This window comes from Strigops habroptila, chromosome 11 (assembly GCF_004027225.2).
Source record: "Strigops habroptila isolate Jane chromosome 11, bStrHab1.2.pri, whole genome shotgun sequence".
In the NCBI taxonomy this organism is placed as follows: domain Eukaryota; kingdom Metazoa; phylum Chordata; class Aves; order Psittaciformes; family Psittacidae; genus Strigops; species Strigops habroptila.
In genome coordinates, this window is record NC_046360.1 from 32,415,007 (window position 1) to 32,696,823 (window position 281,817).

Consider the following 281,817-nt stretch of genomic DNA (forward strand, 5'->3'; position numbering starts at 1 on the left):
AATGGGTAAACATTACATTGTGGCTGCATCTAACCTGACTGATGGCGAGATAAGATCATTCAGGGTTCCTCTAATGTCAAAGACCCATTTAACACGCTCCATTTGAAATACACCCTCTTCAGAAGCTCTGCAAACACCAGCTGAATAGATCACAGCTGAAATCTCCCCATCTCAGAGTTTAAACAGAAATGCACATTTATGTGTAGGCACAGCTCAGCACCTTTCTCATTGATCATGGTTTCTGGAGTGCTTAAAGGATTAAGATGAACCTATCCTAGATACCTGCTAGCTAATAGTTTGGGTCAAATGAACCTTTGTTTAGCTGCTCCCTTCATCCTGACTAAGGGAAGTTCATAGGTATTTTGCCATAAAGAAGAGGATGAGAAAACAAGGATTTAAAACAAGACATAATTAAAACATATAAACGCAGTGACATCGGTCAGGAGATGTTGTCTTAGGAAAGGCATCAAAATTACTTTGTTTAGCTGCCAAGAGGACATCGCATGAGGAACTTCCTTTCCAAACATTGTGTATATGCCATCAGCCCCCACTCTTTCCTACTCCAGACAAGCTTTTTGCATACGATTTCCAAACAGAATGACTGCTTGATCCTCTCTGTCTAATGTTCTCTTTCCCACAGTAAAAAAAACGTGGCCTTGATTATGAAGAGGACAGCAGCATGTGTTGAAGTCCATCCCTGTTCATCAAAGCACTTAAGCTCATGCTTAAAGCTAAGAAAACACTTAAGTGCTTTGATATAAAGGAAAAATCTGACAAATTGGGACCAAAGAGATGCCAGTTAATTGACTTCCTTTGAGAACAGCCTGTATTTTCCCCAAAGGGCTAATATTGTAGTTCTTCAATTCAGCTCAAAAGCTGTTCCAAAGCTGCAGCAAGTTTGATAGGGTTGGCATTTCTTAGAAGCTATTTATTCACCCATGACCAAAGTATTAAGACTTGCTCTCTGCAGTAAATATGCACAAGTGGACACACACTGGGAAATTCTTTGTCTTGTCCCTTGTTCTGCTGCTGAAGGAAGACACATGGTTTCAATGATGTCTTTGTTATCTGATCAAGCCTTCAGTCCAATTTGCAATTTTAATGAAAATCAGACACCTGCACTGCAACTGATCTCCACTCCCAGGATTAACAATAAGGAAAAGAAGCATTCCCCCTTATCGGAAGAACTGAAGCCACTAGTATCCTGTTACCAAAGCCCAGGCTGTGATTTCAAATGTTACCCAGAAGAAAGGAACCCTTTATCCCTCTTTGGACAGTGATCTCCTCAGATGGAGAACCAAACCGAAATGACTAGCTAGTGGTAATGTTAGCTTGAACACAGAAGCACAAGCTGGGGAGCTGTGCCACCAGATCTCTGCAGGCTTCAGAGACAGGTCACACTGGCTGACTCCAAAGCAGCACAAGTACTGCACTGACCACAGAGCCGACTCTCTGATAAACATCATTCACCCAGAATTATTACTAAGGCATGCATCTTTTGGTGGTGATTCAAGTGTTTTTCCTCCTTTTAAATCTGTACAGCCCCTTTTTTAATCTGGTGTGGACCTGAAGATGTCACACCCTGTAGCACTGAGCAAACCCCGAAAGGAACCTGGAAGAGGATTTGGAAACAGGACAAACGCCCTGTGTGCAATGCCACCCAGGAGAGGTGCCCCAGCACATCACCATGCCATAGCTGAGTCTGAGTGATGCCTGGGAGGGAGCATGGCCAGGCGCTATGCATGGGGCATTCAAACACCAGGAGCAAAAGATCAGCTCAACACATGCGTGGAGAGACTTCCTCCACTCCACGATGCAAAGAAACCCACTTTCTTGGTGTTTTAGCCAATGTTTACTGAAGTACTTTCCAAAATGTTTCCTGATTTCTGTTCTTGCCTGAAGCCCGTTTCTTTCCGTCAACTGGGTTGGTGTTTGTTGGTGTGTTTCATGTAGGGGGAGAAGGATAAGAGAAGGAAAGAAGGAAATAAAAATACTAGTGAGCATCTTCAGTGAGTTGATAAACTTCAAAGACTAACCCAAACCAAGAACTTGTAACGAAATTGGCAATTTTTCACACCTTTTTTTTGGTTGTTGAAAGAAATTTGTTTCAATGGAAGCCACCCCCCGCTGTGGAGATGCTCAGCTCTAACCAGAGCAGGGAAGTTTTAGTTGCCAGAGCTCTTGGGATCTTCTTTGTCCTGAGAAGAAAATCAGGAAGACAAACTGCTGCATAGTTTGTCTTCTTGTTGTAGCATGAGCTCCCTCTTTTGCCCTTCGGAAGGTAAATCAGGCAGCTCCAAAGAAAGGGCTGGTCAAATAGTTTCAAGCCGTGCCTCTCTTCCTGTCCTACCGCAAGGCAAACAATTTGGAGACCTCAGGTCAGCAAAGCATCTCATGTACTGCTGAATTGAGCTCTTTATGTGCATGGGCTTATGTTCCGAGGCAATGGTGCTTTATATAGCAAGACTGTTTTCTATTCAACTCTAAGCTGGGCTCTGCGTTCCTGATAAGGACTTTTCACCCCATTTTGCAAAGGAAATTGTATTAGTTTGAAACTACATTTAGTTTCAAACTCCCAGCCTCCCAGAATGTTCCTGAAAACACTGTGCACTTGAACCTACCACCCATGAAGTAACAGATGGATCTTTCTGCCCAGGCTGTTTATGTGTGGTTTTGGGACAGCCCCCTCATCAAACAGTGCATCATGTCCTGTTGTAGCTCACCCAAGCCCAGTGGGCTGGTAGTGCTGCTGAGGACATGCACACTTGGTTCTAATATGACTCAGGGCTCACCTAAGTTGAAGATAAAAATCTCCTGTTGATTCCAGGGGAGCTGTACAGCCCTGTAACATCTCTGCACAGCATTTGGACATAGTGCAAGTGCCGCAGCAGTTGTAACACAAAGCAGTTCCTTAAATCCTGTTTGATGTGCCTGTCCATCCACAGCACTTATCTCCCCCATCACTTCTCTACCCTCCACCCATAAACAAGAAGTCTGAAAAAGCTATTAAACAACCACAACAAATGTTGAAACGCCAAGTTCAGGTCCATGTTAAGTCTCAGAACTCTTCTCCAAGCCCTGCTGTCCCTGTGCATTTTGATCAAGGAGCATTTGGGGAAGGATAGTGAGGAACATGGGTCGTTACCAGGTAGCAAAGTGACGGTGTTTGCAAAAGCACCTGCAGGTGGGGTTATGTGGCTCAATGCTGAAAACTGGATGCTTGTGTCCTAAAGCTCAGTGCTGTGATTACCCCATCGGGCATGCACAACAGTCCTAAGAAGGGTCCTGGAAGGAGTTTTAGGAAAATTATGTGCAAAAACATGTATTAGCTGGTGTGGAGGGGATGTCAAAGGAGTCAACGCAGCTCCTGTGAATGTCCCTCTGCTCTGGGAAGGGCCAAAGCAGAAGTGAGCCCATACAAGCACTGTGTGCGTGTCCTGGGCACCATCCCTGCTCCCTGCTCACTTGTCACTGGATGTGCTCTGCATGTCTCTGCAGGCACAGCAGAACCATCTGGGCATCTTCTCTCCACCAGAGCCTCTAGGGACCATCACGGTCCAAAACTCAATCAGCAACAACAGCTCTGCCTCCATCCAAGGTTTTTAGTAGCAGTTGTGTGAGGGAGGAGAGATTTAAAGCTTTGTTTTTATCTTACTCTCTCTCCTTTTTTCTTTCCTTTTGTTTTTTAAGCAGGCAAACATCTGCAGAGCACTTTAAGATAACCATAGCAATGACATGAGGACAATTGGCAGGCGCTCTGTACTCCTCAGCTGTGCTGTGATTCACAGGTCCAGCGCTCGGGGCTGCGTCCAGGCGGCCCAACAAGGAGGGACCTCCTTGCATGGAGACCTTGCCCTGGGGTCAGAGATAGAGCACACCAGAACTTGCATTGGAGCGGAACGGGGGAATGTAGGTATCAGGGGATTTTCAATGGAAATCACAGGTGTTTCTTCCCTGCCTCCTCCCTGCGAGAGGCCCCTCTATGTTCTATTACAATCTGTTTTTCTGGCAACCAGTGCTCTCTATTTTCCTTGCCTGTGTTTTTATGAGTTATATTTGGTTTGTGCTAAAACAACACAAAACAGCGCAGGGCTGGGGATTTTTTTTTTTTTCTGAGTGAGTTGTTGGTTATTTTCTTTCTTCTTTTCCTTTCAGGAACTATGCAAAGGGTCATTGGGAAGCCCTGATTCCAGTAAAAGTTTTCAGAAGGATTGATGGAGGTTTCGCATCGGCTCAGGGTCACAGGTCAAACGGTTTAGCCCCCCAGGCAGGTGAGAAGATGAGATTAGCAGCCATGCAGCCACAGCTAAGCCGTGAAAGAGGAGCAGGGCTCCAAAGGACACGCACAGTGACGGGAGGAAAGCGAGCTTTTAGCAGTGGGTTTGCAAACCACTGTTGATGAACGTCTCACTGAAGAGCCACTCGTCCACCCATTTCAGCAGAGAAAGTGAACTGCAGCTGGCCAGAGGGCAGGACATGGGAAGAAGCAGATTTGTATTTGCACAAGAGCAGAATAAATACCTCATTTTTTAAGAAGAGATTTTTTCACTGTGGTAAAGGACGAAGTTTTTTAAAACTATCTGACATTGTGTTTAAAAGCATCATCAATTGCTCGTCAGTGCAGGCCTGAGCCAAAGATCAAGCAGGGAAAAAGAGCAGGTGTTTAATAAATCTTTAGAGGAGTTGCTTTAAAAGGTATCTGTGATTTGCTCTAGACATGAAGCATCGGTATCGGGAAAATGCATTATTCACGCACCTCCATCCAACCACAGAACGATTTTGGCTGTGTTTCAGAGAGAAAAATCGGTGGCATATGGTCTGCATAAAGCATAAGCATGACTTGTTCTTTCGACTGGTCTTGGCACTGGGGAGGTCATGAAATCATCTTTCAGAAACTTCAGCTGGACCAAGGCAGAGCCTCCTCCTATCTTCATAGTTGTCCTTATCAAAAACCTTATTCATAGTCACTACTGTCATCATCATAGAATCACAGACTCACAGAATGGTTTGGGTAGGAAAGGGCCTTAAAATCATCCAGTTCCAACCCCCCTGCCATGGACAGGGACACCTCACACTAGACCATGTCGCCCAAGGCTCTGTCCAACCTGGCCTTGAACACCGCCAGGGATGGAGCATTTACCACTTCTTTGGACAACCTGTTCCAGTGCCTCACCACCCCCACAGGGAAGAACTTCTTCCTTTTATCTAACGTGAACTTCCCCTCTTTAAATTTGAACCCGTTACCCCTTGTCCTATCACTACAGTTCCTGATGAAGAGTCCCTCTCCGGCATCCCTGTTGGTCCCCGTCAAATATTGGAAGGTGTGCAATGCATCTTCCCAGGACCAAAAATTAGCTGTTTGAATACAGATGCATCTTAGTTTTTCCCACTGAAGACAGGAATGAGATTAAAAAAACCAAACCCCAAACCAGGTATTATTCCCTAAAAAACGCATGTAGGGACCTCTGCATTTTCTAACATTTCAGATTGTTCCCCCACTCACTGTTGTCAGGAGTAGAGGACTCCAGGCTCTCCAGTGGGGCTCATGACCCAGCTCATGTTGCAGATGTTCAATATTCACATCGGCATCACTGCATCACCAGCCTGTCCCTAGCCCTCATGAGTAACCCTACCTGCGAGACAGCTTTCGGGAGGGGGAGGACAGTGGAAAGTCTGGAAACAGAATATGGAGAGGAAAAATGCAAGGCCTCCGTGTTATATGAGATCATTAAGACAAACTGCATACCTCTGTAAGCAAACCTAATAGTGCCTATTTGCATGAACAAGCATCCTTTCTCTGCCTTTACAAAGAGTTTGCAAAGGATTAATAGGCTGGCTATTTCAATTCATGCAGAATGGATAAACCCTATTCCTGTGGTCTCCAAGACGGAAGAAAGTATGTTTAGCCACCTGCCCAACTGGGAGATGTGTTTGCATGGTGACCAAGGCATTTACATAGCTGGGAGGTATTGCATAGCCTTGGTTCCTCAAAGGAAGAAAAAGAGTCGAGGCTGCTTTTTTTTCTCTCTGAATAAAAAGTGGTTTATTTAAAGCCAAAAGGTGTGAAGGATTATCTTCTGAACCTGCCAAGCTGGCTGCAAACATCCTGCAGTGCTGATTTTATTGTTATTATTTTGCATTATTTCATTTTTAAAAGCATGAGAAAAACCTTGGAAGCAGAACGTTGAAAACTGGCTTTCCCTTGACATATTTATTCCTGAGATTAAATGTGTGTAATTGTATGCTATATACATACCACTGTAGATAGCAGAGGTGTTAGCTCTAGGACACTGCAACATCCGGGATGTAATTTATATCTCTCCCCTCGTCTTCACTCTCAAACATATGTGGTTCATCATATTTTTTGCCATTGCTGGACTCTGGCAGGTCTCCAGCATTTCAGAGGTCACTGGGTTCCTGAGTGGCTGATTTGTCAATAGCTGCTTTTGCTGTGTTTACCCAGGTATTATTCAGCTTTGTATCACTAAGACAAGCTGGTACATGCTGGTTCTGTTCCACGTGGTGTTTATTCTCTGGTGTTTTGACCTCTGGTGTTCAGCTATAAAATGTGTCTAACCAGCACTTCTAGAAGCTGCTGTGAGGCTGTAGAGATGAGGACAGGGAGAGGATGGGATGGGAAGTGATAGGATAGGATAGGATAGGATAGGATAGGATAGGATAGGATAGGATAGGATAGGATAGGATAGGAGCTGGTTTTGGGGAACACCAGTTAGAGCAAGATGAATTTGACGTTTCTATTAAACTTGATGTTTGCAGATTTAATACACAGCAGAGGCATCATTTCTTGGTCTCTCAAATTTATAGCATGAAGGTCAATCACAGCTTTAGCATACCTGTTTTGAATCCTACTTAACATAACATTGGGATACCTAAGGAAGGTACTTTTTTCCCTTGTTTTAAATTTAAAGATCACAAATCTTTATCCCAAGGGGAAAATGTGCCCTTTTCCCACGCCAGCCAAGTACCAGCCCAAGGAAAACTAAAGCAGCACAACACAGCAGGTAACAGTTGAAACCCAACCCCGCTGCCTTCTTGGCAGCATTAACTCTGAAAGACCATCTTAGGAGGCCAGTAATGTTCCCCCAGGCCCAACCTGCAATTGTGAAAACGTCTGCTCCATGTAGACCTCCAAGCACCTAGTCCAGTTGCTTGCCAACAGACGTTTAAGCCTAATTTCCAGAGGACGGCTATTCAAAGCTTGTTGAAAACCAAGACCTTTAGAAGTTTCTTCAGCTGGTCACCCAATAGCTAAGGCATCCCAAATCCCTGGCTATTTCTGAACATCTTGGCACACAGTGCTGAGCATAGGAAATGGGTGAGATTAACGACTTCAGCTCACACATCGAGCAGGATGTGGAGGGCTACGTGTGCTATGTGCATAACATGTCCCTTTTGCCAGTGTCAATCAAATTTTAAAGCACAAAAAGGACATTGTACCCACTTGGAAGCAAACATTTCACTTCTCCGGATCAAAACTTAATGGAAATATCCTCTTTCTTCCTGTCCTCCTGCCATCATATGAGCTGGAGAGTACAACTATCTAATATGAAAAATAAGGTCAAATAAACCAGCAAGTTTACAAGCTAAAAATCCAGAGGGAACTGCTTCTTCTCATTGAACTTCCCATGTTTTTGTTGCCTGAGAGAAGATTGAGGTTTTCCAAAGGTGTATTCAAGGATCTTGCACAAACACGCTCTGCTGCACTAGACATTTCTTATCGGTCTCGGACTGCAAAAGCTGTGATAGGAAATGTGCCATTCATTCACAGGGCTGCTGGTGGGGATCTGAGGCATATCTTGAGCGAGTTATCACACGCTTTGTATTGTCTACTCCATCCTGAGAAAGAAACACTCTAATCAGCCCGACATTTTCTCCTCCTGGAAATCACCAGCTTGTTTCTCTGCCTTTTGCCTTGCATTGATTAAACACCTTCCTGTTGAAACAGTAACTAGACAACCACAATAGCAGCAAAAAAAGGCTTTGAAACTTGGTATCAGCTTCCCAGGTTCCTGGTCTCTTTCACATGAGAACAGAGTTATTTTGAATGTATGGGCAGCGAATAGGTGGGGAAGGATTGGAAGAAGAAGTTTTGCTGCTTGGTTTAATAACGATCACCTCTTAGTACTACCTTATAACTATGTACAAGTGGCTCGGATGTGATTCCTTTGGGTAGGGGTAGTGCTCACATACATGACCACCAGGAAGGGAAGCCCCTCTGCAGAAGATCTGCTGCTGCTGGACTTGGGAAGGCTTCTTCTGTGAGCAAAGTCATAATACTTGAAATGTGAAGGCCAAAAATTTACAGGCTGGTACCACCCAAAAATTCTAGGAAATTGACAGTTCACCAACTGAAAACAAAATACATGTCTGAATTGTTTTCCAGCAGAACCTTTTCCTATATTTCTATTGGGAAGGGTTTTCCCTCGCACCAGCTGCACTACCCATTCAGACTTGCTCATTCTGATGAATTCCAACTTTTCAAAGACTTTTAACTGCCTTTCCCAAGCACGGGATACTTTTGCTGTGTCCTTTTACATTAGCCAAAGTGTAAAAGGATATTTTCTAATAGGAAAGAGAACTCAATCACTAAAAACATGCACACACAAGCCACTAAGGCGGTATACATGTAAGAGTAACATTTATCTAATCATACCCATATCAGCTTAGTGTGACATTGCCTCCCAGAAGGGGAAAAAAATTACATTAATGTTAACAGTGCAGTAAGATAAAGGTGTTTTTAAGATGTAATTGTACCCGTTCAATTAACTTTTAGCACTTATGCTTCTAGGCTGCCCTCTACTATAATTATTCTTTCCTTAAAGGCAGTTTATAACTTTTCATCTCACTAAAATGTAATGGAGGAAAACCAAAACTCCTCATCTTTTTACCTAAACTGGTAAGCATCTAGATCTCAGGCTGTTTCTGTGACTATCCAAGAAGAAAGAATGTTATTCTTAACACCCTGTCTATATGGGAAATTAAACATTCTATGGGTAGTGAAATATTCCCTGTATTACAATGCTTATCAGCAGAAAGAAAAGAAATAATACAGTCCAGAGGTTATTTTAATTTCAGAAAAAACACATAAAAATTCTATCTGCATGGGAAGAATCCTTAAATTTCTCTTGCTTATGTCCGTATTAAGAACCGAGTTGAGCACTTTCTATGCTTCCTAGGCAAATACTGCATTAGGCTTAAGGATGCTGCATTAGTCTTCTCTCAGCTGCAACCCTTTGGCAAAGGACCCTTAGTTTAGTGAGTTGCATGGACCTTATGAGATTGCAAGGCAGTGATACGAACAAAAAAGGCTTGACATGGAAAATCTCCCATGAAAATCGAAAGGCAATCCCAGCAGCCTTCCCTAGACATCGTTCAACTCAATGAGGACATTCAAATGTCCTGGTAAGGAGCAATCCCAAAACCAGATCCTCCCAGACTCCACCTCAGCTGCAGTTTGGATCTCTCTTTATTTCAGAGCTCATGTTTCTTAAACCCTTATTCTTGCCACTTTAAAGTTTTCATCATGGCTACGATAACACTCACCCTGGTATTCTTTAAATGGCAGTTTGGGAATAGCATATTTATCTTGGGCATTGCCATCTATGAAATATATTAAAATGAAGAGTCAAAATGGCCTGTTGCTCCATTCAGTGCTTGACACACTGTTGAAAAGTAGCAAATAACAAAGTGGAATTTCTTGGTTGAAAACTTACTTGCAGGCACTTTAAATCCTTACAAAACTCACTTTATACAACACCTCAGATGAAACTAGTCATCAAATTCCACTCAAATTTCTGAAAATAGTTCACTGAGCTTTGCCTAGGAGGTTGCTTGGCTGGATGCCGAGCAAGACGGAGTTGACTGATAGACACATACGTACACACAGACATCCAGAGAAGATTTAAGAGCCATCTTCTGCTGCAGCTGTTTTCATAATTTAGACCCAACTTATTCCACGTAGTCATATCAGTCAGACTTCAAGGAGGAACTAAAGATTGGTTCAAATCTAAGCCCTCCTCATCCAGCTTAGTCATTTTACAGGCTTATAGCAGGAGTTTGTCCTTAGAAACATACACAGAAGCCTTTCCTCAGTCAAACCAGAGCTTTCATTTATTGCAATTCAGCCACTTTGGACAAGATGACAATGTGATGACAGTAAGCTTGTGCCACCAGTCTTTCTGAAAGCACCATGAAGATAACTTCTTTGATGTTTCATAAAATTCAAAGCTTCTGAAGAGCACATTGGAGTAGCATTAAAAAGGGGGACGAAAGTTTAGTCCAGTAAAAATGACACAATCCACTGAACTCATGGGACCTTGTTATCTGCACAGTTCCTATTATAATCTGCATGTCTGCAGGCCTCCAACAGTAACGTGTTGCAGAGCAAGTTTTGCCTATAGTGTCAGCAAACCTGCTCTCAAAAAAAGCCGAACATGTAATGGCATACTCTTATCTTTACTGTTATTAGCAGTGTTTCTGAAATTCCCACCAAAGCCTGTGGGATATTCAAGACAGTTCTCCTCATAGCAAAAATAAAGGGCAAAAACTGTGTCCTGCGACCATGCCTAAGCAGATTTTGCATCACTTCTTGCATTCTTAACCAAGATAGTCACCTGCTTTACACTGAGTCACTTACCAAATTATCTAGTCTTTCTGAATTCCCTCTGAGAGCAGAGGCTGTAGATGGGGATGGATAACTGCTATGCAGAAGTCTAAGCTCACTAGCAAGAAATCTCACAGTAGAATGATCCCTTTGGTCCAATGCGCAAGATCAATCCCTATTATTACTGATAAGCTTAGATACAGTTTTGAGAGGGACAAACCAAACAATACCACAACAAGAATTAGAGAACCACACAGAAAAAGAGAGCCTTAGGGATAGGAGTGCAACCATCTTTGCTATGATCCATTTCATGTAAAATTGCTGGGTTTTTCTGGAAAATTCTGACTCTTGAGACATCAATATAAAAATGAATTCCTTCTTTCATTTCTATACACAACACTCTCCTCTTGATCCTCCATAAACCATGATTTCTTCTTTTACAGCAGCTTCTAAATGCAATCTTTAGTGGTTTCTTTATTATTGGTTTGGTTTGGTTAATATTTGTTCACATTAGAAACAGTTTTAACGCATCCACAGACTTTTACAAAGATATTGTGTATAATTCAGGTTTGATCGCCAGTGATTAGGGATGAACCACTGCTACAGAGTTTGCTTTGGTGTAGCTGCCCAATTTTCTCTGTCAAAGAATGCATGAGATGGCTGTAGCCGAGTAAATGCATTGTAAATCTAGTCCTGACTCAAACAGGAGAAGCTGATGTACAGAGCTGGGTCTCATTTATTTTTTAGGTCACATCTAACAAAAGGTTGCATTATTGCTGCATGTCCCAATTACTTCTGCAGCTGTTCTAGGTACTATTGGCCTGTAGATCTGTATGTCCAGGAGACGTGCAGGATATATTGATTCACTGCAGCATCTCCTCTTTCTTCTGTAAAAGGAGGTATTGTTCAAATGCCAAAGTTACATGGCTGGGTTTCCAAAAGCACTTACTATTTTGATAACTTTGTTCCTACTGATACCCCAATGAGCTGTGTTGAAACACCAACCTGCAGGTATAGCAAACTGAACAGGAGGTGATTTCTCAGGGAAGATCTTGTTTTTAAGGTAGCAAAAATCACAGATCCTATGTAATGCAGAAGAGGTCCAGTGCTTGGACTCAAAGGCAGCTCCTCCATCCCTTCCCCATCCCTGATCCAGCTCTCCTCCCTTTTTCATTGACTACAAATGGAGTGGAGGGGAATGAATCCCTGATTAAACATACTAGCATTAGCTGACCGTGTCTTTGAAGGGAATGGGGTATGTCATGGTCTTGCAAGATGTATATACCATGCTGCCAAAAAAAATCCTCATCAAGGACAGTATCACATCATGCTGCTTTTACAGCTGTCAATTTTTTTCTTCCTAAAATGGAAGCAAACCTTTGCAGACAAACTTATCCCTGGTGTAAGTACACTGAAGCCAAGTTCAGTATCAATAAACCAGTGCCTTCGTCAGGAAAGCAATTGCATGGTTGTTTTTATCTGCTATTATCTGTAAGTTTAATTGGAGTACAAAAAGTAAGTAAATTTTTAATGACAGCTGCATTCCCCATCCAGCCTGTTGTATGACCTTCAGATATTGAAAACAAATGAATAATTGAAAACAAAGCTTCGATCATGCAACTTTTAGGTGTTTTTGAAGCTTGCCTAAGAGACCTCAAAGGACTCCCTGCTCCTACCAGAAAGCAAATGTTTCAATCAATTCTGATTTTAACCGTTTCTCCTTAAAAGATAATTAAAATCTATTTCTGCACTTCTCTAATGTGGCAAAAAAAAAAAATCTATATAGAAGCTAAATTCTGCTGGGTTTCATGTGGCTTAGGTCAAATAACTTACTGCAGATTTACACTGCGCTAAAAATCCACTATCTTTATGTCACCTTTATGTTATGTATGTTTATCTTTATGAGTACCAAGTACTCATAAAACCAGTCCAAATTTCATATAGAAACACTGTATTTTCTTGCAGAAAGAGGAAAAATTCCTATTTCCACAAGTAAATCAAACACACAGGGTCAGGGGTTCAGAACCAGCCCCTGGACCGTTTTAGACAATACTCTCTGTATTTCTACTCACTTCCCAGTGTGGCAGAAGACATTTCTAGTATTTGTTTCGTATTGGTGCACTTTTACTAGCAATAGTCTCACATAATTGCTTGCCCCCACTTTGTGCCAGCAAGGGCAAATTCACTATTGAATTAATCATTGTCGTTTTCAAGGAGGTCTGGGGTTTCACTGCGAGAAGTATGAAACTGATAGGGGTTATTTTTCTTTAAAGATTAGTAGATTTTAAGTTGAATATTACATGAAATAAACAACCGGTATTACAGTTATTAGGATGCAATATAGCCTCCTTTTTACCTACCTGGAGATCTTTATGAAAGAACATGGTTTTTGTATAATTAGTTAACTCAAGCAGTATTTATCCAAAGGGGAAAATGCCACATGTGGGATGTGAGGGATCAAGAGCTTTTGAAATGAATAGGAACTGAGCACTATATCCCTAAGACATCTCTGCAAACCTCAGACCGAAACCAGATTCATATGCCTCGACCCCAGCCTCAGTGAGACATCCAGCCCAGATTTCTCCCCTTAACCTGGTTTTCATTTTGAATGTGCAGTTTACCTTTAAGAAATTAATCTTTTAAATATGAATTGGTTTTCTCAGATGCCTGGCTATGATAAAAGTCTCCAGACACAGCCAGGAATGAGATTACAATGAATATTGGTATTTGTCATGATCTGTCTGCCTCTTTGCCATTTAATTTTATGTTTCAAACTTGAATAAATCGAGGCTGTGCATATTAAGCACTTGTGGCTTATACATTCATGGACACACATGGGAGGAAAAGGGGCAAGCTTGATTTTACAAGTGCCCGGGTTGCACACCCAGCCTAAAGCTATGGGAGTAGTCGTTTCCATCTGTTGAGTGGGAAATGACTCTCTCTTTTGTCAAATTTTGAGGGAACTTGGAATTCCTGATTTTGAGCACAGCCAGTCAAAACGCATCCTCCCAGTTTTGAGATTACAGCCTGGTTTGGATAAAGCATTGCAAAAACATGCATTGTGATTAAAGCTTGAGTGATGGGCAGCCACAGCACTGCTCTGTGCTGAGCAGGAACTTAAGCCTGGTCCATGCAGCAGCTCCCAGGGTAACTTCACTCAGTTCCTGCACTTTGGGGATGCTACACACATCCCTGTGTAGCATCTAGCACCTCGGTCTGACACGATGCCAAAGCCTCTGAGTTGGGAAGGTTCTGCGTTATGGCTGATTAAAGGCTGGTGAGGCTGACATTGAGGACTCCTCCTCACTGACCCCATCCCTACACTTCCATCCCTAACCTGCACAATGCATCGCTCTCACCAGTGGTTCCTGCTACATTCAGGAAAACCCAGGAAAGCGCAAGTCAAAGCAAACTCTTCTACCTTTGGTAAGTGTTTCTCAGGCCTTGCTGACAAAGATAACATTTGGTTTTTGGAAAGCAGATGTGTAAAACCCTACCAAACGCTCCTCCTCCCTGCCTGCTGGCCCTCATCTGGGTTTGGGCAGTCTTGTTTGTACACGTTCGGTCTGCTACGCATTGGCTGTAATTTCTCTTGATTGAATAAAGCATTAATAAGATAATCAGAACAAATGCCACTCTTTGGCTGTCCCTTAAGCATGTCTGGAGCTACAGAAATCGTTTGATATGACTGCTGGAAAATGGGAATGGTGTAAAACTGTACACATGGTGCCATACGGCTTACATGCACTTTCACGATCAATCAGCATCAAATTAAAAGCAGGAATTATTATTGAAGTTGAAATGAAGTACAGATAGCAAATGGGAGTACTTATAACTTCTGGGTCACGCTTGAGCAAGGAAATGATGCTAAGAGCTATAATTGGTTCTCTTTCAAAGGAGCCTTTAATAAGAGCTCAAAATACTTTTAGCTTATCCCCAAAGACCAGCAGAAGCAGCGAGCTGAGGGGCTGCATGTTGGGGGCTGGCTTTCCCCATCAGAGCCATTTATCTGGTGCTGCCTCAGTTTCATAAATCTGTAAAATGGGCTAATATTCCCAGCAGCTTTGAGGCTGGATCAAAGCAAGACACTGGAAGGCGCAGACAGGCCTTGCACACTGCTGCAGGCAGCAAAACATAGAATCATAGAATCATAGAATGGTTTGGGTTGGAAAGGACCTTAAGATCACCTAGTTCCAAGTCCCTTGCCATGGGCAGGGATACCTCTCACTAGACCATATCTCATGATCCACCTTTGAGGATCACAAGGAGCCTGTAGCACATTGAACCTAACCCTAGCCATTATACCTTCTTCTCACCAGACGCTCCATACCAGGGTGAGGCCAAAAGGGGATGCCACAGCAGCTGCTATATTGCATTTCTCCCTCTGACCAGGCTATTTCAGCAAAGGGCGTTGTTCCTATCACGATCCCTGCCTTACATTGTATTGGCGTGTTGATTGCATTAGAGATTTTCCGGGAAACATCCTTTCCAGCAGATTAGCAGGTCCCTCTCCCCACCTTCCCACATGCCCAGGGCATCAAAATCCTCTGTAGCTACAAATCTCTTAGCAGGAATTTTGGGATGGAGGGCTGCAGGACAAGGACTGCCGCTGTTGCTAATTCAATCCTCTTCCCATTGCCCCAGAGCCCACGATATACCAAGGGCTACAGCAACCCCGGATGCCCACTCCCACATTAAAAGATTTAGTAAAACTTGATCATTTTCTTCTTGTCAAATCAAAATATCCACTGGTGTCTTTGTGCAATGCCTAAGAAAACCAGGTCTCCTTTGCAAAGCCAGCGAAGCAAAGCCAGGAGGTAGAGATGTGAGACTCAGTGGACACGGGGATGTGTTGCAATTTTTGAGGGTTTGGGTTTTTTGTCGCAGTATTTTAGGTTGGGCTAAATGAATCAGGACAGAATCAGGATCAACATTCTGCCAAGAAAATGACCTTTTTTTATACAATTCTTTTAAAGGGAGAGTTCTGCCCACAGGAGCAGGACCAGGCTCTTGGTTTAGCCCCCATCGGTGCAAAAATAGGGAGAAATACATATTGGCATTTCAAGTTGATATGGAGCTTTGGGATTTTGTCCCCTCACATTTAAAAATGGTAGCTTTGACATATCTTGGCTGACTTTGCTGATTTGCTTTAATCTCATTAATTTCTGTGGCAATAAAGGACAACCTCATGTAACCAAGCCCCTCATCGGGACAGCACTCAGACCTAACGCCAGCCTTCATGTGGGGGAACGCAGCCACTGAACCACCAAAACCTTCCGTACAAGACCAAGCACTTGGCTGAAATGGTGCCTGAATAACCGGAGCTGCAGGGGAAAGCAAGCTGCAAATTGCCCTGGGCCACAGTGTTTGCTCGGGTGGTTCTACCACTGTGAGCTGAGGGAGCAAAGGAGATCGCAGTACTAATTGCAGTTGGGAAAAACCTGGGACTCAACTGCTGCTCTCACCAGAATATTTAAGTATGAAAATAGTCTTATTATTAAATGAGAGACAAGAAGCAAAGCTCCTACGCCACTGAGCACCTTATATGTCTTTATATCAGTGGTCCATACACAACAGGGATATTCTCCAAAGCATCATAAGCTCCTCTGAAACCCTCACACCCTCTTTGGTCTCCTCGCCTGCAGCAACCCCAGCAGACCTGATCCTTTAAGGATTACAAACCTCATTTTCTGCTTGGTTATGTCCATTTGCTCTGCTGCCAAAACTCGTACTGGTCGGGGGTTTTTTACGCTATTATTTTCTAAAGAAACAAGAAGTTAACTCCGAGCGCCGCGTCCCTTCACTTGAGCCGTGTTTTGACAGGAACGCCACAGACCCCTTTGCATGTCAAGAAAATGCTTGTCTGACTTTTAAAGTCCTATTTCAACAAACCTTTCAATTGTTCCATCAAACTGGGGGGAGAAAAAAGAAAGCTAAAGCAAACAAGGCACACTTCTGCCCCCTCTCTAAAAGAGAAATCCACCCCCCGCGCCCAGCGTTGATTCAGGCAAAGCGCCAGCTTGGGAGTTCAGTGAATTATCACCTTTTAGCAGAGCTGGAGAAAACCTTTTCCCCCTTGTATGAGTTGCTGTGGTCCTGTGAGGGCCAAACCTGGCCAAATAGCTCCAGAGAGAACCCCAGGGGAACAAGCACCCGCATGGTGTCCTTTTGTGGGGACAAAGCCACCAAGGGACCATGCTTCTCCTGGCTCCCCATCTGCATCCATATGTGTCTTGGGACTGGGAAGGAGGGAAGGGAAGGTGTTTTTTAAGTGTTAAAAGAATAGATAAGGAATAAACCAAACATTGCTAAAGGCCATAAGCCAGAAAAAAACCCCAACAAAGTGAGCTGGAGCGTTATGAAATCCCGGCAGAATATGGGAGCGCTTCCTTCCCTCTGTTTGCATTACAACCAGCACCCAGAAAGTTCACACCTGTGCTGGGAATCCTGCCTAAGAAAAAGCCCAGCCAAGTATTTGAAACAAACACATTTTCAGACTTTTCTAACCCCAAGGCGCTTTCGCAGGGATTGCCAAGGAGTCAAAGCACAGAGAGGAGCACTAACAAAACAACCCTCAGCCAAGCCCGGCTCTCCTGCCTCATGCAAAGCCACCCCAGCAGGGTGGCCGCAGCCAGGATAGGCAGCCAGGTCAGGCTGGGGATGGGTTTCCTAAAGAAAAGGCTCCTCCAGCATCCCAGTCCCACCTCCTGCCGTGGGTGTTGTAGGAAGGAGTGTTATCGGCTCAGCATCTCCAGGAGGAAGGGAAAAGCAACTTGATTTCAACCGTCTCTGAAACTAAGTAGGACTTTGACAACGACATTGCACAACCTTGCCATAAAATGTAAGAACGGGCTCAACACAAGGAGCTGTGAGTTAAGCAAGCGTACTGTGCTCAGGGGGGTAATCTGCTTGCCTTCTCAGGGAGGTTTGACAGTAGCTTAGTAACTCCGTGTCACCAAAATACTGCTGGGGTTTCCAACCTGGCAGAGCCTGTGTGCTGCATGGAGACCAACTGTATCAACAAACAAAGCAACCCCTGGGTGCCGCGCTCTGTTTTCGTTCAGCGTATCTTCCTGAAAGAAATAGCAAGGTAATTCCTTGGTTGTTTATAGAGCCATTTACAGCACGAGTCGCCACAAACAGCCTGCACACCCTTGCCATGTCCCACAGCGTTTTTACAGCCCACCTTGCTCAGCACGCATGGGTGGCTCCTGCCAAGCAGTAGCTGGACACCCGAGCAGACATAGACTATTAGCAGCATCCCTTGTCAGCCAGCGGGGCTTTCTGTGTGGTCCTGGCCTTCAAAGCATGGAGACTTGAGCCCAGACGCATGCAGCGCGTAGGAAAAGCTCGTAGGTGGTTTGTTGAGAAGACAAACCTCCCCATCGGCCATCCCATGAGGAGATGGACCGGGCTGAAAGCTGCTCTGTGCGTCTTCTGCTTCACTTGGGGAAGGGGAGCTGGCCCTCCCCACCATTGCTCATCCTGCCAGATGTGGGGTCACACATCTGAGTTGACTCAGATCCATAGAATCATAGAATCACAGAATGGTTTGGCTTGGAAAGGATCTTAAGATCATCCAGTTCCAATCGCCTTGCCATGGGCAAGGACACCTCACACTAGACCATGACACCCTAGGCTCTGTCCAGCCTGGCCTTAAACACTGCCAGGGATGGCGCATTTACCACTTCTTTGGGCAACCTGTTCCAGTGCCTCACCACCCTCACAGTAAAGAACTTCTTCCTTATATCTAACCTGAACTTCTCCTGTTTAAGTTTTTTAAATTAACAAATGCTCCCTGAGGAGGTGCATGGAGGTCCCTGTGCCAGGCAAGCTGGCAGCTCTGGCAGATAACGCCGAGGTTTAAAGCCATCCCTGCGATGCATCGATGGATGGAAGAGTCATCAGGGCTGGATGTGGGCTCCCACACATCTGGCAGGGAGGCTTTAGGTTCAGACTTGTCCTGCTGGGGTGGCACCGAGAGCATGGCCATCCTCTGCAGAGGCTGCTGGCCTCATCGCATCAACGCTGCTGAAAAGAGGTCTTGGTGGGGATAAATCAGACAGTCAGGTCAGCCCCATTCCCCCAGTGGGTGCTAACGTGAGAAGATTATTGTCATTGCTGATTCTGAGTTTCTCTTTAACACAGGACACCAGGCTCACTGGGTAAAAACCCTCGAATTATAACCTTTGGGTTTAAGGATGGAGCACTGGAAAAGACCTCTGGATCCAGTCTCCTACTATCACAAAGAAGCTCATAAAATCTCGTTCAAAAACAAAAAAAGCTCCTTTTAGAAAACCAGAGGGGTTTAGCTGTCGTTATTCATCCCAGGCTTGTGAAAGAGGAAGGATTCCAAAGGCAGGGTTCAGCCCACCAGCATCCCCCTTCACTTGCAGGCCCCGTGCTGAGGACAGGGAAAGACAGATGCAGTCAGGGTCATCGGGATCCCTACTGCTGTGAAAACTCTTTCGGGAAATCTGCGAGTTTCACTGCAATGCTTTAGGGGTAGTCACAGTTAAGAAGAAAAGTAAATATTTCAAAAGCTCCAGAAGAAGGTGAGACAGGCAGATCCTGGGCTGGGGTAAGCCAACAAACAGCTCTTGCTCCTGGGGACGGCTTGTGTCAGCCAAAGAGCTGTCTCAAGAGCTGCAGCTGAATAGTGGAGAAGTAAACATCCTCATCTCCTGCTGTGTCAGGGGAGAGGCAGCAATACACCACTGCACCTCCAGCTTCTAGTTATTCTGGGTGAGGATCCAAAGCCTTTGCTGGAATTAGCCAAATCTGTTAGCATCCAGACCCCATCTTCTCCTGTAAGCATCCAAAATCTGAATTCCTAAAAGGAAACGCACTTGGAGAAAAGACAGGGATTAAAGGCACTTTACAAATGCTCCCTTGCAGGGCAGACTTGCTCTCACATTAGTCCTGCAGTTTTCCAAGGGAGAAGATGCAGTTTGATGCTGAGCTTCACCCCACCAGCCTGGCCTGGCCTGGCTGGGTTTGTGAGCAGCTGACACAGCGCTCTCTGCTGCTGGTGGCATCTAAAGCAACCCCAGATGTGGGACAAATGGTGCCAACATAGGTCTGACTGCATCTGTACCAGCGACACCATCCCCAGGGCAGCTCTCTGTACCAGCGTCTGCTCTTTTTCCTCTCTCTGCAAAGTGAAATGTGATTGCATGTTTGTGACTGATGCACCCTCGCTGGAGTCTCAGCAGCTCTGCTAGTGTCTGGGCTCCTGAGGGAATAAACAGAGAGTGGAGCAAGAGCCAAAACACCAGGGGAAATGAGAGAGGAGACGGGGAGCTGCCAAAAGAGTCTCCCTCCTGCTTGTTCAGACAAAGCTTGTCTCACAGCCAGAAGTGGCAGAAAAATGCTGCCCTATAAAAGCAGGCGGGGAGCAAGGAAAGCAAGAGATGCCCCTCGGTGCCAGCTGGACACTGGGGTTTGCATGCCAGGGATGTGGGGCTGCTAAGCCAGGTGTCATGCCAGAACCAGCACACCAAGCTTCCGGGAATGGGCACATCAGGTCTTCTGAGTGTGCATTGCTGGGAGGGTGGTTTGCACCCTGTTGTGAATGAATGGTACTTTTTGGTACCCAACCTTCCGTCTTAAAATGCCCCTTCTGACATTAAAGCAGAGAGGGAGCTTTAATAAACAGTCCTTTCTTAAAAGCTTCTGTCTCCATCTTTTCTGGATTAAACCGCGCCGTCTGTCTCCAATCTGAATGTTAAGCTGAATCGGCTACAACGTGTCTGCAGAAGCCCTAAATGGAGCCTGGGATAGTGTCTGGGCTTGGAAATACTGCGTTTGAAAATCCCACAAGGTTCGAAGCTCTTAAAGCAGAGCCCACCAGAGTTGCTGATAGACATCCCTCTCCTTCCTGTGGGCTTTTGGCTTGCTGATGGGCTGGGACACGGCACAGCATTTGACCATAGTCCAGTACTTTGGACAAGACAGGGTGGCCGAGCAGAGGAGGCGCGCAGCTGCAAGTCAGGAGACCCAGCTCCATGGCTCGGGATGTGTTGTGTCCTTTTTCCATTCATTGCTGACAGCATGATAAAGCCTTTTGCAACATCAATAATCTTAAAACAATAAAATCCATAAACCAGACCAAACATCTTGCTTCCAAACACATCAGCATTAGTGACTTCAGATTTGTATCGGCTGTAAGTGCGATGTTATTATGATCAAGTAGGCTCTATCGGGCCAATACTCTTAGCAAAGGCTACTTTAATGGGCTGGAGTTTATTTTCCTGGACTACCACACACAGTCACCACTGAAGAAAACAGAGAGGACTTAATAGGACTCCAGAGCACACAGATAATTCTTCGCAACTCTAAAACTGATTTAATGTTTGCACACATGTAACGCTCCTGGATGTTTTCAATTCTGAGAAGTTGCTCAGAGGGTTGTGCATAGGATGTCCAGAGAAAAGTTTTATGTGGGTAATTAAAACACAGAGACAACTCACCCTCACCAGCACAGCGATGCTGCTTTGCAAAGTCTAAGTATTACTTGGTCTTAATGGCTATTGCCCTTTTTATACTTAGAACCCCAGCATCCAAGCCCGTAACAAAATCAACTTCAATTCCAAGAGTTGGAGCCCAATTTTCCTGTTATTAAACAATGACCTGAATATTTCCCATTGCTTTTTTTCCCCCCTCTTTCTTCTGCCTTTTATTTTTTCCTGCATGGGGAATGTAAAGCTCAATGTCTACAAATACTCACGCCTGTGACATCCTGGTTTCAATGCTTGCATGCTGCTGCCAGTAAAACCCGATGTACTGAGTATGAGTGAAAAGTGGGTACAAAGGTTGTGATCACCACTCAGGCAAATTGATACAAAAATCTCATTGAATATTCATGACATCTTGGTGGCATTCAGCCATCACCAGCATTTTGGACTTGTCCCATCAGTATTGCAGCCAGTGGCGGGGAAGGGGAAAAGCTTTGCTCTTCACACAGCTGTTATCAACCCTTCACTGATAAATTAGGAGCAGCACAAATTTACTCCAAATGCTTTGCAGCACTTCACACAGCCTGTAAAGATCCTAAACACAACCCTCCATCCAAGATGCATCCTCCAGTCATCCTTGATGTGCTTTACCCTTCCAGTCTCAAAACACAGCCCAAACACCAACCTCTGCAAATTATTTCAGATCCACTGACTCCTCTGCTAAAGACCAGATGGCAAGTGGGGCACTGCCTTTCTCACAGAGCTTTTACCTCTGCAAAACCAGCTTGGGTTTCGGGAGCTGCTGACGCAGGGCAGAGGGCCTGAGCTCAGCCAAGTCCTCTGGGTGCTGCTAGAAGACATGCCACTAGTAATATTTTCTCTCATCAGCAAAAGTTTTAACAAAATCTTTGGATATTTCTACTTTATTCACAGGAACCTTGCTAGCTCTGAAAAAGAAAGCCTGTTGTGGCAAAGAACAGGCACATTTCCCTCTGTCAGCTTCAGTCACCTGAAATACCATCTCCAAAGAAACATCTTCACCAAGACAGATACTATTTACTTTCTGCAGTGAACGTGACAATAAAATGTGTCTAAGGACACCGTAAAAATGAAATAGCGCATTTGCTACATCACAGCTACCACACTGCCCAGAGCATTTGGTTTGTTGGATCCACAAAGCTTTAGCAGGAAAGGCTCTTAAAATTCAGTCAGTTTGTGATACTGCAAGACACCAGGTCGTGTCCCTGAAATGTGCCATTTCCTTATGAAAATCAGGTTTACAGGAGGTTAATAAACCAGCTACTGCTGCAAGAAACTCTGGACACCAGCACCTCAATGTTCTCCTGCATGGATCTGGGGACTCTTTAGGGCTGATCCCAAAGACGATGCTTGGTTATAATTATCACAGTTCTGGCTTGGAGCTTGCTGGGGCTCCCACAGACCCACAAAAGCTTTATCATATTATTTCACAGAAACAAAAAGTCTAGCAGCAACCCACGGGGCAGAATTCTCTTTGCTCGAAGAAGAAGCAAAGAGAGGAGAGGCTTGGGCAGCCTCCAAAACCCTCACCCTTCACCAGCTGGCTTGAAGCTGAGCACACTGAAAGAGCTGGTGACCTTTCCCAGGTACAAGGTGCCAGCACTGCCCATCTGCACTAGACATTTACATAGTTCCAATGTGACATAAGGACAGCAATGCCTAGTGAAGGATGTCAGTAGGAGCCCAAACTCCTGAACACAACTGGGAAGGACATTTTTTTGGGTCATAGTCTGAACATTTTACCCTTTCATCCATTGCTGACATTTTTACTGATCCCTCCCACTTCACCCAGTGCTGATGTTGAACTCAGTCCAAAACCCACCAGAGCCTTTTTCTAGTCTTCTTTGTGGGATGTAACTTGTGCTAGTAAATCCGATCGCAAATGGCTTCAGTTTGACCTGATGTAGTTCTTCTGGGATCAGTCTGACTTGGCCAAAGAAAAGACAAATATTCACTCCGCACACAAAACAAGACAAAGCTGCAGAAAGTTGTTTGACAGCTTTTTGTCATACAGAGGCACTTTCAGAGTTGTCAGGACATGAAAGAAAGCACTATTAAATAATATTTGACTTGAGTATTATGTCACATGAAGTAAACATCATCTGCTGCCCTGATGGTTTGCTTCGGGTTGGAAAACAACCGCCACTGCCAAAGGCACCCAGGCAACTTTCTAAAACAGGCTCTTGCCCAAATGCTGGGAGCAGTTTCTCCAGCTCCATGCTGCAGCTGAGCCCCTGCTGTGGATGGACAGATGGATGCAGAGCACTCCTGAGTCACCTCAGATCCTGTTGGGTTCAGCTGGATGAGCAGAGCTGCATCCCGCTCGCACCCCAACACACAAACCTCCATAGGCAGCCTTTGAGGCTTCTGTAGTTCCAGCCATGGGACAAGCCCAACCAGTCGCTCAGATGGAGACCACAGACCTACAGCCATGGGAAGCGTGGTGCCGAGCATGTGGAGCCACAGGGAAAGAAAGAGTAGGTGTGCAGAGATTTTGGCTGCGGCAAGGGTCAGTTTATTTATTCAATGTTATTAGTAGAGAAATGAAACCAGCAGAGAAGCCACTCCAAAAATTCACCCTGGAAACAAAATTGCTTTAAGGGAGAAAAAAGATGCAAAGGGGGAAGAGTCAAAACTGGAATTTTGCTTGGGAATGAAATACAACCTGATGCACCAAGAAGAAATCAATCCCAGCATGGAAAAAGAAGTCCTGTAAAGAGCATTCTGGAGTATGCATGTGCCAGGAAAGGTTTTTGTCTCCCACTAAGAACATCCCAATCAAGGAGACACCAGGAGGTGTAGAGGGACAGATAATATCCCCCTTGAGCTGGCTCTTTCTTCTCTACAGCATGAAGAGAAGATGTGAGCATCAGGATGCAGCAACGGTCTGTACAGCTGCAAGATCGAGCCCTTGAGCAGATTGGTCCCTAGGCAGTGCAGTGAGCAGCACGGTCACCCAAGGAACACCCAAAACATTGCAAATAACAGCACTGTCAATTCAGGACACATGAAGAGCACCTGGAAAAATCAGTTTTCTTGGAAAAATTCCAGCAAAGTGCTGTAGAATTTTGTGTGAATTTTGTGTAGAATTGTGTGACTCCACTGCAGGGAGATTTTGGGGACACAACTCACTTCTGCGTGGAGAAGTCACAGTCTTGGGACATGCACAGTTTCCTCCAAAGATCCCTGCACCCAGGAAACTCCCATTGCTCAGGGAAGCTGTCAGAGAATCTGAGCCGAGCCCAAAACAATGGGGTTGGCTTGGGAATTGCAGTGACTTTTACAGCTCTAAATTTGATAGATTACCAAGATTCATTCTGTTTGTTTTTTTAAGGAAAACGTTTTATGGAACCCAAAAATATTTTGCTAATGAAAATAAAAAAGCCACTTACAGAAGGCTTTTTTGAGCCACCACATAGACAAATGTTACTAAGCACAGCGCTTAAACTGGGATTAGAAACACAAACATCAAATACCAAAAGGCAACACAACCTTTTGATTGCCATGAATCAAAACGATGCCAAGGGTAGTATCAGGGCACTCTTGCCTTATCCTTAGCCTTTTTCTTTTGGCATCTGCTCCACAGTCTCAAACACAACCCAGGGATCCTAAACTACGTGCAAACACCTGGCACATACATGACTCTATTTTGCAGTCAGATTGCAAGCATCTCCTGGAGATACCGGAGCTTTTGCCTTTGGATGAAGTACAAAGGCCTGGTAGTGGTTTACAAACAAATGCCTTAAAGATAAATACATGCAGTTTTTGTAGGAAAAGATGTTCTTGCGGGAAATGAAAGAAAAGCAAATATGAACTAATCAGGGCAAAGACAGAACAAATGAGTTCATGGCCAAAAACCCCCTAAATTCATTGCCATAAAAGATAAAAACTAAATGAGTAATGAGGGCGAAGCTCTGTCACAGCAGGAGAAAAACTGGATGAAAACACAAAGGTCTTTCCACCAGACAAATCTCTTCTACAGGAAGAAAAAGGGGAAAATATAAGAAATACAATTATCCGTTAGCTGCTTGGCCAATTTTCTCTTGGTGTCCTGTATAATAAATGCAATTTAACACTTTGGGAATACAAAGGGAGAATTGTGTACGGGACCTGACAAACACGTGACAGACATTAGTAATGGAAATTCAAGTCTTCCCAGCCAGGCAGACAAGGCCCAGGAAGGGGCCGTGCTGTTACTAATGGAGAAAGGGGAGAGAAGGAAAACACAAAGACAAGCAGAGAAAGTCATCAGTGAAGTTGGGGAAACAAACATAAAACAGCTCTTAAATTAGGTCTGGCCACAATTCTTGGTGCCTTTACACCGGTCCAGGGGGTCCTGGGAGGTCTGAGCATCTCTCCTAGATGTGCTTAAATGGGACAGGTTGGTATCAAACCGCATGCCAGAGGGGCTCTCCCAGCTGAGGTCAGCCTCTGCTGGTACCCAGCCTGCCCTTACAGCAGACCCTGTGCATGAACAATTTCACATCTGCGCTCCTGGATGGTTTTGTGGGAGATGACGTTTTTAAGGGAGATGAGGGGAAGCGAGCAGCTGCTGACCACAGCAGAGATGGAGCAAAAGGGATGCTGGCCAAGCCAAGGCTGGGGCTGTGCATCACTGTAATCTCTGCTAATGCTTTCCCGGATAACAAGAGCATGGCTTGCTTGCAGCTGGGCTGCCCCACTGGCCCCCAGCCCCACTGGCCGGCGGGAGACTGTATGCAATCCAAAAGCGAGGAGAAAACCACACACCTGAAGATATCCTTCCCCATTCATTCATTTGCACAGCTTCCCCTGCACACTAAATGAGTTCCCCAGGTTTATTTTATGCAGAGCTTTTCAGTGGTTACAGTTGTCAGATGCTGTCTGTGACAAGACACTGGTTTTTCAGCTGCTGTTGCCAAAATTCAACTATTGGGCCTTAAATTTTCCAAGCGAGCATCTGCTTCAGCCTAGATTTTGGGGGGAAAACATCACTTGAAATATGTCTTGTGTTTAGTAGAATGAGCTCATGGAAAACAGGGTTGTTTTGTCTATGTTTAAGGGAAAAGAAAAAAGAATCCTCACTGTTTCATCACTAATATTTCCATACAATAGAGTGAAACGTTAAAGCTTGCCAGAGGAGAGAGGAGTTCTGCAAGTTCAAAGCCATAAGAAGGAAAGCAGCGGTGCTGTAGAGGCAGAGCAGTGGCCAGGTTGTTTTCCCCATCAGACAGACCCATTGCTCCCAGGACAAACCCAGCTCCCCACCATGGACTGGAGTATGCCTGGTCACTAGACCCTTGCTGGATGGAGCAATTGCCCATGTCCACACGTGCATCTACGAGGCTTTCCCATTGATGCTTGGCCTCAGTATGGGCTTTTTCACAGGGCAGATGCAACGTGGTGATGTGTGGAGAGCGCTGCGGAGGCATTTTCAGGCAGGCTAGTTTGAGATGCAGCTGTGATTACATCATTCATTAATTTGTAGTAGAGACAAGTATCTCATAACTCAAAACCAAGAGAGATTTCTAGTGCTTTGACACTAGAGATTAAACAGAAATAAACACACGAGTATCAGTAAAAGCAACTGCAAAATACCAGAAAGGATAAGTGGCTAAGAACAGATAAAAATCAGTTATGTTAGCCTATAATAAGGATTTAACTGGAGGGATGAGAATAGGGCATAGAGACCATGACGAATTGACAAGTTCTTCACTGTTTGTGAATAAAGGATGTATTTAAAAGAATAAGGAGCATTTTGAGAGAGGGGAGGCGTGGGCAGGAGGATAGTTGTGTGTAGTCCATTAAGCTGCACGTGCTGCATTTTAGACTTGCCTCTCTTGAAAAATGACTCTGAGGTACCTTGTACCAGCATGTGTTGTTAAACCTAACAGAGTAGTTAGTGCTTTATTGTCCAAGACACTCTTAAAGAGATGATGATGTTTCTAGTAGACCCAATAGCTGCCTCCGAGGCACACATGTATCAGTAATGAAATCCTACTGGTTTCTAAATGTTCTGGGAGAAAGTACACAAAAAAGGCCCATAAGCAAGAACAGAAGCAATAGATACAATCTTCTGAATGTTTACAGCCTGTTTGGGAATGGTTACATATGGTATCTGCCATGCACTTCACAAGGCACCAAATCCTACATAAAGCAATGCCAAAACCTGCATTTGTTCCTTGGGACTCCAGCGTTCAAGTTGTATTTGAGGGACTGACAAACCTCTGTCCCTTTAGCAGGGTCCCTGGGGCCATAGCAGCACTGCTCTGGAACTGTGACCACCAGGATCTGCCAGCTCCAACCTCCCCCTCCCCTGCTCTGCCCTTCACCCTCTATTTTGCCTATTTAAGATCAGGTTTTTCAGATGTATTTGTTAGTAATCCAACTGTTGTCAGTTCGTACCAGTGTTGGGGGGTACCACGCACTCAGAAATAACATCTCCATAAGCTAAGTATCAAACCGAGGATGCCACACCACTTTTCTAGTAAGGGAGCCAAGAAAATCAAGAGGGTTTAAGTCAATGAGTAACGAATAAAATAACTTTAAAATACCTATTAATCTTAAACTACAAGGAATGTTTCAGAAAAACATTCACCTCTCCTCCCTACCCTTTGAAAGACTTCAAATAAAGTCTTCAACACATTACATGATTTTTCTTGATTCAAAATAAAAGTCTGCTTCACTTTTGCATTACTTAGACCACTTTTCTGTATTTGAAATTTCCTTTTAATTCTGGCCTAAAATACACTTAAATCTGAAAGATGACAAAATGAAGCATGAGGATTTTAAGAAACCTTTAGTAGAAATATTAGAGATACAACAAGTTCAGTCTCAGTTCACAAGAGCTTCAGACCTTTCAAAACCTTATTGTAAAAGCAAATGTCATAGAATCATAGAATGGTTTGGGTTGGAAAGGACCTTAACATCACCCAGTTCAAATCCCCTGCCATGGGCAGGGACACCTCACACTAGACCATGTTGCCCAAGGCTCCATCTAACCTCGCCTTGAACACTACCAGGGATGGAGCATTTACCACTTCTTTGGGCAACCTGTTCCAGTGCCTTCTCTTCAAAGATTCATCTGCCCCTTTGCAGTGTGTTCTATGTAACATGATGATAACAAGACCCAGAGAAATGCTCAGGCCCATCACATTGGGCACTGCTTAGGTCTGTCTCTCATCTATAGGACATCTTCTTGCTGCAGGACTCTGGTGGCATGGGAGCACCCACAGCAGAGCCATGAGTGACTGCCAGCCTCGACATCCTGCAACTTGCCCTAATCAACACAACATTTACCTATAAGTAGAAGCACATGCTTACAAAACCCTCCAGGATTATGCAAAGACCTTATATGTGCAAAGGCCTCACTGAACTAATTGGGAGTATTCGCATGAATGAACTTCTGCAAGTTTTAATGTAAGTGTTAAAGAAATGCCAAGAAGTATCTGTTTGATAGGAAGGATCTCCATTGCTTGCAGTACCACAGGCTCTTCTTCTTGAAGAGCTTGGGAGGGATCAGGGAGGACAGGGATGATTCCCCGAGCTGGTTTTAAAGGGTATCTTAAAATATGGCCAGCATGTGGAAAAAAACTGGGAACAGCTTTCATAAAAAAGGTTTTGTTCTATCTGTTCGAGTGAAGATATTTATGGTGTCTGCTGTGTCATTCCAGATTTGTCATGGGCCATTAAATATCCACCTGGATATTGCATCATTTAACTACTGGAATGCGTAAGCATTTCTGCTGCTTGTGAAAGGGCAACTATGAGCTGTATAGAGCATAAGTGCTCTGCTGTCCTTTAACAAATAAATCAGAAAGCGAAGCAGATAATACAACTGTGTTCAGTTGTGGTAGACTGACAGTTATGTGTATTTATTTTTTTTAACTGATCATGACAAGAATGTGAGCAGGGGCTGTATATATTATTTCTGGCCTTCCCTTGAGTTTGTTAATCTTCCCTGGGTGCCAGCAGCATTTTAGAGATCCATCTGAGGGGGTCCCTTCTCAAAACAGACCCTGCACAAACACAGTCAGAAGGCAGCCCCTGCAGCCTCATGCACAGGCAGAGACAAAAAAAAAAGCCCATCTCACTTCAAAAACATGCTCCAAGCTTTGTGCATCTGAAGGTGGAAACCCATCACTTAATCAAGGTGGCACCAATTGTCAAGATCTGGAACAGGATTCTGGAACAGGTCTCAAATCCCACTTTTATGCATGAAATGCCCACAAAAACCCCAACCTTTTCTGACAACCACAATGCCTTAAACATGTGTCCAGCCTTAGGTAATGCTTTTCAGACATGTTCCTTGTGCTGGCTGGTCCAGCTGCTTCATATCTGTGTTCAAGACCTGTCCACCTCTTCTAAGTATGGCTGGTGATGTACATTATCCTCCAAGGGGGACTTTAGGGGACATGCAACATTCCTACAAACACCAGCACAGTATTTAAAGAAGAAAATAAGATTCATCATAGAATGGTTTGGGTTGGAAGGGACCTTAAATATCATCCAGTTCCAACCCCCTGCCACATGCAGGGACACTTTCTAGCCTAGACTAGACCAGGTTGCTCAAAGCTCTGTCCAACCTGGCCTTGTATGGTTACACAAGGCACTGAAATGGATATCTCCTCAAGAGAAAGCAGCTGATGACATATCTCATGACGACAGCCCTCTCTGGTGGTCCTGGTTTATCCAAGACCGAAAAAAGCTTTCAATGCTTCATACTGAACTGGTGGAAACAAGGTGATCCTGTAGCTGCACTGCAGTTAGATGTTGGCACACGATGCACACATCCAACAGTCAGGAACAGCGCTGGAAAGGGTCGATTCTGCCAAATCTAGGGGGTTTAGAATACATAGATCCTCAGTGGGTATGGTGGAAAGGAACCTGAGCCCTCTCCAAAATCAAGATGCAGTTGTAGAGTGTTATTAGGAAAATGAAGTGGTTTCAATGGGAGGGTTTTATCCAGGTGGGGGGCAGCAGATTTTGGGGCTGTCTCTCCCAAGCGCTCTGCTCGAGGGCCAGCAGCCCCACGGCCTTTGGCCACGGCGCACGTCATCTCACATAGTCCCAGGGGGATGTGGATATGGGGAGCATGTCGGAAAGGTCAGCAAATCTGGCAGGTCTCTGCCCAGATGACATCAGTGTTGGAAGGACTTCCTTGGAATCAAAATCCTGCTGGGGAGAAAGCAAATGTGTGCAGATCCGCAACTGCAGGGGAGGGAGAAACTCATTCTGCAGGAGGGTTTTCACCCAGCATGCCCAGGCCCCATCATATACACATTTAATGCCTCCTGGTTGTCACTGGACTGGCAGCAGCAGCTGCGGAGGAGCAGGTTGGTCCCAGTGAACACATTCCTCCCTCCCAGAGCTACAGGAGGTTTTCTTTTGTAATTCCAAGGGATGGGACCCTAAATCTGCTGGGTTTCCTCTAATAAGATTCCATGGCTCTAATAAGATGCCATGGCAGAGGCTCCCACCCTCCTCCTCTGACACCAGCAGCATAAAGCAGTGAGCAGGCGGAGAAAGGAAACTGAGCAGGATCGAGTTCCCCTGCAGAACAATTCTATCAGCAGTTTCAAAGCTGCTCTCCCCTTCCCAAGCCCAGAAGAGGCAGGTGCTCAGTTCACTGTAAACCACAAGAGCACTGTGAAACGACTCACACTGTACTGGGCCATATGGATAGAAAATCTTCCTCCAGGACAAACATTTATCAAATAAACACATCCTTGAGGCACGCTCTAGGTTTAGGAGAAAGCAGGACCTATAAAGTAAGCTCTGCACTCGTCTTAGGGGGGGAAAAGGGGAATTGTTTTCTTTGGCATTTCCCATCCCTTTTTGCCTCAGCTGCAGACAAGAGGAAAGCAGAACACACATGTGGTCCCCAGGACGACGGTGGGGAGAGGAAAGGGGGAGTTTGCAGGCTGGGGTGGTATTAGGATGCTGTGGTGCTCTGGAGAGCCTCGCCAGTGCTGCCCAGCGTGAAACCAGCAGCTCACTGTGATCAACCAGAGCAAGGAGCACCGAGGTCCTCCTTTAGAAACAGAAACTGAATGCACAGAAAAGGAAAGCTCTGGTAAAATGCACAAGCAGTTTGTCGATGCAAGGCAAAGAACAGACAAACAAATACTGACACCAAATAGAAGAGTGATGTATCCAAAAATCCCATCGCAACAAAACTATTGTCTCCATATTGCTTTGCCCACTTAGACTATATTACCAGTCTTCCTTCAACAACCACTAAAGCCCACAGGGTGCTTGAAATTGCTTATTCCTTTAATTTAAATGCAGCAAGACTCCACATGGCCAGTTGGTATAGAGAAAGTAGGAACATTGGCAGTGGAATCCATTGTAGAGCAACCTATCCCAATAGCTAAACATCAGCAGACAGCAACAGGTAAAAGTCAGGTTGGTGTTTGCTTTGCTTCTTTCCCAGACCAAGATCTGACTGGTAACAGCTGCCTACTTTATGGCTGTCTCTTTTTATTACTTTATTTCCCTCCATGTCCCCTAAAAAGAGGAGGAAAAAAAAAAAAAGAATGGCTAAAATTTATGGCTAGAAGAAACCGATTACTGTTGGCAAGTGAACTGAAGGGATCAATTGTTCCATACGGCAAAAGCCAAAGAACTCAGGGTTCTATTCACAAGAAAAGACTGATGTGCTAAAGGGCATGGAAATGCCACTTTTATTGTGTGCCGGGGAATTTTCACATTTGAATCCAAATTCCATAGGAAAGCGTGGTATGCAAGAGACCCAGCTACAAGGGCTGGCCAGACGGCATGTGTGAGCAGAGAGCATGTGCGCGGGGAAAGCATAATACCCTAAGCACAAAGGTTCTGTGTTCATGTCCTCCCGGCACAATGTTGGGCTTTCACACAGGCAGGGAATTATGTGCAAAATGCCTGGAAGTCAGCACCAAACGTGCTCTGAAACAGGCAAAACCAGAGCACTGCTTTCCCGTTTCCCACCCAAGCATGGACTGATGGGTTCATTGCTGGTGGTAGTGCAAGGAAACTTGGTCAAACTCATGGGAAACCCTGTTTTAAGGGTGGGGGAATAAAACCCTCATGTTTTTGTGCTTCAGGAGAGGAGGCAGCAATTCCCAAGCTGAGCAGGAGCTATGTGCCTACAGATGTGAGCGGGAAAGCGGGACAGGGTGAGCACAGGCATCGGTTATGGCATGTTGGGAGAAGTCATCGGAGGTAGGATGTGAAGAAACACGAGACCTTTGGCTCGAGGACAGACATGCAAACTGTTTATGTATTTGTACAGTGGGGCATGTTGACAGAGCAGTTACGCACGATGGATCCGAAGAAGCCAATTCAAGCTGTATTTTTGGATGTGCATCAAAGGCAGCTCCCGATGGGAAGCAGAGGGTTGGGGGCATGGCTCTGCCGTCTCAGCCCCACATGCCATGCTCGCTGGGGTACTGTACCCAAAGGCTCTTGGTGCTGGGTGCCACACAGAAAGCGGGAACAGATGACTCCTGCTCAGCACCAGGGACATCTATCAGTGTCACCAAATGATTCGGTGCTTTCCAATAGACAGATGTACAACAGCAGAGAGCCAGACTGGAATTGTGCTTTGCAGTTTTCCAAGCAGGAAATGGGAGTTGGGCCCAAATTTAATAAAACCTCCAGTGACAGCTAGGTACCTCACTCCCCAAAAGACCTTGGAAATCACAGCCCTTGCTCAATTAAATGGGAAAAGAAAAAGAGTTTTCAGAACAGCCAACTACAAATTCTTCTAAAGCAAATGCCAACATTAAGATTACCCAGTTTTGTTTTGGGCTGCTCCATCGCAGGCATCTGAAACTCAGGACACGCAAATGTTCATGCATTTAAAAGCAGGCTTGTGGCTAAATTTGGGCAGAGGTTTGTGAACTGGAGGAGGGGGAGAAGGCTCTGGGAATGACTTCAGCCCCGGAGATCGGCGTTAGCAGCACAGCTCCCATGCACGGCGGGTGCAGTGGGAGCGCACGGTATCGATGGCTCTCTGGACGGCTGACAGCACAGATGTGCTGCAGCTCGGCCTGTGACTAATTGCAACAGGCTGCTCGCACGGTTACAAAAGGCAGATCTGTTGGCATTTTTACTTTCAACCACCTGGCCTTGACAAACGTTTTCTGCGAATAGCACATATGTCATGAAGCTGGACTCGGGAGACGTGCAAGGAAGGAGTGTAAATCCTGAGGATGGAGGCAGGGGCTGGAAGTGGTCATGGCCAGGATGTCCCACCAGCACAGATCGGCATAACCAGCAGTGGTCAATGGGCTGAAATAAGGCAACGTTCTTCTTTCATTTAATAAAACAAATGAGGTAGTTGGTCAGGTCTGTTGCTCATGATGGACACAGTGTCTTCTCCAGGCATGGACCAGCAGGAAAACCCATAGTGCATTGACATTAGCCTTGCACCAATTCCTGTCCATGCAGGATCCATCCCTCCTAAATGCCAGAATGAGAGGCACAGCTTGAGAGGGGAAAAGCCCAGAAGACGGCAAAGGTCTGACCTTTTGAAGGAGAACATGTTGAACAGTTTTCATAAGATGTTTCTAGTTAAAATAGGTCCCTCTGTGCTAAGGCCAGCAGGGGAGGAGCTACAGAGATGTGATGCTTTCAGGGGTAATCCTGGATTAGTTCATGCTCTCAAGCTCAATGTCTTTGGGGTGCTGCTGAGCTCCCTCAGGCAAGACTGCTCTTTTTCCATGAGATCCAAAGCACAAGCTGCTCTGAGGGACCTAAATGTGCAGCAATGACCTCCACAGTTCTCCTTTTCTCATCCCACAGTAACATCCACTGCCATTTAGGGAGGAAGAACTGGTGTGAATTAGTGTTAGAAATGAACATCGTCAAGTTCAAGCATCATGACTAAGCACAAAGATAACAAAGGAGCTGCTAACGCAGTTTTCATCCCTTGACATCTTCACTGGCAGGCCAGTTTGGGATAAGAGTTATTGGGCTCATTGGCAGGGTGACTGGGTAGGTCCTGTGATTCATTAAATGTAAACTTCCAGTTGTTGATCTTGTGATACTCTCTGCCCTTGAAACTACTCCAGCTGTTCACAGAGGATTGCTCTGGTTTCCTGGAACCTGGCACAGTGAAGTGCAGGAGAATACAAGAGTATAAGGTCAAACCGTTAGGGACACATCTTGACTAATTCATAGGACTCTTTTTGCAGATGGGGATCTCACTTTTTAGTGAGAGCTCACTTTTTAGCAGTGAGGGACTGCTGAAAAGCTGGTCTTTGATCAGATAAGGGAAGGGAGGAAGACACCAAGTGGTGCAGAAACTATGGCAATGAAATCATGTTTTCTGTCTTCTAGGAGGATGAAGCTTGTTCTTCTCTCTGCATCTAGAATTAATTTACTTTGGGTTAAGTGAGGAGGATGGAGAAGTGGGACAGCCCTGGGAATCTGCAGACCCATTCTCCTGTTAAAATGTGCCCTGGCTCACAAAGCTAAATTGTTGTTCCAGCTTGGTTTGGGGCTATGCTAAAGCCATTTCCAAACTTCAGAATAAACCAAAAAGTAAAGAAAGCAAATAACGACCCAAGAGCTTATGATCAGCTGAAGTGCTGGGTCTCTTCTCCCAAAGAGTGTTTCATATTTTTACTGCAGCTTTACCAAAATAGGTCTCCACTGACCTATTATATAAAGCTCATAGTCAAACCCAGATCATTACAAACTTTCTGCACACAGCCTCACCCCCAAAAAGGGTCAATCAGGAGTCTCATAGTTGGTAAAACATACTTTCGGTTGCCTATACATCACACAAGCTCTTCACAGCTTGCTTTAAATTAGTCGTGGGACAGCAGAGAGGAATGAGAAAGATTTGAAAAGATGGAGATTTAGGAACAAAACATAATTTATGTCTTCCAGAAAATGCAAGTCAAACCTTGCCTGTTCTGGCCCTTCAGCACTCCTGATGGGAACAGGATATGTGTTTAGCATATCTCCAAGGTATTCTCATATGAACATGACAACCAGGTGCCTACTGTGAGGACAGATATAACAAATCACCCACATTCTTTTCAAGCCAACGCTGCAATTGTTCTTCTCGCCGGATCATCTGGCTTCAGTGTGGGCTCCCTTCAATTTCTAACACTGAAAGTATTTCCAATAGTTGACAGATGTCTTTCCTCGCTTTACACTCCTTCCTTACCCTTCTGTGTTAGCCTTACAGGAAATACCGACTTAATTGGAAAGATTAGGAAAGGTCTCCTACAGCTATCAGAGAAGAAAGTGGGAGCAGAGAGAATGCAGCAAAGGGAGAGTAATTCCTTTAGCATTTTATTTTAGTATTAAACTTTAAATATTAACAGCCAGAGAAGGAAGGGCTCTAAAATTCTGTTTGTTATCACTCAGCACAAAGTTCTCTCTCTCATAATAATTTTAAACTACTAGTTTAATTCCTTGCCCACATATAGAAGACGTTTGCCAAGAAGCAAGTATTTGTAAACAGTTACTAGAAATACGATTTGGTTGTGCTGTGCAATACTGCAGCATTTGGTCCAGCTCACTGGTTTATTCCACACACAGATCCTAGGTTTTTTGCCCATTAATTTCTCTCCTGTGAAAGATGCAATATTCATTCTCAGCAGCAAAAAATCACCAAAAGAAGCACACAGAGGAATTTTTGCAGCATGTAGATAATGAAAATTTCTATAGAAATAGTCTCTCATGAGCTCATTGGATTTGGAAGGAAGCAGGGTTTGATGCCAAGATTTCTAAAGAATGTGAAGTCCTCCCAAAGTATCCAGGAGTGGGATCCAGGTTTTCAATTCCACCTCCTCTCGCCTATTTCATAGACAAAATGAATATCCTCACACCGGTACGCTCAAATCTGGAGTTTGATCTGCTCTGATTTACAGGCTATATTCAGTGAGCAGTTCCAAGGAATTTTCTTCCTGAAAGGCCACAGAACACACCCTGTCCTAATTATTTTCCTAAATGTACTGAGGGCCATCTAAGCTGTTTGGACAGCAGGAGCCTACAGTCCTAACGGGGATATCTAAGCACCACTGAACTAAATATATTACTCCTTTGGTAGTGCTGCTCTTGCAGTAAGACAGGCACCATCCTCCTCAAAAAGAGATTTGTAATCAGAGGGAGAGGGGGGAAAATGGACACCTCTATCCTGCAGAGACCAGCTGCAAAATCCCTGCATGAGGAAAGCATACCAAAGGAAAAAGCTCTGTATGAGCGATGCTTAACATGCAGCACTTCGCTCCTTAGGTCCAGTGCAAGAGGACACAGAGAACAGACATGGCTGGAGTATGGATGTATGAACAAATAATATATTAAAACCCAGTTTTGTGTTTAGACCTAGATGAGGAAGCATGAACAATTAGCAAAGACATGGTAATTCAGGGTACAAGTCAGTGACAGTAACTGCAGGGCTCTGCAGCAGGAAATGGTTTCATTAAGATGCAGGTCTCTGAGCTGTTACCACCATTACGACTGGTGGGGATAATTTGGGCTAATTTTCAAGATCGGTATTATTTGTGTCATGCCAGCCAGCATTTATCCTGCAGGTCAAAACTCAGCACTCATTTAAAAGACATTTCAAAGCATTACCTGCTCAGGCATCTGGAAGCGCTTAAGCACGTGAACCTGTTTGCTATTTATGCTGCTTAACTGTTCCCATGTTAGAGTATGGTGGAAAGTTGGGTGACAGCAAAGAAAACAGTAAAGTGCAAGACCAAGTGCCTTTCCCAAGGCAACGGGATGTTAAAAGTCCACTGGCAGCTTTGCTCTTTGGTTTCTCCTTATCTTATGCCCCGAGAGTCCTGGGGAGCAAGTAACAGGGCCAGGGAAGGAAAATGAAGAGTAGCCATGACTTCAGATGAGGAGCTGCTCTGGTGACATCAGGATGAAGACTGCCAACGTGTGATGGAGAACAGGAGCATCCACAAGGGAATCTGCAGGGAACGAGACCTTAACGAAGGATGCCTCAGCTGAGGACACTGAACAGATGGGATCCAGTGAGGAAAGATCTTCTGCCAAGAGCCATTAGGGCTGAAGAAAGCCCACGAGAATTGTGATGAAGGGCTGCAAGAATGCTTCATGAGCACTACTGAACTGCCAAAAAGAAGTCATAGGCCTGCAAGTCATAGAAAACTACCCACAGCACATCCTGAGTAATTCTGACTTAAAGTTCAACTCAGCTTTGTGTTGATAGAGTATACCTCCACGTGCCACATGTGATGGCTGGCAGAAGGAAAGAGATAAGTACAGCAGAAGGCAGGCTGTGATGTGTAAAAGCTCCCAAACAGCCATGATCCAGAGGCAGGACTATCGCCTTGTGCAAACAAAGCAGTAGCAACCAAAGTTCAGTGCTGATAGAGGTAAAGCTGTACACGCTGGAAGGTGCTCACATCACTGCACGGGCAGAAAGGGACCGACAGCATTGAAGCAGAAGGGATGACCTCAGCTGAACACACATGCAAGGTGAACAACACACGTCAGTGTAACCCCATCACAGAGAGCGATACGGAGATAAGCGGGGATGTGCTGCTCTGCTACAGGACACTCCATCCCCGGAGGATGCAGGGCAAAGAGGAGTTCGGAGAAGCCGAACGAACACTGACGCAAGAAAAAAACTCCCTCTGAAAAGCAATCTCAGTAAAAGTCACCTTAAAAGGAAACAGAAAAGGAGGAGACAAAGGAATCCACTTTCTATTACTTGAAGAAAGCTGATGAGCAATTTCTCTTCTCCTTCTCCCATGACTCAAGAACTACCAGAGCAAGACCAGTCCAGAGGACAGCAAAAGGCACAGTTTCATGCAACCTTAGCACTGGGATGTGGAGGCCACTGCTGTAGCATGTCACTGAAACTGAAGTCCCCGTTAACTTCAGGAGACAACTGCAAAGGAGATGTGTATGAAGACCCTGAATTATCACTCAGGCCCTGGCTGGGCACACATACTAGATCTTGGAATTACTCTATAGAGCAGTTTTAGAGATGCTGTGCATGAATCTGCCTGCTGCAAAGTTTTAATGCCTTCCCCAGCAGCAGGATGAGTCCCTTATGGCAGAGGCAAGGCCAGGCAGCACATCTGCCACAGCAGGCAGCAGATGTGGCAGTGCTCAGCACCACAATCTAATGCTGCCTCAGTGACACACGTGCAGCAACGTGAGGACAGACACCTGCCAGCTCCCAAAGCCAACACGTTCCTGAGCCAATGGCAGGAAAACAAACAAATACAAAAATGACTTGCCCCAACAGCAACGTGGGGCAGGAGTCCCGGCTTGTCTGAAATATCAATAAGTTGTTCTTCGGAAGAGCATGAGGTTGATCTGCTCCAAGAACACCCACACAAATATTTGGGGGCACATATTTCTCCTTAGCTTTGGAGTTATTAAAAAGCTTCACCCTATCACCATCCCTAAGCTTGCAGCCCATGGCAGTGCTCCCCTGCCAGTCTGCACTGCTCTGCATGCCATAATGTCCCCATGGGATCTTCCAGGCAAGGTGCCCATCATAGAACACCAGGTTGGAAAGGACCTCAAGGATCATCTGGTCCAACCTTTCAAGCCAAGCATGACCTAGATTAGATGCCCATCGTCCCACATCAGATCATTTTCCAGCATACGAATAGATGCAAAATGCAGCCATAGCCCAGGAAATCTTGCTCCAATACGACCTCCACAGCATGACGCCAGGCTAAAAACCCCTTCCATTTTCACCCTTTAATGGACATTTAAAAACAATTCACAAATCTAATGTGAAGGTCTCTGTTCTCTTGGTTTTCTCCTCTCAAGCACTCCACAGGATAGTTGGTCACCATTTTTCTTCACCAAGTCAGTTCTTTTCCTCTTGCTCTGCCAAGGTTTATACTCAAATCTCAGTTTTCCTTTGAATCCCAACTTGTAATTACCATTGTTATCTAATTCTTTTTCAAGAGAAAGGAATGCCCCTTGGTCTTTAAATCAGCTCAGATTTGTGACCTGAGTTTAAATACATTCAGCTGAAAGCCATTAGCAATTACTCAATTGCCTTTGCTGTAAAATAGCTTAAATTACTCAACTTTAGTCCATTATTTGAAGAAAAAATATCAATTAAACCTTCAGGCTCAGAGAATTTACATCTATATGTTAGAGGCATTTAGCAGTATTTTGATTTAAACTTTTTCCACCAGCTTCAAGCAGGAGCCTTATTCAGAGCACAACTTTCCCACACCAGAGTGTGTTCCCATCCAAGATGATGCTGGGTGTGTAGCATGCTTGGCCCAACACTAGATCCAAGTGTGCCACGGACCTGAGATGGTGCTGGGTCCAACAGCACACCTGGAACCATGGCTAGGCTGCAGAGCACTTTACCCCAGGTCCATCCATATGTCCTACCACGGATCTGCGTACTTCCCACCATACAAAACTCTTTCAGCTCAGTCATGCAGCAGAAGCCTTATTTAATTCCACTGAATGCTTTGCCCTATGCTGTTGGCAGCACGGTTTGTGCCAGTGAAAGAAGAAGGGGGGAAAAAGAAGAGGAAAATAATAAAGAAGGAAAGAGTCGAACAAAGGGTTTGGTGGCAGTGCTGACCAGAGCACTGTTTCTGTGTATGCCTGTCCTCCTGCTGCTTTTTGGCAGCGAACAGGGCTTAATTTTCTCCCTTTCTGCTCTGAATTTGATTCTTCTTCAGGATCTGGGATGTTGAAACGCTCAGGTCCTGGCCATTGAAATTATCAGTCGTACACAGCACACCCATCTGGCACCGGTCACAAGGAAGGGTGGCTCTAATTTTAACGCAATCTATTTGATTTCAGGAATTCGGGGTTTATTATCCTTCAGAAACTCTGAGCTGCATTTCCCAAGAACAGATATCAGAATTTGCCAAAAGAGGGAGCATTCCCGAAATGCTCGGACACAGCAGAGGGTGCACGATTCCTGCCGCCTCTATCCAGCCCAAAGCCTGGGAGGGTTTGCAACAGGGGAGCTGACAAAAGCTTACACCCAGACACCATCATGACTACATATTCCAGCCTGTTACTACTGCAGGGCATCAGGTCATCACCTCGCTCATGAGCAAACAAACAAAGCAAGGACTGCCAGCCTCATTTGGTGTGAAGGGGGCACAGACTGACCTGGGGACCACAGCATGCATCTGCCAGCTTGATGGAGACATCCAGGCACAGGTTTGCTCTTTAGGGGCAGCTTGAGTTAGGTACAACTGCTTGGGGAGAGCAGCCAGCAGGCAATGTGGGGTGAATATGAAGCAGGGGACAACACACTGCATGAGGTTTTGGGCCAATAGCACCTTCTTTCAAAAAGTTGCTCTGAAACCACGCTGCTTAGATAGTAACTTTCCCCTGGACCCACCTTCAATGCAATCTGAAGGCAGAAGTAGTCAGTAATCTGATACAGGGCTACTGATAAATCTCTTTTGAAATGGAAGAAGGAAAGATGAGGTACAATGCTATTACTGATGCCACGAGTGATGCCACTGCAGAGAAACACTGGGCTCACAAGTGCCTAATTCAAACACCGGGCCAAATTCAGATGTGGCTTCAAAGTGGCACGGATGGAAAGACATTAAGTGTTCAGAAAGAGGGAACATAAGTTGGCAGTGTGCAAACCTCCCCCCCATGCCCTCCCACCAACTCCATCTCAGATATTTTCTTAACAGCCTTTTCTGGGGCTGACAGTCAGTGCTGCAGAGGAGGCCAGCAGGAATCCCTGCACCGCAGTGGTGGTTTGGCAGCTTTATGATGTTTTACATCACTTCTGCAAAGAACACCATAGCTATAAAATTTGTAGTTTTCCTAAACCCCCAGAATCCATTTAATCAAAACAGTCCGGCGGCCGCACCAGGGCATTATGCAAGTGCATGGCTGCTTCTCCTTCAGCTGCAGGAGGAGGAATTTGCTGACAAGTCAAGATTAAACTCTCAGTTCCTTCTGCTCAGTCATTATGTGCAGTTGAGAAGAAATTTCGAGTTAATTAATTCAATCTCAGGAGAGGGAAACACATGCAGGGTTTCTTTAACATGGTGCAGCTATGGAAGGGAAAGGCCGAGTGCGTTTACTGCTGAGTGAAAAGTGGTTCATATTCTTCGACACTCCCTTCTCATCTTCCACTGCGCAGGGCGTTGTCATGGGGTAGCCTAGTTGGAAATCAGTCCACTTGAAATGAGTTTTGGAGCCCCTAAATGGATTTGCACCACCAAAAGCCTTGATTTCTGAGCTACTTTTTGTCCTGCATTTTGTTTTCTTCCCAGGAACTGTCTGTATTCACATCCCATAACTTGGCACAAGCACCAGGAGCTGCACCTTGCCTCCTTCCAAAGCCAGAAACTGCTAGGCAGGCAAGAGAGCCCTATAAAACACAATTAACCTTTTCATTAAACAACAGCTCCCCAAGTGAAAACCAGGCCATATTGAAAGGAATGAGACTGCTTTATGTTAACGGCGTGTCTCAAACCTTAAAATAAAATATTTGTGCTTACATAAATAGTTGGAAAGGTAAAAGTGTCATAACACTGGGTGTTTGTTATTGGAGCCGGAGCTTGCCTTCTGCCTGCAACAGAATGTCATAACAAAGCCCACATTGGGCTCACTGCGTTTACTCCTCGCTGCACTGTTTGAAAGTCAAAGACAATCCTGAGCTATAAACAGATTGCGTGATAGCTCACGCAAAGGCTCCTGTCACAGTGGGGCTTATTTTAATATGATGTGGACCCAGCGTGCCATGGACCTGAGATGATGCTGGGGCCAACCATGCCGTGGATCCAGCAGCTCTGCAAAGCTTTGCAACATCTGAGCTCATGCTGGGTCTGTAGCATGCTTGGGAACATAGCCTAGTTTGGGACATGGACCACAATCATCTCAGGTTCACAGCACACTTGAGACCATGGCCCAACCTGGGACCTGGAACACCATCATCTCGGGCTGATCCACCTTGACCCACCCTGGTCATTCAAAGCCTGGTTAAGAAGCAAGGAGAGATTTAGTGCTATACAGTCAAGGCAACAAACCCATTCTGCCATGGTGTGACTGGGCAGAAGGCAGGTAAATTTAAAAACGTCTATATCCAAGAAGAGGATTTATATCCTTTATCTTTCAAAATGCCTTAGGTAACGTACAACTTATGACTTGCTTTGCTAGCACTGATAGGTACTGATCGCTGTCTTGTGTAAGCTGCATGCTTGGTCTTGAAGAGCAACTGGCCTTTGGCATGAACCCCAGAGTGGGGACAATCTGTGCATCTGTGCCTTACCATGCAGCAGAACCTGTCCTTGGCATTGTCCCTGACCGATAGACCTCTGCAGCTGTGAGCAGCCAAGAATTCACATTCAGCATAAAGCAGCATGATTCCCCAGAGCAGCTGTAGAAATACTTTGCCTAAATTAACTAAGCGTTGCTGTAGCAGCTAGGTGCTCATTTACAAATGAAGAGCTGGAGGCTGCAGCCAGACCTGCTTACCCCAGTCCCCACAGAGCCCCAGAGCCAGGGCAGAAGCCTTGCTGAGGACAGGACTGGATGGCGGATTGGAGGACCAGGGTTGGAGGCTGTACTTGAGCTCTCTGTATCTCTCTGGGGTCATTCAAGAGGTGGGTGATGATCACCAGGTCTCCAAAGGCTAGGGGATGTTTCCCTGAAAGGCTGAGCCTGTGGCACAAGCCACCCTGCTGCCCAGAGGCTGATGCTGAGTGGGGTTGATAGCTTTATGTGAGCATCTCCCTATGGAGAGGGAGATCCTCCCTGAGCTGAGGCATCTCTGTCACCCATCAGACCCTCTTGGCAAGGCAAAAAGATCACCCTTGTACCTGCACCCAGGACTGTTGCCTTTCCAGCTGTAATTTCCCACTCCTTTCCCCACTGCTGCCCTTGGCATACACTTTCAGAAGCAGGTGTCTACCTGGAGGCTTTTAAATCCACACAAAAGCCCCTTAAATTGCCTGATTTCCAAAACCCTGCCCACTCAGCAATCTGCTCGAGTCCCTGGAGAGGGATCAATCGTGGGTAGCGAGGATCCTGTGGCTGGAATCCCTTCCTTCAGGAAAGCCTGGGCTGGTTTGTTTGCCCAGTGCAGTCTGCAGCTGCCCCACATAGACCTATTGGCTTTTCCCCCACTCATGTTGGGCTGGGGAGCAGCTGCAGGCTCATCTCTGGATGGGGTGCAGGCAGGAACAGAGGTACGGCAGCGAGCAGAGACATCGGCAGAACAAGCCAAGGTTTCTGTTGCCCTCTCCCAACCCACAGGAATTCAGGGTCACTCCGTTCCCACCGGGAGAGAACACCACAGCTGTCCTCCCGTGGGGCTTCCCTGGTCCCAAGCACCAGACTCGCCGCAGCAGCACTTCAAAGGGCTTCACTCCTCATGACAAAGAATCTGAGAGCCAGCGATCCCAGGCTCCAGGGCTTTATTAACTGTCCCTGAGGGATGGAGAGAAGCCCAGATGCACAGAACACTGGTGGGTGAAGGACTCCCCTGTTCACCGAGCTCAGCTCCCCAACGCATCACCTGGTGCCTTGAGGTTTATGGGTGCAAGGCTCTGGCACAGCATCGGGGGGCTCAGGGGGCCCCGGGGCAAACATAGGCGCAGGTGGGGCTGGGGGATGCCAGCACAGCCGGCTCAGGCGGGCAGGGATCCATGCTCTATCACTGCAATCAAACCCTCAGCTCCAGCAGGCTGGCACCCTCCTAGGGAAAAATGTGCTTGGAAGCTCTCCAGCCATCGCTGCTCCATGAGTATCTGATAACCCTGCTGCCAGCAGATACCCTGGGATCGTCCTTCTTCCTCCCTACTGGTGAAGGAGGTTTCAGACCCCATCCCTTCCCGGTCCAGCCTTTCAATGCCTTTCTATTTCTCAAAAGAAATTCCTGCACAGCCAGAAGACTTTACCACTTTGTTCCCAGAATATCATAATATTTTCTTTTTTAATTAGATCGCATTCCCCATCTGCCTTGCATACATGTTCTGGGTAGTCTACTTTTGCCAAACATAAGGTCAACATCCATGCTACTAACTTTCTATAAAAGAGCAATAATACTAAAACACTGTTTTATCTAAACCCGATGTTCTGCTCACAATTCTGACCGCACCCAGGCTGGGGCTATGTGACTTCACTGCCCTGGATCCCCATCAAGAGCTTTTTAACATGAATACACTCATTTAGCGGCATACATTGTCCTGCTTTCTTCATGAGCAAACTCAAACCTCCCAAGAATGATTTATAACATTTCCATAACAATTATGGACTCGAGGAGAGAGGTTGCTGTATTTGATTTGAGCTGCAAGGAAATGAGTAGGGATCTCCCAGGCTTTAGTTTTAAAGCTCCAGAACTGACTGAAATCAAGGGAATTCAAGTGACCAAAAAGTTAAAGCAAAGGCATTAATAAGAGAGGCTGAAAGGGAGACAGCCAGGAAAAGCAAATCCCAACCTGCAGTATACAGACCAACAAAGTCTATACAGTTGGCCTGAAAGATGAACCACATAAATACAGACACAGCAGAGCTTCTGGGATAGGTGCACTCAAATGAAAAAGCTCACAGTACTTCTATAAGCTTCTTGTCCAGAGTTTCCAACCCTTTCCCAGAGAGGTTGTAACCTCCCAACTCTCCAATTTACAGAACTGAAGCCCAAAGATTTATAATTCATACCAGCTTCCATCTATATCCTGCAGTATGGGAAGGACAGAAACGAGCATGCACTGGCCAAGTGCATTACACCAGTCCAGAAGCTCTATATAATTCATAAGGGAAGGGATTTTGAGCAAGAGCTCGCCCATTCACACGCAGTTGGGAAGCACAATGCTTTCCCTCCCCATCCTGAAGCTGAAGAAAAGGCTGCACTCAGCTATAAATCTGGACTAAGATCTGTAAGGCTAAATCAAGATAAGCACAAAGCAGAATGTCTGCAAGTATAAACTCATCTTCTTCAAAGCATTTCAGGCCCCAGCTGCAAATTGGTTTATTCCGAGAACAAATTGTTGCTCAACTACTTGGAAGCAGGCTTCCCAAAACTTCAGGCTAAGCATCTTTGATTGAAAAGAACACAATATCAGTGACAAATAATATCACGTGAGAACACAGGAGGAGGCCTCAACCTCCCCCAGGAGTGAGATAATTAACTGCAAGACGTGTTCTATCACTGCTGTTCTGTACCAGTCAATAAGTTGCCCAAGAGTCTTCCCCGTGCTATCGTACAGAGTGTCCTTCTTCCTCTATGCAACTCATAACAACCTTCCTCCACCAAGATAAAATCGTACTAAAGAAGGACAAATAATAATAATAATAATAATTATTCTTACAATAAGAAGCTCTGTTAACAGAGGGTTGGCTGGCCCAGGAATTCTGGGTGAGCTTCAAGGATGCAGAGATAAAAAATACATCCTGTCACTATTAACTCCTGCCCTTGCCAAGGAGAGCACAGTCATGTCTCAAGTACATTGCTCCCTTTGGGAAAGGAGATGTTACACAAGGACAACTCAGGTCACCTGTGAATCGTGTGGTTGGTGGCACACTGGCTTCAGCATCAGAAACACTGAGGGACCCCTAAGCACCCACCACCTCCCACCAGCACAGGCATGACTCCACTTGGGCAAGAGGAGAGGTGGAGACTATGTCCCTTCTCCTGTTGTCCCAGTGAAAGTTCTCAACCGGAATTGTTTGAATATATGTTTGGAAAGCCATGGGGCTGTGCAGTCAAATAGCATGATACTCCTGAAGGTAATTGTTTTATGTTTTGCTTTTATTTTTTTCCTGCAGAGAACTGCAAAAAGAATATTTTCTCTCCAACATTCTCAGTTTAAGTTGACAAATAAGTGCCAAACCTGTTCCCATAAAACCAGCTATTTCTTTCTCTTCCATTCCACACAGGGAAGGGTTGTGTGAGAAGGAGGGACAGACAGAACGAGGGAGGGCCATGGCGGGGTGAAGAAGAGTGAGGAGAAAAACAACGTGAGAAGGCAAGAACGTAAATAGAAACACATGGGGTAAAACATCCCTCACTTCATCACTAGACAGCTCAGCAGGGTCACAGATGACATGAGGAACAAGCCTAGCAACCTCAACAAAACACCATCCAGGTTGTGTTAAGACAAGAAAGTTCCCCTGGAGCCCATCACATGCTTGGGTTGGTCAGAAGTGATGCTGCTGCTCTGGGGGTTGTTCAGCCATACACGTCCCCTGAATTGCAGAGCATGGAGCAGATGCCTGTGCCACCACAGAGCCAGTAAGGCCAGGTACGCCGAGCTCTCACAGGAGGTCCATACACCAGGGCTATGTGCACACAGCTTGACATCTGGGACAACACAGCTGGGCTTGGTCCAGCCACAGAGGACCATGCTGCAGGGACTCAACAGTCAGCAGATGTGCAAGATCAGATTCGATAAGGCTTGCATGCAGCACTGCAGCTGAAGGAGCGGCCCCAAAAAGCTTTTCTTTGCATTTTGCTGCTTGAATTTATTAATTGAAGAAAATGCACGAGGCCTTCTCCTTAGGTGAGGCTACAGGAGCTCTCTGGAGCAGCAGAACACCATCTCCCTGAAAATACTGTGGTTTTTGTTAGGGAAATTAAAGACACAACAGGGCTGCGTGGTCCACAGTGTCCACATGAGGCCAGGGGCCACATCTGGGGAAGAGCATCCACCTGCACTGGATTACTCTGTTGCATGTTGACCTCATTTTGGCTCTCCTGCTCAGCGTTTGAAGTTCCTCTGCAGAATCAGATTTAGCAAGGTCCATACCTGGGCTGAAAAATATATGTCCCGAGGGCAATTCCTCGGCTGTCCTGGCTTTCATTAACCAAGCTCCTCCACTGTCCTTTTTTCACACCCATTAAACAGCACCAAAGGGAGCTGGCAATACATTTTCCTTTGCCCTTCTCTTTTGTGCTTCTCCTTGATGAATGGCTAAAGCAGATGCACAGTTGTCTTTGAAGGCTCTGGTGGATGAGCATGTTGAATCAATGATGGATTGGACCAAATGAATCACAGTGTGGGAGAAAGCGCAAGGCAATGATTTCTTAGTGGCCTTCACATCTTTACACTTCAGAACTTGCTTTAAAAGCCTGTTTTCTTCTTTTTATCTGGTTCCAGTTTCTGCAGTGCCTTTGCATATGTTGAAGGAGGTAGGGGGGGAAGGAGGAGAACCTTTACGTATAAACAGAAGATTCCACTTCTCCATCAGACAATAATGAAGCATTGTCATTTAGGGAGTTCAAATAGCTGGGAAACCACTTCAAGGCCATGCAAAACAACTGGGTAGCATCAGAAAGAACAGCAGTTGGCGAACTGAGCAGCAGAGTTTAAAACTCCAGTATAGCAAACTAGCAAAAAACCCCACAGCTGGTTCGGTGGCCCACTTCCCCTCATTGGGACATAAGAATGCTTCAGAAAACAGCTATAATGAAATGACGTTTTTAGGATACAGTGGATTGCCAGAGATTATTGGATATATAACTGCTGCTGCTCATTCCCAACGGAAACCCTGCACGTTCAGCCAAGCCTCGTGTGTCCCTGCCCGCAGCGAGCGGGAGGTCTCCAGTACCCACTCAGAGCATCAGTCATTTCCAGCTTGGCTGCTCTTGGGCCCTCCCTGTGACTGACGACATGATTGTGCTCATCAGACAGATGTTTTTTCTCCTCACAGATACACCAGGATGGATATAGGAAATCAAAACCACTGATTCTGCAGTGGTGGGCACAGGAGAGAGGCAGAGCTTGTGAGAAAAGGAAATCGACCTTTGGGGCTGACAGTGGACAAGAAGGAGAAGAACATGTACACACACACATACACACACTTGCAGGCTCAGACATCTGAAAAAACTCCAGCAAAAATCATACCCCAGGCTGGATATTGGGTTTTACGGTTAAGCAACAAGCCACACACATTCACCTCCAGGTCTCCACCACTTCGTGCTGCAATGTGTGCCCAGATGACACTACCACAAAGAGGACACTGGTGGCTGATCTCTGCCTCAGCGGAGGTCTTCCCACACGCAAGCCTCTGCGGAATCTGCTGTATGTTACAGCTCAGGATGATGCCCCATGTGGAAATACAAGTGGAAGCTTGTTCAGACCACAGGATTTGCGAAGCCTGCTCGCCTAACCAGAGCTAAACATGAGCCAAGGACAGCTTGGTTTGACTTCTTTGTTCTGGATACCCCACATGAAGTGCTGCGGCTCCTGCAGTAGCACAGAGAGGCTGCAGCAGCAGTGTTGGTGCTGGGCTGCATGCTGGGATAAACCTATCAGAGAGAGCCATGGTTGACACAGACAGAAGAAGGACAAACTGGAAGCTGCTTCCAAGACCCTTCTTGGAGATGCAGACCCAGCAGAATGTAGAGAAACAGCTCCCTGAGGTATAGAAAGGGCTTACTCCTCCAGTGCCCTCTTCCCACTGTCACTACTCCTCACTCAGTTGCTTTTGCATAGGAGCTGCCCATCCACCTACAGCACCAGCATCACTGTGCACCCTGCTGTCTGCCTCCTCAACAGCGGATCCAGTGAGGGACAAATCCCTCCACTCCAGAGATAATGGACTTGGATGCATAAACTCCTCTGCGAGTCGCAGGCTTGCCCCAAGCAAATAGCAACTGCCAGCACTGGGCAGGAACAGATCCAGCTGCAGCTTCCCGATGAATAATCAACCAGGGCTCAGGAAAGCACCTCCTGCTCTCTACACAGGCAGTGGTATTTATGACGTGCTATGAGGTTGGAAGTATTCTTGTAGCCAGAGACAATGGAAGTAGGGACAAGCTGAAACACAATTTGCTCGAAACACTTCCAGTGTATCAGCAAGTTTACAATTAAAACAGTGGAAAGGGATGTACGAGCCTATCTGTGGCCAGAGGACGGTACTGCACACTGCTGCAACGGGAAACGTGTGAAATAAAGGTGCATAGGACAAAGGGAAGCCTGTTCAAGTAAGAAAAGCCTGAATAAATAGTTTTTTCCCCAATTCCACTTTCAGCTTCATCCAGCCAGAGCTTAAAGATAAAAGAACAAGGAGCTGCTGATTTTTCAGCCAGTGGCTTCAGGGACGTGTTTATGAAGCATTACAGTTGCACAGCCAACCTGAGGGGGACTCGGGCCCTGTGAAGCCAAAGTCAAGCACTCACAAGGGTTAAATCTCCCTTGCTTTGCACACCCCTCAAACATTTAAAGAGAAATTAAATCTCTCCAGCTGGAAACCCCAGGAGCACTCTTTCCCCCATAGCCCCACAGAGGCCAGCATCAGGACGAGCCGCGGATGCTGCAAGCTGCACACCCCGGGTGAAGCCCTGTAAAACACAATATCCCTGTCCCAAGGGATCATTTACAGCCACCCCATCACGTTTGTCAGTTCTCGGTGCTTTCAGATGCACATACTGTAACCCAGTGGGGTGCAGGCTCTGCTCAGCAATGCCCTACTCATCTGCTGGGCTGCAGGGCACCGCGCGCTTTGAAGTGTTGCTCCTCCAACGAGAGCGCTGGTTGGTATGAGAGCTCACATACTTATTAGGAGGGGAAGATGATTAATTGCCTCTCTCCCCCCTTCCCCTCCGAGGGGGGGCTCCTCGACGTTGTCTCGCTGACAGTGATTTTTCAGGACCATATGGCACTTCCACATCCCATTAGTAACGCGCCTGTTGCACCTCGTCTGCTCCACAATGAGTTTCATCTTTCACTGGGGTGGGGAACATGAAATACCAAAGCTCCGGCCGAAAACTTCAAGGTCAGAAGTTAGGGAAATAGGTTTCATGGAAAACTAAACATCTTTCCCGCTATTGGCAGTGCTGGTGTTGCAGGGCACTGATCTCACCTAGAGAAGGGTCCCATCTCCAAAAAGACCTCACATAGGTGCAATGCTGAGGTATCCTAACAGAGACCCAGCTCTCCCTGGACAAAGGAGCTGTTTTTAATCTGTTATTACAATATAAAAGCAACTGAACCCCTGCTTTTGGCTCTCTTTCCTTTACTCCTGCATTATGGGGCTTCCCCTGGGGTGCACAGGGAAATTTTTGCTCTTTCTGGGACTGGCAGCAGTTGCAAGGAACGTGTCCCCATGCCCACAGTTCCAGGAAGCAGGGAACCTGCAGGCTTCATGATCAGACACAGTATGGTGACATAGTGTGAAGGCCCACGATGCTGCAAAGCCATGGCTGTATTAACAGGTAGATCTAGATTAAAAGAGCCTCAAGTTGTTCAGGTTGTTGCTTTATGTTTGGTTGGTTTTTTACTCCAAGCAGTCCATCATTTCATGTCTCCAAGCCCATCTAACAGTGCTCACACCTGCTTGGAGCGGGTGCGTTCATCTCATCATGGATGGTATAGAGGGCAAATACACAGCAAAAGCAATTCCCACTCGCTGCTGCTCCTCCAAGCACACCACAGCGACTTCTCCCATATCATCTGCAGGAGAACAAAGCACCCTTTGCAGCCAGGCACCTGGAATAACGTGGGTGCTCTGGTCCCAGCAATGGTGCGTGACAAAGCCCCATTTCCCTGGGAGAGCAGGATGTGCTGCAGTGAGTGCCGCAGCCGGTGCGAGAGCACACACTGGCTCTCAATCACTGCTCCACAGTGCACAGCCCCCCTTGGCAGGCAGCGTGGAAAATGCCAGTGCTCGCAGATACGGTCTCTAAGGAGGACAGTTTCCATAACCTAAAGCAAAGCAGGAGCGGCTGCCACAGCGGCTGGGGGCCAGCACCCACCTCCCGATCCGCTGGCAGCTCTCGGTGGCAGAGGGCTGTGACACCCCTGGCAAGGCGATCACCCGACAAGCATTTCACTCACTTATCCTATCTCTGGTGGCTGTTTTTACAGGAGAAAAAGTCCAGCCAACTAGAAAGTAAATAAATACAAAAGCTAAACAGAGAGCAGCTTCCAAATGACATTATTTCACTCGGTCATCCAGTTCCCATCACAGAAGGGAATTGTTTTTTTCCAGAGAAGAAGCAGTTGTTCACCTCAGCCCCACCATCAACCTCCCCTGTGCAGGAGCTGGGCACTGCCATCACCAGAAAGAACCACCATCTCAGGGACCCCAAAGCATCTCAGAGCATCTCTGCAACCCCAGCAAGCCCTGCAAGGACCTGAGCTGGGATCTGCACAGGGATTTCTGCCCCATGGTCACTGGGAGAGCCCAGGGCTTCCTCCTTTGTTGGACAAGGACATGGGGTCCTTCTCCTGCCAGGCACTTGGCAAAAGGCAGAGGCTCCTCTTCCATGATGCTCCCAGTCCCTCCACGGGGGAGGCTGGGAAAACCCTCCCTCAAAGACTTTCATTGCTATGTAAGGGAAAAAGGAGATAAAGAGGTCAAGGGGAAACCAGATCTCTGCTGAACCATGGAAGATCCCTGCTGCCGAACCCCAGCGCCCACAGGACACATACCTTCCCCAGCCCCGCAAACATGCCAGCAGACCTTGCTGCTGTCTATCTAATGTATTCCATATGGAGCATGCACCTCCAAAACATTACTTAAAATGGGAATAAATCCTTCAGGAGACCTCCCCGTGACAGATACCACTTGATTGAATTGCCAAGTGAGGAACTTTTATTCTAAGGAAAAACCTACAATTAACCTATTGTCACTCTGCAGCAGGAGGGGAAGCAATAAACTGTGTATGTCTGCTTTCCAGCCAAGTCCAAAAGGTTTAATCCACACGCCCTTCTTAGCAAATCTCCTCCGCAAGTTCTTTTGATACCTTACGGATTTGTTAAACATTTATAACATGAAAGGGAGAATATTATACACACTGCCCTGGCATAAATCACAGGTCTGATCCTCTGTATACACTGGCGATGGAAAAAGGGACCTGGAAGAAGTTACAAGGTTCTAGGCTGCAAGGTGAATAACTGGGAGAGGTTTCCCTCATCCCTCCACCCAGCACTAAATGCACACACCAAGATATCACGAGGAGCTGGTTCTCCCCCACTCCCTCCAGCTTCCCAAGTTTTACACCTGGGGAAAGAGGAATGAACAATGGCTGTTAGACATCGCCGAGGTGAGCGCACAGGACATTTAAGAAGTGGAAAAACATCTGTTTAGTCCAGATAGAAACCAGATGGAGCTGGGGGGGAGGTGGAGGATGGAGGAACAGTCAAGAGGAAAAACAGGAATGCACTCAGGGATAAGGCTGCAGGAGAAAAGAGGCGCTTCCAGGAGGGAGAAGTATCACCAAACCTAGACCTGTATGTCCTTGTAATGGTGATGGGCAAACAGCAGGACACAGCTCTGGCTCGTACGAGGGGCTGTGGGCCACTCAAAGCAGCTGATTTTGGAAGCTCAGATGCTGCTTGGCCACCCAGGACACCACACGGCCACCAACACTGGGAACTGCTAAGCCAAAGTCTCGTTGGTGGGAAGGATGTCAGATGTGGGCTCATTTCCAGCCATCAGAGAGACACGGACCTCCCTCGGGGTCTCCAGCTCTGCCCTCCAAAACACCCCAGTGGTGCCTGGCCCAGAAACATTTCCTACAAGGAACACATAGGAAACATTCCACTGCAAGTGTAGTGTTTTTAAAAGGTCACTTGGCACTATTCTGCAATCTTCTGTACCCTCACATTTACCACAGCAATCAAGTTGTTCTCTTCTGGCACAACACTGCTGATTCTAGGGCTTTGAGAGACACCAGTGTGGAGCTTTTATGGCTGTAGTAGGGGCAGTAAATGAAAGCAATGCCTGGCAGACAGGATGCAGCAAGCAAAACCTAAAAGGCTATGGCACAAGGCCATGGCAAGGCTTTGGGAGATGGTTCTAGTGCCTTCAGGCAGAGAACAGCAAGTAACTTCAGCAAGAGGACTGGAAATCCGCCGAGCTGAACCACCAGTATGCTGGGGAAGAAACATCATTGCAACACCAGGGACATGATATCCATGGATGTGTTTGCAATGCAGATAGCCAGGTTGGAAAGATCACTAAAGCCGGACAGCGAGATGCACTGCAAAAGGCACCCCCAATCTAATAAGGTCTGTTTCCTCCTGGTTTTGTGTCTGACTTTGCTCTCAGGTTCCACTTTGGCTGGCAGAGCAGATGTAAGAGAAAACAGCAATATGTCTTTTTAAGCTGTAAAAGGCCTCTCCAATAGTATCAAATGGTAGAACTGATGAGCAGATTCCTCATTATTCAGTATTTTCCCACAGAAAAAAGACTGACAAAGCAAACTTCTTTTTTGCAGGAAATACTCAGCTCTGAGGCCATTTTGATCCATTTTTTCAGTCCAGGTGAAGTGTCCCATTTCAGGCAAGTGCCAAAATTGAAGGTTCTTTCTTGTGTTGCTGTTCAAAATGCATGCATTCCCAAAGTAGGAAAGGGATCAAAATACACCCTCCTTTTACCTCCCAAACAAAACCCAAGTGTTTAAACTTGGCCACTATGCAATCTAAGAATTACACCGTTCAAAGGTCTTTAAAATATTCCCAGTTTGGGAAAGCAATTTCCCACTCCATTTTAAAGGAATGCATTACAGATGGCCTCAAGCTACCTCTTAGCTTGACGAAATGCTTTGCGTTAAAGGAGACATCAAATGTCCAGCAATCATTTGCAAAGAGGTGAGAGTAAATGAGCCCTCTTCTGACCAGGTCCTGCAGTGAATAAGGTAGGAGCACAGAACTGGGTCAGGGAGAAGGAAGGATCGATGACTGCAGCAGTCAAAATAGGGAGGGAAAGAAGGAAGAAGAATATAGAGGTACCCCAGAAGATGGGCAGACTGTGCTCGTGCAAAGCCCAATTCCAGCCCGCTGCAGTTGATCACTGTTGCCCCTGCAGTCAGGACACCCAGAGAGGTGGCGTTTTAGACTGTGCTTTTGGACCATGAGCTGGATAAATGAAACCAGAGTTCGCCAATTTGGCAATCTCCAAGAGGATCTCACCCTACCTAACCAAAGCATGTCCCTGCTCTTGTGGAGTCCTTCATTGCAGATGCAACTCCGCTATGCATTTAGCTTCTTTACCAGAGACAGAGCACTGACATTCTCTTCTCTACCCTGCTGGCTATTTGCAGAAAACCTATGGAAACCCAACTTTCGTGGAGCCCTGCGCACGTACGAAGCCGTTCTCCCGCCAGCTTCCTCTCCGGCCGGTTCCCAATTTGTCTGCAAACCACAAGTTTAATTGGAGTTGGCAAGTGTTTTGACTTCAAAAACTCCTGTAACACCTGGAAGACAACATTCAGGTTTAAGGGGGGAGGAAATGGGATGATATCCAAATGCTATTGTCACGCTCACAGCTGCCTGCGCAAGGAGGAATGAGTAGCTGCAGGGTCTGGTGCATGCAGGCAATATGCAGGCACGCACGCAGCTCTGCCTTGCTCCAGCTTCATACTGCAGCAGGCTTTTGAGGTCACTTTAAAGCTAATTAAAAAACCCTTTTGCTGAAAAATAAATAGACACACTCTATAACGGTTGTGGAAAATGAATTCCAAGAACTAAGAAGAGATGGTGATGTGTCATTCCTAGCCAAAACTAGAGACCACAAAGCAGACAAATGATCCAGCAGCGGATGGGAAAGCCTATTCTGCTGAAGGACGTGGTGGGGGGATGATGACTCCCAACCATGTGTTCCTTCAGCATCTTTGCAAGCTAGTCAGTTTGGATCAAATCCACAATGGTGCGAATCTGCACGCTCCATTATCCTGCAAGATGCAAGTTCCAGCTGCCTGGACACCAGTTTTATGGTCCTCCCTGTTATGGTCAGCAGTGCTTTAGGAGAAGAGGCATACAAAATAGCCCATCAGCTGGAGCTGTGTCCTGGGAAAGTGCTGAGGGTCTGGTTTTTGGAAGCTTTCTCTGAAAGAACTTCAGTGCCCACTGCTTGTTTAACCTGTTGCAGGGAGAGCAGTAATGGAGCCAGCTCCCATTGGAGCTGCCCCAGGGGTGCTGGTGTCCCTGTGACTGTAGAGCTGGACATCCAGTTTACTGCCTTTTTTGCAAGAAACGTTTATGGCCATGTCTTGCTGAGTGTTTTAAAGACCAGCTTCAGAGGAAATATTTATTGCCAGTGGCTTCACCTTAGCTGAGGATGGAGCAGATTTCTCCTCACTGTAGGTTCTTGCAATTCCAGTTGGTGATGCCCTGCTAGTTACCGTGACCCTTCTTACCAGCAAGGTACAGCTGAAAACCCATTCCTCTCCCACAGCTTTCGGGGTAACAAATATTAACCCTTAGACAATATCTAAAGTAATAAGATAAAGCATAAATAATAACAAGATAAATCATAAGCAGATAAAATTGCTATGATGCAGAAGAACTCTGCAGTGACACCATTTTTTATCACCTTACGTAAACTTGAGAAGAACACTTCCCCCAACAAGTTTCACCTTTTATTTTCAGATATTACATTGTTGAAAGTCCCACTCATTTGTTTCAGGTCAGTTTATTTAATAAATATCTAGATAAAGAACACACAAAGTTACAAAATCTGATCCCAAAGAGGTGAATTGCCCATTTCTGGAAGTCCTTCATTCAAGCCATTGATCAAGCCTTTAATAACAGGCACCAACATATGAGAAACGTTAACAGAGAATGAATGTTAAAAAAGAAAGTAAATGGTTTGCAGGGTGTTCCAACTGCAGCCCCAGGGATCAGTGTGATTTGTGAAACAGATTTCCTTCTCTTTCAGCGAACCAGTAACTTTTGCATCCTTGCTGCAAAAGGGTACTGACATATTCCTGGTGTAAAAGCAATGCACAGAACTAGAAATCATGCAGCTGTTTTATTTTTACCCCATACATTATACACTGCATCCTATCTTTTGCATCTTGCTGTACACCTATACGGTTTTAGTTGTTCAGTCTTATATTGAGTGACTTTCTCAAACCTGGGCCAATTCTTATGAGACAGATTTTGGAGCACATCCAATCTGGAAAATGTGAGTGCTAATTAAGATTGTGACACTGGCATGATTGCCACGTGAAGGGATAGACAGCTCTGTACATTAGGAAAAAGACAGCTCAAGAACTTATGCAAGCAAGAGCAAGTATAACAAAAGCATGCACTGAGCTGTCTCTTATTAACAGCACAGATCAAATGAGCCAATGCAACTGCTTCTGCTTTGCCTAAATAAATGCCTGGATCAGTCATCAAAGTAGGATTGTTTTCCACAGTACACTTCCTTGAGCAACCCAGATAGCCTTTGTGTTGGCCCCAGTAATGATGTAATGGGAAAAACTTACAGGCATTCTGTCAAAGCTTTGCAGATTGCTCAAAATACTATTTCCCAAGGCTCCAGCTCCACAGGTGCGGGCTCAGCAGCCATCAGGACTTGCTGTGATTAATGACTTTTTCCAACGTGTTGCCTTACACTAATAGAGCGAACTAACCTTTATTAAATTATGGATGATCTATTAGAGGATTCTAATCACCTGCAGGCTGCCATACGCAGGGAAACTGTCAAAACCCATGCAATCTGGGTATCTCGGAGGCAAGCCAGTCTAAGCTTTGCATTACCTATATGCGTTGTGGTACAGATAGACCTCCCCCCTATATTGTATTCTGCCACTTTGCCTTCCACACGGCTGCCAAAGGAAGACATTTAAGAGAACTATTGCTCTAGTCTCAAAGCCATCAGCCAAAGAGACAAGGAAAACCCTCAGCCCTTATGGAAACCATCTGAAAATGCCCTGTGCATTGGAACCAGCAAACCCCTCCTGAACACATCCAGGACTGGGCTTGGTGCAGAAGCAAAGGAGGTATCTCAAGTTCGGAGGAAACACTTCAGTCAGAGACACCAGTTCAAACAATACGGTAGCTCAAATAAAGTCACCCAGCCACTACTAACCAAACTGGAGATAAAAAAACCAAAACAAAGTAGTACTTAATAAAATATCATTTAACGGGAAAAGCAATTCTCATTGACTTACCCCTCATGTTGTTGCTTGGGGCCGCCGCAGATATTTCAAGCATCACAAGGCTCCACTGTGCACTCAAAACCAGACCAGAGGCATTCCCTTCTACCTGAAGCAAGGACAAATCCTGGGGCTAAGAATAAGGAATCACCTGAAGTACAGCTCTGATGTTTCTGGCAAGACAGACAGCAAAGTCACCATGTGAAAAAATAACATCCATTACTTACCATTTTACCCTCAACAATCCCTCACAGGATGAAAGCTTGGTGCCTGATTGGCAGTTGATAACTCACAGCTGATTTTTCTCAGGTGCAGCCCATATGAAAAGTCCCATCCAGGGAACCACCACATACAGAGACCCATAAAACCCATAAATGCTGGGGAGAGCAGACCTTATTTTTGCTGCAGACAGTCCTGGTTCTAAGGGAAGGGTAGTACAGTCAATGTTCTGGTGTATCATCAGATGGGGCAGAAGGGAAGGAGTTCAGCTCCCCTTCTTCCTCTCAGTAAGCCTGTGCTTGCCCATGTCAGTGAGCCTGTACATGGGGGATATGGCTACGTACTGCATTGCTGCCAGCTGGATTCAGTGACTACAAAGACCTCTTCAAGAGAGTGGGGTAAGCAGGAAGCAAAAGTGGCATTTTTCCTTTCTCTTTCTGCCTTTTCTCCTTGGGGTTTCTGTTGGAGGTTGTCTATTCTCTAATCTGGCCTCAAAAAGAACCCACTCTTGGTGTCCTGGCAATAGACGATGTTGTCCTAGCTGGGTGAGGAGGCAGGGATGGCTGGTTGATATCTTCAAGGTGTCTGGTTATGGAGCCTCCAAAGTGGAATAGATGATGCTATTGCCCAGGGTAGCTACAATGAAGTAGCTTTGGCCAAGTGGGATGGAAGGGGACTCTTTGAGAACAATATGGAAGCTAAAGAATAAATGAAATCCTGGCTGAATTTAGCTCCCATCTGGAGCAGCACAGTTGTAAGGCTAAAAGCTCTATGCAGTTTTCTCTAATCCAAGAGACAAATTACATCATACTGTGGTGTTTTTCCTTTTGCGAAGCTGGATGGCAGGGGGCATGAGGCATCTTGTGCCTCTTCAAACAGCACTGCCTCCAGAGCACAAGTTGGTAATGGATTCAATCCCGTTACTCCTACGTGAGGTCTTGGATTGCAGCGTGCCTTACTACCAAGTTGATGGAAACCTCATCTCAAAGGCAAAAGGAATGTAATCCTCCTGGGATAGAATGGAAACAGTCATTCTGCATTCCTGCAACTTCCCGTGGTTGCTCACATCTTGTGGGAGATGGAGAATGCATGTGTGAAACGGGTGTCGCTGGAGGCACACAGAGCTCATACAAATCCCAAATATCCACCAATGCATTTGTGGACAAAGCTGTCCAACTACTGTGGTGCTGGTGTGATGATGCTAGAGACTCATTCATATGCCATGGCAAATTGAGACAACTTTTAGACAGTTCCCATCTACTTGTTTCCCCCCCGTTTCTAATTAGTTATGGCATTGGCATAGAACAGGATCTGTGTCTATTAAGTCTTCATCTGCTCCTCCTTATTCCCACATGAAGTCATAATCCTTCATGTCATCCCAACTGTGCACTATGGAAGTGATTTAGGATGTCTCAAACCAGAGGGTAATAACCTCAGGTATTGAATAAATAGAATAACTGTGGGGGAAAACAAGCCTTGTGTCACACACTGCTGGTAAGAAGCACATGCGTTAGAGTGAGACAGAGAAGCAGAGGAGAGGCTGATGCATCCACAGAAGAATTTGAAGAACAATCATGAGATTTTACACATGGCAGATGTCTAAGATATTTTGAGAGATTCTTCTCAGAGCCTCTAAGCCACAGCAGGGCCCTGCCACATTTTTTGTTGTTCATATAATGACGCTGTGCCATTTGTATTGCACTATTGATGCACTCCTGGGTGGTACCAGCAGGACAAGAAGTGTGGTTAATAGTTGGCTTCAAGCGCCAAACAGAAATATCAGCCTGCCGTTCAGTCCCTAGCCAAGAATGAGGCACTCAAGAGCAAGGGAACAGATTTCTTTCCTAAACAAGGGATCAAAGTATGATGAAGCAGCAGACAAATCCAAGTATCTTCCAGCCAGATGAAGCAATAAGAGGCAGTTTGGTAGTAACAGCCCATGGTAGTCACAGAAGCAGTAACTGGGTACCAATAAAAGTTGTCACAAGCTATCTTGCCCCATTTTCAGTATGGATAAAGATCAAGTACAACAGTTAGAACAAACTAGCTCTGACCTGCAAGGCAGTGCTTGTTTGCCAGATCCTTCCAAAGTCTGGCTGCTGTGGTCATTCCACAGTCATCTTCCTTTAATTGTTATATGGGATTTGGACCTTTGAGAACAGCCATAACTTGTGCAACTTTCAGCTAAACTTGCCTTGAAAATACTGCCAGGCAGAGACCACCCTTGCTGATGATGCCCTTCATCTGCACTATAAAGTCTTGACAGTGAGCTACTAAATAAATACTCAGCTTGGCTGCTTTTTGAGAGGGCACCCTGTGCTTGCTTCATTTGGGTTTCTCCTTAGCAACCTTCCAAGCCCACAGAGAGATATGGGTTGTTATTTTAGGGAGGTAGTTACCTCCATTTGCTGTGAAAATAACTGGAAGTCAACAGCCATCAGCAAGGAAGTACAAGCTTTACTCTGGAAGCACTTTGGAGCCCACTACTTTTATAAAGCAAGCTGGCTGCTCATTTTCCCACTTAGATTGAGGCAAGGATTTGCAGTAAAATAAAGCATTTACTACTTCTCAGATGCACCTGAAGTCTCTTGCCCTTTCTAGAGGAGGCTAGTCCAGAGTGAAGAAATAGTCTCAATTTAAAGCATCCCTATCTGAAAGAGAAGTTAAGCTCCTCCTCCTGTATTTCCAAATCTCTTTCTGTTATCCTCTGAGCAGGGGCAGGTGGCTCCACTTGCATGATTTCATCTAACACATTCCTCTGGGGCTGCAAGAACTTCATGCTTCCATCTCAGCCTAGAGGTGGAAGCAAGGAAAAGAAGTTGCACCACATAATTATAGTTATTATGCCAGTTAATAGAGCTCTTCATAGCATAAACACTATTAGTGCTAGTCACTGTCGGGAATAGCTGTGGCTCCAGCTCTGCTCTTGCTGTCGGAAACTTGTCACAGATCTGAGTCCAAGCCCAGATCTGAAGAGCAAACCCTAATACCTGCCAGCTCCTGCATGGAGCCAAATATCACCCTGGGCTTGGGGAAACTTCTGGATTTTGGATCTCCAGCATGATTAGGGGAGCATAATGTCATGCTGAAATGTGCGATCCAAGCAGACAGCATTCAGACTTCAGGTCTACCAGCTTTCTTCCTGTCCTTGGAGTTAGTCCATGGCCTTGTCTACAAAAACATGCTTTTAAGCAATTGAGTATCAGCTCCAGGCTCAAGTGCTACAGGTTTATATTCAAACATTTTCTCTTATCATGCATTTTGCCCATCCAAATGGCAGGTGATATTCTAGTGCTAACAGTCTGCTTGTTTTCCCCCTTCTGTGTTGACCATAAATAACTGTCACAATTTTCTGATAGTCTGCTTTTAAAAATATTAGGTAAATACACATATATTTATACCAAAGTTTTAAAACAAGTCTTTTGGGAGGGAAAAAGAAAAGGATCAGAGGTGGCAATGTTGTGACAGAACATGGACTTAGGTAATTGGATCTAGCTATTTGCACCATCTTTTGCTAACTGCCTGTGCCTGTCCCAGGCTGGGAAAGCAATTTAACTCATTGCCTGTGAAAAATGAAACGACAGCAGCTACTTGAGTGAACTTTCACATTAATGAACCATGATCTGATCTTGATCTTTATGTTCCTGCAGGACCAGAGTTCAAGCACCGGTCTCTAATTTTAAGAGAAGAAAAGGCTTATGTGTCATTGCAAGGCAAACTCTTCAGAGTCTGAGCCCAAGCTAAACTTTCATGTCAGCACTGTTAGTGACCCTACACTGAAGCTTGACTTGATCATGTCTTCCTTTAATTCTCACTGTCATACACTACCTCCTGTTAAGCTGAATTGGCTTCACCCATTATCACAGTAAGAAGCGATGTTATCATTAGTCGTTGCTGTTAGGCACTTTTGGATCACGTCATGCATCTTGCAGGTTGTTCCAACAAAACGAGCTCTGAGGAGCAGGATTGGGATCCAAGAGATACAAAGACCAGCTTTGGGTGGCAAGATGCCATAAAATTGTCCTTGCAGATCTGGTGTAACCAGACCAACTAATAAACCTCTGGAATGCTGATGCTTTGGTTGATCTGGTCATACCAGAGAAACCATCTCTTGCAACCTGGATGTTGGGAGCCAAACCATGCAGCTTGCCGTGAGCAGCTAACACCAAAGACCACTGTTAGCTATGTATAAATGTGGCTGTTGCTGTGTTGAATAATCGCTGCGATCTTGTACACTGTCCCCACAACACACCTCCTGTAACCTTTTTAAGCATTTGTCATCATCACAATATGGATTGGCACCTCAGTGCACTAGGGTGACAGTATAAGGAATTGTGGCCATGAGTATGAGGCATTTTGCATGTCTCAGCACCATCAGTGTTGAGTCAAAAGCCATGATGAGTGTTATTAGATAAATATTGTTACAAGGAGATTTGTGGCTCTTCAGATATAAGCACGAAGCTGGAGTGAAGGAAAAATGCCAAATACAAGGATGGTCAACATGAGCAAGGCCCATCCTTTACTGTTTCACTGCCTTCAACCTTCAGTCTGCCCCAGGAGAAGTCAAATATGTCCTTCTCAACTATCATCCTCAATCCAGTGTGTCATGTCTGCTGGGGTACTCTGCAGCCTCACCAGGGCTCCTGTTCAATGCTGGGACTTGTTCTGAAATCCAAGGACTCCATGGAAAGCGACAGTAGATCCATCTATTACCACCTAGGTTAGAAGTTATTTTGAACGTCTAGCTTGCAAATCAAATTAGAGAGAGATACTTTCTGCAGGAGCCAGGAGACAGAAAATAAGCTGATGTTAAAGACGAAGGGTGTCCTGTGCTCAGGGCTCGTGTGAGTCCTGGCTGCACCCCAGGTACACAGGGTCACCTAAGGTGAGCCACTGGGGCTCCGGTTCCCCTGCTCTAAAACAGGGATAATACTTCTGTTCTCACCTCGGTTTGTCTTCTCTGTTTAGATTTCAAGCTCCTCAGGGCTCTGTCTTGCTACATGTATGTACAGTTCCTAGCTTAATAGTCACGATCCAAACTGAAGCCTCCAGGCACTCCTGTGTGTTATATCATTACTAATTTCACAAGAGGTTGCAATCAAATCTCTTTATTGGGGGGAAAAAAAAAAAAATAAAAAATCCTAGAAAAGAATAAAGCAGGCTATTAAAAACTGAGGAGCATCTTTGCTGAAGTGGAAATAATGGTACTTTGTCCCAAAATGTATAAAATATGTATTGCAATTAAATTCTCTATTGGCAAATTGCTCTACAATTAAAAAACACAGGAGCTTGAGTGAGGCAATTAGAATAATAGTAGAGTGTTAATTATAGCTTGATGGATTCTGCATGCTGTCAGCAATTACCTTCCAAGTGTGCACTTCTGAACCGACTCCAAATCCACAAAAAGACACCGGCAGAATTAGAAATATCTTCCTTGTTGGCATGCCTTTGCCACTCGAAAATTTGTTTTCATAAATACTTTTGTAAGCTATTTAATTAGATTTAATGAGGTTCGAGGAAGAAACATCCTCCATGTTGTACACAGACTCCTCTCTACAAAAGGCATTGACTCGGATAGGAGGGAGAGAGCAACTGAGAATAGTCCTATTTCCTACCAGCTGCTGTTGTTCAATTGTTTTCAGTGCATAGCCCAGTTTCTAGGACAGCTGCTTCTAGATTTCTGTTTTATAAAGGTTATTTAAGGCTTTCAGATCTTTCTCCATGGGAAAACCTATGGCCAGCCTCTTGCTCTTGTCATTGGGCACGGGAACAGTGGAGGGGCTTTGGAGACAGGCACTACTATGGCAATCACATGGTGTGAGGTGAATGTCCTGCACTGAATGGGTGAGATGAAATCAGTGGGTTTGAGGTCATGGGTTGCAAGAATAATTAAAATATGTTAAAGTTAATTATTAAAATTAATTAAAAAGCTTGGTTGTCAAATTTGAAAACAATGGGGAAAACAATGGGGAAAAAACCAAAAGTTTTTAAAATAACCGAAAGTTTATTTGCCCTATTGGGCAGGAGAAATCTGCTCCATGAAAGTGCTTTGTGTTTCCCACATTGAAGAACTAAAGACATAGATTTAGTTTTTTACCATCACACCTGGTTTCTGATTCAGCTGATGTGATCTGTTCTGCAGATGACACCAACCCAGGTTTGCTGCCTTTCAGGAGGCAGCATGTTTGTGCAGCCTGGGTACCGCTGAATAAACCTGAGTGCGATTCCCCTTGCGCGTGTTATTCTATATGAAGAGATACGTGATTCTCAGATGATGGGCAGCGTGATCAAAGCATCCTTTGGTGCAATGCCCCATCCTGCTACCAAAAGGAAATACTGCTCTATCCCTGCACCAGGGAGAAATCTGCAGCAGAAAGATGGAAATCTAATCAAAGGTAGTAGAAGCAGGATCTGGCAGGGATAGGTGTTTCTCTCCCTAAAATATCACACTCTTTCTTTCCATGTAATTCCCAGCGTAAGGCTGGGCTGATGCCTTAGGAGTTAAACCCCACTCCCACCACATTGAGTCCACCAAGAGCTTCATCCCTAAAAGCTGTGTGGACCACAGCCAAACTTGACCAAAGCCAGTTGGATGCTCTCTGCTAAGCTCTAAATTCAGTCTTTAGAGTGTATTGATGCTCTAACATTAATTTTGCCTGTAATGATCTTGCTGCAGCCATCTAATGAGTCATGCTTCGACCCGTGCTGGACTGCGTGCTCCTTTACATCTGCTGCGTGCTGGGCTTTCAAACATAGGGGTAGATTTGGGAAGCAAACCCCATCGCTTTGGTCTGAAACACGTGTGGATAATTAATCCACTCCTGCAACAGGTCTGTGGTGGGACACACATGTCCCTTGGGAGTGTGGCTTCTGGAGAAGGGCACATCCCGGTGTATGGAGCCTCCAGACCCTAATCTTGGAGCAGATTGTCCTCATCTGCAGGAGGGAGATGTTTAAATCGCTTTCCCTGTGGCGAAGAGGGGATGGGTGAAGGCGGGCGCGGCCCCTTTAAGAGGGGTAGCGCGGGGGGGGCGATAGGGGAGGCGTTGTCCGCCCGCGTTCACACCTGGAGTGGGAAAGAGGGGCGGGACTTAGCGCCTCTGATTGACAGGCCGGGGGGTCCTCCTGACCAATGGCAGCGAGCGCGGGCCCGCCGGAGGCCGCCCGCCAGCCAATGAGCGAGCGCACGGGGGGCGGTGCGGCTACATGTTGCGGTGTCGCCAACGTGGGTCCGCGGCGAGTGGCGCTCGGGGAGCGGCGGGGCCGGTGGCGGAGCGGCAGCGCTAGCGGCGGGCAGCGGCTCTCAGCCCCGCGGGAGCGCACTGAGGACACGGAGCTCCAGCGGCCGCTGGGCCGGAGCTGTGCGGCGTGAAGGAGGAGGAGGCGCTTCCCGCAGCGGGGACGCGGACCCGACTCTCCCGGTGGAGCCCGCCCGCCCGCTTGCCGGCGGGTGGATGCCGGTGCTGTGAGCGCCGCACGCCGCCGGCGGCCGAGGCGATGGTGCGGGCGGCGGAACGGCGCTGAGCGGTCGCGGGGCCCCGCGGCGTTACCGCTGCGCTCCGCGCCGGGGCCGCTCCTGCCGCCTCCTCCTCCCGCCTCGGACCTTCTCCGGTGCCGGATACAAAATGGCGGTGCCGTCACGGGCGGGCGGCGGGGCGGCGGCGCTGCTGCTGCTGGGCTCGCTACTGGGCTCGGCCGCCGCTGACTGCCCCGCCGGTTGCGCCTGCGGCGGGGAGCTGCTGAGCTGCGGGGGGCTGGCGCTGCCCGCCGTGCCCCGGGACCTGCCCCGCTGGCCGCGGCACGTGTGAGTACCGGCGGGGCTCCGGGGAGGGAGCGGGGCTTTGGGCAGCACCGAACAGCGTGGGAAACAGAGCTAAATAGAGAACTGAGATTTGCTGTTTTGGAGGTGCGAAGCTTGTGTCGTGATCCCATGTCCCACCGCGGCGGGGATGGAGGCAGAGGGGCCGCCGGTCTGATTCGGCTCTCCCGTCCCTCTCTTGGGTGTCCCGGAGGAGAAGGAGTCGGGAGTGGGGTTGGCTTATAGCGATGGGATCACTGGAGATAGCGGCTGGTCACTACTCGGCCACCCGGGCTGGTACCCAAACATGGACCGCAGCGCCGGGCTCTCCCTTCGTGCTCCGGAGCTGCCGGTTGCTGAGGTGTGAAAGCCGGGGAGGCAGCGGTTGTAGGGAGAAACAGTCGTGGGCTTTGGGTGTCTCAAGAAAAACCCGGCGCCGTTTTCCAGTCAAAGCTGCGATTCCCTTGGCACTTGTCTATGGAAGTTATTAACCTGCAGTGTATCGTATGTCGGGGATGGCAGCTGAGCTTATAGCCCAGCACCTGGTGGTTAGTACGGTGCTTCTGTTCCCTAGAGGCGTGTTTTAAGGTGTTCAGGTACCTGCCCGAGTGCAGGACAGTGCTACTGCCGTTTACCGTAACGCACAGCAAGTCCGCTCCGGTTGTGTGACCACTCTTCTGATCTGGTGGGATCTAAAACACAGCATCAGGCGCATGAAGCGCAGGAGATTCGGGAGGGGGGAAGTGTGTTCAGCTTTGACAGCTCAATTAATTCGACAGTGACAGTGCAGGAGGACTGGGAGTGTGTCTGTGCTCTCATAAACTTGTAAAAGTAAGTGTCCAACTCATAGCTAACTTTGGGGGAAATAGGGATCCAGAAAGAGAGATGGAAAAGTGTTGTCTTGGTGCTTCTGTTGCTGGGCCCTTCTGCTGTCTGAACAGATTTATAGATTATTGAATCCATAAAACTCCCGGTTGTAATAGATACTCCTCAGCTCTGCCAGAGAGAGAACGGTCACTGAAGTGTTGCTGGAGATAGTCCAGCTCCTTATTAAGAAGAATTATTAGAGGTTTGTCAGGTTCTCCTGGTACTATTCACTTCTGGCTGCCGGAACGCCTTGTTGTACATGAAATTATCAGGTGTGTACCGAGAGGAAAGTGTGGCCTCTGTGTTAAAACCCTGACTCATCCCATTCACCTGTTGCTCTGTGCTCTGAAGGATCCTTCCTTCAGCCTTTGGGCACCTTTCAGAGCAAGTTTTTAGTCTTCTCAGCATAATTCCAGCATCCCCATGCACCTCTTAAAACAGGACAGTGTATCTTTGTTCAGGCAGAGAAATGCATTAATAACCCAGCCCGAGGAAACTTACTGGTGTGAGGTTTTTGGGAGTGCTAATGTGCAGGAGTGTCTCTTTCGTATGGAACAGATTTCTGAGTGTTGTGAGTTCAGTTTAAATTTTATTGGTGAAGTAATAGCATGTATAAATCTGCTGCTATGGACCTGTGGGCTGCTGATCTTTGAACCCGCTTGGACAAAATATGGTTGGTAACTTTGTGAATTCTAAATTAACAAGAAGTATTAAAGTGGCAATTTGTAATGGCTTTCATATCTGACAATGTAAAAATAAGGGGGTTTTTTTTGCTTCTCCATAGCTAATAGAAAAAAAGCAGACATTTAAGCTATTGCAACTACTTTTGGTTTTAAAGTAATATTGTTTCTAATAGCTAAAAATCACTTAAATTGTTTATTTCAGTTTAGGGGCACAAAGCTGAAGCACATTTTTCATGCTTGGTAGGATCATAAATGCTAAGTTCTGGTGCAGAGAATTGCTAACCTATTGTTTTAGTGGCTGTTTAATGTCCTCTATAAAAGCACCATGTGCTGGAGTAAAGATATCTCTGTGCATATGCCCTTTTAAAGAAACAGAAGGCAAACATGAAGGTTTGTGGTGGCCCCGGGGTGATGGAGGAGCACAGCCTGTGGGTGCAGGTCCCCTGGCCATAAAGCAGGGTGAGATGGGTGGTGTCTGAGCTGTGTGTCCCTTATCCCATCCCTTCTGGGCAGGCTGTGTCTCCCCCTGGGGTGATAAGCTTGGGCATGTTCGATCTCTAATAAGAGACAAGATAAATCCTGTTTTCAGTGGCTGTGCTTTAACTTCATTAAAGTGGTATTGAAAAACCCCTCCTTAGCAGTTTATCTCTTATTCCTAATGAAGAGCCACAACACTGAAGCAGTGCTTGGAGTCGGTTTTCAGTGTGTTGGAGATAAAGCTTTTGTTTGTAGGGTTGGAAATGTGGCTCAGTGCATTAGGGAGGGCTCTGGAACACAATCGCGCCGCATATTTTGTCAACAGGACTATCAGTGCTGAGGAAAAGCATTGGGATCTTTGGAAACTATTGTTATTTCTCTGTTGGCAGTAGAACTTGGAGTTGTAATTCTTCTCCCTAGCTTGCAGAAGATGTAACTGATGCACAGAAGGGCTGGAGCGCTGTGGTTGCTCACAGTTAATGCAGTGTGGCACAGATGTTATTTCTTTTATAAGCAACAGGCTGCTCAATACTGTGTGCCAGTTGAAGTGTGCAGGACTTGCTGGCTGAGCATGTATAAGTAGGGCATGTTGCAACACTCCGGCATGCCCCATACTGTCCTTACTCTGCTGTGAGAAGTCCCTGGTCCGTCTGGGAATGCCGGGAGAATCCAGCTCTGCAGAGCAGTTGCTGTGCAGGACTCCTTTGCAGTGCCTCACTTTGAAGCTGCTGGAGATGCTTTTTTGGTGTTTAAGTCTGAAGTTTGTTTTAATATTAGTGGTGTACATGGTGTAAATCTTAGAGCCGAGCTTAAGTACAAAACGCTTTGTGCCTGGAAAAGCCAGCGGCAGGGATCCAGTGGTGTTGGTGACTTGGGCCATCCCCTGCACCCTCTGTTTCTGTATCTCCATGCCTCTTAATTTTTGAGGAGTGATGGACAAGAGATTTCTTCCAGGCATCGTGTATGTGAGAGGTTTTTTCTTTCTTTTTAATGATGGAGAAATAGTATTTTGTGTGCAAATTTTAATGGTGAGGCGGCTTTGGGGCTGCGGAAGTGCAGTTGGATAGCTGATTCATTGTTGGTGTGGCCTGCAGGAATAGAAGTTTTTCATTTTAAACATGTGTTGTGTGTTTCTGACCCAAATGACTAGGGGGAATTTCCTGGGTACTGGGCATCTGTTACATGGACCCTTCTGCCTATGGATCAGTGCCTGGCATGTCTGGGAACAAGGCAGAGTACTCCAGTGCCTGGGGTAGAGCTGGGCTGAGAGCTGCTTTTTGTTTCCTGGGGACCCTCTGGGGTTTGGTTATAGGATAAGCTGTCCTGAGGCACCAGTTCTGTGGATGTTGGCCATTGTATGGTGCTGCTGTTGTCTGCAGAGAGCCGGGTAAAGTGGATGCTTCTGAGAATCCTGTGGGTCCCTGTCAATGGTTTTAGAGCCTGGAAGCGCATTTGGGCTAGGAGTTGGGAGCAGATTCTTGCTGAGCTCAATTGTACACAAAGATTTTGTCAAAGGCAATGAAACTGTGCTCAAAATTGCCCATTAACTTATTTTTTTTTTTGCTAAACTGGGCTTGTAATGTGCCAGGTCTCATTGCTCTGCTCTCACATAAGTGTAGCTTCTTTGCTCGCTTGATAGAATGGGGCTCTACAGACCTTGCTGTGCTGCTGCCTGTGTGCATGGTGCTCTCTGGAGATGGATGTAGTTGCTCCTGGTCTCTGGAGTAACTCCTGCACCTCTGCAGATGCTGGAAGAGAAGGCTGTGGGGGGACTCTCCTGCTGACAGTGCTGGGAGGGGGGAATGCCGCTGGCAGTTCCTCCCCTGCATGTCTTGCTTCCAGCCCTGCTGAAATAATGGAACAAAGATTAAGTAATCGTCACCCTGGGCTCATGCAGCTGCGGAGCCCTCACTGTGTGCTGCCTGCCCGGGGGGCTTGGGAGGATGGCTTGGGAGTGCGGGATGGGGATGGCTGCAGGTGGCTGATCCCCCTCCCTCCTCCTGGGGAAAGGGAATGGAAAGCAGTGGCTCCCTCCTGAGTCGTGGTCCAGGGAACCTTTCCTGCCCGAGTGGGAGCTGGTGGGGCTTGTGAAAGCAATCCTGCTTAGCTTGCAGTGATGCAGTTGGGTTTGGTGCTTCATGGAGCATCATCCTCACCAGTGGGCTGCTTGGGGGGAAGGTCTCCATCCCCTATGTGCCTTGCCCTGGTGGGGTAACAGCAAAGCCTGTCCTCGCAAAGCAGTGCCTCTCCAGGCCTGCTGTTTAAGCACAGATAAATACGTGTGCTTACACCTTTCCTGTGTGAACATGTGTCTATGGATTTGCTGATTACCCTCAGCATGCAGTGATATTTATTAGTGCTTAAACTGGAGGACAGCAGTTAACAGCAAACCCTTTCAAACTGCTGTCTGAGTTGCTCAGTTCCTTACTGAGCCACAGCTGGGACAGAAATTATCTCAATCAGACTAGGATTGGAAGAACGTGTGAGATTCATAATGAAGCCTGAATGGGGTAAAATGTCCCTACCAAGAAGCCTTTCTGGCTCTTGCAGAAGCTCCTGGCTTCAAGCGAAAGGTTGTAGGACCCCCTCAGCCTCTGCATATTCTTCTCTCCTTTTGAGAAACTTCATGGCATTTAATCACGTCGAGGCTTTTCCTCTCTGCAGCGACTGCAATTTGAAACGCAGGGGTCCCATACAAAAGGAGCAAGTGCTCAATGGGCTGTGTTAATATTCAGTGCCATTTACAATGGGTGCAGTTTGAAAAGGGGAGAATGGATGGTCTGGGAGCTGGGGGAGGAGGAGCAGCAGAGGGAAAATTCCCAGGGCAGGGGAACTAGCATCTCAGTAGGCAGCCAAGGAATCGAACACACCATCAATTGTTCTATAGGAAAATCAACCATTTCTGTGTTAGATACAGCTTAATATTTCTTCTCTTTGCTAGTGCAAACTGCACTGCAGTTCTGTGGCTGCGAGGTTTGGGGTGGTTGCGCCTTGCAGGAGTTCCTGCTTGGAGTTTGAGGAGTGAATGTGAGGTTGATGGCTGGCATGGAGAAGCTAGAGGTGGTAAACTGATATGTTTGGGAGCCCCGGTGCTTCAATAAAGCACTTCAGGTACTTAAATGCTTCCTTGAGCATGGGTGAGATTTCACTTTCCTGCTGAAAGTTAAGCCAGTGCTGGAGTCTTGTCTCTGACGGGGATTTAGGCAGATGCAGCAGCATTTTGAGATGGGGATCCCCAATGTACAGCTATAACACTGTGCTGGAAGGGTTCAGGGTGGCTTCATGTTGAGGTACTCCCCAAGTACCTGGACAAACTCCTTCCTGACTCCATGCATTCCCCTGGGCTCATGAATATATATATATATATATATATATATATACACACACATGCAGCATGTGTATATGTATATATATGTACATGCAGCTCCCACTGGCTCTGCAGAGCAGCTGGTAATTGCCAAGTGCCAGGAGGACCTGGCCATGCCCAAGCAGTGCCTGCCTTTGGGTTCTGAGTGCTTTGATCCCCTGAAGAGGGGTTAAAGTTGTGTCTTGAAGTTTGAGTAGCTGCGAAATGGGATGATGGCTTTCATTCCTCAGTGGCCAGCTCTGATAAGGACTTGTGTATTGTCCCTGGCTGTATTGTCAGCTGCACCCAGGAGCTCTGTTAGGGCCACAGGGCTTTTAATTGATCACGTTGGCTGCCCCTGGAGACACCTTGGATTGGGTTAGCTCAGCTCATCAGCTTTTAACATAATCATTTTGTGCTGCTAACCTAATCACGCAGTGTGACTCCCTTGCTTTGCAATGCGGAGCTGGATGGGGTCATGTGGATGAATGGAGCAGAGATAATTTGGGCTAATGCTGCTGGGAAGAGCCATCTGCAGAGAATCCAGGCTCCAGGTTCATCAGTTCTGCAGGACCAGGGCTGGGCAGGAATTAGCACCTTGTTCAGGGTGAGGGGAGTGGATTAACATAAACATGTCTTCTTTGAATAATGGTGAGTAAACACAGCCCCTTGGGCTGGGTTGTGGTTTCGTGCAAGCCTGGGCACCCACTGGTGCTCTCCTGAAGTCCCTTGCTAGTCTTCAGTGGCATGTGAAGGAAGGAGCAGAATGAGCCTGCAGGAGGAAATCAGAGGATGAATAAACCCTCTTTCCTATTTCCTGGTATGTCCAGCTATTAAATGATGTGCTACAAGGTTGGGTTTTCTTCCTGCCATGCACAGGGGCCCAAGTCAAGGACCAGGATGCCGTTGTGCTAATGCACAACACAAAATACCCATTATTATTGTAGCTGAGTCATACATTAATAGTTAACCAAGTCCTGCACTGCAGCCTGAGTCCTTCAACCCCAGCCTCTTCCAGCTTCAGAGCAGGACCACAACACATGTAATAGGTTATGCTCTCTCATTATATTTTCAGCATGTTGTCTCTCAAGCCACAACCATATAATTTTGGAAAAGTCTAGGAGCTGGCCCTGCTATTTTGGGGGCACCTCATGTCACATCAAGACCTGATGATGTGTTGCATCCAATTCCAGGAGCATGGCTCGCTTCTATGTGGTTGCATTTTTGGTTTGGGTAGGAATTGAAGGACAGGTCTCAAACTGTAGCCATGTGCCTAGTTTTTATTCATGTGAACTGTGCTGGATGTGCAGGCAGGATGGTTGGTTATGTGCACTTGTTGTAGCAGTTCTGTATTTTACAATGGCTTTGCGTGGATTTCAGCAGAAGTATCAGGGCCGTTCTATGGAAGGCACTTGATTTTTAGATGAAACCTTTCAGATTAGAAAACACCCTTTGAGTTCAGTGGTAATTTGGCTGTGAAATCTTGAACTAAGATGCTTTTTTCCCCTAGAGCACCTTCTTGCTCCCTGCAGAAAGACAGGACAAGCCCTCGGGTGCAAGAAGGAAATGAGAGATGCAAAGTGCGAAGTTGGGGCTGTGCTGTTTCCTGCTTCCCCACACCGGAATGTGGATCCATCCTCACCACCACCGTGTCTCTCCCTAGGTGCCCAAAACCTGTGCTTTTGGGGTGGGCACCTTCTAAGATGTGACCCTGTTGTGTTTCAGTGCTGTGAATACTTCTCTCCCTGGGAGAGTTTACCAACACCAACTACTAATGAACCTCTCCAGATACTGCCCTGTGAGTTCAAAACACATTTTGCTTAGCCAGTTAGCCTGGGCTGTTTTATAACTGCACTTAAAGTCTGTTTTAGCCTGCTGGGTGCCAACATAAACACAGGTTTTCTATGTTATCTATCATCTAAAAAATACTTGTCAGCAGTGATGGCTGGCCAGCGGGCTGGTGCTTGCACTGTGCCTGGCACTCGGCTAGTGCAGTTTGATCACTGGTCCAGATGGGTACCAGGGTTGAAGGTGCTGAACTGGATGTGCCTGGGGCTTAGTGGAAGATACTCTGATGGAGATAACAGGTTTACCAGGCATTGTCTTCTAGTCACATTTAAGGATGCGATGCTGGAGATGCCTAGTTAGTGGGACATGTGGGTGATATCCCTGCAGAAGTGGGGTGCTGGGAGGCCTCATGGATGGGGGGAGCTGTTGGTCTGTGTGTTCTATCACTGGTAATAAAATGGCTATTGTAGGAAACAGCCTGGCTGGAGGCCCTGTGAAAAATCACCCCCTAAATGTGTTCCAGTTGTCCAAACATTGGTGCCTCTCCTTCCTCTGCTGCATGCGGGGGGAGGCTGGAGCTAGTTCTGCACCACTACTGCCTGGGGAGCAGCCCTCAGTAGCCTTTGCTTGCTTTTTGCTCTATCTTGGTCAGCTGTGGTCCATCCGTTCTTGAGAGCCGTGAAAAAGCACCAGAAACCTTCCTTTAGCACGGACCTAAATAAATATCCTCTAGCAGCCTGGACAGCATGGGCTGTTACTGCAGCAGCCCGGTCTGTGAGCAGACAACCTGAATTTGGCTCCTTACCAAGCACAAGGAGGTTGCTTTGGGTTGGAGCAGGAAGGTGCATGGAGCTGTTGGATTTCCTCCTTTGCAGCCCTGAGGGAATGTGGGGATGGGGAGTATGGCAGGGATGTGTGCATGGCCCGTGTCAGCAGTGACCTCTCTGTCATTTGGGTGAGGAGGTATCTCTTGATGATCTGGGTGGCACTTGGACTTTCCCCACTGTCTTCCCCATCTCTCATGCCCAGTTACTTCATCTGGCAATGGCATGGGCAGTGCAGAAATGCCTGTGCAGGTGGTCTGGCCTTGCTGGTGAGCCAGGAGAGATTCCCATGCTGTCTATCCCTGTGACTCGCCATAAACCTCTTGTCTCCTTCTGAACTGTGGGGCAGAGTCATATCCATGCTTGTATTTCATTTGTTTTGGCAAAATGGGGCAATTTCTTCTGTTTCAGGAGATTTAAACAAACCATATGATGCTTTATTTTGAAAGGTGTCATAATACTTTCCACTTCTCCTTTGCTAAACATATTTTTGTGCTGTTCCTGTCTATGTTAGTCTCTAAACAACTCTGTTCCTTCTTTCTTCCCCCCCTTAAACAAGTCTAAGTCAGAATTCTTGGCTTTCAAACACCTGGAGTATGACACACGTTCTGCATTAAATCAGTAAATAAGATACAGTGTGTATTTTGAGACCTGTCTGATTTGGAAGCATTTGTGAGAGTTGCACTGTCTTTGTTTCACATGGCTGTAAACCTCTTGTATATCCTGCTTCCCGCTTTCCAACCTTTGTTATTGAGACGGTGACCACCCAAAAGCTTTTGAGATTGATGAAGTTAAGGGGTTTGGATGGTGGCTTATAAGAGCAGATAAATGAACTTTTACAGTAGGATATGCTTCAGCTCCTGCCGTTCTAGGAAGTGCATCTGTTTATCTCCATGGGGCTCAGTCCAGCTCCCCAGTGAGGTTGCTTGGGTTTTGACTTCTTGGTGAGCTGAACCCCTTCCGGGAGCTCTGTTTTTGTCCTTATCAGCAGAGACATGTCCTGGTCTTTGAGTTAATCTCCTTGGACAGAAAGTTGTACAGATCTGACAGCGTGTGTTTGGCTTTTACATTCTACTTAAAACAGCGGTTGGCTTTGCTCCTCTGTGGTTTAATAGTCTCTGAGGCAGGTACGGCTTTCTACCCAGGCCTCCTGAGGAAGGAGACTGTGTGATGGTGCCTGAGTTTGGTTTCTCCCCCAGAGAACAGGCTTTTGATGCTGTTGGCCAACTTCAGTTTGAGCAGTGAACTCAGATTTGAAATGCCTACCACATTCATAGGCAGCAGGCTGGGGAGAGTGGCTGCGTGCCCACCAAGGGAAAGGAAAGCAGTATGAGTTGATCCCAAAGGAGACATCAAAGAATCTCTGGGTGGGAGAGCAGTGCCATTAAACCATCCCTACAGGAAGGGTGGATAATGGAGACCCAGTTGTGAGACACAGCTCTGCCAAGCACTGTGCAGGACCAGGAAGCTGGCGAAGGAGTAGTTTAGAGCCTTACTGGGATGGTGCTGGCATTGGTTAATATCCATAGGTAGGAATGGAGGGTTTGGTCCTATGTGTCATTCCTGTGAGCAGGAGGTGCCATGGAGGCAGCACCCAAATCCTGTCCTCTTTGGGTACCAGCATGGTCCTTTATGAAGTGATGGCACCCATGTGGTGGGTATCTCAGCAAAAGCAGCAAGCCCTTGGCCGCAGCTGGGAATTGGTTTTGGTGACCCTCTGCTCTTCTCTTGGAGCAGCTTCCAGGAAGAAGGTGCCTTTGTGTCCTGATGAGCAATGAGCTGGTGGGAAGCATGGCCCTGTGTGCCTGCATCTCCCTGGCAGCACTGCAGCAGGGCAGGGATGGCTGCCAGGGGCTCATGGTGTCTGGGCTTTATAGCAAGTGTGGGGAGAAGGCAGAGCCATGCAGCTGGGCAGCATCCTTAGGAGATGCCAAATCACAGCCCAAGCTGTTTACTACAGTGCTTCTCTCTCATGGTTCCTAGCACTTGTGTCTCAAGTACTACCACTTTGTGGTCAGCTTAACAAGAGCCCGGCGAGCTGTCCTTTCAGCTGGCAAGGACAGGATGTGCTGCATCCCTCTGTGTCCCCCAGGCTCTCCTTTTGTTCAGACTGCAGAAGGTTTATTCCAGCACCCCCTTGCCCACCCCATCCTCAGGTCTAGGTCCCTTTCAGCAGCCCCGGCGCTGGCCGGGCTCCCGTTACTGCTGTTTACTTTGTTGGCTTCACTCTCCAGCTGCGGATACTGGAGCCAGCTCCAAGGCGAGGTTTTCGAGCACCCCATGAGCAAGTCGTAATGCCAGCGTGGGGCTCACCGTGTGTGATTAAGACATTCAGGCTTGTCAGACTCTTTCTTTAAAGTCAAAACAACACAAATCCACCTTTTTCGGGGGGAGGAGGAGGTGGCAGCTGAACACTTTTGGGACTGTGTGCTAGTTAATGTTGCTTTGTGAGAGGCATGGCTAAAAGGGAGGAATTCAGTGCAGACTTACGGGCCTGCGCGTTTGGAAGCAGAATGGGGAAGTTTCCCTGTCCAACAATTTCCAATTGCTTCCTCTATGGCTTCCTGAGTAATTCTGACCACCAGCTATAAAAGGCTCTGCCTTGCTGTTGCAGGATGCATCATCCCTCAAAGCTCTCCTTGACCCACTGCCTCCGTAGGCTGCTCCATTCCCTTCCTTTTGCATCTGGTGGCAGGAAACATTCCAACCCCAGGGAAAGCAATTTCCTTACTGTGATAGACAATAACAGCAGCAGCACTCATGAGACTGGGGTGGGATTGGAAGTGGATTGAAAATGTGCTTTGAAATGTGTTGGGGAGTTTATGGTCTCTCACAGCTGAAATGCCTGTTGATGGTTTTCCTGCTCTTACATTTGAAATGCAGAATCCCTCCTGGCTTGTTGGGATGGCTTTGGAGCCACCTGGCCATGCTTACCTTTGAGGAGCAGAGCTGGTCCTTCTCCCGCACCACCAGCGTGCCAGGAGAAAGGGTTGCAGGATGCCTGTTTAGGTATGGGTCCGTGGAGAACAAAAGCAGAGGACAAGCCAGGCAGGAGCCCTCCAGCACCTCTCGCCCTGCCAGGCCTTCAGTTGCTGGCTCTTCACTGTTCTCTGTGGCACCTCCATTGAGGGCTTTCAAGCCCATGTGAACCAACCATATTCCTTTTGGGGGTGTGTGTCATATTTAGTGTTTTGGGGGCAGTATGTGGCTGTTTGACCATGCCCAGCCTACTGCAGTGGTTGCTTTCCACCCTCAGTCTGCATTGGGCAGTGCTATGGCACTGGTGTCCTCCAGTCAGGACTCATAAGCATCCCTCCAGCTCTCACCTCATGGTGTCTGTTGGGACTCACTGAGGAGCAGAGCAGAAATAAATGACAAGCTGATGTGGCCAGCATTGTCACAGCAGGAGCTGGGCCTTGTTTTGGCAGCCACCAGCACACTGCTGGCTTGGGGAAGGCTCCTTGGCTTGCAAATGGTCCTGTAATTACAGCAATGAAGATCTGTCTCACCTAATGTAAGTATTAGGCTTTATGGTAAGCTAGGGGTCTCGTTCTCTCAGTTTTGTGGAATGCAATGGATATTTCCAGCGGACAACTTAAGTATTGTCCTGGGAGCTGTGCAAGCAGAAGACCAAGTGCATGCTTGCCCTTTGGTGCTTGTGGACGGGGAGGCATTGGGAAGTGGGTGGATCCTGTCTGGGGAGAAGAGACTCAGAGCCCAGAGCTTTTATTCACAGCACGATCATCTCTGTGAAGGCCAAGAAAACTTGATCTGAAAGTCTGTTTTATTTATTCATTCCTGACTCCAGCCCTGCTTTGAGGGGAGCACATGGAGGCCATCAGCCTCGCTAGGCACGCAGGCTGTCCTGGCACGGCCACGTTCCCGTGCTGGAAGAGCGTGTTGGGGCGATACTTGAAATGCAGCAGAAAACCCACACTTCCGTCAGGGTTTTTGACTCTTGCATTCTTCATCTTGGGCAGGCTTTAAAGTTCTGTGCAGCATTCAAGGGAAGGTTTTGGTTTCCCTTTGCCCACATGTCGGCATTCCTGAACAAAGCAGCCTCAAGATTTGTGGAGCAGATTCTTGAAATTCTGGGAATGTTTTGAGCCAGAAGATGTTTCCAGAAACTGCCTGGCCTAACAAAAAGAGTTGGTAGGACTTGGGCACAGATGAGGGGGAAAAATGAATAAGGCATTTTTATCCCTCTTTAAATGAGCATCATTCCAATCAAAACCACTATCCCTGGTTTGGGAACTGTTGAGCTCTGCCACCTTGTTGCTGTTAAACCGCAGCTGTGCTTATGTGGGACAAACCAGATAAAGAAGACATGCACTTTAAAACTGAGGTTTGTTGCACTGACTTCCCTGGTGATCCTAGCGATGTCATTTAAGGTTAGATCTGAAAAGGGGCTTAGACACCGAAAGATGGGCCAAAGGGAAGCAGGGGTGTATGGCAGCTCGTGTACCTGCAGGCACTGCAAACCTGCTTAAGCATCCTGGGGATGTTCTTCTGAGCACATCCAGAGGTAGTTAAGTCTTGTGGTCACCAGCACCCCATAGTTTACACCCCGCAGCACCCATGTGTTGCTGTTCTGGTCTGTTGTAAATGTTCCAAATGTACATTTACGATGAGTGTTTGTGGAAGAGCTCAATGGGAGCTTCTGCTTTTGCCCAGAAATATGGCAGTGGATGTGCTGTCTTTTCACTGGGGCTGGGTAGCCAGCAATGGCAGTTTGAATGGGGAATGCATCAGCAAAGGTTGCTCACTACCTTCCTGTTCTGATTTAACTGTGCCTTTGCTGGTTACTGGGTTAGGATTTAGGCATTGGATGTCTCTTCCCATGAGCATTTTATTCCAGGCATGAGCGACCAGGAAGGGGATGTGGAGCGTCACACCACCCAAGGCAGTCATGGGGAGGTGTTGAGAGGCTCCTGCATCTGGGGCCATTGACCCATGTATCTCATAACCTTGTTTCTGAAGGTGAAAGTGCAGTCCCATTGCTAGTTTGACTTCAACATGGGGTTTGTCTCAGGTGTTCTGTTTTTGCTAGCACATTTCTGGCGTGCTGGGGGTTTGTGGTATTAACGTTTTCTCCTCAGAGAAAGAGGTTCGACTCAGACCGCAATTGCTGATTGATTCCCCTTTTTACCCTCCCCCTTTTCCCTGTCAAAGTCAAGAACCACTTCAAAGGCTCAGATGTGTTGGTGCCAGATGCCACGCAGTTATTGTTAGAGGAATCTGAAATATAATTGAAACCAAACCTTTGTTCAGCCAGGCGTATCTGACTGTTGGCTTTCACTCACAGCAGAGATGGGTGCTCAGCCTCTTCTGCTAGATATGGTGTCTGCACACTTGTCACGGCAGACGAAACGTCTGTGAATTCTCTTACATCTGGTAAATGTCTGTAAAAAAACAGAAAGTGTGTATTAAAGATTCTCTTTTTTCCTACCTAGGAACCCACACGGATGCTCCAAAGTTACCAGCATATTTGTGGAATTCCTTGTGGTAATAAAACACATCAACTTGTTCTTGGCAGGCTGATCTCAATAGAGATGCTCTAAGTCCAGGTTCCTCTGCTTGGCAAGCACAGACTTGTCCCACTTCCTTTTAAGACACGTCTTTTCTATGGGATATAGGATATTGTTTGATGTGATAGTAGAAACATTTATAAAAGCATGGATAAGATAGATGTCAGCATTCGTTTTAGTTTTATTTGGTGTGAAAGCAGAAGTTGGTGTAGGAGGTTTGTAATCCAGCTTAATTGGTTCTCTTGATGAAGTCCATGAGACTGTAGGCTACTGAAGGAGCCCAGCAGACTTCAGGCACTTAGAATCATAGAATGGTTTGGGTTGGAAGGGACCTTCAAAGGTCATCTCATCCACCCCCCCTGCAATGAGCAGGGACATCTTCAGCTAGATCATCACCTGCTTGATGCTGACTACAAGCTGTTTGCAAATGTAATCTCATGGGATGTGAAGAGATGGTACGTGGTTGCAAGATGCACAGGGTATTTCAGGTTCCTGTTTCTCGTAGTTATTGCCTATATATAATTTAGACGAGTGCACCATGTCTGTCTTGGATCAGAATTTGAACTGCTGCTGTGCCTCTTAACCCATTTTGTCCTGGGACTCGGAGGCAGCTCCATGCTATGCATATGCTTTGTGTGACCACCTGGGCATCACTCTGTCCCTCCTTGCTGCAGGTACCCAAACTGGACTCTATTAGTGCTGCGGCTGTGGTCAGAGAGATGCTAAAACCACTAGTACAGCTGAGAGCAGGGAGCTGGCTTCCCTATGGAGGTTACTTCTGTAGCCTGACTTAGAGAAACAGATCCCTCTGAAATGTAATAGGTCTTTCAGCTGCATGAGGATTGCTGAATTTGGTGTTTCTTTTCCTTTTAATCTGCCTCCCCTACCAAAAGCACTAGCCTCATTGCATATGGCTGCCTGTCTGTTGTTTATTATCTCTGTTACACTGTGGTTAGTGCTCACACATGATATTTCTTTGGTTTCAGTACAGACTGAGCGGGTTGTCTGCCACTGGATCCAAAAAATGTAAACTATTTATAAATGAAAAATACTCTCCAGTTCTCAAGTGCCGTGTTGTCCCCTCTCCCTCCAGCATGTGCACATTTGGCTGATCTCATCTGTAATCCCACAGATGTAGATCCAGATCTCTAACAATTTATGGGACTAGGGGCCTCCTGGAGAAATTCTGATGTGACCTTGTGCTCATAGAAAGGAGAACACAAAGCAATAGTGATTAAATGTAATGGAAAAAATGTTATTTGGCTGTATTGCATTCTGTACAGATATGGACCCAAACTCAGATAAACCTTCCTTCAGAGTTCAGGGATTCTTGATTTTGGTTTTCTAGTTGGGCTCATCTCCATCATAAGCAATCCTTGAAATATTGAGACAGAGCTTATTACTGTGGCTTAAAATGACCTGAAACAACTAGAGTGGGTTTTTTTAGTACTCCTTACAATTAAACTGTTTGCTCTGTGTTTTGAGTGTGTACCTAGTTTTATATTGAACTAACTGCCGATGTTTAGTCTCCCAGGGAAGAAAAATAAGACAGGATTTCATAATGTATGAAGTGAGGCTGGGATAAGTTTTCTGTGCCAGTTTGGAAAGCAGGGCAGGAGATTTTGATCTATGGTGGCATGGTTTTCCATGCAACTGTGGTGACAGTAAATGAGGCAGGGCTGTCCTGCTTCCTGCTCAGATCTGGAAGGTTAGAGGGTAGCTGAATAAACCCAAAAAGGTGGGGTTTTTGTGGGGGGAGACTTAACAGCATCCCAGAAGCCATCATGCAAATGGAAATAGTGGAAACTTTCTCATTCCCAGTGCATTTGGGCAGCCTTTGCTGTGTGGCTATGATTAGTCTGTAAATTGTGCGAAAACTTGGTAGTGTAACTGGTGCACAAAGGAGTGAGGCATAATGAGAGTAAATTCGCTGTGATTTCAAAGTTTTTCTCTGGATGCTATTTGCATTGGCAGTGATAATTCCTTGTTTTGTAAAACCCAATTGATAGGAATATAGGGTTTAGGGCCGCTTTTGAGTGTTTGAGAGCACCTAAACACATTTGCACTTCTGTGCCCTGCAAGACAGCAGTGGCTGGAAAAGGCTGTTACAGCCTAGCTGGGACTGTGGAACCAAGCCTTTAATGTACTGATTGCATATTAATGAACAGCCAAGCAGGCAGGACAGTGCCAAAAAGCAGTGAGTGAGAAAGCCAACAATATCTGTGCGAACTTTGCACTCTAGAAAGTGTGAAGTGATGTTGGTGAAAGGAGTTTATTGCACAAGTGGAACACTGTGGTCCTCTTTGCCCAAATTTCTGTGTTAATAAACTAAGGAAGAATAATTGGCTGGTGGAGCTCAGTGGGTTCCCATTAACCTGTTCTGCACCCCTTGAAACGTTCCCTGATCTCAAGTGTGTTTGCTCCCAAGTGCTGTGGCTGGCATATGAAGCTGTAATGCCTCTTGGAGCGCATGGAGTTACTGTCCACATCTGGTTTGTGTTGCCTTCAGTGGGTTTTATTGCAAGCTGTAGTGCTCTGTCTCTACCCTTCTCCTTGCCCGGTTCTGTCTGGCATAATTGGGCGAGCGAAATCCCAGCCTGGAAAAAGCTACAAAATGGGCTGTGTATGAATTAATGGCTACTGATAGCGGTGTGTTTTTCCTGGTATTTGGCAGAAACTGGATATCTTGGCTCTTGCCTCTTCATTAGCCAGGCTTTTTAATCCCGAGCTCATTACCAAGTCCCTGGGATGTGTTTAAGGGCTCCCTGCCTGCTTGGAAGGGGAGGCTGGTTCTGAGGAGCCCAAAACCTGCTGTGGGTGAATGCCAGTGGTGGCATATCCCCACAGGGCACTTGGGGATGTACCAGCAGTCACGGTGGTATCAATCGCCTTGATTATGCCTTTATGCTCCACAGCTCCCTCCAGGAATGTGCAGTATTCAGTGTGGGGGCTTGTGTCTGCTGTGCAGCTGAGGAGTTTTCCATCGGGAACATTGGGAGTATTGAAGATGATCTCGCAAATGTTCTTTCTAATTGGCCCAGGCCCAATTTTTGCTTGTCTCTGATGCAGAAAGTGGGTTTGGAAAAAAATGTTGTTGTTTCTCCCTCTCTCCCCCCATTTAAACATTTCAGGAATGTCAAGTCTTGTCAGCCTTGGCTTTGCTGGGGAAAAAAACTCCCTCAGGGAGCTCGGGGATGTGTGTTTTATGTGATCTCCAAACCCTGAGGGAAGGTATGGGAGGGAGGGAAAGAGCAGGTCCTTAACAAAAGGTTCCTTTATCCCAAATTTTAACGAGGTATTGCCATTAAATAGCAGCAACCACACAAATTCAACCACCTTGACTTGGTTCTCCGATGTTCAGCCCCTCAGTTTATCTCATGCTCTCACTTTGCTGGTTCCCCCTATGGCCCTTCCACTGTGTTCTAAGGCAGATGACCCCCAAATTTGTAACACAAACCTATTTGGCAATATGGACAGATTAAGAGAAGATTTTTCCATCACGTTTTTCTGCTGCAGTTACCCATAATCACCAGTAATCAGTGTGGAAACAGGCACACGAAGTCTGGTTTCCTGAGGGTTTCTGTCTCCAGGGCTGAGTAAGGTTTTAATTGACTTGTGCAGAGTGTTCCTGTTATCTCTGCATTGTGTGTTAGTGTCACCCTCCTTGCCCATCTCAGCTGCCTGTGGTGTATTTTGGGAGCATGTAGGCTGCCTGTTTACCTAAGCAATGAGTCTAGGCCATCCCAGCCAAGGGCAAAGCTGTGTGTTGGTCCCTTGCCCTCCCCTGCCTGACCCTGGTTCTGCAGCCTGGTGGGAGCTTGCTCACCCTTTCTGCTCCTTAATCTCATCCCAGTATTGCACTATTTGGGATGAGGACACAAGTCTGGAGCTTTGTCTTCCTTGGGAGCAAGGCTACTAACAAGTTCTTCCCCCATTCCTCACTTTTGCATGATAAAGTGAGAGATTTGGTGCATTTATTCTTAGTGGAGCAGTGGGAAGGATGCTCAGGGTTCTACAGAACCCCTCTGTGCTATTGTCTGGGCTATTCTTCATGGAAGGCTGCAGCGGATCTTGCATCCCCATCTTTCCTCTTACTTCTCCTAATGCTGTGTGGTTGGTGTGCCCTGTCATGACCACCAGCCACCCCATGGATGCTCTTGGAGGTGGTGAGGAGTGTGCCAGGCATTCTAAGCCCACAGTTACACCTCAGCCCCATGCCTGCTGCCCAACTGGACTTTGGAGCTGAGCTCCGGACAGGGGGAGGGAAACCCTGAAGGAGGAGGAGGAGGAGGAAATGTTTGTTTAATCCCTGACGTAGTGTAGGGTTCGGAGATAGCAGATTGTGAAACAGCGCGGTGTGGGTAATCGCCTGGCCTGCAGCCTGCAGATAACACGTGCAAAACAGGCAGCTGATGTGGGGCTGCAGCGGCTCAGGGGGGTGGGAAGCAATGAGGTTTATTTGTTTGTGCAGTTTGTTTTTAATCCAAATAACCTTTTAGAATCCCCCCCCCCCCCCCCCCCCGAATAGTGATTCCTTATTTATAGAGGCCTCCCATCATTATTTGGCCTGAAATACAGGCTGTGCTCCAGCTTTTATGGTGGGGATTAGTTTTCTTAATAGGCACAGGGGGTGGGCAGGCAGTGCGAGCCCTCCTGCCTTGGGGTTTCCTTTGCTGTCACGGGGTTTTAGCTTCTCTCTGTGCATACCTGGGGCCTGCTGCCCTTGGGGCTCTGCTGCCATAAACCAGGCAGCAATGTGTTCCCAGCTGGAGTGGGGCCGGTAATTGCTTTGGGCAGGTTTATGGTGGCGAGGTGCGAAGTGCTTGCTGTCTGTCTGCCCCCTGTGGAAGCGGGTCTGTGGATGGGCTGGGAAGAGAGTGGCCAGGAGGGCAGTGTGGGAGAAGGGATGTTTCCTTGCCATGGGGAAAGGGGAGATGGTTGGGGAGAAAGCAGTGCTGTTATCTATCCTTGGAAGGATGCGTAATATGAGGTGCGGGCTCTGGTACCCTTGCCCACATTGAGAGTGCTCAGAGAAGCACACCGGGATGTTAAAGTGCATCTTTGGAGCTTTAGGCTCTGCATTTTTATTAAGGGGGAAAACCAAAAGTGCCAAAGCAGCCATTTGCAGACTTGTCATAAATACGACAGGGATTTCACAGCAAAGTGCAGAGGCTGTCGAAGCTGGTTGGGCATACCAGAGACTTTATGGAATAGTTGGATTTGATCAACGCTTAATCACTCTCAGGCTGCTTGGCTCAGTCTTGCTCACCCTCTCCCCCATCCTGAGGAGGCAGGGGATGCAGGACTCAGCCTCCTACCCTGCTTGACTGCATGTGTCTGTTGGGCTGATGGCGTCTGAGGGCATCTGTAAATGCCCAGGGTAAAATCAAGCAGGTTTTTAATGTGCTCTTGCTATGAGAGAGCAGTCGGGCTGCACCAGATTGCTGTTGCCCCTTTATGTATGGGGCAGTGGATGAGATGCCTCCTGCTCCTGCGATGCCACAGAGCGTTGCAGACATCCTGCTTTTGTGAGCAGCCTGGCAGAGCTGTTCTTGAGTGGCTTGTTTAACAGACAAGGGTGCCTTGTGGTAAGGTTGTATTTGATGCTTCCTCATCCATCGCTGTTGCCCCCATGCAGGCAGTCACCTCTTACCTGCTGCTCCACTGGCCAAATCTGCCTGTCACAGCCCCGCGGGGTGAATTTAGGACAGCAGTAGGTGAATGGCAGAGGAGTGGTTTTACAGAGAATGGTGCACTTCATTTTAATTGCCAGTAAGAGTATTTTGAGTCTATGCTTTCCTAAAACCTCTTGCTAATGCTTCCTGTTTGTCATCCTCATGCAAACAGCTTCCCTGTTCCTGGCTGTCCAGGCTTATGGCACTTCCTAAGGACCTTTTCTCCTTGGGTTTAGAGGAGCTCTGTCTCTGTAGGCACACGTTTGCACACATTATTCTTTGCCCAAGTCCTTCCCAGCCTAGAGTTGCACTGCTCTTGTATTACCTTGTGGGTCAGTGTCCTGATATTGAATACATGGTTTTGATTCTTTGTGCTGAAAACCAGCTTGCTTTTTCCCTAGCAGAAAACTTCAGATAAAGGTAAGAGTTTCCAGTTAATTCCATGAAGTTATTGCTAAACAGGAATGGAACATTCGCAGCAGCAGCAACACTTTAAAAAAGTTTGCTTACAAGCAGTTTATTGATCTAGCAAATAAGTGGATAACACAAGCCTGGAGGTGTATGATAGTTAATGTGTAACCGTTAAATAGACTTATTTGGGCACTTTTTATGTGCTTGCATGGCAATGAAAGCTTATAAACCTGTGGAGAGTGTTTTTACGTGGGGTAAAATGAGAACCTTTATCCCAGAGAAGGTGTTTGTGAAAAAGGTACAGTTTATGCAATTGGATTCACGTGACTTGACGTAAGCTTGGGGCTAATTCCCGAGGCTGACTGCAGTATTGCTGGGAATTGGCTGCCCTCCCAGCGGCCCATTTGGTGTATTGAAATCAATGTCATTACACGGGGGCATTTTATTATGAGCCTCCTGAACAGAGGGTTATGTCCTTGCTCTGGGCAGATGTTTTGGCTCTTGCCCTTGTGTCTGTGGGGTTTTCTTGTGCCTTGCAATAGTGGTTGTAGGGTCAAATTTGCTTTGAAAATCCCCCCCATAAAATGGTTTCCCTCTGGCTAACCTGATGAAGCAGTGTCTTGTAGCTCTTGAAGCTTTGTCCTTGTTTAAGCAGTTACATAGGAACCCAAGCTTTGTGGGAATGTGGGAAAATCCTTGGTTTCTTTACCTTTTCCTTTCCCATACAGTGTATTTTATTGAAAGCAAAGACTGAAATGTTGGGGATTCACTAGCTGGAATATATATATATATCTCTAATATATATGTAAGCCATCCCTTTTTTGACTAAAATGAAGGATGAAAAGCAGACTTGTTTCAGGTCTTTGCAACACCACCTTCTCCACACCAGAGCATGTGGATGGCGAGGAAGAAAGGATGGAGGGCAGCCTGGCTTAGTCTGTATAATTGTGCTTGCAGAGCTCCAGGCAAATATTGACACCAGATTTCTTGGCAGACGTGCTGTTCCTGAGATGCCTTGGGAGTAGGTGATCCTTCACTGGTGCTTGCTGCTGCATGAAGCGGCCCCTCCTGCAGTGGTGGAGGTGGTGAGTAAAGGGGGAGAAGCTCAGTGAGTGGAGCTGAGAAATGTGATGCTAGAGGGGATTTCACCCAGAAATATTATGGTATCATGTTGAGGTGTCAGAGCATCCATTTGTTAGTGATGGGACACCTTGGTCCGAACGCTGGGGATGCATGTGTCTGCCCTTTGTGGCGCAAAGCACAGCCCTTTTTCACATCCTTAAACCCCCAAATAAACCCCAACTGCCAGCCAGAGAAAGGAAAAACTGTAAAATGCTGTTTTCCATCAGCAGCTGGCTGCCTGGGCTGTGTGCTGTGGCGAGGGTGTTTGCTGAGCATGTGTGAGATAACCTGCTTTCTGTGCTGCAGCTCTAGAGGATACACCAGAGGATTGTTAACATCGGCCAGATACCTCTGTAGTATGGCTTTGTAGCATAGTCTGGACAGAAGGTTAAACCAGGCAGTCGTTTCTGCAGTGTTATTTCCTATACAACACTCTGGAGAAAGTTCAGTATCACTTAGTTAACTTTTGCAGAGCCATTTCCTGTAGGTTTTGTTAGAGAAAAGCTAGATTATGTGTTTCCAGTTGCAGCACAGTTATTTTCCCCTATAAAATGCACTACAATTTATTTTTACATGGTTTTCATTGGTTTGCAGAAGGCTTTGGGGGGGGAGAGTCTGTGTTGGGAAGATTCGGAAAGTTTTTATTTCATACCTCGCTTGCTGTGACAAATTGAGGAAAATACATTGTTTAATGTGGCTGTAGTCGAGCCAGGCTTGGAATAGAGAGTACAATAGCATGTGCTCCCACGCTGCTGTGGGTTGGTGGCTTCTCTAACTCGGGGTCCTGCTTCTGACAGTGCCTGGTGTTAGGAAGGGCTGAGAAGACTGTGCAGTTAACAGCCGAGTTGTGATCTGCCTGGAGGAGAGAAAGTATCTCCTCTTTGTGGCTTCACACATGTGGTAGGGAGCTGCATGGGTATTTCTTCTCTGTGGTTTTTCAAGCATGTGATGTGCTGTTACCCTCTGATCTCCTTGGACTTGTCCTCTTTTATCTCTCCCATGACCCTACTTGTGGGGTGCCTTGGGCTTTCCATCGTGGTTCAGCTCAGGACTTCATCTTTGGTGCATGAAGTGCTGCACTTCTTTTTTCCATTGCTGTCTGCTCTTAGGATCATAGAATGGTTTGGGTTGGAAAGGACCTTAAGATCATCTAGTTCCAACCCCCTGCCATGGGCAGGGATGCCTCACACTGGACCATGTCCCCCAAAACTCTGTCCAACCTGGCCTTGAACACTGCCGGTGTTGCTTTCCGTGAGCCCTAAGAGTTCTCTTTTTCCTGATTACCTTGTAATGGTGACATTTCTTTATTCTCTTCATAGAAGTTAATTTATCTACTCCCCAAAGGCCGTGGTTAGAATTCTCCAAGCGGTGAGTACACCTGTAACCCTCCTCATGCAATAACAAACCTCGGGACCGCCTTCTGCATTCATGTTTTGGAGATAACCACTTTCTGGAGTGTGAGGTGTTGGGTGCTGGTGCAGAGCCAAGGTGCTTTTTGCCCCATGAGAGGCGCAGTGCAAGTGGTGAGTGGTGAGCTCCTTGGCACAGGGCCTGGGCTCGCAAGGGCCACTCGGAAGAGTGAAAGGCTGTTTCTGTTCCTGGCCTGACTGTAGTGTTAGCTTTTCTATTTTCAGTGCAGCCGGGTGGCCACCCACATGGAGTTTCATTATGGGACTTTCTTGAAGAGGCCGTCAGGCGTTTTTAAGGTGGTATCTACTTTGGGTTATGTCTGAAATGTGCTCGAAGGAAGAGGGAAGGATCTGTCTGCGTTTTCGCATCCCCCTGCAGAATTTGTTGTTCCATGCAGCCTTTGTTCAGGTGAAGAGGTTCCCTGTGCTTGAAGCAGGTACAAGAACATCCACCGGCACATATGTATAACTAAGATAGTTATAGGTAGAAACTAAGATAGTTGTAACAAAAGATCTGATCTCAAATGCTAAGTGGAGCAGTATTCCAGTAATAGTTAGAAGATGGAATGAGCTTATCCAAATACCTCTGAATCCAGCAGTTTTACAAGAGACTGGGTTCTTAATTGCTTTTTATAGCAAAAGAACAGGGGAATGTTCCCCTTCTCATCCCTCTGCAATGTAAAAAGGATAAAAATCCATAGAAAAAGTTTGTTCCTTGATTCAACTTTAATAATATCTACTCTCCCTTTGAATTAGCTGTGCTTTTAGCTGGGAAATCGCACAAATCCGAGGGAGTTCACTGAATAATAAATCAAGGCATCCATCCAGTGAAGTACATCACAGCCCTTTGAAGTAGATGAAAAAATACTTTCCTGATCTGAAGGCGAAATGTGTGCTCAGCTTTAGTGCCTGACTGATGCTAATGCAGGGTTTGAGCTCAAATGCCCCAACAAGGAATGTGGGGAGCAGGAGCAAGCCTGGGCTCATTGACTGGCTGCTTCACCTTTGCTTTGCCTAGGACTCTTAAGAGATCTGAAGAGCAAACACTGCAGCCACTGGGAATAGGGGCTGTCTTGTCATCCTGGGAAGTCCTGAGGTACCAGACTGAGGAAGAGCAAGCTCATTTGAAGAACTTCCTAAATGTTATTGGCTATTACTCTTCCTTTTTCTTTGAGTCTCTCTGCAGTTTGAGTTGTGCTAATAAAGAAGTCTGGCTTTGTAAGTGGAAGGAGTTGAAAAATAGCACCAATAAAAACCGTAAAGCTCTCAAACATGTTTAATAATAGTGCTTCTGTAAAATATGGCATTATATGCTGGGGCAGAGTGCAATAAAGATTTTTACTAGCGCTCTTCACAACTCAGTTGTAAGCTATACAGCTGTCCCAAACTCTCCTGAGAAAGCCTTTCTAGCTGTATACATCACTGTAGGTGTACTGCCTCGTGCAGGTATAGATGTGTACGTGCTTGCGTTTGTACCTGCATATGCATCTGTAAATTCATAGTGAAAGCCATGAACATGTGCAAGTTATTTGTGCAAGAATATATGCTTATTTGTGACATCCTGCTGTATGTAAGGAATGTGAAGACTGGCATGTAATGGAAAGCAGCAAGAGATTTAACCATCCCCTTGACTTCTTTGTGGCATTCTTTTGGCAGAGACATAAGCACCAGCTTCATCTGCTTTGAAATCCTTGCTGGTATCCTGCGGCTGTCCCAGCAGTAAACACCAGTGCTATAGGAGTTGTGCCAAGAAAGTATGAATGCTTGTTCTGATAGATGGCCCTGCTTATAACATTGAGGCAGGAATGAAGCTTTCTGTAGCACATCGTAAAATGAAGAGTGTCTTCCGGAGGAATGTCATATTCTACGTCGTGCTTATTGTAATTGCAGTGATCACTTACGTGCAGAATCAATGTAAGGAGAGTGGCTGCAGTGTCAAAGAGTATCTGACCTGGTGGCTTTCTCCTGCCAGCAGGAAAGTACACTGTGGACCACCTTTGGAAACTCCTGCATCACAACATTGTCTCTGCGATCTGTTGCTTCATCCCCTTGCTAGGCAAAGATGATAATACGGCTGTCTGCCATCAAGTGCTATAGTTTGTGATGAGGGCAGAGGAAGCATCTCTGGTGTTCTTGGGCCATGGGCAGAGAAAGAAGCTTATTGAGGAAAATAGTTTATTTAGGGCCTAAAATGCAGAGTAAATTAACTTGAAAGTCTCCTCTGGCTTTTCATTGTCAAGGTGGTTTCATGGTAGATTTATTTGCCTTATTTTGCAGCAAATACATTCTATATAGCTTGGTTTTTATTTCTCTTGATCTAGGTAGAAATGTCTTTTAAATGCAGCATTTCCATCTTTGAAGGTCAATTAAAACAGGTTGGAGGTCAGATAAAATAAAAGGGACAGAACATTTGCTTCTTGGTGTATCTATTTCTGTAATGTTATCAGCGCATGTGGTTTTATTTCTAGTGTTTTGTTCCAGGGCTTCCTCTAAGACTGAACAAATTGAATCAGTTGGATACAGTACAGCTTCCAATTTGGGGTTAGAAATCCATTAAATTGCTTGGTGCTTTATTGTCAATACAAAAGTGCTGGGAATGAAAGTGCATTATGATTGGACATTGATTACTTGAAAGGAGAGAGTGTGGATGCCTGTGTAAACCACACACCTCCTGCAAAGGATGGCCAGCTTAGGGTTTCTAAGCTTAAAATGTGCATGTTTTCCCCTTAAAATGCTGTTCTTTGTAATAAAGAACTATTTTTAACCTGCAAATGGAGAGCTGTCTGCCCCATGTTTTTTCACACCTCTGGGGGATTAGAGTTGGCCCAGCATCACGCAGTGCTGCCAGCATCAACTGCTCCTTTAGCTGGTGCTTTGAGGTTGTATATGTCATTCCTTTCCAGGCACAAGGTCTTTGCATTTGGTCAACCTCTCAACTTCAGCCCATGGCATTGAAAACTGCAGGGAATGCCCTTGCTTGGGTGGATTTTTTATGGTGGGCATAGCAAGGAGTCCAATGTAATTCCACTTGGACTGCTGCTAGGATCAGAAAGGGATTTACTTCCACTGTGGAAAGCTGTTGAGTTGTCTGGATGTTAAGTGAGAGGAGTTATTGCCACTTGGTGGGAAGAAGGGAGCAGAGACAGGAGGGATGACCAGTGCCTGGGGTTGCTGCTTTGGCTCTGGTCAGTTAGAATCATCCTATGGTTTGGGCATGAAGGGATCTTAAAGCTCATCTAGTTCCAACCCCCTGCCATGGACAGGGACACCTTCTTTGCAGCACATCCAATGGGACAGAGCTTCAAGTCAACACACCCGCTGAGATTTTTCTTAGATTGATGATGCAGCAGATGCACGGGGTGGCTGATGAGCAGCAGCTACTGGTGACACTGGTGTAGTGTGGTCATCCTGGGCCACCAGAGAATGGGAGAAGAAATGCCTCTTTGCTTCTGCAGTGTTCTGCTATATGAGGGTGGGAGGTGCTGCAGCCCCTCTCTGGTGTTAAAAGCAGCATCAAGTGCAGGAGAGGCTGAGAACAAGCTGGTGATCCCTGTGCCTGAGCTGCAAGACAAACCTGCACGCCGTTTTCCCAGTACCTTTTCCCCCAGCTCTTTGCCTGACTAGTTTTAACCAACGCACGAAATTCCTTTGTGCCGCTTCCAAGTGAGTGTGTTTTTGGGGGGAGATCAGTCCTTCCTGATTAACTATTAATAAGAAGAACCAGGAGAGAATAAAGCACTGAGCAAACACCATGGGAGCGGGCTGCCTGCCCTTCTCCCCATCATTAATGATTGACCAGGCTCTGCTCTGGCATGGCCACATGGTGCTGTGTGCCCTGTGCTGCCACTGGAGCGGGCATGGCCAAGCCCTGCTGGTGCTTTCCATCCCGGTGTGCAGTGTATGTGAACATGGTGGTACTGTCAGAGCTGGGCCTGCTGGTGTATTTACTTAGTATTTCTGATGAACTGTGGTGTTGAAGCAGTGGAAAAATGCTGTCTTGGCTAGTGAAGCGCTCTGAGCTTACCAGAAGTGCTTGTGGACATGATTGAAACCACTTGCATCCCCAAAGAGAGCAGAGCACATCGCAGTTGAGTGTGTTTTAGGAGAAAACATATCTTAAAGTATGGGTTATTGGATACTATTGAATGGTTGTTGACCCCAGATGTTTTCTTGTGGAAGCTTCTGAACAGTGTTTGGGGAGTTCCTGAATTATCTCCCTTTTCCATCAGCGCTCGACTCGTAACCCGCAGCTGGATTTTGCAAAGTCATGTGGTGGCAGGGTTGGGTTGCCAGCAGTTAAACACGCTGCCCTGGGTCTTTCCAAGCATCCGAACAAGCCAAAGGTTTAACATGGTTTGTCTGCTGCGAGTACTTGTGAAAAATTGCACAACTTTGAGATGGAAATATTTGCTTTGCAGAAGTAGCAGTTTTTGAAACTGTAAATAGCTCTTAGAGCTGATTTATCAGTGTAGCTCTTGTTATCGGTTGATGGAGGCTTAGCAGTTGTTCTAAGGTAGACATGTACGGTGAATTATATAGTTGTTAATCCTTGATAAATTGGTTTAGTATGTTGAATACACAGCGGGGAACCCTAATTGAAAATGTTAGTAAAGAAGTCATGGCCTCTATTGATTTACTGAAGAAACACAGTGGTGATGGAAGCAGCAGCAGCAATTTGTTTCATGAGCATTTTGCTTGAATTAGGCCTCCAGCCCTTGCTTCGGTGCTCTGAGAGAGTGTGCTTTGCCTTGTGGAAGCAGGATTTGCCATTAAATTAGAAGGTGAGTTTGCTCATGCAGTGGAGCAAACAACGTGCGGGGGTTTGTTTTTAGGATATGGCTTTCTCAAGACAGTAGGCAGTACTTTGATTAAAACAATAAACCCTATGCGTATCTGGGTAGATAAAGGGTGGAGTTTTATTTGTGGGTTAAAAAACAACCTTCCACATCCTGCTTTTCCTTCCCACTCCTTACCTGTTGCAGGTGGCAAACCAGGGTTGCCCTATGTTAATTCAATAGTTATTTAGATGCCTGTGCCCTCTTTGAAACGTGTTTGTGCTTTGAGGTGATGGTTGCAGCTGATGGCTCAGTGTGTTTTGGAGAGGATCAGCCTCCTTCAGGCAGTGTGGCTTAATAGAAGCAGCAAATAAAGTGAAAAATTGCTGCAATTACATCCCGCCTGCTCTAAGCCTTGCAGCATCCCCTCTTCCCTGTAAACAATACTGCCTTTGACTGAGCTGCCTTTTAGGAGCAGAAGAACATGCAATCCTGATGGGAGCGTTTATGGTCCCGGTGACTGCGGGCTAACTGCTGCTAGGATCTTTTTCAGAAGCAGAGATAACCTTATTGAATACCTTGTCATTCACGCTTGCTTTGTCTGGCCATCCTCGGTTGGTTTGGGTCCCTGCTGGCTGCAGGAAGGGCTGCATATGTCCCCAGGAAAGGGAGGGGCTATGGGTGCCTGTCCTCAGCCACCAGCGCAGGGCACGCTGCAGAGACAAGGGCTCATGGTCCTCTCTCTGCCATTGAGGCCATTGGATGGCTTTCAGATTGTTTCACTTCTTGAAATCTCACTTTTATTCTTTTTGAAGCAGTTGAAATGCTGAGAAAGCTCCTGTTGAGTGGACCAGGATCAACCATTGGTAAAATGAGTATCCTCACACCTTTCCTGATGCTGCAGAGGCATGGCAAGAGATCTACAAGCACCTGAGTTAGCCAAGTGCTTTACATTGTGCTGTACTTGCAGCTGTGTGTGATTATGTAGATTAAGCTGAAGCTAATCTTCCTTTAAGAAAAAAATTAAAACATTTGAGGTGTTTGGAGGCGATGGTGTTCCAAGGAAAATAAGAAAAGGCAGCAAAGAACTGGACTTTAGTTTTGCTAAGGTTATTAAAATAGGAGGAAATGGGAGCCTAGCTTTTGTCAAAACATATTTGCGTAAACTGAACAGGGCCTAAAATAATCTGACGCTGCCCTTTCTGAAAGAGACAAGCCTCTAAAAGTTCCTTGTTTGTGGGAGATGTAGGAGCCTCCAGCATTAGTGTAGCATTACCCAATGCTGCTGCAACGCAATTCTCTGCCCTTCCTCCGCCAGAGTGTGGTTGCTTTCCTGTTTGAGCCAGGGAGCCAACAGTGATGGAGATACCTGTGTGTGCTCATAGGTATCACACCTCGTATGAGCAGACCAGCTCTGGTAGTACCTTTACCCTTATGTGCCAGATGTGATCTCTGCATGCTAGTGAGCAGAAGCAGTTGTGAGGGCAGCGTGGCAGAGCAGGAGAAAGGGCCAGGGCTGAAAATACGTCCCTGAAAGTTACTAGAAGCTAATTCCCTAGTTCTTTGAACCATATCAACCACATGTTAAAGTAAATTGTACTCTGGCACAATGCTTCTCAGTGATGAGGTTTTAATTAGTGTTCTTTGCATTAATGACTGCATGCCTCTGCTGGAATCAGCGTGGTATTGATTCTTTGGTGATCATGCTACAGGAATTTCCTTTAGACAGTATTGTTGGTTGTGACTGAGAGTGATTCATGGTGCAGTTTTCTTGGTGTCTGGATGACCTCTCAAAGTTTGTCTTCACTGTCAAATTAGCTCATATTATGGCTTGAGGGTTGCCCTTAGGTTGACTCCTTTCTGCGCATAAAGCCCCTTATATGAGCAGGCTATTAACCCAAGCTAATATGATGCTGCTGCTGCTAATTTGAGCTAGGGCATAAGTAAAGCCTGAGTGAGCACATTCGCTTAGCTGCTAACAGGACCGCTCAGTGATGGGGCACAGCTTTACCCACGTGGGTGCTGCTTGTCTCTCATGTGTCCTGTAGAGTTCCCTTCTTCTCTCCAAAGCACATAGAACAGCAAGCTGGGACATTCACCTCTCTGCTGCCCTGTGTTTTGTTGATCTTGCCTCCTTTTAGGAGGCAACTCTTGCTGATGCTTAGTGCAAGAGACTTCTGTGCCCCAGCAATGTCCCTTCTCTTGTAAGCTGGGTAGAGCAGAGCTCACTAAAAGAAATCATGAGGGTTTTGGCTTGTTGGAGCCGTGGGCACCCCAGAAATTGAGCATCCCAGAGGCTGCACAGCCCAGTCAATCCTGCTCAGCAGTGTGGGAGCTCATGCTTGAGGCTGGCTGAACCGCAGGGTGTAGCACGGGTGCAGAGCCCTTCAGTGCGCCCATCAGCAAAGACGTATTACTGTTCTGTGTCGTTACTGACCATAGGCCTGTGACACTGAGCTTGGGAGCAGTGGTGAGGGTGATGAGGGACCCGAGGGGTATAAGAATCTGTGATTTTCTATCAGTTTAGCAGGCCAGATTCAAAGGAAACCCAGAAATGGCTGTGTTGGGTTGGGTGGGTGATTTCCCCAGTCCAGGCTTCAGCTTCTGGCAGTGGATGAGCCGCTTCAAAGGAATCTGCAAGAAATCCCCCAGAAGGTAAATAAGGACTGTGTGTCCAGCATGTGAAAGCTCCTTCTGACTCTCATCACTGTGGTGGCTTATGCAACTCCATTTGGTGGCCATTTGTTTTAGTGGGAGCTGAAAAAATCCCCTTTAAGGGAAGGTGTTGCTGTGCAGTGCAGATGTGGCTGGAACTAGCTGCAGTAGCTGTTTGGCTACTTGCCTTATGGAAGTAGATTTTGGACTTGTCCTGCGCACAAGGACAAGAAAATGGAGTAGAGCTGCTTCTTTCCATCCTTACATCCATACAACCACCTGAATCCTTGCAGTCTCTTTGATGGCTTTGTGCTTCGGTGTTAAGCCTTGCTTGTCACTGCTTCCAAGGACTCTGCCATCTCTCTGGGAGCTCATGAGCTTGTTCAAGAGAGAAATTTGAAAGAATTTCTGTTCAAGAAAGACATTTCTTCCGTTCAAGAAAGAAGTTTGTGCTTCCTTCCCTGCACAGCTGTATACTTTTAGCACGGGTAATGTGTTCCCCCTCTTGTTTCCCTGGCCCCCATCCCCAGGCTAATTCAACTGGAGCCATGCTTTTCATACCCAATCAAGTGTGCATGGGGCCTCCATTCCTGCGCTGTAAAGCCATCCACAAACATGTGGGAAGAGGATGATGCCTATTCAGTAAGCTGCAGACTAGGCAGCTATCTTTCGACAGATTAGCCAAAGGAATTTCTATTGCAGGGCTTGATTTGTTCTGGGCCCTCGGCTCGCTTTTGTGCAGGAGCAATGAAAAGTTGTGTTATGACAATGGTTGACAAAGTGTTTAATGAAAGCCACAGTTGGCAGTGGCAGAACTTTGAGCCATCCTCCTTTTCTCCAATGCCTGTCATCAAAAGGTGGAGAAACGCTTTTGACATAATCTTCTGCACTGACAGATAAATGGTTTTGATGTAAGGGTCGGAAACCTTCACCTCGCTGAACAGAATTCAGCCATCATCGTGGTGAGCAGAGACCAGGAGCTGCCTGTGTCACCATTCCTTTGTCTGGCGAGCCAGCCAGGCACCTCTCTTTTCAGGTGAGGTGACTCTTCTCCATGCTGATCAAGTTCCCAAAGCAGAGCCTTAACTTCTACGTAAACTCCTGCTCTACCCTGCTCCTTGCCCAACGATGCAGGATTGGCATCTCATGGTTCAAAGTGCTCACTGATCCCTCCTTGCTAGCAAGCAGGACCCTTCGTGACAGCATCATTACTTTTGGGAGGTGGTTTCAAGCCAGGCTGTGTACCTGGTTATTTAACAAGGCTTTCTTTTAGTCTCTGCACTGTTCAGTGATCCAGAGTGCCAGTTTCACAATGGTAACTAAAGGCAAACACTGCTTTCTTATTTAGTCTGGAATGGATGAATAGGCAGAACAGGGCCCTTCCCATATTGATTTAACAGGTTCTCAGTTTGTGATCACAGGCATCTTACTGACTGGAGGGGGAAAAACCCTACATTGTTGGATTAGCCAATACAAGGAAGACTTGAAGTATGCAATGGATAAATAATGTGCAGAGCACTTCTCATGCCTTTAAGTCAAAATAAAGTTTGAAAAGACCCACAAACTTCAGATCAGCTTCTCTATTCAATAGGGGGAAAAACAATCTGAACATTTGGGCCTACTCAAGTTGGTGGCTCTGTCTTCTCTGCCATTTGTAGAAGCTTCTGACCTTTGTAAGCTGCTTCCCTGGACTTACAGCCCAGGCTCTTGTCCAGGATTTATGTTGGCTGTCTGAATTCTGTTTTCTTTCCACAGTTGCCTTGGAGGGATCAAAATACCCTCCCATGAGTAATTCAGTGGAAACATGTACCCATGCAGGGAAGCAGGCAGGACACTGGGCAGTCTGCTTTCTGTGTGGGCATGTCCACACTTGGGTTTGGCTGACCCCATGTGGAGATGCAGGTGCCAGGAAATGAGCAGACCACACACCGAAGGCAAGGTCTCTTGGGACTGGCATAAAGCACTGTAAATGATGCTTTATAAACTGCCACATTGAAGAGATGCCCAGCACCTGAGATAGCTCAGATGGTTTAGGGGACTTCTCATTTGTGAAAGGACAGGGTTTGGCTTGGGGTTTTGGGTGCTCTTTGAAGACATTTTAGAGTACTGAAAGATGTGCTCAGTGATCCATTGCACTACTGCATGACATCAGACTTCTTGAGAAGTGACGTGTTCTGTGCTGTGGGAGAGCAGGAATGTGATGGTTTTCAGCGATGAGACAGCTGTGTCCCCAAAACTGGCATCTCCAACCAACCTGCATTGCCGGTCTGCGCAGCTTGATGAGGCCGAGGTGATGGAGATGTTACAGCTTCTGCAGTGCTTCATGCACTGCTGCACATCTGGGACCCACACTTAGTGTGGGGGGGGTATCTTATGTACCTATGACCTCAAGTTTTGAGTTCTCATTATTTGCATTACTGGAGCCCAACCAAGATTGAGGCCTTATTTCATCAGCATCGGGCAATCCAAGACAATACCTACCTCAATTTTATTTACAGTCTAAATAGACAAGACAGACAAAGGGTGGCTGTGGAAACAAAAGCTCTGGAGAGGTGATGTGACATGACCTGGTCACCCAGCAGGAGATTAACAGAGGCAGGAATAGACAGAGCTTTCCTGACTCCCAGTCCCAATGATCTATGTATTGGAGCATGTTGGTTCGTTCTCCTATTTGAATTCAGTGACTAGCATGCCAAATACTGTCTGGTGAGGGGATCCAAGTTCTGGGAAATGCATTCTTTGATTACTAGTGCTTCAGGCTAGAAATTCTTGGGCATTTTAATGTCAGTTAAAATACAGCTAGTCTCAGAAATGGAGTAAACTGTTTATTTTGGTGTATAGGTTTAACTTCAGCTCCTGTTTATTTTGCACTGACTCTCTATTTCTACCTTTCATTTCCCCCTCTGATTTTAAGTATATTGCATGTTTGTGGCAGTTGGAGTGGGTAGCATGGGGAGAACTGAAAACTTTGGCATGAAGGTGTAGTTCACCTGTGTTTCTGCAGCAACCATTGGAAAGTCTGTCTTTTACTGGAGTAGGCAAAATACGGCTCTGCCTTCTGAAAAGCCAGCTACTTGTGCGGTGACTTTGATGTTCCAACTTCTTGAATGGCAGCAACAGTAATCAGAAAGTCACTCTCGATTATGTTAAACTGTGGCCATGAAATCCTTTAATTCGCCAAGACATGTGTTTTCTCACTTGTGAACTTCTGAGGTTCATGTCAGCTTTAGCACTGGTTAAAGCCAGGGATCTGGTCCCTTGGACAAGGATGCTAGTTTGGTGCCTGTGATTCTCAGTGCTTGATTTGTAAAATAGCCTCTTAGCTTATTGCAAAGGAATGTTTAAAGGATAAATATGTTACCTTAAGAAATGCAAAGATCTGCAGCAATAGAATGTATAGAAATACATGAAAACAGATGGTCTCATGCTCGGTCATGTCTGTGGCTGTATTTCCCCCTTACAGTTTGTCACTAGTATTTCTGTGTCAGCTTTATTGTCTTGAGCCTATAGGACATTACCTGTTGTGTTTTCTCTTTTTGTCTGTACATCAGGCAGGGACAAGCTCCGACCTGATCTTGCTGTGTGGTTTAAAAAAGAAATAGTAATGTAATCTGTGGGCAAATTGCACTTTAATTCATAATTGTGCTATGAATATGGACTTGGCTTTCAAATGCACTCCGAGTTTAAGCTGCAGTTTGACTTTTAGTTAGATAAATGCCTTTGAGTTCACAGTGAAATGGATATCAGCTGTAGGCTGGTATTGATTTAAAGGTCTCTAGAGTCTTTTAAAAGACAGTAGGGGCTTACAGGACAGCATATTTTAAAACTAGATGCTTGGTTAGGTTTTACAGTCCTGTGTAGCTTCAGGTCTAGGTTCTGCAAAGAGCCAGCCTGTGTTGTTGATTTTCGGAGCCTTCTTTCACAGCAGGTATTGGCATCAAATCGAACATGTCAGGCAAGATGCAAGGAGCCGCCTTCAGAGCTGGCTGCTCTGAGATGATGGGGAACGGCGTGTGCATGAGAACTATCAAATGGTTCCCACGTGCAGGGGACGCTTTGAGGACTTCCCATAAGTGCGTTATAGGAGGGCAGGTGATCAATAACTGCTTTTTAGCTTGAAAGAGGTGTTTATTGCTTCCTGCTCATCATGCAAAATTGGTAAGCTTTGTGGTCTTCCAAGTCGTGGTGTTTGTAAGGTTGCTGTGGGGATGGATTTCTCTTTGCAGTACCATGAAGTGCAGCAGGTTAGCACAAGCAGTTCAAACAGGAGATCTTCATCTCTGCTCTTCTTGCAGCTGCCCTTTTTTTGTGTCCTTTGGCTCTGGGGACCTGTACCATGGGTAGAAGTTCAGTAGGTGCCTGGTGACTTAGGTCCTGTTTACCTGTGTGGGCTCCAGACCTGCTTGGGCTTTGTGGGCACATCTTTAAAACAACACAAAACACACAGCACAGGGAAGATTGGCCAGTTTTCTAGTCAGACTGGCTTGGTGGTTTGAATAAGCAGCTGAGTGTTTGAGGGCTTATCTAAAATCAAGCCATGAATCTTTTGGGTTGTGTTCAGAGGTGCAGTAAGAGGGTGTAACCTCCCTGCAGAGGAGACAGGAGGGTTGAATTTTACCCAGGATAATATCCTGGAGCAGGGTGTGGAGCAAGGTGAAATGAAAGTAGGTCCCCCTCACAATTTCCTTACAACTAACTGTGGTTGCTTTTCTGCTACCGCCCATCAATTTGCCCCCTCCCTCTTTAGATTACACGCTCACAGGAACATGCAACTCTGCATGCATCATGTTAATTAGGCCATTTGTTACTTTCTGCATCATTAGTCACTTGGTTTTAATTGATCTGTGCTCTCCTGGTAAGCCCGTAGCTGCAGGTTTGACCTGTCGTGTGTGGTGTGCTGATAGTGCGTATCGTGGCGGGGAGACTCTGCGGTTGCACTGTATGATGCTACAGCAGAGCATGGCAAAGCTCTTGTGGTTTTTGAAGTCCAGCTCTGGGGCCCCCAACATCAGAAGGATGTGGACCGGTTAGAGTGAGTCCAGAGGAGGGCCATAAAGATGGGCAGCAGGCTGAAGCACATCTCCCGTAGAGACAGGCTGAGAGAGTTGGGCTTAGTTCAGCCTGGAGAAGAGAAGGCTCCAGGGAGACCTTAGAGCAGCTCCTACTGCCTAAAGGGGACAAGAAGAAATCTAGAGAGGATCTTTTGACAATGGCCTGTAGGGACAGGACAAGAGGGAATGGCCTTAAGGTGAGAGAGGGGAGATTTAGATTAGATATTAGGAAGAAGTTCTTCCCTGTGAGGGTGCTGAGGCGCTGGCACAGGGTGCCCAGAGAAGCTGTGGCTGCCCCATCCCTGGCAGTGTTCAAGGCCAGGTTGGACACAGGGGCTTGGAGCAACCTGCTCTAGTGGAAGGTGTCCCTGCCCATGGCAGGGGGTTGGAACTGGATGATCTTGAAGATCCCTTCCAACCCAAACCAGTCTGGGATTCTATGAGTTGGTTCTTTCTTTGCATTATTTTGTGTTTGCTGTCCCTAACAATCCTTGCAGTGCATTTCTTCCAGAGGCACATTGAGCTCTGGCTGTGTTTCCAAACAGGGATGTCCTGCGAGGCAGTTCTGCTCTCCCACCAGGCTGTTTTCAGATTAATACAGCAACCTATTTGCCATCCATCGGTGAAGTGCTATAATATGATCTAGATTTGGACTGTCAGTTGGTTGGCACTGTTGAGGACCAAAGTGTGTACTGCTACATGAGTAGCTGTAATCACTGATTAAAAAATCATGTAGTGATATAATAATAATACTATCTGGGTAGAAAACGTGGAATATATTTTGTGTTTATACTTAGTAAGTGTCCATACCTGTGTGTATTTATTTTGTATGTAACGCAGTGGTCTGTGAAATTACTCTGTGTGAATAGAGCTATAAAATATTTAGCAGAAGGTTTGCTGATTGCTTCAGTTCAGACTCTAATTTGTCAGGAAATATCCTATTCATCTGTGATTAGTCTTGTGGTTGTGAATAACCAATAGAAGAATAATAAATGTAATTGTGCAATATAAAGACAAATTAAAACCACACTAATGCAAGAGAGGAAAAAGCTTAGGGAGAGCTAGATAACATTCTGATCACGGAACTTAACTCATTCGTGTATTGAACAGGAAAGTGCCGCCCTGCCATGTTTAAGTGCTCTTGTTTAAAACAAATCAAACCCCACCCTCCCAGTGCAATCCAGAATAATTAAGACTGTGTTTTTCTGAGCATGGTAACTGCACTGTGCTGATCCCACTGTCTCTTATTTTAACAGAAACCTGAGCTACAACAAGTTGACGGAGATTGACCCTTCTGCCTTTGCAGAGCTGTCGAACCTGGAGGAAGTGTAAGTATTCTTTCAAATCATTTAAGACTGTGTTTTGCCAGGGCACTTTGTGTGCCAGGAGGAAATTATATCTAATTTCCTAAGGCACTGCCTTCCTTTAGTTAACTTGAACGAGCAGATCTGGCTTGGTGTGGAGTTTTATTTACGCCACGTTGTACCTGTGCTGGGCTTTTCTAAACTAAACAGTTAGCAGAACACAACACCCCAGTTGAAACAGCATGGCTGTTACTGGAAATCATTGGAGTTTGCCTCCGTCAGTCTTGTGCAATGCTCAGCTAACACACCTGAACATACACACAAAGCTCCTTGCTGAAAGGATAACCCTGAAGCAAGGCAGAACAGCCTGGATTGTGATACCTGATGCCAACCTAACCCAAATCTCCTAGGAAACAAAGGTGTAGTGTAGTGGATAACAAAGCACTTAACTGTGTCTCCTCTCTGACATTTGTGCTCCTTTTTGGAACCAGAACAAGTTCTGTTTGAAGCCTGCTCGGTGAGGCTAAAACAACAGAGCTGTCTTCTGCTTCGCTGGGGGAAGAGAAGGAGCTGGTGATGGTCTGTGTGGCTGTGCCAGACCCTCCTTGCTGATAAAGAGACCTTGTTTAGGGAATCACAGGATTTTCTGGCCCTTGATCTTTGCTCAGCACCACTTGCAGAGGAGCTGTGCTTGTCAGTGATTCCTGGAGCTCTGATTTTGGGGTTTGAAAACCGAAAGTGACTGAAATTGCAAGTGGTGGGTTGAGGTAATGAGCTCGTGTTTGAATGGTGAATCGTTGGCATACTTGAGGTTTGGGCTCTGTTTGAAGAGCTACTGATGCTTCATGGGAAACTGAAAAAACGTTTCCTTTCTGAAACAATACTGTGCTCTGTGTATATCATGCATTTTCTCTTGTCCTCTGTCTGTTTTCATTAAAGTGTTGGCTGTGAGGCTCGTGGAGGGGCCAGATCCTGCAATTCTCAAATAGGCAAAAGGGTTTGCTGTGGCAGGAGTTCTGCCTGACTGGTGCGTGCAGGATTTGGACCATGGGGATTATTGTAGCATCTTGCCCCTGGCTCCCCTGCTTACACTAATAGTAGAGAGCTTGCTAGGGATCATGATCAAGTGAGGAGTGACTACAATGCTCTGAAAATCAGTTCATCGAAAGAGCAGTCAGGGAGGGGAGAGAAAGTGATGCAGGTCAGCGAAACCCTGCCTATAGCATCTGTTTTCTCAGCTTTAAACAGTGGAAAGCCTTAAATTACTCTGTGCTTAAAGAAGAGAATTGCAGCCTTGATCCCATGAGACTTTAGAATTATCCTAACATGATCGTGGCTTAGCAATAGCTTTTATTTGTGGAAATGCCTGAAGGCATGTGACTTCAGGGAGCGTGGGGCTGGGAAATGTGTGGGGGTTCTGATTCCTTAGGCAGGGAGCTCCCTGTGCAAAGTGCTGCACGTGTTGAGAGCAGGACAAGCCCTGCATGGAACAGTCAGCTGCTAAAAGAAGGGTTTGGGGTAGGTTAAGTGGTGCAGCCTGCAGAGTAATGGTGCAGATAAGAGCTGCTTGCTGCGTCAGGGTTAGGTAGAAGGGAGAGAGCAGAGGAGTGAGTAGGAGGGAAAAGGGAGCAGTCAGAAATGGGAGACTGGGAGGGAGGCAGAGGTCTGGAGCAGAGCCTGGAAGGCAGGCTCTGGAAAGTGTGAGGGAGAAGCTCTATTAAAAGCCCTATCTACCAATCTTGGTTGCTTTTGAATAACAGCTAAACCACAGACCACTGAAATAAACTGCATTTCACAAAGAGAACCACATCTGTACTGCCCGAGCATCTCCTTTCTGAGAGTGTTTTTTTTATTAAGCACTTTACAAACAGTCATGAAATACACATCATGCTGTGGCATGTCCTGAGAGCAAGTTGGTGTTTTGCTGTGCGCACTGTGCTGGGCAAACCAAGTCACCCTCAGGGGAAGAGATTGCCCCAAATAATAAATGCATTGATAAGATTTGAAACCTCCCATGATGCTTCCAACACGGTGCCTGTGGTGCCTGCGCGTTATAGATAAGGCTTAAAGTTCTCTCTGTCTCTGCATGTGAATAATTAGTGTAATATATTTTGAAAACCTTTCGTTTTCCCTTGATTTTAAGAAAATACAGACCAAAAGGTTTAAACTTCATCACTTGAGTGCTCTGTTTTGCTTCCCTGAGATTGTAATAAAGTTATTGCTGTATTTACCTACATTTTTCCCTTTCCATGGGTGGGGGGAAGGCTTGAGAAGCTTTTTCCCCTTAAATGTGTAAGTCCATGGGATGAAATTTAGTGCTTAAAGTGATACGAAACCCACATGCTCTGAAATAAGTAGCTTTGTGCTGATAGGGGCTCAGGTGGTAGGGGCTGGGGTGGGACATTACTTTCCTTCAGGACTCCAATGCTCCCTCTAATGACAACCCCCTGGGGTCTGTCCATCCTTGGTTGAAAAGGTGGGATGGAGGGTGCTGCTTGGAGGTAGACCCTGTGGTCCTTTGTGGGGTTTCTTCAGGTCATATGGATCATGGGATCCATGAAAGTGATGGCTGCAGGCCTCTCAGGTTTTCCAAGCTCATTTGTAACAGAGAAGTAGTAACTGTGCTGAAATTCCTCCCCAAACAACTCACCTTTTATTTGCTAAAGTGCCTTTCACTGAAAGCTCTGGAGAGCTGTGCTATTTTTGAGCAGGCTCCATTTCAGCTTGACACCAGCCTGGCAACTGGACCGTAAATATTTTATATGGTTGGCCCCCCCTCCTCCTCTGCCTCAGCATCCAAAGGCAGCGGGTTTGTGTCGTCAAAGGGGAGGGATGGGGAGGAGAAAGGAGGCTGAAAGTTTAAGTTTGTTGAGCCTGGCTGTTCTGGTTTGGGGCTTTTTTTGCTGCTCTCCCCTTTTTGTTCCTTTATAAGGGAGAAGGATAAGATGAGATGGAAATCAATGCAAATACTGAGCTTGCTGTCATCTCTGCGTTTGGCACCTGGTGCCTGTGAATGAAGAGAGAAAATGAGGTGGGAGAACCACTTCTGACTGACTTCTGGCCTGACAGGAGGCTGATAGATGAAAATCACACTTATGTCAGAGGAGGGTTTGACCATTTGGATGCTGGGTGGTGTTGAAGCTGCTTAACCAGAGCTGACCCAGGCTAGGGGACGGTGGGCCTAACTATCCTTTTCCCATGCTATGTCAAAAGATGCTCAGTCGGATGTTAATGAAAACATGGTACAAATATAAACAATATAATGCTCTTTGCAGCTGGCTTTGTCCCTTTGAAAGCTCTAGACCTTGCCATAATACGAGCAACAATGAGCTTTTAGTCGCAAAGTGGAGCTCCTTGCTGAATTGCAATGCATCTGGCTTTTTTTCCCCCCCCCTTACATTTTAAGCTATGGGTATAATGTCAGAGGTAGAGCCGAGCCCGAGGAGAGCTTTTATCCCAGCAGTGCTTGGGACTCCTCATGAAATCAAATCTCTTGCCTGCTCTCGGAGGAGTCAGAAGGAAGTTCTGGGATGGATGTACCGCTGCCCTCTCCCACCTTCCAAAAAGAGTTTTAAAGGCCAGAAATAAAGAATCACCATAATCTAGGATTGCCCCAACTCGTGCCTATGGCTTAGCTGTGCTGTGGTCCCCTGCCTGCTATGGGGATGCTCTGCTTCTTGCACCCAATGGCAATCTATCCAAAAGCCCCTGCAGAAGGGGAATGGTTTAAAGCCAGGCAGTGTTGGGAGACCCAGCGAGGCTCTGCTTCAAGCAGTCAGTGATCAGAGGTGTTTGGGGTCCTGTGGAGCCACCGTGGGCTGCCCGGCTCAGCCTGGCAGGGGCTGGGCTTTAATCACTTCGGCATGTGGCGGTGGGGAGCAAGATGGCTGAGAAATTAGGTAATTCTCAAGCAGCCAGACAAGCGACTGTTACAGTAATTAATTGACTAATTCACCATACAAACAAGGGCTCTTTAAACTGAGGAAGAGCCGGTCACATGGCAAGGATCTGTTTTCAGTCAGAAAAACACTTCAAACATTAGGCCATTGAAGGGGACATTCTTATACCACAGTTTCCAGCAGCAGGCTCTGTCTGCAATTGCCATTAGCCCCGGGGGGCCTGCATGGTGCTCGCTGGCTGGAGCAGGTCACCTGCATTTGGTGGCATTGCTGTGCCCACAGTGGGTTTTGTGTGTCTGTGGCTTTGTGGGGCTGCCCTTGTGGGATCTGGCGTGGGGAGAAGGACTGAGGCTGCCGTTCCCCACCGCAATGGCACTGCAGCCTGGCATGGAGGGGCAAGTGGAGGCTGTTGTGTGCAGAGGGAGTTAAACTTCTTGTCCTGAGGATGGCCATGGGTGCAAATAGTCTCTTATCTCAGGCTGGGCTCCGTGATGACTGTGGAAACTCGAGCTGGAGTGGCATAGGACCTTCCTTGGTGGCTTTGCTTAAGGGAATGGGTGCAAGGGGGGATAAAAATCCTTACTTTTTGTAAGGAAGATCCTGTGGGACCAGTTATGATGCTTCTCCTTCATTGAACGGTTGCGTTTGGAAGATGAAGTGGGACCATCAGGGAGATTCAGACAAAGCCCTTGATACCAAAACATCAGCATTCCTGGGGAGTCGAGGGGGGTTGGATAAGGAAGTGCTGAAGCCATCCTCCTGCGTACTTGGTTGTAGACTGCTTGCTTCAACAACTACCTTGTGTTTGTTGCAGGCGACTGGACAACAACGAGCTGACCGCCATTCCCTCTCTGGGACCTGCTGCTTCCAGCGTCCGATCCCTCCACCTGTAAGTCACTGCTGCTCTTTTGGCTTTGGGTTGTTTATGGGGTAGGTTTAGCTGCCACTGATGGAGAGTTCTGTGTGTGTCATACCTGCTTCTGCTGACTCTTCAGATTTCACTATCAGGCTTGTGGGCACCTTAATGAAGGAACATCTAGAATTGTGTGACTTGTGTGAGATTGGGCTCAATTGATGATGATGGTTACGTGCTTATGGTCGCTGGTAACGTATGTCAATAAGCTGTGTCAGTAAACTCTACAGGTTAGTTGCATATTGAGTAAAATTACTTGTTTCTCATCTGCCTTTGAGTTTCAACCATTATGTCATATTTGTGCTGTTAAATGAGTATATAATTTTACTGTTGTGGGGTTTTTTTTCCTGGCACTGTTCTGATCTTTTCTCTTAAAGCCAGAGACCATTCACATCTTAATCCTTTAGGGAACTCATTCCAGACCCATTTTTATGGTCTCTTTCAACTTCTTTTTTTTTCCTCCTTTTGAGAGAGTGATTGGTGATTGTAAGGGTAGGTCTGCAGAAGCTTTGAAGTTCCTAACTCTTTAGTAGTTTAGGTGCCCACAAGGTGTTAGACACCCGAGAGCCCTTGTGTATCTGCCACTGAGGTTCTTAAGGATGCTGCGGAAGGGAATAAGGACATTATAGTATCAAACTACTTAGTACCTTAAGAATGTGGATTTCTAGAATTATTTTTGCATGTGTCTGCATGTGTAGTGCACACAGAGAAGGAATTTTGCTGAGGTATACATGATACCTCCCAAGTTCCTGGGAAGGGGAAGTGGTTATAGGTAATACGGACTCCAGCAAAGTGCTTGGGCAGTTCAAGTGATGGCTTCCAGTGTGCATGGCCTTGCAGTGTCGTATTTGCCATGGATTTCCTTCTTGTAGCGGAAGATGCCCATGTCCATACCATGAGGTGATTGGCCTCTCATGCTTAAAAGGCTCTGATTTACTCTGGGGCAACCTTGATCTGTTGACTAAAAGTACATTCCTATTACTTAAATGAAGGATAAAATTGGGTGAAACTGGCACTGTTCCTGCTCTTCCATTAGGCAATGTTAAAATATGTAAAGCAGACAAACTCCCTCACTGACTTAATTCAGTTTAAGGATCTTAGCTTCACATCGGTGTCCATATCTCACTCCTGGCGTGAAGTGAGTTGAACTTTTGTTTGAGATACGGTTCCTTTCATCTGGTTCTTGGGTATACAGTGTTCTTGCAGAGCTCGTGAAGAGCCAGAGTGCTTCTCTGCTATCACCAGCGCTGGATCTAGCAAGTGTTGTTTCTATTAAATGCATAAGTAACCACTTCACCTCCTGGGTGGAGGGGTGGCTTGTGTCTCAGCACTTATCAGACCTGTCAAATAAGTCGCGTGCAGTTGGTGTGAAACCGTCGTGTTTGATTCCTGCCTCCTGCTGCTGCCTCTCCCTGCTTGCGTGGCCACATGTGAAGCCTGGATGCGTGATCTGGGGGCTGCTGGCTGCAGAGCAGGGTGGTAACTCCCTCCAAGCATGTTCTCTTGTTGAAGGCATGATGCCCTGAGAGGCCGTCTGCCTGCCACTTGAACTGAGCTTACCAGGCTGTGGCATAACCCAGTGTGTTATGCACTGGGATTCAAAAACAACTCCAGAAATCTGATTTATGGGTGGAATAGCTTGCATGCAGTTTACCATCCAGGATATAGTTTTAGGCCCCCCAAATCGGCTTTTGTTTCTCACGAAGTCTATAAATGATCTGAGTTTCATAAGCCCCTGTTGTTATTTTTGCTATTAATTTAGCTATTGGCAAAGGACCAAATTGCTGGAGCTTTGGGGTTTTTATTCCTGAAATGAAGTAAGCAGTTTGGAAAGGAGGAATAATGACTGGTGGAAGGCAGGAGATTTACAGCTCCTCTGAAATTTCAGAGTGGTGCAGAAGGAAGGGGAAGGTACAAAGCCAAATGATAAAAGGACGGTATTCTAAACAGAACCTGCTTAGTATCACTTTCCAGAAATCTGTATTGCTCTCCTCAGCTGCTACACATAAATAACTCTGATAGTGGGATTTGTAATGCTGCTGTCATACCTCTGCAAGAAGGATCTCTTTGTTTAGCTTGGTTCAGAGAATGCCACTTCCCCCCCTTGCATTTCCTTTTAATTTTTATCAGAGGTAAAAATAATCTGAGAGCTGTTTTAAAGTACCTGCTTTAATCGATGCTGCTGACTGACTCGCATTGGAATGATTTGCTGAGGAAGTGAAGCTTTCTACATCCTTGGGAGTCTTTAAATCAATTGGATGGCTTCTTAAAAGATGGTCCTTTAGTTCAACTCTGGGTTAATGGGCTTGATACGCAAATTGTTGGGTAAAGTTCTTTGGCCTCGTGTGATGTAAAGAATCAGATTATATGGTCATATTGGTTTCTTCTGGCCTTCAAATCTGTGAAGTAATAATTGGGGAGGCTGCCAAACCAAACCCAGGGTGAAGACTCATAATGAAGACTGTGTACTGAGAAACTGGTTTATGTTTAAGTATATAGCGTTACAGTGTATTCTTACTGCTAAAGAAAAATAAATACATTTCCTCTTTTTTTTTCCTCAGTGTTTAGAAATGTGTGAAGTGTGTTTACCTCACAAACCTCTGAAGTAGGTCTTGTATATTGCATGTGGTTAAGTATTTCCAAAGGGCTGTGAATGTATTATAAGAGCAAGAGTTGTATATTTGTCACTCAAAACAACCCCTTTGAATGAGTTACTTCGTCTCCTACTCTTCATAAAGCAGGGAAGAGACTTCATCTCCTTTTCCAAGAAGGTTTATTTCAATGAGCTTGATTGCTGTTTTGGGGTTTGCCATACCTGTCTCCCATCACCCCAAACTTGACCCCCACATACGTGTGGACCATGGGCCAGTTATGTATGTATGTAAGCACGTGGGAATCTGTTGGAGAGACAGTTCTCAAGGTTCTTTACAAATCTTTGGGTGTTTCAGGCTGCAGATGGATGCAGACATATGTATGAAACATGCTATGCCCTATTATACTGCCGTGAAGTTTAGTTCAGCTTAATTATTCCTTGAAGAGTCGGTTTGTTTCTCTTGCACATTGAAAATACTGCCAAAGTTGTTCATCTTGACAAGAGCAAACATAAGGGACTTGATAAGGCTTTTAATAGAACAGAAGGGAAAAATAATCTTATGTACGGGTTACCAAATAAAGACAGACATTAAATGCAAACATCTGTTAGTGCAAACAAAAGCCAGGAAATTCAGCTGGGAGGGGGAGAGACCGAGTCTGGATTCATTCCGAAATTACATCGGAGTAGCTGAGAGGAGAATCTTGCCTGAAATTCCCACAGCATTTGTAATTTAGCTACAGTTCCTAGACTTGGACATTTGGGAGTTGATGGCAGGATGTTTTCACTGACATGCTCTTGGCTGAGGATTTCCCTTCCCAATGTTCCCTTCTCCTGCAACTCAAGCGCGTTAACTCTTTAGGTTCTTGAGGAGGCTGTTACCTGCTGCAGTGGGGAAGGGGAAGATGGAAGAAACCATTTATTTATAGCAGAACTGAGTGAGTTTGTATCCAGTTCCTCAATAACTTGTGTGGAGAGTCTCTTAGCCTTGCTAGCATGCAGGGTAAGAGGAGGACCTGAGCTGCAGTCAGCTCCACGTTGCTGTTTCTGTGTAGGCACAAGCTCAGCCCTTACTCTGGGGCTGATGTGCCACTGCTTCATTGACCTGCATATGGGTCAATGCATCCTGAGGGGCATTTGGGATGTCTGCATGGGATAACAGTGGTGGATCCTTGTCCTCTGCCCTGGCTCCAAGGTGGCCAGCCTGATTCAGTCAGCATTAGATGTAGGCATGCCAACACAGGCTGTTCCACAACTGTAGAGCTCAGTGGAGAGCTTGCTAACTAGACCTCTGAAGCAAGCGTGGTAAACAGAGCACACTGTGCTGCACCCTTAGCTGACTGGGAATTAAGGAAGTTAACAGATTAAACACTTAAAAATAACATTAGTTTCTTTCACTCTTAAGTCTTTTAAGCCCCCAACCATTTAGGAACAAAGGGGATAGTGACCCACGGCAGTCAGCTGTATGTTAGCAACAGTCAAAGCTACTTGAGATGCTTTGGCCCCATGATCTTGCTCTGAATAAGCACAGATAACAAGGAAGTCAGAATAGGGATTTTTGAAGCAAAAGAGTGTGAAATAGGATTAGCTGATTCACAGAGGATGCAGTGACACTCTGCGGCATATTTACTGGGGAGAGTGAAATCAATAGGACTACTCTGCTGCCAAACTGAGCATAAAAGTCTCTTGAAGAAAATCAATCTTCTTTACAGGCTCATTAATGTGAAGATCAATTCACATTAAACTGTAATTAAACAGAGAGGGCTAATGGGGGAGAAGGGTAAATGATCTACTGTGCCACAGGCAAAATATATCATGTAAAATTTGAAAACTAAATACATGGAGAATTGGAAACTGGGGGTGGCGGGGAACATGCTAAGTCTGCTTGAAAGGGGTGGTGAGCTCAATCGCTAATTGGGGCAGCATGGTCCTTGTTAGAGGAAAGAGCTCAAAACTGCTGCATCTGTACTGTTTATGGAGCATAGCTCAAGCCTGAGCTGGTCTCTACACGAGGTGTGAGCTCACTTCATGTTCCTGACTAGGCCAGAGTATGAACCTCTGTGTAGGCGGTGTTGATAGTTGGGAAGTTTGGGCTTAAATGAAGAATTGAGGTTGGAGCTCATACAACAGCGTAGAGGTAGCCTTGGAGGCCATTTGTGGCCTGGGATCCTGCTGTGCTAATGCTGTACAAACAAAACAACTGCCTTGATCCCCAAGAGGCTTAGTCTGCAAGTCATCTTTGCTGGAGTTAAAAAAGGATGATCTAACTATTAGAAATAAGGAGAATACTCTGTTAATTCCATCTGGGTCACAGCAAGTGGTTTTGTACTCATAAGCACAAAATCCAGATGACTCAGATGCAGCCGTGTGCGGGGTCTGGTTGAAGTCAGCAGGCTCTGATTGTGTGCAGAACGTGTCTTGGGCAGCTCAGAAAGCCTCCCTGCCTCCCATGCTTCATCATTACTTGCACAAAGAAAACTTTCTCCAGTAAGTGTGTATATGCAGGTGTAGATGGATCAGCGGGAGCAGATGCACCCCCAGTCCCTGCTTGCATCAGTTCTTATGCGGTGTAATATCTACAGGGACCAATTGTCTGCTGTTTACTCGGGCAGTTCCCCTCGGAGGCTGGATTGAGAGTTGCTTTCTGAGGGGATTTGGTCCATGCTACAGGCTACACTACTCAGCTTCTATTTTTGAATGTGAATATATTGGTGTGGAAAGGTGACTAGAAAGAATGCTGGCAGTCAGGCTGTTCAGTATGCACGCAACGTACAGGCATGAGATATTCTGAAATCCACCTCCTGTTTGTTTTGCTCAGAGCTCATAGTAAGGCTCTGGTGGGTAAAGTCTTGCTAGTTTTGGAGGCCAAAGACTGCAAGAGCCTTTCCCAGTGGAGGAAGTTCTCATTAATCATGTGCTCCCAAGCACCAGAAGAGACGCTGTTTTGACTTCTCTGTTGGAATTGTTCTAATCATTTGCATGTCCGCTTCAAGCTTTCAGATACAATGTGAGTGCATGGAAATGGCAAAGGATCTGAGGCTATTCTGGGGAAATGAGTAATCATTTCTTCTAGAAAAGCAACAGCAATAAAGCACATAGTAAAGCACATAGTTATCAAACTCAACAGAAGAGCATCAGAAAACAATCTGGGCATGTATTAGAGCAGTGTGGAAACTGGCCAGAGGAAAAAGATAGTGAAAGTTGGTGGCAGCTCATGGAATACCAGTTACCCCTTGAGGCTGCTTTATTATGTATTTACTAATGAGGAGAAGTTTTGTGCAGCCTTGGCGGCAGCTGCTGCTGCAAGTAGAGAATTGCTTTGAGCTGGGCTAGGTCTGCTCTGGCATCTGTGTGCTGCTTAGCAGTCCATGCTAGGTTAGTATTTGTTCTGGAGGAAGGAGAGGACAGAAGGGATCCTGTGGGATGGAGCACAAGATCAGGAGTTGCAGTACTGGAACAGCGTTTCTTTTTGTGCGTCCCCCATGTATTCATTACACCCCAAGACAAAAGAAACTCCTGTTTGGATAGGCTTGCTTTCCCTGAGCTGAAGAGCAGGTATTGCCCCAGGACAGATGGAACTCATGAATGTGAAGCATTTTCTGGTGTGTTTTCCAAGGGCAGGTGCTTTCATGTACAATGCACAAGTTGGTTTCCAAGTTCTGTCCCTCTTGCAGATCAAGCCTAGATTAGTTGTTAGGGTTATTTGCAACCATGATCTTTTGTTTAAGGTCAATACGGAAAATAGCTTCATATTTGAGCCTTAGAATAGCCCAAACTTGCTACTATTAATATCCGTGCTAGATTGACTGTCTCATTTAATGGCATATGGCAAATAAAGCACATGTCTACAAAAGCAATCCCTTTGTTAGTCTTCACAGGCAGAGCAGATTTCAAACAGAAATAGCTTGCTGAGTTGAAAGTTTTTTTAGCATACTGGAGTTTCCTGCCTAAAAACTGCTAGTAATGGCAATTTAGTTTGCTCAGGGGTGAGTAAAAGCAGAGTTGCAGCTGCAATAAGGCAAGTTAAATTATCTCTGGGTAGAATTCTCTATGCATTTTTCTCTCTGAAAGCTTGGGTTCAGTTTTGTAACAAAACAGCACAAAATCAGGAAGCTATCAGTATGTGTTACTGTGTCTGTGCTTTCCTCCCTACTGAACTGCGCAGTCCTCATTATCAGTCCTTGGTTTATTCTGTTAGTTAGACCCGTGGTGCTTGTTCAGAGCATCAAATAGATGCCCAGCGAGGAGTGAGAACAGGGTAGGGGTATAATTATGATTTTTATTTGTTTTTAAAAAGTGTAGTGCCATAAAGCACTTTAGAAAAATCTCAATTTTGTTTACCCTCAAGTGTCCTGGAAGGTTTGAGAACAGGCAATGTCTTTTAGTGCCTCTGTATATAACAAGGCTAAAACTGTTTCAGCAGAGGTGTTAAAAATGAATCCTGCCCATGTGCTTCAAAGCCCAGTGAGTAAAGCATCAGTTTTGCCATTTACTTTCTGCTCTGTACGATGTTTAGCACTTCCATCATTGCTTCCACTGGCACCATTAGGAATAGTGTACAAGTCAGGGTAAGGAAACACTGGTGTAACCTGTGTTCACTAAAATGTGATCCTGCCGTGCCCAGGTTATGATCTTACTCTTGTAGAAACAAGGAGGTGTGGCAGGGGAAACTCTGATTTCTGGTTAGGGTAGATGCTGGAGAGATCAATCGTACCTTTAGATGAAGTGATCACTTAAGAGGCCACCCTCCCTTCCAAGTGTGTGCATAACTCTTCCTTGTTAACAGCAATTGCACATGAATATTGATTGGGAATAAGTGGTTGGGTGAGTACATGTTCTGCCTGTCAATCCATTTAATGTTCAATTGCACATCAGGGAAAATAGCAAAGGCAGCTGGAAAATGAACCAGGAGTGCAGGGGCGTGCGAGTGAAAGGGCAACTGGTTTAGTGGTCAGAGCTGAGCAGAGAAAAATAAGTTTGGGAGAGGGGAAGAACTGGTGGCCAAAGAAAGACTCTGTAAATGGCTCATTGGCTTTTTAAGACTTAAGATATCTTCTTTCCAATCCATACATATATATGCAGATCACAGGCTGCATGGAAGCAGTTGCTGAACAGAGGGGTGATGAGTGTAAATGACCAGGGAAAGGGATTGGACTTCCTGTCTTCTTTCACGTGCCCTGGAAAAGGAGCACCTTGTGGTGGTCTTGTTGAAGACTACTTTTATTTTCCCCTCCAGAATATGTTCTTGAGACAGTTGTCCTCTTTCTCAAAATAAGAGGAACTGAAGTAGTAAATGGTCTTATTAAAGAAGCTTGAAGAACTTATTTGCTAAGTGGTGGTAAATGCTGACCACTGATTTTGTAAGATCTGCTCTAGGGACCTTTGAACAGGTAGTGTTTTACACCAGCCTGGCACAGCACAATAGCAATTCTACTTCAGACCTCCCATTCTCTGTTCCCTGGGTCTTCTGACACCTTCTTCTGCAGTTTCCTGAGGCTATCCTTCCCACTTGACACGTTTTATTAATAACAGGGTGCCTGGACTTGTGAAGAGCAGCTATTTTCTTTGCTAACTTGACCATTGCTTTTTCCACTTCAGAGCTATTCCTTCTTGCAGGCTGAGCAGCCTCAGCTGAGCAGTGAAGTCTGCCCAGAGGCTATCCCTGTTCTGGTGACCTTGCTGACAAGCCAGATAAGCCCTTTCAACAAAGCACAAGTGTGTGTCATGTTGGAGCAGACTAAGCAGCAGCCTATCTACATCTCTAAAGTGTTAACAGGAGTTTGACTGGGCAGTCAAAAATGTGTTTCTCAGACTGCTGCCTTCAAGAGGCAAGTCTCTTAGCAGCTTCTGCTGCAAGTTCCATGGGACTTTGAGACTTTGGTGGTCTGGAGAGTAGATGTATTCAAGCATGTTGTCCTTTATTTACCTGCCTTGGCATCACAGTAAAAGAGCTCTTGTGTAAATCCACCTGTCTTCATTGTGCTCCTGTCAAAGGTAAGAAAAACCCCTGTGTCAAATCATGGCTTTCAGACACAAACAGTACATCCTATCAAGAAGTCTGCTTGCAATTACAGCTTGGGTTAATGTTGCAGCATCATGAGCAGAGTCATTACATTTGGTTTGCACTTAAATTGCTTCTCTGCTTGTGTATTTTCCCCTCCTCGCTCCTGCGGAGAGACAAAAGCAAAACAAAGCCACCCACAAAACACATGCACTCACTAGGCTGTGGTGGATCTTCTTGACTTTGATCATTTATTACACAAAGAGAAGCTAAAATCAGCATCAGGATTTAAGGATAAAAGTGCCTACATGCTCTGTGATGCTGAGCTCTATTGGCTTTCAAATGAAAATGTTGATTAGAAGCACAAAACTTGCCTGCAATGAAAATGAAAAGAGGCTGCTGCTGTCTGTGCTTGGGAGTGGGACAGGATAGTTGCCCCAGCCCCTGCTCTGGGCCTCTTAAACTGGGCTGGATCTGATTCTTAGCGTCTGTTTTTCCTCGTTGCAAACCTGACTCATCTTTGAGGACAGGATGTTTGATAAGGATGTTGGGGCACTAGGCAGCAGCCCTGACAGGGAGTGACTCCTTGTGCTGAGTGCTGTGCAAGTGTGGGGCTGGGGAGAAGAGGAACTCATCAGAGCAGCAAACTGGTGGGGGTGAATCAGGGCTCTTTCTTGGCTTCAAGGACTGGCTTATGCATTTAATTTGTGATACAAAATTGAGTTTGGCTGGCATGTATCATCAACAGAAGGAAGCCCTTGAGGTAAAAGTGCAAGAAGAAAAGCCAGTGATGGAGCAAGAGAGTAACAGACCAAAGATGTAAGATGTAGAAACACTGACCTGACTGTCATCTGCCAGGAACTGAATGACCCCTTTCAAATACTGATGCAGCCTGCCCTTCAAAGAGGCTCTGCTGAGCCCCACGACCCCATTCAGACAGCTGGCACAGAGCCATGTGGTTTCCTGCATTCTTGTAGGAAAACTGCCATTTACCTTATATGACTCTCTTCCTTCTATTCTCATAAGGCAGTTCTCTTCCTTCTTAGCAGAGCTCAGCACTCAGCAGGGCATCTCCTCTCCTTTGCAGCTTTTCTCAGTGCTTGCTCCAGACTGAGGTCAGGGAATGTGCGAAGATAGTGACAAGAGCAGTGGTTTGGACTGAGAAGTGAAAGAGAAGGGGGTAGAAGACTAGCATGGCTCAGAGTGTCCACAAACTGACTGTTTCAAAACCTGCACTGATCATACTCCACGACTTAGATGTCTTCTCCCTCTCTTGTGCCAGAGAACTGGCCAAACTGCATTACACCTTGGGCAGCCCTTGCTGGAGATGCCTGCCCCAACCCTAGCAAGTGCCTCATCCCATTGAGGGATGCACACAGTGACCCTGAAGGTAATTGTTGAGGTGTTTTGTGGTAGAGCTGCACATGTGGAGATGAGGTTGTGCTCTGGTATTGAGTTCATGAGAGTTCAGGGAAGCTCCTTAAAGAGGAGATGTGACAAACAGTGAAAGATGCTTTGCACAGGCTTTTTAATGGATCTGTGCCCTTTGTGAATACATCATTTAAAAAGCCTCTGCGGGGTACAATCTTCGTGAAACATCTGGTGTAACCAGAAGAGAGCAGAAACTCTGGTCCTCGTGGAACCACCCTGTTGCTGACGGGAGGAACTGTGCCCATAACAGAGACTGTCTTGTCTTCAGGAATCTTAGTTTGCTTTGATGTCATAACAGGTTGTGTAATTTTCTGATGAGATAAGACAGCCTCTGTTATAAAGATGACTAACTTCTACCCCTTCCTGTCCTGCACGTTTTGCTCTGTTAATGGAATCGAATGCTGAAGGCTTAGGAAGTTCTGTATTGCAAAAAATATCCAAAATCATATGGTAGCAAGTCAAGAAAGTTTGGTGAGAGCAAATGCAGATCAAAATGAAGGAGAGAGCTTTTAAAAACTACATCACATACCTCGGTGCATCTAATGTACAGCATAAGGTCATCTAACAAGTCAAAGTTTAAATATCACTAGTGCAGAAATACCCTAAGAGAGTACATATCTCACTGGATGTGGCATTTCTGGTTACATCAGAAGAAAGGCTTTCCTTCATGCAGTTCATACTGAACCCAACAAAAGACCTTAATGTTCATCACATCTAAGCTCTTGCTTACGTCCAGCTGCTGTGAAAGTCAGCTTCTAAGAAGTATGGATGATCTCTGCCTAACTTATCCATGTGGCGGCCTTATGAAAGAGCTTTTAGAGTGTGCCTGCAGGAGGAGAACATCTGCCTGTGATTAGGTACCCAGGGCATAAAGATGCTCTGAGGCCATGCTTGGACTGCACCAGGGTCAATGGTTGCAGTCCATGGGTGTGAGAGGCAGATGAGTTTAGTCCTGTGGGTGGCCACGGAGTAGCCTTTAATAGATAGGGAAAACATAGCCCTTGAGTCATACTGGTCTCACGTGAATAGTCCTGTTGACTGCAGTAGAACTATTTGTGTGAGTAATAGTTTGCTTGTGGGAATAAGGAGTTCATAACACAGCCCTTTGCAGTGTCATGAACTTGACTTGCAGGTGGCTGCTGCTCGCAGGTCCAAAGGGATGAATAAGCAAATCTTATCTCCCAGATTGCTTTCTGACTCTAAACTTCAGTCACCTGGAACAAGAGATGTAGTCAGTTCACTGTGAAAGGTTGCATTCAAAAAAGGAAAAGAAACCCTGTTGTTTTTGAAGCTTCTGTCTGTCCCAGCCTGCATATAGCTGTGGGTAGTTTGCTTCATGCTTGTCCATCCTAAACCACCAACAGAAGGTGAGAACGTGACCTGATGAAAACCCCCTGAAATATATCTGTTTTGAAGCTGATGTACAGCAGATGGAGAAATGTTTGTAGACTTTCTGCTGTAGTGTGTGATAGTTGGAATAGCTCCATCAGCCTCTTCTTGCTTTATGCTTCTATAAGATGGCTTTAAGTGAAAAACAGTGTAAAATGTCATGGATTTTGTCCTCTGCATCATAGACCTTTTTCTGAAGGAGTGCTAGGGAGAGGGAAGTTCCTGACATACAGCCTCAGGCAGAGCATGTAAACCATTAAGGAAAAGTTAGGATGCCTGTAAAAATGATGCAATGATGGGGTTTTCTAGTGGTATGTGGGGTGGTTTTTGTTGGATTTTTTTCTGTGGCTGACCCTAAATTGCAGTGCCTGTCACTGCTCTGCTCTTGTGCATGCAGCCTGCACCTGAACAAACAGACCTTTATCTGTGGCAGCCTGGGAATCCACCAGGACTCCTCAGGGAAGGAGTGATTCAGAGCATCTGAGAAAAGTGGGGGCTGCTTCCATGCATCCTTGCTTCCTGTCCAAACGATAACCCATGCAGCCTTACTCTGAAAGGGGAGTGGGGCTGTTCCCACAAGCAAATACATGTTGTGTTGGATAAAAAATTTACATTCTTGTAATGGCATGAAATCTTGTGCCTCACAGATTATCCTGGCAAGGCTGACATGGCAATGCAGTGTCAGACAGCTAGTGGGGCTTTCCCAGAGCAGTTGGGAAGTGTGAGGGCTTATGGGCTCTGGGCAGTTCAGCCTTTCAGGGGAGGTTTCATGCAAAGAACTAGAGGATGGTGTGCCGTGGATTTCCAGCATGTCGCCTGTATGTTTATTTCATCTGCTGCTGCAGTCATCTATCTGCTTCACTATTCCAAGACAGATCTTTTCACAAGTTACAGTTCAGAAGGGGAATTTTTCCTGGAATAAAAGTCTTTAGATGCAAAAAATATTCTACAAGTAAAATATTAAAGTAATGTAAGAAGTTCTGTATTGATAAACTTGTATGACCTTTGAGTCAAAGCTGATGTCCAGGTCCTAATGTCATTCTCATCTTGGCTTCTTTTCATACATCAATAAGAATCATTTGGGACAGATCTTCAGTTATTGACTGTAATAAGGTTACCAGAACACGCAAACATTTCTGCCATTGTAAACACAAACACATCTTCCAGATTGTCAGTTCCCCTTCATCCTTGTCAGGAAAATTGCTCAGGTGTTGCATTCTACACATACTGGTCTTTTATCATTTCTGTGTGTGTGTAGTGAGTGATGGGCTAAAATCAGCTGGCACATCATCTAAGGTGAGAGTTCAGGAACCTGTGCCTTGAATCTTTAGTGTTTCTAGGAGGATCAATATTAGATCCCCATCTTCTCTGAACTGAGAAGGTGAAGGAGGAGGGAGGAGGGCAGGTAATTCCAGGCATGGGTTAGTCACAGTGTATGCGATCCATCTCCTGTTACAGAGCCTTTGATCTCCCTCCCTTTGCATGGCCTGCATCTGACACCAAACCTTGCGTCTCCTTCAGTAGCAAACCCCATAACTCTCTCTGGCTCCAGCATTTAGTTTCTCTGATACTTTCCCCGTATGGAAGTATTAACCAAACCCTGAACTTTTTAATCTCTCTGTTTCTAGTCTTGTGATCTCCCTTGTATGCTAAGCTAATGCTGAAAATGTGCTGGTGTATGAATAGAATCCTACCCAAGGTGCAGAAGCTCTCTTTTGAAGCTTGGTTTTATTCTTGATGCCTCTAACAGGTGTTGGTTTAATAGGTTTGCTGTATTACAGCTTGCCTCTTTCTTTCTTGTGTGAGCCCAGCCAGATCTGTAAGCTGACACGACATGAAGGCCAGGCATGTGACTTCTCCCTGCCTTTACCCTCACTTCACACCAAACACTTGCGCTGCAGACTCCCGGCAGTCAAGGCAGCCTTAATTCAAGCTTTGTCTAAACCAGGAGGTTTTGTGCTGATTGTATTTAAATCAGCCCAACCAAAGCCCCTCGTACATTCCTATCTGAGGGTCTGCTTGCTTTGATTTTCCGCCGTCAGCTTTCTGAGAGGCAGCTGCTGAAGGGAAGCGAATGTGGCTTGAACAACAAAGGAGCGTGTTTGCGCTGCTCTTTGCAGAGATTTCACACGAGTAGTTTGAAGCCACGGTCTGAATTAAACTGATTAGTGCTCTCCAAAGGACAGGCTTGTTGCAAAGAGGAAGGTGAATTCTTCTCCTATTAGGTCTAGTGGAAAATGTTTCACAGCCTGTTTATCAAACAAATATTCACGAAGACTCTTCGAATGGGGAAACCCACAGGGATTAAAGTGTAACTTTACCTCTAAAATACAAGCTGAGATTCCTGGAAATGCTGCAAGCTTTTGACTTTGTGCCACCTGTTGTTTTCCTGCCATCCCGTTCTGCTCCCTCCCGATTCAGAGCAAACCCAAACACGCTTTGGCTTCGCTGGAACGTTCTGCTTGTTTTTCTGTCTCGTGGTGGAGCTTCCTGATGTGGTCCTTGTGGAGCTGGTTGAGGTTAATCCCGATCTCCTGTAATCCTGAGGGGTCTGTTCAAGAGTGGTGCTGAGAGGTTGTCCTACCTGGGGGTGTTAAAGCCTGGTACAGGAGGTTAAGCAGTGGTGGCTGGAGGGCAGGGAGCTTCCCTCAGCTCTCCTCTCTCCTTCTGTAGCTAATGCCAACCTGACGGTGAATAAGATCCTGAACAAGTGCCATACACACACACCTCAGTGTGAAAGTAATCCATTGCTTATTTTGAGCTTAGTTTGGACAAACCCTAGTTTAAGCTTAAGGACAAACCTTAGTTTGTCCCTAAGATGTTACAGTATGAGGTGGCTCTGGGAATGAGGTTGGGTATGAACTGTGGAGTTCAACTGTTGTAGCCATATCCTCCTATATTCATGAGCAAACCCAAATGGACTTGGATGGGCTCCTTAGTTTGTGTGATTTGTCTCTTGAACTGTTTTCACCCCAAATTCTTAGTCCTCAGTGAAGGCAGTCCTGCATCTTCCCAGTCCCGTAGTGCGTTCCCGTACACAGTTGGTAAACTAGAGAGGGGTTAAGAAACTTGCCCAAGGCAGATGAGTCAGTGCCAGAGCTGGGAATAGAAACCAAGAGACTTGGCTCCTGCTCCAGGCTCTAATTGCACAATCTTGCATTGACGCCCTGTCATCATATACTCTTGAGGTAACACTGGTTGAAGTGAGATGGGGAAAGCTGTTTCCAGGCTGTGATACCTGAGGAGAGGGGAGAGGAAAAGACAACCTGGAGGCAAATGGGTTGTGGAAACACCGATAATTGGTGCTTTAAAGCCCGGTTTCAGCAATTGGTCCTAAAATCTGATCTGCCACCTTTGAAGCCAACAAAGTGTAAACTAAGGAGCTGGTTGGGAAAAATCCAGCCCTTTTCCAGTCATTGCTGAAAGGGAGAGGCTAAGTCAGAACGTCACTGATCTTTTCTGTAAAACACACTCTTGCAATGAGACTGGGGACAAACGCGAGCTGAAAGGATCCAAGTAATAACAGGAAGGGTTAAATCCCATTTTAGCTCTTACTGAAAAGAATGAAAAATAAAATGTAATCAAGCTAGTAGAAGGTTTGGATGATGTTGCATTCACATCACATGCTGTGTATAGGAAAAGTCAGCCAGGCTGGTTTTGTTTGAAGTGCAGTGCTTTGAGAGGGTGCAGTGCTTTGCAGCGAACTGTCTGACATTCCCCAGCTGGGACTGGCTGGGGATGGTGTTTGGAGCTGAGAGTTCCATTTGGAGTCGGCCCATGTTTGAAGGAGACAGAGAGAGGGAAAAGGAGCCTGTTTTTTTCCTGTGTGAAATAATGCATCCATCTAATCTGCCAGCTGTAGCACATGAAAATCAAGGCAAATGGACAGAAATCACCTGGAAACTGCGAATGTAGCTCAAACAAAAGAGTTCTTTCTCATCTTTTCCTTCCCTTCTTAAAGTCTGTCTTCTGGGACAGCAGGGAGATCTGGCAGATTGGATATACGTTGAGCAACTAAATCACAGAAATACTAATACTCTAAAAAATAACATTGGCTTCCGAAGAGCACTTCATGTCCAAATGCACTCTGCGCTCTCAGTCCCTTGCAGACTTTGCTGCTCTGCGCAGGCGTTGTCAGGTAATCTATAGATTCTCTACATTCATGTGTAGAAACCTTCATTTCCTGTTAATTTACAGCCAGATTCATCTCAGCCATCCCAGCTGAGATGAGATCAGAGTTGAACTCACAGCCCCCGCTTCATGAGAGCTCCAGAAAACATGCTTGGGGTTTGTTTTCACTTATGTCCATGTTGAGTTACTTTCCTGAATCGGGGTCACATATACACGAATTTAATGGACTCTCTTATTTTGAGAAGGAAAAAGATTAAAACTTTCGAACTTGCTGATTCTACCAATGAAGTTCATTGCAAAAGAAACTAGTCCTTGGGGAAAGGAAATCCCCATTGTCCATGTGTTGAGTTTATGGAGGTCACAAAATTCTGGGTGAATTTCCCTGTATTTTAATCTTACTTGTAAAAGTAAAATTAGAGTTAAATTCAAGTAAAAGTAAGAGTTAAGTAACAGTTAAATTCACTGGACCTCTGTCTTACTATGTGCATGGATGTGAAAATTCAGTCTTTATTCTTAGCTGTAAATGAATATTGGTCATTTGGATGGTAGCCATATCATTGTCTTTTATACAGTTTGTGGTTGTAGAGACCTGTTTGCCTGTAACCCATGGGATAACTAGTTTGGGGACATAAGTTATGACTTCCCTTTGATTTTCTTGATACCCTTTTACATCATAGCAGCAGCTTATTGCTATAGTGGTGTAAAATTTGTCCTTAACGTTTTGTGAGCCTGTAACAAATTAATGAAGTAGCATTTAAACTTTTTAGTCAGAGCAGTGTTTCCCCAGTATAAGCGAGGGTTATGTGCTTGCTGTTCGAATGATGAGTCTCCAGAAAGCAAATTGTTCTGGGGACGCAGTTCTTACCCTTTTCCTGTTACAGACACCAGCATGTGTGGTGGTGAAACAATCTGGTTTTAATTACAGGGAGGGTAAAGGAGCAGATTGCAGTGCGGGGAGCAGGTCCCTTGCCATGTGCTGTTGGTATTTTGAGGGGAGAGGTTTTCTTTGCAAGGAGCTTGTCTGAATGTCTGGGAGAGCTTGAAATGGGGGTGAGACTGCAGAAGACATCAGCTTCAGTGCCTGGAAGGCTGTGGTCAGCTCATCCATCAGTTTCAGGGAGCTTTGTCATGAGAGCTGGGACATCCCGGTTTGCATTCAAGAGTAAGCTTTCACTGGCTGCTGTCTCCTCTTCTGGCTACTCAGGAGGTAGCCAGCCAGATTAAGGCACAGTGCATGTCTGAACTCTCTCTACTATCTGTTATTATTCAGCACGTTCTCAAGTGTCTGGTGAGCATCTCTGTTTGGAGTGCCTCACTCACAGCCTTGCCAGTAATATCAGTGGCTGGTCTAGATTCGCATCAGGCATGTGCTCTACTCCTTGTGACTAATGCACAATGTATTTTTCTAATTGATTACTGTTCTCTCAACTGATTCAGGCCAGAAAGGAGTCAGAGGAAAGGACTCAGGGTTTTCTTAGTTAGACGTTGTTGAGTAGAGATGAGGTCTAGAGGTATCTAACTGTTTGATGGCTGCAGAACCCATGAGGGCAGCTTGTGGTACCTTCTCTAAAGAAAACCATTAAGTTGAATCCTTCAGTCTGGGGCTGGAAAGGCAGCAAACACAGGTGATTGTTAGAGGGTCTGGGCTTGCAGTCTGTGCTTGGGCACAGCGTTGGGACCGTGGAGTTTTCCTATGGTAGCAAAGATGAGGAAACATTTGCAAGATCATTTGCAAGCCCTCTTACAGTGTTTCTGTGCATTACAAACCCTTGTAATGTAGTCCAAAGCTGGGAGTTTTCAGAAGGATCCATAGGAATTAAAGAAACAATATTTTGTAACTTACTGAGATCATATTTACTCATCTGTTTCCTGCTCAGAAAATCCCATCCTCTGGGTAAAACATTGGCAGGTTGCTTAAACCATTGATGAGCACTCCTTGCCTGCGGGATTAAAATCCAGCCCTATGTGTAACAAATCTGTTCTGGAAGTGCAGGCTTGTGGCAGTCTCGTAGAAAAACTGATGGAGTCAGTAGTTCTGTAGAAGAGAAAAGCCTTGAGCTATAACAGAAGTGTCTGGAGGCTTGCAAATATCCATGAGCTAGTATCTCTCACCATAGGAGAAGCATGGGGACTGGTGAAGGTGGGTTTCTCCTTGGACAGCTATTGAAGAAGCACCATAACTCTGAGTGTATTGACTCAGGGGCCGGCCTCTGGGCCTGCTGCAACCTCGGGTATTCTTTCTGCTCCTCTAAGAGAACTAAATTGTCTCCGTTTCTCCTCTGGGCTGTTTCAGGCATCACAACAGGATCCGCAGCATTGAAGCAAGTCAGCTGAAGCCCTACGTTTCCCTGGAAACGTTGGACCTGAGTTTCAATGACATCACAGAAATCCGAAACGGCTGCTTTCCGCAGGGACTTCACATAAAGGAGCTGTGAGTTTTTCTTGTTGGGAATGGCTTTTGTTGAGGTACCACAGCAGAGGAAAGGGCCTCAAACCTTCTTTAAAAAGAGGGGGAATGAACATACGAAGTATGGGGTTGTTCTTCAGGTTTTTAAGTGCAAAGGAGAACTAGAAGGCAGCACTTTGTCCCTGCTGTCAGGTTGGTTTTTGAGCTCTGGTCTGTTTGGTTTCTGACGTATCTGTAAGGAATGCGGATTATTATTCATTATGTTGCATGGGAATGTTGCAACAGAGAAAAGGTACCCTGTATCCTTCAGGTGTGGGTGTCTTCACAACTACAAGCCAGATCTGTCTTCAGCAGAGCTGTGTCTCTTCCCCGGTGGGAAGTGTATATGGTCTAGTGTGAGGCGTCCCTGCCCATGGCAGGGGGGGGTTGGAAGTAGATGGACTAAATGGAAATTCCAACCCAAACCATTCTATGATTCTATGCCATTTCCCAGATCAGCGTATGTGCATCTGGAGGAGGGGAGGGGGAATGACTATTTCATCATTAAAGTGACTACTGAATGTTAAAATCAGAAATCTCTCATTGGTTTTTTGAAGAAAACTGGGGCTTAAGCAGAGTAACACCCTCTGTATTTAGGGAAACATAAAATAATCTGGCTTAGGTACCTTTGAAGAGGTGCAGACAGATAATCTGCTTGCATTAAAGTTTGCACCTAAATTTCTGTCCCTGGTTGTAAAAGGATATAAGAGAATGGTGTTGTGACTGACGTTTTCCTGTCATCCTGTAAAAACAGTCTCTGTGGCTGTCCAGGTCCAGGTAAGAAAGAGCCCTGGGGCAGATGCTGAGGGAAAAATAGAGAATGAAAAGAGCTGTCCTGCGCTGGAATATTCTCCAGTTTCTGGCTTCCACTCCCGAATGCCTTGGTAAAGTAGGAGGGTATCAAGGAGCTTTTGGGAAGTGCACAGCACTTCTCTATGTTTGTCACATGGGAAGGACACTGTGCTCTTTGTGCAGGCAGAAATCCAAGTGATTTGAAGCCACCTCTGTGATTTCACTGGCCTGTCTGGAGACCAACTAAATGCTGATAAAAGGAGATTTCTGACTGAACTGTTCATTTTTCTGCTGTGATTTATTGCAGGTACCTGGGGAGCAACAGAATCAGCACCCTGGAGCCTGGTGCTTTTGATAGTCTGTCACGGTCCCTGCTAACACTTCGTCTGAGTAAAAACAGGATCGCTCAGCTTCCTGTCAAGGCGTTCAGGCTACCCAGGCTAATACAACTGTGAGTAGAAATGTCCACTTTAATTAAGCTCAGCCACGCTTTATGGAGACAAAATATCCGTGAGGATATACACACCAAATGTCACTCTTCCTCACCTGATATCTATAAAACTTAGAATACACTATGCAGTAGTTCTCTGCCAGCACCTAGTAAAACATGTTAGGAGAGGGTCCTTTTTGTCTTGTAAATAGTGGCTTTTCAGCTTGTTCTTCTGATCAGGTATGAAGGGAGGGATGCTGCAGCAGACATCAGCATCTTGTGCACTGGACAGTGTAAGACAAACCCATTCCCTTGAAAGCTGCTGGTGTCTGTGGCACAAGAGAGGTTTGGAAGATGTTTGTATTGCGAGTGGCAGAGCTCAGCTACTGTGTTAGTTTAAGACCACACATATCTTTAAGTGGTGGTAAAAACTCAGTGATGGAAGGTTGTTAAACTGTGATATTTGGGCAGAGAAAATAGCACTCTAGATGAGTTAACACACGCATTCTTGTTGTCCTGCCTGCGGTCCATATGGCAGGAGCTGCATGGGGATGCACAGACAGCTGCAGCTATAAATATGCTTTATGTGTAAAATAGTACCACTAATGGGTTTAGCTTTTCCCTTCTGCTCCTGTTGGAGAAATGGGCCCAGCCTGAGGCATGGTTGCAGTTTATCCTTCAAATTTGATAGGCAAAAGGTCAACCTCTGTCTGTTAACAAAGTCCACAAAAGCTGCTGGAACTCACACCTCTAAATGGCAACCTCTTGATTGAGAGACAAATCCTTAAGCCGTGCCTAAGGAATGGGTGTGCATTTATGCTTGCATATGTGTAGGATTTATAGCCAGTTTGGGACTGCACAGTGTGGCACAATAACATATGCATCTTAAGTCTGTTGCCTCCCAGTTGGAAGTTACTGTCCATTGACCGAGAGCTTGTAATCTGCTGTGTTTGCCTGCATCATGTGCAAAGCTAATAAAAGAGAGTCAATTCAATCTGTTTAGGATCACAGTTTTCACTGGAAGTTGGAGTAATTGGTGTTCTTAAAGACAGTCTCACAGCTTGTTGTTTAACCCTGAAACATGAATGAAATGCAAGTTATACAGACTTGGTGTGTTGTAGAATTCATGTTTCCTGGCAAAACATAGTTTGCTATAGTGCAGTAAGGTGAGAGTCTTTAGGCCTGCAAGATTTTAATCACTCACTTGACTTTAATTACACTTGAGTGCAAGTTCAACATTGTTTTTTTAGGCAGTTACAAAGTGAGCTTAAAGTTTCTACAGCTTCCTCATCTTTTCCAATACAAATTCTGATGTTGTAACCTCCACCATTTTCTTCTACACAAACACTGAATAGGGAACTACCCTTAGGTTAGTCTTGTATATGCAGAAAGGTGTCTGGTTTAAAAGCTCTATCTTCAGCTTTTAGTGCATTGTGTTAAGTTTTCCACTGAATTTAGGGAACTGGGTTTTCACCTGGTATGCCTGGGTCTAGCAATCTGTAAGATTCTTTGATGCAGTTGGTAAAGGTGCTGTGAAGATGTTCATACTGCTATTCTGAAAAAAGGTGTTCCCAAAATTTAGGACCCCCTCCCCACCCAGGGGGGGAAGAAATGAAATTTAATGAACCAAGTTGGAGGTCTTTGTATACACAAAATACTAAGACTGCCTTGTTATTGGAAACAACTTGTTTCACTCTTTATTAGTTTCTTATAATAGGAAAAATGTGAAATCTTTCGGGGGAACTGAAAACTTTCCTTTCAAACTTTGCCATAACATTTCCTCTTGGGCTCACAGTTCTTACGGCACCCGCTTGTTTCAGAGCACACTTTTACTGGGTAATTACAAGTCCCATGTGTTGTAAGGGAAATAATGCTGATGTTTAACTGTGTGGTTCAAATGGTGTCTCTGCCTGAGAGAAGATGAAGTGTGAATGTTGATGAAAAGGATAAATGGCTTGAAAGAAATGCAGAGAGAGGAGGGATGAAGAGGAATTGCTGCACTGTGTTATTTCTCTATAGTGTAAGTCTGTCCCAGGGTGAGTTTGTTTAAGGGATCACACCCAGCTGACTTCCCTGCCTAGCTCTGGGATTGAAAGTTTCCTGTGTGCTTCTGCTGTCTCCTGGGAACTGCTGACAGAGGAGCTGTTGGCATTGCTGTCCCCATTGTATGCTGCACAGATGCTTTCGTGAGAAAGGACTGGGATTTAATAAACTCATATGGCTTTGGTGATTTTAGGGAGCTGAACCGGAATCGCATCCGCCTGATCGAAGGCCTGACATTCCAGGGACTGGACAGCTTGGAAGTTCTGAAGCTCCAGCGCAACAACATTAGCAAATTGACTGATGGGGCTTTCTGGGGTCTAGCCAAGATGCAAGTTCTGTAAGTTGGGGAGATGGGCTCTTTTCCCTTAAACAGCCTGGACTTCATCTCCTGTGATGTCCTTCTCTTATCAGAGAACACTTGTGCCAGTCCTTGTGCTTCTTTCTATGTCCTGTATGAACAGAGCTGTGACAGCAGCTTCTGTTTCATTAACCCACAGTTTACTAAAGCTCATTGCTTTACCAGGTGTTCAGTAAAAAAAGTCCTGTTTTTCAAGCTGTGGCAGTATTTCTTTGATTTGATCATCCAGTAGGATCTCAACTGGTCTTTAAATAAAAGTTTTGCAAATTTGTTTGGAGTGGTACATGGAAACTCTGTGTTGCAGACCTGATTATTCTGCCTCTTGGGATACCAACAAACCAAGCTGGCCTATCTCAGTGATGTGTTCTTTCCATATGAGAGAACAAATTGAAGAGTCATTGCAGAGAAATGCTTGAAACTTCCAACATGAGTGGCTTTCAAGTGTGTTTGTCTGGTCACAAGTGATCAAGGCAGCATGTTTCTGGATGCTCCTGTCACACAACTGAGAGTCTGCAAATACAAACTTGAATGGGATGCTTTAAGCACAGTTTATTTGCAGTGGAGCGTACTTCTGCAGTCCCAGCTCATTCTGGGCGTTTTCTTTGTGTTTTCCTTGTATTTCTATTCTTCACTTGCACAAGAAATGCCCACACATGCACATGTCCACATGGGTTTGTAGAAGAGTGTGTGGGAATAGCTAAAATTCCAGTCCTTGTTGGAAATTCTTCAGTATTTGACCAGTTCTGCTTACCTGTCAATTGTGGGTTTTGTTTCCACAGCCACCTGGAGTATAACAGCCTGACAGAAGTAAACAGTGGCTCTCTCTATGGCCTTTCATCTCTGCACCAGCTTCACCTCAGTAACAACTCCATATCCCGCATCAATCCTGATGGCTGGAGCTTCTGTCAGAAGCTGCATGAGCTGTAAGTTGGTTTGTATTGTGGTTGGTTGGGCAGAGTTTGATGCTAACGTAACGTTGGTAGGAAAGGGGAAGAGGGTTTTTCGCAATTATATGGCTCACAGCTCCCACAGCATCAACCTATAGAAATGCAGGAACTGCAGCCTGCTAAGTGATGCCCTTGTTATTCATGGTGCTGTGACCTTCAGAGCACCTGATTAAAATAGCTTTGCACCAGAAACAAAGACTAGAACCCACTAAAAGTATACAGTGCCAAAAGACCTGGAGAGTTGTGATCTGCGGTTTGCCAACGCTTTCTAACTAGCTAGTTACAAGACATGCACAGCCTGCCATATAATGACTGTACAGCCTGAAGGAAGCTTTGCTTTATCCTCTGTATTTACAAAGAGCAATCATGGTTTTAACCAGCAGAGATTCGGCCCTTTAAAAGCAGTTCTCCTTGTTTCTCCTGTTTACACTTTACCCTTCCTGTAAGGCTCAGTTGTTGAAAAGTGAATACATTGACTTTGCTCTCCTGAGATTTCCAGCTGTGAATACACTCTCTTTGATAAATGAAAGAAAGCGTTGCTGCTGAGGACAGCACAGCAAGGGTGTCTTTTGGGTCTGTGGCACTGCTTAATGCCTTTTTGGAGAGGCACACATGGATGCTTGCAGTATTTACAGAAGTAGCTGTCATCCCCTTGGTGGGCCTGTGGAAAGATTCACTTTTTTCTTTGGAGAACTTGACACATGTGGTTAGCCGAACTGTAATTCATTCTGCTTGGTGCTCGGAAATCTCTTGTTAAACATTGTCAGGGGTTGTCTTATCCACCAAAAAGCAGTACAGCAAAACAGCTTCCTGCTTTCAGAGGCCTCATTCCGGACTCAGGCTGAAGGCCAGTATCTGCCTACCCAGCTGTGAGTCCATAGTCTTTTGGGATGTGGATTCAGAGATAGGTGGACATGTCATGTGTCATTCCTTTAAGTTTAGAAGCTGTAGAATTAATTTGTTAGCCCAGCATATGATTTTTTGGGGCACAAGAAAATATTTCTTTTCCTTTTAGTTAAATACATATGTGCTTGTTTAATTGCCTAATTTTCCAAATTGCTGTGAAACTGCCTGTGCCTAAAGGGCTCCTTTGCTTGGCACAGTGCTGTAGACAAGGGAGAACTGTTCTTTCACATGCACATCCTCAAGTGATGTTTTACTAGGTTAAGGCAGTCCTCAATGGAGGACTCTTAAAGGCAGCAGATGAGAATCAGCACCATGCTCTGCCTGTGGTCTGCTTGAATCTGAAGCATCAAAAAGGGGGGGAATCTTCCTTTGTAAGGCACTTGCAGTTGGATCCCTGGAATACCAAATTCGGATGACTGTACTGTGTCAGTAGCATAGTTCTGGGAGCTTTCTGCTCTCAGAGACCTGCTATCTGGTGCCTGTGTTGAAGCTTTATTTCAGCCTAGGTTCAGATGGGATGGGTAAGCCCCATCTGCATCTTGCAGAGCTAAACTCAGAACTGTTTAGGGAGAACCACGCTTGTCTTTTCTACCTGACACTGTCTTTGCAAACCCTCGAGGTTTAGATTAGAAGTTGACTGTCATGTCGAGTCCTGTATTTGTCAGGTATGGATTGTGATCCCTTGCCAACAAGTAGTGCTAATGGTGAGCTGTCCTGGCTTAGAGGCCATCCTCTGCAGAAACCCACTGCAGGACTCACTTGCCCTGGCGCAGGATGGGGTAGATGTGGAAAATGCCTGGTGGTGTGAGGTGGTAGGAGCCACTGGGGCATGCTCAGCCTGACAAACAGGATTGTGCTGGAGTGTGAGGCCAGAGACGACATGGGCTGAGATTCGAAAGGCGATTAGGTGGGTGTTAGCACAGATCTCTGCAAAATAGTACAAGCTCTTGCAGGTGTTGCCTTTAGGGTAAAGCTGCTGCAGGGAGCCATCAGATACTCCTAACTGAAACTCCCACAGCCACAGAGTGCTTGTAGGAGAGGTCTGCTCTGAAATTGAAGGGCGAGGAAAGGAAGGACTAGATAGCTCTAAGTTGCCTCTGTTCACTTCTTTGAATGTGTACATTTCGTTCCTTATTAAAAGATCTTTGCTCACCTCCACTATTGCTAAAGCTACTGGGTTTCAGTTACCAGAAAATACTGTGGCTGTACAGGAATGAATTTCAAAGTTCAAATAGAAGTGGCCAGACCCCTGCTTACCTGTGCTAAGGAAGGGGGTGATCATCTGAAGGATGAGTTGTCTCTCCTCCAGTTTCTAGGACAAAATGTGACCCTAAGGCTCTGGTCTGATGTAAAAGCTAACAAGGAAAGAGAGGTTTTGCCTCGCTGTGGGCATGATAAAAGGCTGATTGTATTCACCAGTCAGGTGCTAAGGCATCAGCATCATGGAAAAATCCACAGTGGGAGCATAGGATTTCATCAGAGGTAAATGATGTCTTGGCTGCTGGGTCTTTCTTTTCACTTTATACTTACAGTTTGGTCAATGGGGATGAAATGTGTTAGATGTACCTGGTCCAGAACTGGCTGGCAGCAGGAGCCGCAGCTGCACAACAGGTTTCTATTTTAGAAAAGGTGAACTCCTTTATGTCTCAGTTTTGGCATGCTGCTCTGTGTACTGCCATCCTGCTTCCTCGCCAGGCCAAAAGAGCTGTGAAGGCAAACATTCCCATTTCTCACTGGCACAGAGATGACAAGGTGGGGGAAGCAGCGCTCACTTCTCTCAGTTCAGATAATCCAAACCGCTGAGGAGGGAAACATGCTGTTTTGCAAACTGGCCTGTCCCATAGCAGGAAGCAGAGCCCTTCCATGTTGAAGGAAGCCACTGCCAGGTGCATTAGCTCCTGAAACCTTCCATCTGGTTGCAGTCATTGCGAGAGTCCTCTAAATACTGCTGCTGTCCATCCATCCATTTTGAGGTGCTGTCGGAACGAACAGAGGGGAACATGCCTTCACCGGTTGTGGCAGGAGCTCTTCTGCGTAGAATCAAAAGGAACTATTTTTTTCTCAGCCAGGTTTAGGGTTACTTTTGAACACTTTTTTTATTTAAGCAAAATTGTTTAATCGCAGGTGAGGATGTAATTTTGACTGGATGCCAGTTCCTCATAACTAACACTGCAGCTTCTTTAGGAATGAAGGTATTTGTCCCATAGCTTCTGCAAGTTCATTAATCAGTCATGATTCTAAAGCTTGCTCTCTGCTCACTCGCACAGCTAAAAGACAAGACAGCTCATTTCCCAGGTAAATGACACTAAGTGCTCCAAGTATGTCTGTTTTGGCTTAGGTTCTGGCTTTGCAGTGATTTTCACACCAGCCATAGACACATTTTTAAGCAGCCTCATTAATGCGTGGTACTAGAAGAGGAATTTGGAGGTTTGGAATTCAGTGGAGTTTTTTTTTCTTGTTGCCTGTGCAATGAAGGATTTCAGTGCTGTTCAAAACTGCATAACTCCACTTTGTGGAAAGCTTAGCAGCCCAAGCCCTCACATCTTTTGAAGTGACTTGTCCTCTCAGGTGACTAAGGTATTTTGAAAATCCAATGCAACTGCCCTTTGTAAAGAGAGAAGCTTGAGAAAATGTGAGTAGCGGCAGGTAGTTGAATGCCACTTTTTATACCTTCAGTGTGCAGGCAACTTAAAGCTGGGGCTATTGCTGATCACACTCACCTGCCAGCAGCCCTGCACGGCTTACCCAGCTGCAGTGACATCCAGAGATCAGGAGGAATACACAGCAGGGAGCTGTGGGTGAATGCTTCAGGCTGAAGATCACTGACCAGTGACTGCCTGCTGCTGCCCCATTTGATGAGCCATGCTGGCCTTCACTATCAGCAGTGCTGCAGCTCTACTGTTGCATAGAAGATGGTTGCATAGTGTGTGAGGTGTCTGCAGTGGGTTGTAGCTTCTCATGGGCTGCCCTCTGTGTCAAATCTCAAGAAGCCTCATCTGCACCCTGGCTGCAAGACAAAACCAGTTTTCTTCCTACCAGCTTCCAAACTGCAACAGGAGTAGCACTTAAATATCTCCAAAACCAGAGATAATACAGACAAGGGGAAGAGATGGAAACTAGGAACAAAACCAACCCTCCAATATTAGTCACTTGTAAGTGAAGATGATTTCAAGCAGACTGTACACTCCTTGACAAAGGGTTGCAGGAGGGAAGGAGGCTGGTTTACAAGTGGTGCCTCTTTCCTGTGCATGAAAGGAAGCATTCAATTGCCTTGTGGTGAAATGCTTTTGGTTCTTGACTGGGGTGGAGCAGGCTGTGGAGACACCCACACCCAGACGCCTGGGGCTTGCTGTGCACAAATGCAGAACGATAAGACACCTCCTGAACACAGAAGTCTTGGGCCCTGCCAAGAGCCCGTGTGAACTTCAGAATCCATCTGTTTGATGTCACTCTGCACCTCGCAGGGCCTGGGGAAGCTTTTTCCTGTAAGCTTCAGAGGGAGTCCAAATGGGAGTGAGGATTGAACACAACCAGGACTGATGTCTGAGTGTTACCTATATTCTGGGGTCTGAGAAGGGCTGGTGCTCCCAGACCCTAACTTAGCCGTAATAGTAGCTTGTCCCTGCCATACCTGAAAGCATATGTATTAGGTTATTGCTCTCACTCACTGCTGAAGGAGCCTTTATTGCCTGTATAGAAGACTTCTCTATAGCTGGGTATCAAATGCCTCTTCCTCTCTTATGGTCATCCAGGCTGCCCCATGGATATCTTGCGGGAATATTTGCAGACTGCAGCCTTATTTCCTAATCAAGCTGTTGTGTATCCACGCAGTACACATTGCCTCTTGTAAGGTGGTTGTGGGAGGTGGGCTTTGCTTGGTGCAAGGGAGTTTGGAAAATACGGGTTGGATTGACAAGGACTGTTGCTTTTTTTCCCTCAGAATACTCTCTTACAACAACCTAACCAGGCTGGATGAGGGAAGCTTGGCAGACCTTGGGGGACTGCATGTACTACGACTGAGCCACAATTCCATCAATCACATTGCAGAAGGTGCTTTCAAGGGACTCAAGAACCTGCGTGTCCTGTAAGTTGCTCTGTCAGCTAACACGTATCTTCCCTCCACAGTTCGTGTTCTGCCAAACTGTTCTGCTTTGCAGTTGCTTTGGGTGCCTGTGGGACAGAATCTAGCCCAACTGAGCAAAAAGCCCTGAGGTTTCAGTCCTTCAGTTGATAGTGGCATTTCTCTTGCTATTTAATTGAAATTCACAGAAATGGACCATTTCTGTTAGGTCATTCTGTGCTCAGGAGGAGTAGGGAATGTTTCCTACTACTGACAGTGCAGTCTTCTGTCCACCCAAGGCAGCAAGAGGCTGCTGCAGTTACCATGAGAGTAACCTTTCTTTCTCTTTAGTGCAGAATTGGGCTCATTTGGGTCATGAAATGTTCTGTGGATCCGATTTTCATGGTAACCCCTGAACAACAAAAAAGTTGCCATGGTATCAAGAGAAAAGTTTCATGTGCCCTAATACTGAATTGCAAAATGATCCATCCAGTGGTGGCTGTGGCCATTCACTAGAGGCTTTTAAAGTCACTGACACAACATAGTACCTGGAAATGTGGCAGTGGAAACGAGCTTGCTAGTCTGGATACCAGCTTCTAAGATACTAGGGCTAGTAGAGACCATTAGATCAATCTGACCTCTTCTGGGATGGCAGCTGTAGAACTGTACTATTACGCACTGTTAAACCCAGCAGTAGATTGAAGAACATCTGGGCTTGCTTTAGAAACATCAGAAGATGGGGAATCCAATTCTAATAATTGTCCATTCCTGCAGCTCTGTTGCCTCATTCCCCCTTATTTGTAGCTGCTGAGCTGCTGGCTGCTCTCCTCCAGAGCCTGCGGGCTCAGCACCTTCATCTGGCACACCACAGAGTTCTCACAGTCTGTGTTACAGCACTGTCCAGGCTCCCAGGCTGGTTGAGTTCAGCAGCCTGATTCAATTCTTTCTTCAAAAGAGAAAAAACCCCAATACTTTTATTCCTCTTCAGAAGCCCATTGTGGCCTGAGTGATTAAAAGGAAATGAGAACAGAGAGATCTCCCCTCTTTGCAGTACATTTTGCATCTTACTCTTTCCTTTATTGAAGTTCACAGTGAAGGAAGTGACTGGAAAGTGAGTTTGGGTTTTGTTTGGTTCCCCCCCCCCCCTTTTCTTAAACTGAAGCCAAAGCCTTTCAGGCACTGGGCATTCAGAAGGGGACCTCTCTGAGGCAGCTGTCAAGACCGGAACTAAAGGTTTCCAAAGAAAAATGGAGGAGAAGGGGAGCTGGTAGTTCTCTTTGCTCTGCAGTGAATGTGGAGCCTCTTTCATGTCTAGGGCAGAGGGGGGAGGCGGAAAGGAGGGAGTGTGTGAGCGAGCTCTAATTTAATAAAGAGAAAGGCCTATTGGGTCCTGCACCTGGTGAAAAAGACCCGAGCATGCTTTAATTATGGGCTATTGTTGGGGAGCCTTTGGTGGGTGTGAAACTGCTGAAATGTGGAGCTATTCAAATAGAGGTCAGGCCCGGAGACCTCGCAGCACAATGATTAACAAGGCTGCGAGCATTCAAGCTCAGCCAGCCAGAAAGAATAGGAAATTGGCAACAGGGGCTGGGAGAGGAGTTTGAATACAAAGAGAACCAGGCCAAAATACCCCACTCTTTTATTTTTTCTCTTCTCTCTATTTTCACTCATTTGTTAAAAAGGTTTTTATTCCTCCTTTCGAACACTAAACCTTTGAGTTGCCTCTGGATGAACAAGCAATACCATTTTCTTTTCCTTTCTCAAGAAAACACAATGTGTGGCAGTCAATTAATAAAAGTGTGTGTCAGCGAGCTTCTACGGCCTGTTCCCACTTGTCTGTTTCTGCCATGGGAAAGGGTTTGTTGGTCCAAAGACCAGTAGCCCGTGGTGGAACTGAAGAGAAGAAAAGTCTGAGAAGGGATTTGCCCCTGAAAAACAAACAGAACAATGGTCATTGGCTTGACAACCACAAGGGAAATGCAGAAACTTAGCTCCGGGAGGATGGATTTGCTCCTGCCCTGCTCAGATGGTGCTGAAAATGTCAGCACATCAAAGAGTCTCTCCTGGACTTGTCTCTTAGGCCACCACAGCATTATGTGCACCCACACCCCGTGGGGATGTTGAGTTTTCATCCATTCCTTTGGCATAGACAAACCCACAGATCACCCTGACATCCGCAACGAGGCCAGGGTTCCCCAGGGACATGAGAGTCAGGTCTCACACTGAAGCCAGCTGAGATGCAGGAATCGTGGCTTTTGGCCATCTCCTTTCACATCCTTAGTTCTCACACCAAAGCTGGGAAACAAGCAGAGCCTGCAGCCAGCTTAGGTACCAAGAGCAACTGAGCCCCATCTCTGCCAATACTGAAACTGGGGGGGGTCTTCCATTTCTGTTCTCTTGTGGGTTACTGTGTATTGGTGCTGCACAGCCCAGAAGCTACACTGTGATGCCCATGTCTGGCATGGTGCAAAGTGCAGGGGGGTTGTTTCTTCTTTCTTGATCTTACGCTTTTTAAACTGGAAGTGTTCTGATAATAATCTTCAAAAGGTGCAAAAGGAGTAGCTGAGGGTTCACGGGGGTTATCTGGGTGGTGAAGTTTACTTTTATTGTGGGGTTTTGGTGGGTTTTAAATCCGAGTGATGTAACAAAACCAACAAAGCCTATTTATTTTTTCTTCCTTTCTTTGTACTTAACACTAGAAATGATGAATTTCTGTCTGTGTTGCTGGGTGTTCATTGCTTGCTGGAATTAAAGCTGGGAGGGAAGGATTTTTAAACAGACTGTTTAAACAGCTTTTGTGGATCTCTGTGTTTGTTCTGGGTGCTTGTTTTTCTTCAGACCTCTTTGACTCATGTAATTGATGGTCAATTTGAAAGCCAAAAGAAGCTAATTCTGAAAAAGGAATTCTTACTCTTTTCTTTTTGTTTAAAGTGGTTATACAGAGAGTTAGACTGGAGGGGGGGATGATGGTGCTTTCCCCTGTTGAGCTTTCAAGTTCATTGCCAGAAAAAAATGCAGCTTCATATAGAAAATAGACCAAATCATCTTCCTCTATAGACAAATACATGTATACATTGGAATAGCCAAAATTATCTTAATTCATGATAGTAACATTTAAATACTGCTGTTTCATTCGGTTTAGTTTTGGGACTTTATGTTTTTTCCCCTCCTTTTGTTTGAAGGCACAGAATTAGAGAACGACTGAACTCTACTTGTTAAAAAGTAGCTGTCTGATAGTGCTGCTGTCTCGGAAACAGAGGGTTTCAGCTAGGAAAAAGCCAGGGCTCTCTTTGGAATGCACCATCTCAGCATGGGTCAGTGCAGGACAAGTGGTTAGTGCTGCTTTGCTGCAGGACTCTGCGTTTTCTGGTAACTGGCAGGAGAAAATGGGAAGCTCTTTGTTGTAGCATTCTCAATCTTTCTTCCATTTGTTTTAACTGATGAGCCTAGGACTGAGACACTGATGATGAGCTCCCTCTTGTCCTCTCCACAGGGAACTGGACCACAATGACATCTCAGGCACAATAGAAGATACCAACGGAGCCTTTACAGGCCTAGAAAACCTGAGCAAGCTGTGAGTATCCCTGGGTTTGAAGTTGTGCAAAGCAGTTGTGTTGTGTGTGTCTCTCCCCTCCAGTGCAGCCCCTCAGCCCTTTTGTACAAGATAAAAACCATCAGCACATCTGAGCTGTAGTAGTTTTACAGGCTCGCTGCAAGAGTGCAGATGTGGTTATCAAGCACTTGTGTTTCTAAGCAGATATGAAGCGACTACAGTCCTTTTAAAGCAATGACAAGCCAGTGCCACATACTGTAGTTCAGAGACACAGGAGAGAGAAACTTAAGTTGTTTTAATCTGTAAGATTCAACACAACTGTTCCTTCTAAAACTGAACAGCAACAAAAAAGACCCCTCGCAGTCTTCAGCGAAGCACTGATTGATGCAGCAAGTAACAATAAACAGAAGAGAAAAATCACCCCACTTCCTGTTACAACAGAGGATTGAAACAGGATTCGTTTCTGTGGGATACTCTGAGAGTGATCTTTTGGGCTTGCTTCCATGTGCAGCGACAATAAAAGGCACCATGGGGCATAGGCTCTTAAAGAGATAAAAAGAAACCTAAGGCAAGCATGCGCCTTGCAAATGTTTATAGCTCGCTTGGCCTTCGCAAGTATTTTCACATTGCTCTGTGCTTGTTCGTGTTCCATTTGAAATCAGCTCTATAAATCAGCTCTGTCGGAGAAGTCTCTGATGGCTTGTGACAAATCAAGAGTCTCTAATCATTACCTCTTGCCTTTGTTTAAGTTCTCAGCACCCCCCCATCACGCTGTCTCTGATGCTGAGATGGCACAGCCAGAGGTGCAGTAAAAGTACCTCGATGGATAGCAGATGGCTAGAATGAATCCTGGCAGGCGGTATATTGTCACGCTCTCATTAGAGACTCCTGGGGGAGTGAGAAGAGCCAGGGCAGGATTCGTGGGGAATTTGAAGTCACAGACATAGCTGGCATTTGAGCATTGTTGAGGGGAGTCCCTGGATCCGAGGAGAGGGGAGCCACGTTGTAGCTGCAAGTGAAGTGAGGCAGAAGGCAGAGAAGGACTTTGGGCAGGGAGAGTCAGGCAAGGAAGTAAAAGAACTGTGGGAGAGAAAGAGGCCAGTAGGAATTGCTGTGCACGTGGAGTTGGGAAATCTTCCCACGAGTTGCTGGAGAAAAGGCAGAGGAGCAGATGTGTTGGGTAGGAGAGTCCTTGGCTGCTGTTGCTGAAGTTTCTGGTTTGTCCGAAGAAGCCAGTGAAACCATGTGAGCAGCTAGAAGAGTAGTGGGAGCACAGGCTCCCAGAGGGATTTGCAGGCTATAGGATTGTGAGTCTGTAGTGCTGCTTTGGTGAGGAAAGAAGGTAGAGGCAAGGAGCAGAGCGACAGAGCTGTCCTGGTGGGATATCCACCGCAAAGCATCCCTCCAGCGTGGCCACTGGCACTGGAGCAAAAGTGGTGATCCCAAGTGATTGGGATGTGTTGCAAATGCCGGTGCAGATAATAGGGGAGAGGTGAAAAAGCCAGAGGAGGCAGCACTGAGGGAAAGAGTTCAGGAAAAGGATTGACTCAGCAACCAGGAGCAATGAGCACTGATGAGCTGTTGTGGGGGTCAGGCAGGGGCCAGGAGGTACGGCAAGGAGCGGGAGGAGGAAGGAAGGGAGCAGGGGTTGTGCAGGTCGTGTGTTTGGAGCTCTAGGCAGAAGTTGGTGCTCCCCTGTGAAATAGCCGTGGCCTGATCCAATGTTTGTCATCTGGCACAAGAGACGGCTTCAGAGAGGGCAGGTTTTGTCTGCTGGTAGCAAAGGGTGCAGTAAGGACTTGCTCAAGTCTAAAGAAGTTGGGTTTGCATCTTTGTTCATGTTTCCTCTGTCCTTCATTGTACATGCACTTGAGTCCGTTCTGAGTCTGGCTGAGCACAGGGAAGGAGATGGTTTGTGGTGGGGATTGCAGCAGATTTCATAGCTTGGAAGAGCGTGTGGATCAGGTTGGTCTTGGGCAGGCAGGAGTGAATCAAAGAATACTTAGGGCTGGAAAGGACATTAAGATCATCTAGTTGGTTTGAATATCTAACAGCAAGCCTGCTGTGGGACAGACAGGTTGCTGGGATCATTCCTGATCAGCCAGAGTGTAAGGCTAGAAAAACCCTCAGAATATGAGATCACTTCATTATATTTCTCGAGGTGTTTTGGGTATGCTTGGGAGTGGTCACTTTTAAAGCTAAACCAGGTCTGGTTTAGCTCATCTGCATGTAAATCCCAAACTTGCAATTTCATCTCAGGCTGAAGTATCCTTTTTGCTGGTAAATAAAATATCAGCCTTTACAACAAACATTTCACTGGGTGATTTAGGGCCTGTGTTTAAACTGTCAACCAGCTTTAAATGCATTAGCATAGAGAAAATAAATGGGCACTTCAGAGACCTTCCAATGAATTAATAATCACCTCAGCTCTGTGGAGATTGCCTTAAAAGCCGTTCCCCTTTGATGTGGCACAGATTAGCCTCTGAAAGGATTTAGCCGCAGAGAGGGTTGTTGGCTGAAATGAAGGTGTTAAACTGAGAGGTGGGGAGGCCAGTCACTTCAGCCTTCCCTGAATTATCTATGAAGCTCTCTGGGACGGAGAGCACAGGCCTAAATTAAAATGTTGCTTCAAGAAAGAGGGAGTCGAGAGGCACCGAAGCAGAAAAAGCAGCAGTGGAATCGCCAGGGAAGGACGAGTTCCCTAATGATTCAAGCTGCTAAACGTAACTGCTTTGTTGATGGCTCACTCAGTGCCTGAGCTCTTCCTGCAGGTGCAAAACTGGCTGGAGGAGAAAATGCTGCTTTCTAATGAACTGCTGCGTGCCTAGCGTGTAATTACACTTATGCAATCACCGGGAGAGCCGGCTTGTGCCTGGCTCTGCCCACAGCAGAGGAGCGTTCCTGGGCTGCAGTGGGCTAATTGTGGAGCCGCATACCACTGCCTTTGCATTCCAGCCCGCCACAGCCCTTTGAAGGGGGCCGCTGGGTTCAAACCATCCCAGAATGGGAGAAGTGGTTAGTTGAATAATGATTTTAATGAGTTTGTTGGGGCATGGCTTTGTTACCAGTGAGTTATGTATTTGTCACGTATAGAGCCATCAAATAGTATGCACCTCGTATGCAAGTAGTGTATGCATTGTGTAGTCGCATCCCCAGACATCCTGCTTATCTCTGCACAGATGAATGGACAGATATAATCAGTATCTCCAATTTTCAAACTCTGAGATCCACTGTAAACAAGAAATGGAAATCTCCAGTTACCAAACCCAAGCTCAGCGTGACACCCTCATTTAGGAATATGGCTCCAGAAATTAGTGTGTATGGATGCAGGCACCTACCAGCGTTTGCATATAGTGAATTATTTACTATGTTAATCATTCTAATGGATATTTCAAAGCCTTCATTAATACAACATTCCTTTTACCAAATGACGGTACACATGATTGCACACATCCTTTTGGTGCTTGGGGGATTTCCCCCAGAGCAAAAAGACACACACTCTGTAGTAAATAGGACTCTGCCCATAGGAAAGAGCTTCAAGTGTGTGTCTTCTATGAAGGCTGGGACATGGCTTTGCCTGAAGCTGAAGCTTTTGGTTGTGTTTTGCTCTAGAATTGTAAGATTAGTGATTCTGAGGCTGCAGACCTTTTGTGTGGAGCTAAGAGTAACCAAGTTTCCTGTCTATTCAAGCGTTAGAGTGGTGGCTTATCTGCTGGTATCACCATCAGGGCGATTGGTTTTGTGAGGACCTACTCGGGGTCATAGTGTTGCCCAGTGGAAGGCACCCAAACTCCCTCCAAAGGCAACAGGCTGCAAGGGGACAGACTGTGAAACAGTCTCAGTCCTCACTGTCATAAGTATGATAAGCCCTAATTTTCCTTTCTACCCATTGTGGCATCCACTGCTTCATCCACACAGAATTTGGGCTTTCTGGGTGCCAGTGTTGAGACACCAAATTATCCTGACATTGGAAGGAAGGGTGCTTTGTGGAAAGCCCCAGCAAGCTCCTGCAAATGTATTTGCTCATGTAATGGCTGCACATGCTTCATCTTGTACCCCAGCCAGTAGCAAGCAGTGGGACCATCATAGTTTTAGAGTCTTTTAGGGTTGCAGATAGAGGTTGCACTCTATCGAAGGAAAAGTCTGGAAGGAAAACTCAAATGCAGCACCCAATGTGCAGTTTTTAAGCTGAGGTGTTAGTGATGAATTGCACTGGACATCATGTGGGTGATGAAAAATGCATCTGGAAGCTAAACCTTAGGCAGAGAGCGTCTGGGGCAGGAAAGCATGTCCTAATTAATGACAGTGGTTGATGTTTTATTAAAGCAGGTGAGGACACTGTCCATTTTGCATGGGCCCTGCCCTCGTCTGATCACCACTGGTCAATATTTATAGAGAACTGTTACTCTGCAGATAGCAGCTGGGCTGTCATGGTTCCAGCTGGCTCTTGCCTCTTGGTAAGTCCCCCTCTTGCCACTGCGTAGCACTGTGCTGATTCAGAGGAATGCTCCCTGGTCACAGATGCAGTCAGGCACGCTCCTTGGCTCTGTACAGTAACTTTTCTTCCTTTTGCCCCGTGAAATTACCACTTGGCTCCTATTTATTGTATATATTATTAGATATATTGTATTATCAGGTTAGGTACGAGGAAGAAGTTCTTTACTGTGAGGGTGGTGAGGCACTGGAACAGGTTGCCCAAAGAAGTGGTAAATGCGCCATCCCTGGGAGTGTTCAAGGCCAGTTGGACAGAGCCTTGGGCAACATGGTCTAGGGTGAGGCATCCCTGCCCATGGCAGGGGGTTGGAACTGGATGATCTTAAGGTCCTTTCCAACCCAAACCGTTCTGTGATTCTATTACTCTGGTATTGTATTTATAACAAGCCAAGGGAGGAAGTCAGCAGTCACTTCAGTGAGCTGCTGTGTAAATGTGCAGCCAAGAGCCACCCCTCAGCCCTGGTGTGTGGATGTCCGTTCAGGCCAAGCAGCAGTGAATAAATTACCACTCTTTTACTATCTGGGAAGAAGTCAGAAATGAAAAGTGTTGCAGGGAGAGACCAAAATCTTGTTAAACTATCATTGCACTTAATCCTGTCCGCAGCCAGCCTCCAAAGAAGAGAGGGGACCTTCTGTTACTCAGCAAGCTGGTTTCGAAGCACTGGAGCAAACCTGCCTTTTTACATGATACGGCACATTCCCTTTTGTGCTGTCATCACTATTAAATTCAAATACAGATAAAAGGATTTAATTTCAGGAGCGGGAAAGCGAGTGTGCTTCAGCCCTCTTAATCTCCACGCAGTTCAGATTTCCCAGGCCTTACACTGAGCGCGTATATCAGATAAAGCCCCACTAATTGTGTTCTTTCTTTTTTCTGCCCCCCTCTCCCCATTTTCTTTCTGTTTATCTGGCACTGGATGTTTGGAAACTGCAGAACTCTGTTTGGAAACAAGATCAAGTCGGTGGCCAGGAAAGCGTTCTCAGGGTTGGAGGCCTTGGAGCACCTGTGAGTAACCCACCATGCCGCAGAGCTTGGGAAGGGGGGTCTGCCAAAAGTAGCTGCTTGAGAGATCTGCTAGCAATTTAATAGTGTCTTTGTAAACTGAGAAGCCAGTCCATTTGTGGGGGCCACCTGCTTCCTTCTCATTATAAGTCCGCCTCAACTTTGGCCTTTTTTTGTGCCAGGAACAAAGTTACAGAACACATGGCAAATCTGCGTGCTCTTACTTTAGTGATTTGTTCCTGGATAAATATCCCCCTGACTGGCGCATTGCAGGCTGTTAGCAGTGAAAATACCCTATTGCAGATGTATCCCTCTCTCCTCCTCCCTTGCCCCAACTTCCTCCTGAATCTAGGCTCTGGCAGTGACACATCTTGCACATGACTGCTTATGGTGCAGGCACCGAATGTCCCCATTCAGCACAAACGGCCTTCCAGAGATTTGCAAGAAGTACATTTTGGCTGCTGGGATGTAATTTCTTTCCTGTGTCTCAGGCTGGTGACTCCAGCAGTAATTCATGGATAATCTCCTTTCTGAATTAGGCTAAGTTAAAGTAGATGTGATGTTGCTCTAGATGTTTTATTGGCTATTGAAATGTGGTGACCATTGAGAGCATACTGAAGGGTTAGGGCTGTCTGGCTTGGGGGGTACCTTCCCTGATAAAGGTTCCCTTACTTTCATACTCTATTGTGATTTCCTCTGCAAGCGATGCTTGTCTGTCCTACACTTGAGCCGTACATCTGACACTATCCTTTTTCAGAAGACAAGTGGCTTTTTCAATTAGCAATGGCTGTAAGGGAAGCCTTTAAGAACACCTTCTTTTGGAAACATTGCAGTGCTTTTCAGACACCGTATCCCCTCAAAGTCACTTTCAAATAACTTCTCAGATGCCGTTTAGTGCAAGTATTTGCTTTCTTTATGTTTGCTGAAGGTCTAGCCTGGGATACAACATTCCTGACTATCTTTGGTTATTGAGGGGGCTGAGGAATTTCTGAGCTATGGATGATAGAGGTAGCTGAGACTGAGGAAGCGTAGAGAGGAGATGGGGTTTAGAATGACTTAGTGATTCATTCCCATAATTTTTGTTGGTTGACTATTGTTCAGCAATACTCAATATTAAAGTGTTCTGTGGAAAACCATTTCTATGAGCTGCAAGTACAGATGGCCTTAACAGGGAGCTACTAAATTGCCTGCTGCTGGGGTCATTGCTTAAATCTGGAGAGCCTTTGCCGCAGGCATAGCACCCCTTTTGTTCACATTGCCTTTGGCTGTGTTCTGCAGGAACCTCGGGGACAACGCCATCCGCTCCATCCAAGCAGATGCTTTTGCCAAGATGAAGAGCCTGCGGCAGCTGTAAGTAACTGGACTGTGCACACCATTAACGTGCAAGGATCCTTCTTGCCCTGGACGTGAGAGGTAGCACGTTGTTTCCAATGGGGAGTTAGCCACATTGCAGGGTATTTTTACACACGAGTAGATAGATGTCACGGGAACATCTTGCATTTAATAGTGAGTGAAATTAGATCATTGAGCAGGTTCTCCCAGCACGTTTGCATCTGTGCAGTTATTCATCTCCGCTCAGGAAGTCCAGCCCTGGTCCTGTTGGCCATCTCCTTCTCATACTGCCACCGATTTAATTCCCAGTGGCCCCTCTGCTCCTTTGCTGTACCTATGTTTAGGGGTCACAGGCAGTACTGACATTTCAGTGATAAGCACCATTTGAACTGGATCCACTTGTCATCCAGCCTTCTGGTGTAAAAATACGGATGTGTTATCAGAGCTGCTGCTTGTGCTCCAGGCCGGGGCTCTGCACTGTTATCAGACACTGTTTCCAGTCTTGCCCGGTTTCCTTTTCTCTTCTTCGCCATAAATATTTAATCCACTGTCAGTGCATTGCTGCACTCTGGAGCAGTGCAATGGCTGTGGAACAAGAAATCACTGATTTGGTATTTGGGCAGGGTCAGACTCTTCTTCCCAATGTTGGAAATGGGAATCAGGTGGTTGCTGTTAGCAGTGACATTTAATACCGGTGAGTGGGGGATGAATAAGACAGACGTTGCATGTCCAGTGTTTGTTTAACCACCTTATCTTATGCAATGGCTCTTGAAACAAAATTGAGGTGAAAGATTAATCTTATTAGAGAAGAGCTATTATGAAGGAACCTCTGTACCATGGAGAGGGTGGCAGATAGGGGCATATACATGCAGAATGCATTGTACTGATGTCTTAAATACTAAGGGTCTCTCTGACCTCTCCCAGCTACGAGCAGTGTTTATGCTACACACCTTTGTAGAACAGTGAACAACTTTGGAAAATCAGATCCCCGTGTTCCCTCATTCCCTTCCTCTCCAGTCCATTTTCTTTCTTCTCCCCTTTCCTGGCTATTTTCAGACTACAGGATTTTCTGAGGTTATCAGGTAGCAAAATCAGAGACTCAGATCTTAACAACACAGTGCTGGGATTCTGCTGCGCTCTTAATATCCTGCTCTGTTCAGTATGACTGTTCAGTAACTGAATTCAGTCCTCACCAAAAATGCTCAAACCACAGAGGTGGAGAAGGAGCATGAGTGGTAATTAGACAGAAGTGGGAGCAGGATGAGCTGTACTGTTGACCTGTGCCTCTGCTGCGTGTCTCCTTTGTAGCTGTCCTGCCTTAGTTTCTCTCACTGCAGCCAGGGATGGCATTGCTTTTTGGTTCCTGGGGATCACTCTGGAAATTGGTTAATAAATATAAGGCACTAGGGAGTGTCACTGGAGAGCAGGAATGGGATGTTCAGTGTGGAGATGGAATGCTGTTTAAATGTGGTGTGTATTTAACATCATTAGTGCTTCGAGGACAACCTTGCAGTCTTTTCTTCCTTTCCACCCATGCTGGGGATAGGAGCAAGGAATGTGTCTTAACATGAAAGGGCTGTGAGCTCTGTCTGTGCAGGACTCAGAGCAGGCTCGTGTTGGTTTTATTCCCCTGCAGCCACATAAACAGCGACAGCTTCCTCTGCGATTGCCAGCTGAAATGGTTGCCCCAGTGGTTAGTGGAGAAGGAGCTGCAATCCTTTGTGGTGGCCACCTGCGCCCATCCCGAGTCACTGAAAAGCAAGAGCATTTTTGCCATCCTGCCAGAAAGTTTTGTGTGTGGTAAGTGTTGCCTCTGTTCTGAGGTTGTACAAAGGGTAGGAGTCACTTGGGAAACATTTTCTTTGCCTACTGGCGTGTTATTCCGAGAGGGATTCTGTTTTGGTTTGTTATTCCATGGGATCAAAGGAAGCCCAACCCTGCACTTTAGAAATTTGTCATTGGCCTACAATTTATTTCCCACCAAAACCACACAGCCCATTGCTTGCATCCATGGTATTCCGTACAGGGCTCCCCGAGTATTCAGTCAAAAGGGACTAATCCTTGTTCCAGTTCCAGATGGGGCTGCACAGAGATTTCCTTTGGTTTGATACTACCAAGACTGCAGCTGTAACTTTTGCACTCTGCAGTGTTCTGAGCTGCTTCCGTGGCTTCGTGTTCCTCACTCATCTTTTCTCCTTGGAAATAACAAAGGGTTAGAAAAAGTAGAAGAGAATCTCTCCATCATAGCTCCTTTTTGGACCAGTAAGGCATTAACATGAACCAACTGACAGCTGACATTATAATCTGCTTTTCTTTTCTCCTATGGTTGGTTTTAATTCTAACCAGCACCTACTGCTGTTCTCCCACCCAAACACTGCAGTTGACTCTGCATCTGAGCTGTGGTTGCAAAGCAGCTTTACTTAATACCCAGCACGCACAAACCTCTGCTACCTCTCTTATTAAGAAATGTAAGTGATCAGAGGAGGCCACAATGCTGCTGCTCATGCATCCAGCTTTTGGGGAACGGAAAGGCCAGGTTTGGTGAGCCAAACTGTGCTGTGGAGCCAACCAGTGTTGATCCTGGGTGGAGCTGCACATGGCTGTTTGATGGAGGAAAACGGAGCCTTTGAAAACACTGTTTAACTAAGTGGAATGCGTGCCTGGCATCGAACATGGAGCAAAAGCTTTGTTCCAGGTGTTGTCCCATGTCCTTCTTGATCCCAGAGTGGCAGGGCTCTGCCTAGGTGGCCTCTGAGCGAGTCTGGAGGCTTGCTGTGTTCAGCTGGAAGAAGATAGGGTGAAGGCTCCATCCCCACAGCAACATCACAAAGCGAAGACAGCTTTGCTTCTCCAGTGCCTGCCAAGTCCTCCAGGCACTAGTGCTCCTGGTTCCAGAGGCCTGGCTGCTTAATTAAGCTTTAGTCAAATATTAAATTACACCATTTGTAGAAATCTAATAAATGAATCTGCTTGGAACCTTGCTAAAACCAACAATCTTCAGGGCAGAGTGTGCAAAGCTTTCCACCCCAGATGGGTGACAGGCAAATACAGCTGCTTCTGCTTTGACAGTGCGTATGCTGCATGGAATCATAGAGACATTTGGGTTGGAAGACACCTTTAAGATCATTGAGTCCCACCATTAACCCAGCACTGCCAAATCCACCACTAAACCATGGCCCTAAGTGCCACATCTACATGTATTTGTAATACCCCTGGGGATGGTGACTCCACCACTTCCCAGAGCAGCCTGTTCTAATGCTTGGCAATGCTCTTTTCTTCCAGATGACTTCCCCAAGCCACAGATCATCATCCAGCCTGAGACAACAGTGGCTGTCCTTGGGAAGGACATCCGATTCACTTGCTCGGCCGCCAGCAGTAGCAGCTCCCCCATGATGTTTGCATGGAAGAAAGACAACGAGATGCTGTACAATGCTGAGATCGAGAACTTTGCCCACGTGCGGGCAAAGGATGGCGAGGTGATGGAGTACACCACCATTCTGCACCTCCGCCACGTCACCTTTGCCCACGAGGGGCGTTACCAGTGTATCATCACCAACCACTTTGGCTCTACCTACTCCAACAAGGCCCGACTCACTGTTAATGGTGAGTAGGAAGCTGCTTTCTCATTCCTTTCCTCAGCCTGAGCTGGTACAACTCTCTGGGACCCACTTTTGGACTCCTGAGGGTCCATTCCTGATGGTGAGGAGCTCTTAACCCCTTCACACCAGCTGCTTGCATCTCAGTGGATGCTGAGAAATGCCCTCTGAGGAGCAGATGCCAGGCTTGTGATGGCTGCCATCCAGCCAGGCACTTCAGCACATTCTTAATGGCTTTAGCTGCTTCTCTTTGGCTGTTCTGGTAGAGTCTTTGCATAATGAAATGGGCAAATGAAAATGAAAATACAAAAGGATACAAAGAAGTGATACTACAATGATCAAAGAAGTGATCACTACAATACTGTAGTGATTGAAAGTATTTTGTAGGAGAGATGATAGGGTTTCTTTCCATGTTAATGGCAGAAGAAAATTAGCTTTGATCAGCTAATGACTATCAGCTAATCAGCTAATGACTGTTAGCTCTAATGACTCTGAGGGGGGTGGTGGTGGTGGACACTGCAGACAGGTATGTGCTGTAATCCCCAGCAGTTTAGATATATCCTGTAAAACCAGCTCTTGCCTATGGGTAATTATCATGTTAATCTCCTGCCCAGGAAGCAAAACTCTTGGAACTGCCCAGAATGGTGTTTTCCCTGTGGAATTGCTCATCCCTTTGTCTTGTTTCTATCAGTGCTGCCCTCGTTTATCAAAACTCCCCACGACATCACGAGCCGCACGGGGACCACGGCCCGGCTGGAGTGCGCGGCCGAGGGACACCCCACGCCGCAGATCGCCTGGCAGAAGGATGGGGGCACGGACTTCCCCGCGGCCCGCGAGCGCCGCATGCACGTCATGCCCGACGACGACGTCTTCTTCATCACGGATGTGAAGATAGAAGACATGGGTGTCTACAGCTGCACGGCACAGAACTCCGCGGGCTCGGTGCTTGCCAATGCCACCCTCACTGTGCTGGGTACGTCAGTGCTGCAGGAGACCAAGTGGTCTGGAAGTGGGAACTGGAAGGGATTGATGTTCAACCTCTTCAGCAGTTGCAGATACAGAAAAGGGACAAAGAGGCAGTGCTCTGCATTGAATCATAGAATAGTTTGGGTTGGAAAGGACCTTAAGATCATCCAGTTCCAACCCCCTGCCATGGGCGGGGATGCCTCACAATAGACCATGTCGCCCAAGGCTCTGTCCAACCTGGCCTTGAACACTGCCAGGGATGGAGCATTTACCACTTCTTTGGGCAACCTGTTCCAGTGCCTCACCACCCTCACAGTAAAGAACTTCTTCCTTACATCCAACCTGAACTTCCCCTGTTACAGTTTGGTCTTGTTTCATTCTTTTATGTTGTAGTTAACTAATGAAAACTACCTAACCCCAAGTGGTTATGGGAAGGCCTTGGTGGTGATTGTTAGATGTGTTGTGGTTTACAGCTGCCATGCTGCTGGGCATGTGGCTGCACATGTGTTGCTGTGTATTTGTCAGCAGGAACATCAGTTACATTCAATACTGCTAAAAGAAATCTGTTGTTACACTGTCCCCATGAATTAATGTCTGTGTTTATTCTCCTGCAGAGACACCATCCTTGATTCACCCACTGGAAGACCATGTGGTGTCCGTAGGTGAGACTGTGGCTCTTCAGTGCAAAGCCACAGGGAGCCCACCTCCCCGCATTACCTGGCTGAAAGGCGACCAGCCCCTGGTCGTGACAGAGAGGCATCACTTCACCTCGGGCAACCAGCTGCTGATCGTGAGGAACGTTGTCTTGGAAGATGCTGGGAAGTATACCTGTGAGATGTCCAACACGCTGGGGACAGAGCGCGCTCACAGCCACGTGAGCATCCTACAGTCTCTTGGCTGTAGGAAGGACCGCACCACTGTGGGGATCATCACCATTGCTGTGGTGTGCAGCATCGTGCTGACGTCTCTGGTCTGGGTCTGCATCATCTACCAAACCAGGAAGAAGAGTGAAGAATACAGTGTCACCAACACAGGTAGCTCTAGTTTCCTGCTAAGGCTTCCTCTAACCTTTTGTGCTGTCTGATTTCCCACTGAGGCTGGATCAGGTAGCTGTGCCGTCACACTGGGAAAGCAGTTGGCTTATCTCAGTGGTTCTCTTGGCTCAGGAAGCTGGAACCAGCTTTCACTTGCTGTTGAAGCATGTTCAGAGCTGCGTTTCTCCCCTTGGCTTGCTCTTCAGAAAGATCTGTTCCACTTGGCAGTAGTTTCAGCCATTGCTTTGCTACTTTGATTTTCCATGACCGTAAATGATAACTCTTGAGACAGTCTGGATTATGTCCATGATTCTGGGAACCTGTCTTACTTCTTGGGAATCTGTATTTTCAAAGGCTTTGTATTCAAAACTTGAAAAATAAGCCTTTGAAGCTGGAATCCCTTTTTCCATCCTGCCTGGAAGAGCTGTTGTAGCCCTGCTGATGAGAGGTATCCCTCTCATTTTATTGCTTCCTCCTGATAATTCAAAGGGGATAATTAGGTGCTGAAATAGGTGCTGCAGTGAGAATAAACTCTCCTGCCCTCAACATTAGGCAGCCTCTGAACAGAAGTATGAAAGAACCATAGTCTTGAAAATCTAGGGCTTCATGCCTGGCATCATTGAGTTTCACTTGGGTTTGTGTGACAGGGGAAACTGAAATTGCCTGACAGAAAATGGGGAAAGCAAGGATAGCCAAGGCAAGCCTTCCTTGCCTGCTTAAGGGAATCAAAGGCCCTGTTCTCCAGAAGCCTTTTACTCATGACTTTGGAAGACAGAGACTTGAGTCACATTAGGTACTCTGAATTTCAGGGGAAAAGGAAGGATTTACTTGTTCTGAAGGGACAGTTCTACCTCCACCTACCTTGTACTGCTTTCTATGGTACCTTCTGTGTACTGGCCATGCCAAATGCAAACACTCAAAATGGCTTTGTCAGCACTGTTAAGCTTTGAAAATTCAGGAGTGGGGCTTCCGAAGGGAATGGAGTATTTTAGGCAGTTTGGTTTCCATCGCATCTACAGAAAATGACAGTTATAGATCTGGTCCCAATTCCCTCTTGAAAATGTGATTTTATGTGCCTTTGAAAACAAAAGTCTTTATCTCTTAGTGGGAACTGACATTTCTGTGCTCCCATTGCTCTAGATGAGACTATTGTGCCTCCTGACGTGCCAAGCTACTTGTCTTCACAAGGGACTCTTTCTGACCGGCAGGACGTGGTCATCAGAGTCGATAACCAACAGCCCAACGGGCACATCGACAGCAACGGTGAGAAGCGCTTTCATTGTTCCTTCTGTAACATCGGAACTTGATGGGAGGAGGTGGAAATCCCAGAACAAAGCACTTCTGTGCTTGTTATGGGTTATCTGAGAGATCTTCATAATGTAATTCTCCAGCTACTGCGTTTATGCAGAACAAGGATGTGTCTCTCGCTGCACAAAGCTATGCTCTCCCGGTAATAACAGTGTTCCTACAAGCACACTGCTTCAGAAACTGCTCACTCGGGCCCTAAGGACTTATTTTTTTGCTAATTTTGGATTAGCTTTTTGGCACCAGAGTTACTCCTAGTTAAGCTCAACTAGAAAATACATTAGCATTGCCTGGCCCTGCCTTCAGGCTTAGAAATTAAATGTTGGGGTTTTACAGTATTTAAAGGCAGCACGTTGGGAAGGAGCAGCTCAGTGTTCTGAATGAAGATTCTCCTCAGATTGTACAGCATTTGGTCTTTTAAACATTAGCTTAAAATTATCTCTACTGCTATTCCCCCCCCCCCCCCTTTCACAGCTTTAACAGTAGAAATAAGACTAACAAAGTCATTTAACTGAGCAGATGGTTGTAATCTTTAGCCAGATGGTTGGTTTGTTACAGGTATGTGTCAGACCGATGCTGGAAGGTGTCCAGATGTTGAAGCTCCCACTGTAGGCTGCAGACAGCCAAAGCTGTGTATCGGCTATAATAAAGACACTTGGAAAACCGAAGACATGGCTGATGGAATGCTTGTTCCAGATAAGACAGGTACAAAACCCATTAATCTGGAGAGGTATTTGGTGTTTGTACAGATCAGAAAGCCCTCCAAGTCAGACAGCATTAAGACAAGAGATTGTTCCCTTCAGAGGGAAAAAATGCTCAGAATGATTCTCAGGTGTGAGCACAGTAAATTTACTTTCTCCTGCTCTCTTTGATCCTGTTTGGAGCTTGGGTAGTTTGAATTGGAGGAACTGTCAGAAAGAGGTGACTAAAGCTCACAGTTGCCATTCCTTGCAGCTGGCTGATCGGTATTTTGAGTTGAGCTATTCCTAAAATGCGAGAGCACTTTCAAGCTGAAGGTGTTAAAATGTTTCATGCTCTTTAAAGGAGCTGTCAACTCCGGAGCTCAGCTTTGGCTTTTCATTTGCAAAACTTAAAGGTTATTTTGGGCACTACACCTGCCTCTGCTCTTTGCCAGTTTCTTGGGTGTTACACTCGCACTGTTCTATTTGTAGCTGTGTTTTCTGTTCTCGTGCTGTATTGTAATAACCACAGAGAAACAGCCAGTGAAGCACATTTTCTCTCCAGGAGAAACTGTAAAGTTTAATAAGGGAAAGTTGTCGAGTGCACTGAGGAAATTAACTTTCAATGTTTAGAAACTCCTTCTTGCTTTGAGTTCTGTTCATCTGTTTGTTAATACCACTGACAGCAATAACATATCTTAAGATAACAGTATGAGTTGACAGTGTAAAGCAGCAGCACAAAAATAAGAAAGGTAACTTGGTGTTTTAAAGCACAAGGGAAGTTCCGCTTTCTGTTTCTACCCTGACTAGAAAGTCTGGAAAAGGAGATAAATACATAAAGGAAATAAATGCATAAATACAAAACTTTATTTTAAAGAAAGTCACAACTTTTTTGGAGTAAAATAAAACCCAACCAACTAAATCTATCTATTGTAACAACCTTACTACCTCTAGTTATAGTTGGAGTTCTGATAGATGCAGGTACTTCGAGCCCTGTATAAACCCAAGAAAGGTCTGTATTAGTGAGATTCCCCACTGCCTAAACAGAGCTGCCTTTTCTTCCCTTCTACGAGTTGTGTGCCTCAGTGCTGACAGCTTCCAGCTGGTTAATGTGTTCGTTGCTGCTCTCCCTTCCAGGCTATGGGCTGCCTGTTGTGTGCACGGACTGCAGCGGCAGCACGGACAGCACCAACGTCCACATTTACCCCAAGGAGGCCGAGTACTACTCTGAGAGCCTTAAGACTCTGGAGAGCACCTGCCCAAACGCACTGAGCAGCAAGGAGCGCAGTAGGAAGCGGGGTGCAGGCACCAGCCTTCTTCATCCTCAGCCGTGCAATGGGATTGCTAGTGGCAAGAGGATGGACACAGATGGGACCCTCTACCCCAGCAACCACGACAGAATAAGACCTGTGAGCACCACCAGCCCGCTGCTTGCAGACAAACAGGGTATGTGTTCCCTTGGGATGTCTCTTTCCCCTCCGATGCAATGTAATGTAATTCCATCTGGGTTATAGGAGAGCCCTGTTTTCTCCCGTTGGCTTTTTCCCTGGCTCAAGGGCATGAATCATAGAATGGTTTGGGTTGGAAAGGACCTTAAGATCATCTAGTTCCAACCCCCTGCCATGGACAGGGAAGCCTCACCTCTGTCCAGCCTGGCCTTGAACACTGCCAGGGATGGAGCATTTACCACTTCTTTGGGAATGACAGTGGCAGGGCTGGTTTATGAGGCGTGCTGGAGGCCGAGCACCAGCTAACCACGCTGCTTCTCTCTCTTGTTTCGCAGGCTCTTCACAAGCAGCAGCAAAGCCTTCAGAGCTCAACAACCTTAACTTGGTGAGGGCTTCACCAGCAGGAGGGTCACTAAAGCAACTGAACGTGCTTCCTGAAATCCCCCCAACACTACTGGATTTGCAGAGCGAAGCAGGAGTGAACCAGGCCCTCCTGTCCAACGGCAACGCACCCGAGCCCTGCGACTCCCATCCCGAGCTGAAGCCACCCCATAGAGCGCTGGACTGAGAAGGCAGGTGCCTTGTGCAGATTAACACACACACTAGTTTATTATTTTTCCCTTTTTTAATATTTCTTTTGCACAGAGTATAGAGGCTACTTACTTCTACCTCAAATCTTGAACTGATGACCTGTCAGAGGCAAACAACTGAGGTATGAGAAACAAGCTTGTATGGGGAACAAACTCCTGTTCGAGCGTCATCTGTTTGTACATAGTTTAAAACTTCCCTGAGAAGTATGAAGTGTTCAAAAGTTGACTTGCATATGAAGCACATAAATGCAAGGGATTATTGTGTAAAGAGAAAAGTATTTGATACAGTTGTACATAAGAGTTTTCATATATAAATATATATATATAAAAATATATATATATCTTTTACAGAGGCTATTTTAATCTTTAGTGCATGGAAAACTGAGTGAGAATTTACAATTTTGGCAATATTGTTTTCAGTATCAGGTTGCTGTTAAACTTTGTGAGAGAAAATAATTCTGGTGCCTTAAATGCATAAGCAGAACTGTTCCAAAGGGATTGTCCTCTTTTCAATGGAAGTTCCTTTAAATCACGTTATCAATTGGGTTACTTAGCACATATTTCCTTCCCCTCTGAAATTGATTGCACTTAACACATTTAGAATGGAGATCTTCAACTGTTTCAAATGAAGTTTCTAGGGAAAAAAAAATGTGCAGTGAGGAATTTTGTAGCAACCTGACCTTGTCCTGGTGGTGGAAGAACTTAAATTCCATTTTTGTTTTCCAAAACTACATAGAAATTAAGAGTTTCAACTGTGACGTTTGAGCAGACCACACAAGAGGCACTAAATAATTCAGCAACAGTGCAGAGCCCCAAAACCAGCAGGCAAAGGGATTTGTGACTGGAGAGCATCAATGCAAAACCAGTAACTCACAGAGTAAATGTGGGGTGGTCACATCCACTGCACTGCCCAAAGTGCCTCACAGCAGAGGCGTTATCTGCCCCTAATACACTGTCACAGCACTGGGCGCCTCCAGCCCTAATGCAGCCACTTCCCTTCCCAGCTGGACACAGCTTTGCCTCTGGAAGGTGCGTGGAATGATGGAGCTTGGCCCTGTTTGGAAGGAAGAGCCTGTGCCAGTAAAATGCATTTTCACACCCAAAAAAAAATCCATCTGTTCTGGAGGGGGGTTTGAAACCATAGAGCTGTTTTGACAACAAAGCTAAACTCACACTCCTGAGCTGACAGCTGTACCCTTAACTCATCCGATACTTCTCTTTCCTGCAACACAATATTACATGCTCATCGAACACCATTAACCCAACCCGCAGCCAGACTCTCTATATGAAAATATCCTCTTCGAATGAATTAGGCTGCCTTGTGTAGCAGCCCTGGGCTGCTCAGAAACACTCATTTAGAAGGGAAACTGTATAGTTCTGGTTGAAAGTGCTCCGTTAAATGGCAATGTCCCAAGTATTTTTATGTGGTCTTTTAAGTTTGTCCACGAATGGGGGGAAAAAGAACTACCCCCATTGGTCACAGAGATCTTTGTCACTTCTGACTTCACGATGACGCTTTGTATTTATAGAAAGGCTGCTCTCTGTTGGTGTTGGTACCTGTGGATGGAGGACTCCCAGTTATTTGTAATTTGAGTTCTGCTAACATAAGGTTGCTAACTCTGGTGATGACTACTTTGGGGGAAGGTTTATTAGGGGGGGTTGTTACTCTTTTTTCCTTAGGAGCAACTCAGACGCCAGCTCCACTGAAGCCAAGTGGTGGAAATCCACCTTTGCTCGTTCGGTGGCTCAAAACAAGCATCGTAGGTAAGGACAGACACATTTCATTTGCTGTTCAGCTCCATCACTTCGGGCTCTGCCCATGATGGTGGTTTCAGTGTGGACCAGCTGAACCTGACCTTGAGGAAGCGAGGCATAACTCAGCCAGGTACCTGTCTGTATCAGTTCCTGACTATTGACACGTTTGCACTTTGGGGCAGGTGGCTGATGATGTTGAGTGCCAAGTCGATTCAAAGCAAAGGAAAATGGATGTTTGGGAATTACAAACCCAGCGTCATTTCCCCTTTACCAGAGGGCAAACTGCGCTGCGGGAGCCCACTGGCAAGGTGCAAACATTGGGAATGATTGGGATTGGGGAAGATAGGAATGATTTACTGAGCTCATTTTGCTGGTGGAAATGTCATCACCATTGCGGATACCAAGCATATTTGCCACATTAACATTGGAAAGTAATGTTTCTGCATAAAGTTAACTGCCTAATGTTCTGACTTCCACTAAATATGTGAATTTGCTGCTTCTAAGAGGCAATGTGAAAGAGGAAGTATTACTTTTGTGTACAAAGTTATTTATTTATTAGAAAAACTTGGTACAATGTTGTACATTGACAAACATGTAAGATATTGAAGTGTCTAACAAAATGGCATTGAAGTGTCTTTAATAAAGGTTCATTTATAATATTACAGCTGTTTGGTTGAGAGTGAGCATTTGGGAGTTTGGGTTGAAAATTCAATAAAAGGCTAATCTGTTGCTACACTCTTTTCTGTCTTTCTCTGACAAAACACCTGAAATCAGACCCATGGCTCTACCATGAGATACTGTAGATCAGCACAAGATGCTGGCAGCCTGAACTGGTGAATGGGGTGGAATTTGGGGGCTGGATTGCAAGATACAATAAAGAATTCATAAGAAATACAGTTCTAATATATCAGCTTGCTTAAAAGTATCTGGCAAGGCCCCTTATCTTGGCACTGAGAGCAGACCAGATGGGCTGTGTGCATTAAGGATGGAAGAGAAACAGGGCTGGGATAGCACCGGCTGTGGCTGCAGTTGTGAACACCTCTGGTTTGCCCTAAGCCAAACCCATACTCCACCCAGCATAGAAATTCCAGAGGCAGCTTTAGAGATAAGCTGGAATTCTTGTTTTAACTTAAAAATCTCAATTTATGTTATTTATGTAGGGGTTTTTAAAAATTAAACCCCAGTATTTCCTGCTCCAAATTGTAATTTTGGGTATAAAGCAGATTTCACGGAGGGTGCTGAGGCGCTGGCACAGGGTGCCCAGAGAAGCTGTGGCTGCCCCATCCCTGGCAGTGTTCAAGGCCAGGTTGGACACAGGGGCTTGGAACTGGATGAGCTTTAAGGTCCCTTCCAACCCAAAAGATTCTGTGATTTTCTGAGACAACTATGATAAATCCTTTAATGCAGGAAGGAGTTTAAATTTTTTAAAACAGAATAGAGGGAGCCTTTAAGAGGCCATTGCCTGGGCTGAGATTCAAGTTCTGTTGTTCCGCATTATCCCAGTAACTGCCTCAAATAAATTTGTCAAGCTTCAGTAAACTTGAAATAAAACATTTCAAATAAAAAATAAAACTATTTCAAAACATTGCTAACACTCCAGGCAAACAGGAAGCAGGGGAAAAACTAAACACATAGAATCATAGAATCACAGACTGGTTGAGGTTAGAAAGGACTTTAAGATCATCTAGTTCCCAACCCACCTGCCATGGGGGTGCCATGTCACCCAAGGCTCTGTCCAACCTGGCCTTGAATACTGCCAGGGATGAGCATTTACCACTTCTTTGGGCAACCTGTGCCAGTGCCTCAGCACCCTCACAGTAAAGAACTTCTTCCTTAGATCCAACCTGAACTTCCCCTGTTTAAGTTTAAACCCATCACCCCTTGTCCTATTGCTACAGTCCCTGATAAAACATTTCTAGGTCTTTTCCCCTACATAGTCCAAAACTAGAAGTGTCATTCCCAGCAGGATTAGCCAGCTTGGTCTGTGCGGAACACTTGCCTGGTGCCTTTCCCGCGTGTCCTTGTCCTCCCTGCCATGGTCTGGGATGCAGAGCCCGTCCATCAGCACATGCCTGGCGTCCATCTCCTCCCTATGAGGTTTGGCTAGATGTTGGTGTGGGGTTTGTTTTTGAATGCAAAAAGCAGTGATGACAAAAAGTGATTATGCAAATACTGAGTAAAAACAACAACAAAAACACAGCACTTGGACCCAACAATTTACAAGGCACAATTATTTTCAGCTCAAGTAATTAAATGCACCAAGTGCAGTAGTAACCCACTCACCATGTTTAAAGAGCTTTAATAGAAATTATGTCAGCTTTTACAACAGAGAAATAGCCATCCCTCCCCCAAAGCCCCTAAAATTGGTTCTGAGATATATATAGATATATATATACACACACGCATATATAAAACTTCACAAAAGAGAACCTTATGAATGGCAGGAAGTGCTGCTGCACCGTGCCATGGAACTGGGCAGAATTAACCACCCAATATGGGCTTTGGCTGAAACTCCCCATTTTAATTGAAGATTATTTTTAAGAGCTGTGTCCTTTGTTCTTTATGTTTTATTGGTTTGCCAATTATTTTCTACGCTTTGGCCACCAAAAAATGGCTTATTCCTATGTCATGGGAGGACAGTGTAATAAACCACCCAGCCTTAGTAAGCCCGGCCCATAAACCTGAGCAATAGCCAGTGTTGGCTTCCCCCTGGTCGTGCACTAACCTGGCTTGGCATTTGTCCTCCCTCGCTGCCGCGTTCCCATGTATGTCTTCTTCCTGATGAGAATGGCCTCCCAGTTACAGCACGGCACCACCGGGACGAGTTCAGTTAACACGGGAGCATTGGGATGACCTGGAAGCTGCATTCACTGCAGTGCTGCCAGGCTGAGGCTGGTGCTGCACAAGCCCAACCATGGTCACACTGCACTGTGTCCCGGCACACGGCTCCCCCCAGCATCCTCATGCCCAGGAGCCCCTCGGCTGAGCCCAGGGCACACGTGTGAGCTGCCACCACCAGACCCGGCCCCTCTGATCCCACTGCACCACCACAGCATGAGGAGGGTGTTCAGTGCATGCCGAAGGTGCTCTCTTCAATACAGACAGACTTGCTATGTCGAGCTTTAACACAGAAGGGAGTACCTGTGATGTTCTGGTAGATGAGTAACAAACATGGATTCAAACAACAAACAGCCAAAGAAACAGTAAGATAAAGTGGTCTGTATTTATCCTTTACTAATGGTTGCCCTTTTCAGTAATGTCCACTTTCATCCCTTACCTCTCTTACAAAGAAAGTTCATTATAATTATACTCACTGCAGCAGCCTGGCTTCGCGTGCCCATGTATCCACACACATTACCTCTTCAAGCCACATTGCTGGTCTAAACTTGGGGCTCCCACCAGAGCCTAGCAATAACTTAACTTAGGGTAATTTCAACAAGGCCTTTTCAGCCAGCTCATCCCTGCACCATTTTGGCTGCTACAGCATCCATGTCCCAACACCAGAACAGCAGCAGAGGTTTGCTCTGCCTGCCAGCATCCTACTGAGACCTCTCAGGATCCACCCATACATCAGCAGGAGAACTTAAGCGTTCTCCCTGCCCGGCCTTCCCAGTCTCCCTCCTGAGCTTCTGTGTTTCCAACCTCCTGTTCCTCAGCTGCTGCAGGAGGAAGAAGACAAGGCGGCCGAGCTGCACGTCTCTGCACAAGCAGAGCTGTAAAATAATACAAGCCCTTGCTTTTACTGGAGAAACGTGAGTCTAATTAATGAAGCTGCACCGGCTCCCACACAGGAATGCTTGCTGAGCACCTGTAGGTATCAACAGGAATATAAACTTCCACAAAACACAGCTCAAATCAGAAACAAATGGATTATTGTCTTTTACAAAGAGCTCTCCCAACCTGGAGCACTCGCAGAGCTGTAACTCTATCAGCCCCTTCCCCGCCACCGAACCCCTCCCTGCGTTACGAGGCAGGTGCCACTGAATGATGAAAACTCGCTTTATTTCAGGCTCCCTGCTCAGCCCCGGGGCGGGAGGTTCACAAACCCCTTTCCCCTGCAGGAGTTCTCACAATGCCTTTCTCAGCCACTGTAATTAGCTGTTTACCCCCCCCCAAAACACCGCTATTTTGGCAGGACTCTGGCAGTGACCTCACTCACTTTCCATGCAGGAAAATTGCATGTTTGGGAAACTGGATTATTGGAGGATTTACTCTTCTGTAAGAGTGAAAGCGGCTCAACAGCTGCTGCAGCGCGGGCAAGGGGCTGCGGGAGGAAGGCTGCATCCATGGGTGGACTCCTCCTCCTCCTCCTCTCAGCATCCTCTCCAGCAGGACGTGGCTGTGTCAGAGCAGCAGCTGCCGAGTCTTCTCGTATGTCCCCAGGAAGATGAAGCCTCCCAGGCTGATCCCTGCCATCCGCGGGACAACACCTGCGAACAAGCTGAAGGCAAAGAAAAGGCTGTTGGAGAGGATGAGGAGAGAGCGGATGCTGCGGGGGCTTCGGGAGACAAAGCCAACACAAACTCTCTCTTGCTGTTGTCTTCAATCCCACCCCACGCTCACTGGAGGAACCTGTCTGGACTTCCCTAACAGAGCACCCCCGAGCACTGTGGTTTTTAACCCCACTCCTCAGGTGCAGGAGGCTGTGGGCTATGCATGGGAAGAGTTCAGACACATCCTGATGCAGGGCTGCAGCCATCACACCCTCTGCTGCCCTCATCCAGCCTTATCAGAGGGAACCCCTCTCTCTGCCAGGAGCTCCCCACGGCACACACAGCCCTGCTCACTGCAGCAGCTCATTCCCATCACACACAACAGGGACCAGCAGGAATGGCTGCGTGCATTCAGCCGCCACAAGCTTTAGGTACCTGATCCCAATAGTTCTTGGAAGTTAACAGGAAACTCAAGCAAAGCCAATTGCTCAACATGTCTAAGCTCATGGCTGGTTTAACAACTTCAGGACAGGCCAGTGTATCCTCCCAGAGGATTACAGGCTTCCCTCAATGCAAGCAAGGATTAAACATTAGGCTCGAATCCGTTTGGCATCCCCTCGCTGATCTATCTCCTGTGCAGCGGGAGCCCTTCACAGCACAATGTGGCTGAGCTCTGCCGGGAGGCTGTTCTTGGCATGGTCCCTGTTAGGAGCATGTTCACTATGGGACAAGGTGCAATTCCTGATGAGATAGAGATGCAGGAACCCCCAGGGAGCTCTTTGCTTCCCTGCACCAGGCTGCTCCTGCTGCACTGGGGAATCCACTGGCTGGGTTTTGCTGTAATGAGCTTTACTCAGGAGCCTGGAGCACACAGGCACATGGAAACATTTTATGGCTTTACTAGACAGCAATTGGGTCTATTACCATAATGACAGCTTTAAAACAGAGTAATTTGTGCAAGGCATGTATGGACAGAGCGCTGATAGGGTAAATCCAACAGTGCAGCATCACTCTCGGATCGCTCACCATCCTTCTGCTGAAGCCAGCAGCCCTCATTACAGGAGGGGCAGACATTCATCTACAGAACAGCCCACTCGAGACACGGCTATTACACAAACAGGGGCAGATAACTGAGTTACCCAGAAGCTGCATCCCTGGCAACCTCTATTACTAACCATCACTTCCAAGAATCCTGGCCCTGCTCCCCCCAGTTTCCCTTTCCCATCTCTACCCGTGGCCTCTCCAATCTTCTGCAGGGGGGCAGAGCTAAATAGCTCCAGGGCTGCCTTGAATCCAGAGATAGCTGCAGGCCTGACCCAAACTGGTCCCCACCTGCCCTCATCAGCAGGTGAGATAAGTTGGCCCCATCAGACACCGCTCTGGTGGGCACAGACCTGTTGTCTATTTGTATCTGCTGTTTGCACAGATTTCCCCTGGCACCCTGCCACTCTGCTCTCCCTGCCTGGATTTTCCCTTCTGCTTAGGCAACATTCCCAGTGACTGGTCGGATGCAGCACCAAGGGCTGGAAGGCTTCACCTCCACCTTCTCATTATCCACCACTGCAGTAAACACACAGCACAGCATTGATAAGCAAAGACCAAACACACCCCAACCACACATATCCTGGGGTTCCCAGCCCAACAGTCCCAGCAGCAAAAGGTGATGGGTTTGGGAGACAACTCAGAAACCAAAAACAAATTCTTTCTCAATAGAGACAAACCAAGATCTCTGAAGTTACCCTTTGGGAAAGGCTCTGCAGGGCCTGGACACGGCATTTCCCATGCTGGAAAAGGCACTCTGTGCTTGGCCACAAACCCTCTGTATTACACTCTGAACCAATGGCCATGCTGAGAAACACCAAGTACAGCCTTGCACTGAGCTCACTCCCTCATACAGCCTGTGTGTCACAGAGCAGCACTCGCACTGGGTCTGGAAAGCAGTGTGGTTCACACCAGCCATTCCATGCCCACTCCAACTGGGAAGCTCATTGAGGAACGGGACACCTTGTGTAAACCACCAGCTCTGACCCCAGCTACGCACATGCTGGGATGTGCCATCTCACCAGATTTCTCACTCCAATAACCCTTGTCTTTCTCGCTGAGCTTCATCACCAGGTTTCAACCACCAACAACCACCTCCTCATGAGAAGAGCAATAGGACAAGACGTAAACCTGCTCTCATGCGAATGGCTCGTCTACACTGTTGGCAAGAGCAAAGAGGCGCATGGATCCACTCACACCATCTCTATCCTACCTCCTGCCACAAGCCTGGCTCTCCCGGGACAGAAAGGGACGTGCAATTTCTTGGCATGAAGCAGAGGGATTTACTAGGTGCAGACCAGGAAGCTGAGGTCTGTGCTCTGGTTTTAATAAGGTGGCAATAAGCAACGCGTCTTTCTGCCCTCAGAATTCCTCCTCTTCAAGTACGAGATTTATTAAGAGGAGCTATAAATCATTTCATGTTGTAACTGGCCAAAAAAGCTCGACATCTTTATTGGTTTTGATTAATACATTTATAATTGGCAGCAGGCATGGCAGCCTCTGCGTTTATTTTTCCCAAGCTTTCTTCCTTTTCCTTGCAGCTGACACAGCTTGGCCTCCTCTCCATGTTACTTCTTCTCCAGACTAGCTTATTGTTTTGATTTCAATTGAATTGTGTTCCCTTTGGTCCTGCTCCACGAGTACTATCTTTAGGCAGAGCTTAAGTTTGGGTTGTTTAGAAAAGGGCATTGCTGAAACACCCTGAAAAGAACACAAACACACATATTTGTTTTCCCCCAGGGAAAGGGGAAGGTTTCCCCAGCCAAATCCATGCCTCTTCACACCCTTCTGCCATCAGCAGAAGATGTGGCCTCACTTCTCCCTATGTTCAAAACATGCCCTGGAGTCCACTGAGCCATGTAGGGCTCAAAACTCATCCACTGGCGCATCACCTCGTCACCTCAAAGAGCAAACCTGAGCGCTGCCGGGCGCACAGCTGGGCACCTTCCTGCAACTGGTGTTCAGGAACTTCCTGCAATTTGTTTTGAGTTATTTCCCACATGTGTAGAAAGAGGACTGGACTTTTATGAGGTGGTCGAGTGGAGATCAGATGTGCACAGAAACCTGTCCCCCGCCAGGCTGTGATGTGCACGCTGCTGCGAGCGACAGCTTGCACGTGTTCAAGCAGCAACTGAAAGCATCGGCCCCAGCAAGTGAAGTAACCCATGAGAAATTACAGCAAAAAGCCCCAAGGAAAGCTTCCAATAACCTCAATTTCAAAGGGACATGGGGGGTGTCCCTACCCAAGGCAGGGGGTTGGAACTGGATGATCTTTAAGGTCCCTTCCATCCCAAACCATCCTGTGATTCATTCTATGATTCTATGGCACCACACTGGCACCACCTGCTCCCACCACGCTTCCAGTAAGGACAGCAAATACAAAGGAACAGAGGAGACCTTGCTGGTGTTTTCACATCAGTAGGACATTGCCAGGAGGAGGAAAAGACTGTCCATAAGGCACACATGGCTCCTGCACTGGCCTTCCCTGACATCTCAGGAGGGGTGATTCACATACCTCAAGATGAAACTGCGGTACTCACTGCCACAAGATACATGTGCCTGAAGCTTAACTGGATACAAACCACAACTACACACATTCACAAAGTCCATCACAGGTTATTAAACACAAAGCCACACTTGCCTCAAAAGCCTGGAGCTCAGCTTGGAGATTGTCCCATGGATATATGCCCTGCTTCTGTGCTCTTCCCTGGACGTTGCTCCCAGCCAGTGCTAAGGCGAGGACACTACACCTCCCTGGAGGGACTTGTTCTACCCCACAGCAGCTCCCTGCCCATGCAATTGGAAGTCTATTCTGTATTAGAGTATTTAACTGCAAGCAGACCATCCCACCCGCTGATGCAGGCAGAGCTACACCACCTGAGACGCAGCACATCCTTACCCCGACAGGCCTTGTGTCCTCCAGATGCTACTGAGAGCAGCCAGAACATTCCCGCTAGCGTTGCTGGAACCAGCCTGCACCACAGAAAGATTGGGAATTGTTAGCAGAGAAGTTTAGTTATCTGCTGAGCTCCCTGTCCCTGGTTAGTGTCACATTACAGGAATTAGAGATATCCTAATAACCTCCTTACACCAGGCACAGGCTCCAGGAATGAGGCAAAGGGCAGAAACTGAGGCATGGAAGAACAAACTGATCACTCCAAGGTCACAGAGCTGATTAGATGAGAATCAGCTTTCCAGTCTCCTCTGCACTGATTGCTCAGGGTAGCAGCAGACATAAATGAAACCAAGTTCTTACAGCTTCATCACCCCCACTATCCAAAGGCAAAGAAGATGCAGCAAGTACAACACCCAGCAATGAGATATACAACATGGGGAGTGCAGGTGGGCCTGACTCAGCTGGGGAGGTGCATGTCATCAGCAAGAAACACCCCTGTGCTGAGGGACATGAGCAACAGGGTAAAACCTACTCATAGAAACTCCAGGGTGCCTGACCTTCACCAACACAACAGCTCTTTTCAGGGCAGGGCAAGGCTTTAGGAATATCCACCTGCTGAGGGCTTTTAGCTATGTGGCTGCTTAGCTCTGCTCTAGGTCAATGAGATGATGATAGGAACACTAGACTTACCAGCAATTCAACTACTTACTAAACTTACTGATCATATAAGTAATCTTCCTTCTGCCCTGGTTGGCAGATGGAAGCCATCACAATCTCTATGGCTTCAAATTTTAGGACAGAAAATCCAGTGCCAAGTTCAATTCAGAAAAGATACACATACATACTCTAAAGCCCAACAATTATCAAACCAACAGAGGAATAAATCCCTGATGGGCAGTTCAACTTTGGGTCTCTGACTCTGCAAGGATTTTCTCCTAAAGACACTGCATGAGGGTCTGGAAGTCTGGCACAAACATTAGCCCTTCTTAGACAGGGAAAGGACCAGAAGAGCAATTTGAGGAAAGAAACAACTTCATTAGTTCTGCACTCAGTACCTGTTCCCACCTAATCCTGCCTTCGAGGACAAGAGCAGAAATCACTAATAGGTGCTGGATTTCATTCTGTAATGACCATAGAGAAACTACCCAAGCCGTTCACCTAAGTGTCTGATGGCCTCCTTCGCTCTTACCTTTGCCAACATAATTCTGGTCTTCACTACGTCGAGAGGTGTGGTGACTGCAGCTGCAAATCCACCTGAGCAAATGAAAACACCAAACACAAGTGAGACATTGTTGGGTGAACAGGAATGCCATACTGCCTATAATTCCCATGGCTGTGGTCAACACTGCTCTGTTATTAATGCCTGCAGCATGTTTCCTCACGTCACAGTCCAGGTACATTAGTTGAAGGTCTGTACACAGAGTGTTTTATTCCTGCCTGTTGACTTAAGGAAACAGCTCTATACAAGTCAACTGTAAATCCAAACATCCCCACTGAGATTACTGTCCTTTTGTTTTGGACTTTCTACCAATATGAACATATGAAGGTCCTAAAGATAATGGATTCCACTTCCAACATCTACAGACAAGTTTGAAAGGAAGAACCTGCTTACTCATTTGCAGAGATGAGAAAATAAGCTCATCACACTGTGTTCTGCCTTGAGAATTAAAGTCTGACCATTCAAATGCTGACAGATAGAAAGAGAGGAAAGATGCTCTGCATCTGAAACACACATGCTTCAGGAAAGCTATCCACAGCATACAGATGGGCTGGATCTGGACTTTGACTGTTAGACCTGCAGCTCTGTTTCAAGGATTAAAGATAAGCCAACGTTTGGGATGGAGCTCATCTCCAACAAATGAAATCAGCTCCGTCTGGATAACAACAATGTGAAGATTATCCCAAGGGTCTTTGGAAATGGGCAGAAGTCTGCTGCCATAAGAGCCATTTTCCTCTCACAGGCATTTTTATCCTCTAATTACTCCCAAACTTCACCCTTGGAGCTCATTACTTTCACTTGGAGCAGCCAGCTCAGCTGTGGCTTTCCTCCTGAAAGCCAGAAATCTCCAGCTTATTCATCTGCATGGCTCACCCACAAACGTGTGTCTGTCTCCCCATTTCAACCCTGTATCTACAGTCTGGCCTCTTGTGCTACCCAGGGACCAGCTTTGCTGCTTCTTCTCCCAGGATCTTATTCCCTTTGCCTTATGTCCCCATCCTAAAATTAACTCCAATCTCTCTCTCCCTCTGTTCACGGTATTTCAAGGAATCCATGCTGAGAAAGAGACAAAGTGAAGGAAACTTTTACAATGCAGGAGCAGCCCAGTAGTAAGTGAAGAAAGAAAGGGGGGAAGAAAAGAGAGACTTGTTCTGAAATCTCTTTCTTCTTCCTCCTGTTTTTCTTCTCTGGAGCTTGCATAAATCCCCTATCTGCTTCAGCAGGGAACAAAGTGACTCCAAAGACTGAAGCCTCCACAGTACCCAGGGAATAAGCTAAAAATAATCTCTTTTCTGTTCCAAGTTTTATGGAATGTAGAAAAATTGATCTCTCTTTTCTTGGGATGGGAGAAGGGAAAAGCATTTCTTCTAAAATCTGTAAAGTAACGAAAAAAGTCCATCTTCCCTGCTGGCATCTGTTCTTACCTGCATCTGCCTGTCCCAACAACCTTAGCTTTAACAGACTAAACCCCTGTCTTATGTCAGAAAGGAGGCTGGGCCAGCTGGCACTCTGCATTGACTTCTTACAGTTCATTAAGGAACATCCCACGACAGTTGAGGAGATGCAGTAAGGCACATGTGCAGTCCCCTGGATCTCACACAAGGACAGCAGGCAAGCTGAGCTAGCCAACAGCCCCAAAAGCCTGGTTTAGGAGCAGCTTCTGCTCACATAAGGTCATCCCATCCGGTTCACTCCGCCGGAAGCTTTCGAGCAGTGACACCTCACTAAAAAGCAGGAAAACTGGGTTGTATTCAAGAAGCCAAAGCAGAAACTATGAGCAAGTTAAACTAAATTCCAGCCCAGTCTTGGACCTTCTTTAAGGTCAAAAATCTTTTTACTGTGAGCCAGTTTTTGAGTAAGTGACCCAAAGGCTTTGAGAGAATGGGCTGGATAGAAACTTTGGTACTCATGTATTTTTAGAACAGTAAAAATAATCTCCATGGAAAATAGTGGCTTTACAAGCCTGGATGTAGAAGCCCTTCCTTTGCCCACAGACCAAGATAAAATTAAACAGTGAACCACACGGTGGTCAGGCCTGTATCAAGCAAATAAACCTCAGTGCATCACCCAGCTGTAGAGGTGACAGTCACACTTCAGCCAGACTAATCTATTTCCCTTATCAGATCCCAGTAATTTTTTTCCATGCATTCGTTCCTAACAGTTTCTTATTGGCAGAAGCTTCAATCTTGGCTGACGGAGTGATTAGAACAAACACAATTTATCCTGATATGATATTCTTATCTGAAAGGTTTAATTAAGATTGATCAGTTTGCATTTTTCCTCAGCTAACATCTGGATCCTTCATACTCCTGTTATTAACATTTCATTTTCCATCACTGGGAAGCATTTGGTACAAAATTACCAATTGATTTAGAATGACAACAGCAACAATAAAGCACTTCATAAGCACAACCAGCAGCAGGATAGTGGCTAAATTACATGTAAGTTTGTATACATTTGACAAAACCACAAGATTAAAGCTAGCATTTGTTGGGAACTGCATTTTACTGAAGGCTGTGAGTCTGACAAAATCAATTTGCTTCAACATTGACCCTAAAAGTCCAATGTCATTTTAGAGTGACCTCAGTGCTAGCACACAGGTATCCAAGAACAGGCTACAGCGCTAGCGAGGTACTGCTCAGTCCTGTCTACTCTAGCTGGGTAAAGGAACTTCAACCATAACTCTTTTCTGATAATCAGAGTAATACAACAGATACCAACTAGTACAGCCACAGTCTACTCATTCAAAATAGGAGAGGTGTGCACTGCACTAATGCACTGTAAGGACAAAGAGATCTTTAAATCACTCCTTTAGCCTATTCCTGCTCACTGAATTCTCTAAGAGCTACCACATCAGGCTGGAATCTGCTCAACTAATCAGCCACCAGGAAAAGCCAGTATCAAAGTGTCAGGTATCGAACAAGAAAGGCCCAGACACATCCAGACTTACAGTACTCATCATTCCAGCTTCCCTGCAGCACTGACAGAGAAAACAGCACCTTTGCAGGCAGTCTGCATCCCGACACACTCACCAGCTCACTTCGGGAGAAGGCTCCTTTCTCCCTTGCCCTAGCAGGGTCTGGTGATGACTTGGGCTCACCAAGCAGGCATAAAGATGGATTTACACACGGGAGAAGGCGCTTGCTTGTTAATGCTTCTACAGAGTGACAAACTGCCTTACTGGGAAAATAAAACTTCACGTAATAGTGGAAAATTCATCACCTGTCTCCCAAGAAGTTACAATGGACACTGTAGGTATTCACACATCAGCTGAGCAGCTAAACTTCACCAAGCTCAGGGTGTTAAACAGAAAATCTCTCTGCTACTCACACCTCCCCAGTGAGCAGTCTTTGACAGATGTGCTAGTGACAGACATCTGCAGAGAATGATTTACCTGTATTTCCAATAAGAAGTCTCGATATTCCCCTAGGTTCAAGCTGGTATTTCCTACCCTTTTTAGCTGTCATATGCAAATAAAACTTAAGAAACATCAGAACAGAGTGAAATACTTCACCTGAGAACAATAAATAGCCCTAGGTCCTCACAGTAAGTGGCTGCCTGCAGGATCTGCTGCTGCTACAGCAGGATGTTTCACAGGTTCCTTGACACACTCCTCAAGACCCTACGAAGGGAGGAAGATAAGTTCTTCTACAGTCACTATATCATTTTCTTGTATCATTTTAGCTTTCCCTCACCCCTTCTAAAGGGTCCAGGGAACCCTTCTGGTCATCACCGGGGCTCCTCCTGATTCTGTGTTTCTGTTACCTGGCCAGACCCCTGCCACTCTGTTCTGCAACACCAGCCCAGCTCAGCAGGTCAAGCTTGTTTTAAGACATAGACACTTGTGCTTCACTAAAGTCCTTGATGAATTAGCTCACCTTAGGAAAAGAAAAAAATCCAGGTTAAGCTGTATTATTGCCTGTCTTCATGGTTATTTTCTGGACTGACATCTGTAGGTTATCCAGCACTGATTCAGGACTGAATCCCACATCCAGGTTGAAAAACAGTCACACAGGTCTAACACTAAACCTCACAGCATCCTCTCACACTGAGTGATTTCCACGTCCGCAAATGGTCTTTTTCAGAACTCTTCAATCAATCAGTTCTTACTTACACCTTTATTTTATTGATATTATGTTGTTGGGTTTTTTTTTTAAGAGGAAGTTTATTCTGGTCCTTCCTCACTGTGGGAACACCACCTGCCAATGGGAGAGCAAAGCGACCCAAGAACCTCTTTGGATTTCAACAGAAATGCCAAGAGAGAAAGCACTGCCCCTCCAGTGATTTAACCAATTCAAGGTTAGAAACATGGTCTAACCAGAAACTATGGGGAAATCCTGAGAACCAGCCAAACGTTTATTCAGAGCTACAGAGCTAAAGAGGCTTTTAGGCACAGTGTGTAATCTTGTCAGAGCCGATTAGGTCAGAACAAAAGTGATGGGAAGTCTTCCCGTTAATGTGCAAAAAGCTCTCGTTAGTGCTCTATTCACTAGACTTGCTCCTCCATTCTTGGTGACTTTGTCACCACAGAGCATTAATTATTAATGTTAAGCCACACTATTTTTTACAGTAGGGAGAAAGAAGATGTCTCTAACAGAGGCAATTTTCAATCACATTAAATGGACACTCAGGTTCTTTGACAAGTTGGAGATCGCCCCACTGGTATGAGGCAGTACTTTGCTTTCCCAACAGCTAATACCTGACAGCAGGATTTCCTTGCCACCAGCCCACTACCATGGAGGACACCTAAAACCCACCCAGAAGCTGTTCTGGGATGGTCTGTGCTGGTATGGTGCTGGGCTGCGGTGCAATGGTCCAGCCCAACAGCCTAAGCTCAGAGAAGACTTGAGCGTGGAATGCAACCACAATCATGCCTGGCCTGCCCACAGCATGGGAATATGCTTCCCTCCTTCGACTCCAGCCTGCTAAAGCCTGTGCCCAAATTCGGGCTGGTGTCCAAACATCAGGCAAGGTTTGTTTCAAATGCAACCTCAGGCTTAAAATCTACCCTTGGTTTCCTCTCCACCGGCTGCTCAGGTATCACCTTCTCTCACTCCCCAACTGGCCCAAACATCTCCTCTAGTTAAGACAATAGAGATGAACAAAGAGTTGGACACAGCCTCCTGGGATTAAATTATTAACAGATGAGACAGAGAGGATTCCAAATCTCTGATATTTATGCTCATGCCTATTAGGCTTCTATAAAAAGCCCATGGATCGCATACACACATCTTACACGTGTGCTCAACAAGGAAGAGGCAGCCTCCCACAGCACTTTGGCTCAAGTCACTGCCATTTCACAGGCACTGAGGATGGAATCCAATATATTGTTGTTCTTTGTTCTGTCTTCACCAAATAATCAACGATGATTTAGCTAAGAACTAACCAGCACACACAGACACACATATGTGTGCGCCATAATGGGAAGCCAAACAGAACTTTTCTTTCAGGTTGTTTCAGCTCATTACCCTGCCCCTCAAGACCTCTAACATATTTTTAGAAAGCATTGAATTCAACCAAAGAACACAGGAGAAAAGCATGTCTGTGTGATTTCGCCATCCCACTACTACCATGGTGGCATTTGACAGAGTCTCTTCATTTAAAGATTGGGTTTTGGATAATCTTCTCCTTTAAAGGTTTAGAACATGATGATTTCAAATCACTCGGATGCACACATTCATCTTATTTTATTCACAGGGTACTGGTGAGGTTCTGAGGTGGAAAGAAAGGGATAAAGAGTTTGGTCTGGATTTTCTTCCCTCATTTGAAGCTCTATGTAGGTAGTCAATTTTTAACCATGGAATCCATTCTTCAGAAAGCAGGAAATTATTTTTCCACTACCTCCACTCAGCAAGAAGGCTAAATACTTGCAGTGAAATCGAATGGATGTGGTACCAGGTTACATCAATACAGGGCCTGCCTGTTACATGTCTGCAGAGGGAGGCAATGGAGATGGAAGGGGAAGGTTCTGATCCAAAAAGAGTTGAACCTCATGAGTTTTGAAGCAGATCCTCAAAGGACACATGAGAAAAGAAGTTTAAAATACTGTGAAGAGGGAAAAATGGGGAAACAAAGAACAGAGAAGGAAAACCAGGCTGGAGGAAGTGAAGCTGGAAGGACAACCCAGAGAACATTTATCATCAGTTACAACATGATCTACAAAATAGGACTCCAGCTCTGCAAAGATTTGTGCTTGGGGAGTAGAGCCTATGAAGACACCTACGCTGAACTGTCTCATCACCACCACCACGGACCTGGAAGTCTCTGTGCTCCAGGAGGACCCAGTGCCTCATTCAGCACAAAGTGCCCCATCTCCCCAGCATGTGCCGAAGGACACGTTATGCACAACCATGCCTCTGGAAGCTCCTTCTTGTAATATTTCTGCTACAAAGTGAGCAGACACTACTGAACATCCATCAAATAGCAGCAAGTCCAAGCATAACCGGTCAGAATCAAGAGACAGAGAAGGAAGTGGGGGCACTGGGCTAGATTTCCAATTGAGGCACCAAATTGGACTTCAGGAAATTACTCTGCAAGGCCTTGGGTAAATCAGATAACCTTTCAAGCTCTCTGAACACGCCTGAACACAGTTTTTGTATCAATCTGACTGTAAAGAAATCAACAGAGCTAAATTAATGATCCCCGTCACACCTGCAGACACACAGATTGCATTTTAAAGCATTTGTAGTGTGATAGCTTGGTTAGTTTCAAACCAAAAATGAACAACCCGCTTCAATTGCTCTGATTTTGTTTGCACTGATTTGACGAAGTCAGTGTAAAAACCCAACAGCAGACCAGATTTTAAGCAGAATAAAACTCCTTTTCCATCACATAAACAGAGAAAATACAGCTGGACGAGATAACAAAGGTTATCTAAAATACCCCCTCTGCCCCATAATGGAATCAATTCTACCTAAACCATTTCAACATAGCTCATGTGCATGATCTACCAAACCATGTGCAGCTACAGCCACGCTCCCTTCTCTCAGTCATGCAGTTACAGCACCCATCAAACGGAAGCTTCAGTCTCTGCTGGAATCCTGCTGCTATTAATACTGCAATTCCCCTAATAGAACTAGTTTAAAAAAACCTTACATACGATGTAATGGCTCTAATTTTACAAGTTATCAAAGAACAAGCTTTCCTTTTGATAGTCTCTATTTCGAGAAATGCTATAATTTCCCTTTAAACAGGATTTATTTTTTTCCACAGAGCCTGTTACTGGTTTGGAATCTCAAAATGTATTTTAGCTCCTTGGGGAAAAGCTCGGGCTATCCATCTCTCTACTAATCTGTTTTTTCTATTAGACAGTTGCGTCTCTCCTCCCTCAAACTTGTCAGCTCTACTGATGAGTCATTAATTGCTTTCTTTTTGAAACAACTACAGTAGGCTAAAATCAAGCAAGAAGCCTACTGAAGAATTCAATTAACTTCTGGCTTGTTTGGTAATAAATAGTGCAGCATTGTGTTCTGCCACTCTTTATTCTTGTTCTAGTGTCTGGAGATTGCCCAGATGTTTCGTCCTGCGTTGTTGGGTTTCTTCCCCCCTCTCTGCTGTGGAAGGCTTTAGCCTGCGGGCTGTGCAGCACTAGCCTCTGCTCTCCTGGCTCTAGTTAATCTACATGGCTGTCAGAGCTGTCACATGAATGGTGAATCATGGCCTCTCGCTGCAATCACTTCAACCCCTGGGGAAGTGCTCGGTGCAAACAGCTGCACAAACCCCCACCCAAGCAAAAGTTTCTCCTGGATGAGGATTTTACAAATCAACTTTGAAATAATGACAAAGCCTGAGTGACAGGCCCCTGGTTCTTAAAGAACAGAAATTTGTCAAAAACAAATTGCTTGTCTTTCAAACAGACACCCTGTTTGAGCCTTTTTTCCCCCTCCCTCTTCTCTTTCCTTTGCTGACTTTTCTATTTCCAAACAACAACTGGATCCATTTTCTTCTAAACAAACTTGAATTACAAAGGAATGTTGTTCTGCTGTACTTAATAGATTTGCACATTTTTCCCTTTCTTCTTTAGTCTTTCCCAGTGTAACATATAATCCTTTGCACCTGCAAAAGCTCCACAGACTGCTGACTGCCAAGAATCCACCACGTGACCCTGCTTCCATGACCAGAGATCCTGTGTTTAAAGAGAAAGGAAAATAAAAAGTTATTAAATGTTTGAATCTATCTGATCCCCATGTGAGTTAACTCCGAGGATGGGAACTTAAGTGAAAAGCTATTTTTGTGGCATTTTTCAGTGATGTAATAAGTGATTTTTCCCAAGGAACTTGTGTACTTGAACGAGCAGATGGAGTGAGAAAGATGTCTGGAACCAAGGAAGGCTTGAAGCAAATTGCTTTCAGGGATTTCATATGTATGTATTTAAGCCTGTGGCCATGCAGCTTTGCAAATATGTTGTGAATTTATTGCCCTTTTGGCAGATAAAACAGTGCAAAGCAAAACACTGAGCGGGGCGGGGGGGGCAGCATGCAAGAACCAGTATCAGTTCAGCCGAGATGTAGCAAATGCTCTCATTTAAAATGAACAGCCCCCAGCACAGTGAGACGTCCTGTTCGCCCCCCTACATTTCTTAAACCAATGCTTCCCCTCACAGTCCCAAAAACCCCCCATCATTAAGAAATTACTCTTATCGCTCCCATTACATCCCAAAGCAGGTGTGTCTCTGTTTTTCACTTGGCGTCACTAGGGACCACACACCCTTCTCCTCCCTGCTGCTCCCACACACCATGCTCCAATCCATTAACTCACAGCATCATTTAAACATGCACATTTAAAACCACTAAGAACAGCGCCTTCTAAAAAACACCTATCGAGAATCACAGCAGTTTGGTGTGTCTGATCAGTATCGGCAACAAAGGCCGATGTGTGCCGGGATGGTTTTTATTATGCCACTTTGTTCTCTCCTCCTCCGCTCCGCTCCACCACCTCCCTCCCATCTCCTGACATGCTTAACACTGGAAGTTCTCTGGAGGAGAGATTTCTGGTTTATGATGTGAGGACCAGCGCTGAGCAAAAGGCAGTGGGATTCATGGTCCTTCTCAGGCCTACCACAGAGAAATCAGCAATCTCATTTTATAGCTGTGGCACTATCTCATTCCACTATCTCATTCTTTTTAAAGCCATATTACTTCTATGCTATAAAACTTCCTTAAAAGCAGCCCTATAGCTGTGCTAGGCTGAGACGTTGCTCTCAGGCTCCTGGGCTGCAATGCAGCCACTTTCCACTGGGGCATGAGAACTCGTTGCCTTCATTTGCTGACTCTTCATTTAACGCGCTGTCCCTGTGACTCGCTTCTTCCAACTTGGCTGGTGGCTGTATTCCAGTTGAAGTTTTAAAAATCAAACTGTTCAAGTAACAATGGCCAGCCACAATGTTGTTTGGTATCCTGCCATAGCTAAATAGCTGCAGCTCTGCTGTATGAAAGCACTAAAGGGATTTCAGTCTCTTTAATGCTAGCCACTCTTCCGGGTGTTTGCAGAACGGGTTTCTATTCTGTTGTCACCCACAGCAGAAACTGATTTTCAACTCCTAAGTGAATAAATAGGGATTCGTAATTATTCAAACCCAAAAGATGCTTTTTTGGAACAACTTATACTCTTTGGACAGGCAGTTTTCCTGCAGCTCAGTCCTGCTGGATGAAGGACACATCTTCCCAAAACAATAGGTGCTCCTTTCCAAAGCATCTAGGTATTGTCAAAGCATAAATCCCACCTTCAAAACCCATTTTCAAAACACTTCAGGTGCTTAAAAAAACCTCAATTTGAAGGTCAAGGTTTAGAAATTTAACTGCTGGAGGCACCTCATACAAACAGAATTAGTGTATTTCTTCATTAAATGTTCCCCAAGCATATCTACACCTACAACTAAACCCCAGAACTCAGAACAACTACTTCTGTCATGCAAAAAATCACTATGGAAGATCTGCTGCAGGACTGGGAGGAAAACCAGCACATTAATACAGACATTCATGGCTTTGCCAAAAGCCCAAACTGTTCTCAGTCATGATGGGGTTTCATGTTAATGGCATTGTCCAAAGAAGTAGGAAAAGGTCATTCTTAATTCTTGGCATGGAGCTCTGAAATCTAGTTTCTGATAAAGGCTGGCTTCCCAGTACAGTTCTGCACAAAGAGCCTTTGCCAAGCCAGGCAAATGGTGATGAATTCCCATCTGTTATTGCCTGCAAATTGACAACAGGTATTTGCAACAGTCATGCAATACGGAAAATTGTGTAGAAGGGTGGAGCCAGGAACAGCTCAATTAAATTAGGGAAAAGGAGAATTGAGGCTGGAGAACAGGAAGAAAATTCCCCAACAGTGAGGTCTACTGAAGAGCGGGGCCAGCCTCCCCAGGGAGGAGAGGAAAGCCCTCTCCTTTTGAGTCATTTAAAAATAGCCTGGAGAAGGCACTCGAGACTGTACTGTGGGGAATAATCCTGCGCTGGCAAGGGCAGGATGAGATGACTTCATGCATTTCTTTCCATCTCCGATTTCGGTGATTCACCCGAGCTCCAAACCTGAACATGCAGAAGAGTTAGAGAAAAGTGGGGCAACGAGGACATCATCCTAAAGGAAGCTGAGAGAAACAAGTGTCACAAGGCCAAGAGGACCGGCAGGACTCTAGTCCAAATTCTTTCTAACGACACTCATGCTACGGGCCAAGCTGATGTGCTGAAGGACACACGTGTTTTCTCTCAGAGCCCACAGACCCACTAATTGACAGAGCTTTGTGGTAAGTTGGGCTTGTAAGTTCTTCACAAACACAAGCCTTTGTGCTACACCAAGCATGGTTTTAATACAACTAACACAGAGCAAAGCACAGAAGCTATTAGAGGCTTGACCACTGTAAAACTAGAGCCTTGTTCCTGGAAAGAAATACAGGATTCACATACACATCTTCCACAGAACACCGACTTTGGACAGAATTGCTGGTTATTTGCAGTGATACAGTGCATAGATACTGCTCTGCCATCCTAGATGCTGTACAGATTCAGAAGAGCCTTCCACTCCAGGTGACAGCTCAGGTCAGGCAGCCCATAGGTCCTGGCTCCCTGCTTAGGGCCTCCACAAAGGTCAGAAGCAGCCTTGTAATGACTGCAGAATCCCTGCAACTACACTGCTTTTTCTACATATGCTCCTGCAATATGAAACTGGGAATTATAAGCAACACAACTGCAACAATTGGATAAACCTGGTTTCCCCATCACCAAATAGCTCCTACCTGCTTACACTGCGCTCCTCCTGCAGAAGGCTGCAGGAGATAATGAGACTTTTCCAGGGCAATACCCATTCCCACTAGTATTCACAGCCTAGGAAAGCAGAATGACAAGGAGCACATTACATGAAAGCGGGCCGCCATGCCAAGCCTGTGTCATGTGTATTCTATTAAGCTGAAGGCTGAATAGAAGACTTTGTTTTCCACTTCAAAGGACCCCATCCCAATCTCTCGCTCTTCCCTTATGAATAACAAATTGGAAATAAATCTTCTGGCTGAAGTGCATGGAAACTCGTACAGTTGGGGCCCTCTGCAGCTTCCCAGCTCAATCACATGCTAATTTTTATTGTAAACACTTTTATGTGATATATATGTAAATCTCACCGTGCATCACCGCACCATGTAAAGCAATCCAACGGGTGCATCCTCAAGGGATGGGACACAGTGGGAAGCCTGAATGCAGATTTCCAATTATTCACAGGGATAATGTTCACAGAGAAGGGTCAAATTTTATATGTGGGCAGAGCCTTACTTTTCTTCCTGATGATCCCATTTCATGCTGCCCCATAGGCCTGTGTCCTCTACTTCACTACAAACGTTCTTTAGCTCTTTTGATACTGAGAATACAAGGATGCTCATTTTGCTGGGCAGAAGGTGCACTGGAAAAGTCACTGTTAGGATATACCAAAGGCCTTTCAATCTAGTGGGGTCTTGGTCTACATTCAGATATATTCTATGATTCCATGATATACTGGGAAAGCACAACACTTGCCTCTCTCTCAAACCCGATGACCGGGTCAACATCCCAAATGCTATAGGAAGCATCGCAGAGAATGGGGTATCTCTGCCTTGGCCTTGCTATTCTTCAGGCACTAAGAGGCAAGCAGACCTCATGGCATACACTAAACTTGAGGCCTGCAGCTGAGTAAATATTACAATTCACTCCAATGATAAGCATCTGCAGTATTTCCACATAACCCTCTGTTCGAGGCAGTGTTCAACTTTGTGATAACAGAGGGGAGGAAAAATCTCTCCAAATTAATCACATGGATTTGTGTGCATGTGCAGTCCTGCAGACCGAAGAAAGAAAAGCAATTTTCACATTTGCCTTTGCTACTAGGTATTTTACTTCCAACGTGGCATTCTGCATGGCTGATCCTTACAGATGCATGGCACGTTAGCTACAAGAGAAGCAAAAACTTCATGAGCTGATCGCAGTTTCTATATGCAAAATCAAACATAGAGCATAGAGCCAAATGTCCTCCCCAGTGAATTTTTATGTACATATGTGTGGCATATGTGCTAGTACATGTGTATATTATCTTGCAGGAAACATGCAAGCCCAAACATGGGAAAAATTCAATGGTCGAAGCTCACTGTTGACAAAAACACTGAGATCCCAATTGCACTAATGGAGTTGTGCTCACTTAAGCCAGTCCTGAATTTGGCCCTAGAATTAAACCCATCCAAATCCTAGGTAAATTGAAAGAGAACAAAAGTTGGCCTACATGCAACAGCATATTTTTCATGTCAAAAGCATTTCATTCCCTTTTTCTCTCCATATAATACTGCATTGATGCCTGTGACCCATTTGGATGTAAATCAAAATGGATGTGCTAAAAGCCTGGTTAAATAAAATGTCTTCGAAACAGTGTTCCCATGGTAAGGCAGAACATAATATGCTGGCAACACTCAGTTTCCATGGCATGAAGGGCCATATATGTGCCTGGGGAGGTAAATGTACTTCTGAAAAATCACTTTGAAGTTAGGATGGCTTTTCCTTGAGCATCTGCACTGCTACTACCTGCTAATAAATCTGTGCTTCATGCAGGCTTGCATGAATAAATTATGTGGAAGAATCACATGAGGTTTTTAAGGTTCTTTACCAAGAAGCAAGTGTCCGAATCAAACAGTGAGCCCTTCACACTGATTACTTCTATACTGTACCAAACATCCCCAGATGTCATTGGCAAGCTCAGCAACTTCTAGAGAACTACTTGTGGTCTAGGCACGAGCAAGAGCATCACAATCTGGCTCTGTATCTCCAAGACTGCATGAGTCGGGTTTACTTCTGCCGTTTTAAATGCTGCATTGATGAGCCAAGCCCATCTGACTTTCTCAAACGTGCCTGCAGTGCTGTAAGTAAGGATTGCATTTGTTTCTTTCTCTTTGGTGCAGATGGCGTATAGCATTCCTTCGACTGCGCTTCAAGGCTGTGTGAATGACACTTATTGTGGCACTAATAAAGCCAGGGCTGTTTGCTGAACAGCTGTTGAGGACATTGTTCTTTTGTGAGGAAAATGCAGCCGTTATGCTAATGGCATGCACAGGCCACGCTAGCCGCAAGTTACATCACGCCTGGAAATGTGTTTTCCTGATAGAGCACCTAAGCAAATGGCAGACACGTTAGTGTTATTTAACCATTAGGACTTAATCCCTAAATCAACCCGATCGTTACTCAAAGAGGGAGTGAGGTATGGTAGAACACTTACTACGCTGCCTGCAAGGAAATGGGTTTAAAGCTGGGCCTGGGTTTCATTTACTCTTGACTTACACGTAGCTGAGCACAGCAGAAGGAAATACTAGACTGCTTCTCCAGGAAAAAAGGAAAGCTGTCACCTACCTATAGAGGAAAGAGCCATTTTAGGCTCCGTTTGGCTACATTTCTCTATTTTCTACTTATCCTGTTAAACAGCAACAGATTTGATTGTAAATTTTAGGAGGGAAATAGCATGTGGTTTATTGTTTCAATGGTGGAGTTATAAACACGTATTACTGCCGAGAGCCCCAGCTGCCCGGGCAGAAGCATTCTGTAAACTTTTCATTCTTATTAACTTTAAAACTCAGGTGCAATGAGCTCCAACCAAGATTAGAGTCCCCATTCTCCATGGAAACTCACCAAATGGTCTTTGCACTGCATGCTTCAAGATACATCTCAAAGGCATGTCTGCACCGATAACTACAAGCAAGGCTGAGCCCACCTCGAACCAGATCTATTCACACCCTCTACTGCCTATACAGCCCCTCAAAATTGAGCTTTCTTCGAGGGAGGAACCAAGAGAACCAAGCAAATGAATATGCCAATGTCTTCATGCAGATCTCTAGTTCAGTCTGACAGCAGATTTCCTAAGCTCTGTAACTCTCAACACAACTGCTCCTGGGGTGACAGCTGAACCTGGAGAGAAAACAAGGGACCTAAGGAAATGCAAGACCAATCCCAAACCCGCTCTCCATTGTGTGGGCAGAAACCAGTTTAGGAACAACATAGGGAACCTGTGTTCTGACCCAACCAACCTTCTGATACTGCTCAGCCTCACAGGGGAATGGCTGGACTCTCCCCATTGTCTTAACTACAATGCCCTGTTTATTTCACAGGGTGGAAACATGCCTGTGTGTCCTCTTCAAACCATTCTCTTCTCCTGAAGCCACCAAAGCATGTCTCTGTTCGTTCAGCATTTTACAGCACTATCACATGCCACCAGAGTCATTACAAAACTCCATTGTATGTCAGCATGTCAGCTCCATGTCTCTGGCTGTTGCCTCTCAAGGTCCAACAAAGCATCTCTTTGCAAAACACTTGCTAATTTATGAGATTTACAGATTTGAGAAAATTATCTAATTGCTAAAGCCATGACAAAAAACCACGTGAGCTCACTATAGCTGCATAAATTCTGAGTTTTAGGTTTTGCCCAGCACTGAGACAAAGAGGGAAATCCTGGCCCCATAGAGTGCCAGAAGAGCCAGAACATCACCTTGAGCACGCCAGGCCAAGGTTGTTATCTTTGCTTGCAGGTCCTGGCCCAGCAGAGCAGCACAGTCTGTGCCGGCCCTCCCAGGACTCGCTGGCACACACAGTCTGCAAGGAGAAGTCAGCCTCACCCTACATGGTCTTACCACCATCCAAGTGTACCATCTCAGAATCAGACACGTCGAATGAAAAAGAAAAGGTTCCCAGGATGGTAGGTTTGTTTTCCTTTAAAAAACAACCAACCAACCAAAACCCCCCTTATTTTTCAAGTTTACTCATACGAGACCTATGTCCTCCTGTCCCGCCTGCTCCTTCCCTCCTCACTGGCTACCAAAGCCTTTTCTCCAGACATACAATACATTTGGTCTATAAAGAGGCCATTCTCCATGTACAGCTGCATTTGAGTAACTCTCAGAGGCTCTGAAGTGCAGCCAACACGCAGAAATATAAAACCCAAGAGGACTGAGTCTTGTTTCACCTGGGATGGGTTTACCTTACACACAGCTCTGTTCTCCGAGGGAGCTGACCACTTCCACTCAGCCGTAAGAAGCAGGCATTTTCGACAAGATGTTTTGGGACTCAAACCTAACCAAAGGCTCTTGATTTTTGGGGGGAAGGGGTTAAACTCTATTTTGTTGGAAAAGAAACCCTGATGCCCTGTATTTCTGTGGTATTTCCACAGCAGAAATTAAAGTTGTCTTTTTTCTCAGGTCTAGAAGAGAAAAATCATGTATTAAAAGTACAACATGGGACAGGTGATAGATCACATATGTGCTGTTGGAAAGTATTGAGATATGATGATTACAAGTGCTGAATAAAACGCCTGAACAGAAAAGAATAGAAGATAATGCAGAAGGGATGAGCTCCACAGTGCTACAGTTACCTGAGTGGAGACTACACACGTGGGGCAGCAGAGTGAAAGCAATAGAGCAGTGTTAGGCTCCCTGTAACCCACAACAATTTCATGCCAAACACACAGCCTGTAATTTGAAATTCCCCACAATGAAGAACACACATATATAATTTCCAAAGCAAATTACAGAGGCACCCTGGAAATTCCAGGGCAGAATACAAGGGGACTGTGTCTTACAACATTATTCCAAAACTTGAACTAATATGGAAGGCAGTGTGTGTTTGGCTGGCATTTGGGAAGCACACCACATTTGTGTTCTGCTGCTTCTCTTTGTGGCCAGCTGGCTTTGAGATGGAATCAGAAGCATTAGCCCTAAAAGAACCTAAATCTGATCAAACTGCCCCAGTGGTCATTAACCACGGTGCTCCTCCGAGGGCTGGTGCAGCACAGAGTGAATAGGATTTGAAATGCCCCTTCTTTTCCTGAACTCTGAGAAGAATTCAAACTTGGTTTAGCTGTAAGGCTTGGGCTACAAAGACAGAGAAGAGCTACACTAACTCAGCCTAGCACAGAATTACAATGTCTGTCCCGCAATTCAATACACCACAGCACGGTTTCCTTCTCCCCTTTGGTTTATATCAATAATCTAAAACAAAATACAGAAAAATGAAAAATTAGGAAGAGAAAGGACATGAAGTATGCATTAGAGCAGTGGGTGCTACCTGCATCCAATACAGTTGTGGGGTTTCTTTAGTTGAAATCATCATTTCTTTACTGTTGTTTCTTAATTCATTGTGAACTAAGAAAGAAGTCTATTAACTGCTTCTAAATTGTGTGTTCACCTGAGTAACTGGCAGGAAGGATTATATTTGAAGCAGTATCTGTTTCTTGCTAATCATTGCAATACCCCCCTATGCCAGCACCCTACCATACGTAACCTTATAGTTCAGCCATTTATACAATGCTCTCTTCTTCTTCTAACTTAATTCAGCGCATGATACGTAAGTTTACTCTCACATAGGACAGCTGGTCTACATTCACAGACAGAAGAAAACTATGCATGTAAACTTTGTGGCTAAAGCCTGCTGGAAGCATAATGAGTAACCAGAGCAGCTTGGAACAAAGCAGACAGAGAAAATGGGATATAGAAATACCTGATTTGATACCTACAACAAAGCCTTTATTAAGCTTCTTAAAGCTTAACACCCTTCTGCTAGCTGCAGCCAGCATGTATGTGAAGGAAAAGGAAACTTCCTTCTTCCATGTGCTGCCCTTTACAAAGGAAATATATTTTTCCTCATTTTTATGGTGATTAGGTTGTTCTGGGAATTATAAGACTGAGTCTACCTTCCATCAGCTTATGTAACTTTGTACTAATGGTTTTAAAAATGACACAGCCACAGCACTTGTTCTGCTCTCTGTAAGATGATCCACGCACATCATACACAACTGCTGCCGCATTTACTTTCTCAAGTAATCCCATCAATACAGTGCAGAATCATAGAATCAACCAGGTTGGAAAAGACCTTTAAGATCATCAAGTCCAACCATCCCCCCAGCTCTGTCAAGGCCACCACTAAACCGTGTCACTAACGCCTCATCTACATGGTTTCTGAACACCTCCAGGGACAGTGATTCCACCACTGCCCTCGGCAGCCTGTTCCAATGCCTGACCACCCTTGGGGAAGAAATTGTTCCTAATATCCATCTAAACCTCCCTCGGTGCAGCTTGAGGCCGTTTCCTCTTGTCCTATTGCTTGTTACTTAGGAGAAGAGACCGACCCCCATCTCACTACAACCTCCTTTCAAGGTAGTTGCAGAGCGCGATAAGGTCCCGCCTGAGCCTTCTCTTCTCCAGACTAAACCCCTCCAGGTCCCTCAGCCGTTCCTCACAAGACTTATTCTCCAGACCCTTAAGACATCATTTCAATAACTTTTCTATGTTCAGGCTTTGTGTCATTTTTCTCTTATCATTGGCACTCCTACCTCTTAACTGCCATGTCTTCATGCTCCCTTCTTGCACCCGTGAGAAACCCTAGACTGAGTATTACTCCTATTGATGCTACTGGCCACGTCCAGCCTGCTGATGGGACCATAATGGTTTTTGTCCTTTGTTGTACTGTCAGGCCAATCTTTAAGAGCTCCATTTAGATAAACAAAACATATTGTGCTGTCATTGCCAGGCTTTGATGTGACAAACCTTGAGCTCTCTCCATGTGCTGAGCCAAAGTGACTGGAGCATGCAAGACTGATTTTTTCAGTTATCTGCTCTTGGTTCCACAGTCAGACGAATATATTGCAATGGGTTTGTGGAACAAACTGACCTGGTTTTGTTTCTCTTCAGATCTGCACTGAGCTCTTTAGATTAAATATGATGTCTCATCCTAAGTGACTCACTCCTGTAGCTAGCTAAACTCAAACTGTCTTCTTTAAAGCCTGCAATCTAAACAATACATTTTATTGTCACAGCTACGTGGACATGAGTTAAAACAACTTTACAATCTGAAAACAGCTATACGATGTTGCTAGTTTATGTGGCTTTGGCAAGAACACAGCACTTTTTCTCTTTAAGCACTGCCACCTCTTGCTCCCAAACACGGCTCCTGCACTAACAATTAGCAGGTCAGGCCCGTATCCCTGCTGAAGAGTTTACACAAAGTCATTCCTGCACACTGGCAGGGAAAGAGATTCCTAATAAGGCAGCCAAAGCTACCCTGTGCAAAGGGACGATACCCAGACACCACATCAGGCTGAGTTCATGAAGTACCTACAGAATCCTCTATGAACACAGCTCAGTTCTGTAAAAGCTCTTGATGATTTTGTGCTCCTCCTGCCTATGGACTCCCCTTTACATCTGACTCCTTGAGGCCTCCGAATGCAACATTCACACTGTGGGTTTGCCCCCTCAGAACAACCCAATCTACTGATACACAGCGAGAGAACAAGCCATTGTCCCAAGGACCAAGGATAACGTAAGTCGTCCTAATTAAACAGGAGCAGCAAAGGGCAAGGATCACTGGATCCCACCCTTCCAACACCTCTGCCCAAATTGGGTCTCAGTGGCCAGAAGTCCAGTACTATTATCAAGAAGAAAGTTACTTTCTCTCAGCTCCTCTCTTATATTTTGCTACAATGACTTTAGCAACCTGCAATAATTGTTTACGTTTCCAACCCAGATCTCAAAGCACCTGAAAAAGCCTTTCCTTCACCTTTTGCAGCAAGTTAAAGCAAAAACAGAGGAACAGAGAAATGACATGTCTTCAAATCTAACTCTGTGCCCAAAAATCTAGACCCTGACTCTGCCCATGATAAACAGAGCAACCAGCTGGTGGGAGGATATCATTCTGAAACACTGCACTATTGGAACATCACCTATTGACACCTTCCTTAAACGACCTTTAAATGAAGTACACGCAGCCAATGAAAATAGCCTGTCAGTGACACAGTGTCTCTGTGTCTGCAAAACACAATCAGTTTTCTCTGTATCAATTGCAATTCCCAATTACCCTGAAGAATAAAACACTAAAAAAATTAGATTAAATTCTGGCATGTTGGGGAGTAAAATTTAGACTGCATGCTACATATCAGTGGTTAGATATTCCCTGTTATTTTTCAGATATTCAGGCAAATGACCTTCACATGCAGAGGTAGGTTAGTACATACTGATTCTTGGACATGCCCATAATTGGGATAACCAAGTTAGGTAAGTTACCATGGAAAGCTTTTGCAAAATGTATAACTTATATTTATTAAAGAGGACTTACCTTTAAGGACTCCCAGAGGGGAAATTGTACCAGAGAGAAAGGAATCTGGAGAGGTGGGAAAAGAAAAAACAACATAATGTTACAAAAGCAAATGAGGTTGGCATGTTCCTCCACTGGCTAAATTAGGAACAGTTATTGTTCACTCAGTGAACTGCAGCTTATTACATTTACAAATCTTTACAGACACTTTATGTACGCTGCCATTAAATGACTGGTTTCACTAAAGCAGTTTTACTTTGTTTATCACATTCCCTGCTGAGAGGTTAATGTATTGTTACCAGGGTGGCCTAGAAGAGCAATAAGCAGTATGATCTAGTGCAGGGACATTCCTGCTTTGACACTCAGCCAAGGAAGCCATAAGGATGGTTCAAGAAACACGTTCCCAAGACCAGGGTCACCACTTAGCAAAAATACATCTTCAGCAATGGACGCTCTCACAAGTGCTGAGCTGAAAACAGTTGTGCTCCAATCAAGGCTTTGCAGTTGAGCATCAGCTGCAGAAACTTCCCTGCACATCTCCCAGTGATCTTGTATTAACAATTTCCCTTGAGAGTTAAAAGCAGGATGTGAAGAGCTACCACAATCAAGTAAAACTCACAGGAGAAGCTTGGTGGTTCTCGTCTCCCCACATATAATGAGACGTTCTTCTGTCCAGCAACAGCCTGTATCTCTGCCTAGGCTCATTCTTTCTGCCATGCGTCCCCAGCAGTGCCTCTGCATTTTCAGCTCTTTTATAGATTTTGCCCTGATAAACACCTTGTGATCAACTTACACTCTTAACCATCTCTTGACACATGTGGGGAAAAAACCAAACACACATTGCTGTCAGCTCCATAGGCTGTGCAGGGCTAATGTATGTAGTAAGTCAGTTTTCACCATGAACAGAGTGATTCTTTGGAACAAGAGACATCGCTTTCCAAGATTATGCCTTCCCTTATAATTTCTTCCTCCCTCCTTCATTCCCTCCACTAGGTTCTTCTGGCTCTTCCTTCTCCACCACCACTCTGACAAGCCCTGCCCAATATTCACCTCTGGTACCACCCCTGCCATCTCCAGCCCAGCAATCTATCTCAAGACATATTGGAGACAGGATCCCTAGGAAAATAGTGCTATGCTAGAGCTGCCCTACAGCTGTATCTGCAGTTCTGCTTTGCCCCTTCCTAAATGCATCCACAGTTATCTCCTCCACTTCAACAGCCAGTCAGCCCCAGTTTCAAATCTTCTTCCAAGTATCTATTTTCTTCTTCTCATACCTTCCTTCCCCAAACATGATGCATGTTGGGCCAGTTTTCCCCCTTAGGCTGGTTTTGCAGTTTGTGCATCATTTTATTAGTCTCAGACAGCACTTACGCACCTTTTGCCATGTAGTAGATGCTCAACATGGGTTGCATTTAACAAATACGTAAATCTTTGATCTTTGTGAGTAATGTCAGGTTAAAAACATTCACTACAGAGAGATGAACTGCTTATTAAACCCAAATTCACACTACACAAAGGAATCTGCAATGGTACATCCATTCAACATCACAAGAGTTAAAGAGTCCTGTCTGCTTCACTGTGTTGCAACTAATGATTAATAAATGAGTCTATTAGGTTAATCTGCCAGGCAAAACGAAGCTTGACAGGCACCTGCCACAGAACATTTGTTATCTATTCAGGCAGGAAATGGCAGTGAGAAGAAATCAATGTCACTGCTGTACATTGAGCTGACAAACTGAAATCTCAGAGGAAGTTTGTCATCTTGAGCAATGAGCAATATCCCTGGTGGCAGCTCCGAGCCCCACAATAAAGGTCAGACATGGCTCTTATTTATCAGGGCTTTGAAACTCTAGTGTAGCAATTAAATTTCCTTTTTAATACTGGGTGAAAAAGTCCAGCTATTTGACAGTAATGTGTGGTAATATATTTATGAGAAGATATATATATCTCCACATGCTGCTGCATCATTGTTGAATTGGAGTTAAATGGCATGATTTCTTTGCAATGTAAAATGAAAAGCAGCATAATCTTCTATTAGCTAGGCCAAAAAACAGGGGGAAAAAAAGAAACAATACCCACTACATTTGCTTCAAATTTGTTAAAAGAGAGGAAAGGAAACGCTCTGTATCCAGCTGTACACCAAACAAAACAAGCTTTCAAACACAGCCTCCAAGTTTTGCTTTCCTATGCTCGCGAATGAGTGGTAAAATTATGCAGCTGTTAACAAGACAACAAGGAAAGCTTTTGACATAAACCCCTTTTTATCTCCCAGCTCGAAGCATTTCAATCAGAGAGGAAATTTGTTCATGACCGCTGTTTGATTTTCGGTGTTCCTGGTGTTTGCTTTCCATGTCCCGCTCAGCAGGGACCCGACCTGGATGGGGATTATCCGTTTCACTTTTCCCCGTGCGCCCCATGAGCTGCTGCGACACGCAGGCTTCCAAAATGCCTGGGAAGAGTTCGGATGTATGTCAGTGGGATCTGCACGGCCGCTGGGCTCACTCCTCTCTAGCATGCCTGCAGGATAAAGGCCTAAACATCCCGAAGTCGCTCGCTGATAGAGTTTGAAAGCTTGCAAGAAGCAAACAAACTAGGAAGCTCCGCCAACAAAAACAAGCAGAGCAGCACCGTTGCCTGCACTAAGATGATCCTAAGGAGATGTCCTCTATTTTTTACAGTTACCAACTGTAGCCTGTTTGACAACACCCTGATTTAAAAGCAAAACCCACACAAGCAATTTCATGGGTACTGGAATGAAAGGGAGTTTGGCTTCCTGCAGGTTTTGTCATCAGATTCACTGAAGCCAAATAATTTCCAAGCTGGGTTCATCGATCTTCCTGAGACGGGGACCTCCATCACATTTCCCCTCAACATTCCACAGCTCTAGTTGAAAGTTCAGTTCCAACTGCAAGCCTTCTCCAAACCCCTTCATTGCCTTTATTCTCCCGTCACATTCTCCTCCTCAAGAAACTTAGAGGAACTTCTATTTCTCTTTGCAGCTTCTGCCTTTCCACCACATTTCTGTGGCCAGCGTGTCCAAGGGCTGCGCAGGCTGCCGTGCATTCATGTGTGCATACAACCCGTTTGCATAAGCCTTGTTTCCCTGAGAGACCAGACTAAGCAACCCATGCCCAAAAGCAGGATTAATATATGCAAAAATGAAATAGCTCTGAAAGGGTAACTCATCCAACAAAGCCTTTAGATGGCTAACTGCCCTTTATTCCTTTACCACGACAGAGGTGACAAAATCTCGCAGGCTGGAGACACTTCTTAATTTGAACATTTATAGCATTTCATTCCTTTTCATACTTTGCTTTTTAAAAGGAAAGCTTTTCAGCAATGAACAGTATCACACCCTGCCAGGCAGTGGTATTTATGCCTGAAATAGGCTAAGGCAACAATAAAAATGTGGTCCGCACATGTGGGTAACTCTCTGCCAGGAAATATGAAATCCTGGCGAGCTCCACCACCCTCTCATTCGATGTTAATATAAAATAGACAGAGAGTACCAGTTCTTGTGTCTGGCCTAATCTTGTATAACTGTGCTGTTTGTTCAACACGGTCGACTCTTACACCAAGAAAAGAAAGAAGTTTAAAGCCCCCAGAGTGCTGTAAATTGTTGTTCTAAAATGTTTTCTAGGTTAGTGACATTCTCATTTACTCTGGTCCCTGTAGTCCTCAGCACCTGATGCCTAACTTACTGTAATGAACATTGCAGGTTCTGATTTCTACAGATCTGCTTAATTCCCCTGATACTGGAGTTTTAAAGATTCATTTTAATAAGCTACTTCTAGAAACAGTCTCGCTTCACAGCCAGAACAACAGACACACATTTCGCTCTACCAAAATACCAACCTGAAGATGGATGACAGAGCAGAAGTCCTACAACCACATACTTTTTAATTAAAGAAATTTAAGGAGGAGCTTAATAATACTCATTGTAACTACAGCACATTTTAATGTAACTCAAAATTCACCCATTCAATATCTGATGCTAAACAGCAAGCTGACATTGTCCAGAAGGAAATGCAGCAGCCAGGGAGCAAGGAGAGGATGCTGAAGGAGCAGGGGGAAGAACCAAAAGGAAAAGAAATCCAACCAAACCAACTCATCAGCCCCTTCAGAACTGGGATTCCCTTCCAAATATGAGAATTCTTTCACACAAAGAGGAAACAGATGTCCACGGCTGGAATTTGCATGTGGCTTTATTCTCTTCTAGGATACAATAAAACTACTCTTCTTCTCATCCTCCAAGCTAGAAATTAAACAGTGGCATGTCATGCAGAGCCCAGCTGTGCTTTCTACCTCCAACCTTTATTAGCAATATATTTAAAAAGAAGAAGAAGAAGAGAGAGAGACAGAAAGAAAGGGAGAAACTAGAAAAGCATAAGAAATGAAAAAACTATGTGGTATGTGTTCTCAAAACAATATAAAACCTACAGATGTTCTTACTAATCTGTGGCACATGTTTGTTTATTCAGGTTTTCCCTGTCTCCAGTTCAGCAGGCTTTGCTCTCCAAAACAGCTATCTGTTTTTACAAATGTTAGAGTAAATACTGCAGGAGAGATTGGCACAAACAGTGAGAGGAGGAACAGGCGCACCTTCTAGGAGCTCTCTGAAACTGTGCCTCCATCCCAGAAACAGCTCTCCCCTGTACCTCCACTGTTCCCTCTATTAACAGCAATGGGAGAAAAGCCAACAGTTATAAAGAGGATTTTGAGAGTACGAATATCACAAAGGCCAATGACAAGAATATCCGTTCACTTCAAGAACGAACTGCAGTTATCATGGAGCGGTTCTCGAACTTGCACCTAACCTGTCACTAGCATGTTCTTTGACAAGGCTCACAGAGACAGTGTGAGCCTGTATTTATAAGGAGTACTTCATCACAGTGACTGAGCTGCAGATGCCAAACTGTGCCTTCTCCATTACACTTACAAAGAAAATCTAATAACCCATTTCTGAGTATCAAAGAATACACTGTTTTCCAAGGATACATAAACCACAAACTTCAGGAGAACACTCTTCCCTTTACTGAAGTCCCTTTTACATTCCTTTTTTTTTAATCAGCTTCTTTATAAAAGATGGTTCTTCTCCAATAGGTTCAAGTTACAGTAGAATAAAACAACCCTGTCTGCACACTGCAGTTAGCACCAAAACATTTCCATTAATAATCACAGTAAATCTGGTTCAGTGCCTTGTCCTAAAACTCTTTACATGCTTGCCCAATACATCTGGATTATGATAAACTGATGTTCCAGCTATAAATATACTTTCCCTATGGTGGGATTTGAAAAGACAGCGTGAAATGAGGTAAGCCTCTCCCCTGGTCATGTCAGAGGTCACAGCAATAGGCACTGTTAAGAAGACCTGTAGCTTTCCACACTACTGACAGAAGGTGAAGGTGTAGAGGAGCGCAGCACAGCCATCGTCGATGGTATACCCAAAACCGACAAAGTAGACTTATTTTGTTGCACAGCTTCAATGAATACTGGATCCCAGGACCTCCGTGATAAATTGCAGATTCCACAAGGAACCTAACAAAGGTAATTTGTAATCTTAACATGAATGAAAGACTGTCAAAGCCATTAGCCGTGTTCCTGCAGCTCAGAGTGATGGAAGGTGTGAGTGTGGTGAAAGAACAAACAAATTTATATGTTAAATAAATGATGGAGAGCTTTGTTAATAAACACTGGTGCAATTAGAAACAAAACTCTTCAGGCAAGTATGACAACACTAGTATAGCAATGACCAGAGAAGATCTTTTCTTGGCCCCATTCTTTGAGGGACACAGTGAAAGAGACAAGCTCAGGTACAGCACCTTCCTGTAAGACTTCACGAAGCCAGAGAGGTGGAAGCCCCTGGGAAGCTGGGTCATCAGAGCTAAACGATCAAGTTGCATTTGCAACAAACAACTTTTCACAGCTCTTCAGTGTTGAACCTTGGCTCTGCAGCACTGCCAGAGGCAAAGGAACAGCATTTAAGGTGGTAGAAACCAAGTGCCAAGAGTATCATTAAAACAAAGGTTTCCAATCATACACCAGCAGCCACCTGAGGTAATCAGCAATTCCCTCATTTCCAAGCAAGTAACATTAACCCTGTGTGAGCTGGGAAACAACTACAAGCTATAAGCAGGGAGAAATACAGAATTCCTGATTTATATTTGTTATTCTGATTCACTGATCCTCAAATAAACATTTGCACCTTGCTTCCTCTGTTTCCTCAGCTTTAAACCCAAAGTATTTCCACTGGTCACCTGGCATATGTGAATGTTTGGAAGTAAATTCCTTCCAGAGACAAAACATTATGTGCCCCACAGGGTTGCTTAATGTGGTTATAAGCCATTCTCATAGATGTCCTTTGGGCCTGCGTGGCAGAACTTCACATACAACAGGCTTTTTGAGAGCACTGCACGCTCATTATAAAAGTGACACACAAAGGTTGTGTAGAGAGAGGAAAAATCTATCCCGTTTTCCCTCCTCTAGAAAAAAGGTTTATGACAAGAAAAAAGGAAAAGAAACAAGTTTTTCTGGAGGTGCAACGTTGAGCAGCGACAAGGAAAGACACAGTCAGAGATCCGGCATGACTGTGTGTTCCCAAAACATGGGGAAAATAGAAGCACTGAGGCAGATGCACAAACTCAATGCAGGCTGGATTGATTTAAGGGAGCCTGATGATCACAGAGCCTTAACTTTGCCCACGCGTGAGACAGACCATCATTGAGCTATTAACGGCTCTTTACTCAAAGAAACAATATTAACTGCCTTCAAAATCCTCTCCCCCCCCTCTTTTGCACCAGCCCCTTTGCTGAGAGGCCAGAATAACTATCAGGAATGGTATGTTATCCACAAAAGTTGATCTAATTGGACTTTATGCACAAGCTGGACCGATCAGCCCCTAATTAGACAAATAATATCCATGTTCTCCCATTTTCCAACAAAGAAGCACTGAAGGAGATGCCTGTTTTGCCATTCACCCTTGAAAACAACATACCAAAAAAAAAATCCTCAGCAAGAAAATGAATATGCTGACACTGATTTGTACATGCTGTTTGCAAGGCACAGATAAAAATCTTGTAGGCTAAAAGATGAGTTTAGCAGTTGTAGAAGAATGAAGGTATTGTTTAACAGGAAGCAGATGTATGTCAGATGGCAAACTCATTAAAGTGTCCCATCGTTAAAGGAAACGGGATAACAACGAGCCATCTGAAAAAACCTGAACTGATCAGGAAATACACAAGCCGCAGCTAATCTCCTATTTATTGGTAGGTAATGCCTTTAAGTCATGCACATGCATTGAGTTTAGGACCATGAAGGGCTAATCTTTGTTCTCATGAAAAAAACATAGGCGCAGAACCCTGGAGCGGGGAGCACAGCATTGCTGGAAGAAGTCTTGTGAGGAAAAACTCTAACATTTGGAGAAGCTATTACATCAGGACGTGGGTGCAGGCACACACGCGTGGTTAAGTGCTGCTGTCCGGGCAGCACATTAGCTCACTAACTTTGAAGGCATTTTAATGTACATTTTACATACATTTAATATTTTAAATAGAAGTATGGTTTTTAAAATGCCTTTTGAAGGCACCTATTGAGGGAGAGCCTCTAAATACAAGCTTTTTAACTCTAATCAAAGAAATCAAATGTATAGGCAGGCACCGGACTGACAGATTTGGAGTATCACAGAGTTGAACAGTTCCTCAAATGAGGATTTTGCAGGGGATACAAGGACCTAAGCACAAGGAATTAGACAAGTAGCATGCTTGATTCACAAAGCAGGTGGATCTACGGAGAGGAGTGAGAGTATTGCTTCATCCAGCAAATATTCAATCAGAGAAACTTGACAACAGTGCAGCTGTAATCACACTGACATCAGCAGAGGAACTCTCGTCCTCGGAGTAACAGCCACAAGAAACATGTGTTTCTGCCTTCCTGGACGTATCTCAACCCTTAGCAGTTCTGTTACAAATGTCTTGTTACTACGCTATGATTACAAATATAACAGAGCAGCTCTCACCATAACAAAATAAATACATCTCTTACCAGGAGATTTCTGAGTGTCACTAGAAAAACTGCCATGGGAAAATGCAACTCTGCCTTTGCATATGGGCCTGACCCAGAGTTCATTGAAAGCACCGGGAATTCTGCACATGTAGCTTTGATCGCTTCTGGATCAGGACCCGTGCTCAAGTTGGAGGAAAGAGAGGACAGTGGATGCAAGGTTCTAGCATGCAACACAAGGATCAACGAATCTGGATCCTACCACGTCCTTCCCAGGATGCACAGACTCCTGCTGAGAGCACGATCTAGGATGTGCTCTTTTTAACTTCTTGAGCAGGAACTGCTGCAAATTCCCTGCTTTTACAGAAGCTGTACCTGAGCCCAAACCATGCATACTTAAGTACAACTTAAAGTCCCAATAAAGTTAATGCAAGCTAACCAAATCCTCTTGAATGTTTTCCCAAATACAAACGTTGGTATTTTGCTGCATTGATAGCCCTGATTATCTGGTAAGGATATTCCTGCATATTTGCCTGATTATCTGGAAAGGGTATCCCTGCCTTTTGTGGAGGGAAAAAGAAAAAAAAGACAACCAAATGTTGCTTTAAACAAAACACCCCACAGATACTATGAGAAAATTACTCCATCAAGCCCAGTGCAAAACCAACATTAACAGAACAACTACTATAAACTACCAAATTGGAACTTCTTTCTTTGAAGTACGTGACCATGCAGCACCGTTTATGTATCTCACACCATTATCTCCATCATGTGGCAGAGAGAAAAAATGCAGATTAATGTCAGATTTAGGAAAGGCTATTCATGTAAAGGTGTTTTACTTATCTTACACATGTAAATACAGACTTACATGTATACACATCCAAACATTTATGAGTATCTCACAAAATGGGGCATTGCTAAGCTTGCTTCTGTGATGGCCGTTTTCAGCTACTGAGGAAGAGCCGTATCTGCATTGCACAGCATGGGTAAAAGAAGAAGTAGCCTTGTCCTGCAAGGTGCTCACAGCCCCGTGGGCCACGCCCCGATGGGTGCCACTGAAACAACGCCCAGGGGAAATGCAGGGGAAGCTGCAGCAGGCCAAGGTGAGCTGTCTGGCATACAGACCCAAACAGCAAGTCAGTACAGGAGTTAAAGGACTGATCTGCACAGACTCCTTGAAGGAGTCCATCACGTGTGATCTCTGCTGGTGTTAGCTGAATAGGAGTTGGTTCTGCAAAGCACTAAAACACGTCTAATCTCCCACCTCTTTACAGAGAAGCAGTTGAATATGTCCCTGAAGTCCTGCACTGAATGCTCTATCCTGTGTGCCTGAAATAAGACTGGACTATTTTCTCTCCCTGATCTCTCTCTTTTATTTTTCAATAAACAGTAGCATTTATTTAGTCCAACCACAAGCCATGGTCTTGCAGAAGGCACCAAGTGAAATGACTTGCCTATGTTACATTAGGAGACTTACTACCTTATGACAATGACTGCTCTTGCTTTTATGTATTAAAGCATAAGCTTTCCTGGACTGCAGCTACAGTTCTACCACCTTTAATCTAATCCTACATTATGAAGACCTAATCTAAAACTCACTAAAGTTAACTGAAAAAATCACAACAAACATTTGCTCCAACCCAAATGAACAGTCAGACAATGCACATACTGATACAGGAAGGATGGTTCCTTTATACCTTTTCTTTACCCTCTATATTTTTTTTGATGGTTTAACCAGTTCTGCAGACTCTGTAACTATTTAAACAGGAAGCCCCCTGGACACAGCAGACCTCCCTGCCTATGCAGCTGGAGAGCTACTCTGCTCCTAATGGTGCATTTCTTCCCCCCTAACACTCAAAGTAGCAGCCGTACCATGTCGGGTCAGAGACTGCAGGGCTACAAGGGCCTCGGTGGCCTCTCAGGTGAGGACTTGCAGACCTCTCCATGGCTATAAAGCCCCAGGGAAAGCCGTCCCACTGCCTGCATCCCCAACTTCCTGCCTGTCGGCAAGCTGGGAAAAAGCTTCAGAGAGGCTGGCTGCATCTGCAAATCCAGCGTGCAGACAGCAGGGAGGGTTTGCTTCCAAGGACCTCTTGCAGGCTTCCTCAAAGGAGTCTAACCCTGCCTGCACAATGGCACGACCATTGTAAGACCTGTAGAAATATAAGCCATGGCTCTTAATGATTTAATTCATTCGTGGAGAAGATGCTTTCACCATAAGCCTTTAAATTCATTTGCATGTCTTTATGCAGCCACCTCATTTCCGTCTGCCTTGAGGATCTATCGTAACCACAATGTTAAACCATAAAGGTAAACCAAAACAATTTCTCAGTTACCCAGCTTGGACATGAGGAAAGTGTGCAAAACTACAAGAGCATCGGAATACGATCCAGAAGAACAAGGATGCATTGGTGGGCAAGAACTAAACAACTGGAACGTCCCAAACACAAACCCTTACTTTCTTCACTTGCTCATGCTGCATGGCTGTTCATACATCCCAGCTATAGTTTTGGGCTATCTTCAGAGCCCCATGGGAGCTACGGAGCACAACAGCAGCTAACTCTTGTTCTATGAAATCCTGGTTATAGCTGTGATCAGCAAAGAAGACACTATTAAATTTCTGCTTTTACCAGTATAAATCATCCCTTCCCTGCGTGGCAAAGCACTTAGCACATACTTAGCCAGGCTGGTTTTGGCTGGGGTAGAGTTAATTTTCTTCATAGTATCTAGTATGGGGCGATGTTTTGGATTTGTGCTGGAAACAGCGTTGATAATTCAGGATGTTTTTGTGATTGCTGAGCAGGGCTAAGCAATCCTTGACAAAGAGTCAAGGACTTTTCTGCTCCTCACCCCACCCATAGAGTAGGCTGGGGATGCACAAGGAGTTGGAAGGTGACACAGCCGGAAAAGCTGACCCCAACTGATCCAAGCGATATTCCACACCATACAGCGTCATACTCAGCATATAGAGCTGGGGGAAGAAGAAGGAAGGGGAGGATGTTTGGAGTGATGGTGTTTGTCTTCTCAAGTAGCCATTATGCATAATGGAGCCCTGCTTTCCTGGACATGGCTGAATATCTGCTTGTCCATGGGAAGTGGCGAATGAATTCCTTGTTTTACTTTGCTTGTGTGCACAGCTTTTGTTTTACCCATTAAACTGCCTTTATCTCAACCCATGAGTTTTCCCACTTAAACTCTTCTGATTCTTGCCACATCCCACTACAGGGAAGTAACGAGTGCCTGTGTGTGCCTAGTTGCCAGCAAGGGTTAAACCATGACATCAGCTTTCACTATTGCTGAATAGGAACAAGATTATGCTTTAAAAACTTACCTAAAAGACCAGACCCAAACAAGTCCTTAGGCTCCATACTCTTCTTTACACTCCCAACTTTCCATTAATCTAAAAGCTCTTCCAGAGTTGGAGCTGGGCCAAAGTGTTTTGTTGAACTGACACCTAAACAAAGTTTCCTGCTAATTTAGGGCTGCAACCAACATGGTGAATGAAGGGAAAAGCCAAAGGAAATAGACTGAACTTTTGTGTGGGTTACTTTAGACATATAATAAAGAACCCAGTGGCCTCAAACACCCAACAGAGGATAAGCCAAGGTAACAATACAACCGCAGCTCCACCAAGAGGTTTCAGCATCACAACTAGCAGCAGAAAAATCCAAGCAGTCAATGTAACTGCCAGGGCCCCACAATGGGATCGGATCCCAGCATCTCCAGCACGCTCCTCTCTCACGCAGCAGGTCTGAGCACAGCATCTGTTGCACTGATGGTTCCTTTAAGAAACGTACTTCTGTGGAAAACATTGACACCAAAAGGAGAAAGCCAAACTGCACGCCCACTGCAGTGTGGCCTCCAGAGGGAAAGGGATGGGAAATGCTGCTCTCACAGCTTTAATTCATTTAAAGGCCATTTTGCATCCAGAAGGTTCCATTGAGATGATTTCTTTTCCTCATTGGCTTTGCAGCCACGTCAAATGCCCATCACAGCCAAGGGGCAAATTTGCCAATTCCCTGCTGTCATAGGTAGATTCATAAAGCTCACAGTGCAATGGCTTAAGTTGTGTTACCTGGAATGGCCTTTTGTCTGTGATACACAGCAGTAGGTGGGATTTACATAGATATGATTTGAACCATAGTCTTACCAATTGTTTTCCAGCTAGGAAACAGAAAATCAGCAGTGAAATAACTTTCATGCTAACAGGCATTACTTGAGGGGAAAGAAAATCAAACACAAAAATGTTGGTTGGGGAAATAGCCAGACATTCCCTAACCATGAGGAATCTCCAGAACTTTTACCTATGAGGACAATATTTTAGTATCTGCTTGAGAAACCTGCCCTTAGGTAGGTCTCCAGAGCTATTTCTGTTCCTGCATCCTTATATTTAGGCTGTAGGCCTGATTTAGTGCTACTCACAGACCCCACGACATATGCATGATGCTCCTTTCACCCTGAGATTGAGATGTAGCTGTCTAAATCAGTTCAACAAAAATGCAAGGCAGCATCTGAAGTAAAAAATACTGAAATACTGAACCTGATCATAGACATGGTGTCCCGGAAGTTGCACTGATCACAGTGGGACTCAAAGAACTGGGCAACAGGCAGTGCATAAAGAGAAATTAGAAAGCAAATTAAGGACCAAAGAGAAAAGGAAAGCAAGCAATGCTATTGTCTAATACAAAGAACAAACTGATCTCCAAGCAAATGCCTTTCCCAGTGTAATGTTTGTAACCTTTTGGGCTGAAAAGGAACAGACTGGTGTTAGCAGCATATAATATAGCCAGGCGACTTAAACCAAACATCACAGATCCCACAATGTTTCAAGCTCAAGGCATTTTAATCACATTTTTCATCTATCTTCCCTGCGATTTTCCAATTTGTGCCAGAATGCTTTCTTCACTTGAAACACAATTTTTGTCTCAGCATAAGTAGTAATAGAACACTTCAGACAAAACAAGCAACATTTGTGGAACTCATACAAGAGCTAAAATCAACCGTGGCTTTCAATCATAAGATATAATACCATCAACACCTTTCTTTAAATAGAACCACCAAATGCTGGTAGTGGTCTTCGGCATCATGAGAAGAGTTAAGATACCTGCAGAACTGTGTTCTGATTCTGCACTCACACATACAATTTTAAAGGTTCAGCTGACATGATGCCAGTAATTGACCTGAATTTGTTTGGAAGTCCTACACTGAATATTATCAGGACTAATCTGGGGCGGAAAGGAGGTTCTGAAATTCATGCTGAAATGCTGACAGACATGGTGAAGCCCCCGCTACTGTCCCTGTCCCTCCCAAGCACTGGGTCTGGCTCCTCACATAACTGCTTCATCCCCAATTTATGCCAAATAAGCCAGGTTAAAGATGGCAATAAGCAACTAGGAGCTGCAACCTCTCAGCCGTGCAGCTAGAAGAGGATCTCTGAGCACAGCCTAAGGAACAATGTCATCTGACTTCACTCTCAGGCTTAAACCAAGGATGAGCGATTTCCACCACCAGCAGCAGTCATAGAATCATAGAATGGTTTGGGTTAGAAAGGACCTTAAGATCATCTAGTTCCAACCCCCTGCCATGGGCAGGGACACCTCACACTAGACCATGTCACCCAAGGCTCTGTCCAACCTGGCCTTGAACACTGCCAGGGATGGAGCATTCACCACTTCTTCGGGCAACCTGTTCCAGTGCCTCACCACCCTCACAGTGAAGAACTTCTTCCTTATATGTAACCTAAACTTCCCCTGTTTAAGTTTAAACCCATTACGCCTTGTCCTATCACTACAGTCCCTGATGAAGAGTCATCCTAGACATGACCATGACATGATGCCCTGTGCTTAGAGACCAGCTGGTAAGTACCCATTTGGAAAGTGTAGTTGAACACTAGCAAGATCCTACTCTGAAGAACAGTCTTTACAAGATGTGCTGATCGGAAATAAAGAAATAAAACAATAAAAAACCCCACAACCCCCCCCCCCCAACTTTTTGTTGGGTGAGGTAAAGAACTCTTGCCTTTGCTTTGCAACACGTAGCAACTCAGTAAGATAAATGACAAAAGCCTTTAGTGTGGAGGAATAGTTAAATACAATCACAATAAAATTCCACCTGTCAGCTCCAAAAGCACCCCACATGTAGAATTTACACAAGCTGAACTGGAGCTGGTTCAGGGCATGTCATAACAGTCATTTCTGCGCTGTGCACTGTTAAAATTGGCCTCAAGATGAATTGAGTGCTTGTAAAGGGCAGCCATATTTCAAGCAAACCAGGACACGCTCAGGGTAGTTGGACTGCCCCTTCAGCTGCATTCCAGAGCGCTTAATTTTTGCCACTTGGTTTTCATGACAAATATTTCCAGCACACTTGCAAAAAAGCTCTGCAATCCAGTAAAAATACTTTGTGGTAAAGCTTTGGAGAAGGTGGGAGAAGAAAGGTATTAGTTTATATCAAAAGCATTTTGCATAGCGCTATTCCAACCTAAGCGAAAAGTAAGACTCACAAGTATTTTTTGCTCACACGAGTTGTCTGTAATCTGTCAGTTCCCATAACTGAAATAAGGCATTTCCAATCTAATAGCATCATATGGAGGGGTGAGTTTTGAATGACAGCCTATTTTGTTTGTGTTTGTGATGCTTTCCAGCAAAAGCCACTTCTGGTGTAGGAGACGACGTTACTAAAATGTAAATTAAAAGGGCATTGTAAGTTATTTTACTCTGTTTTTTCTCAAGAGGCTTTGACTAAAAAAGCTTCTCACTGTGTGCAAGAATCAAGCCAATGGTGCTGAGCACCCTCGTCCCTTCTTCAAGTCAACTTAACAAACAAGTTAAACAGGCAAACACGCATGGGGGAAATAATGAGGCACAGCCCTTCCCAGAAGCTGTGCTTTGGAGTCTGACACAAATGAATAGAAACCCTCTTGGGCTTTCTCAGAAATTAATGCGCCAATAATGCAATATTAATATGTAATAATGAGGCAATTTTCTTCCATGTCACACCAACTGCACACACTCTATCGGCACACCACGTGCTCTTTGAAGCCAACAAATTACACTGTCAGCAGCAAACACATTTCAGATGCAGCAACTAGAACAGTGGTTAGTGGCAATTTTGCAATGAGAGTTGCCATGAAGCTCATGTCCCCTTTACCCACAGGGCGGAAATAAGTGTTCAGGTGCTCTGGTGCCCAGGTCAAACATGTTGGCAACATGTTTTTAGCAGGGTCCTTATTCAATTTTGAAAGTAAGTATTTCTGTAAATTATTCACTTTTAAAATGTTACTATTATCACATTTCCCTGCATTTAAAAACATATTGCCCTCAAAACCTTCAATAATAGATCTCTCAGGCATCTTTAAATCTGTATCATTAAAAAGAGAATCAGACATCTTGGATCTCCTCTTATTTCAGGTAACTTACACCATATGCAGTCCAGCCAACTAGTTAAACTTCGTCCCCTTTCTATTTCCTGATGCTACCAACACCCAGTACACAAAATCCACCACTTGGAGAGAAAATGAGAAATCTGAATGGTCAACTGGGCTGCACAAGGTCTGCAGTGTCCTCTGGCAGGACCAGAGGCTCTTCTGGGGATAAGGCATTGAACAGGGAATGATGGTGCTCACACATTAGAGAAAGAGACGTGTCAAAGGCAGCTGTAATTTTGTTGCAGGCCACTTTTGTACCAAACACTTCACAAATAACTGGAGGTTTGCCCCAGGACCTGCAAATAGGGGAAGGAAGGCAAATATCATTGCTTAATTCACTTAAAAGAAATGCAGCAGAGGCGCTGCAAGCTTCAGTGCCACCTTGATGACAGTTTATTCTTTATAAATAAATCATTTCTACACCTGAAACAGCTCATTTCTTCCTTTCATGATAATTATAGTTTGAGAAGCCTCATTTAAGGGGTGCAAATTAATTTCCAAATTCCACCTACTGTCAAAGAGTGTGTTTTATTGAGTGATTTATTACCTTCAGGAGCACTTCAGGAGACACCTTGGAGGCAAACACGGATTGCTGTGACAGCTCCTTTAAGATATGGCTCCACTCCTAAAGCCCGATGAGCCCAGAGATAAAATAACTGCATACAGGTGTTATAACTACAGCACCTTGGGATGTTTGTGCTTCAGAGAAGTGCGTTTTCCCTCTAGAACATGCAAATATTTGCCTCAATACTATAGCCCTTGCTTTGTGAGAAGTCCCATAAACTGCCTGGGGTTTTTCTACCACAGTTTGCTTGCTGTCATTTTAGACCTGCGCACTGACCAGAGCTTCCAGCAGACTCTTCACAGTGCAGCAAAAAGATCTATACATGTGCCACGTAACTCTTCCATGCAACCCAATTTGGTGCTCAAATATCACAGTAAGAAGAAACCAATGCAGCCCAGCACGGCTTATAGACACCCCTATGCACCAAGTTCAGGTACCTCTCCGCACCACCTCCTTGACACATCATTTTAACACTGAAAAAGCCTCCATAGAAAACCAACCCTTCCAGTAACACAAGTGGAGAAACAGAGAGTTTAATAAACTTTATAGTCTTTATCCACCTGTCTCACTCAAGTCTCTTATTCTACACAATACCCAAAGCATTTCTGTCACAAGAGTAGCACTGCTCCCTTGCATTTCCTGTTCACCTTCTCTTGCAGCTACACCTGCTTTTCCTGGGAATTACAGCACTATGGAGAAAACAAGATCCAAAAGCCATTGACCAAGGGCCGGGCCTGTTCCCAACATGTTTGTCTAGCCTATTTTAACAGCCTCTCCTGATGGATGGACCGCACAGATGATCAGCTCAGGTGCTGCTTTGTTGGATAGTTCCCCAGAGCAATTTCAGTCATTTCTTCTTCACCTTCTCATCACAGGCACAGGAAAAGATTTTTCTTGCCTCCTTTGCAGACAATTCTCAAGTATTGGTATTTATTTATCATTTTTCCTCCCTGTGGCTTGCCCAATGCTCTTCCTCCCTTTCACACACAAGGACATCAGGCTCAAAGACTGCCAATGGCATTTCTCACTGTGTGTTTCATCAGCAAGCTTAAACCAGATTGTTAGCAAAAGCTGGTTAAATCTAAACCAACATTAACCCTTTAAGTTTGGGAGCAAAAGAAAATACAGAGGCAGAATAGTCTAAGAGACGTTCTATTATCTGACAGCAATGAATTTCTTCTAATTTTGTACTAGTGCGATGTCACAATCTCCCTTACCATGGAAAAAGGAACATCAGAGCTGAACACATGACTCTGAAAAGAACACCTGAAGCCTGTAGTTGCAGTTTTCAAGATGTGAATGACTAGTGTGACTTAAGAAGTATAAGCCCTTGACTTAACTCTCAGCTAAAACAAGATCAGAAAGCTACTTGTGGCACACTCTTGATTAAAAAAAACCCAAAAAAACAACAACAGCAGCAGCAAAACAAATAACCCAAAACCCAACACCACCACATAAACTTCCCAGAAGAACAATCAGATCCCACTGAAGATCAAACCAGGGCTTGTTGCTCATAATCTGCCCTTGATTAAGCGTGGAGGTTTCCACCACTCAACAGTTGTTACAAAGTTATAGAAAGAAGTCTCATCTAAAATGTCATATAACCCATTAACCAACCCTGACAAACACTGTACTACAAACCTACTTCGATTTTAACCCGTAGTGTCTGCTGGAAACTTCCAGTTGAACATTCTGCATTTTCTCATTTGCCCACATGCGCTTGCTATTAAAACCACATGCGGGCACTGAATCATTTCATGGTTCGTTTAGAGACAAACACGCAGAAAATTGTGGGAAACAAGAACAACCCTAAGAGTCTGTGCAAGCCTCTGTAGTCTGAGGCAGGCTGCGGTGCAGAAGCTTGAGCTACAGGACTATGTTATTCTCGGGCTCTAGCGACCAGGAGAGAAATCACCACATTTGTACACTGCATTTCTGAGTAGATCGATAGCAAAGTCAACCAGTGTGGCAGTTTCAGCCCTCAGCACCTTGCAAAATGCCACATGTGTGCTCGACTGTTAGTTCACAACAAAAAGCCCTTAAGTGAAGCAGTAGGGTAGTCTTTCACTTCTGAAACTGCTCCGGCAATGAGGAGAATTCCCCAACTGCATAGGAAGTTAGGAACATAACCTCAGGCAAAGCACTCAATCTTTGTGGATCTGACATCTGGAAAAAACGGTAGCCCTTCATCTTGTCCATTGTACCAGAAGGTCATCGGCTCAAAGATGACCTTTGCTGAGAGGACAGTCAGTAAAACAGTAAGGCTTTGCTTTTGATCGCGTTTGTAGGGATTATTCATATTACAGCTGTGGCTGAAGGACCCAAATATAACGTGCCAGCTCAGATGTGCAATGATAACACACATGAAGCCCACCTGAACACACAACCTCTTCCCATTAATGATTACTGTTGCATTCAGAAGCATAAATATCCTGAAGGGAAAAACTTTTGAGTAAGCATTTTCCATAAGAATAAACATCACCTATGGATCTTATTCCCCAGCAACACAAGGGGCATTCATATTATATCCACAAATCTCCAATTTTGCTTTGAAGCCTAAAGCAGCATGTACATGATCGAGGTTTCTTCTTGACCTCTCTGTCAGGACTGTAAAAGGTCATATCCTGATATTGGAACACAAACATTTTTAGTAGCTGCAAGATCCCAACTTTACTCTTAAAGAGGACATACAAGAGATTTTCCACAGAATCCAAATGCTTCAAGATAAAATTACACCATTAAATGATGAGGTCTTCCAGGAAGTTCTAGGGGAGACCTCTCAAAGTCAACTCTGATCAAACGACTGTCTACCAGAAAGCTTCACAAAGAGGTCATTTATGAAGAAAGACAAGGAAGATGATAAATGATAAATCTAAAGCTCCATAAGCCATCTGGCCAGATAAGGGGAACACACTTCTCACAAGAACACTGGCTTACTTGTAGCTTTAAAAGGACAGTAACGACAGCCAAAAGCACTAAGGAAAACCTCAGATCTCAGCTTTCCACTGTTTCCACCTTGCTCCTATTAATGTAATGCTGTAAAGCAGGACTTCTAACTGGTATTAATGAGGCAGCAAACATCCCCTTTCAGAAAAGGGAGCTGTAATTTCAGACAGCTGCATATGTAAAACTCTATCTCATGCTAAATAGCTGATTCCTGAAGAGAGAATCAAAGAAAGCCCAGCCAGATTCCTGCGAGCGAGACTTCTGATACTTCTGATGTATGGTTGGAAAGATGAAGAAGAGGGAGGAAGGAAGGTCTCAAAATGAACAAGCATGTAACATGCACAAAACAATATCCATCAAGATGATGATTATTACAATCATTTCAGAACTAGGGAAAGAGATGGCTTTAGTACCAAAAACTAAGGATATACTAAACTTGGGGTATTCTGAGCAAGCTTTTGGGATAACAGGAAACTATATTTCCATCTCTGTGTCACTCTAGGAAGAGCTATTCATTCCCACCCCACTTGCAACACTGTTGAACCGTGGATTTAAGACAATCCTGTGGTCCTGTGTGTTTCTGAACAGAAAGCTTTCTCCATGAGGAAAACCCATATCTTTGAGGGAAAGAACTTTATAGTGCAATCTAAATATTCATCAAAGCTCTACTCGTAACAGCAGGAACTTAGCACAGGGAGGCAGGTGGGGTGAATAAGAATTTATGGGATGTCTGTAGACATATTAAATATCTTAAGTTCTTCAAAGCACAGGTAACACTGAAATGGAATTTACAGACACAGTTGATTTAAAATATACATGGTCTCAATCTATGCTCGATACCTTCTCATATTAAAACACATTCAGGAGATACCATCTGCTCTTTATAGGCACTGGTAATCAAAAGATTTCTGTTAGTGTAAGCACAGGCATTAAAGGATATATTAGGGTAAAGCTCATGCTAAAATGGGAGCGATCTCAATTCTGCATTCTTTTATCCAAAGGTACACCTGTATCCTGGATCAGAAAGTTTATTCAAGCTGTGGCATCTGTGCCCATATTCATGACACTTCAAGTTTCCAAAACCTGCAAAATACTTGTGGTCAATAGGATTTTCTAATGTCATTTCTTTACTGTCAAAGGACCATTTGATCATTTCTGTTATGCAACAAACTTCTTTTATCGCCTGATCATTCTCATGGAAAAATACAAGGGGAGAGACAAGGTACTAGTAACTTCCTGTTAACGTAACATGCTTCATCAAGTAAAGAAACGAAGATATCTTCCATCTAGATGCCTGGAAGCAGCCTGACCCTGCAAGTATCTCGTTCAAGCAGTTCACACTTAAGTTAACAGGAGCTTGGAGAGCAGAACAGCTCTTAATACACAGAAATGCCAACAGTTCTATTTTATTGTGAGTTTTCTTTACTGTACTAAAACACATCAAATCACACTTGTACAAAATCTTTTCCGTTCCAGTAGCGTGGAATGTTAAGATGTGATTGAACAGAAAAGCTGTAGGATCACAAAATGCTATCCAGTTTTACTGTCTCTGATCCAGGCTGTAGCCTGGGTATCCATTTTCAAATAGAACTAAAACACATAGGGAGTGTTACACTCTCTGAACTGTTCTTAAGCTGCACTATAAATTTAATTACAGAAACACCTTTGAGAGAGTTGAATATTAGTGCTTGTAGTCAGAAATAAGATCACCACTGGTAGAAATAACACTGATAGATCTACATAAAACCTGACTACCAGTGTTAAAGCTGAAAACCATCAAAGTACCAGACATCTCAAAAGATTTCTAAGCCTGTTCAGGTACCTGTAACAGTTATCTGGTATGGATACAATTAACTGAAAATAAACCAGTAACAGCAAAACTCCACCTCTGCAAATACAGTGTGTTTGCAAGTCTGATTCATGATGGGTAAAGGCCATCACAACCCAATGCACATCCAACACCATGCAATTCTAATATCTTGGTTTTAAACTCACTGATTTCCCTGATCCTCCTTTATAGACTTTTTTTTTTCTTTTAATTTATTTGCTATTTCAGGAATTTCACCATAATAAACTATGGAATTCTGCTCACAGAGAGAAAATTCCATACCTAAATCTTCAATTAAAGTCTCATATCTACCAGGAAGAGGAAAGTGGTACCTCAGACCTGTGTCATGCTTTGGTTACTTACAGACTATCCATAACAACTCCTGAAAGGACATCTGTGCTGATGAAGTTTGAGGACATTTTGTACCAAGAAGTATTCCTCATTTTTAACACCTGAGTGGTTTCAGCAGTGCCCTGAACTAAGCCTTCAACTTGTTAATCTCCACAGGTATTTGGACTGCAGCCCATGTGTTTTCAATGGGTACCTAAGACATGATAAACGACAATAGCTGGTTATTACAGTAAAACTCAGTGCCTTTACAATTATTAATACCATGGTTCTGATCCAGACTTCACCGGCACTGTTGGGTTTTGCCTTCCACCAGCTCCAACTACACAATGTCTGGATGGTAAAGAAAACACACTGTGGCCTTGAGCATAGGATGTTGCTCATGTATTGCACCATGGTCAGAGATGACTAGGTGAATGCAACAGAAGGCAGTATGTGTGCAGCCAAACAGCGTTTCAGGCTATCCTACTGAAAACAGAACCATCCAAAACATAGCAGGGAGGGAACCACAGATGAAACACTAAAGAAAACAAAAAGCTACTGCAGACCTGTGTAAAGAAATGGTGAAGCTGCTTAAACCCCAAGGACTTCTGGTTTGTGGTGCTGGGTTAAAGAGAAAAGCAAGAGCCTAAGAGATTCTGCCTGTATTCTGCTCTCAAAGGAAACGTAATGCACAAAAGAAAGATTGGCAGCAGAAAGAAGATCCAGTGTTTGGAGATCAATGCACAGCTATTGAAGCTGAAGTGCTCTTCAAGAGGGTTCTCCAACATACAGCCTCTGTGAGGAAGCTCTGGACATCATTTAAAGAGCCCCTTCCCAAGTCCAGGGCACCACTTCAAGTCTTTTTTGGCCACAAAATGTTATCTCTGCCTGTTTAGGATGTGTTCAGAGTCCTTAGCGTTCCTGAGGAGATGGGGAAATCTGCGAGGCCAACAGGCCAGCAGACATCTGAGGAACAGCTGCTGAGAACTTTAAAAGTTCCAGGGACCTTTAAGTTGATTAAAAATAGAAATAATTTAATCAAGTTCACATTTCTGCACCGAAAGAAGGAATTCTTTTTAAATACACAGTATTTTGTTACAGTAAAAGTACTCCCTGTGTTGGCAGTTCACGGGCCTTGGGAAAATAAATACTTCAAGTTGTTCTAGGACATCCCAGTTTAAGATCATCATTTCCAATGGGACTGAAAGATCAAACATTAACCTCAGCAAGTGGTCGCATGTTTCAGTGTCTGCCCCATTACCCAGGCCGGATCTTCCAGCTAACTACTTAGCACAGAATTCTTATTGGATTCTTGAGTTGGCTTTTTCCTACCAGCATTACCCAGTTCTGCTCCCTTTTTTAATTGAAAATGGGGGGAAATTCCAGAAAAAGGAAATTTAGCAACAGGAATAGTTCCCTTCCACACACACAAGAGAAGTTTCCAGCTCATATACTTAATAGTTAAAGAGCTAAACCAGATTTAAGCACTTAAGCGGCCTTATTTGTTTCTGGAAGTCTGAGCTCCTTCCCCGCTGTTAGTGGGAGCTCTGCATGTCTGGTGGGTTTTGGGGAGCATGGAGATAAAATGAATTCATAGGTGAGAGGACACATTCTTTCCTGGTCCCTTAGTAATACATAGGATTCCTGTGGCCTGAATTAGTTAATTCCTAAACTGCTGGGACTGTAAAGAAAACCATGCTTTTGATTTCCCTTCTTTATATTCCCTTCTGCTGAAGTAAATCAACAGAAGAGGTGAGTTTGTCAAGCCACGGATATTCATATGCTTACTGAGAGCCATCACACTTGGTGGTCTGGAAAGTTTTAAAAGGACACAAAACTAAACACAAGCTGGATAAAACAAGGAAAGGTGCTTTTACACACTCTGAGCACAGAACAAAATGGACAGATTAAATTTTCCTAGCAATAGCTGCAATAAATACATCCAAGGGCATGAGGGGTGAGGGAACAGTGGAACAAGGAGGTATTCTTGACTGATTTTGAAGGTTTTGTTTGTGCCCAATGGCTTAGGAAATGTGTTCATCCTTCCTTGAAGACTACATTTGTAATGTTGTACCATGCGGGGGTGAGTCAGAGGTTAAGTTATTGGCCGGATAAATTCCAAGAGCACAGTTTATGTTCACCTGACCCGCGGATCTGTGCAACATATTGACTCAGATATTAGAGTAAAACAAAGGACTAAAGATCTTTCGCATCTTACTTTTCACTCCTCTGAACATGGCATGGCCCTATAGGATCATGGGCAGAATTCTCTCCCCATGGTTTGCCAACTCCAAACATTTAACTATTTCTTCCTGGCTCAAATTGTTGTTTTCCCTCATTTATTTTCTCTTTCAGACATCTGGAATATCTAGGCAAGGTGAGTTTGTTCTAGTCACCATGCACAGAAGCCATGGCGATTCGCCATACTCTTAAATCACACAACTACACTGCCTCCTTCAAATGCCCACCCAAAATTCTGAATCAAGCATCAACAATAGGCTCAAAAAAGTACAGGAATGAAAACAAACCCAACAGGGCTCTTTTGTTGGCTGGTCTTTGAAACTTCCCCATAGCAGTTAGTTCACATTTTTTCCATGCTCATTCAATGTAGATACACTTCTGTTTTTTAAAAGCAGCTCGTGTTTTACATATTCACATTGGTCTGAGAGATGTGGATCATAAAAGGCACAGTAACATCCAAGTTTATCCAGAGAACATTTCTCCACCAGGCACATTCATATTGTCTCTCAACAGACCGTAAGACATGTATCATAACATCAGGGAAGGGAATGCTTCAGTGATTTGTGGAGGCACCGTGAGCTTTATTCTTCTTCCAGTCAGTGACAGTTGAGGCCAGAAGTGCCTGACCTGCCACAGAAATTCCTGGGCTTAGTTTCTAATTACATTCTTTTAGAGACTACATTTTAGTACCATTAAATATTCAGAATAGGCATCTCTCAACTATCTAAACCTCAAAATGAACACATTGAACACATAGCTAGACTTACAACCAAACTGAAAAAACAAAGAGCACTGGGGAAAGAGCTGAGAATCCAAAACAAAATTCCTACTCATTACTTTAAGCTGAAGCATTAGCACTCCTAGCAAACATGCATATGTTTCAGAGCACCAAAAAGGGTAAATAAACTGGGGGTAAAAAAAGAATAACTAAAAAAACCACATAAAATATAAACTTATGAGATACAGTTTTGATACAAATACTAAAGACAACCAAAAGAGAAATAACGTTCTTCAGAATCTAATTCCAACAAATCCCAGAAGATTCAGATATTAATTTACAATACAAATCCTGCTGAGATTGAGTCCCAAAGCCCTCACAGAGACATCCCTTCCACCTTCTCAGACCAGACCTCATTGTCCTTTTGCTTTTCATCATACCCTTTTTTAGCCAATTCCAAGCCCAGTGGGCCCATCTCTTCCCAACTGGTCAAGCCAGAATCTTCAGCTTGAACAAGCAGCTGAGCAAAATACAAATTAAGTAGCTCAATGAAACAAACTACTCGAGTTAAAGAATAAAATTTCACTGAATCATTTATCTTACAAAATGCAGAGCCTTTCAAACCTTCTGACATAATTAAAACCACAAAGACAGATGGTCCCTGCAGTGGCATTCTCTCTTCAGTTTTAAAAGCCAGTAGAGAAACCAAAGGCCTTTAGAACCAGCAAGAAAAAGACACCCCACTGAAAGCATCCCCCAACATTTCTCACATTGAAAATTACGTGCTCTACCCAATTCCTTTCTGCAGGGTGTTCCCTTTGCAAAACACAAGGCCTTCCAGCCAGCCAGAGTACGTGACAAGAACCCTCGAGCGTCCATGAGTGAGCGCACTGGAAAATCAATGAAGATAAGAAAGCACAAAATCAGTTGAGAACTCTTCCTCCCATTGTTAGGTTTCGACCAAATCTGGAATTAGAAACAAGACCTTACACAACACTAACAGCACCGATTCCTTTCACTACACCTCAGTGTTTTCACTGTTGCCACTCCTCAGCCTTTCCTTGTCCTCTACTGTTTTCTTTTTCACAACAGCTCCAGTTGCATTTTGATGTCAACTCTTTCTTTCTTATCACACTATATCTACACACCTCAGGGTTCTTTGGATGCATACGGCTTTTTTACCCACCCTGATACGCAAGTGAAATCCTCTTCCAAGCATGGCAGGCGTGGGAAGAAGTTGTTCCAAAGCTGCCGAGAATCTTCATGGTGAGAATTACTCTTTCTGAAACAACTAACAAAGCCCATAGCTTTGTTAGTTGTTCTTCTGGTTATGACTTTTCTGACAACAAACTGCAACCTGCAAAAGATCTTGCAACAAAGGCGAGGGACCACCATGCAGTCACCCTGGAGAAGCCTCTGCCACATAGGTCTGGGAGATACGGGGACTTGGGTTGTGTCCCAACTTATCAGCCCACAATTCTGCCAAGAGGGAAGTCAGCATCAGAAAACACTGATGGGAGCATGATTTGGGCCACAAAGATTAAAAGTTTATCTGTGTAAGACGATATTTAGCAAGGCAGGATAGAGAAATAAATAAGGGTGTTTTGGAGGAGAGTCTTGAAGGGAAAGATAAATGGGGAATAAGTAAGAAGTATCATTTGTTTTTCTAGATAAATATAAGCTTGCCCCCCCCAAATATCTGTCACTGGTGTAAGAAATCTGAGCCAGCTGTATGCATTTAAAAGGGTTAATGTACAGGTATAGGAGTTGTAGTGCCTACTTCTACAGTTATTTTTGTTGGGGGCCCTGGACAAGGCCTCACTAAGGAAGGCTGAATGCTTGCCTTTCAACAGCTGCCAGCTGTGAGCCTGAAACACAGCAGGGCACCTTTCCTACCTCCTCACTTCCCTGAGGATTTCACATCTGGCCCCAAGGAGAGACAAGATACTGGACAGAACATGGTGATGCCATTAGGCAAAACCTAACATGCCTGCTCAGGTTCTCCAATATGCCACCACAAATAAATGCTCCAAGTGTGAGGTATCTGACATATTATCAAGGGACTATACACAGAAAAGGGACAGGGTTGCTTAGGAAAGAAGCTTCTCTTTCAGCTAACTTCCAGGCTTATGGGTTTTTTGTGGGTGGTGGAGAGTTGCAGTGAATTTTCACCACGTACAACGTTGTATATTAGGGGTTGTATAGGACAAGAACTTTATCTCAGTAGACCCAAGAACACTATGAAAACAACTCTTAAGTGTTTGTGCAGAACTCAGGTAATTATACTAACTATACAGCAGAAAAAAACCCCACTGCACTACTGCTGAATGCTGAACTATTCTAAGCAAAACACTGGGAGTTAAATTAGAAGAAATGGAGTTACCCAGCTGGAAAGCTGATGGTAAAACACTGAGAAGCCGTAATTCCTCACATTCCTTTGCTACCAAGAAATTATACAGCCCGTTTATAACTAACTGATAAGCCCAGGGTAGTGCATTTAATGAACTATTGAAAGGCAATGATGCTTATTGAACTAGGTCAGCACCTGTGTATATCTTTAAGGAGTAACGAATAGAGCTTGTCTGGTTATGTCCAGGTACTGTCTGGTGGATGGCACAGCATAGTTCAAAGCATGGCAAAGTTCAGAACTAGGAAAAAGGCTGCTATGTGCAAGCTACAATAGGAAAAGGAGTTACTGAAGTTACTCCACCATGCAGTGAAAATATACCTTTGGTTCACTTGTTTTATACTGTTAAAAGAGTAAAGGAAGACAGTCATTGCCATCATGTTGTAGAGGATCTGCAATACAGGAGATAGGCAGTTTTGGCTTCATACAACATCTGTTGATGCAATCTGGGGTGCACATTAAACAAAGAAATGCTTGCTGCTTCTCCTAAAACGTGAAGAATGAAAAGAACTATCTTTGGAAGCATTCTCTACGATACCTCAAAACATTAAGAGCTTTATTAATCTGATTTGAAATTGTAACTAGAAGAGAGGTCTACATGTAAAAGCACAAGTCATGAATGCGTTTGATGTATTTTAAGTAAGGCCCCGAACTGCAGTTGTTATTTACAGATCAAAGAAGCCCCAGCAGTGTCCTGAAACAATCTAAGTGAGAAATGCCAAAATCTGATTTCATCCATGTCCATATGTTGCTTTGAACTCATAATTCACAGAATTGGTCACTATATTGAACTAATTATCAAGCTTAACGCTTGCCAATGGTGATGGCTGTGCTCCCTTATAAAAAAGTCAGGTTTGAAGGGAAGCGGAATGATATATTGGAAGACACGCAGCCTTTATTGAAGTCTGGGGAGGAAAAAAAAGCAATGAATAGACAAAAAATACTCACTTCCTCCAAAAACCAAACATCATTTAGATTTCTACATGGTCGCCGCAACAGATTAGCAAAATAAATAGTTTGCACTGACTAATAGATATAAAAATAAAGTGGTTAATTCCTCCTCCCTCATAGGAAAAGGTTCTTGTAACAGTTAAGCAGAAAAATACCTATGCTATCTAAAAAATCTAATGAGGACATATTGTACGTGGAAGTAGAACTAAAACAATTTCATAGCATATTTAAACTAAACTCCTAACAACAGTGAAGAAAAACACTGATAAAAGTATGTCTGCAGGCAGAAATATATAAGCAAAGTGTGTTCTGATATCAGTAAAGACTTTAAAAATCACTTTGTTGCCGATTAGATATAGTGGCTGGAAGTGACCGCAAACCTTGGTTTGCCAAAGCAGTGATTTCAGGACTCACACAGCTTAGGCTATAATTAAAAAGCAATCTATGGGAAATAGGTTATTACCAGTATTTAGCAGCTCATTTGCTAGTTAATGCCTTAACAAAGCTCTCCTTTGATTGCAGTGGAGGGAGGAACGACTTCAAGAGGATTATTTGCTATTAAGACTTGTTCTCAATTATTGAGAATGCTGATGTGCTTCTGCCATTACAATTGCAGAGCACTCCCCGGGAAAGCCGGATGGATCCAGCAGCTTGTGCTGCAGCAGCAATTCCCACATCAGGGCAGAAGCTTGGCCTCTCAGCTTGGAGGGCAACTCACAGAATATCCTCACAAATGTGTTTGCTCATTAACAGAACGTTCTCTGATGCCAATCACACATTTTATTATCACTCCCACCAATGTGGGGATTTCCCCCCCACCCCCGTATTCTTTAACTGCATTTTTGAAGGAGCAGTTGCTGGAGTCTCTGGACAATATTTTTCATCAAGATAATGATACTCCTTTGTTTTTCCTTCTGACAGAAGTGACAACAAAGATCTTTTCTGTCAAGTTCTGTGAATATAATATTTAAGTCACATTAACTGGAGATTTAAAGAACAATAACCTACAAATATATCCCAAGTACTGACAAGTTATAGTTAACTCAAAGCCACCATCACTTTCTATTAGCTCCTATCATAGTTACTATCCTGCTGAGCGGGGCAAGGAATTAACCCAACCTAAACCCAGACTTAAATTTAATTCTAGGAAACATAACTAAGAAACTTCAAGGTAACAAAGCAGAATGCAAAAAAAAAAAAAAAAAAAAAAAGCCAAACCAAATTCACTCATATTGATGAATTGCTTTTCTTGCCAATATTACCTCTGCAGACTCTGATTTCAATTGCAAAGACTTCCCTACAGCAAAAGTCAGACTAAAAATACCATCAAGATAATTGAACCTCAGGAACACTTTCTATCTAAAAGTTGGTTTGAGGAGCTGTAGCCCAGCTGACACAGAATTTCAGGAAGCCTTCAGCTGCAGAGCAGAGAGGCCCATTAATCATATTTATCATGATTGTCTACCCTGGCTTTCATGCAGTTAGGGGAAATGTGCTATTCTACTTCAGCAACAAGGAGCAAGGCTAAAACAAACTGACCTAACCACATGGGTCATTTCCAGAAATAGAAAGTATAGCAGCAGCACAGCTGTACAGGCCAGAAGGCAAAATGCTGGGAGGGTTGAAGAAGGGGAAAAACCATCCACTCCAACCTTGTGAGGTATGTAGCCAGTGGCAAAATTCATACTGGGCCGAGTTTTGCTTTAATTGGCATTCAGTACGTTAAAGTCAGCAAGACATGTCTCAGTTAAGCCCCTTATGGCCTTGTATTTCATGAGACTCCTAAAATGTTTTACTGCACTTCAGGACTTCATATCAGCAAAAGCAAAAAGGGAGCAGATAACCTCCCACTGAGGTGTGAGCACATTATTTATTCTGATACGCATGGATACTTCTTTATTTGCTCTTCTCTTTTATGTGAAGAGACTGTACAATGTCAAATGCAAACACAGAATACAATGTACTAGCTGTTCTCCCATGGGAAGGGCAGGGGTAGTATCCTGCCTTATGTTTCTCTTTTTGGGGGAGTTTGTTCTGTCTGAAAGAGCACTGCGATGCCTCCGTTTACTCACGACAAGTTCATCCATGTCACATATTGTGCATCACTAGCAGCATTTAACTAGGAAAGATTCAAGCCTGGGATAGCTGGATCTGGCAGAGTGGCCTTGGCATTGCTGTATCTGCAGTGTGATGCCAAAATGTTCAGGCCAAGCTCTACTTTATTGTAACTAGACCTGCTGGCTTTGAAAAGCAAGAACACAATTTTCACATATTCAACCAGTATAAAAAGAAAATCTGCAGAGCTTAAACTTTATTGGCCTCTATAAAATTAACAGAAAACTAAAAGTGAGATAAGAGCCTGGTTTAACAACACTATTTCCATCTGCAGCATATACACCAGGCCTGCTTTGCCTGCATTTCTATAAAAATAATGAAAATCATGTTACCACCCGTCCCTCCTGCTCCATCCCCCATGTGCATTTCTAACTACACACAAAAGGACAAGGGGTTCTCAAATTATGGTGCACACCACATGGGGATTACCCCAAAGATTATAAAGCTTATCATATTTTTCTTAAGAACAGATAAGCAAAGGAAGTACAGAATATTGGCAAAAACTGATGCTAATATAAAATGTATAATAGCTTACTACATAACCTCAGAACTCAAAACTTACACAGGTAACTTCATATTCAGCAAGGACACTGTAAGGTGTCACGATCATACGACCTCCTTTCTCTTTATGATCACATAAGCATTATTCCACTGGGCAGGAATACAAGGGGAATGCTACAGACCTATAGATCTTAATCAACTCATATCAAAGTTAAAAGATAGGAATACCTAAAATGATTCAAACTAGATCTACTCCATTTACTCACACAAGTTAGTCCCAGGAAATTCAATGGGACTGCTTCTCAGAGTGAAATAAAGTTAATAACATTTCAAATTCGATGTTTCCTTTGCAACTGGCTTGAGAGGCAGAATTAAAGCAAAGTCAACTCCAAGATCCACAGGTCATCCTATGATTAGATCCCTTGCGATAGGCTTTTTCTTGGGCTGGTACTGCAGCAAGTGCAGGCATTGCGTGCCCTCTAGTGTATATCAGCTTGTAGCACCGAAGTATACCTTGCTGTATGCCCACAGCAAGGAAGAAACAGAAGAAAGGTCACTGTGCTTCAATTCAGTTTTATTTTTAATTAGAAACTAGAGTTCCCATGCCCAAAATTAACTTCTTTTCCCTTCACCAGCCATTAAAATATTCTGAGCATCCATATGACTGTTTTCTTTTGGGGAGTCACTTCTATACTCAAAACAGTGCAATCAATTCCCAGTTCCCATAAGATGATAATAAGATAGTGTTCCAAGAAAATTGAAGTATGATCTGTATTAAGCACTTGGAAGAACTGTTCTTGCAGCAGAGTCTCCCAAGTGCCTCTCTAGTCATGCTTCCAAATATCAGCGTAACTGTGATAAATTATACAAGCTCTCTGCCACAGATCTGGTTTCTTTTTCACACCTTCACCATAAACTTTGAGTTATAAATTCAAGTTTTCAGTTTCATATTTCTCAGTAGATGCCTAATACTTTTATATATAAACATTATATGTAATGTAAGCAAGCAACAGAGAAAGTATATAGATAAGTAAATATATATATATGTATAAAACCTAGTGACATGTCAGGGTTGGGTGGAATTACTTATGGTCAAATGAAGGCAGGGTTTCAGCAGCAGCAGTCTAGATTAAAATCAGTTTATTCCCTCCTATATGCTTTAGCTACATCCCTCCGGATCTGCTGTTGTACCTAGAGATGGAAGATCATGATCACTACTGCCTTCAAAAACCTGAACAAATGGCAATTCAAGCACTAAGGCTCCCATTAAAACCAGCACCACTGACAGGCACGTTATTATGGGTATGTGCCTGAATCTTCTTATTGCGGGTATGGATGACAGATTCTTACCAATCAGTGCTGGGATGATTTAAGAGGAGATTTTCCTCAGCTGCCTGCCTCACCCCCCTGCCAGAGGTTCCTCACCCTGTACCAGAACCAGAAGCTGGTACACATAAGGGCCTCCTTTGAACTCCAGCTCAAAGCTCATTGCCTTCCTGCTACTTTAAGCTACAGGTGCTAATCCTGCAACAGAAAGGGAAGGATTCTCCCAAACAAATCACTAGAACTCATGTGTCAATGCCCTCAGACCTCCCTCTTGCTGAACTATTGCAACAAGCCACAGAATATGAAAACATCCTTCTGAGAACATCATCATTCTGGTAAAAGATAAAGCAAGATGACAACCACCACTCAATCAGTGGCCAGAGACTCACAAGTGCTAAAGGCTCTCGGCCACTGCCAAGCTCAGGGGCAAGCAGGAAGCAGACAGCCCAGGCTCCTGGTCCCACGCCAGCCCTGCTCCCCAGAACTCCCACTATGCCCTCGGGTCCTGAAGTGCATCTTCTCTTGACCAGACAGAGCAGACACTCGGGTCTTTGTGTTAAAGCAGAACTGCTGGTTGAGATAACATCATACAAGGATTTTTGGGAAACAGCTTTTGATCTTGGATTGCTGATTCTTTTAACTGGGCTTCTGGTTTTTAGCAGATGGAGACAAACTAGGTAATAGCAGCTTGAGTATGAAAACCAGATAATTACTATTGAGACTGACAGCAGCGTGATTCTGCTGGTGGAAGTATTTCACTGTGAAAATCATGTTTTGGACTACATCAGGCAAGAATTTCATCCTTGAAAGACAGTCCTGTACTTGAAGAAAATTGCTAAATTGCTTGTTGTTCCAGACCAATCACATTTATAAGACTAGTTGCTTCAGAGAGTCTAACCCCTTGACAAGGTGTTATTAAAAACAGTATCATATTTTACATGTACATACATCCCTATGCCCTTGTAAAGATTTTATATAAGCAGATAAAACACATGCACATCTCTAGGGCTAGAGAATTACCCACTTCAGCACAGACACACAGAAATTGCTTCACCCATGTACGAAACACGGTCTCCACCAGATAAAGCCCAGCGACACTGCAGCCATCAGCAGGATTACTCTACAGCTTAGTAACAGGAAATCTTGTTTCCCACTGAGAACTACAGAAGGAGTTTAGACAGACAAAATACAGTTGCCCATAGTGGAACGTGGCTGTGGAATTAAAACTAAAAACCACTCAGCCAAAAATCCCACAAACTTTTGTTTGATTCTTTCAGTTTTGCTTTTCAACAGTCACAAGTGTTCGGGTCAGCCAAATTTTACAGAAATAGGCAAAACTGTCTAATCCCATTAGTGACTTCAGCGTCATGCTCTCAGGCTACAATGACTGAAGATTCAAAGTTATTCCATTAACTCTAATATCCTTGGTTTGCCCTGGAAAGCTTTAAAGATGTTACTCATTCCATGACACTATCAGATAGCTTTTGTTTAATACACTTTATAATCACTTTTATTTGCTACTTACTACTTTTACAATTTTAAGCCTTTCTCCTTCTTTTACAGTGAGGACTCATCTCTTTGTGCCTCTCCTCCCTCTCAGTACAGTCCCACCTTCTCATCAGGAAAAGGGATGCTTTTTGTGTGTTCGCAACCACTTCCTGATCCTTTGTCCCAGATAATTTTATTTAGGCGGGGAAACAGAGTGGGGAAATTCACATTCTCTACTGGAGATAGCACATGGAGTGCACTCTTTACACCATTGTGAAACACAAAAATCAAAACCAAGCAATGTAAAGAATACAGCTGTTAGGTTATTTAAGATTACAAAAAGCAGCAAACAAACAAAAACCAACAAACAAAAACACCACAGCATGAAGAAAACCAGAACAAAGTTCAGCATTTTTTTCTTCCCAACTTGTTCTTGACCACAGTGTTGCTACTGACTCACAAAACACATTCCTACACTATGAATGCTGCAGAAAACATCACTTGCAAAAATGCTTTAGTAAGCTGCTTAGAGAATGTATGGAAATAGTGTCTCTATTTCAAGCATGTGGTAGAATACGCTTCCTGCAAGACTCTGCTTGCACACATATTCATTTGGAAAGAATCTGCATTATCAAATCACAGAGGCTGTTTTTAGCACACAGAGTTTTCAAAGTGGGGTTTTTTTCTGTTCAAAGACCTTAGATGCAAGGCTGTAGTTTTCAAACTACAGAAACACTCTGCCTATAGGAAATTCTTTTCATCTGAAGAGAGCACTGATGTCAGACAGATGCGATGATTGTATGCTCCACCGGTAAAGTGCAAATCGATGGCAGCAAGGATGGCTGCATTCTGCTTCGAGCCAGTATATATGGTACTGCACCTAGCCTCAGAGAGGGAATTCAGCTGGAAAATCTGAGATCATTGCACACGCCTGACAGAGTAAATAAATAAAGCCACCACCAACTCCTCAAACTTCAACAAGGAATTTGCTTTAGGTCTCTGTCCACCCTGGCCAGTTTATTTGCCATTCAAGCATGTCACAAAACTCATTTCCCACAACTGGTAAATTAGAAAACCTAGAGTTCTGTGATCTGCAAAAGCCATTTATAAGTGCTTTTTGAGATCTCCATTTTCATTTCCAAGTACTATCCCAGCGTCTGCATGGAGAAGGTGATAAGCATAACCTATAACAGCAAAGGACAGTTATTCCTTTTGTCCACTTCTCAGCGTTCCAGGTCACAAGCTAGGCTGTCCCTGAGCCCTTATCCCAGAGCATAGACTTGTCTCCTGCTCTTATCCCACAAGAACTACAGTTAACCCTTATGCACCTTTCAAAATCCAAATCCCTTAAATTTAGATAACCAGAAGGATACAAGTGTACAAGCATTACAAGACCTGGTACAACTCCAGTGATAGAGTTTCCAAGACAAAGTAGTGTTAAGGAGTGGGGGGAAGCAGGGACTTATTTTCAACTTCCCTTCCATTAATCATGTCGCGTAACTTCTGCACAAGTTCCCACATGGCAGGGACCAGCTAGTTAATTCATTTTACAGTTCCTATCCCTTTCATGAGACTTCTTGTTCTATATGGAAACACCCAAGCCAGAGAAATCCTGGTTGCTCAGTACAAGTCAACACCCCAGTGTTACAATCCTGTCCTGCAAATTCCTGGTTAAACCTATCTAGAATCATAAAATAAAGCCAGCTCAGTTTTCCAGAAAGCAACAAAACACACCTACTGCATATATTTCATTGAGGAGGAGGATGTTTATTTTTTCAAGTATTGTATTAAGATAGTGTCCTGTTTGCCTGTTTCTATCGACATCTGCTCTGTAATACACAGAGAATGATAGAAGATCAAAGTTTTAATTGTGCAACTAAAAGAATGTATTAATAACATTCTTTCTGTCCTACAGCAACAGAGATAAACTTAATAAAAGCCTCTAACAGCTAGGAGAACAGGATATTTATATAAAGACATCCTAACAAAAGAGAAACATGCAGAACTACCTCTGGTGGGTAAACAAGTGAGGCTCCTTGTTTGCAGACTGTTCCCTAGCAAGCTCAGACATCCCCTCCCTCCCTCAGTCAACAGGGGCAACAGATCTCAGCTGGGTCTCAGAGTTTTATATAAAACCTTCTCAGCATCCTTTGGGCACTGACCCTTTACATTTAGGAACAGGCAGCAGGTGAGCCTTTAAGGCCCATTTGGCTGCTAGTTGCTTTAGATTCCCTCTCCCAGATAGTAAATCACTTGAGAAGGGGTTTTTTGGTAGGTATTTTTTCTGCCACCTCCTCCATCTGCACTACATGTCCTCCGTATCCCTTTTGATACACGTTATATCAGGACACTAGTTCTGTGGCATCCGTACAACAAACAGTACCTCCTCCTCCTTAGGAGACATTACTTCTTGGCTTTCTGAAATTGGGAAGAGCCCGAATTTGTTGCCTGCTTGTCACACTGCTGCCACTCATGAATGCAACAGCATACTTTGAACTAGCTGTCCTTCTCCTCCCCAAAATTAATGTAGCATGGAGTGCTCTCTCCCTCCCAGGGTAGCAGTAGCTGCCTTTATCCACTTAGGGCTCCAACCCACATATACTGAAGGGGAAAAAAACCCAAGCGTACCCACACCTGTACTAACCTTCAACAACTAGGGCTCCCAAAAGTGATGACTAGGTTACCTTTCTGCAAGCAAGATCTACAGCATGCTGTAAAAGAGTGGCTTCAGATTTATCAGTACTTTCCTTTCAAATTCAGAGCTCTGAAAAAATACCGTCAAGTAAAGCATCAATACCACCTCTACCTGAACGGAGGCCACCACAAGCAGAGAGCCTGAAATGCCTCCAGACAGTCTATGAGGCAACACAGAGGACAGGCTTACTCAGGGCTACCTGCACGACAAAGACTGACATTGGAATGTGATTTGAAAGCCAGGTTGGATGGGGTTTTGAGCAACCTGGTCTAGTGTGAGGTGTCTCTGGTCATGGAGGTTGGAACTGGATGATCCTTAAGGTCCCTCCCAACACAAACTATTCTATGGTTGTAGGAGTCTTAGCCTCCGTTGAAGACATCTGTGAACTATAAAGAGCCAGCCATCCTCCATCCCCTTTGTCTTTAAGGAAGGGTTCAATATTAATTTTAGCTCCTTTTGAACCTACTTCTGGGCTAGGGCCCAGTGCATCTGCAGTACTTTTTAAAAGTAACAAATCAGATTAAAACCACAGAGAACACCCACTCAGGACTCACTCAGTTCTTCCAAACTATGGTAACTCCTGACAGAAGGCACACTGCAGTTAAACGGGGCACTGCTTGTGCGAAGCCACAACCTGCACATAGACACGCAGAGGGTGGAATAACTCACTCTACGGCGAGCTATTTTACACAGGAAAACTGGACAAGGCACTTCCTTTTATGTTGTCCTCTCATTCATAACAACATCTTTTAAGACATCTGCTAGAGTCCTGTAACATTAATGGAAATGGAAAAGCTCCAACGGGAACTCAGGGGTTTCTCTCTTTTTCCCATGAACTGAACATTATGGAATTTTAACAGATGTTCTACTTGGTCATAGTTAATAAAATGAATTATGCAGGAATTAAAAATCTGGCTCCACTTGCTTATATAAGATTCTCAGCAGCAGAACTACATTCCCATTAAGAAATACTAGAGGATTTATAGTGGATTTATAGTCTGCTCCTGCCTTGTTATGAGATTTCACAAATGAACTTGCCTCTTTTGTGGAAAAGATGAATAAGTTTACCTGTCCATTGACTGCTCTTAGTAGCAGGAAGCAGTTTCCACACCGATGCACACTGGTACATTACACCCATAGGAAAGGACAATTCTCACTTGGATTTGCTTTGGAAATGACATCATGGGAATTCCACATCATTTCACAGCCTCCGATTTATTCAAAGTCTCATTCAGCAACCTAATAACCACGCTCCTGCTTTGTGCTTTATCACAAAAGCTTTCCTCTTAGAGCACAGATGTCTTTTTTTGGGCTACTAATGCCAACACAGCGAGGCACTGTACCTCACTTCCCTTTTGATTGTCAGATTAGTTTAGTGTAACTGCATCAAAGAAAGATGTAAAGACCAAAGTAATGGAAATGTGAGAGAAGAGGCACCAAAAACAATGTAGGTGAAAGAGTCATAGTCAAAACTTCCAAGCACTGAGGTTAACTCTAAGTTATTTCCAAAACCATTACAACTCTATCCATTTTCTTTCTCTTTCAACATTCATCTGTACAGAGATTATTCTGATGAGAAAACAAAGGGATAAGTGAAAGAGTTAGAATCAAAAAATGATGGATGAAGCAACTACCTTGCACCAGAAGCAGCACAGCAGCTAATGCATATTACAAGGAGCAGAATAAGACTGTCTTGAAAAGATCTGCTATGCTATAAAGACAATGTTTCAACATTCGCTCCATTTATAAACAGACTGACTTTCACTTAAGCCTAAGCAATTGGCAAGCACATCTCTGGCCAGGCACTGCTTTAGGTAATATGCAAAATTTTATCTCGATACAACAACTAAAATTAACTTTCCTTAAATTCTGGCTCAAGAATTTTGGCAGTGCAAGAATATTATTATCTGAAAAGTATCAACATTCCCAGCCTCTGCCATGAGAAATCATGCACCGAAGCCCCTCTATTCAAAAATCCCATTCCGCTGTACCTAAACAAAGGGGTTTGTGTAAGTGAAGAAGCAAAGCATGTGAACAAAGTCTGTATGTATACAAGTCAGCTGGAATTAAATCTCAGTCTATGTATGCTACACAGCAACCTGGATGTGTCCAATAATGAATTAATATAGATTTTTATCTGAAAATAAAAACTTTGCTTAAAGGAAGAAATGTACCTAAAGAGAAAGGAAAATACTAAGATTAAATGTCAGGCTTACAACAGTTCCAGGTGAAGGTTCAATATGCTGTTCCGACTCAAGTGGACATTGCTTTACAACATTTAGTGTCAGAAAAAGGCAACAGCCTTAACAGTGTTAAATTCAAATATGATGTTTTTCTTTTAAACATCACCTCTGATTTGATTCATTTGGAAGAGGAAGCACATTTCATTTGGTAATCATTTATTTCTCATTCGATTGGACAGATTGTCCCAAAAAGCAATACTTCAACTGAAATCAGTTCTGAAAGATCTTTTATGAATATACATAATGGAGAGGACCTCCATTAAATTTCCAACAAAGTGCTGCCATTTTGAGTAAACAAAGTTCTCTCAGCAGGGTCACACACTGTGCCATGAATATGGTCTGCAAATGAATTACCACCCTGACATGTGTCAAAACAAATTTTAAGGAGAATAGCACCCAGTAGTAACCATGTGTTTTATCTACCTGTTAGTATGCAAAATCTGTATGCAATGGGATCCAAATTTATTCATTTATTCAGAACCCCTCAGAGAAATCAAAATCATTTGTTGGCCTTTTTTGCCCGTCTCCAAATGAAATCTGAGTGAATACCATGTTTAGTGAGCCAGAAAATCAGTACGAGAAGAAGTTATGGTGGGGTTTACATTTCAGAAAAGCAGGTGTCATCTCTGCACAAATAACTGATTTTTTTAAACACTCAGACCTACCAAAATAGACTCAGTACATTATCATGTGCCAGCACTTTAAGTAACTCTAAATTTGGTATTTCTTATTTTAGGTAATATCCATTTTTATACCACAACTGTAACAAGAGCCAGCTAACGTAACTGTCCTAAAAACAGTTTTCAGCATGAAGAAAAGCTTTTAAGAGCAGAACTATTGAATGAAGGCTTGAAAAGCCTCTGCAACTGGCTTTAATATCAACAGCAACACAGCCAAGAGATCTCATTTTGCGTTTAAAACACAAAAGCAGCAAAGATCCAAACCTAGTTTACTCAGCAAGTTACATAAGGGGAGGACAAACCCACACACAGCACATGGAACAGAGTAAGTAAAGAACCTTCCTGGACAAAAGCTCTCATGTTTTCGTAGGAATTGAACCCTGTCTCTTTGAGGTGCTCTTGGTGCAACTTGTGCTTTGTCAAAAGATGACCTCCTGGGATCCGATTCTGAAACAGTTTTAGACTGGGAGTTCATCAGTATGTTTTTCTACCTCTTCTATAATCTGCCTCCAGTTCACACAGCATATCAAACACTTCCATGACACTAATCCTGTAATTCACAGTACGTTTATTAAGAGATTTTAGTTTAGGAGCTATTTTCTGCCAAGCAGGCCAAAATATTTTTAGCCCCATTATATTTTTCCAGCAGTGAAGTATTCTGATTTAGAGTTAAGTAATGCCACATCATGTCTACAGACTGGATGACTAAATGCATTGCTTTCACCCATTTAAAAGAGAGCACAATCCTCTCTATATACAGATGACAGATAATCTTTTGGCATCTGCTGACAAATATATTTAAAGAAAGCCTAAATCTGTCTGTGCCGAACTTGGCCTGATGCCACTAGTTCACCATTGTTGGCACGCATACTTCATATGATGCAATCACAGCACTGGAGGAAGTTTCCAGTATTTTACTTTATGGTTTTCATCATGTTAGCATAGACATTTCCATCTTTTTATGATTTAGCAGCAATAGAACTGAGACACAGGGTGGTAGATGACTTTTTGGATGTATCACAGGTTCTCTTAGTGCACATTATCAGTATTCTATTTAAATCACAAACTAGTAACTTACCTAGAAGGAAACACAATAGGATTTAGAGCTTATGGTTAGAGCAATTGATCTCAATTGTACTATCTCTTCTTAGAAAACAAAGTGAGGCGAAGGAATCAAAAGAGAAAGACAAGTGTTTTACCTCTCTTAATACTGTGCTTTTGTAACCCCGATAAAGTCCTCGAATACCCTGTAAACCAACAAAAGAAAGCATCAGCTATAGGGAATTAGTTTGCCAAAGACCACAGTTTATCAGTGATTATGAGCTAAACATTACAGCCTGAGTGTCAGACCTGAACTGCTTGCAAATTGACTATATTGATTATAGCATTGTATATTGTATTCCATGATTCACAGTGCCAGAGAGGTTTATGTTCATTTCAGAGATCATTTAACCACTGCTCAGAATAATCAGTTATAGAAAAGAGAATATACCTTACAGTTATAATTAAAAGGGCAAGAAGATGCAGAAATGCATTACTTCAAACTCTACTTGCCCAAAACTTTAGTCTAAAAGTATCACTATCCCATATTTCAAAACTACTACTTTTCTGTTTAAATACTCCATGTAAAATGAACCCGTAGGATGACAACTTCCTCTGACCACATTCTTAGCCTTGAATCCAAGCTTTTTTCAAGACATTTTATATTTTTAACTAGCTGATAACATTCAAAACCATAAACATTTTATAAGTGTACGTAAAATTATATTCATTATCTTACAGGGCAGTTTATTTGAGTGTTTGGCAAATCCTAAGGTTCTCTGCCAGCTACGAAGAAAGGGAAAAACATACAGTTTTGAGAGCACCAGCTTTTAGAGCAGAATGACCAAGTCATTCTTCAAGCAAGAAGTTTTCAGTGACCCTCTTGTGCAGGGTTATCACAATAGTTTTCATTTACAAGCAAATAAAAATCAAGTGGATCATTTAAAGGTCATATTTATGTCTTCCTTTTCCTGGCCTTTACACACAGAAATATGTATAATATTTTCCCCACAGTGTTTTCAGGAGCCACTTGCTCTTATGGAATAAACTTGAAAAATACCCCTTGTGAGACTCAGTAAAAACAGCAGTGAACAGGTTTTTACAGGAAGGATCAGTATAACTACTAAAAAGATAACAAAAGCCCTTATTTTTCAAAAGCTACAAATACTGGATAAGCACTCAATTCCAGAGCTCCTACAGAGCCTCTCTCAAATGGTGCCTTTAGGACATCCCCTCTGAAGCCAGCTACAAAAATTGGAAACCATTCAGCAAACTCTAGATAGAGAGACTAGATGTTCTGTTGCCCTACAAGGCTTTCTTCTTGTCCTTCTGCTGCCAACAAGTGCTGTTGGCATAAATACAAGGGGGCATACAAAAAATCTGGAGAGGGACTTTTTACAAGGGCATGTAGAAGGTAGATTTAGATTAGACATAAGGAAAAAGTTCTTCCCTGTGAGGGTGCTGAGGTGCTGCTACAGGGTGCCCAGAGAAGCTGTGGCTGCCCCATCCCTGGCAGTGTTCAAGGCCAGGTTGGACACAGGAGCTTGAAGCAACCTGCTCTAGTGGAAGGTGTCCCTGCCCGTGGCAGGGGGTTGAAACCAGATTAGCATTGAAGGTCCATTCCAACACAAGCGGAAGGACCATTCTATGATAAATACAAGCAGAGCTTTGGAAACTGGAAAGCTAAATCCCTTTTTTAAATGTATTTTTTAATGTAGGTACTTCATATGACAAGAATTGGAAAGAGTTATTTAGAGCATGCATGTAAGTGCGTGCACATGGGGAAGGTGGGGGTTTGGTTTCTTTAAACATAACATGCCAATCACTTTTAACAACAGAATAGATGGGAAAGTGCTAGGAGAACACAGAACTGGAATAAAGCTGTAGGAATGCTTCTGGACATGTATGGAACTGAGTGGGAAGAATGAAGTAACTTGTTCGGAAATTTGCTCTGAACTCACCTCATGATACAAGGTGCGGGAGAGAACCTGGAGGGTACTCGAGGAAGGAGAAACTTGGGCTCTTTGTTTGACCACCTCAGATGGAACCCGTATGAGGCATGCAACCTGCAAAAGAACCACATGTTCAGAGAACAACTCCTTTTGCTGCCTTACTCTTCATATAGCAGACACATTTGGAGATTGGTCCAAGTACAGAAACCCGAGAAATGAGGAAATAACTTTTGTAATTATATAAGCTGTTGATGAGCAGCTTATGTGTTTGCTCTGAGAGCTGTGTACCTTCTGAACACAGCAAAATGGAAGTACCCTTGAAATTTTTAACTTCCAAACCAGAAGCAGATTTGGGTGGGGAAAATCAACACTGAAACCAAAATTTTGAAGCCATCCTGTCTTTTGGCAGCCACAGGAATTTCTCCCCCCACTTTCAGAGATGTAAACTGGAAATCCAGGATTTGGAAGAAACTTCTTTCCTAGGTAGTTCCTTTGTGCCCTCTAGTGACTGACAGCAAGAGACACTCCAGTTAGCTTCGGATGCACACAATATATTCAAGATTTACTTTAAATCACTAGTTTTCATTCAATGTGGACCATCGGATTGATCCTTTCCTACACAAGGAATTTACAGGCAAGAAAGGCCCCTGCAGCTGGATGTAATAACGGGGCTGCTGCTACAAAAGCTCCAGCTTTGCTGAAAAAGCCAGACCTGGCTTTAAAACGTTCACCTGCCACTTCAGCTTCAGGCAGGAGTTAAGCTTGTGTGGACATAATGTTGAGGAAGGGGGATCCTCAAGCGTCAAAAGAGTACAAGCCTCTCATGCCTCCAGAAAATGCCTGTTTATCAACACTTTCAACAGGAGTTTGTCTTCACTTGGCCTCAGGGATACTTGAAGCAATGCTGGGACTGGTGGCAAAACACTGGAGACACTATGGGCCACATATTTAGCCTTGTTTCCACCCTGTGCTGGGCTCAAGAACTCTGTGGTTCCTAGACACAAAGGTGATCACTGAGTACTTCAAGTCCAGAGCAACCTAGGTGAAAGCTGTCCATCTGAAGTGACAAACCAATCTGCTAACTCGAACTCACATGTGCCAAAGAAAGTTCAGGAATTCATTGCCAGATTGCAGACACAGTAACTTGAGTGATCATTTGTGGGTAACACAGTACAAGGCTTAAGTTCCATTTTCACAAAGAGACCACAGAAAAAAAAGTCTGTTATCCTGTTACATTCCTACAAGTTTACCAGACAACAATATCCAAAAGTCATTACAAACAGATCTAACTCCATGTGCTCTTCAATTCTCAGGGTCAAAAATAACAAGTGACCCCAATCTGTCAAGAAAATAAGAACTGTCAAGTTTTTTTGATAGTTCAGCATAAATATTTATAGAACTTCATGCTTCATAACACTCCATGTCCTTATATTAGCTTTTTATTCCTTAAAAACATGGAGGCAGGAGGAAAGCTTTAAAAAGGCTCGGATAAAAACAATCCAGTCAATCAAGACCAGACAAAGAGCACAGTGTGGCTTCCTGACATCTGGGGTGCTGCAGTTTTGGCAGGAGAAGGGTGGCTACAAAGTAATGTCTCCATTTCCCCCAGACTACTTGGGGTGCATTTCATTTCAAATTAACTTTGATGTTTCTCCCATTTGAATTTGCGCTTACAAGGGAGCCTGTGGCTGCACAAGAACAAAAAGAGTGATTACACTGTGCTGTTATGAAAGGAAATACAGGCTCGTGTCACCCGGGCTGCACTGTCAGATTGGCTCCATAGGGCACTTCTGGTACTCAAAAAGCCACAAGCTGCAACTGCCAACATCAGACTGAAAGGTGACATTTTCAGTGTGCACCTGAATGTACAGTGTGTTACCTGATTTGTTCCTACATGAGTACCTTACCATCACTAACAATCCCAGCAGTCTTTTGATGTCAAACACAGGTCTCTAAAAGCAAGTATGCAAGATTAGGTTCACACCTATCTATTAGCCCACAAGATTTTAAAGACAATAACAACCTGGGACAGATGGGTGCAGAAAAGTCTCAAATCCATTGCACTCAGATCTCAATCACTGCAGCACCTTCCAGGCAATGCTGACAAAGTTAAAAGAACACAAGGCACATCTCCACAGTTTGCTTTCTTAGCTAAATATGGTCAAGCAGCACCAGTATGATAACACTACACCAAGAGAATTCATACTTAATCTGAAAGCTATAAGCAAATTGCGCAAGCAAGGGTGAAATATAATTGTGCAGGTGCTCTGCAGTCACTGCCCACATATATGCTTTTAGCTGCATCGACTACTAGATAAATAGATGTGGAAGATGGACAATAACGTGACCTCGCACAGCGGGGGCCCATTCACCTCCCTGGTCACCGAGATCCCAGGAAGAAATTGCTTTTTAATCTCTTGGCTCTTCACATAAATGCAGCCTGTTGCTTGCCACAGAGGAGCACAATACAGCCTGCCAAACTCAGGCCATTCCTGCTGCATCCCACCAGTTCTGGGGATGACCCTGTGACAAATTAGCTCCGTCAAACATCTACAGAGCCAGCCATGGCAAGGGCACAGCAGTGGGCTCTCAGCTACCTTGCCTGACATTAAAGCATCAGACAACAGCACCCTGTTGATAGGGGCCACGCTCATTCCCTTCTGTTGATGGGTGCAGAAAGACAGAATCAATATCCTTCCCTATTTACCAGGTCAGGTAACCCAATACACCAGTTATCAGACTCTCCCCATGTCAGCGCACATGTATACATACCATAAGGCCAGGAAAACAGTAACACTGAAACAAAAGGCTCAAGGATTTTTAGAGTCAAGCTTTAACAAAACCCAATTTTACAGCAAAGCTATATTTTCAAGCAAAGCTATGATTAGTTTACAGAGCAGGTATGCAGAAATGACATTAGCATCTATTACCTTTCTAGCCTTTTAATGCCATAAACACTTCTGATTAGGAGTACTGAATTTCAAAATCCTTGTGCTAAATCACTACCAGGTCAAATGTGGCCCCAGTATTTAGATGCCAACTGAAGTGCATTTTTAATTTACTGACTTGCATTAGCCCATTAGGGACAAAAGCTAAAACCAGGCCTATTTTGTTAATATTTACCTCTGTAATGCTAAAACAGCACATCTTCCAACTAAAAGATACTAATTTTTTTTTCCTATTGGTTCAGGGAAGTGTTTAACCTCGGAATACTCCGTGCATGCAACATTGCTGCCATCTCCTGGTTGGATTCATGCTGGGACTAGATTTTCCTGATTGTTCTGACTGATGTCTTACTGTGAAGAATGACCAGTGCCTTGAAGTCAACGCAAATACTCTTTATATATACCGATTTAATCTGTTTCAGTATATCTGTAACCTGTTCCTATGCGGCCACAGCTAACAAAAAACAAGACCCACTGCAAATAGCACCAGGAACCTGCACAAAGCCTCTTGCATGGGCTCACCTAAGTTTATTGGAAACACCTTATCTTCAACCACTAGCTTCTGAGAGCTACCAATCCTACTTAAAGCTGGAGTAGCTGTTCAGAATGAGGCAATACTCACGTAATTCACCAGCACAAGGCTACCAAACATCTTTCTCTAAACAATAACACAAGACACAGTCTGGTTGAACTAGGAAGAGCCCATTGCATTGCCACTGCAAATTATGGAGTAAGAACTTATCTGCAAACCACCATGACACCACTTCTAGCTCATTAGCTGCTCTATCCAGTATGTTCTGCTCTTTAGGCAAAGGCAAACATAAGACAACATCTTCAGAAAAGAACACAACTCCTCCTGGTCTTCAAAGCTATATTATTAACCAAGTATTAACATATCCCATTTAGATTTACAGCCTTTTGCTTCCACACTTTGTGCTCCAGGCTAACCATTTCCTACATGACTGGTTTTGTAGGATTTAGTAGAGAATCAAAGATAACATGTTCATCTGCTTTTAGGCACCTATACCACAGTTTGAGCACTAACCTTGCAGGCATAATCTGCACATGAAATGTATCTAGAAACACTTGAAAGAGGACAGAGGAGGTGTCACAGTTGCTATTAAGAATTTATGCTGGGTACTTAAATTGGGTTGATGCACAGCAAGTTCTCAGCACCAGGGGCACAGCTGGTACAATACTATTAGCAGCCTTGGACCTGTAAGAGCAGCCTGAGAAAGCATTTCCTTATGCAGACTGGCAGCACCTTGTACAGTTAATGATCTGACTCACAAATCTTAAAAGCTCCCACAACCATATGGTCTGAAGACTTACCTTTAATAAGAGAGAGATATTACCCCTGCTTTTAAGACAGGCTACTGAAGGGCAAAGACTAAGAGCCCATTCCATTAAGATGCTGGCACCTGATGCTCCTGGCTGACGAGCTGATCTGTTCTCTGCACTAACCTGGGCTTGGGTGAGGATCAAGAGCGAAACTTTTTTCCCCACTTAGTGATTAACCATTCTGCCATAATCAGGAAAAGAGTAGACTGAGGACAAAGACTTGTTCTGAAATATGCTGGTGGCTGGTGATTTGGGAATCTGCACTCGGTGACTCTGAGCAAATCTCCAGCTTGCATTGCTAAGCCTACTTTGAAAACTGCGTACAGAAATAATGTGTTAAGCTCCAGAAAACTTCTCTGTTGCAGCTTTCAACCCTTTAGAATAGTTTCTAAAGGATTTTAATTTTAAATTTCCCAAGCAGGAGGTTAGTTTTAATGACTTTATCTGTCTGAGTAGGCTGGGAAGCTTTAACTGATGTTTTCACCATATAATTTAATACTTACCACAGAACTAAAAGAACATACCTGGGGATAGTTACTCTTAAATGTCATTTGTGTAAGTTTATTCTTAATTGAGTAAGAATCTAATTTATGACACTGTACAACTTTGTATCCAGAGAACAGAGACTGTAAACCTCACAATACCTGTGCAAGATAACCACTAACCCATTCGGGAGAAAAAGCTGCTGCACAAAAATGACACCAAAGAGGCTATGACTTATCAAAGGACGTATCTTTAGGCTGCAGTCAATCTGGTAACAAACACCTAATCTCTTACCCCATTCCTGAAGGTCAGAAGGATTGTCTGCTCCAACATCATGTAGAAAGAGCAAGAAAAACGGAGTAACTCTAAAACCCCATTCAAAGAAAAGAAGCAACAAAGATAGTTTTGGCCATGCTCCTGCAGACAAAAGCTACTTTATAGCTCAGGTTTGGTTTGTTGGTTTTCTGTTTGGTTGCAGTTTTTTTACACTAAAAATGCTGCTTCGCAAAATAGGTTGACATACAGTAAATATGACATAGTCTGAGCATCTCAATTTCCTTGTCACGTGCTCCCTTCTGAGTAGGAAGTTACTATTATTAATCTAAAACATGAAAAATGTCCTTTTCCATTCCTCAGATAACCGAATGATTAAAATGATAGGCAAGTAAAATTAAGAGATCTCAAACTGCACTGATTTCCTTTGGATCCTGAAAAAGAAGGGGAAATTTCCCCTCAGTTCAAGCCAGAGGCTCTCAACAAACTTTGAATTCAGTACTGCAGCTTTCCTGCCTCTCCAAACTCTGGAGATCTGCTTGGTACTTCAGATCTCACTGAGATTCCCCTCTCATAGAGGGAGGGAAAGGAACTTTTTCAATGCGATTTTATGAGATTAGCAAAGTATTTCATCCTCCCAATAACTGTTTCTAAACTCTGGTCACAACACTTGGATTGCAAATGTTAGATAGTGGGGCAGGTGGGGATCATGGGGCAGAACTGTAGATGAACTGCCTCACCCTTCCCACCACCAGGAAAACTAACAGAATAGTGGAGAAACATGAAACACTTTCATATTTTTTTAACAGAGAAGCCTGAACTGCTGTACTCAGACAGCATCAACAGTTCAAACACCAATAAACCTTCACCTTAATAACTGCTGTCCTTTTGACAAAACAGAACAAAACCGTAAGTTTCTACGGTCTGTCATTTGCTGTGGGCCACAACTCAAGTTGTGAGCAAGTCCTTCTACGTGTGCTTGTCAGCAGTTGTGCTACCTGCTAAAGCACAACTGAAGTGGAGAATTAACGTTAACACCTATTTTAATGAGGAAATTGTCTCCAGAGATGACAAAAACTGCCCAATATATGCACTGTCCACTCTCAGTTTCTGCTTTAAGTGCCAGCCCCAGAAATAAAAGAGTTCATGTTTCAAATAAAACCTCAGAATATGCTAATCTTATTTTCCCCTCCCACACTCACGCACATCACAAATTCAGCCCTGTGCAAAGCTGCTGGGGTCATGAACAGCTGACTCCACTCCTAATTTAAGCCCCATGAAAAGAACAAGTTTTAACTAATGGGCTCTGGATGGGAAAGTATAGACAATGCCAGGCTCTTTGTCCCATCTTTTCTTCTGACGGACACAATAGGGCCTTCATTAATTTAGCTGCAGCTCCCCTGTATGCTGGCAGGAAACATTGCTTCAAAGAGCAATCTCAGCCAGCAAGATGCCTCAGATCTCAGCACTTCCCAGAGCTTGAAAACATACTATTTCAGAGATGAGGCCATTCACAGGGACTGAATGTTGCAAGCGTTTGGAAAACCAGAGCTTCTGCACAAACATTTTCAACTTCCTCCAAGTTTCCACCTTAGATGACTTTACCTGGAATCTGCAGAACTGTCTTGCAGAGCGCTATCTCATCCTGTCATTGTCAAACTTAAAGTCAGCTCCTTATTACTGCCTTCCAGGGCTCTCTTCTTCCTCTCCAGAGCATCACCTGCACCACCACACACTTCTCCCTTCACAATGGCCATCTTGTCTGAGCATATGCACGCCAGCTGTGTGAAGTCCTCAGCTGGCTCTTTGTCCATCACTGTTCATCTCAGCATGGGCCTCTGCCCCTATCTGATTCCTTTCACATGTGTGGCTCTTCACTTGCCCTGCTACATGCTCTACAACTCCTGCTGTGGGTTCCCTGCCTACCTCTCCCTCAGCCACATCAGATTTACCTTGGAAAACTTCTGTCCTCAAGCAGTGGATATTTGTGCCGAGTTCTTTTCACAGCAAGGAGAAACCACTACCCCAATTACATCAGTTAACAGGCAAAGAACGGAAAGCTTTTGAAGCTGACAAAGCTGACACTAAACACTTCTTTATAGAAGTACTTCTCACTGCAAGTGTTTTGAAAGTTTGTGTGCTTTGCATAACTAAATGGGATCTTTCAAAGTTTAATCCATGTAGAGTTTTAGAACCTAAAACTTACCAAAAGAGGCCTGCCTGCTGTTACGCACATCTCTTTTGTACTCCAGCACAAACTAACTGTCCCACAGATTCTGAAGTTCCTCACTACAGTCACAAGCATTGGTTTAAACTCAAGTTGCAAAAATCAGACAGATTAATAGCTTTGTAAAAAGCCTTCCTTAAAAAAAAACCTTCCTTAACCTGGTTATTGCCTGAATCATAAATTACTACTACATTTAAACACAGAATGACTTGGAGCCAAAGAAGAGCAGACCCTTAATTCAACCTCCAGAATTTTATGCACAATCCAATCTATCCCAGCAACTCTTTCACCACTGAGAGTCTGTTAAACTTATTTTAAAAGGCTTAAGAAACTAATCACATCCACCAGCCAAACTGTTCTTTCAGCAGAAGTAGCACGGTGCAGCCCATCCAGCATAAAACTGTTTCCAAGGAGCCAAGTGGGGTCAGGCTGTGTTACAGGAGGACAAACGTTAATGAGATTCCAGGCAAGAGAACACAGGCAATATTTTCTGCAAACACATTAAGTTTCCTGTTGAAAGATGACTGGTGTTTTACTATTTGCTCAGTCTCTTGGGGTTACATTGGCCCAGAACACGGAAATTTCAACTACGTTGTATTTTATCAAGTATTTTCCTTTAATTGATCCCTTACTCTTTCCTACAGCCTTTTCACTTAAAGAATTACGGGCTTGTCCACATATGGAGCTATTCAGAAATTGTTATTCCCAACAAACCCTCTGCAGAACCTTACTTTGGAATAAACTTACCTTAAGCTATCTCAGACATTTCCAAAGCTGACTCTGGCAGAGCGTGTTGCAAGCCAGGAAATCCATCAGGAAACACTTCTACATTATTTTTTTCTCACTTAAACTCTTTAACCCAAATTAGCTCCTCTACAGACACTCTGAGCTACAAATATTTCTACAATCAGCTAAAGAATATCAGCCCTAGGGTTGAAAGAAAAGAGATGGCAACCATCAAGCATCTACTCTTTACTGCAAAGTAGCATGTCCTCTAAGCCCTGAACTGAGTAGATAACACAAAACCAGCTGATGAAGATGCAATACATGCAGTTAACATGGAGCATAAAGAGAAGCTCGGTGTGGCTGGCTAGTGAGGTGTTTGACAGTTCTTAATTTGCTGTTTCAGCCTTTAATTGTATGATGAATTTGTTGGCAGCATTTGTGGATTCATTGCTCCATTCATCTTTATTTACAACCAATTTTCAGCTGCAGCTCTAATTGGAGCTCTCATCCACTCTAACTATGCTCCTTCCTCACTAGCTCTTTATGACAGCAGTCACACCTTCACAACCATCTTCCAACTGGTGCTCAGATATGCTTCTGCCCAAGGATTTGGCAAACATCCTACAGCATCTGTACTGCTGACCTCACCTCAGCTGCCTTCATTTATGAATAGTTCAAAATGCACCATGATTTATTCAAAAGACCACCTACATTGCTGCACTCCCCACCACTGCTCATCTTGCTGGGGTCAGTATGTTCCTCTTCTCAGTGCCTATGTGTACCCAGATACACACAGCACAAAAGACACAGTAACACCTAAAATGACAGACACCCATCAATGAAAATAGCAAAAAATGCTGACGTACTGTGGAAGAGGTCCCATCAAACTTTGACTGGTGTCAGACTTTGGACACTATTTTGAATACTACAGTCTGCCCACTCATACTACACTGGTTGAAAGGAGATAGGATACAAAGCAGAAAATGCAGCTTTTGGTTTTTAAACAGTTTTGTCTATTTATTAGTTCAGTTCTTAGAAAAGGGATAATGAAAAATTCAAAGCCATCAGCTTTGTCTAGACACAGTAAGTACTAAATCACTTCTTTGTTGCAGCAGATGATCTTCTTGGGCTTACAATGCTGTAAAGCCCTGACCAATTATCCTGCTGGAGATTCTTTCGTGATATTACTCTGTGGATTTGCCCGACTCATGATTCTGCCTTGTCCTCAGAATGGGCATTAATAGCAACTTTCTTCTCTGATCTAGCCAGTTACTCTCATGGAATTCATACCAATACAATTCTGGAAATCCTTGTTGTTCTATTAAAGTAAAACTAGTTAACAGCTTCAAAAGATACTGCCAGGGCAGAGGCAAGGCAGCGAGCATTTGCGGACAGAGAGGGACAGAAAACGTGATGTTGCCTATCATGTTTTATATTAAACATGCACTTTCCTTCTTTATTTGAACTCAAAGCACACTCAAAATGTCATTCTACAGAACCATGATTTGTAAACTTGCTTGCATTTGGGCTTGCTTATTCTACGAATCAAGTTAAGACTAGTAGAGAAATCTAGCTGAATTCTCCAGAAAGATAATTCCTGCATTAAGAAGCTTTCTTATTTGACACATCCCAACAGCAGATAAAAAATTCCCAAGTTATTAATACTGAGGGTCAGATGCTAATCACAGATGAACCACACACTTTGCTCTTATCACAAAAGTATCTTAAGTGGCAACACACAGGAATACACAAGTGAGCTTGGAATTTCACCTTGAAATACCTGTCCTCACCTTGCCCTGTGGAGCTGCATGATGCCCTCTCCCCATTTAAGTGACAAACTGTTGGATGTTTCAATTCAAAGTGATTCAACAACCATCCTTTCCTAAATTTTGGGATAAAGTGTAAGGCTATGGCAAAGTCCTTGTTGAGGACAGCCAAAACAATCATCTTCGAAGGGAGCAGTCCCTACCTAACCATTCAGAGTTGTCTCAGAACACAGCCAAGGGTTCCATCTCTTCCTATGAGCTTCATGCTCCACTAAAGCCCAAGTTTCCCATTCTTGCAGTCGGATCAGAAGCACCTTTCTAGACCCATGAGCTTGTCCAGCATTTATACAACTCAAGGGACCACATTGCAGAGACACTGAAGCAGAATGAACACAAGCCAGGTGAGGAACCTAAAGTATCATAGCTACACGAGCTTTAAAGTATAACAGGACAAATGAGCGCAGGCACCATGGCACTAATGTGACCAGGCAGCTTTCAGGATCAGAGTTACTCTGTCTGGTATTACGGCATACTCTGTAGACACACCACTTTATCACAAGCAACCTGGGATCTGGCAGCCTTAGGGATACGCTGCACAGTGTCAACACATGCCTACTGCTGTATTCCTAATGTACTCTGGAGATTTACCCAAGGACAAAAGCAGCTCAACTTCGGGTAATCGACTTCCAGAACATGATCATTACCACTAGCTGCAAAAAGGACAGGACATCTACCTCCCATCCTGGTCCTCAGTTCTCCCTCATAAGTGAGCTGCGAGTCAAGGTAAAAAAAGACAATGTCACCAAAAATAGCCAATGAAGATCAAAAGGAAACCTTTTTCACCAGAAAGATAAGAGTGATCCTGATATTTACAAGCAACAGCCCAAAACTTTCACTAAATATCTTGCAAAGCTCAGATCGTAACCATAACAATATCTAAATATTATCTGGAAAAGGCTGTTGTCAGCCCTCTCTAGGACATGATCCAAACGACTTTATTCTCACCTCCACGGAAAAGCCAGCGGGATGTAAAATGAATCCAACCACTTTGGCACTCACAAAGGAAACCTCATCGGTCAAACTGGGACAATCCTAAACTTCTCCCATGAAACCATGTTTGCGGGAGGCTGGTGGGAAGGCCCCAAAGGGGACTTCTCTTTATCAAAGTTTCTTTTAATTAATAGTATACACCATCATATCAAACTGATACAAATTCCACACAAATCAATCTGGAGCTGTACGCTTAACTCTGGATCTGCAAGGCACACCCACTTACTATTAAAATGGGCACCAGGAGGTTAAATGTACTCCTCCTTCTCAGAGTTACTTACACTGCCTTACAATATTAAAAGTAAAGTTTTAGAACATCTGGTTTTCCTTTCCACTCCCTATGATATCATGTTTTCCAAGCACATTTGGCAGCTCACAGTAAAGATACAGGCAGACTAAACATACAGGGCGATGTAGAGTCAAGATGAAAATCCAAAGCCCTGGATGCAGCAAGTGTGTTTCCTATCTCCAGATTTCAGTTACACGAGTGGTAAATAAGGGTTTTCCCCACCGTTAGTAACTCATGTATTCTTCAACCTTCTTCCTTGATGAGATAGCATACAACTGCCCTCCAGAGTTTCTGTGCCTTTGTAAATAAGCTTTCATGCATTATGGGATATTTGAAGTCCCTATACAGCAAGATTCAGTATTAGGAAAAAATAATCATGTTTAACAGGGTCAGACTTTGTATGTACTTTTCTTTATCTCACCCCGGGAGAATCACCTTCCATGTTCCTCCTGCCTAAAAGGGAAAAACCACACTACAGCCACTGCTTTTTACTGCTTGGTTTCGTGCCTCCTAGCCTAGAACTGGGAAATTGAACCAAACCAGTTCCAGGGGACTGCGTTTTCCATGAATTTATAGAGACTTTAAACAACACAGAAGAGTGGCTGTTACCAAAGCTGAGAGCTCCCATTTCACTCATTTCTCCCATGTATTTTAACATATATTGATGCAATCTTTGTATTGTTTCCTCCTCACCTATTTTAGTATTTTTACGGGGCCACATTCAAAACAGATTAGTCAGTATGCACATACTTTTAAGGTTAGTACATACCCACATTTCATTGATGCACAAGAAACTGATTCATTTATGCTCACCAGTGAAGAAGCAGCAAACCTGGAAATCCAACATCAGTTTCTTGCTCCAAATCTTAATTTCTCCCATTTGTAAAAAGATGGTTTGGAAATGCAAAGGGATGCCTTGAGAATCCCAACATGACACAGCCTTTGGCTTATTATTTCACATGTAACAGCCATTTATATAATTGTAATTACTGAAGTGTACAAAAGAGGAAGAGTACATCTTAAAAGAAACTACTGACAAAATAGTCCCAGTGGTTATGGCCCGACTAAAACTTAATGACTAATCAATAAAACTATAACTTTCACCCTGATGCAGTTTGTAATGGTTTATATATTTATATTGACCGGCTCAGACTTTGTATAAAACAAATGTGAGAAGATCTTGCTTTGTGCTATTTTTATTATAGTTTTGTTGTAGCAAATCTCTAAATCCCTATCTCAATTATTTTACAGCTTAGTTCTCCCGTCACACCAAGAGGAGTAGAAAAGCCAGCAAAAAGCAAAATCTTACTAACTGAAAAATGACTGTTACAGCATCACAGTTTCCACATCATAAAGTCATTTCAATGGCTATCACTATGTATTTCCCTGGCCTTAGAGTAGCAAGAGCCAAACACCTAAGACAGCTCTGAGCAATTCCTTTAACTATGCTGCATCTCTGTTTATCAGTCTGAAAATGAAAGCAGTAAGTGCTTGAGCTGTGAGGCTCACAGGACCACAGACCACCTTGGAAAAAACAGGCAACAGGTTCTGTAATCATGCCAGGAGTCATCTGTAGCCAACTGCTGACAAGTCACATCCAGTTACGGTTTTCTCTCAGAATTCTCACAGGCAGAGGAAGCATATTATAAATAACCCACTTGTGAAAGAAGAGACTGGTTTTTCAGTGGATTTTATCACAGAGCACTGGCACCTCTTCATGAGCCCAATTGCTATTTTGCTTGATTCTGAAACAGCACTTGAGAAGCCTAGAACCGCTCTTGGATCTGCTGTTCCATGAGATATCAGGCAAGCAAATCTATAAGGGCTATGCATTGCCATAGTGGTGAAGAACCTCACACTGATTTCTAACAGCCTTTAGAGAATTTCCATGGAAGCAAGTTCTGTGCATGGCCTGAAGTTAGAAATCATAACCTGACAGCACAGGCTCTAATCAAGATAAAAAAAAAAAACCCTATCTGAGGCAGCAACACAAACATATTCCACACAGCCTTAAATCACCTTCTATCTACTCTTGCCTATAACCACTACCAGAGCATCAAATGGTGACGGTGCTCTACAGGGTGCTGTATTCACCTGTCTTCATGTGCTTGGTATGTTAAATTAAGTTCCCTGGCTAAGTCCCATTCAATCTAATCAGAATCATTTCCACAGAAGAATAAAAATTACTTGGAAACCAAAACTGAACCCACAGAGAGCAGGGAGAGCTGAACTGCTTCCCGTGGAAAGTAGCTTGGCCATGCTGCTATAACAAGGCACCTTGTGCTAAGTTAAAATGGCACAGATCCGTCTGAAGGATTTTGGTGAACCTGGAATATATTTTATCCAGATAAGCCAAAGCAACTGTGCTCTTTCTGTTTGCAGATAACCCCAGGAACAGTTTTTAAAAACACCATATACAAGCTTCCAGGATAAAGCATGTGGATAAAGCATCTTCACTATTCACCTACAGACAAGTTTGTGTCTGGATCAGACAGGAACCGTCACCATTTGATGACATTGAGAAGTGTTCTTTCAACACTTGCTACAGTCCAAATAGACTTTGCTAGAACAGCAAATTCCTGTTATGGAGTGTCACAGACTAGCTCTTGCTGGAAGTATTACTAACTCATTTCTTCACTTTGAAACAATCCTTACAAGTGCCAACACTTCGTTAAAAAAACAATATTTTTATGAGGACTTTCACAAGTATAAAGATGGTGAACGCTCAGAAAGTAAGATATGACATGAAACCTGAGGTTTCATAACTGAATGATTTCATCTCCTCCCACAGACACAATATATGAACTTCTTTCTTACCACTTCCGCGAGGGAGGCAGCCACCATGTGTGTTGCTGGAGCCAAGTAGGATGCAGAGCCGTGGTGCAGCACAGATTTCACATTCTCATAGGTGATAAAAAACGCAGCAGCTGAAATTCAAGAACACATGCAGTCATTTAACTGTTCCTCCAGCACCAAACTAGCATAAAAAAAAACCCATTTAGAGGTGGATTTTGTCACCCATTATTCTGCACATGTAGTTCAAAACAGGATTTTTTTCCCCCAAAATGGTATCAACAGTCTGTGGGATAACTCCTGCAGAAGTTTATGCTTCTGGCTATCACTGGAAAACCTCCTATCAATATCAAAGATGCCAGGACTTTAAGGCCATACTTAGTACTGAGGTAAGGAAAGACGTGTTATCAATTAGTCATGAATGTCCAGTAGGTTTGAGGGGAAAAAAAAAAAATGGCATCTTCTAGCATTCATAGATAAGAAGGGTAGAGAGGAGGTTGTCAGATTAAATTAGATGGTCTTTATTTGGGGAAACAAATCAGTTAATTGAAAAGGGAACAAAAAAAAAACCCAACCCAAAAATCATCAAGGTACCTGACACAAGTCTCTACCCTGCAATGCGTAAAACTGTTTCAGCAGCAGTTATTAATAACTTCTTCCTAGCTATTGTCAGTTTAATGTTTGGCACTCTAGCTCCATAAAAAACATTCTTCCAAGCTTCTAAAGGACTTGTAAAAGTCCTGTCCAGTGAACAAGAAACATACAAAAGTAAACTGAGCATAGCAATACCAGTCGTGTTTATTCACTGCAACAGCCAACTACAAAGGCATTCGCACCTTAAGGGTTACTTCTTCTCCAAAAGATAAGTTCTCAGTCATACGTTGCAAAGATAAAACCACAGTTCAGATTTTGAAGATGTAAATCCTGAGAAAACTGACATGTCTTGGGGGGAACAGATTTTAATTGTGAAGAAGGGCTGTGTGAATTGCCTTCTGCTAATCAAAAGATGCTTATCACCTCAGGAGGAGATAACAAAGCAGACAAGATAAAGAACTGCATTTTTTTGTATCACCTTATGAAGGACATCAAACATCTAAACATATCAGTGGATTTGTCAGCAAAGTTCTCCTAACATTTACCACTGACAGCACAGCTCGTTTTTTATCCCTCCCTACAAAGGCAAAATGGATTTTTAGATGCCTTTTTCTCTGCAGGGACTACAAGCATTTACTTTTTTAAATGCTTCAGTTTCAAAAGTTTTCCTGATGTCTTATCATTTTAAATGCTGTAGTTGTTTCCAGGGAGAAAAAGACAGGCATAGCATCCCCAGGGCAGTGAGCTCAAAGACCTCCAGTGCTCGAGCACTTTGAATTTTGATTCATTTCCAATGCTGTGAAAGAGGGGTCATGACAAAAGCAGCCAGGGCAAGCAAGACTCAAGCCCAATTTGGCACCTGGAAATGCTTTAGGGTACCCCTGTAAGTAAGGACAGTAAGGAATGCTTCCAAGGAGTAAGGGTTGCTTTTCAGAGTAAACATGCAGCAGCCTTCATTCCAGGCTTGCTCAAAGAGTTTGTTCAACACACTGCAATTCTAGAAACTGCTTTTCACAGGTGGACATGGACTCACAGAATCCAAAGTCACCTGCAGGAGAGGAAGCAATGGGCACAAATGTCCTGAACTATAACAGTTCCCACTTAAAGATAACAAAGAATAATCCAAAGAATTTACCATTTGGAAAGGATCCTATAGCAGTAGAAGGAACACCAGCATAGATGCCATGAAAACCACCAGCCTTCCTAAAGCCTTGAGGACTCTGCAGTCTTGTTTTTACAGTATCCAGAGGAAAAAGGATCAAGTCAACACAGACACCAGCAATTCCACCAGCCTTCAAGACAAAACCATGGAATAAAGTGCATTAATATTCATAGGGGTGAAGCTTATGTGATAACTGAGGCAAGCCTAAAGCAAAGCACTACTGACTAGATCCCTTCTGAGATCAACTTATAAACTGCCAGTCTTACACAGACCTCAACAGCTTCTATAACTATAACAAGGAAGCTTCAACAAGAGAGAAAGTAATAGATATTATAACTTTAAAAACCATTTTTAAGGTATTTTCAAAACAATTTCAGTGTTTCAAATAGTACAAGCAAAGCAGCGCAACGTTTAACCCCCACACAAAAGTAAGTGAATGCCACTTATCAAGATGGCACAGCACAGAATGACCAACACCTTTATGAAGTTGTGTGATAAGACCAGGGAAATACAGAAGCAATTCTGCTTCCCCCCTAAGCACCTCTAGAAAGCACATTCACATTTTCTCTAGCAAACTTCTTCATTTAAACTATCACCCCTTCATTTCATTTGTTGAATAAAGCCTGAAGTAAAACTGCTTCATTTTCTCTAGCTGACAAAAGTCTATAGGGAAAAAAAATCATATTAAATAAAGATGTTTTCAAAGTTGTATGGAAAAGGGGAAGGTTTTCACCTAAAGCAATTCTTAAAACCAACCCCTAAAAAAATAGGGGTTCAGATAAAGCAATTCTTTTCCATTGTTTGTGGTTCTAATTGACTTTCTTTAGTTTCCCCAGGACATAGCTATAGAAAAGATCTACTTGTCAAAAACAGAAGGAAACTGAAAGAAATATAAAAACTCAGTTCAAAAGAAGAAAAAAGTATGAATAGTTACCATTAATCTATTATGATTAATGATTATAATTCAGAACAGAAAACAAAGTTTGAAGTCTACGTCATATAGAGCAGAACACAAGAAACAGCTGTGTGCATTTTTAACTCTGCCTGAAAACAAGTCACATATGGCTTTGATTGGGGTTTTTAAAGGGCCAACAGGGGATTCAGAGGTGTTCACTATCTAATACTAAAGTTTTAATCAATAAGTTAATTACTCTTTTAATCTAGTTGGCTATTTTGCATGCATTGATTTTTCTTCACTTTTTTCCATCAAAATCCTTGTCTGTTCAAAATAACATTGATCAGATTTAATCCAGCCATCTGTTAAAATGTGAATCAAAAGTTACTAATCACTTCTTTCATTTTCAACGTTCTGTATCTCAAATGTCATTTAAATTCATGAAGCAGCTAATAGAGCCCCTGCCAGGGAGTGACAATACCTGAGGGCTTATACCATCTGCAGAAAATAGTAATGATTTTTAGATAGCAAACGAGCTGAATGCACCTTCTCCCCCAGCTTTCTGCACAGCAGCATTATTAGATATAGAAGAGCTGGAAAACCTTTACCAGGAGTCAAACATAGCCTTAAACTTAACTTCGTGAAAGCAATTAAGCAAAACCAGGACCTAACTCAAATGCATTGTGCCTTGCAGTCGGCAGGGAGCTGAACCCTCCAACAGGCGCAGGCTCGCAGGTCTCCTCACGCTAGCCCAGAGTACCCCATCCCTGATTTTCCAAGCAGAACCCACAGCAGGCACTGGGTAATTCCAAGGAGGTCCCTAGTTTTGGGGACCCCTTACACGCGATGCTGCTGGGAGCACACGTTGAGAAGTAACTTTTAGGGCGAGAACGATTCACAAAGGACCGTGCACACACCCAGCGCCGGGGGACAGCCAAGAGGAGACGAAGCGAGGCACCGGCACCCGAGGCCACCGCGTCTCCTTGGCAACGGGCAGGCCCAGAACCCGCTCACTCACCGCCAAGGCCGCCCAGGACTCCCGGGGCTCCATGCAGGGGTGGCGACACGGGGCGGGCACACAGCGCGGCACAGACCGGGTCCCCCCGCCGCGGGACAGGACTAGACCCCCGGCTCCGGGCGTGCCCCGGGCGTGCACATGGGCGCAGCCATCTTGCTGCCGCTGAGCCGCGGTCAGGCGGGACGGTGTACGTCACCGCGCGTGCGCACGGCGCCGGTTCCCTCAGCCTCACAGTGAGGCGGTGCGGAAGACGGCTGTTAATTATCACTCGGCCTTAATTAGTTAATTCGTTGTGACTGAGCGTTAATTAGTGGTTAATTAGCAGCTGTGCCGCTCCGGGAGACGCGGGAAGAGACCTCTTCCTGAGAGGCTCTTGGAGGTGGCTGCTCCCGTGGCCTTTGCGGTTCCCTCCACCTGTGGCTGCTCAAAGCTAACCTACGTCCTCTGAGGAAAAAAAGGCATTTCTGAGGGAAAACCGTTCCTAAAGTCGGTTAAGGGGGGTTTTCTTCAACCCATATCTACAGCATGGTCCTGCTGGCACTGTCCTGTGCAGGCTTCCCGTGGGCTGTTGCTGCAAACAGGAGGGCAGTGCACAGGGACATAGAACCATCGAATCAACTAGGTTGGAGAAGACCTTTAAGATCATCAAGTCATGAGTAAAGCTTCCTGGCCAGGAACACCTTTCCTGCGTGCTCTCACTGGAAGGAAAAATGCCATTTTTCACTCCCATCAGAAACACTTCTGCGTTTTGCATTTGTGGAGGGGAGTCTCCCCCTCTCCGCAAAAGGTGTTCAAATCGGCAGTGGTTTCAACAGCTACAGAGAGGATTCTGGCGCACAGTCCGCACATAATCCTCCCCCAGCAGGAAAGCACACTTGATATTACGGGAAGTGTGATTCCAGGGGAGGGAGAAGGGGTAAATGTTGGAGAGCACTGCGGTGCATGCGGAACCAGAACATCAGCAGGCTTCAAGTCAACATTTCCTTGGCTGCAAGCACATCACTCGGGATGAGGTTTGGGTGTTGCAGCTGGGGATGTGACGATGGCTCAGCATCAATAACTGCCTTCAGGTGCTCAGCTCCCCTTCATCAGACTGCTAAGGGTGTTTGCAGGTGGGAAGCACCCCCCTGCACATCCTCACACCTCTGCCCACAGCAGCATAGTGGCTGAGATCAAAGTTACCAACTTTGTTGGTTACCAAAGTTACCAACTCCAGCGAATTTATTAAAGCTGTTCTGCAACACAGTGATTGTGTTCTGAACTGCCTCAGTCCTCAGGGACAGGCGATGTTAGAGTAGTCTTCATTTCATTTAGTTTTCATTTGAGTGAAAAGCTCGAAGCTCTGCAGGCAAAAGTAGAAAGAACCTGGATGTATTATATTTCTCAGCCTCCTTTGATTTTAAGGCAGCTCCTTGGTTTTCTGGTCCTAACTTACTGATTTTTACAATAATTTGGTGGGGTATCAGTCCTGTGTTTTAACTTAAGCTTTGTTGTGTTCATCAAGGATCACTTCTTGGTTTCAGACTGGGACATGATAAAATAAGTGGAGTCCTTTGAGACGACTAGCACAGCTAGTGCTAGTAACATCGCCATTATAGCTGGCTGACCACCTTTCCTCCATAGCCTGTCATGTTCATGAAGCCAAAGGCAGGCCAGTTTGTTGTCCTAGGAATTGATCCCTGAAAGCTTTGATTCTGATTCCTGGAAGAAGCGGGAGACACAGCCACATATTCCGGCTGTAATATAGCAAAGACTGGACTGTGAGCAGCTATAGTAACACCCAGCAGAGTACCTGGCTTTCTGAAAGAACCCTGCTGTCTAGGCAGAAGTAAACAGTATCTGGAATCCACCATTTCCAGCTGATGTTCTGGTAATTGGCTAAATAAACACAAAAGCTGAAAGTTCCTCATTTTCCAAGTCTATGTCCATCATGAAATTAGGTGCTTTGTAATGATACTGAGGGGAAAATCCGACATCTGCAGTCAATGAGGCATGCCTTTAGAGTTACTGCTATCCCTGTACAACCCACTGATGGCAGCACTTAAAACGAGACCTTGTTCCCCACATGTGCCCAAGAAGTCTCTTGATGTAAAGGTTCTTGGGGTCATAGCAAGCATTTTTCACATTGTGCAGTGCAAAGCTTTCAAATACACTCTGTGACTCTTGTATTTATCACCTTCTGTCAGAAGAACTGCTGCTGCATCAGAGAGGTCACAACCTCCTATTCTTCCAAGCCACCATCCTGCCTTAAATGAACAAGTTCTGCTTAATGCCGCAAGCCAGACATTAATCTTCATGCTACGTCCTTCCGTGGAGTCCCCCTGAGCTTGCAGAGTGAGTGAAGAAAGAGATCTGTTTTCTTGTGTCCTTTCTTCCTTGCCAGAAAACACTGCAGGTGCTCCCCACCATCTCCACTGCAACTGGAAAAGATGGGCTTAGCAGAAAAACCTAGCACAGGCAAAGGAAGTGTCTGACTGCACCCAAACAATGGGTGTCTGCGGTCCCATACCTTCATTAAACCCTGTTTGCAGCTTGTTCATGGTCCTGTACCTTCTTCCCAAGCCTGATTTCTGCTGTGGCTGAAGGGTGAGTTGGCGAGGTTGAGGAACAGCCATGCTCTGCTTTTCCCGAGCACTATGGGTGCAATATGCTGTACCAGAGCAGAGAGTAAATAGTTGTGTCCATACTGACTCTGCCAGCTCCAGAGCAGGTTGTTGGCCCCTGGGTTTTAGTCAGCCCTTCCTTTCATCTTCTTTTTTGTTCCCTTTTTTCTCTTTTTCTCTGTAAAGTAAGAGTGGTAAGAGTGCTTTTAAAAATGACCATTATGCCTACAGCACCTCACCTGCTTCCCTCAGCCTTTGCAGCACATAAAAGCCTTGGCAAAGGATGAGAAGTTTTTGAATTGCAGTATGATAAAGAACATCTTGCATCTTCAGATGCACTAAGTGGGATACGAGCTGCCAACACCATAGCAATCCTCTAGCTTATACTCTGCAACAAAGGGGAGATCATAGAGAATGAATATCAGCCACTGAAGGTCCTCTTTGTCAGGGCTTCTTAAGCACCATTTTGAATTGATTTCATGTTTCCTTCCACTGGTACAATGCACATAATGCCTGTAGGTGTGTATCTGTACACATGTCTAAATGCTTGTTTGTGTATATTTCCTCTCCCAGTCTCTAGCTGCTAAAGGATGTCTGACACCAGCAGCAGAAGATATATTGATCTGGTCATAACAAATTAAGGCTGCTGAAGAGCAGATGTTAAAAACAGACTTCTTGGCTTGTATCAGCCCCTGGTGGTATCAGTCGCACACATGTTCCAGTTTATTTATTAAAGCAATTGCTCTCCTCATTCTGTTTATTATCTTTCTCCTGGGCAATTCAGGCACATCCGAGCCAACCCCTTCCAGTCAGTCAGCCCTCCTTGGATGTGAATTTTGCTTGAGCTCGGACAACACCCTGCAACTCTTCCTTCCTGAGAAACAACCAGGCCCATCCCACTGTTCTTAAAAGCAGATTGAAATTTATCAGCTGCAAAAATTTATCCTGGCATCAATACAGTGAAAAGAAAGATTCAGGAATCCCCTTAATTTGATCCTAAGCAGGTACATAGTGGGGCCAGGGAGGCCATCTGAAGGAGGGATTTCAGTTCTGTGGGCACACGGCACCCAAGAGGCTGTGATGCACCCCAGGAGCCCATCGTGGCAGAAGGGGCCTGTTAATTTAAAGAGCAGGAACAAAACATAACCCTTTGTATCCAAATCGTGTTTGTTCCATTTCATTACAAACAGACGGAGAACTGTGACATTAGTGCAGAGCAAAGAGACTTCCCTGAGATCACTTCAGTGCACCAAATAGATGTCACACTGGTCCTTCTCCAGGTCATCACCAGCCTCCAGAACACCTGGTGTGCACACACTTGAGGCAAGGGCTCCTGCCACATACTCTTGCAGAAACACAGGCTTATACACTGCAGTTTATTTCTGCCAGGAAGAGGGCACAACGCTCTTGGCCACAGCTTCAGGGTGGTAAAATCGAGGCCCTTACTCAAGGAAGCAGAGTGTGTGCCCAGGACTGGTATTCACCTCCAGCAGCCACCCCATTTCCTGGCGCCCCACCTCTGCACACTCGGCAGCTGTGCTGCAGCCCTCTGCCCCCTTCCCTGGCTGCTGCATGTGCTTCTGGAGCTGCCTTCTTCAGAGGAATGAAAATGAATTAAATATTACCCTAATATCGAGCCAGCAGTGGACAGCTGGACCTGGGCAGGCAGCAGTTTTTCCAGCCTCTGCTCATTTTGTGTGTCTCCCTTTTTTCCTGCCTTAACGCTCCTGCAAACTACAGGGAAGGCTGGTTTAATATGGATTTTAGATCATTTTTTGCTCCTCAGACACCAGAAGCTCCCCCTCACACTTAACAGTAGCCTTCCCTGTTCTTAAGAAATCTGGCAGGTTTTAGAAACTTTGCTGAAATACTAATTGCAGTAAATTTTTATGGAAACAGATGGGGGAACCAGACAGCCAGAAATTTAATAACTCCTCTGAGTACTTAGCAGCAGAAACACCAGTCCCCAAATTCATTAAGAAAAAAAAAGTGATTAATGAAGATATGGATTTTGAATAATGATAGAAAGCCTGAAACTATACGACTTTCTGATGCTCCTCATTTATTCTGCCTTATTGGCTGCCTGGACAAGCGAAGATGAAAGGGCTGGGGAGGACAGAAAGCATATATTTTAACTTCTGGGTAAAGTGAGTGAAATAGCGATCCAGCAGCAACATAGTGACCTTTTCTGTGTGAACACGTGTTCCAGAGACTCTCTGCAGTTAGTCCTACAGCACAGCTGAGTTAATCTCATCTTTCCATTTAGCACATAAGAGAAATGGAGGAAAATCTTAATTACGCCTGCATTTGTGGTTACAGTCCAAGCCCCTGGCACTGGAATCACTCACATCTGTTCTCAGCTCATTTTGTGGGCTGATGCAATGACTTAGTTGACTCAGGAAGCAGAGTTAAGAAAAAGTTTGCAAAGGGATGGCCCTAAGCTCCCCAGACAGTTGTGCCTTTCCAAATGGTCCCAGAGGAACAGCCCTGACATTCCTGCAGAGTGGCTGGAACCAAGACACTTGGTTCCTTCAGCCACTGAATTGCTTGAGTCATTCTGGTGATTTAGTGCTTTCCTCTTTAAAAAAAAAAAAAAGAAGATTAAGAGATCTGGGCTTTTCCAAAGAACATGGGGTGGGTTGTCCCCTCCTAGGAAAAGGAGTGGACATTAGTGCTGGACTCACTGTCCCTCCCCTTCTAACCAGTACAAGACCATCAGGACACCAAGGTCATCCTGGTGGAGGCCCAGCATGACCCTTTGGGCTCTTTTGCTGGACCTTTCTAAGGAAAAGACTTAATTAAAATTGGATTTCCTTGAATTTCATGTTTTTGGAGAGCTGGACATTGACCTGTTCCTGTTCCATGGGGATGGATGGAGCCTCTATCCCAATGCTGTGGTCCAGTAGTGCCATGCAGAGATGGTGGCCCTGGCTCCTGGGAGAGGCGTGTGGCTCCAGCTCAAGAACGACCCTCACCTCCACTGCTCAGCTCCAGCAGCCTCCTGGCAGAAATAAATTGCAATTGGTTTTGTACAGACAGGGAGCAAGATTTTAGAAAATCAGTTCATTGCCAACTGTTTGCTCAGCTCAGAGTTTTTATCACCTAAATTCCCTCTCTGGCTCCCAGGGAGCGGTGGCTGATAGGAAGTGCTTGCAATGATGTATAGAGCAGCCACCGTGGCCAAAACGATCCACCTATTGGGAGATGCCACTGAAGAAAGGAGCTTAAGGGTTGATTTGAACAGCTGAACTTTGGCATGTGAGCTCCAGCCATTCTTTAAATGTAAACTGTAAAAATAAGTTTGCTTTTAAGAAACAGTGTGCCTGGCACTGTGTACTTGATAGAATTCATTTTTAGTATCATTTAACTCAAAGAAAAGTCTTTTTCAGTCTGTTCTGGCTACTTGGAGAAGGACAAAGAAACCAAAGTACATGGATGACAGAGTAGGGACAGGGAGCAGAGGGCCAAAGGGAGTACAGGCTCTCATAAGGACTCCCTGCTGGGGCACATTGCCTGCCCCAAAGCTCCTGCACACCCCTTTTCACCACCACTGCGGACTGACGCCTATGTCCTCTAAGACCACATGAAGTCTTGCTTCATTTCCCCTTCTGCAGGGCCAGGGAGAGCAGTGGAGTGGATGGAGGTGACTGCTCCATGAGGAGTCCCATCCCTAAATCCAAAGCAGAACCAGGATATTTGGGCTGCCCTATCCCTTAGGAGGAAGTCAGCAGCAAGGGAGGAAGGCTGCCTAACCTCAGTCTTCCTTTTCCATTTTCTAGTACTTGAGTCACCAATTACAAGTCAAACCCACAGGGATGCCCCTGGAGGGAAGCAAAACAGCAGCTCCAGAAGAGCAGGGAATGGGGCTTTGCACCCAGCTAAACATTTTCAGATTCATAAATCCTGTCAACTGCAGAAACTTAACCATTTTGGGTGTTTTAGACTATCTCTGGAGGCATCTGTAGACACCCGAAGCCTTGAACCATTGCTCTAATAGCCACCGAATACTGAGATGCTTCAGTCTTCTCAGTCCTGGCTGCAAGACATCTTCTGTGTTTTCTTTGACATTGTGGAGCACAACCCTTTGGTGAGAGGCAGCCGTGAGGTCCTTCCCAGGAACGGCGGAAGGAGGCTGATGACAAGAAATTCTTGTTTGCCTTCCTGTGACTTTCCAGGGCCCTTTTCCTTTTCCTTCTGTTTTACAGCAAGAGAGTTTTCCAGCTCTTCTTCTGTCAATAGGTTTATCAGAGCTGGTTTCTGATATGAAGTTTCCCAACAGTGAAAGTTTCTGCTCATTTCTTTGTATCATGCCATCGTGAGACCCATTGCCATTGCCAGCAGATAACCTATCATTTGTATTCTCTTGCAGAAAAGCCATTATCTAAGAGAAACACAAAAGCATGGGAACATAGGCTGTTTGTGTACAGGGAAGGAGAAGCATATGACATGTGAATTTGCCAGATGTTACCACTCTGAATCTTATTAAAATATGCCCTGTACTGACCAGGCTGCTTAATCTGTACGTGGAAGGAGTTGGAAGATAAGCAGTGTTTTTACTGACAGCTCTATCGTGGCCTGACCAGGCAGCCTGGGAGCAATTCCCTGACACAGCATCATGATTCCTTGAAAACGTACAGGCTGTTGACCTGGGCTGTGTGTAGTCCTGGCTGCTGCTCTCTTTGACAATATCCTTCCTTCACTTCTGTTCAGACTGAGACTCCTTTTCCAGAAAATTACACTAGCTCCCAATATGTATGTTTAGTCTATAAAGGGACCCAACTTATGTCCAACTCACATGTGCCTGAAGGAGCATTTTGGTGCTTTTGTGACAGTGCCTTGTGTTTGTCTAGCTGGAAATACTGCAGGTGATTAAAAAATTATACACTACTGCTTAAAACCCCCCCCATCTTTCTGTATATATTTCACATATTTTGGCTTTAGAAGAGGCTATTGTAATTCCTCATCACCCCATTCATCACTTCCTCCTACCTCACACCTAGAAGTGCTTTGGGGCACACTGTGGGGAGGGGGATGCATAGAAGGGCTTGAGCTCAGCCTGCCCGCATTTTGAGCTGGCTTGGTCCACACTAGATGGACCAAGATGCAGAAGATTAAGAGCTATGTCAGCTCCTCCATGGTCACTCCTAAGGCTTTACATTTTTGTGCACAGCACCCAGTCAACAGGTAATGTCTATCAGTCCTCCTCCATTTGCCATCCCAGGGCTAGTGATGCTCTCCTAAAATGGTTCATAACTTCTACGAGCCCAGGCTTTGGGTCAGAGCTACAGACCCTCTTTTAATGCAGCTGCAAGTTCAGCTGCCTCCTCTAGACAAGCCAGCTCCTGCAGAGCATCCACCCTTCTGGTGCAGGCAGGGCCCATGCAGCTGCCTGTGAGCAAGATGTGTCAGCTCCTGCTGGGAGATGCCAGCAGACCTCTGCATTCAGCTCCCGACTCAAGCACCTCCAGGGCTGATACTGCAGCTGCTGCGCCTCCAGCATCCAAGTCTCTCTTCTTTTCACGGGAGAAAATCTGAATTTCCCCTGCTAAGGCTTGAGCCCAAGCTCTTCTGAAGTCTGCAAAGCCAGAGAGTGCCCTTAAGTGGTGCCTGCTTATTCCTTATTGCCTTTTATTCTTTACAGGAAACAATACGGGGAGGCTGTGCCAGAAATACAGATATTGTAATTATTATTACAGGGTATGCACGGGAGCTTGTTATCTTTTAGTCAGGTCGACTCTGCAGGTACCCTGCAGTACCTCAATTTGGAGGTTCACACTTGAAAGGAGAAAGAATTGCATCCATAATCATCGTCCGTCCTTGTCAGCAGGCACGGGGCTGCACTGATGAGTTCTAATCACACACGTGAGTCCAAAGCAGGGAGAGGCAGCCTTTCCCAGTGCACAAAATCATCAACTCTGAGGTAAATGCAGAGCTTTAAAGTGATTTGTATCCATTCTCACCCCCACCTTCTCAGTCTAATTAACTCCTCTAATAGAATTAATCAGCACACTAAATACAAGACTCTCTAACGACTTAAAAAACCCACACCACTATCTATTCCAAAATACAATTACTCTGACAAACTCAATTACATGCCTCAGTCGCTTCTGAAATTACTCGCTGGTATTGGACTGTGCACAGTTTAAGTTTCATTGTTGAAAGAAATCATAAACACTTTCTAAATCATACAGTGTTTACAGAAATACACAGAAGCACAGCTTTTATTACCCATGTGGCAAAATTAATTTGACACATTGAAAGCAAATGAATGGAGCCGGAGGACTCTATTCAAGCACTATTCTTCCCACCAATACAATTTACACTGGGGGGACATCTAACACATTAACCTTATTAGCTCTGAGGTAGGTAAATAGTATTTCAAAAGGAGGGAGGAGGGATCTGAACCAGAATCCTTCCTGCATTTGAATGAGAAACATCCATTTCTGCATTTCTAACCATTCATTTAGTAGAAAACCCCCTCTCACTAAGGAGGTTTTTGCTCTGAAATCAGGAAAACTTTTTCAGCAGGGACGGTCCACAATATGCAATTACAACCCTGGCTTTAGTCTTTTAAGTCTGTGGTGAACTTTTCAGCTGAAAATAAACTCAAATCAGATTTGATTGTGCAAGTTTAGCTTAATTTGCAAGTCAAAAGATGAAGGAAAATGTTGCTTGTTTCTTTAATAACCCGAGTTTATCAAAGTTCATCTTGGATCTGAAGATACAGAGAGAGGCTTCCTGAAGTACTCCTTTGTCTGGTCATATGCAACTCCTGCTTCTCAGTTTAATTTAATTTCAAACCAGTCAAACAGTAATATTTCTAACCTAAGGGATGAGGCTGCTCTTGTTGCAATTGGCCACAAGCAGATAAAGATCCAAGCTTCAGGCTGGCAAAGTGTGTGTTGAACTTGAAACACGCGTATCCTACTGCAGGCAACAACCTTCCATGCTTAGCAGGAGCTTACATCCTTGCAGAGCCAGTACAAACTGATACCCTCTTGAGCCTAAAAATGACAGTGGCACTTGCCTAGTAGGATTTCTCATCTCAGTACAGTAGGTTGCTGAAGGAACTAAGTATTACTCAAAATTCCCTGGAAAGAAAAGAGTCCAGCATTTTGAAGAGTGCTCCAGGGAGGCAAGGAGCTGAGTCTCGCTTTCTGCTTAACCTGAGGGAGACCTGGGACCGCTTTAACATTAGAGGCATTCAGAGGCCTAATACCTACTCCACAGGCTCTTCTAGCACCAGGATGATGGTGGGAAGTTGTGTTTGTATCTGCATGGCTGAACAGACTGATCCCACAGCATCCCAATCACCCCGTACCCATTCCTGCTAGAATTCTTTTCATGTGCAGCTTGTCAATTTACACTCCTCTGCTTCGTGTTACTCCCTTCCTCTGCTGCAGGTATTAAAAGGTAGCAAAGTATTAAGCCAGATGTGATTCTGATCCACAATTTCAACCCCTATAGTCACTCCTGTTAGAAGAGCTATAGTGTGACCACACAGTTTCACAGCTGAAGATGCATGCTGGGATGAAGACAAATTGATGGTATGAAACTGGGCCTTGAGCAAAGGGCTTTTTTTTGTTGGAACTCAAGAATAAGACTCACTTTGTGAGCTAATAGATTTTGTACTTTCATCAGAGGAATATCATACATCAAACTGAAACCTATCAAGAAGACTGGAGGTGGATAGCTATTCCGCATCCAGGCACCTTCTTTATTAATTGTGCACATCTCTGCAGTCACTAGTGATGCATTAGATGACACTTCCAAAGGATTACAGACTTGATACATTATTAGAGAAAAATTACAAGTGAGAAGCTATTTTACTGCTATTTATTTTCATCAGCTAAGCATCGCTCTCCTAAATGCTATTCGAGCTTGGTCGATATTGGCTTTTCAGGCTGCTGAGAAGTTTTGTAATTCCTTTTTGTTCATAGCTTATGTGTAAAAATCAATACTAGTTTGCAATTTGTAGAAACCAAAATGGTTGCATTAGGAGTAACATATGCCTGATTTCTCCTTGCATTCCATTCCCAGTCCGTCAGCAGTGAGAATTGAATTCATTTCTCAGTCAGTCTGTGATATCGAATAATTAAAACCGGTTATTTCCACATCCCACATGCATTTTTTATTAACCTCACACTGAAACATAAATGAACAAAGCAAGCAGGAACATGGCTGAGAGTCTTAACATCACTGGTGCCAAAGGGAATCCTTCCTTTGATTCAGGGAAAGCTGGAAGAAGCTCCATCCCCAGCTGGCACTTCTAAAATAGCCTGAATATTGGTCAGTGGGAAATGAAGCCAAATAAGCACCTTGTGCTTCAGTGCTGCTATTTAATTCTTTTGTAGTCTGCTCTTGAAAGTTTAATGGCATATGTGGATTTTTTATAAATATATGTGCAGTAACTAAAATAAGCCTTAAAAATTCTGACTTCTCAGGGAAGAGAAGCAAGTGAAAGGGAATGTCTTACATGTGGTTGAGGCTTGACTATGGAAGGTACAAATTAAAGTTTCTAACCCATGTCCTTCAAAGTGTAGGCTTGATCTGAAAGCATATTGGAGCCCTAACAGAATGCAAGTCAGTGAGTATTTCATATTTATGCAAAGTAGAAGATACCAACATAATCATTTAGGATAAAACTCCCATGACTTCATGGCTCACATCTGTCCATTCCAGAAGTGAAATAGGACAACTTCACATAATAACCTACACACTAGGACAATTCTATGGTCTCAGGTGACACTTGCTCATACATCTGCTCCAAAATAAGGGGCATGAGGGGGAAAGTGTTTTCCACATTCCATTTACTGCAGTCATTGAGATATTTAGGGACTGGGTTTCTCTTTTGATCAGAACTTGTGCTCACACCGTCATAAATAGAGATTTCACTGGCTTTCAGGTAGATCAGGAGTGGTTAACTGCAAAATTGTAAGAGGCAAGATCTCCTTTTCTGAAATCAGCTGGGAATTGATCACCAGGTTCTGAACCTAACTGCGAAGACTTCAGCTTTGAATAACGTTTCAACATCACAACTGCTTCACCTCAAATCTAGCATTACACGGAGCAAACCCCACTAAAACAGCCCCGAGTTCCTGTCACTGCAATGCCAGACGCCCATTGAAATGTTTCTGGACCGAGACTACCATCTAGTGTCCTGTTGACAGAATGCAACTGCTTTGCGGGGAAAAGAGGATAATGGACAAGGCACTCGTTTGTTCACTTCTATAATTACATTATCATAAATAATTCATCTCCTGAGACACATGTACAAATAGAAGAGAGACTGAAGGCCACACAATGCCATCTTACTCTCCCACTTGAATTAGAATAGAAAAGTCAACTAGGCTTATGGTCTTGGTAAAAAAAGCCCTGAGCTGGTTTAATAATAGCTCTCACAGGAAGCCTAAGTGATATGTTTGATTTCCATGTTTTTCTTCCAGAGGGACAGTAAAATTGATAATACATTGCTGTTCTTAGCACATCTGGGATATTCAACAGAACTGGCACACATCAAGCATGGAATCTCCCTGCCTCACAGGGCATCTCTTGCTGCCTGGGGAGCATCTTCAGCCCTCCTTGGAGGAGGTCGTAACACAGGTCTGCTGGACCAAACTTCAAGACACTTCGCAGTCCCTGCTGTGAGGGTGATGAGCATGTGTAGAACCTCTCCAGGATGCCAAAAGAGTTCGTTTTCCTCTAAAATGTCTTTTCCAGCTTTTTACTTTTATTGAATTACCATTCACTTTCTATTATACTTTCCAAAATAATCTCAAAACAAAGCACACAGTGAGATGTTCCCCTTTGATCTTGTGCCTTTTGAAAGAGAAGTGTATGAAAACTCTTGTGCCTTTCCAAAAGGAGTCGCCTTAAAATCATGCCATTCCCCGACTGAGAGTTTCAATATGCTGTTAACAGCATTTTCAACTAGAAAAATATTGTTTTAGGGACTGTGGAAGCAGCTCTGCTTTATTGCAGATATTGAATGGGCTGTGACAGACTGCCCCATGCCAGGCTCATTATACACATCTTCCACTGAAAACACTGGAGTTCAGAGAAAGCCTTTAAACCGCTGACAGCAAAGAAGAGCCATTACATTGCTTTTGATGCTGAAGCCGTAATGGTGTCTTATTTCTTCAACCTGACACAATTTCACAGTATTTTAAGGCTCGGGGTAGCCTCAGGCTCAAGGTATCAATGCTCTTGAGCCAGTTTTGGAGCAGTTGCCTTTCATTTTCAGCAAACTTAAAATATGCTCTCCAGTGGACTCTGATCAAATCTCAAATTCCTCTTGCAGCTCAGACATTTGAAAATTAAAACTCCTCAGTAGTATCAGCCAAAGTAAATTTCACTAGCCCAGGACAAGAGCTGAACTGTTTCTGCCATGAAGATGTAGGGGTAGAGGGAAGGGACAGGTCACTGGATTGCAGAGTCCTCTGCTCCTTTGCAGTGAGGGAGAAGATGGAGGTCATTCCCAATAGAAATCCCCTGCGTGCTCCCTGTGCCGGAGCCAGGGCAGGCATATAGGCAGGAAATTGGGATGGAACTCCAGATCTCACCTCAGGCCTGAGAAAGCCAATTGCCAGCCAAGACAGCAGCATCAGACAGCAGCAAAGCTCTCCCATCAGCTAATGTTGAAGAGACTCCTCCAAGCAAAGAGAGGCAGAAGCAATGGTCACTTCTAGTCAGGTCAGAAATGGCTCAGGACTGACATGGAGGCAAGTCCTTTCCTCTAGCATTAAATTGATGCTGTTGGCATCTAAACCTGATGGCTCTTTTCTCTCTCAGTGCTACTGGTACAGCAGCAGCCAAGAAATCCCTTTCAGAGGAAAGGAGTTTCATTGATTTAAGAGAAAACCTTATATGACAGCTTTCTCACCAACATCTTCCCTTGCCATAGACATTCAGCAACCAGAGGAACTCCAGAGGCCATTCAAAAACTATTTCCACCAGCCTAGGGTTGATATCAGCAGACTTTTTCCTCTCTTTCCTTCTACCAGTTAGTGCCCTTGTCACACAGACCCAAACAAGTCCCCCCTCCTGCAGTTCCCATGACCCCAGAAGCCACACAGCTGCTTAGGTTAGGCACAGCAGAAAATTACTTCAGAGCTTAAAACCAACAGGAGATCTCAGGCTGATAATTTAAGAGAATCAATACAAAGGGGGGAGAGAGCACTAATCCACCTGTGACAGCAGAACCTCTCTGTGAAGCAAAGGAAGCAAACGTACATTTGCTATATTAAGTGAAAACTGCTTCCCTGGATATAGAAGTAGGTGCTAGAGGGTTGTATTCAGAGCCTTGAACGCACTGCAGGATGTCTGGCATGACCAGGATTCACATTTCAGGGTCACTCCAAAGTCACCAGGACCAGTATTTGTGTTGCTCTTTGTGGTTAAAAATCCATTACAACTAGGAAACAAAGTTGTCTTGTATAATCAACCAAGCACAACCCACAACTTCAATTGCAGGCCTGGCTGTAGGCAGCCTAATGAAACATGGGCAACCTTTCAAATAAAAACGAACCTCAAATAAAGCTTAAAACCAACTTACTGTGCAGGAAGGAAAATCAATAGCTCCTTCATCCTGAAGGCTAATCACTGCAAGAAACAGCTTTACTATACCTTGATACTAGAGAGAAAAATAAAAGTGAAAGCTCACCTATTTATTTCCAGTTTATCCCCTTGCTGTACTCTAGGAGCAGCATAGCATAGTATTAGCTCCTCAACTCAAAAGCTTTTAGGCTGGACCAGGAGCCACTGTAGCTCAGGCTGGTAAACCTTCCTTAGGTAACTGGGCTCATCTTTATCTGTGATGGATCACTCATTGCTCCCTTCCTCAGCTGATTCCAATCATCCAGGAATCAGTCAGTCACTGGCTTGGCTGGGGACAACAATCCCTTAAAAAGGCAAGCAGGAGACTGGGTTTTCCCTTTTTCTGAGACAGGAGCAGGGTAGGAGAAAAGAGACTCAGGAATTAGCTGTTTACTAGGGAAATAGATGTTGATTTCAAAGAGTAATATAATCTAGGCTGAATAGAAAACTGGGGAGAGCCCTTTGAGAAAATAGAATGAAGGGATAGAGCGGGGAGGGGTTTTGCCTTATGGTTAAATTTGTTATATATCTTCCTTTAAAAATGCTAGAATACACTGGTTAGATTTAAGTGAAAGGGGCCTGGCTGTAGGGGAGTCTTATCACACATAATCTGTGCTCAGTTAGAACCCAGCCTAGGCAAGAAGAGTACTGAAGGAGCTTGTTTGGACTTCAACAGAGTGTTTGTGATGTGTAGCCAGCTGGACAGCCAATAGCACAGCTGATAACATAGGGATGACAGGAGGAACTGTAATACTACATGCAAGCTCTCCAAGAAAAGGTGCTGGTGGTTTGGAGAGTTCAGAGCCACAGGGGCTATTTCAGCCTGAAATAACCCTAGAGGATAAAGACTGGGGTCAGGACAGCCCAAAGTCCCTGGCTTCAGTGCTCACGTGCTGCATGAGCAGATAAACCCAAGGTGCTAGGAAGAGCAGAGAGGATGTGTTAGCATTTCTGCTCCATGTACTGTTGCTCACCATGCTGCAAATATAGTTCAGAACAAGCCTTGTGAGTTATTTAAGTTTCAAGCGATATTCAGAAATGCCTTTCTGTGAATATGCGTCTCTGGGCTGTGTGTTCACGTTTACCTCTTTGGTGCTGAGTGCTCCCTGGCCTCTTGGGCTCTGTTATCTGTCTGCCTCACATTACAGGGACAAGTATGGAAAGGCAAACCAGGTAAGCTGAGCACAAAACTGGAGAAGAGGAGGGAGGGGAAAAAAAGCCCTGGACAAGTAGCTATAGCAAACCATGTTAATTGGGACTGAAGGAGAATCTGTTGTGCACCGGTGCCTGGTTTCTAGAAGCTCCTATAGGACTATAAATGCTATCCCAGCCAAACCCAGCACAAAGAGAACACTGAACTCTGCTTGAGTCTCCATCCCCTGGCTCTTATAATTAGATCCCTGCTGAATAAAACTGCTTAGGCAGCTTGTGGCTCCACTCAGAAAGTTCGGGCCCTGAGTGTAGCAGGCTGGGAAAATCAAGTACCAGCATGGGCATGGAGGCTTTAATGATGCTAGGCAGGATGGGACTGGAGTGGGAAGAGACTTCAGAGATGGAGCTGGAGCAGCACAGGGAGGACACCTTTCTATTAAGGATGGGGGCTAAGAGGTCATGGTGAAAGGTGTTAGGTGGCCTTGGAGAGAGAGCGTCACCCTAAAGCTAGGCCTAATGTGGGCTATGGAGGTGGAAGTTGTCCATGGGTTGGGATTTTTCTGCATTTGCTCCATCTGCACTTTAAGAGGGATATAGTTGTTACAGTGGATTTATAGAAAGATACATGGCTCTTGATGGCTTTCTGTGCTGCTGCGAATTTCTCTATTGCTTTTCAGTTTCAGCTCCCCTTCTCTTCACAATGATGCACAGCTTTCAGATGGTCTTTTGATTGGATGGAGATGCCAGAAGTGTAATATTTACAACCACAGATATTGCTCTTGCACTCTGACAACATGCTGCGGCATGTCCCTCCGGTCTGTGCCCCCCCCAAAGCTAAGCCTGTCTTCAGTCAAGGGCAATTTACTGCAAGTTTTGCAGCAGGTAGTGCCCAGGTCTTGATCTTTGAGCTCACGGAGTACTCTTGAGAAAGCCCTTCAGTGACTATTCAGAGGTTCAGGTACTTTGCCATGCTCTAAATGCTTAAATGGGAGTTGGATCCTCAGCGTGTTTAAAATTGTATCTGAACTGGAGGGATTGCTTTAACTTTTATAGCAAAGACTTGGGATAATGAAGACAAGCAATTACATGTTCTGAGAGTCAGAACTAGGTGTTTTGACATTATGTTTCTTCTGTCATTTTATTTAACAATCCATTGCCCCTCGGTTAATAGCCTTCTCCTTGATTAGTCTGTGTAAATCAAAACGTCAGGGCTTTATCCCTGGCTCGCCGTATGTTCTGAGTTGAGGGTAATGAATCGTGCCATGGGTTGATGTCCTGTTTAGAAAGAAGCCCTGCATCAGGAAACACCTTGGCTTTCAAATTGAGTTGTCAGTAGACTGTCAAGATTTAGAAGAGCAAATGCTCAGGATCCTAATAATGTGCAGCCAGGGATTATGTAGCCCTGAGCAGAATATGGAGCTGCAAAGGCTCACTTAGTCTGTGCTGTTGGCCTTCAGGATGTCTTGGCTAATGTGTTCCTCTGCTTTGCTCTGTGTTTGCTGCCTGTCTGCCCCAAATCCTGTGTCTCTGATACCTTGTTTGAGTGGTGCAGGCAGCAGCAGCAGCCTGTTTTTAGTGGGACTGATTCCAAAGAGGTGGCTGCAATGGTCTCAGGCTCCAAGGGCTGCTGCCAATCTGCATCAGGAGGGCACCTATGGCACCTTCCAAACGAGTGCTGTTTGAAATGCTGAGACCTGTGATGAGAGCTCGGTTTTTTGCTAAGGCAGGACGATTGTAGTTTGGGTTCAGCCTTGAGCAGCAAGGAGAGAAGGGCTAGTTCCACTTCTGGACTTGGTCATTACTTTTCCTACCAAGCTGAACTGCTCCTTCAAAGAAAAGCACTGCTTTCCTTGGCCACTAGATGCAGCTCATGCTGCATTGCAGCCTGGTTTGACATCATTCTGGTTTTTGCTGGGCCTTGCTGTTAAAAATTATTTCCCTTGTGTTTCTGTGTGTTCGGGGGGTTGAATCTTTATCTTACAACCTTCCTGTTTCACTGCTGAGTCTCTCTCCCTCAAATTTCTTCCCTGCTGCAAAAGCCGTATCCATTTTGAATGCCAAATCATCACTCTTCCTGTTTCCATACAGAAATAATATTCAGCTGCAATGGTTTGATGGCCCTCTCTGAGCTAATGGGGAGGGGAGAAATCAGGTGAGGGAACGGGGGACACACCGATTTTCAGCCTCAAGCTGAGTACAAACTTTTACACTGATCTTTCTGCCCCCCTGCAATTTCATTTCCCACACAGTTTTTATGTTGCAGGTGTTGCATGTCAGTGCTGCCTCTTGGTCGGGAAAGAAGCCTCCAGCTCCCACCTCCAACAGGAGGGAAACCTCAGTATAAGGTCTGGGAGCACATGATAGCCACAGGGAAGAACTAAGAGCTCTGTTGTGGTTTTAAGCCCCACCCTGCCTAACACAGCAGGATGAGAGAGAGCATCCTTGGAGAACCAGGGAGTTCACAGCCAGCAGCTGCAGCAGGCAGAGCTGTAGTTAAAGGCTGTTTCAAGTTGTCTGAGAGGAGCTGGAGAAGAGCAGGAATCAGGCTGCCATAGCAAAAATCAGAATCATTGAAAGCTGGGGCTGGATGTCAGAAAGACAAAAGGGCTGAGGAACTAAAGGAGTGAAGCTGCGGTGGTCCCTGCCCTTCCAATAGCTTCTAAGCTCAGGATTCACACATGGTAGAAGGCTGGCTGAGGCTGTGAAACACCAGCTTTGTCCCTTACTGCCCCAGCACTGCCTCTGAGCAGATTTTCCAGAATTACATAAAATATTCCCTATTATCCTCTGCTTAAACATGTTTTTCTTCTTGAGGATGTTTTTTTCTCCTCCATGCCTTCTGTCTGGATGCTTATTCCTTCCATTACATCTTCTGCTCATCCCAGAGTGCGGAAGGAGAAACAACAGCTCGAGGACTCTCTCCCCTTGCACATCTGAGCCCAGCTTGCTTTGCTTGCTGGGTTTTTAGCTGAACAGCATCTGCACAAAATGTATCCCATCACCCCAGATGATGGAGGGCTGCCAGCCCTGACCACCACTGAAGCTGGATCAACTCTGACTGTCCTGGGATGCGGAACATGCTACCCTGGCTGTCATCATAGGCTCAATCCCAGCTTAGTAAATACTATTTTCTTACACAATGAGGTTGTTCACAATGATGATATTTTTGTAGCTGTTACATATAAGCAGTCAGGGTGCTAGAAATTACCTGCAGCAGCTGTGGGCACTTGCAGATAACAGTTGGGGAGGAAGACCTCCAGGCCTGGCTGGTTTGTTTCTCTTTGACAGCAGTGAGATGTTCCTATTAAGCAGTTACCTGCAGGAGAAGCAGCAAGGGAGCTGTGCTCTTACTCCTGGGGTGGTTTTTCAGAAAGTCTAAACTAAATTCTTCATGATGCACCAGATGAGATGGCTCAGACCTGCTGTGAAAGAAGCAGAAAGCAATGATCACAGTTTGTAATATTCCTTTCAGCTTCTGCTTTAGCACTGAAAAATAGGCTTCCTCTCATTAAAATGCTTTCAGATGACACATCCACAGATGTTCTCTCCAGCTTGCTTCAACACTGTAAACTCCAATTGAGCTATGTGATGGCTGGGGGCTAGCCAGCATCTTCCTTCTCTGCTAGGGGCGCAGGGATGCTGTGGCAGCTTCTGAGGCCAGCATTGCTGTCCATCGAGCTCTCCTTTCCATTGCAGATGGGGCTGAACCAAGGGAAAAGCTTCCGGAGACTGAGCTGTGGGAAGGAGAGTTCTCCAGTGTTAGCTGCCCAGAGACTTCTCCATGCAGAGAAGCAGGGTGATCAGCAAACACTGCTGGCTTATGGGAGCTGGGCTTCAGGGCTGGGGACAGCAAATCACTGGAGCAGGCATCCTGAGCGAGCTGGACCAAACCCCATCCATTGCAGCACGGGATGCAGAGCCTGGCTTTTGGAATTCCAGTGGTGGCGGTTTGTGCAAGTGCTACAAATCCCCCCTGGCAGAGCCGGGTCCCAGCCCAGCACCCAGGCTGTCAGCATAGGGCCGTCCTGCCTCTCCTCCGTAACAGGACTTTGATTGGTTTCATTTCCCATCGAGGAAAAATACAGCAGGAAAATAGAAGCAGATGTTTTTAGACAATGTCTAGAGCTCCTGGAGCTTCAAAGAGCTTTTTGATTTCATAGGCTTTAAAAAACATATAAAAGAGAGACTTACACTGTATTTTCACTAGGGTAAAGCCCTCTTTGAAACTTGGATGAGGAGAGATTGTTAGGCTGAGCCAGCACGGGGAAAGCCTCGTTGCTCATATACCACATTTAAAGTCCTTTTCACTTTTTTCTTGCTTGATTTTATCCTGTGCTGCCATGGAGGTACATTCAGCCCTGCCTGCACTGCTCACTACATGCAAAGCAAGGAGGGTTTGCTCCCCTCTAGGGCTGCAGGTCAGGCAGTGCTGAGCTCTACCTGGTGCCCATCGGCTGAATCCAACAAGGAAATTGCAGCTCTATCAGGTATGGCATTGTGGTGCTTCCATCTGCACTTCTTTAACCATCTCCTTCAGACCCACAGGAAATTCTGGTGACCAAGAGAATTCCACATTCTTCTGGATGTGAGTGAAGTTTTCATCCTAAATGCTGATACAGCTGCAGTTTGGTAGGGATGTTCTGGTAAGAGCTGTTACTGCAGGGAGCACATGAAGACATGCGTTTCTCTGCACGAAGAAGAACTCTAGGAAATATTCCCAGTGTGGTTGAAAAATCCCTTTTCTGACCCTTTTGGGAATTTTTCTCCTACCCATATGGGGCTCTGAAACAGCTTGGAATGACACAGAGCAGGCAGAAGGCTGCCAAGTGAAAGCCCCATCACTGTGCATGAGCAGAGAGGCAGGAAATTCTTTCATCAACTTCAGATCACTCCTCTGTTCCTTCTGCATGAATCCCACCTGCAGCTCCACATCCTACACGTTGCAGGGGCCTTCCCAGAAGCTCCTTTTAGATGCCTGGTTTTCCCTTCCTGTGTCTGATAAGGAGGGAACATTTCTACTTTATTACCTTCTACTTCTTGCACAGAATTCTCTAGGAAATGGTACTTTTGGCAAAGTTACCTTTATTCTATAATAACAGAAATTCCATCCATAATCTCTCACAACACTTCACCTGCCAGCATCTGATGTGAGGAGAAGCCTTTCATGGGGAGCAGGTCATGTCCCCATGCATTCCCATGGGACATGATTGCTCCCCATGCAGCTGGGTCTCCCCAGGCAGCTGATGCTCTGGAGCTTTGCATAGAAAGAAGAAGGCAAAGCTGCTTGGCTCAGGCCATGCTCCTTTTGAAGCCCATTCAGGATATCCCATCCCTAGGGTGACAGCTCTCCATTTGGGGAAGCTGCTGTTTTCCCCTTTCCTCTGGGGAGGCCACCAAGCCCCGATAAGCAGTACTTTTGTTCAAGCTCTTTATCGATGAGCTGATGAGTAAATGAGCTACTGAGTAAACCACTGTATACCTTACTGAGAGTCTTGTGTCCATAATAACCCAACTGGAGCTTTTGGGATGAAAAGCTGAGGTCCAGGATAGCATTTCTCTCCATGGCCACCCCAGCAGCATGTCACACCAGCAACCCCATCCTAAAAGTTGATTTTCCATTCACTCTGGCTCTCCCAAGTGCTTCCTGCTCCCTGGGGAAGGGGCTGTGTTTGGCCTCGAACCCCCCTAGACGGCTTGCACACCATGGGGCTGGCACATGCCAGGGGTGTGCTAGACCATGACACCCTTCTCTCAGCATCATTACTTTGTGTGCTCTGTGCATGCATCCCATGCATGCTCCCATGGGAGCTGGCTGGGCAGGCAGGCTGGGTTTTATCCTAGGATGAGGTCCTCACTTTGCCTCGGCTGGTGGGAGCCTGTCCTTTGGGTCCTGGGCAGCTTCACATGCGTGTTGTGTTCAGGGAAGTTATTCTTGTGCCTCCCTCAGCTCATAGCCAAGGAAATGGACTGTGATCTGCCCTGCAGCAAGTCCGAGGCTCCCTAAAGCACCGCTGTTTATAAGGTCACATATTTCTGCAGCCAAATAAAGGCAGATACTGTATAAGTACGCCCATACCTGCCCATATGTCTCACAGGGCTTTCCCTATCCCTTTGCAGAGCCACCTGACGCAGCTCCCCCACAGCACTGGGGGTCCAGCGAGACCACAAGCCTCCAACAGCACATTGCAGCAAAGATGAGAGTTTGGAGATTTTTCACTCTCAGCACAATTTCTCACAAGCATAGGTTTTAATTTGATTTCTTTTTGGCTTGTTTCCTCCTGTGGTGTACGCACATCTTGCAAGCAATGAGGAATTTTGGATGTCACTTCTCATTTCCCCTCAGCCTTCCCAATCCAAGACCTGGTTATCCTTTTTCTCTCGATGTGGAGAAACAGAACAGCATGTTTGGGACCAGCTGTGAAGCTCTCAGCCAAAAGCTGAGTAGGAAATATCTTGGGATGAACGCTCGCTACTATGGGCTGTCTCTTACCCTGTTACCAGTATACGCACCAGCGGATGACTTTGGGTGCCTGGGGAGAATTAGTTGGCTGTGTTACCTGCCCTGGGAAAAATCCTGAGCCAGCAACCTTGTTCCTCCCTTTCTGCAGAGGAGAGGGAGCAGCACACACAACTTCCCAAAGAGGAAGGCTTCCTAGTCCCCGCATTGTGGATACATCCCTGTCTTCATCTATGGGCCAGCACTGTGTTCTTCAGTGCCCTGGATTACTGTAGCTGGCCAGGCTGTAACCCCAGCGTGGTTATTTAGCGCTTCATTCCCCATGTGCGTTCTCCCTCACTCTTCCTTCCACCCCATCTCCTTTCCCTTCTGGCAGCTTACACTGCTGAGCATTGCAGAGCAAGCTGAATCAGTGCCACATGTGAAGTCAAAGCCTCCAGAAACCTATCAGCAGCTTTTGGGATGTGACCACAGACCTCTCCTGGCATCCCCCTTGCAGATCCCTGCTGGGATCAGCTCACTGGCTCCTGGGCCGTGCTCTTGCTGCAGCTTCTTCTGGGATGCCCGAGTGAGCTGGGCCAGTATTTCTCAGCCAGGGAGGTTGGAACTGGATGATCTTAAAGTCTTTTCCAACCCTAACCATTCTGTGATTCGATGAAAACACCTTGAGAATGTTCCACTGCACTCTTAAAACCACGAGGGATGTACAGGGAGATGTATTTACAGTGACTGAGCGCTGGTACAGGGAGTGCACGAGGGGATTACAGAACCTCTTCTCTCTGCCTTGCTTAATAATCTGGAACAACCCTGGCATATTCCCAAGGAGTGCAGTTTGCTCTCCGGCTGGTGATGCTAATTTAATTATATGCCAGCAGGTGGTGCCCAAGTAGGAAAAGAAGCCGATTTAATACACTATTCTCACCCCATGTGCAGTTGCGAGTGGTGTTTCATTCCTGCCTCGAGTCATGCTCCAGCCGTTCAAACAACAGTTAACAACTCCACACTGGTGTTTTCTCCCTTTCTGCCTCATCCCGTCTCCCCAGGCAGCCCCCAAATCCTTATGGCTTGTGAGAGGGCTGGGAAATCCCAGTCAGTACCAAGGAAAACAGCTTTACATGTACACCCAGCCCAAAGGGGGTGCTTGGTCCTACCTGAGCTGACACTGTGGGAGGGCACAGGTCAGTCCAAATGATTGATAGGCTGCAGTTTATCTGTCTCAGCTGTGATCATTGCTTCTAGAGATTTATACCCCAAAAATGTGGAAAATAATGAGCTTGGGTCCTGTTGAATGTTTTATGCAGGGGAGAGAAGTGGCTTCTCTTGGCCTCCTGTTAAAAATACAAGGGAAGGGATTTTGAGTCATCTGCTTTCTCCTGCAAAAAAGACATGAACCTACTCAACTTGTTCCCACTAACAGCACACACTAAGCAAATGCAAAAATACCAGGTTTATGTATTCTGTGGCTCTGGCAAGTTGCTGATCTGAGTGGTTTTTGCAGGTGCTAAAGCACAGAACACAGGCACTGCCTCTGCAGGGCTTGCAAGCTCTTAAAGGAATGTACAAACCCCTGCAATTCCTTAAGCTCAGTGAACAATGAGAGTGATTTCTCCCTGGATTAGGACAGGAAACTGGTGAAGTGTGCTTTCATGAGCCTCTTTCCCTGCGCTGAAAATAGAGAGTGAAGCTCTGCTGCTGTGCTGCCGTTGCATTGGGTTGTGTGATATGAAGATGGTCGCACTCAGCCCTGCCCGGGCCATGGGAAAAGCAGGACAATATCCAGGCAGCACCAAGCATGTCCCAGCTGAAAATCAGCCGTGTTCAAACATAAGCCAGATGCTCAGCAGGAGGCAGTTGTAGTCTTGTTTCTTCTGAAAACAAAGTCCAAGGTAACTAGGTAATGCCTAGGAGCAACTTTTTCCTCTGATCAATGAGGGTAAAGGGCCTGGGCCCCCTGGAAGCAATCTCTGCTGCAGGAGATTATTCTGCTGGTCGGAAAGCAGAGTCTCTCCTCTCCCTCCTCTTGTTGAAATTCCCGACACGAGCAAACAAGCCTGATTAGAGTCAGTATATACTGGTCCTTTAGGAGCAGAGCAGACAGGGAAGACTGTCAGGGAAAAGATTGCTTCCACTGGTAATTTATGCAGTTATTCTTCCTTTTTTCTTCCCCCTATAGAGAACATAAAACACTTCTGCTGGAGAGGAGAGGAGCCACTACAACCATCTGCAGAGATCACCCAACACAGATTGCTCAGAGGCCTTAGAGCAGGTTGGGCCCTTTGCTGGCAGCGGCACTACCTGTGTATTAGCCACGTTTGTCTTGTTGGAGTGGTGATCCCAGTCACTTCATCCTCTAGAGAGCTGAATGAAATAAAACCCAGAACATAAAGGGTCCAGATTCATATCCTGGGGAGGAGGCAAAAAGACAAGGGTATTAAATGATGAGCTTTTTTGGTTTACTCCTCGGTAAGATGATCCTTGCTGAAAATACACAGTGCTGTCTTGGATCAAGCCTGATTCCTGTCAGTGCTGCAGAGTGTTACGGTGCTTCTCCTACTATATTAATGCTGACAGTCAGGTATCACTGAGGGGCTTGCAGAAAAGAGCCCACGTGTTGTGTATGTACACCGGGGAACCAGTGCAGGAAAAGCAGAGAAAACACATGAGGGGTTCCTAGGAAATGGTTTGTGCTGCTTTACTGGCACATATATACATACGGATACCAAGAACATAGTTTCAAAGCTGGGTAGTGAGCCTCAGCTTGCCTCATGGTGTGCTCAAATCCTCACTGAAATCCCAGGCACTCCCACTGCTCAGATACTGGACAACCCCACGTGTAGTCCTGGGCATCCTTTCAAGTGCAAAGTGGGCAGTGGCCAAGTGCCACAGAAAGGTTGGGTGGCCCCAGAGAGTACTGAATTCCCCCACGTCACTAAAGTGTGCCTCTGGCATAGGGAGATCCTTCATTCCATGGCAGCCTCTTACAGCCCACTGCTGCATGACCTTCCCAAGCTGGTCCTTGCCTTTCTCACTCTTAGGCAGCACACCTGGTTATTAAATCAGGTCTCCTGCTGTCCCTGCCATTGCTCAGCTGTCAGGCCAGGACACCACGCATGTGCTCCTGCATCAGATGGCCACGTGCTGATGGTACCCAGCAGGGGAGAGGACAGCAGTGGGGTGCTCATCCTCTGATCCCCTCTCAGACACCACTGCGTGTGGAGGCAATACCTCCAAGGGGAGAATTTAATTGTGTCTGAGAAGGTATCCTTTCCACTCCATTATTTCCCGTAGAAGCAGAGGCCAAGCATTACTGCACGAGTCAAGACAACCACACAGTGTGTTCAGCTTATCTGGGAGATAACATTTTATCAGCATGCCAAGAGCTACAACTAATGAGGCACAGAACAGAGGAAGCCGAGCGTAGTAACTGGTACATACCATCTTTCCAAACACTGATAGCAGAACCTTGCAGGGAAGAGCACACAAAGAACTAATGAGTAAATACACAGGAGCCAGGCAGAGCCAGCAGCATCCCTAGGCATTTGGTCTATTCTTAACAGACCTTAGGAGCTGCTGTTGCACAGTCAGTAAGAGCTCACGTGGCATCTCAGTCACCTGGTTTAATTTTTATGGGAGCAGACGTACAGCAAAAGCCTTGACATAGAATTATGGAACAGTTTGGGTTGGAAGGAACCTTAAAGCTCATTCAATTCCAACCCCTTGCCATGGGCAGGGACACCTTCCACTAGAGCAGGTTGCTCCAAGACCTGTCCAACCTGGCCTTGACCCTATTGAGCATTCTCTGGGAAACCTTTTCTCACTTCAGCATCTTCCCCCAGGGCTGCTCAGGAGGGGCAGGGGTTTCCCAAGGGAAAGAAGGGAGCTCCAGTGGGATTCAGGGGTTATCTGTGGGGCTTGGAAATATGAGCGAATGGATGCAAAACCTCAGCCCAAGAGCGGTGTGTCCTTGATAGGCAAGAGGGAAACATCTGTTTCTGTAGGAGACTCTGCTCTTGCCAAGAGCAGGAGGCTCAAGCAAGAGGGAAGAAAGTGTTATGTGGGCAGAGAACTAAAATCTCTTTTATAACGCATGCCTGACAGAGGATAGGCTTAAGGTTTAAGCATAAGATGGCAGAGCCAACTCAAGGAAGAATCTGCTCTGCCACACCAATAAACTTCTGTGTGGGCATTTGGTTCCTTAAAGCTCCTGGGTATTTTTGTTGGTGATCTAGGTTATCTAGGAAGAAAAGAAGAGCTGATTGCCCAGCTCTGGCTCCTTTTTTCCCGCTTTTTTTCTTTCTTAAGAAAGAAATTATTTTTATTTATTACCATTGACTAAATGCTCTCCTTCATTACTGGCTGCCATTTCTCACAAAGAAATAAAGCTGAACATTAGTCGTAATTTAACAAAGTGCTGCAGATCGCAGTGCTCTAGGCAATTAAGCCATGCAAAGCAGTCAATCCCTTCACCACCCCTTCCCACAGCAGGGCTGGGCCTGCTGTTAGATGCCAAACCTCCTCCCAGCCATCTAGGGCCAGGAATTGATGCAATCCGTGCTCCCTATATCTGTTCCGTGAAGAGGTTTAGCTTCAGCTTTAGAGCAAATGCGGCTGTGGAAGGAGAGCTGTATATCTTTTCAAGGCACATCTTACCTTGCCAGTGACTATAGCATGAACGTTGGCAGCTTCCCAAGCCCCCTCACCTTTCCAATTTAAATAAAACCAGAGCAACAGCGATGCTGGAACAAAATGCTGCTCCTGTCTCCATGGATCGCACTCTTCTGTCAAAGGTCAGAACCACGCTGGTCAAATCCCAACTCTTCTCCACCACCAGGCCTCAGGTCATGTATTTTGATAAATCCAAGCAAATCTTTGCACAATGCACCACACCTGGACTCAGACTTTTTCTAAGGAATATATTCTGTATTAATACAACACGTTCTCAGGGACTTCTTGCCCCCTGAAGTTTTTGTTGAGGCCAAGAATTTACGAGGGAGTTAAAAAATAAAAGAGCCATTTATACCCATAGGAAGGATATCCAGGAGAATAGTGAGCATACACAAGACTGCAGACTTCCAGAAAGGATATAAACTCAGTCAAACATTAATAAACAATAAGCTGTTTTCAGTCTTTGCTGCTTCTTTCCTACCGTGCTTGCTGATAGGAGGTAAAAGCTTTCATTCAGGGAATTGGGACAGATGGTTATTGCTCCTAAAAAGAAAGGAGAATACCTGGTAGAAATTCAGATAATGTCAGAAACATTTGCAGACAAAATTTGCCTTGCTGAAAGTAATTGAAGTTTTGCCTTAGGGATAGCAAAAATCACAGAACCAGAGTGGCTGAGGCTGGGAGGCAGCTCTGGAGATCACCTAGTCCCTGCTCAAAGCAGGGTCACCTACAGCAGGTTGCCTAGGGCTGTGCCCCATTGGGCTTTGAACATCTGCAAGGATGGAGGCACCACAGCCTCCCTGGGCATCCTGTGTCAGTGTTCAACCACCCCTCACTTATGTTTAAGTGGAATTTCCTGTATTTCAGTCTGGGCCCATTGCCTCCTGTTCTTTCACGAGGCACCACTGAGAAGAGCCTGGTTGTGTCTTCTTTACTTCCTCCATTAAGTGTTTATACACTTTGATAGGATCCCCCTGAGTCTCCTTTTTGCAGGCTGAGTAGTCCCAGCTCCCTCAGCCTCTTCTCATATATCAGATGCTCCAGCCCATCATCCAAGGGGCACACTGCTGGCTCATATTCAACTTGGTGTGCACCAGGACGCCCAGGACCTTCTCTGCAGTTCCACCCGGTCAGCACCCAGCCTGCCCTTCTGCCTGGGGTTATTCCTCCTAGGCATGGGACTTTACATTTGTTGGCCCATGTCTGCAACCTGCCAAGGTCTCTCTGAAGAGCAGCACAACCATCTGGTGCACTACCACTCCTCCCAGTTGTGTACTGCCTGTAAAACGCCTGTCCCCTCTCTTCCTTTCAGCTTCCATCCAAACACCCTCATTTTTCATCAAGGACAGACATTCTTAATGTGGCTGTGATTGGAAGAGACTTTCAGCAAACCATTTATCAGGTGCTGCATCCCTTGTTCCTCCTACAGACTCATCAGTGTTCCCACATTCCATCACCATGGGTCCTCTGAGCCCTGACATACTGATGGAAATTGAAAACAAGGAAAAGTGCAAGGGCTGTGTAAGCAGAGAGGGAATTTGGAGAGCACCTCTAATTAGGTTATTGGTGAACAAAGCCAAACACCTCTACAAAATGAAAAGAGCATTTGTGAAGCTGGCACTGAATCCAACTTCTAAAATTAGTCCAGAGAGGAAAGACCGATAGATAAAACATCAGCCAAGGAAAACCCATTAATTGCCAGGACAGGCGGCTGCTTTCTCTGCACTGCAAGCTTTAACTGTGGTTAAAGACAGGAAGAGTTGGATTAAGGGTACCAGAGGTGACGTGAACCACCATCCTTGAACTGAGATCCCAGGGGAACCAAAAGGCCTGGAGGTGAATGAATAGCAACAAAAGGTCTTTCAGCCTGCTGGGCCACCTACTGCTTTGATGAGGCTTAGGAAAACCAAGGACACTTAAAAAATAAGAATAAAGAGGCAGCCATGGAAAATGAGCTTTTTTGCACAGCATTCAGCCAAGTACCTCTTGGACCATGACTCCCAAAACCTGGCTATGAGTAAAGGCCACACTTCTTGGATTTGGCAATGCAGCTGCTTTCAGTACAAGCAACATGGATTAAAAGCACCAGATTAGTGACTTGTGTGTCAAACCTAATGCCCACAAGGGAAATGAATGGACTGCTGTCATCTTCTACTAGTTTATTACTATTTTGGCCAGCCTGGAAACAGGGACAAGAGCTGATTATTCACTGCTCTGACCCATTTGCCACCAGAGTCAGCATTAATTCCTGTTTCTGGAAGCAGAAGTAGACTTATATCTAACCACTAGTTAGGGTAGGATGTGTTTGTCCAGTGTTTTTCACAGATACCATGGAAGTTTTGTGTTATACCAATGAACCTGAGATAAAGCTTGCTCCAGGCCTGCTCTTCACAAGTACACCATGCTGAAGGGGACCCACATCAGCAGTACCAGCAGGGTGGAGTAGTTACAAGCCTCTCCTTGTAGCTCCTGGCCAGAGCAACCAAGATGAGCTGCTTATTGCCTCGGGCAGGGTATGTCAGCACTGGGTGAATGCTGAGCTACCGGCTGGTCCACACCTTAGTCTCGCTGCAGGAGGGCTCAGCAATACCTGTTCTTCAGGATAGAGAGTGAGATTGCAAGCCAGCTCAGTGAATACTTCCATTTACAAAAGATGAAACCTATATTATAACCTTCCTACAGGTCATTAACTGAAGATAAATGCCATGCAGTTATGAATATATCTGGTACTTAATATAATGGCACCGATCATAATGAATTAAGTCAGTGTTTAGGTGAGTGATTTCCATAGGTAATTTAGTGTAAGTTAAATTTTCCTTTACCAAAACTGTTTTAGAACCCATAACTTTACCTTTTAATGGATGATGTATCACTTAATGACAGCTTTTGGCTGTGCATTAGTGAACTCCAGTTGATGCAATATTTCTTCCAAGATAATTTTCCTAGTAAAGGAAATACAGCATTTGTATGCAATTGCATGCCCAATCTTGAAAGAGGGGCTGAGAGTGAAAGAATATGTATATATTTATCTATAAAGGAGGTAAAGGTGAATATTTGCAGAGCCTTTAGAGTCATTCCCCCAGCAATGTTTCTGCTTGCACGTGGTCAAGGATCGGTGGATTAAAGATCATTTAATAACTGGCCTGAAGATAACTCTGCGTCAAATGTCAGTGGTATTGGTGCTCATATGCTCTTCTCTGAAATGTAACCACCACAGAGTGAAACCATGAGGATGATCTTATGTCTAACAGAGTTTAGGAGAGGCTGAGAGGAGGACAGGGTTGTGTGACCTTCAGAAAACAGAATTAGTTCAAGATCATCACAGCTATCTTCAATATAATTAAACTGCGAGCAATAGGAACATCAAGAAGTGATATAATACTTAAAGTACATCGTTGAGAAAGTGACCTCTCTTGCTGACTACTGAACTTTGGTGAGACAGGACCCAAACACCAGCTAGCAGCTACCTATGGTGTGGAATGGAAAATTAAAACATAAAGCTGAGAGTCTTCAAAGAATAATGAAGAGGATGTTTGGGATGCGCAAGCACACAACGAGTGCAGAGCAAGGGCTTTAGAAGTCCTTGGAGAGCCTTTCTTGGACCACATAGAGAAGAAAAGGCACTTTTCCAGCCTCCTGCATACCAATATTTAAGAATACTGATCTGGTTGAACATTTTCTAATGCACTTCAATTTCTTTGCTATCAAGAAATGTAGTTTAGAAGGACTGCTCAGCTGCAAATGTCTTCTTCCAAAGGGATTTAAAATCTAATCTTTCGGAGGAAAAAAAAATTAAGCTTTTTAGTCTCTGAAGTTACTTTCTAAATCAGAGTGCTGGACCTCCAAATGAAACTAGTGGAGCTAAGATTTGTACTTGCTGCTGAGCAGCAAATGCCAGCAAGGCAATGCATTTTGTTAGGCCCCGATGACAAGAACAATCTATTAGGAAAGCCGGGAAGGTCAAATATGGCATAATGAAACCTCCCAGCGTGTCATCTTTCTGCAGCCATAATGCTTTTTTCTGCTCCTGTGCTGGGGATCAGACATGTGGTGGTGTGCCCTGTGGGGACGGTGCTCGTGTAATGTATTAGGAGATGGTGTCGGCCAATCTCAGCTCCACGGGGAACTGCAAGTCCCCTTTCCCTGGTGTCTAATGAATAATAGATGTGATGAAAATGGTGTTTCAAAAATTGATCGTGACCATGCTCTGCAGTTTGGGGTGGCCAGCCCAGAGGTTGGGTTCTGCTTTGTTACCCGTTTGCTTGACTGCTGCTGTCTGTCTCAAGCAGGCGAGATGTTGCGCTGAATTTTGTGCCTCTGAGCTGCTCCTCTTTCCCTGTACTTGAGTGTTTCAAGATATCTCAAACCTTTTGCAAATGGGATTTACAGCGTCTTGCTATTAGTTTGTGTAAGTTCATACAAAGCTCTTGGCACCATAATGGAATCGTTCTCTGTACTTTTACACAGAAAGCTTATTTCATTGAAAAACCTACGTGATCAATGCCACAAAGATCTTCTGCGTGGCTTGAGTTCCCACTTTGACTCTGCTGCAGAACCACAGCCTCAGTACAGCGCATTCCATGGCTGAGTTTGATTATTCAACAATTTGATTATCCGATGATTCTTCTTACACTGGTGGTGTTTGCAAAGAGACAGGTACTGAGAGCACCCCTATATGGAGATTTTGGGGGATATGACAACCATCAGTAGTGCTGGCTGGTTTCCCTTTTGCAGCAGAGCCCTGCAATATAGAAATACTGGTGGAGCCAGATGTCTTCACACGGGGTTCCCACACCAGCAGCAAGATTTGGGGGTTGATGAGGGATGTCCAGTTACCACGAAACACAGACAAAAGCCTCCAAGTGGAATGCTTTGCTGTGCAGGGAATGAACCCCACTGCCACTCTTATACAAGTGCCCTGGGAAAAGCAGGGTAGCAGAGACCTGATCCCTTAGGAGGTCGGGGAATACTCGTGAACGGTTGTGGTTGAATTCCAGTAAGTAATCTGCTGCCTGTAATTAATAGCTGCAGTTGTATGTATTTTCAGCACCAAACTGGTGAGCAAATCACTGCTCTCTGTATCCTGCAGCGTGTACTGGGACTAGATGGAGCACAGCTCCTGCCAGGGATCGCCCTGCTCACCCATCGTGTAACCCAGTGCATCCCTTGCAGTGGGCACAGCTCTCACAGCCCTGCAAATCCTCCTCTGGAAGTATCTTGACATGCCCCGGTCATTGACAAAATGAAGGGCCAGGTGAATACCAGCAGCTAGTGTGTGCCACATTTGAGGCTATAATACAATTTCTGAGATTTTAGATCTGAATTTTAGACCTGAATTTCAGATCTTTTTCCTAGAGGAAATGGCATATCTAATTTACCAGAAACTACGATCCTCTCTCTCGTACTCCTGATGGCATTGCTTGTATGCAAATCCCTCCGCATCGTTTGTTCATAATCTCTCTAGATGTGACAGAATAAGGTTTTATTAATAATGTTTGTGTGTCTATGGCACGGGGCCGAGTCGCCACTTGCAGTACACAAAGCAAGACAAAGCTGCAGAATATGTCTATTAATAAACACAATAAATCCATACCTTTGTAAGTAAAAGCTGCACGTCTGCCGAAGAGACAGCCCTTTGTTGAAATAGTGATTTATTGCTATTAAAGCTGTGTGATTAGCCAAGCTTGGAAAGCAGACCCAGAAAATCTCACAGCTGCCTACTCACATGATGAGTTTCACCAAGCATGGAAATGCAGGAACATTTTATCAGGTCAGAACTTTGGAGGAACACGTTTAATTCCAAGGTCAGTTCCTGATGATGCGGTTGTGGATTTTCAGTCACAAAATTCCTACGTGATTTATAATGAACTTTATATTTGAAAGGCTTAAAGATTCACACATACCAACCCCCCCCCCAAAAAAAAAGAGAGACAGAAAGCAAGCTGTGATAAAGCCAAATGATACGGCGTCAGTCTGCCATCTGTTGTGCACTGTGGTTTCTAATGATCAAGGTGAAAACTTTGGTAGGCTGTAAAAATGGAGAATAACAACAACTCCCCGCAGCAAACACTTAAAGCACAGTCAACATGAGATAATATAGTCTGAAATTAACACTCAGTTCAGCCGTATCAGGAACAAACTTAAACACTGATAGCCAAGGTGGGACATTCAGCCAAGAGACATGATAATTTGTGGATGCACCAAGTAGGGATCTGTAGTGAAGATGTGATGAGTTTTGGAAAGGAAGGGAGAATTGCCGGCATTAGTGTGAAAACTGTCCTCCTCTGAATAACCCCACAGAGCGCTGGAGCATGCTTCACCATGTGCTTTCTGCTAATCTTTATGTACATTAGTAAATGAACTGTCATTTGGAGCTGGTCCTTTATGTGACCCTCCACCCTTTGCTGGCTCATTTTAATTATGTCAGATATCTCAATAACAGAATAATATGAGACCATCAAACTCCTCATCTAATTAAAAGTCACTGAAACCTCTTGGATGTCCACCTTCACGCTCATATTTTAACAGGCTTCAAAGGCAATGTTTTCTCTACTTTTCCTCTTAAAGGATATTTTCCTTGTCACTTGTGCCAACTCAGAAGATGTGTTTTGCTCACAAAGAGCTCCATTTCAAAACGGTTGCTCTTGCTGTATCTTCTCACCGGGGCTGAGCTCATCATCACAGTTCTTTCTTTTGAGGTGATCAGTGAGATGATTTGGCCTTGGAGGAGCGAGGCCGCCAGGCTTCGGAGCAAGGAACAAGGCCTTGTTGGTTCATAATGAGTAACCTAGGCTTTCACCTTCTTCATTACACTGAAGGAGGAGCAGGGACATATAAACTATGCAGTAATTACCCATATAAATGGCCAGACAAGGACTGGAAAAGAGCTTTTGTGCAAAGATGCAGCTATTTTTCATTTACCTCTTTTATGGATGATCCTTTCTCTGGTTTTACACAGGACACTCTTTCTCTCTGAGTATCTGAGAAATGCTGACAGGAATCTGCATGCTGATTACATGAAGATCATCAGGGTGCACTGGATGGATAATATACCAGCTCTTAGGAAAAGATAGTGATGGATCTGTGAGCCTGCATTCATCTGACAAGCTGCAAGCCTTGGGGCCAAGGTCAGCAGGTGCAGGTTGGGGCAGATTTCATGAAGATAACTGAGTAAATCCTGCCAGGCAGCCGGAATCCTGCAGGAGGAGGCTCCTTGTGCCAACGTCTCTGCTTGAAAGCAGATTGCGAAGCATAAATCTGAAGCCACAGTGCTGTGATAGACTCAGCCCATTTCATGGGGTTCAGCTCCAGCCTCTGAAAGAGGTTGCAATCACAGGATGCTGGGCTTGCCATCTGTGCCATCGCCAGAAAAATAACCCACTGTTACTTACGGAGCCCATGGCATTGCAAAGGCTGGCAGCCCACAGCTCCACAACATCTATAACCTTATGGTGGGAGCCTCATCTGTGGCTGCTGAAGACAGAAATCAAACTTGAGGGGACTGTACTGTCAGTCTGTCCCACCCTTGTCCTTCCCAGTACTTTCTGAACCCACTGGCCAGCATCAGCCAAGTCGAAGACCAGTGAGGAGACCTCAAAGGTATTGAAGAATTTAGGTCTTAGGCAGAGCAGAGTGACCCAGAATACTGCAACAGGAGCAACCACAGTGGGAAGCCAGCAATTATCTGCTTACTTTGGCTTGGGCACAAGCAAATGAGCATGGGCTGCCAGCCAGGCAGGGAGCATGGCACAGCTGGCACAGCTGGCACAGCCCAAACCACTGGATGTTGATGGGGGAGCTGAGGTGCATGGTGTAGGGCTGCTGGCCAGAGGCTATATTGGTCCCACTGCTTGTGGGCTGATGCATACCAGGGCTTGGGTAAGGTCCGTGCCAATGTGCTGCATGACCTAGTGTAACAAGGTAATCCCTTGCTCAGAGAAAAGGCTGAGGAAGGATGCCATGCTGGAGGAAAGAGAGAGGCAAATGCTGTTTGATCAGTGCAGTGCCCTGGGGTCTCATCCCTGCAGTGTGCTTTGGTTTCATCGTTGTTTCTCCTTATATCCTCCTACATGGGCAAAATCCGACTGAGGCCATCAAGCAGGGCAGCATCACTGTTTGGCTCTCTGCTCTGATCACTTCTGTCATGCTCCTCCGCCTGCCCTGTGCTTACCCCTTCACAGTTTTCAAGACATACGGCACTAAGAAGCCAAGTCTTATCCCGGGATGTGGTGAGATGGACAGGGGCCTGTCCATATCTGTCAGCATGGAAGAGCATCTTCCAAGTGCAGCATCCCGGGAACTTAGCACTACAGGGCCAGGCACTGTTTGGAAAGCCTGCAAGATGTTAGATTAAAGGCAGATGCCGCAGGGACAGAGAGAGGCAAATGATTATATTACTACTTCAAAAGGAGCCGATTCTGCAAATAATCGCTGTTTTCAGGTGATAGCTGATTTTTAGGGTTTTCTTTTAAATGTACCCATGAAAGTGTTACATTGCAAAGACCCTGCAAATATATCCAGGGTTCATGAACTGGCAGAGAAAAAGGCTGCCCAAGGTGGGGTTTTGCTGGTGAGCAGTGTATCACAATCACTGCACAGAAATGCAGCAGGACACTGTGATGCTGCTGTCAGTGCTGGCTGGGTGATGCAGCACAAGAAAGGATTTGGGCTCAGAGTGGTGCTCAGAGCCGTGTGTGTGCCCTGAGCTTCCTCCCACTCTGCAGTGGGGTCACATTTAGGGGCAGACCATCAGCTCCATGGCCAGCAACCATCTTGTAGCCCTAATTTAGCTGTTTTATAATGAGTAGCATTGATTTGGAGAGAGAACTCCCCTTGAAATCCAGCTGTTATGCAGTGCAGGGGGCAGGGAGCCAGTGTGCTGCACAGCAGTGAAGCACTGAGCAAAGCAGTCTCTGAGCAGCTCTGTGCAGCCTCATAGTGCAGTCCCCCCTGCAGAATAACAGTACCAGCAGTCTCTGACCAAAAGCCTTAGTAATGGAGCTGTTTTGTTAATGTTCCCCTGCACAGCCGTTAGTTCTTAAAGAGGATTTACATTACAGCCAGCTGCTATGAAGATATTTTATTGGTATAGTAAATACAGTGAGAGGAATGGTGACTTTTAGTCTTGGGCTTTCCTGATGCACAATTCACAACCCTTTGTGTCAGAGGCTAACATCTTTCCCAGTGTATGCTCCAAGGTGTCCCCTTGTTCCCCTGACTTGGCCAGACCACAACCACCGTTAGGTGCTTCCTTCCCACCTGCTTCCCAAGTCTCCTGCTTCTGGCGGAAGGATGAGGGAATTGTGAGAGCAGAAGGGCTGCAGTGGGAAGTGAAACACAGTGAAGCTTCACACAGCGATCTGTTCAATGGGAGCCAGAGGGAGCATGAGGAATGCTGCAGTAACAGGCAGAGGTGATCCTTTCCCAAGTGCCTCTAGAGAGGGCATGTGCAACAGCAGGGCTTAAACTCATCTCTTCTTGCTTCGCTTTGCTTGGTGGCTGGGTGAGGGCTCAGTCCTTCCACTGCGCTTGCCCACAAGGGACAAGAAGATGCCTCATCTGGGGATGTACCCAGGCACAACATACAACAGCAAGTGTGCATCACACACAGTCCCAGGAGTGATGCCTGCTAATATTAAATGACCATGAGTGCACTAACAACGATGCAGCAGTATATGGGGTTTTCTCCCTGCCCAGCCTCTGTGGCCATCGTTTGGCACCTCAGCCATAAAGCTTGCCTCAGGGTGTTTAGCAATGTGTGATGGGAAGCAGAGCGAGGGTCTGTAGTTGTTCCCCTTCCCCAGGGTGTATACACAGAGACCATGGGACTAGGGTCCCTGCAGATCCAAGCCAGCAGCTCAGAGTGGCACCAGAGGACTTTGTGAATGACCCACAGACACTGCGTGGATTAGGGGAGGCTGAGAGCAGAAGCAGAGCTGCAGAAAAATACCTGCCGTGTCTGCCCACTGAGGTGTGAGCCATTAGAATTACACAGGATGTTATTTTCCCTTTTGCAAGTCATGCCTGAAATCTGGTCTCATAAATGAGCTTGTTTTTATTCGAGGGAACTTGCCTTTACTGGGTTATAAATCTGAATGTGAATGCTAATTTTATTGCCTTACATCTAGAGGATAGCAAAAACAAAAACATTACAATCCAGATAGCACGGCCAAAAGCACAGACACTGCATCCACAGTGTTCCTGAGGAATTTCAAGCAGGACATGAGCACTGCCTCCTCCCTCCCTCTTCGGTCACTGCTCCAGAGCCGATGGAGGCGAGCAGAGCTCACAGTCAAAGTTGGAGTTAAATAGTGATGAACTGGTACTCTTGGGTGGTGTGATTCCATAGTTTAGGTATTGTTTGGAAGTTCCTATGGGACTTGCTTAGGGTCCAGGTTATGGCAATAGGGCAGGTAGTCTCTCGTATTCCTCTCTGCTGTAGCAGAATTGGCTGCATCTCCTGGGTCTGGGTGCAGAATGCTGCCTATGAACCAGCACCAAGCACCATCCCACTGCAGGGAACAAGCCCAGCAAGGCTCCAGAGGAGGCTGGTGGTGTTAGTTGCCTCACAGCTCTCTGGCAAGCGGTTTCTTTAAGCACAAATTAAGCTGCTCATCTCCTGAATTATTTGTTGGGAACATTTTCTTCGGTCCAGAGCTCTGATGGAGAGGCTCTGGCTATGTAAGCAAAGAAGAAAACTACAGCATGTCAGGGCACTGTAAATAGAACAGACTTACCCGCAATAAAAGCTCTGGAGGTGCCTTGCCTACCTTGCTCTTTGAGAGAAGACATTTCAAATGTAGTAGATTACTCTGTCCCCAGTGCTCAAATTACAGCCGAGTCTAAACTAGAAATTCTTCCTGGGAAAGCAGTAAGAGTGAAGAGTTTAATTTTTTTGGCCAACACTTCTTTGCTGGCAAAAGAAACTTTATGCTGGCATAGTTGCCTTCACATGACTTCTGCTGGCGTGGAAATGTCATGAAAAAATGGGATCCCTAAGGAGCATTGCTGTGCTGGCAAAGCTTTTATCTCTAACTCAGTCCTGGAGATAATTTGTGACTGTAACTAGAGTCGGTGTATTTTTGCTGGTGTAGCTTATGTCATTTCTTTGAATAAACTAAGCCATCATTTTAGAGTTACCTTGGCAAAGCTTTTCGGTGCAGACAGGACCGATGTGTTGATTAATAACAGGTACACGGGCACACAACACAAGCATTAGAAAGGTGGGTTTGAGCTGAACATTAAGGGCACTGATTAACTCTCCCCTGGCAGGTGTTAAAGCTGTGAAATGTGCTGACCCTGCTCATGGGCAGGTACCTCAGAAGGTCAAAGGAAGGAGCAGAGTTGTTCGGTGGCTTTCATTACTGACCATGGCATGCAGCAAACTGCTGCATTGACCCATATGAAAGGTGGCTCAGTTGTTAAACAAGGTACAGATTTGTAGTTGTTCTGTCTCTTGGTAATGATTTCCAAGGTTAGTTTAAAGAAAAAGCTTATTGAAGTGATATCTTTTGATATTAACTTGGGGAAAGTATAAAATTGATGTAGTCACTGCAAACATGGGCTAAGACAGAAAAGGCTTTGAGCAAAGGCACAGCATTGTTGAATTCAAACAGCAGCCTGAGGAGTACAGATACAAGGTAGGGGCTGGCTGGAGCTTTGTGATGGCCTGATCCTACCCACTCCATTTCCCTGTTCATGTGGGAAAACCTGGATGAGCAAATGGTGAAACCTGTTCATCCGATGATTCAAGTGAATTCACCTACAAGTCGCTGAGATGTGGTGCTGCAGTGAGGTTGAAGTTAGCTGGGGTATGTGTCACTCAGCAACTCTAAAGGTTTGATTTTCTTTCTGGCATTATAACAGGACCCACTCGATGCATGTTTCTAAGCTGTTTTCACCACCTGTACTCGCAGTGAGGAAGGTAATCTTTTTCCCACTAACATACCACTTATTCACGGTTTGGAAATGGGTGCTGATCCAAGGGATGTTGGTCAGTCCAGCTGCAAGATCTCAGCTGGTCTTGTAGGACGCTTCTTTTTTGGCTTTGAAAACCTGTGCAAAGGTGCTGAACTCAGCCGGAAGAGGATGATCTGAATGTCCTAGAGACCCATTTACCACCATGATTATGGTGCTCACCCCAGAAATCCATGAGAAACGATTTGGCTTCCATTTAGAGCCTATTTGTAGCTTCCCGTCCAGAGGCATGCTTAAGCCGCCTCCTTTCCCATCTGCACTTCAAATGTCTCAGAATGCAAAAGTGTGTGGAGCAGGATC

General features: G+C 45.0%; 2 protein-coding genes across 5 annotated transcripts; one reads left to right on the forward strand and one right to left on the reverse strand.

Annotated features, from left to right (window-relative positions):
• The first annotated feature begins 64,301 nt into the window (after positions 1-64,301).
• On the forward strand, positions 64,302-155,611 carry LRIG1 (leucine rich repeats and immunoglobulin like domains 1). Of its 3 annotated transcripts, XM_030501905.1 has the most exons (20): positions 64,613-64,901; positions 85,489-85,515; positions 100,763-100,834; positions 105,524-105,598; positions 123,458-123,595; positions 124,710-124,853; positions 127,069-127,212; positions 128,013-128,156; positions 133,027-133,170; positions 136,640-136,720; positions 142,128-142,199; positions 143,475-143,546; positions 145,165-145,328; positions 146,811-147,131; positions 147,816-148,097; positions 148,705-149,124; positions 150,265-150,387; positions 150,988-151,134; positions 152,247-152,555; positions 152,893-155,611. In XM_030501905.1, exons 1-20 carry the CDS (start codon positions 64,723-64,725, stop codon positions 153,123-153,125), a joined length of 3,291 nt encoding a protein of 1,096 aa, XP_030357765.1. In that variant the 5' UTR covers positions 64,613-64,722; the 3' UTR covers positions 153,126-155,611. The 3 variants fall into 3 exon arrangements, with proteins under 3 accessions (XP_030357763.1, XP_030357765.1, XP_032776107.1); XM_030501903.1 differs by lacking the exon at positions 85,489-85,515 and having other exon boundaries at positions 64,302-64,901; XM_032920216.1 differs by lacking the exons at positions 64,613-64,901; positions 150,265-150,387.
• A 3,276-nt stretch (positions 155,612-158,887) lies between these two features.
• On the reverse strand, positions 158,888-243,220 carry SLC25A26 (solute carrier family 25 member 26). Of its 2 annotated transcripts, XM_030501907.1 has the most exons (10): positions 243,070-243,220; positions 241,130-241,286; positions 239,425-239,534; positions 225,517-225,621; positions 223,714-223,761; positions 184,078-184,122; positions 172,547-172,616; positions 164,462-164,526; positions 163,276-163,349; positions 158,888-159,343 (listed from the first exon to the last, which is right to left on the reverse strand). In XM_030501907.1, exons 1-10 carry the CDS (start codon positions 243,100-243,102, stop codon positions 159,247-159,249), a joined length of 804 nt encoding a protein of 267 aa, XP_030357767.1. In that variant the 5' UTR covers positions 243,103-243,220; the 3' UTR covers positions 158,888-159,246. The 2 variants fall into 2 exon arrangements, with proteins under 2 accessions (XP_030357767.1, XP_030357768.1); XM_030501908.1 differs by lacking the exons at positions 223,714-223,761; positions 225,517-225,621.
• Positions 243,221-281,817: the final 38,597 nt, after the last annotated feature.

Bases quoted from the DNA above. Each gene is read 5' to 3' on its own strand.
- LRIG1 (XM_030501905.1), top strand. From the start codon at position 64,723: ATGGCGGTGCCGTCACGGGCGGGCGGCGGGGCGGCGGCGCTGCTGCTG. The intron at 142,200-143,474 runs GTGAGTAACCCA...TGTGTTCTGCAG, and splicing joins TTGGAGGCCTTGGAGCACCT to GAACCTCGGGGACAACGCCA. The intron at 148,098-148,704 runs GTACGTCAGTGC...ATTCTCCTGCAG, and splicing joins TGCCACCCTCACTGTGCTGG to AGACACCATCCTTGATTCAC.
- SLC25A26 (XM_030501907.1), bottom strand. From the start codon at position 243,102: ATGGAGCCCCGGGAGTCCTGGGCGGCCTTGGCG. The intron at 223,762-225,516 runs GTGAGTTCAGAG...GTTGGTTTACAG, and splicing joins CCCGCACCTTGTATCATGAG to GGTATTCGAGGACTTTATCG. The intron at 163,350-164,461 runs GTAAGAGCGAAG...TCTGTGGTGCAG, and splicing joins CCAGAATTATGTTGGCAAAG to GCTGGTTCCAGCAACGCTAG.